This window comes from Amblyraja radiata, chromosome 22 (genome assembly GCF_010909765.2).
Source record: "Amblyraja radiata isolate CabotCenter1 chromosome 22, sAmbRad1.1.pri, whole genome shotgun sequence".
Lineage (NCBI taxonomy): Eukaryota > Metazoa > Chordata > Chondrichthyes > Rajiformes > Rajidae > Amblyraja > Amblyraja radiata.
Genome location: NC_045977.1, coordinates 23067601 through 23355958, shown reverse-complemented (window position 1 = coordinate 23355958; position 288358 = coordinate 23067601). Strand labels below are relative to the sequence as shown.

At 45.3% G+C, this 288358-nt stretch overlaps 7 protein-coding genes across 22 annotated transcripts; 4 read left to right on the top strand and 3 right to left on the bottom strand.

The window, feature by feature from the left end:
- Window positions 1–80572: 80572 nt before the first annotated feature.
- On the bottom strand, window positions 80573–104606 carry sbk1 (SH3 domain binding kinase 1). 4 transcript variants are annotated; one of them, XM_033040686.1, is made up of 5 exons: window positions 104155–104606; window positions 102020–102185; window positions 99961–100157; window positions 89383–89585; window positions 80573–86641 (listed from the first exon to the last, which is right to left on the bottom strand). In XM_033040686.1, exons 3-5 carry the CDS (start codon window positions 100148–100150, stop codon window positions 85853–85855), a joined length of 1182 nt encoding a protein of 393 aa, XP_032896577.1. In that variant the 5' UTR covers window positions 100151–100157; window positions 102020–102185; window positions 104155–104606; the 3' UTR covers window positions 80573–85852. The 4 variants fall into 4 exon arrangements, with proteins under 4 accessions (XP_032896577.1, XP_032896575.1, XP_032896576.1 ...); XM_033040684.1 differs by having other exon boundaries at window positions 102025–102185; XM_033040685.1 differs by lacking the exon at window positions 102020–102185.
- A 16485-nt stretch (window positions 104607–121091) lies between these two features.
- On the top strand, window positions 121092–203428 carry xpo6 (exportin 6). 4 transcript variants are annotated; one of them, XM_033040679.1, is made up of 24 exons: window positions 121092–121285; window positions 144273–144363; window positions 147712–147824; window positions 148367–148564; window positions 149093–149252; window positions 159115–159192; window positions 167744–168197; window positions 170079–170205; window positions 170341–170450; window positions 173864–173972; window positions 175656–175748; window positions 176567–176636; window positions 179434–179593; window positions 181943–182035; window positions 183740–183884; window positions 184178–184324; window positions 185952–186141; window positions 186681–186836; window positions 189591–189705; window positions 190122–190293; window positions 190579–190740; window positions 191581–191679; window positions 195227–195457; window positions 200191–203428. In XM_033040679.1, the coding sequence occupies exons 1-24, from the start codon at window positions 121283–121285 to the stop codon at window positions 200290–200292; spliced, it is 3378 nt and encodes a 1125-aa protein (XP_032896570.1). In that variant the 5' UTR covers window positions 121092–121282; the 3' UTR covers window positions 200293–203428. The 4 variants fall into 4 exon arrangements, with proteins under 4 accessions (XP_032896570.1, XP_032896572.1, XP_032896571.1 ...); XM_033040681.1 differs by having other exon boundaries at window positions 121101–121285; window positions 175662–175748; XM_033040680.1 differs by having other exon boundaries at window positions 121101–121285; window positions 186681–186831; window positions 189586–189705.
- A 4571-nt stretch (window positions 203429–207999) lies between these two features.
- On the top strand, window positions 208000–222861 carry LOC116985738 (nucleoside diphosphate kinase-like). The gene is made up of 5 exons (XM_033040683.1): window positions 208000–208236; window positions 213004–213134; window positions 220107–220208; window positions 220974–221086; window positions 222526–222861. Exons 1-5 carry the CDS (start codon window positions 208164–208166, stop codon window positions 222644–222646), a joined length of 540 nt encoding a protein of 179 aa, XP_032896574.1. The 5' UTR covers window positions 208000–208163; the 3' UTR covers window positions 222647–222861.
- A 1229-nt stretch (window positions 222862–224090) lies between these two features.
- On the bottom strand, window positions 224091–233579 carry rnps1 (RNA binding protein with serine rich domain 1). Its single transcript, XM_033040678.1, has 7 exons — window positions 233438–233579; window positions 230198–230353; window positions 229590–229769; window positions 227522–227624; window positions 225698–225851; window positions 224904–225045; window positions 224091–224812 (listed from the first exon to the last, which is right to left on the bottom strand). Coding segments are annotated over exons 1-7 (843 nt in total). The 5' UTR covers window positions 233440–233579; the 3' UTR covers window positions 224091–224706.
- Window positions 233580–234391: 812 nt separating this feature from the next.
- telo2 (telomere maintenance 2) lies at window positions 234392–251213 on the top strand. Of its 4 annotated transcripts, none has more exons than XM_033040667.1 (21): window positions 234392–234504; window positions 236478–236819; window positions 237407–237672; window positions 238498–238566; window positions 238797–238944; window positions 239357–239459; window positions 240803–240871; window positions 241148–241289; window positions 241691–241827; window positions 242797–242885; window positions 243418–243513; window positions 244034–244122; window positions 244359–244450; window positions 245031–245147; window positions 245241–245312; window positions 245705–245887; window positions 246257–246348; window positions 246774–246873; window positions 247232–247296; window positions 249720–249835; window positions 250503–251213. In XM_033040667.1, the coding sequence occupies exons 2-21, from the start codon at window positions 236488–236490 to the stop codon at window positions 250604–250606; spliced, it is 2481 nt and encodes an 826-aa protein (XP_032896558.1). In that variant the 5' UTR covers window positions 234392–234504; window positions 236478–236487; the 3' UTR covers window positions 250607–251213. The 4 variants fall into 4 exon arrangements, with proteins under 4 accessions (XP_032896558.1, XP_032896559.1, XP_032896557.1 ...); XM_033040668.1 differs by having other exon boundaries at window positions 234438–234504; window positions 236433–236819; XM_033040666.1 differs by having other exon boundaries at window positions 234438–234504; window positions 236414–236819.
- Window positions 251214–255402: 4189 nt separating this feature from the next.
- hmox2 (heme oxygenase 2) lies at window positions 255403–264277 on the top strand. 5 transcript variants are annotated; one of them, XM_033040675.1, is made up of 6 exons: window positions 255403–255468; window positions 255975–256118; window positions 260494–260611; window positions 261222–261713; window positions 262225–262342; window positions 263618–264277. In XM_033040675.1, exons 2-6 carry the CDS (start codon window positions 256069–256071, stop codon window positions 263731–263733), a joined length of 894 nt encoding a protein of 297 aa, XP_032896566.1. In that variant the 5' UTR covers window positions 255403–255468; window positions 255975–256068; the 3' UTR covers window positions 263734–264277. The 5 variants fall into 5 exon arrangements, with proteins under 5 accessions (XP_032896566.1, XP_032896565.1, XP_032896564.1 ...); XM_033040674.1 differs by having other exon boundaries at window positions 255403–255491; XM_033040673.1 differs by having other exon boundaries at window positions 255406–255524.
- Window positions 264278–264425: 148 nt separating this feature from the next.
- On the bottom strand, window positions 264426–280568 carry dnaja3 (DnaJ heat shock protein family (Hsp40) member A3). Of its 3 annotated transcripts, none has more exons than XM_033040670.1 (12): window positions 280347–280568; window positions 278069–278199; window positions 276589–276672; window positions 275301–275498; window positions 273652–273804; window positions 272805–272952; window positions 272019–272083; window positions 270730–270858; window positions 270299–270414; window positions 270048–270145; window positions 266296–266421; window positions 264426–264693 (listed from the first exon to the last, which is right to left on the bottom strand). In XM_033040670.1, exons 1-11 carry the CDS (start codon window positions 280543–280545, stop codon window positions 266306–266308), a joined length of 1437 nt encoding a protein of 478 aa, XP_032896561.1. In that variant the 5' UTR covers window positions 280546–280568; the 3' UTR covers window positions 264426–264693; window positions 266296–266305. The 3 variants fall into 3 exon arrangements, with proteins under 3 accessions (XP_032896561.1, XP_032896562.1, XP_032896563.1); XM_033040671.1 differs by having other exon boundaries at window positions 278069–278181; XM_033040672.1 differs by lacking the exon at window positions 266296–266421.
- Between the last annotated feature and the right edge of the window lie 7790 nt (window positions 280569–288358).

Here is a 288358-nt window from a genome sequence, read left to right as displayed (position 1 = left end):
GATTTATTTATTGAAATCATATTCTATGTCGCTCTTCCAGGGAGATGCTAACTGCATCTCGTTGTCTCTGTACTGTACACTGACAATGACAATTAAAGTTGAATCTGAATCTGAATCTGATTTAGCACATGTGCCCATTTGTAAGACCTATCCAATGATTTTGAATATTGTGTCAGCTTTGGGCACCTTATTACAGGAAAGATGTTGTCAAGCTGGAAAGGATGTAGGAGGAAACTGGAGCACCAGAGGAAATCCACGCGGTTACAATAAGAATGTGCAAATCCACACAGACAGTACCCGAGGTGTGGATTGAACCTGGGTCTTTGGCACTATGAGGCCAAAACATTTTTTATTTGATTTTCACTTGAGCCACCTTTTGTACTTGAATTCTCTCTTCCTCCTTATTTTTCAGTTCTTTACTTTTTCAGCTTGGTTCTCACAAACTTTGCTCCACCTTGCATTTTAATTTCCACTTCTCAGTACTTATTAGTTTAACTTTTAACACTTGTAAAACTATCAGGATAAACCTTAGGAGATTGTGGAGTCTGAGAGGCAACTCCAGTGTTCATAAACATGGAGATCTTCTGAAGGTGCAACATTGCAAAATACGTGGTGAACATACTTGAAAAAGGAAACAGTTCTAGCGTTGTAACTCATGGAAAGAATCTCAAGTCACTTTGGGGTCAGAGAGTTTCCGTGGCCCTTGTTATGAAAATTGCAAGTATAGTGCAACATATACATGGGAGGATCCAAGCTCTCGCCCAATTCTGACACCCTGACAGACTTTAATTATAATGTTACAGCAATGCCATTGATTTAGAAAAGTGGAGTTGATATGATGGATCGAATAAAATCTTATTGAATAGTAGATAGTTTGAGGGACCTGCTGGTCCACCCATTTCCTAATTTATATGTTCATGGTAAAAAATCCTATAAAAACTCTCATTGTAATTACAACTTTGCAACATTTTGGATAGGACTCTCCAAAACTGAAGATCCCAATGAGCAATCGTTCATGTTCTTATAATAAATAAATATCTTACTTCTCCTGCACCATGTCTCCGAGGAGCTGCTTGCTCTGAGGGTTCGATCTTGACCTAAACAATGAAAACTATTTTTTTTTAAAACAGCACAAAACATATCAACCTCATGAACTGCGGAGCACTTGTTACTGTGGTTACAAACCTCCAGGTACTTGTCATCAGTTCCATGTTCTGCTTTTTTTTTTGTAAACAAGGAGCAATCTTTTAAGCTAAAACCGCTTGTGTATTTCCACCACAGCAATGCCAAATGTAAGGAAATTTTGGAGAGTCAAGGAAACAGCGTCCATTCCTATTTGTTCCACTGCCCCCAAACTTAGTGGCTTTATTTCACAGGGCAGTTCAGAGTGAATCACATTGGAGACTGGAATCAGCTGTAGGCTAGACCGGGTTCAGGGAGCAGAATTCCTTTCCCGAATAATATCAGTGAACCATGACTGGATGCATTTATATAGATGGGTTTCCTCCAGAGTGGCTAATTAACTGACCAAACTGCACATCTGGAGGAAACCCATCTGCTTGCTGACCTTATCAACAACATCCAGTCCGAAGAAGATAAATAAAACAATAAAGTCATCAAAAAGTTGCTCTCTTTGCAGATCTTATTTCCCATTAAATTGTCAGAGTCAATGCAAACAATGCAGGTACAGAATGTAACTAATTTATTATTAGCCATTGCATATTCACATTTTTTAAATGAGAGTGTTCGTAAATAAAAAGATCACACTAAACATGAGATGCAAATAGAAATTATTTTTAGGAAATTAGGACATGCAGGTGCTGGGTAATATTTCTTTGTGTTCTGACAACAAAGCTGTCTTAGAAATATGAAAAGCAGTGAGGATAGTAATAGGCCACGAAGACATGCATAAACTGATAGAATGGGCACACTAGTTACAATTAAATCATAATGCAGATGTGCAAGATTATATATTTTAGCAGGTCAAGTTGGGTTTATTGTCATATGCACAGGTATGGTACGGTAGTGGTGCAAAGAAAATCTTGCAGCAGCATCACAGGCATATCGATTCAGATAAACACACTAAAAACATGAAAAACTGTACATAAATTACACATGCATTCTACAAGATATCTGCATATTCTCTAGCCACAGGCAAGGCCCCAGAGTACTGGTGAGTAGCTAATGTTGTTCCTTTATTTAAGAATGAGAGAATCCAGGGAATTATATGCAGGTGAACCTCATGCCAGTGGTAGGGAAGCTGTTGGAGAGGATTCCTTGGGATAGATTTTCTCCCATTTGGAAGAAATGGGTTAATTAAGGACAGTCAGCATCAAAGATTATAGAGCAGAGCAAGATGCGCCACTCTGCGAAAAAAGCGTAGTATGACATGGGTATGGCATGACGCCATTTTATTGAGCTGCAATTTACAATAATATTAACTAAATATGTGAAGTGATTGATGCTATATAAAACACTGTTCCCTACAACACTGATTACAACAAAGATGATAGAGCGGATCACTGTTTGGAACGGATTACACCAAAGATACTAGAGGAGCATTGCCCGCTGCCTCGGGAGCGCCGACCGGGCAGACGCTTGAGGCTCTCCCGCCGGCCGCCTTCATCTGGTATCGGGGGGACCGAGAATCAGTCCTGGATCAACTCAGGAGTGGAGGAAACGTCCTCTTCCCCCAAAGATACTAGAGGAGCCTCTAGTATCTTTGCTTTTCCCTGCGACCTGACGTAAGAGCAGATTTGATAACTGTGGAGTCCATCCCCGCTACCAAAGATGTCGCGTTTGGCATAAACAAATGGTGGCCCGTGACGTTCCATTACGTACTACACTTCAGTCCATTGGATTTCGGAGGAGTGGTCTATCTTGCTCTGCTCTATAATCTTTAGTCAGCATGGCTTTGTACACAGCAGTTTGTGTCTTATAAACTTGAATTATATTTTTGAAAAGGTGAGGAAGGTGATGGATGAGGGTAAGGCGGTGATTGTTGTCTACATGCATTTTAGGAAGGTTTCGATGCAAGTCTCCCAGAAGATTATATTGCAAGGGATTAACAGTGACGTAGTTGTATGGATTCATAACTGACTTACTGATAGAGGGTTGTGGTGGAAAGACAATATTATCAAGCTGGAGGCCTGTGACCAGTGGAGTTCTGCAGGGATCTGTGTTGGGACCTCTGCTGTTTGTGATATATAAATAACTTGGATATAAACACAGATGGATTGGTTAGTAAGTTTACAGATGACACCAAGATAACTGGGATCATGGATTGTGAGGAAGGCTGTTGTATACAGCAGGATATTGATCAGCTACAGAAATGGCAGACAGAGTTTAGTCTGAGTAAGTGTGAGGTGTTGTACTCTGGGAGGTCAAATGTAAAGGGAAATATATAGAATTAATGGCATGACCCTTAACAGCACGATGTCCGGCAGGTCCAAGTTAATAAATCCCTGAAAGTGACACCACAAGTAGACAGAGTGGTAAAGAAGACATGATGTGTGCTTGCTTTCATAGATTGGGCATCGAGTATAAGAGTCAGGATGCATCTTTATAGGACTTTGGATAGGGCACATTTGGAGTATTGTGTGCAGTGCTGATCGCCACATTAGAGGAAGGATGTGAAGGCTTTGGAAAGGGTGCAGGGGAGGTTTACCAGAATGATGCCTGGATTTGGGGGTATTAGCTACCAGGATTTGGATTGGTTTCTCTGGAACACCAGAGATTGCAGGAAAACCTGATATAAGTATATAAATTTAGGAGAGACAGATGGGGTGGACAGTCAGAACCCCCCCCCCCCCCCCCCCCCCCCCCCCCCCCCCCCCGATATATCTGATTGTGTAATACTGCTATTCTGAAAAAGCCTTTTGCTCTCTCTCACCCATTAAGGTTTTAAGCATTCCGTACAGGACATTCATTATTGTAAAACGTAAGTTCACTCTTGATCTTAAATAATACTGTGGTATTTTCTTCCAAAACTAGAATCATGACAAAGTTTTAATCACTTCGATTATATCAATTGACCAGCAGAAAGTAGCCAAGAGTCAAAGTTGGCAATACGACAGAATGCTTTAACAGATCCTTGCAAGTAGGATAATATAGTCATAAAAATGTAATTACAAATAGATTGGTAACTGAATGGCCACTTAAAAAAGAAATCTATTACTTAAATATTCATAAGATAACAAGGCCATATGTAGCAACTTCTTTAGGAAATACTTTGCTCAAGAGGCCCCTCCTAAATAACAAAAGCAATTATCTGTTGTGAAAGATACTTTGTCACATATATTAAAAATGTTTAGTGTTAATTAAAGGAAAACTGAAAAATCTGTGGAAACCGTAAGACAGTGTGTCACACAGGAAGATGTGGTTGGACAATGTCCATTCTTTCCAGCCCAATTTCATAATTTAGCACTTGATTTGTACCAAGTACAGTAGAATCCCAATAGTCACACCCTCCCAGACACAAAATGACTTGCTGTCTATTGAACATAAAGAATGGCTAGATAGGCTGGGACATTTTTGTTCGGAGCATAGGAGGGTGAAGGGCAACCTTAACAAAGTGTACAAAATCATTAGTGGCCTGGATAAAATGAACACTCACATTCTCCCCCCCCCCCCCCCCCCCCCCCCCCCAGATTAGAGGGTTCTATAACTAGAGTGTCTAGGATGAAGATGAGAGGGGAGAGATTTGAGAGGGTCTTGACACTGATCTACAGATTCAATATGGGTAGATGACTAACGCTTGGATAAAGAAGGAAGTTTTAAGAACATCTTAAAAAAGAGGAAAAAGACATAGACAAATTCACAGGTGGCAAAAAATTAAAAATGTCTGCACTAAAATTTACCTGATTGTAGTCTGGCCAAATATCCTGGCTTGGACTTGTTTCACACAAGGCCCCTTCGTGCTGATTCTCAGCATCCTTACAATATAGAAATGTATCTATCGCAGAAGTATCATCTTTCACATGTTTCCTTCGATACTGTTTCTCTGATCTCCGATTTACAGGCTCTCTGCTGCACTCTGAACTAATCTGACGGCCAGCATTTTCCACATTAAGGATCATGCTTGTAGTGTTAGGTTCTCCACTGTAAAATGTTGTTGGCTGCACAATGCATAAACTGGTCAATGACTCCTCTGAGCTAACTGAGCAGGGGTGGCTATCAGATTTTTGGCCTCCAAACAAATCATCTTTCCTCTCAGTCTCAGTAAAATAAATCTGCATGTCACATACTGCCACGTCTTTGCTGGCATTTAGATTTGTTATTGAGGTGTCAGGGACTAGGACAGGCAATGGTGTTTTATCGTTTTTTGTGACAGTCTTTACCAATCCTGTTCTCAATCTTGTAACAAGAGTGGAGTTCTTATGGTCTCTAATGTCTGATTCACTCAAGCTGGAGTCACTCACGAAAGAGAGGAGACTGATATCACTGCTTGAACTTTCCTCATGTGAAGTAAACCTGCTGTCCTTGCTATTGGTGGGCGATGAACTATTATCATCTATACTGGAAGAATCCTCTCTCTCCATATAATGGCCGAGGCTCAATGGAATTGGTGACCATTTTCTGAGTCTTGGTGATGGAGGAAAAAAACTGTCCATACTTGAGCTTTCTGACTCACTGTCTCCATGGCTGGTCTGAAGTTTATAATTTAATAAACTGAACTCTTCACCACAAAGTTTTCCACAGTCATCTGTGTCTCCACTTTCAAGATATATTGGTCTATCCATGCATAATCTCAAATTTAATTGTGTAGAAATCTCATTAACATTGTGTCCACTGGCTGGCTGAAGTGACTTTGACAATTCAGTGGTCGGTTGGGCTGTAGAATCACTTTGATGTATGGTGCAGGTCCTCAATATCTCCTTGTCTACCTGTCCACTTCTCTGACATCTGATGAACTGTTTACCAGAATATTGCAGATATAGAGGATTGCTGCTTGACTGCAAAATATTAGAACAGGTCATGTCTCTTTCTCTGGTGTCCAGGTTATATGTTTTCTGGAAAAATGAATTACATTTGTTAAAAAGTGGAAATGTTGCAATTAATCACGTAGCTAAAATTGATGGGTGGTGGAAGAGGGGAAACAATTGAAAACGATTAGCCACACTGTAAGGTCTTCCCCCCTCACCCCCCCCCCCCATAACTGGCTGTTCCCACTCTTGCAATGTGTGCCTCCTGGATGATGACTATTTATAACTGTGCTAAACTAATTATAGGTACATATTTCAATCTTGCCGACATACCACTTACAACTGCCCTTTTCCCAGAGTTTCACAAATGAGAACTAGAATCAGAGGGATTAATGCTAGTTGGGGTTCATCAATTTTTGGAAGCTGTCCACTGCCTTCATCATCTGGGAATATTACTGTAACTGTGCATGTCAGCAAATCATGATAATTTCTCCCCTCCCCTCTCTTCCCTATGCCACACCCGGACTTGCATCCATTTCTCCATTTCCCCTTATTGCTTCCTCTGGGTCTACAATTTGTACCTCTTCTATCCTTATCTCACATCTCTGGTGTTTTCATCTCTGGCCTTTATCCAATCCTCTGCTTATACATCCTCCCTCCCCCTCCCCACCCCAAACTCACCTGTATCAATCTATCACTTGCCAAAGTTTGTCTTACCCCTCCCAGCTTTCTCTCCCTCCACCACAATCAGTTTGAAGAAGGGTCCCAACTGAATACATCACCTATCCATTTTTTCCAGAAATGATGCCTGACAGCGCTTTGTCCTTTGACTCTAAGATCATAATGTCATTGCCCTAACTTCTGTACTGCGATTGAGAATAGCAAAGCTTCTTGCCGGGAGCATAAATTTTGTAAACTTAAACAGTTACATCCTCTAAATAGTATGAAATACTTAGCAGGTGTAATTCACAGACTATAGAGAAGTGCAAAATTTAGGTAACAGACTTGTTAGAATCATACAGTACCACTAGTGAGTACCCAGTTGCAGGACACTAAAGTGGAACTGAACCTTGGAGATCAGGATGAAAAATGTCAAAGTTATTTAAAGAAAGGTAGAAATCTGAAAGGGTTGCATTTTGGCTTTTGCAGGATTGGAGCTGAATATTCAAAGATGCAAGGACCCCAACAAAAGTTATTAAGAAGCACAAGTTGAAATCAGATTGATTATGTGTGAAAAGGTTTGGTGGATGACTACAGATCACTTGAAAATTATGGGTCCATAGAAGAGGATGTGACGGAGAAACCTAAAGACATCCGGGTCTCGAAAGTTTGAATGCTTCTGTAAACCATTCAGGATGCAAGACTTGAAATGAGAAATGGAAAAGAAATTGTGTATCCTACAGAAACATACTAACAAAGCAAATTAAGTTGTTGGATATTTCAGGGACACACTTGCAAGAAACAGTTGGGAATCAGAGGGCATATTTATCACTTCCTAATTAATTTTGGTTCAGAAATATTCCTCAAGGCATAAGCTAGGTTGATTTGTGACCTGATGTTGAAAATGTTTTGGAGGATCTAGACCACTAAGATTCTTTCCAATATTCTTTGACATAATAAATGATTCAAATATAACATTTTAACAGCTACATAATGGTTTAAAATCTAGCTTTGGGGCTTTAGTAATCTGAATCAATACATAAAAAGTCTATTAGTAGAGCAGAATTAACATTTAACACCACCTTTTCTGCCGAATATGAAAACAACTTACATGGATAAGAATCAATTTGGTGTTGGCCACTAATGGAAGGAAAGTTTACAAAGCAAATATCAAGGTAAAAGAGAATTCTAGGCTGTCTTAATAGTTTCAGTTATGTCTAACACTGACAATCATAAGATTTATAAACTACTTATCCCCAATAATTATTCTTTTCTCCTATTATCTAGTAATTACAAAAAAAGATTAGTTTTGATATTTAGTGTGCCATGAACGTTTCTACTTGACTTGAAAAATAATGAATATATTTAAAATAAATGGCAGCGAGAAGAACTTTAAACCATTCCAACTATCTCTGTAGAGAGCTCAGCTGTTCTAAATCATGTTGTCCACAGGGCCAGCAGGACAGCTTGCAAAAATATCAAATGTTAGCAGAGTCAGCTACTTATGAGAAATGTAATTCCAGTTGCACAGCCTTAAGACTACAGCAAACAGAACCTAATTCCTTATGAACCAAATGTTGTGGTTGTTGTTGTAACTAATGTCTTGTAAAGATCTAATTGTTTTGGTCACTGCCTTACTTACGGTACTCAGTCAAGGTTTACCTTCCTCCTAGTTAAATCTGCCTTTTCTCTAACTGAATAGCTGGACCTGTCAGGTAAGCTCTCTTCATCCCAGTAGAGGTGATAGTACTGCTTTTCTGCTCCCTCGCATTGAAGTGCGCCAATTTCCTCGTCATCTTCAAATTCCCAGTCTTCTGTGGCAAAGTGCTCATTTATCAACTCAGCTTTTGGCACTGGCAGTGCCTTAACTTCAACAGCCCTGGCCTGTAATTAGAGTAAGCTCCATTTTTAGAATCAACTCATGCTTACAGTATTTTACTCATATTAGCTAGTTGTTACCTGCTTAACATTTATTTGAATATTCCAATAATTCCTATAAAGTGTCGCTGATTATGTATCGACCTTATATGAGAGCACATTGGGACAACGATGAAAGATCGCTTATTGATTTTATACTTAACTAAATAGATGTAACTAAACAAAAAAAGTCAGATTGACCACAAGAACAAGGTTAGAAAAAGCAAGAGAACAGCTACTGGGGGATTTGAAGAATTTCCAGCATCTCTATGTAAAAATCAAGAGTAACCTTAAAACTAAACTAAAACTGAAATTCGCACATTTCTTGGAAAATTACCACAGCAACAGATTCCATTTATACAAATATTCTAAGGAACTAACAGTAGCTTGCTGTCTCTTTGTCCTCCTCTCACAAGTGTCAGAAATCAAAGGGAGCCCAGAGAGATCTCAATGTAACCAAGGAAAAATGGCTCGGAGGTTGCAGTGTTTTGTAGAAATCCAGGTTCTGTGGTTTCAAGACCATATGCACTTTAGGTGTTTAAGCAGTGCACAGAAACAGTAGCATACACTGAAATAATATGCAATCCAAGTCAGGCTAAGTGGAGACAAACAATTTAATGACTTGGGGTTGATCACTGATTTATCATCTCATCTGTTTTTACTGAGGATGTCATGGAAGCTAAGTAGTTGAAGCAAATGAGTTGTGATGTTTTAGACAATATGCAAATTACCAAAGAGGAGGTATTGGTAGTTTTAAAACACATTATGTGGCTAAATCCCCAGGGCCTGACTAAGTGCTTCCCCGGACCTTGTCGGAAGCTAAGGAAGAAAATGTGGACGTCTTGTACAGTTATTTGCATCTTTAGCCACAGCTGTTTTTCGGGAAGACTGTGTGGTTAATGTTGCATCGTTATTTAAGAAGGGTAGCAAGGACAAGCCAAGTAACCGCAGGCCAGTGAGCCTGACAAGAGAAGTGGGAAAGTTGTTCAAAGGGATTCAGGGACAGGAACTACCAGAATCTGAATAGGCAAGGATGGTTTAGAGATAGTCAGATTAGGCGCTGTGTGCATGCACCTCTACTTTCTTGGAAGTTTAAAGAGATTTGGTATGTCTCAGAATATTTTAACAATTTTTACAGATAGACTGTAGAAAGTATCCTGAAAGGTTGCATTATGAGCTAGTGTGGAAATTCTCTCACACAGCAACACAAGAAGCTGCAGAGATATGTGGACTCAGCCTGGCCCATCACAGGCATCCTCTCCATTAATATCATCTACATGAGGCACTGCCTCAAGGCTGCATCTATCATCAAGAGCCATGCCCTCTTCTCACTTCCAACATCGGCCAGGAAACACTGAAGCCTGAAGTACCACATCATCTCGTTCAGGAACAACTACTATACAACCCTAATCCTATCTTGATAACAGAACATTACAGTCCACCACTTGCACTATCCTGGAGTTTTTTTTAAATTGTGTTTTTGCACCAATGTTTTTTTTTGCACAATCTTTTCTTTTATAAATTGTATGTCATTTATGCATAATTGAATGTTTTTTTTGTTTGTCTGTGATGCTGCTGCAAGCAAGATTTTATTTGTACCTCATAGTACCTGTGCGTATGACAATAAATTTGACGATTTCCCACATGGTAGGCTAGTCTAGAAGGTTGGATCACATGGAATCCAAATGAGCTAGCCAACTGGATTCAAATGAGCTAACCAACTGGATTCACCCTGAAGAAGAGTTTCAGCCCGAAACGTTGCCTATTTCCTTCGCTCCATAGATGCTGCTGCACCCGCTGAGTTTCTCCAGCATTTTTGTGTACCAACTGGATTCAAAGTTAGCTTGGAGGAAGGAGTCAAAAGGTAGCAGTACAGGGTTGTTTTCCTGATTGGAGGCCAGTGACCAGTGAAGTGCCACAGGGATCTGTTCTGGGCCCCACTGTTATTTGTTATCTATATTAACAAATTGGATGACAAAGTAGGTAACATTTTTTGTAAGTTAGTAGATGACACAAAAATTGGCAGACAATGAGAAAGGTTTACTATTCATACCACATAAGCAATCGAATAATTTGTTGAAGATGAAGAAAAGCAAATACATTGAAGCAGATAGTTTGATGCGGAAGTAAAATAGACACAAAAGGTGTCTATTTTATATCTGCAGTGAATCAGCCGGTCTTGATCCACTGCAGATTTCTTACTGTCATGACAGGTCCACAGCCAACTCCCTGGCCCGATACTCCTCTTGAATTCCTGGGCAACAAGGACTCGTATGTTAGACTCCTATTTATCAAGCAGCAACATAATTAAAGACTTGCCCACTCTGGCCATTCCTCCTTCTCTTGCTCCTGTCTGGCAGAAGGTACTGAAATTTGAAAGTGCGCACAATCAGACGCAGGAATAGCTTCTTCCTCTCTGTTGTCAGCTTCTGAATGTTCACCCATAAGCTAGGGTACTATCCGATTCACCTCTATTCCATTGAGGACATTGGATTTTGTCTATGGAACTAATGTGCTACAATGCTGAGAACTACATTCTACACTCAGGATCTACCCCTTTGTTCTATCAATGGTTCAATGATGCTTTATTGATGCAAATGCACAGTGAAATTATTTTCATATAAACAATCCAGTAGAGTATTGCCATACTTAAGCACAATCTCCCCATTAGCAAAGTGTACAGAAATAGTCCGCTGAGTCGGTATACAAAGGGCGCCATGTATCGGCGCCATTTTAAAGATTCTTATGAGCAGTGCCCTATCCAGGCAAGCCCCACGCTGCTGTGGGCCCTCATCCATCATCTTCCTTGGATGTGTAAATCGTCCCATGAACCAATATCCCTCTCCTCACCCGCCCCGGAGGAGCGCCTCCTGCTGCGGACATTCAAGGCATGGTAGGTCAGACCCATTGTCCCTCTCCTATCGGCCTTGCTCCTCGCCCATCTAGTCCATCGTGGTCGCCAGTTCCATCCTCCTGGTCACTGGTCTTCAGGGAAGAGCAGGGCCTCCTTGGCAGCTTCTCCCCAAACGACCACAGTTCGCCGGGTCAGTGCATTCGGCTGCGGGGGACGAGCAGGGGCCGACTAAGTGGCTTCCTGCCAACAGGAGCTTCCTCTATCGTACTTCAGTTTGACTTGATTAGATTTATGTACAATATATCTGATCGGTTAGGATAGCATGCAAAACTAAACTTTTCACTGTACCTTGGTACACGTAACAATAGTAAACCTAAACCTATAATTGCGCGACCTGTTGAGCATTTACAGCAATTCTGTTTTTGTTCATATTTTACATGAATGATTGTGAACTGGAAATAACGACTTGGAAATAGCAACAATTGCTAAGAAATAACGTTGTTAGCTCCCTCAAATCGGATTAATGTTCCTTTATCCTAATCTGTACTTGCAATATTTTCAGTATTCTATCCATTCAACTGTTGGTGTCCCATCTTGTGCCATTGCAAAGAACCCACTGGGGGACACCTATTCCAAAATCATAATGTCTGCTACTTTATTTTTCACTTCTCTTCCATACCTCTTCACAGAATTATCAAGTCAGCCAATCTTGATTTGGCCTCTTAAAATTCGACACATTTCTGTCAGTTTAACTATAGATTAAGCAGCAGTGATCAAAATTTGTAAGGTTTGTTCAATGTAATACTTTGAAGGAGGGTGCCGACCCAATATGTCGCTGAGTTACTCCAGCACTTTATGAAGTTGTTCAATGTACTACTCGGTATAAGGATTGAGTTACTAAAACCATACATGGTGACCAATTGAGACCAATGCAATCCATAATATATCAAAACCTTATTTTCACTGGATCTTTTTTTTTTCCAGAGTCGGTTGGTGAAAGTGGAAAGTATACTATACAATTTGCAAATAATTTTAAAATGTTTAAAATTCCTTGTTAATTTGGGAGTCAGTCACAATCATGTACTTGATTCAGTTTGAGGGAAGTGCTGAAAATAGAACAGGCTGGATATCTTGGCATGGGCAGAAGAATTCTGGAGGGATTACTTATGGCATAAAATTACTCTTATGAGTCAGGGAGACTTTTCTTTAAATGTCAGTGCAGCTTATTGGAAACGTGTAGAAAGGCAACACAAATGTAAATCAGTTTTTGAAAATAGTTCTAAAACTTTGAATATTTTGTTATATTACGTAAGAGAAAAATAAGGAATAAACTCTACAACAAAAATGCCGGGATTTCTCTCATATAGAGTTTAGCTTGTCGTAGCTCTAATATATTTTGCATACTCAGATCCCCACCAGGAAAGCTAAATCCCAGTGGAATCAATGACTACAGACAGTACACATAGATTACCCTACCAAGATTAATAAATCCAGAAACCAACTCAATTTTCCCAATTAGTTCGTAATACTGCAAATCGTACCAAAGCGCGACTTTGAAGTGGGAGATTTGGTCAATACTCGACGCTCGTTAGACAAAAGCGACCCAATCATTCAAGAGTGCAATTAATGGTCAACGCAAGAACAGGATAAAAGTATCAACAATGAAAAGTGCCCATCCCGTCGCATTTTAAATTCACGGATTGAGGGGTTTCCTAATTCCACGGCTTGTTCTGTGCAAACCGCCGGCCATGCAAAATGCTGCCCTGGTAGGGGCAGGTTTGGCTGCAGCTCAGAGGGGCGATCCCTCGCGGGCTGCTGTCACACCACCTCGGGGACCAAGGCGTGAACTCGGTAGGTGTCAACCCCGAGGCCGGATCGAGGAGATCGCCCTGGCCTAGCCCTATACCTGGCTGGCGGGGGCACTCTGCTGGTCAGGCTGCGGCTGCTTCTCCGTCTCAGCGCCCATCACCGCACCCAGCCGCTCCAGCGACTTCTCGATGTCTTCCAGTGTCATCTCCATGAAGCGAGCGGCTGGCTGGGCCGAGGCGAACACGGGTGCGGGACTCCGCTCCTTGGCCTTGGCCGCGTTCTCGGTCTCATTGTCGGTCTTCCTCAGCGACAGCAGAGCGATCACAAAGGCCAGGAAGGTGAGGCAGATGGAGACTAACCACACCTCGTCCATGCCGGCGACTCCGAGCTCGCTCGCTTGCTGCCGCCCTCCACACCAGCACGCGCGCGCTGACTCCACCCCTCCCTCACCCTCACACCCCGCCCCCCCCGGCCAACGGCCAACCTTGCGCGCTGCTCGAACGCCGTCATCCAAACGCCGCGCACGCGCGCTTTCACTTGTTTTCCCGCCTACTGGATGCCGCTGTCGACGGATTGTCCACAGTTTTCGACGGGCTGTCTGCCGCAGTCGACGGATTATCCCCCGCTTCCTACGGCCTGTCCTCCCCAGCGGCAGACGGAGGCTTTGGAAGTCCATGCCGTGGCCCCAATCACCTGTCACAAATTAGAGCCAATTTTGGATGATAAAGGCCAGGCGGACTTGATTATCATGGACTTCAATAAGGCGTTCGATTCCGTGCACCACCGACCGACGTCTTTGATGAAACTTTGCCACATGGGAATTAGAAACAACGCATTAAAGTCGATTGAAAAGTGTGAAAAGCTTTTTTCACACAAAGGGTTGTGAATCTGGAATTCTCTGCCTCAGAAGGCAGTGGCGGCCAATTTTCTGTGTGCTTTCAAAGAGAGAGTTGGATAGAGCTCTTAAAGATAGCAGAGTCAGGAAAAGGCAGGAACGGGGTACTGAGGGTGGATGATCAGCCATGATCACGGTGAATGGCGGTGCTGACTCACTGGGCCGAATGGCCTACTCCTGCATCTATTGTCTATTGAGTCTTTCCTTACAAACCGACACTCAACAGGTTGTGCTGGAGGGTGTTTCTTCCAACAGAGCTAAAGTTTCATCTGGGGTTCCCCAGGGTACAGTCCTGGGACCCCTGCTATTTTTTGGCATATATCAATGATCTGCCCTCGAAGGTCCATTCAAAAGTTAGATTCTTTGTGGATGATTGTATTCTCTATAATAGAATACAATCTATGGATGATTCAGAGACACTCCAACAAGACCTTGATGCTTTAGTCAAATGGGAAGAAGATTGGCAGATGTCTTTCAATTCTTCTAAGTGCTTCAGTATGAGAGTCACCCACAGGAGGAATCCGGTTACCATGAAGTACAAGATGGGGCACTCCACCCTGGAAGAGGTGAAACATCATCCCTACCTGGGAGTGGAACTTAGCAGTGATTTGAAATGGTCTACTCACATCAACCAAACAACCACCAAGGCTAACAGAATGCTGGGATTGCTGAAGAGAAATATATTTTATTGCACAGAACCATGCCTATAGCCTACAAGACTCAATGATAAGACCCAAACTTGAGTATTGCTCTGCAGTCTGCAATCCAAAACATAAAACAGAAGGGGACAAGTTAGAAATAATTCAAAATAATGCTGCAAGGTTTACCGTTGGTGATTACAGCAGGGAGTCCAGTATTCCTAAAATCCTTGCTGATCTAGAGTGGGAATCTCTTCATGACCGTAGGACCAAATTACACCTGACGACCATCTATAAAGAAACGCATGGGTTTATTCCAAGCAACATCAAGAATCATCTTCGATCTACAAATTCATCCAGTCAACCAAAGACCAGGTAATCGGGGGTTTTCAAATACAACATCATCCCAACAAATAAAGACTGTTATAGGTATTCACTGTACCCAAAGACAATTCGTGAATGGAATCATCTCCACCATGACATTCGCACTGCACTCGACATCAAGACCTTCAAGACCAAGCTAGAAACAATCGATATTAAGACGCTGACTTCTAAGGCCCACTTTAATATTTAATTGCGACTTTGCACATGACCCTCCTAACGTATGCGACAATCAGTGATGGTGATTATACGTCAAGATACAGAGCCACTCGGCAGGTAAATGGGGAAAAGCACAAAGTGCTGGAGTGACTCAGTGGATCAGGCAGCATCTCTAAGGAACATGGAGATGTGACAATTTGGATACTAACTTCTTCTGAAGCACTTTGTATATCTTTTAGTAAAACAGCATCCCCAGTTCCTTGTGGCTACATAGATAGGTAACGTTTGGAGGGATATGGATCAAATGCAGACTCTATGCTTTGCCAAATGATCACCTCTGGTTCCTTGAAATTCAATGGCACCCGAGTTAATGTTGCCTGCATTCAAAGAGGGTGGCAAAGACTGATGAATTTAGAAAAAGGTATGTCAGGGAGGAAAATAAACAAATTCTAAAATTAGAGAGGAAATAACTAAATGTGAGGTACAAGACAGAAATTTCAGGTTGGAAGAAATGTTATCGGGTACGGTGCTCTTGAGGTTATGATAAGCTTTGGTGGAACAATGCGGATGGCAGAGTGGGAGTGAGATGGAAAATTGATGTGAGAGGCAACATAAGCTTTGGGTATCCTTGCGGACTGACAAAGCTGTTCTGAAAGCATTCACCCATTTTCTATTTGGTTTTCCCAATGTAGTGGAGTCCACATTACATGAACAAAAATGCAATATCATTAATTGTAAGCAATACAAGTAAATTGCTGCTTGTCCCATAGACAAGTCAACAAACAATTGACTGACATCCTTGCAGAAACATACCTTACAACCAAAACAGCAGACTGCAACTTGCTGAACAGCTCCATGTTCTATTCCACTCTTTGCTTTCTGTCCATTAACCAATTTTCAATCCATGCCAGTATATTCCCCTAATTCCATATGCTCTAACCTTGTTGACCAAACTCCTGTGCGGGACCTTATTTGAAAACTTTCTGAACCAAGGATGGTTCCATAGAATTTTTCAGCTTTCACTCTAACCAACTTCTTTGAAACTTTTCTTATGTTTAATAATTTTCCGAAAAACTACTATTGAAACATTTGTAAGATTTAAATGTATGTGAAGTTAATGGAAAATCATCTCCATAATTGTGATTTCCAGACTTTCCAAAACACATGAGTATTTTCTCAAACAATAGAAGTAGAATTGAGAAGTGACAGAGCAAAATTTGTAACTGGAAGGCAATACACACTGTATTTAAGGCGATTGCTAACTAATGAGTTACTAACAGTATCTCTGCAAACTTTAAAGACATATAATTTGAGCTGTCACTGTCAAGGAAATGACCTCAGTAAATGCACGCATACTACATGTATGTAAGGAGACATATGTAAGGACACTGTCATACAAGCTTTCAGGCTCAAGTTCCTGAGTTAAGTTTCAATTGTTCCCGAGTTGACAGACTGTGACTGATAGAAACATAGAAATTAGGTGCAGGAGTAGGCCATTCGGCCCTTCGAGCCTGCACCGCCATTCAATATGACCATGGCTGATCATCCAACTCAGTATCCCGTACCTGCCTTCTCTCCATACCCTCTGATCCCTTTAGCCACAAGGGCCACATCTGACTCCCTCTTAAATATAGCCAATGAACTGGCCTCAACTACCCTCTGTGGCAGAGAGTTCCAGAGATTCACCACTGTGTGAAAAAAGTTTTTCTCATCTCGGTTTTAAAGGATTTCCCCCTTATCCTTAAGCTGTGACTCCTTGTCCTGGACTTCCCCAACATCGGGAACAATCTTCCTGCATCTAGCCTGTCCAACCCCTTAAGAATTTTGTAAGTTTCTATATGATCCCCTCAATCTCCTAAATTCTAGAGAGTATAAACCAAGTCTATCCAGTCTTTCTTCATAAGACAGTCCTGACATCCCAGGAATCAGTCTGGTGAACCTTCTCTGCACTCCCTCTATGGCAATAATGTCCTTCCTCAGATTTGGAGACCAAAACTGTACGCAATACTCCAGGTGTGGTCTCACCAAGACCCTGTACAACTGCAGTAGAACCTCCCTGCTCCTATACTCAAATCCTTTTGCTATGAAACCTATGAGACCTATATACCTATTGCAAAGAGGCAGAATCTGCCAGTGACTTTCACAATTTTACCAGATTAACACACCATTTCCTGCAGCAGTAAGAATTTAAACAAGATAAATATATAGATAAGGAATGTTATTTGGCATCCAATAATATGATTTTTTTTTGCTTTTTGCATTAAAAAAAATTAATGAACATCATTTGTGCTACACTTTCTCAACTTTTCTCAAGAGTTTTTAAGGGTTGTATGTACCTACCTCCACTATATTTTCATGCAGTGTGTACATGGATAGGAAAGGTTCAGAAGGACATGGGCCAAATGCAGGCAGGTGGGACCAGTGTAGATGGGTCATCTTGGTCGGCATGGGCAAGTTGGACCGAAGGGCCTGTTTCCATGCTGTATGATTGTGTTCCAGATTGCAACCACCTTTAGGGTGAAGAATAAATTGTCTTTAACATTCTCACACTTTACCTTATATCCATGGCCTCTGATTCAAGACCTCTACATTTTCAGAGAAATTGCTCACCATTCACCCTATCTATACCTTTGTAATTTTGTATACTGTCAGGTTGTTTCCTTATCCTTCTACACTCAAAGCCAGTCCAGTCATTAACCTCATTACTGAAATGTTTTATTCAGCCAACATCCTGGTAAATCTCTGCACCCGCTCCAGTGCATTCATGTCCTTCCAATAGTCTAGTAACCAGAACTGCACACAATACTGCAGTTGTGGGATAACCAGAGTTTTACTAAGCTAAACTATGACCTCCAAGCTATTATATTCCAAGTCCTAGCTAACTACTCTTTGCTTCTTGCATCTAAGCCAATTTAATAACCAATTAATCCTGGAATTTAGTTCATCTCTTATGTCTCTTTAAGGCCTTTAAGTCTTTGCTAAAGTGTGTTGCCCAGAACTGGGCATTTTATTCTCAATGTGGTAATTTGTGAAGGCTCATAATGATTCCCTTACTCTTGTACACAAGGTCTCTCTATAAAATGCTGGTAATTAAGATAATGTAACATTTTCTCAATCTGTCCTGCCTATTTCAATGATTTTGGTATTGGTTTATTGATTATTGTTTGGGAAATTTTGGTTGTATGCAATCCAATTAACTCATGGTCCAATCAAGCTATACACATGTACAACAGGTGGTGCAAAGAAAAATAATACGAGTGCAGAGTATAGAGTTATAGCGTTATAGTTACAGATAAAGTTAAGATTTTAAAAATTGCAATGACCATGATGAGGTAGGTTGGGAGATCGGGACTACAGCCTTAGTTTATGGATTATGCACAGAGCTATCTCTAGGGCTTGTACCTCTTTTAGAATTGAAGCCACTGGTTCATATTGCCACCCCTTTTCCTACTGAAATGTAATTCCTCACATTTTTGAGTTACATTTTATCTGCCATCTGCTTCCCATTTCACCATCATGATTATAACTACTTGAAGGCTACTACTATCTTTCTCACCAAACCTTGCAGGTTTGGATATTTTTCCCTGTAACCCAACTCCATGTCACTAATATATATTAAGCAAAGCAGTGGTCCAGGTGTAGATATATGGGAACTTCACTGTAAATATCCCTCTACTCTGAAAAATCGTCTCCTTGGCCAGAATGTAAAAACAAAGAACTGCAGATGCTGAATAATACACAAAAGGAAAGGGAGAGGAAGCCAGAAGGAGGAAAGTAACAGGAAAGTGGGGGAAGGGGAGGTAGGAGTCAACGTGGGACACGGGGGGGGGGGGGTAGTGAGAGGTTACCGCTCACTAAGCCCCCAAACCTAACCCCCCATTATCCCCCCACACTCTCCCCTCTCTCAAGCCCCCTTCCCTTCCACCTATTTTTCCTCTACACCCCACCCCCCTGCTATTTTCCTCCCTCTGGCTTCACAGTCTACAATTCTTTAAACTTAACACACCTTCTTATCTAGCCTTTGTTCTAACCATCTGCCTATCAAAAACCCTCTCTCTGTCGTCCTATTACCTGCCATGCTTTGTCCTGCCTCTTCCCTTTTCCAGCATACTTCTACCCAAAGATCTGCTGTAAGATCTTTGCTTCTACCCCCCCACCCACCACAATCAGTCTGAAGAATAGTCTTGAGCTGAAACATCACCTATCCATGTTCTCCAGAGATGCTGCCTAACCTGCTAAGTCACTAAAGCACTTCATAGCCTTTTCAGCTAATGTTATTTAATGTTAGTTTGCCAATGTTCAAACCATGGTACTATTGCACCTTTTGTTCCATGTGTTGCAATTAAGATAACTGGCCTTTTAATGAACCATTCTACTTCTTGCGTATAGGAAGGTTTCACGGCAGTCGGGTCACGACCCATGACCCGTACTGTTGTTACGCTACTCCAAGTGGAGTACACGCAATGAACTGCAGGTAAGCACTTACCATTGTTTCCAGCGTAGCGGGCCCGTTAAAACCTGCTGAATTTGTCAATTTTTGTGCTGTAAATAATTATGGAAATCGGGATAAGCGTGTGAGACATTTAGCCTACTTCAGAATTCCACAAGTGAGGAGAAATGACGGTAGATAGAAGCGAGAGCTGAAGGGACAACAACAGCCAGAGTGCTTAGTGAACATTGGCTGTTTGCTCACTGCATTTCATCAACTAAGGCATTATTTGTGGGGGTTTTCTTGATTCCTTTGACATCTAAAACGTTTCAGAAGTGATAAATCTGGCTGTAATTTTTTTAAATCGCCCATGGTTCTCAAGTGGGTACATACAAAATGAAAATGCATCTGAAATAAAATTTACAGCCAGATTTATCACTTCTGAGACTTTTTAGATACCAAAGGAATCAAGAAAAAACACAAATAATGCCTTACTGTTGATGAAATGCTGTGAGCAAACGCGATAATTCTCAATATTTTCAATTCCGATATCTGCACCGCCAATGTTCGCCAAGCACTTTAGCTGCTGTTGTCCCTTCAGCTCTCGCTTATCTTTACCTTCATTTACACTTACCCCGACTTCCACAATTTTTTTCAGCGCAAAAATTCAACATTTTGGCTGTTTTTAACAGGTAGGAAAGTACGCGTTTCTTGCATTAATAACATAAACCGGAAGTTACAGATGTCCTCCAGATGGATTGAGCGGCTCCGTGCGTCAAGCCCTATGACCCAGTGACCTTACGTGCAACCCCCCTATGGCATGCACGGCCTAAAGTTGTCGGTCAACTTGTTCTATTTGATCTTGTTTGTGCACGTCGGGTTGATTGCATTAGTCGAAACAGGGTGGATCACGTGAAGGTTGCAATCTCCCACCCCAACCATTCTATCAAATCTTTTTTGAAAGTACATACACACTACAACAAATGCTTTTCCCTCAGCAATCTTCACTATAATCTTAGTAAAAAAATCAATTTAGATGGACACAATTTGCCTTTAACAGATCAATGCTAGTTCTCTCTAATCAATACAGACATCCAAGTGAATGGTAGTTCTGTCGTATCCTCACACATCTCCAAGGTGCAGCTGCAGATATTGGAGACGGCTTATCACCTGTGCACAGATGCACAAAGTGACAGGGTCATTGTTTGCTAGAGCAAGCTAGTCATCACTTTCCCCATGGGCATTCAGCAGCATAAGATGATTATACAACTTTGTAGTAACTAGTTTCTCAGAGATCCAAGATATCATAGATTGCACATAATAAAAATCAACCAGGAAAACTGGAGAGAGAAACAGAACTCTCGTTTTAGGTGGATATCTTTTCATTAGATTGATCAGATTAAGTGAAATAATTTTTTTTAAAGGCAGAAGGTGCTGCAGTAAGTCAGAGGGTCCTGCAGAATCCTGAGAGAGCATGAATATGTGACATTTCAGGTCAGGAAGGAATGTTTTTCTTTACTCATTGATTTGTAGCCAGTTTTGATGAAAGTTCATTGAAATATTAATACTGTCTTTCTCCCTGATCTAAGTACTTGAACTGTTCCACTATAAAATGCAGATCTCAAATATATAAACAGGTTATAGTTTCCACTATTTTCTGATTTTATTTCATTTTATCATTATCTGCAGTGTTTGCTCTGAGATAGTTTACACACAGGTTGCAAGCTGTCAGATTAATTTCATCTAAGATAGACACAAAATGCTGGAGTAACTCACTGGAATAGGCAGCATCTCTGGAGAGATGGAATGGGTGACGTTTTGGGTCGAGACCCTTCATACTGATGTCAGGGGAGTTGGAGGTACATAGATATGGAAATGTATAGATAAGGAAATGTAAGGTGTGAAAACAGGACAGAGGGAATGGAGATCAAGGGAAATGTAGAATAAATCATTGTTAGTTGGGAGAAGGTAACAACAAAGCAAACAGATAAAATGTAGTCGGAGACAGTAAGACTGGTCGGAGAACTGGGAAGGGGGGGGGGGGGGGAGGGAGAGAGAGGGAAAGCAAGGGTTACTTGAAGTTAGAGAAGTTAATATTCATACCGCTGGGGTGTAAACTACCCAAACGAAATATGAGGTGCTGTTCCTCCAATTTGCACTGGGCCTCACTCTGACAATGGAGGAGGCCCAGGACACAAAGGTCAGAGTGGGAATGAGAAGGGGAGCTAAAGTGTTTAGCAACCGGGAGATCAGGTAGGTTTAGGCGGGACTGAGCGGAGGTGTTCAGCGAAACGATCACCGAGCATATGTTTGGTCTCACCAATATACAGGAGTCCACACCTGGAACATGTAACTAACACCTGTAACTAAATTAATTTCATCTATTTTAAAAGGGAAATATTTTACTCAAGATCTAGCTCATTTGTGACAAAAATCACATTATACAAATTTATATTTATCTGTACCCTGTCTGCAGGCTATTGTGACTCACCATGTGCACATCCAGCCTCTAAAATAATCTCCACAGTCTGCAGAGCACCAATATCTGACCTGGTGATTGCAAGTGTTGAAATGAGTGAAGAAGTATCTTCTTCACTGTCTTGTTGCTTAGCAGCCAGTGTCCAACAAAGTGGGAGTTTTTGGCTAACTGAACGAGAGAGAGAAGCTCCATGATATTGGAGGGAGGGGGCAAATCTCTATCTTTTAATCAGGATTATGGGACGTAAGTGTTTTATTTAAAGAAGGATAGATATGAATGTCATGTCATCTTCAACCACCTCTGTACCATCACTGGCCTTTGGATCTGTGGCAACTATTTGAAAGATGTTCAGCAGTCAAGCCAAGTTGATTGTATGCAATAGCACAGTGAGGTACAGGTACAATGAAAATCTTGCAGTTGCATCACAGTACACAAGCAAAAAATATACATAAATTACAAAATATTCTACAGGCAGTGAAAAGAAAATGACTGGAAAAATACACAATTAAAAAACAAGTTTGTGGTAATGCAAGAGATGGCCCGTAGTTTTCCGTGGCAGGAGTAGTATTAGGGTTGTCAGGTTCGTTCAAGCACCTGTTGTAGGAAAGTAGCTGTTCTTGTATATGGTAGTGAGAGACTTCTGGCTTCTGTATCTCGTGCCCGATGATAACATTGAGAAGGGGGCAAGGACCAGATGGTGGAGACCCTTGATAATAGATGCTGACTACTTGAGACAGCACCTTGATTCAATGACTTGGTAGTGAATTCTGGGGCATATAGGATGTCTCCTCCTTTCCACAGGTGTCCAATGTTGTGTCAGAGCATTGGAGTGGCATTTTTCTGTACTGCTTTGTTATGGGTTACGGCAACCTTGGAATGAATACAGTAGCCGTTGGAGAGAATGAGTTTCCATCCATCGTTTAAGAAATGTAGGCATGAATTCACCCAGCACGACTGCTAGCCATTCACAAAATTGCACATCGCAAAAGAGCAACCACAAGGTGAACATTATATGCAGGACAGTTGGATGATATCACAGATGTAAGGTGCAACCTATTCGTGGTCAAACTGGCATGAATGAATCCTGCATTCCAATTCCAGTACACTTATTTCAGTGCTATCTAATTTTTTTGCTTCAATTGTATTTGCTATTTTAAATACCCAGTGCTGTTAGAAGCTTAAACACCAGAGGGCAGCATTGATTATTGTAACAACTGTTGAAATCTCAAAAACAACTGCATTTCTATATTGCTCGACATATCATACAATTAAACACACCATAAGGTTTTATAAAGCCATAGAGCAATGCAGCATGGATACAGGCTCTTCGACCCAACTCATCCATGCCAACCAAACTGCCTAGATGAGTTAGTCTCATTTGTCTGCGTTTGACCGTCTAAAACGTTCCTATTCCTGTACCTGTCCAAATGTCTCTCAACAGTTGTAATTGTATCCACTTCCTCTGGAAGGTCATTCCATGTACCCATCATTCTGAAAAACTTGATCTTCCAGTTCCCTTTAAATCTTTCCCCTCTTACTTTAACCCATGTGCTCTATGTTTCGGACTGCTCTACTGTGGGGAAAAGACTGACCATCCACCTTATCTATGCCTCTCATAATTTTATAAACCTGTAAGGACACAGCTCAGCCTCCTTCACTTCAGGGAGAACAAGCCCAGTCTATTCAGTACTGTATCTCCTTCTAATTCAAGCCCTTCATTCTCGGTAACATCCTTGTGAATCTTTTCTGTCCTCTCTAGCTTAATAAGATTTTTTCTTTACATTGGTGACCAGAACTGCACAAGTGCAGTCTCAACAATGTGTTGTACTGCTGTGTCATGACATATCAATTCTTGTATTTATTTAGTTTAGATTATTTAGTTTAGTTTATTCTTACGTGTACCGAGGTACACTGAAAAACCTTTTTGTTATGTTCTATGCAGTCAATGAAAAGATGATACATGATTAAAATCAAGCTGTCCACAGTGTACAGATACAGGATAATGGGAATAAATTTATTGCAAGATAAAGTCCAGTAAAGTACAAAAAATTTTAGTCCGAGGGTTTCCAATGAGATATATGGTAGGTCAGGACTGCTCTCTAGTTGGTGATAGGATGGTTCAGTTGCCTGATAACAGCTGGGAAGAAATTGTCCTGAATCTGGAGGTATGCGTTTGCACACTTTTTTCTGTATGATGGGAGGGGTGTGACCAGTGACCAGTGTTGAGGAGTGACCTGGGTGAGTGACTGACTCACCGTTGCTGGTGGCCTTACTGAGGCAGTGTGAAGTGTAAATTGAGTCAATTGAAGGAAGGTTGGTTTTTGTGATGGTCTGGGCTACGTCCACAATTCTACAATTTCCTACTGTCAAGTTGCCGGCAGTCGCCTGAAAAACCGGCAACTGGAACGGCAACTGTCAGAGTGGAACACACACACACAAACACATCGCAAAGGCAGGGAGACAGGGCAAGCGGGGAGAGCGCTGTCTGAAAATCACACAGTGCAAAGCCAAGGTGATACACACACCGCGATAAACAGGAAGGTTGGCGCTGTAATTAAGACGGCTAAAGCACTGTGTACGGTAAGTCCTTTAAAAAGGATGGGGGGGGTGGGAAAGGAGGGAGAAGGAGTGGAGACAACTTTTAAGAAGCCAGACAACGTTTAAGAAGCCAGAGATACACGGTTATGAAGCTCGGCAGGCATTTAACATTACCAGTCGGTTATCCTTGGTTCTGAAAACTACTGCTTTCCTTTTTTTCCCCAATGAGCCAATGAAATTCAGCGGTCAGCACCGGCTACAATCTACGAAAACCTAAGAGAACCTTCGACCTCCTGGCAACCCACTAGGACCTCCTGGCGACCCACCTACAACACGAGAATTCTCGCTACTCTCCATAGCGGCTTCATTCTAATCGCCGCTAATTTTTTAACATGTTGAAAAATTTGCGGTGACCATAATGAGGCCGCGACTAGTTCCTAGAATGCGGGAACTACTCACGACCACGAAGGCGACTCCCCGGCAACCATCCGCGAACATGTGGCGACCATGTGGCGACTGCGTAGTCTCCTGCAGTCGCCTAAAAAGTCGCCTAAGTGGGACAGGCCCATTAAGTCAAGCACAATTTCCTTTGTCTTGCTGACCTTGAGGTAAAGGTTGTTGTCTTGGCACCTGGTTACGAGGTTCTCAATCACCTCCCTGTATTCCGTCTCGTCATTATTTGATATCCGACCCGTTACGGTGGTGTTGTCTGCGAATTTGTAAATTGAGTTGGATTTGTATTTAACTGCACAGTCGTGGATGTATAAGGAGTGAAGAAGGGGGCTGAGAACACATTCTTGCAGGGCATCAGTGTTGAGGATTATTGTGGAGGATGATTTGTCACCCATCCTCACTGATTGTGGACTGTTGGTCAGGAAGTCGGGGATCCAGTTGCAGAGGTGAGTACTGACTCCAAGTTCCACAAGTTTGGAGATAATCTCGGACGGGATAATAGTATTGAAAGCAGAGCTGTAGTCTATGAATAGGTCTAACATGGGTGTCTACCTTGTCCAGGTGTTCCAGAGATGAGCGCAGGGCCAGAGAGACAGCATCAACTGTGGTCCTGTTGTGGCGATAGGTAAAGTACAGTGGATCAAGGTTGCTTGGTAGACTGGATTTAATGCATTCCATAACCAGCCTCTCACACCACTTCATGATGCTGGATGTCAATGCCACTGGATGGTAGTTGTTAAGGCAAGAGATTGTGCTTTTCTTCAGCACTGGTATGATAATAATCTTCTTGAACAGGTGGGTACCTCCAAATGGAGTAGGGAGAGATTAAAGATGTCAGTGAACACTCCTGCTAACTGGTCCGCGCAGTTCCTAAGGACGTGGCAAGGGACTCTATCCAGACCAATTGCTTTCGGTGGGTACACCCTCAGGAAGGACGATCTAACTTCTGTAACAGTGACCCTGGGAAAGGACACATTTGAGTCTGATGGGACGGATGTCATTGCCCCATTGGCCTTCTGCTCAAAGCAACCGTAGAATGCCATTCCCCGATTGTTGAAGTCAATTGTACCAAATGCATTCTTGACCACTTTGACTACCCGTGTTGCCACTTTCAGGGAACTGTATATTTGTACCCTTAGGACACTCCCCAGTGCAGTGCCATTCATTGTCAATGCCTTGGCCTATGAAGGCAAGCATGCTAAATGCCTCTTTCATTACCCTATCCACTTGTGTTGCCACTTTCTGGGAGCCATGAATCTGCACCCCACGTTATCACTCTACATTAATGCTCCTGAGGTCCCTGCCATTTACTCTATCTGGAAATGTGGACTATGCAAAAAATGATTCCAGTATGACCTATTTACCAAGTACAGGATAAATTCAATCAACTATCATTCAACCCATCTTTCCACATTCATCAGCAAAGTGATGGAGGGTTGTGTTGACGACATCTGATCGGTACCCAGTTTGGCTTTTGCCAGGACCATTTAGCTCCAGACCTCAACATAGCCTTGGACCAAACAGCTGAATTTCAGAACTGAGGTGGGGGTGACTCCCCTAATATAATACCTGATCGAGTGTGGCTTGATAAAGCTAAGTAATTGGATCAGGAAAAATGATCTGTTGGGTAGAGGCCTAGCTTGTGCAAAGGAATATGGCTATTGTTGTAGGAGCTCAATTATCTTGGAGTCAGGATGGGATACTGCTTGAACATTCTACCCAACAGCTTCATGTGAGTATCCTTACCAGACAGACTGCAGCAGTTCAAGAAAGTGTCTCACCATCACCTGCGCAAGAACAATAAGGAAAGGGAATACATACTCACCTTGCTTTCATTGCCCACATCCTGAAAAAATGAATAAGTAAAATAGTAAAAATAATTATTTTGTGGCATGCCAGTTTTTCCATCCGTTGTTGCTGGTATCATTTGAACAATTTCCGGCTTTACTTTAAAAGTCCTGCTGTTGCCCATTTACTGTACAGCGCCATCTGCATTGTCTGTACAAATCCCTCCACAATGGCCATATAGATTCCTCCATGTTAGCGATACAGGTTTTTCTATCTTGGTTGTACAGCCTTTTCCACACCTGTTCTTTTCTGGTGATCCATACCCTCCATTTCACGATGTTTTGAACAGGGAAAAACATGTTACCTATCCACGTTGTCCCTTCCATCATTCAAAATAACTTTCTCCACGAGCCACCGTATGGTCAGTCACCATATAGTTATAATAGTCAGATTCTGTCAACTCACAAGCACAGGTCTACCTGGTAACTGAGGAAGGATCACCGGCCCAAAACCTTAACTGGTTTCCCGTTCCGCAGATGCTGCCTGGCAAGCCGAGTTCTTCCAGTATTTCTGTTGTTGTATCAGATTCTGGCATCTGCAGTTTAATTTGTTTTCCAGACCTGGTAATGTGACCAGAGAGATCAAGGTGAACAGAAGAAGTCAGTTATTTTATCCAGTCGTGTAGGATGCAAACCTCTACTTTTACTGGCATTGATTTAGGAAAAAAGAATATTCTCTGAGAAACATTAATGTTTGATTATAATTCAATGTTCACCATAATGGAAGGTGAAGATAATGAAAAATCTAACTGTGCAGAAGAAATCCGATTAGCCCATTCTAATTATACAGAATTTAGAACTCTATGTTGACAAAAAGTTGGGATAAAGTCATCTTCATATGAATTCTGGATCATGGATCCACAGTGAGTCTGCACAATGACAAGATAGTTATTGTAAGCCTTGTATATTCAGTTAAATTATATAATGTACAGGGACCCTCAATGCTAGTCGATTATTCAATTTAAAAGGTTTTTCATCAATACATTGTGGCAGCTGCACAATAGCACTAAGCCAAATCTGGTAGAAACGCTTGTCATTAAAAGGAAAGGGAGACAGAGGCCGAGACAGACAGGAAGAGATGGAGGTAAAGATTATTTGTCTTTAAATCTTTTTACACAATGAATGAATTTCAACCTGGAGGGTTGCATGGTTTTGGATACAACTGGTACTGAGGTGAGATGTGTTGAAGGGTGGGGGAGAAACAAAAACTAGAAACACTGCAGCATGCTTGAGCTTTGAGAAAGTTGACAGTGTGAACAAGGTGAGAGCTCAATTGCAAAGGAGAGGTTCCTGGGAATACGTCTAAATATTCTGCACACAGCTGTTTCTTTGATTGCTGGTGAAACAGTTTGTTCACAAGACTACTTTCTACCCTTTGAATTCTTCTGAGTCAATCAGGATGGGTGGAATCTTGTCAGTGTTGGGTTGGTTCTCAACTGAAAGTGGTTTGTGCAGCAGCACCATCAATATCCAACGAATGAGAATCCAGCAAATGAAAATCAATGAAGGGAACATTACTGGGAGCACTCCCCTCCACACAAAATGTATGGGCAGAGGCTCGATTTCCTTGCTAGATCCAAATGGTAGTCTTTCAGGAGGCTCAGCCTGCCATGTTAGATGGCACTGACATCAGCAGCCTTCCTCAAGAGTTGCTCTTTGCTGTATCAGGTAGATAGTTTCAGTAAAAGTCACTACCATTCTTGACCCGTGCGTACTCTGCAGGAAGTTTATTCAGGATTTCTCAAATGGCAACCATGTACCCACAGAAGCAGGTGACTGACAGGTTGTATGCAGCACAGAGTGGCAGCAGCACAATAGCACTAAGCTAAATCAGGTAGAAACGCTCTTGCGGGTAATGCCAGCCAGGATGAGTGGGTGATTAGACTAATGAGTAGGTAATTTGTTGATTAGCCTTAGGAGTTGTAAGATTTCCAGAAAGGCAGTAAGTTCTCCCACTACTGATGCCTTTAGTCACTCCACAGACATATCTCTTTATAGCAACAGACAAATTCTTCATACCTGTCCTGGGTTGCCATTCCCTCTGTGAATCTCCATTGACTCCAACAATACATCGAAAAGGGCAGCCTGTGAGCATCCAACCTATCTGTAAGATGTTCATGAGGTGCACAGTCGGAGCACAGTACCATTCAGTGCATGAAACATTTCAATGTAATAACCACTACCACAGACATTACCCTGTTTTAAGATGCAGAGCAGGGGGAAGGGTGAGAAGATCAGGGGATCTGATTCTCAAATGGTAATCCATACCTCTTTCATAGAAGTACATATACAGAAGGATATGAATATACATCCATAGATGTATGGAAGTACTGATATCCATGCATTCACCACCAGTGCACAATATGCATGCGCGTGCACACACAGCCATCCATAGGAGAGAGAAAAACAAAAACAAAAATGAATACTCTAATTTGAATTTGTCCAAGTCTCCCACTGCTTAACGAATTCAAGTCAAACAACAGTTACATTAGTAGAAATGTTAATGTACAGGTACAGCTAATTAAGCACCATTAGGCATTGCGTTCAGATAGATCACCCATCAAATTAGAAAAAAGATTAAATTATACCCAAAATCATATTAGGCAATCAGCACAAATCACCACCTTCTAATCGTGTTCAAATTACATCATGAGTTGATAAAAATGGGCACAAAATAGCATAAATCCATCAGTGATTGAAAGCAGAGATCTCTGTGATTCGTAATATATTCTGCTTGCAGTGCCATTTGTTTGTCCCCTCGCTTTCTGTTTATCTCCAGTGTCTATCACTCATTGCCTCTCTTCTTTTCTATCCATACCTTACTCTGCCTTTCTCAGTGCCAATTTCTCTCTCTATTTTTCAGTCTCCTTGGCAGCTCTTATTCACATTTTTTCTGTCTGAAGAGGGACCTGACCTAGAAACATTGCCTGTCCATTCCCTCCACAGGTGCTGCCTGACCTGCTGAGTTCCTTCAGTACTTTGCTTTTGCTATTTTGTTCTTCCACTTCCGCTTCTTTCCTATTTGCTTGGCTCTCAGTCTAACCTAAGAGAGGTAATGAAGGCATGTTAATCACAGGTGAAAATAAATATATAGAAGGAGATGAATGAGATTAGGACAAGTCTATGCTGGAACAGAGTTATAAAACATTGCATTTGCTGAAAACCTGAAATAAAAGAGAATGCTGAAAATTCCAAGCTAACCAGCCACCATCTGTCGAGAGAAAATTTCCTGATGTTACAGATTGATGATCATTCGGCAGAATTGAACTGGCCGGTTCTGATATAAACTGGAAAGACTGGTTATCTGAAATTGTTGAATCCATTGCTGAATCCTAAAAGGCCTATCCTACCAGCATGCGACCGCATGCGGCGAGCGCGACCTAACGTGGTCGCTTGAGCCGTACAGGCCTCGCGGGGCCGGTCCCACTTCGATCACCCGGAGCCGTATGGAGTTGTGCGGGGCTGGTCCGGACATTATGCGGGGTTCCGAAAAATCCCACACGGCAATGGCCTGTCGGCCCGCAGCCACATTGAGGCCGTACGCAGCGCCTCGATGGGCGTACGCAGCGTCTCAACGCCGTACGCAGCGTCTCGACGGCGTACGCCTAGCGCGTGGCATTGCGCGATGACATCACCGACCGGCGTGCCGTTGCGTGATGACGTAACCGCCCGACGCCGTGTGACTTCCAAATTCAGTCGGCCCGCCTCCTGCTCAGCTGATTGGTGAGTATGATGTCGGGAGCAGCTCCAGACGGCTCTGCGGTTGGAAGTGGGACCGGCTCCGCGAGGCCGTACGCCTCAAGCCAGCACGTTTGGTCGCGCTCGCCGCATGCAGTCGCATGCTGGTGGGACAGGCCCTTAAGACTTGCAACATGCCTGGTCGGAAGCCCAAAACTCATTGTAACTGTCTAAGGTCAAGGACAGAAATACAAGGTTTTCACCTGCTTCACCTTCTGCAGTCTGCAGATCTCACCTGGGCCTTGTTTGTCATTTCAGAATCTACAGACTGGAATGAAAGCATGATATTTCCAATCCCACAGGAGTGACATATATGATGAAGAAGAACCAAAGTTAAATTATATTTTCCTGCATTAAATTTAATCTCTCACTTTCACACCCATTCCTTTAATTTATTGGTGTCTCTTGACAAACTGCGGCCTCTCCAAGCTTCAATTTCCCACTGAGTAAATCCTTGATACATAAAATTCTGTTCTCTCATCTAGGTCATGGTATAATACAGTAGTTAGGCCCAGCAGTGATCCATGTGGCACCCACTACAAATGCTGCAGAATATCTATTTACCTGTATTTTTTGTTTTCTGCCGTTTAATCAATACTTTTTGTTTTAAATTGTACTCATCCTTGTGAGCCCTTATTCTCTGAAACTGTCATTTGTGTAATAACATAAAATTCTTTCTTTTACTATGCTTGCCAATTTGCTTCACTAACTACCATCTCTCTGCCAACCACACACCTGTTGACCAGGCAACTATGTCAAAACAATTTAAGACTGTGCCACAGTGGCTGAGTTGTTGTCTCCATTCGTTGCAGTAACACTCATTACCTTGGCAACCCCATGTTCGAAACAGGATTACTTAGTGGACAAATTTAAGTGGAACTGTTGAGTATTGCTTCGCTGAAATGCAAAGAGACACAGCAAGCAAATATGGAATTACTGATAAATACTAAGGTATTTATCAACGTGGTGACAGAAGAACGTTTTAAACAACTGGACAATAAAATGAAACTTTTCAAATCAATATTATGCAGAGTGCCTCGTAATACCCAATGTGCAAATTAATTTCCTCCCCTTTGTTTTAAATCACTTGTGTTTCTTGACTCAATGGCCTATTGTTTTGGACCTCTCAGCTATTGGAAACATCTGTTTCTTTTTCCTTGCACCATCCGTTCATCATTTACATGGTTCCATTATATTGCTCCATCTGTGTTCTAAAAAAATCTTCATATGAAGAAACACAGCACATAGGTGTTCCTCATAGTGAACCTCAGGAGTGATACTGAACTTTGCCTGCCACTTTAATTCTCCACCTCACTCCCACTCTAACCTATATGTTTATGGTGTCATACATTACATCTTTTACAGGGGCATATAACAGCCTCCAATTTCAGATAACACTCTCCGTCTTTCTTTCAGTTTGTACCAGAACCAGCCAATTCTGCTGTAGATCATCCATCCATAATATTGCCTCCGTTTTCCTCTCTCTATTGAGACAGCCTGACCTGCCGGCCTTTACCTACCAGCATGCATTTTTAAGCTCATGTCTTCCATTGTTTGTATTCTTCCTTTCTAACTGCCCTCATTAACTTATCAGATGACTTAATGTACAGCTTATCCAAGGCTTACCCCATCAGAGGTATTCATCCTTTCACTATCCTCCCTGCAACTTGGAACTAATTTGTTTTCTCTCTTGAGCAAAACTCAGTGCTGGAGGAACTCTGCAGGTCAGATAACATCTGTGGAGGGAATGGATAGGTGACGTTTCAGGTCGGGATCCCTCATCCATCCAATTGTAGTATGGGGAGAATGCTGGAAAATAGAGGTGAGGAGGAACAAAGCCTGGCAAATAATCACAGATCCAGGTGGGGGAGGGGGGTTGATTGGTAGATGGTTGAAATAAGTGACAAAGGTTTTCTTTCTTTTCTATTCTGACAAAGTGCCTTAAACCTGAACTGTTAACTGTCTTGATATTTCGATGCTAAGTTTCTCCCTCAATTTCTGTTTTTACCAGATTTCAGCATCTACAAATTTTGACTTTTATTTACTGAATATGGGTGATTTGAATCAAATGGTAACATAAAGACACATAATGGAAGTAACAACTCCACATAGATGTAAACTATTATATGCTATCTAGGGCTGAAATAACAAGTGTATGCAGAAGTGGATAAACATAAAACTGGAACAATAGGGAAAAAATATATTATTTAGGACACATAGAACATAGAACAGTACAGCACAGGAACAGGCCCAGGCCCTACTGCCCACAATGTCTGCGCCGAACATAATGCTAAGACTAACCCATATCTGCCTGCACATAATTCATATCCCTCCATTCCTTGCATATATCCATGTGCCTACCCTAAAGCCTCTTAAATGCCACTATTGTATCTGCCTCCATCACCTCCCACGATAGTGCATTCCAGGCACTCGCCATCCTCTGTGTAAATAAACTTGCCCCACACATCTCCTTTAAACTTTGACCCTATCACCTTAAAGCCATTCTCTCTAGTATATGATATTTCCAACCTGGGAAATAGGTTTTAACTGTCTACCATATCGATGTCACATGTCCATTGAAGTGACTGAATGCAAGCTGGAGCACAAAGCTGGACATTGACTCCTATGAAGACTGTTTTTCATTCTCCATAATTTGATGAGCTGCATGTTTGTTTATCTTCATTGCAGAGATCATTCAGGAACTTGTTTGTATTTAGACACTGACTAACTGGTCGTGCCTGGAACTGCAGAATTCTCAGCAAAGCCATCCAGTAGTTGCTTCTTCCCCTCTTATCAAACTCTTGAACGGACCTTTCATATACCAAGGATGAATTCCTGATCGCCCTTGTTGCGGCCCTTGCAATTTTTAATTCTGCAGTTTCTCAGTAGCTGTAACATATTCTGCACTGTGTTTATTTTCTCTTTTGCACTACCTCACATACTCATAGTATGATTTGCCTGGGTAGCATGAAAAACAGTGTTTCACTGCATCTCGGTAGGCGTGACAACAATATACCAATACCTCTCCGATTCACACTGTGTAGAACACAAGCATAAACTGAGGCACAGTGTGAATCATTATCGGTTAATGAAGCAATGAGGCACTGATAGTGTCACATTACCAAGATTGTTCAGTTCTTTTAATATTTAAATTTGGTGTATCTTGAATAATATCGGAAAATCAAAGCAATGTCAGGACTTTTAATTAAATGTTGCTTCATTTTCAATTACTAATAACCTGTGGAATCACTGAGGTGACTGTAAAACTGACTTCAGTGTCAAATCTTTAGCTTCTCAGAACTCCTTATTGACAGGTTAGTATTTGGTACATATCATTATATGGTAGTCAATTTTCAAAGAGCAATTTAATAATGACCCAATGATCTGTAAATGGTGATGGTAGCAGAGAGATAAATTCTAGTCAGGGTATAGACATAACATTTTACTGTACTTCAAAACAGTATCAGGGTACGTTTTCTAAGTACACGAGTAATCAGGTAGAACCAAATGTAACCTCCCCAATTGCCTGGTGGTAAAATTGCAACCTACTGCTGTCCTAAACCTGACAGAACGGTGGATCCAGGTATAGTTTCACTCTGGTGAGCAGGAGGAATCACAGAGGGGGAGCTGCGAAAGAGGATGTTGCAGAATTCTTGTCGGAGAGAGAACTTTTTCAAAGTAGACATACCTTGAGGAGATTTCGCAGTGGAGCAGACGTTGTAGGAAGAAACTGCAGATGCTGGTTTAAACCGGAGATAGTTGCTCCCCTCTGTGATTCCACCTGCTCTCCAACTCTACGACCACGTTTTAACACTTCCTTATCTCTGTATCTCCCTCCACCCTGACTCAGTCTGAAGAAGGGTCTCGACCTGAAACGTCACCCATATTCCTTCCATCCAGAGATGCTGCCTGTCCCGCTGAGTTACTCCAACATTTTGCGCTTAGAATATGTTTGATCGCATTCAGCCACATAATGGCTCCGTCGAGCTGTCAGAAACATGCAGCAGTCTCAGGTTGATGTTTTACAGTGAACATGACAAACAATTACACCCCCGCTCTTCTCACATCTCTTTTGATTATTTTTGCGATGTGAAGAAAGCATTCCTTTAACCACACACTGTGACATAATCAAGTTTCCTTTTAAAAAGAAAATCTCAGCTCGCTAACTCCAAATGCCAAACGTCAAATTCTTTGTAAAGCAGCAAATACAGGTTGCCTGATAAACAGCATGACCTACATCAGCACAATTGGAGTTGTAGAATGGACACATTGGATTACAACTACTGATTGTGAGGAGGACAAAAAACGGACACGTTGGGTGGGCCACAAGAGCTCATTCCCTATTGTAATCTCCTGTAATTGTAGTAGATGAAAGAAGTTAATTAAAACTCAAATCTTTCTCTGGTCATCATGAGTGAGATTGTGAATCATTATGCCCTCATTAGAATGCACTTACTGACACATTTCCCTTATTATTAGGATATATGGGTTTTATAATCACAGAATGTATAGGAACTGAGTGAGGGATCTACATTTCAATGGGGGCTTTCACTATTTCAATTTTCCACATCTGTTTCACAAAAGGATAATGTGGCTAATTTTTAAACCTATGGAAATACTTATTCATCTGCTGTTGAGTCACATCTTTACTGGAAAGAGGTATAGGACAGGATTGGCAACTTAATGTTTCAGGTACAGATGCTACAGTCGAGCTAGAGGAAAGGGAAGAGGGGGAATTACATTTTTGGGCTGAGGAATGGAAAATGGAGTTTAACTTAGATAAGTGCAACTGATGCATTTTGGGGAGTCAGAGGAGATTCACAGAGAATGGTCGGGCCCTGGGGAGTGTTATACAAGAGAGGGTCCTAGCAGGACAACTACATGGTTCCCTGAAAGTGGCACCATAGGGAGGCATGGTGTTTAAGACGGCTTTTGGCATGCTAGCCTTCATCAGTCAGGGCATTGTATAGAAGTTGGCATATCGTGCAACAATTGTAACATAAGGGGAAAGAGGTGCCTGATGGGCAACATTTTCACACAGAGGGTGGTACGTAATTTTTTTGTGCCTTCCACCACAGGGATGAATGCTGTGGTGGATGTTTGTGTTAAATTTTTATTATGTTCTGTTCTTTTATTATGTGTGTTCTTTTTTCATAGTACCGCTGCTGGCAAATTCATTTCACTTGCATTTTGTGTGCAAGTGACGAATAAAACTGATATTGATTGATATTGAAATGGAACAAGCTGACGGACGAAGTGGATGAGACAGATACAAGAACACCATTTAAAAGATATTTAGACACGTACATGGATAAGAAAGGTTAAGGGATATGGATCAAATGCAGACAAAGAGGGCTAATTTAGATGAGCATCTTTGTAGGCACGGACAAGTTCGGCCGAAAGGCTTGTTTCCATGCTGAGTGATTCTATGACTTAATGGAACAGCTCAAACTGTAATAAAAGTTATCCCTCTGATGAAGTGACATAAAAAGCTATTTCTCCGAAGCAGCAGCCAAAGATATTTCCAGTGGTAGACTTTATATTTCCGGACATTATGGCATTATTTCACTATTCCCCAGAGGGCTCATTAGGATTGTCTCTGAGAGTCTTTTAGACTTTCTTACATTGCCACACACCTCAGTTTGAATGTGTGCTATTTAGTATTGTGACTGCTAAATTGCCAGAGACAGCAGAAGCAGATTATGCCAATATTTAATTCAATGAACATGGCAATTAGAAGACTCTTTAAACAATATAGTATATCTTGAGATAATTAACTGTGTGATGATAGTTAAATGTAAGTATTATGTGAATGTACATTGACAGTTAAATGTTAATATCAACTCCCTTATTCTCTCACATTAACAGTGCCAGGTATATTTAATCAATGTTTTTACTGATAAATTCCGGTTTAGGGATAAGTCAGTGCGAGAGACCTCAAAGACTGAGAAAATGTTAATATTTTAGAAAGTGGCTATTTAGTGAGACTAATGGGCCTGTCCAACCTAGGCGACTGCAGGAGACTATGTAGTCGTCACATGGTCGCCACATGTTCGCGGGTGGTTGCCGGATAGTTGCCTTCCTGGTCGTGAGGAGTTCCCGCATTCTGGGAACTAGTCGCGGCCTCATTATGGTCGCCGCAAATTTTTGAACATGTTGAAAATTTAGCGGCGACTAGAATGAAGCAGCCATGGAGAGTAGTGAGAATTCTCGTGCCATAGGTGGGTCGCCAGGAGGTCCTAGTGGGTTGCCAAGGCGTCGAAGGTTCTCGTAAGCTCTCGTAGGTTGTAGCCGGTGCTGACCGGTGAATTTCATTGGCTCATTGGGAAAAAAAACGTAAGCAGTAGTTTTCAGAACCAAGGATATCTGACCAGTAATGTTAAATGTCCGCCGAGCATCACAGCCGTGTATCTCTGGCTTCTTAAAAGTTGTCCACTCCTTCTCCCTCCTTCTCCCCCTCCCTCCCCCTCTTTTAAAGGACTTACCGTACACTGTACTTTAGCCGTCTTAACCTTCCTGTTCATCGCGGTGTGTGTCTGTATCACCTTGGCTTTGCACTGTGTTAATTTCACTCAGACAGCGCTCCCCCTGCTTTCCCTTTCCCCCGCCTACATAACGGGCTGGTGAAGGAAGCGATGTGTGTGTATGTGTTCCACTCTGACAGTCACCGTTCCAGTTGCCGGTTTTTCAAGCGACTGCCGGCAACTTAATAGTCGCCTGAAAAATGCCTAAGTGGGACAGGCCCATACGGCCACAGTGAGACTTTATGAGGAAGAGGAAACTGCAGGGGGTGTATCTTATAAATCTATAGAGTTTGGAATGAGGTCAAGAAATAAGATTGAAGTCTCCTAGCTTGAGGAGGAACTAGGGCCAGGTCATGAATCTTCAGTTCTGGCTGCATGTACACCTCCAAATCATATCACAATGATCTGGGAATGAAGCGCCTTAATAGTTGTCTGATGTAATCTCCACAAATAATCACTAGAAGCCAGAGACACTGATTAGCACGTTATTGTAGTGTAATGGAATCTGTAACCCAATTGTTTGCTTGCTCCATTACTGTTCCACAAATCCAATGTGATTAAAGAATCTAAAAGGTTTCTAATTAATCTATTGAGAGTCATTTTCAATGTAAGTGCCATGGGAAGATTGTAAACACATTTAGAGTTATTGATTTAACCTGAAGCACAAGTAGTATTGTGGAAGTGTAAGGGAGACAAAGGAAAGCAGGCAGCCAATAGAACATCATCTAAATGCCAGTGCAAATTGTCCTTGGTGGAAGGAAATGTACTGAGGAATGGCAACCAACAAGCAAACAGATACTGTGAGTAACAGACTACAGATGACGTTGGGTTGACAGTGACTATACCGACATTTGCAGCAGCAAGAAATCACGTGATACGGTTTATTTATAGTGACAAAAAGATCCAGGTCCACACTGGAGCACCATCCCTTGTTGTCAGTGTGCATGAAAGGGGACAATCTCAGTCCAATAACAACAGTTCTGCCTGAGAAGATGCATAGCAGTCTCAGGCTTGTCCTGGCAACTCGCCTCTGGGCTTGAAGAAGGAGGAGCAACAATCTCAGGTTTGTCCCTGCAGTTCACCAGCGCCTCGAGAGTGGGTGCTGGCAATCTTAGGCGTGTCCCGGCAGCTCAGCTTTGGGTTTGAAGAGGTGCCTGTGTGCGGGTGCAGTTCCTTGTTGTGGGTCTCAAGCATCAAGCATGCCCCAGCTACACAGTCTTGGTCTCAGTCGAGGCACTGGTGGGCTTGTCCCAGCAGCTCAGTCCTGACTACAAAGAAGTGACGGTGACGGCTGTTTCAGGTATGACCCAGTGACTCAGTCTTCCTCCAGCCCTGCAAGATGAGAATACAGCTAACAGGGTGCCTGCCCCTTCTGGCTTGACGAGTTTCAGGTTGGCCAATCCAATATCAGCTAATTGGACACAGCTGCTCCTTATTTGGCAGTGGTCCCAGCTCCATGATGCTGAGGTTTGGCTTCTTGCCTGTCTGCCAGTGATGGAGGTCAGAGTGACAGCCGAGGGAGGGAGCACTGTCACAAAGTGCTTCATTCAGAGTTCCAAACACACTGAATGGAGGAACAGTGCTCTAAGTAAGAGGTTTAAATCGAAGGTAGACACAAAATGCTGGAGTAGCTCAGTGGGACAGGCAGCATCTCTGGAGAGAAGGAATGGGTGATGCTTCGATTACAAATATTCCAAAAAATAAACCCTGAATGATACATATCCTAATGGGCCTGTCCCACTTACGCGACTTTTTCGGAGAGTGCCGGCACTCGTCATAGGTCGTTACAAGTCGCAGAAACTTTTCAACATGTTGAAAATCCAGCGGCGACCAGAACCCCAAGGTATGACTCTTTGGGCGACCACTCACGACCATACAGGCTTCACCCCACGACATGTCGCCAGGGTGTCGCCTGTATGGTCGTGAGTAGTCTCCTCAATTGCCCAAAGAGTCGTAGCGTCTTTCTGGTCGCCGCTGAATTTTCAACATGTTGAAAATTTTTGCCGACCTGCAACGACCTATGATGGGTGCCGGAAGTCGCCGCAAAAGTCGTGTAAGTAGGACAGGCCCATAAATAAAGCACTGATTAGTAACATTTATGAGCTGCAAAATGCCAGGTAACAGATTCTCAGGGAAAGAAAAGGGCTTGCATTTCTATACACCTTTCACGTCATTTTCGGAACATAGAAAATAGGTGTAGGAGGAGGCTATTCGGCCCTTCGAGCCAGCACCGCCATTCATTGTGATCAATGCTGATCGTCCCCAATCAATAACCCGTGCCTGCCTTCTCCCCATATACAATACAATACCGTTTATTGTCATGTTGAAAATCCATTGATTCCACTAGCTCCTAGAGCTCTATCTAACTCTCTTAAATCCATCCAGTGATTTGGCCTCCACTGCCCTCTGTGGCAAGGAATTCCACAAATTCACAACTCTCTGGGTGAAAAAGTTTTTTCTCACCTCAGTCTTAAATGGCCTCCCCTTTATTCTAAGACTGTGGCCCCTGGTTCTGGACATGCCCAACATTGGGAACATTTTTCCTGCATCTAGCTTGTCCAGTCCTTTTATAATTTTCTATGTTTCTGTAAGACAACCCCTCATCCTTCTAAACTCCAGTGAATACAAGCCTAGTCTTTTCAATCTTTCCTCATATGACAGTCCCGCCATCCCAGGGATCAATCTCATGAACCTACGCTGCACTGCCTCAATCACAAGGATGTCCTTCCTCAAATTAGGATGTCCTTCCTCAAATTAGGATGTCCTTCCTCAAATTAGGATGTCCTTCCTCAAATTAGGATGTCCTTCCACAAATTCATCACTAAGCCGTTTGTATCTGAAGTACTTTGGAAATGTAGTCATTGCTGAAATGTAGAGAAAAGAGTAGCTAATTGGGCATAGCATGCTCTCACAAACACCAATGTGAAAAGACCTTTCGGACAATCGAGTGAGGGATAAATATTGGACAGGACACTTGGAGAAACCCCCTGCTTTTCTTTGAAATAGTGCTGTGGAATCTTTTACATCCACCTGAGAAAGTAGACATACACAGTGGTTCTCAACCTGTAGCCCAATCAGCACATTGCTGCAGTCTCCGTGCCATCAGTGTAAGTGACAACCCAGAATTATTTTAACAATTAACGTGCTGGGTAAAGATCTAACAATGCAACAACAGGAGGGATTACAGAATAAGACAATAAGAGCTGGAATAACGCGGCGGGTCAGGCAGCCTTTAGCAAACTGTAATCACCTCAGATTAAAGTCCTAATGTAGTCCAAGGGATTACAGAATAATTTGTATTGTATTACTGTCAAATAACAGGTACTATTTTTTTTAATGGATGAATGAGAAACAAGTTGTGTGGGTTCATCCCACAAAATCCATTAGGAACAGCTGGTCCACTGTGCCAAAAAATAATGTGGAAAATTAGTGCAGCTCGCTTAGTATATCCATAGTGTTGTCAGACAAGAATTTGCTGTTCAAATGTCTGGAGTGGGACCATTGAGATGGCTTAATCATTCATGCAAAACTCCACAGCCTTGTATTGTGACGATGGCACCCAACATTCATTCGCTCTCATTCCAGGTAGGTGCAGTGGGATACTGAATAGCAAAGACCTATGATGGGTCTAATTGCACACAGCCCAATTAAATTCCAACTGAGGACCAAAAGTTCACTGACTGGGACCTACAGCAAACTTCCACTGCTTTGAATGTCTTAGTTCCTGCTGGGTGTATTACAATAATTATAAGCAATTCTGGGAACAATGATAAATTATTACTGAACTAACTGCACCAACCGCAACTTAATAGTCATGATAATGAACTGAAGGGCCTGATCCAAATGGCTTGGAAAGTATTGATCCGCTGACATTTTCAATCAATCTTCGTCTTAGATATTTTGTGATGTCTGACAACTCCTTGAAAAACAACAAGAGTCCAGTAACTGTTTATTGTGATTATGGAACTCAAACCTTATCCTTTGTAGAACAGCAGGGAAAGGAAACAGCATGACAACTCTGAGTGTGACAGCAGATCAAATCAAGAGCAAGCACAACTAATATGACAGCAGAATGTGAGCCAGCCTAATGAGCTGAACAATCTCAGAGTCAAGAGTGTTTATTTGTCATATGCACCAGATGTGAACCGGAACAATGGAATTCGTACTTGCTACAGCTCTACAGGCACATCAGATGCAACAACAATAATAAATGTACAGTAAATTATCAGTCATTCTAAGTATACTAGACCATGAGAGTGCAAAAGCTATAGTACATAAAGCAACCATCGTAGTGCAAATGCCCTTGCAGCTCAGTGTTGAGGTAGAATTATGCAGGCTAGTTCAAGAACCTCGTGGTTGCCAGGAAGAGGCTGTTCCTTGAAACTGGAAGTAATGGTACCCAGGCCTGATTACCTTCTTCCCCATGGTAGTAGTGAGAAGTGAGCATGACCCAGGTGGTGTGGTTGTTGATGAAATTAGATGCCTTCTTGAGACAGTGCTTCCTGTATAACCTTTCGATGGTGGGGTGGTCAAAACCTGTAGCCCCTGGATTACAACACAAAAATGCTCATCAACGTAGTTTTTCTGGTTTCCTTTCAAAACCCACCTTACAAGCACTGTAACAGTTTCAAGGATCTGTTCCATCTTATTTTATCATTCTTAATAAAGTCCCAAGTGTAACCCATCCTTTCAGTATTTAGTCTAACATACACACTTGTATTTTTCCTGATCTTTAGTTCCATTTTTCTAAAAGCTCCCAAGTGCTCAGCATATTTTATTTTGATAGAACGCTGATGTTTTACAGTGATTTTACTTTGACTTTAGTGCTGACGTTTAGGGTGATGTCCGTAGGGAGATGGACATTCTCAGCGCTACACTCTGTGTATCAATAAAAAAAACTAATTACATGAATATTTAATGTACTTTGGCTGACAGAATCCTTTATGTGTCATTTGAATTGCATTGGCTCAAATATTCAAGTGTATTTGTGTCTTTATATTCATTTTCATTAATCTTCTTGAAATGAAGCAGAATAGTTACCTGAACTAATTAAACATTTAAATATCAAAATTAAATATTGTGAATGGCTAATTACTAAACATACAAGGAATGCAAAATTACTCCAAAGATAAAGAATATGGCTGATTGGAAAAAAAGTAAATTGCACAAGAAATATTTCAAATCAAATCTCCTGAGAAGCTAAATAATTTGGCCATCATTTACTTTAGATTTATGAAACAGTAAATAAGTTGACAATCAAAAGAAATCGGCAAATGATGGAAATAGGAAATGAAAACAGAAAATGATGGAAACAGAATTAATGTTTCATGTTGAAGAAATTGACTCTGTTTCTCTTTCCACAGAAGCGGCCTGTACAGACTCCAGCACTTTGCGTCTATCATGTGATATACTGTATTGCTTAAGATAAACACTAAATGCTGGAGCTACTCAACAGGTCATAAAAACATACAAAATACTTGGACTGAGGAATGGTTAATAGAGAAACAAGGATCTGCAGATGCTGGTTTACCAAGGAAAGACACAAAACGATGGAGTAACTCAGTGGTCAGGCAGTATCCCTCTAGGTGATGTTTCGAGTCAGGACCCTTCAGTCTGAATGGAGTTAACAGAGTTTAATAGAAACATAGAAAATAGGTGCAGTTGTAGGCCATTCGGCCCTTCGAGCCAGCACCGCTATTCAATATGATCATGGCTGATCATCCAAAATCAGCACCTCATTCCGGCTTTTTCCCCATGACCCTTGATTCCCTTACCCCTAAGAGCTAAATCTAACTCTCTCATGAAAACATCCAGTGAATTGGCCTCCACTGCCTTCTGTGGCAGAGTTCCACAGATTCACAACTCTCTGGGTGAAAACGTTTTTCCTCATCTCAGTCTTAAATGGTCTACCCCTTATTCTTAAACTGTGACCCCTGGTTCTGGACTCCCCCAATATCAGGAACATGTTTCCTGCCTCTAGCGTGTGCAATCCCTTCATAATCTTATGTGTTACTATAAGATCCCCCTCATCCTTCTAAATTCCAGTGTTTGCAAGCCCAGTCGCTCCATTCTCTCAACATATGACAGTCCCACCATCCTGGGACTTAATCTTGTGAACCTACGCTGCACTCCCTCAATAGCAAGAATGTCCTTCCTCAAATTTGGAGACCAAAACTGCACACAATACCCCAGGTGTGGTCTCACCAGGGCCCCGTACAACTGCAGAAGGACCTCTTTGCTCCTACACTCAACCCCTCGTGTTATGAGGGCCAACATGCCATTAGCTTTCTTCACTGCCTGCTGTACCTGCATGCTTACTTTCAGTGACTGATGAACAAGGACCCCCAGATCTCATTGTACTTCCCCTTTTCCCAATGATACCATTCAGATAATAATCTGCCTTCCTATTCTTGCCACCAAAGTGGATAACCTGACATATATACACATTAAACTGTAGGCCGTGCATCTGCCTACTCACCCAACCTGTCCAAGTCACCCTGCATCCTCATAGCATCCTCCTCACAGTTCACACTGCCACCCAGCTTTGTGTCATCTGCAAATTTCCTAATGTTACTTTTAATCCCTTCATCTAAATCATTAATGTATACCGTAAAACGTCTACATCCTTAAGATGAATATTAAGAACACTAGCTTCTGGTTGTTTGGTCAATCAGTTGTGGTAATTAGATAAGAGAGGATGTCCTTTGCATCAAGAGGTCCATAGGGTTGAAAATATATTGGACTTCAGAGAACGGAAAATACAATTAGTGATGTATTTGTATCCATTATTTATATAGAGAGCTCTTTGCATGCTATTACTTTCATGATGTTATCAATACTTGGCCAGAATTATTGTCTTCAGTATCCAACACAACCAATCCAGGATGCAAACTGAAGCTGAAGTTGTCGATATTAACAGGACATTTTGTTGCAGTAATAATTGACTTACCATTAAATTTGAATAGCTTCAATTTACTGTAAACCTTGTTTGGTAAACTGATAAAGATGGCATAGGCCAACGTCCCTCTTTAGATGTTGGATGTGTAAAATAGGTTGAGAGAAATCTGTTAAATAGAGACTCTCACTGAGGGAAGGGTTGAGTTGCAATGTGGAATTGAGCTATGCAGCGACATCGTTCTGCAAGTACAGAGAGATTCACGATTTTTATGCAGAAATAGAAGTTTGTTCCCCCACTAAAACCCCCACTCAACTATGGTCAATCTGAACCCAACTGGACCCACGTGCTCCTATTTTTTTCCATGTCCAACTCAATCTGATCCTTATCGGACATATAACAGTTTTAAATGTCCTATTGATTTGCTTGAGAACAATTATTGATCAAACACAGAGGGACACTGGCAGTAAAACCAAACAAATCTTCCAGACGAGGATAAAGTATGGCATTGAACTGGAATGCATTGGCCTGACTCATTCTGGATCCAAATGTTTTGTCAGAAAATCCATTCACTCTGATATGAACCCCATGTAGCTAGGTCATGTTGGACTGGTTGTGGGTAACCATGCTCCGCACAGAATCACATTGAAGCATGTGATACAAGGTGAGGGAGTGGTTTTCTATAGAGCTGTTATGAAGGGTGGTGTGTGGAGATTAAATATGCATGTGGTAACAGATACAATGGTCTTATTTCTGATCTTCCAATCTACATCATCGTGGCTCTTGCACCTTTTTAAATCTGCACTTTTTCTGCAGCAATATCACTATTATTCTCTATTTTGCACTACCTGATGTACTCATGTATGGTGTGATCTATCTGGTTAGTACACAACAATGTTTATTTACTGTATCTCTGTACTTGTGATGATACATTTTATTTTCCACGAAGGTTGGGCTGAGCAGACGTAATGATCAGAAAGAAAGTAATTATTTGTATGTAGTGGACCGATATCTGCAACAATACATTCTAGCACCAACAAGAAGACATTCCACGTTAGATTTAACATAAGCAAAGAGATAGTAGAATGAAGACTCAAGAGACTGCAGATGTTGGAATTTTGAACAAAGCAAAGAGGAATTCAGTGGGTTAGGCAGCATCTGTAGAGGAAAATGGATAGACAACGTTTCGGGTCAGACCTTCTTTGATGGCATAGCTGGAAAAGAGAAGTAGGGGAGGTGCAAAACCTGGCACGTGATGGGTGGACACAGGTGAGGGGGGAATTGATTGGAAGATGGGTGGCGATAGTGGCAAAGGCTGGCGGTGAAAAGGAGATAAAAGGGTGTCTGATCAGGATAGAAGAGGAGGAGTGAAATGTTAAGTTAGAGGGTGGAAGTGGACAGAGGAAGGGGTAAGACGGGGTTGAAAGTGAAATGAGGGATTTGAAGATAGGAGTTGTGGGGGATTGTGCGGGGCCTTACATCACCCGGCACGGCTTCAAATTTCCGCGGGACTTGCTAGCGCCCGCCGGGGGGCTTCAACATCAAGACCCGGAGCGTGACCTGCATCGCCGGGCGCGGATTTAATGGCCGCGGGACTTATTTACCATCGCCCGCCGGGGGCTTTGACTCTGACATCGGGAGGAGAATGGGGAGTGCAGGGGAGAGATAAGACTTTGCCTTCCATCACAGTGAGGAGGAGATTCGGTGGAAGAAATGTGTGCGCATTGGGCTAGGGAGTGGGGGGCATGAATGGGATGTGGGGGGTATGCATGAAATTGGAGAATTCAATGTTCATGCTGTTGGATTGTAGGCTACCCATATGAGGTGCTGTTCTTCCAGTTTTTTTGTGGCCTCACTCTGGCAGCGGAAGAAACAGGATAGAAAGATCAGAGTGGGAAGGGGAGTTAAAATGGCTAGCAACCCAGAGCTCCTACAGGCCTTGGTAGTCGCCAATGAAACAGTCGCCTAGTCAATTCTCGGAAAGGGCAAAGAAGCAAATTTTGTTACTAGCCCAACTGATGGCGATTGTGCGATAATGAACTCAAAATTGTGCTTAACGGGGAAAGATATGAAACAGCTGCTAAGATTCCAGATCTGGTACGGCTGATTGCAGCACCGTCAGGCAGAGACAGCTCACAACAAACGGGGAAATCTGATAATAAGCAAAATGACACCAATGAGAGGAAAAGGAATCCAAAAAAATAATTTATCTAATGTGGAACTAATTAGCACAATAAAGAAGAGAGTTCTGGCTGCCAAAAATAATTCAACTATGGACGACTGACGAAGTAAGTGATCACACTACCCTTTTATATTTAAATGCTGATAGACCCAGTCTGTACAGTCAGAATTTCCTGCTTGATTTCAGATTTTCAGGGTTTATGTTCCTTTTTATAATCTAGCTCATAGATACAGATTGCTCTTGTTTCTTGTCGGGCTCGGTTGCCTCTATTGGAGCTTATCATGAACAGGAGATCGTCTCACATTCAGAGACTCAGTAGGAAAGCCAATTAATTTCCCCAGATTGTTAGAGGGTTTGGGATAGAAATCGACTTGATGGGTGGAGGGCTTTCCATCGTGCCCAATTGGCCCATGCTACAATGCCAGCCAATACTAGATTTTAGGTTAATCCCACTTCTCAGTTCCTGGTCAATAACCCTGCAGTTCAAGACATTTCAAGTACGTACTCAAAGCACTTTCAAAATGATCCAACCACCCGTTTAGACAATGCTTTTCCAACCTTCACCGCTCATTGAAGGATTTTTATTTCTCAGCTCCACTCAAATCGCTTTGCCAATTAACATAAACCTATGCTGCCTCCTTACTGAACTGATTACGCTAATTTAGAATCTCATAATTTTATACACCTCAATTAAGTTTCCCACAGTTTTCCTTCTTTCAGAGAAGAAAGGGTTCTGCAGACATTGTGAAGTGCTTGAAGGTTCAGGAGGAAAATTAACAGCTAAAGCTTCTATCTAAGGTACACAAAAATGCTAGAGAAACTCAGCGGGTGCATCAGCATCAATGGAGCGAAGGAGATAGGCAACGTTTCGGGCCAAAACACTTCTTCAGACTGATTTTGTGTACCTTCGATTTTCCAGCATCTGCAGTTCCTTCTTAAAAGCTTCTATCTACTTGTGTTCAAATCAGCACTTAGATCTTCCAAGACCAGCTTTATCAGACTGATGAGTTACTGTTGAAGCTGAAACTGTTGGATTGCTGGGATGTTGTTTTGACTCAGAAGATAAAATGAGGGCAAGGGATAAGAATCATGATATCATTTTGCCATTATCGAAATTGATGGCTGAAGAACATTATATGGGGTGGTTGCCGCTGAAATGACAGTGCTTGAATGAAAGGTCAGGCACAAATATAAGATTACATAACTGGAAATAACCGATTCTGTATAATGACATAGTTTTATTGAGATTCTTTTTAAGAAGTGAAAAAGCAGAATGCAATAATGGCACTGAGTGTGCAGTGACTGAGAGCCCATTATACTGATTCTGACTATATTTGTTTATTAATATGACTACGTGTGCCAGGAAGCAATGACAGCCGTGGCAACCTCCCTTTGTGGCACACACAGGTGCAGAGATTGATGCCTGAGACCTTACACACAATCAAGTTGCTGAGTGGAGTGTCAAAGTAATCACAGTGCATTAACTCACTATTTGAGTAATGATTGTGATTCCTGGCATTGGGAATAAAGATGTCCTTTCAGATTAGTGTATGTGAAATGCACAAATACAGGGTGGGAAGCAATGGAGCGCAGGACATCAATTGTGCACTCAAAATGAGCATTTATAGCCTTTTAACACTGCAGATGCTAATTCTCATTTGATGTGATAATCGTAGGCGACTTTAGCTCAATAAATAAATTGTTAATTAGATTTGGCTGCCAGCCAGGTTTTTCCTTCAGCATCACTCACATCCCTATTTGCCTCACTTTTCTTCCCAATAAATAGAGGCTACTCCCTCTCTAATTCCTAACTTTGACAGACTGCATTGATTAAAAAACAAAAATAATTGGTTTAACCCTGCAAGTCCCTCAATAGAAAGATATTCAGTTGATAGTTTTGTGTGGTACTTAGCTATCCATTTTTTAGTCTGATTCTTCATTTTATATGATCCATGGTACATTGTTGGAATTCCAATATTTGTGATCTTTCTTGCTGGGTTTTCTCGCTCTCAGTCTTCTGAAGGTTGCATTTGGAATGGAGACACAAGAAACTCCATTAACCATGCCTCAGCCCAGTTGCCCAACTGATCAAGATCCCGCTGTCATTTTTCTAATCATCTTCGCTTTCTATGATACCACTTTACAGGAAACCTTTCTTGAGGCACTAGCACATTCACCACAGAGAGCACGTGCTCCTTGGAGACAAATACGGAAACAGTCAGTTCATATCTCCCAACTAAATCAATCGAATTTCAGACATCAGTGATCAGAATTTATCTCAAGGAACCGCCAGATGGCTTTCTCCCCATTTGTGTGCAGTTGTTCCTCGTGCCACCTTCCCTGGTACCTACATTTCCCTCAAATTGCCAACAAATTGCCACCATGCACACTGCTGAATGTAGATCGTAACAGCCTAAAGACCAGAAACATTGGCTTTCTTCAAACAGGGCTTTGGGCACCATAACTCGCATTGCAGAAGCAAGGTTCATATTGACAGAACAAACTCATTACATTTATTTTATTTATTATATTCAAGAACTTAATGTCAAATTCAATTTTCTCTGTTGGGATGGAACCTTGAATGTGCCAATAAATATACACATTTTTCCTCTTAAGATCTTTATAGTGAAGAAGTCCGTTTTTTTTGTTGTGAAGGCTGCTTTGAATGTACCTGCCAGCGCCCTTCCATGCAGTAGCTGGCCAATACTTTGGGGCAATAAAAGGGAGGTGAGGACTTTGAGAGGCATTCGGCTAAAGATATATTAGACTGGTAAAGAGCCACCAGATGATAACTTCAGCTAAATACACTGAACATGAAAAATAAATCATCCATGAATATTAGAACAGATAAATAATGTTCAGGGAGCAAGTTAAACAGGATGTCAGTATTGATGACTGACATCAACATATCTGAAAATAAATGGTGGCTCAAGCTGACACACACCTGACATCGGTATCACTTTAAGTGAAGTGCTCTGTTCCAAATGCCAGGCTGGATGGTAACATGTATATTAATAACCTTGTAAGAAACAGCCAATATGACAGTCAATCACTGAGTTTATTCAAAGCAGAAATAAATAAACTCTGAATATTAAAGGAATCAAAGAATATGATCATAGTGAAGGAAAATGGTGTTTGAGGTAGAAGATCAGCCATGATCTTATTGAATGGTCGAGTATGCTCAAGAGACTGAATTGCCTCCTCCTGGTCCTATTTTTCATGCAATATGTAATTAGTAGCTACAGTCTAACACATTTTAACATCCTTAACTCCATGGAACTCCCAATGAGATTGTTTTTTTTAATCGCAATGCCAAAGTTGTGAAGTAAAAGCAGGGTATAAGTCACAGGAATCTAGAATAGAACTTAATAAAATAGGTTAAAAATAGAAAACAGATACTATTGTCGAAAGGTATAATGTCAGAGCTGGGACAGGTGTTGAACCGAGTTCTGCATGAGATTAGCAGTGGGATCCATATTATTTTTAACCTCCATATACAAACTTGGTTCCTAAACAGGTTTGTTGACAGTACTAAAACAAGAAACAGAAAAGGAGGAAGCAACAAAAGATTTTTTTTTTAAAAGGCTGCTTGTTCCTTTAGTTGAACATACAACGAATGAAATTTAACAGAGAATTGCTAAACATTTTCTGTAGGTTAACAATATGCTTCATAAGTATACAATGAACGGAACTGAATTAAAGATACAAGTTAGAAGCATCCAGGGTTATTTGTCGTCAAAAGAAGACACAAAATGCTGGTGTAATTCCATGGGTCAGGCAGCAACTCTGGAGAACATGGATAGGCGATATTTCAGGACATCCTGACCCAAAACATTACCTACCCATGCTCTGTAGAGATATAAGTTTGTCCAGCCTTTTCTTTGAGCTAATATTCCCTAATCCAGGTACCATTTTGGTAAACCTCTCCTGTACCCTCTCCAAAATGTCCTTGTCCTTCCTGTAAGAGGGTGACCAGAACTGCACGCAGATACTCCAGTGATATAACCAACGTCTTATTTGGTGGATTATGACTTCCCGACTTATACTCAATGCCCTGACTAATGAAGGCAAGCAGACTGCATGCCTCCTTTACCACTCAACACACTTGTGTTGCCATTTTCAGGGAACTGTGGGCTTGGACCCCAAAATCCCTTTGTACATCAATGCTGTTAAGGGTCTTGTCATTAACTGTATACTTTCTCCTTACATTTGACCTCCCAAAGTGCAATACCTTGCACTTGCTTAGATTAAATTTCATCTGCCATTTCTCCTTCCATTTCTATATTTAATCTATATCCCACTGTATAGCAGGACCTGACCATGTGTAACCTAGGACCTTGTAGGAAGCCAGGGAAGAAATTGCAGTGGCTACTGACCAACATATTTGTATCCACTTAGTAGCAATGGGTGAGGTGCTGGAAGACTGGAGGATGACTAATGTTGTGCCTCTATTTAAGAAAAGGCAATGGAGACAAGACTGATAACTACATAGCGGTCAGCCTTACATCAGCGGTGGGAAACTGTCCAGAGGGGATTCTGAGAGATAGGATCTACGTGCATTTGGAAAGACCAGGACTGATTTGAGATAGGTAGCTTGCGCATGGGAAATCGCCTCAACAATTTGCTGAGATTTTATGAAGAGATGACCAAGAAGATTGATGAAGGCAGTGCAGTAGAAGTTGTCTACATGAATTTCATCAAAGCCTTTGACAAGGTTCTACGTGGTAGCCTAGTCCAGAATCACATGAGATCCAGGGTGAGCTCACCAATAGGATACAAAATTGGCCAGAAGTTGGGCTAAGAAATCTATGGGGAGTTTAAATTTCCTGTCTGTCCTTGAAGTAGAAAACATGATAATTCTCAATGACTGTAGATAATCAACTATGAAGAAACTTTATATTACCTTTTCTCCAACAATATTATATTTTGAGTTGATGTTGGATGGTGGCATTTTCACATAACCTTCTTTCATAACATAAGCTTCTGTCATATCTTCTCTCTGCAGCCTCCTGCACTTACTCCTGTCACTCTTCCATTTTAGTTGCACCAGCGGCCATTTCTTAACTACCCCAACTTCTTGGGCTTCATCCCCTCTGCTAAGAAGCTTTGTATGAAGCAGTCTTGGTGTGAATGAATACCTGCCGGGTCTTACTCCTAGAGAGGAGCACTAAATTGGAAGAAAAACACAGTGAAAAGCACAGATGACAAGCTGTCAGAGGCCGACGTGTCTGTGATAGATGCAATAATTGTGCTTCATTGATTGCTAGATCTGTGGGTGAGGGGCTGTGGATTGAGGTGAAACAGCCACTTTGCTGAAAACCAATTGACTTAATCAAGCCAGAGGGTTTCGTTTTCCTAAGTACTAATTCCAGTTTTGAAGAATATTCATCTGCTCGCTCTAAAAAACAGGTGACCTATTTACAGTAACATACTGGAAATCCAACAAGAAATTCATATCACCATTAAACATCTGTTGAGGATTTCTTCTGGACTTCTTGACCGGCAGACCTCAATCAGTTAGAATTGATCATAACATTTTCTCCACCTTGAAATTTTCAGATGACACAGCTGTTGTCGGCCTCATCAAAGGGGGCAATGAGGAGGAGTATAGAGATACAATAAACAACTTTGTGGAGTGGAGTGCACACAATAACCTCCATCTCAACACCACAAAAACCAAGGAGATAGTTGTGGATTTTAGGAGGGGGAGGAGGAGGACTCAACCAACACCAATCACCATCAGGGGCACTGAGGTGGAGGTGGTCGCCAACCACAGGTACCTTGGTGTGCAGCTTGACAGTGAGCTGGACTGGAAGAGTCATATGGAGGCGGTGTACAGGAAGGGACAAAGTCGACTGTATTTCTTAAGGAGGCTAAGGTCATTCAACATCTACCAACCCCTGCTGTGCAGTGTCTACCATTCAGTGGTGGCCAGTGCTCTGTTTTTTGCTGTGGCCTGTTGGGGAGAAGGCGCCCGCATAGCGGACAAAAACAGACTGGACAAGCTGATCAGGAAGGCCGGCTCAGTGGTCGGGGCTGAGCAACGAACGGTCCAGCAGGTGGCAGAGGCCAGAACTCTGAACAAACTTGGTTCAATAATGACCAACCCCACTCACCCACTCCACGCCCTGAAGGTGATCAAGAGCAGCACCTTCAGTCAGAGACTGATTGCACCAATGTGCAAAACTGAGAGATATAGGAAGTCTTGTATACCAGCTGCTATAAGGTTTTACAATGCACAAAAATAACTTTGCACTTTTTTAGTATTCATTCATTGTATTTTAACTTATTAAGTATGGAAGCTATCTGAGGAAATGTGTAGTATGTCTGTCTTGAAGCTGTTGTGGCACTGTAATTTCCTGTAAAGGATTATTAAAGGATCTATCTATCTATCTATCTATCTTGATCGTCAATGCTGGTGCCCCTCAGGGTTGTGTGTTCAGTCCCTTGCTCTCTCCCTGTACACCCGTGAGTGTGTGGCCAAGTACAATGTCAACTCGAATTTTAAAACAGCCGATGTACAGGAGAGTGATCAAGAACTTTGTGTCATTGTGTCGGGACGACAACATAGCCCTTAATGTCAGCAAGATGAACGTTTGGTTGTTCACCCAAGGAGCCAAGGGAGTGAACACAACCTTGTCACATTAACAGAGGTGTTGCATGATGGTGGATAGCTTCATGTTCATGGGCATCCAGATCACCAGCAACCTAACCTGATCACTTCACACTCGTGGTGATCAAGAAATCGCATCAGCTCATTTACTCTCTTAGGTTTCTGAAAAGATTCAGCATATAGGCCATAGAACAGTACAGCAAGGGAGCAGGCCCTTCGGTCCACAATGTTTGTGCCAAACATGATGCCTAGTTAAATTGATCTCATCTGCCTGTGCATGATCCATATCCCTCTATTCCCAACACTTGGACATCCAGTCTTAAGAACAGTTTCTTCCCCATTGCTATTTGACTCTTGAACCAATCACCTGTTTCACATCCCCTTCCTAGAAAGTAGCCATTCCAAAAGCCTCTAAAACACCACTATCATATGTCTCCACCACCACCCCTGGCAATGCGTTCCAAGCCCAATCTCTGTGAAAAAAACATGCCCAGCACTCCTCCATTAAACTTTCTCCCTCTCACTTTATAATGGCTTCTAGTGTTGGACATTCCCGCCCTGAAGAAAAGGTTCTGACTGTCTATCCTATCTATGCCTCTCATAATTTTCTATACTTCTATTAAGGCTCCCGTCAACCTCTGACATTCCTGAGAAAATAATCCAAGTCTATCCAAACCCAATAGGCTAAAACCCTCTAATTCAGGCAGCATTCTGGTAAACCTCCTCAGCACCCTGATATCTATGAGTATTCTCTCGAACCTCTGCAGATGTGCTATAGAAAGTAATCTAACAGGATGCATCTCAGCCTGGTATGGTAACCGCTCTGCTCTTGACAGCCTGAACTTGCAGTGAGTGATGCACGCAGCCCAGTGCACCTCAGGTTCTTCACTTCCTTCCATTCAGTCCATCCTCCCGGTGCATTGCATCAGAAAGGCTGGAAGTTTCATTAACGATACGTGTTACCCGAGCCGTTCCCTTTTCTTTTCTCTATTTTCTGGGAGAAGATACAGAATCTTGAAAGCTTGGACATCCAGTCTTAAGAACAGTTTCTTCCCCATTGCTATTTGGCTCTTGAACCAATCACCTGTTTCACACCCCCTTCCTGGAAGTGGTGGCGCATACTATTTACATCTTAACTATTCTGTTACTGTGCTTTAATATTCTTTTGCACTACTCAGTTTTTACACTACAATCGTGAACTGTTCTGGTGTTCTACAATTGTCATATTGTGTTTTTCATTACTGCATTTATACTCTTTAATGGTTTCACGTGCACAAGGAATTTTGTTGCACTCTAGTGTAAATGATAAGAAACTAATCTGATCTGATCTTCATTTCAGATCTCATCTTTGACTGTACATCTGTAACTTTGAATCAAAACTCTAACATACAGTGGCAGCTTTACCAAGTGTAGAAGAAAAAAAAAAATCTCCAGATACTTAATTATGGTTGGAATTAAATAAGGTAACGAAAGGGTGTGGGTGGATGTGGCAATTGGCACCTTGTTGACCAGCTGCAGAGAAGATCATGAGAATCATGCAAAACATGTTTCAGACACATTATCTCCCAGAATATGTTTATTGTCTGGGAATGCGTAGCGTTGGTGAATAAAACACAACAGCAATAGCTGTGTCGATCACCCGCACCCCTGCAGAAACAAATAATGGGGGCTTATGATTGGCTCGGGAAGGGCGCGTACTGCTTGCAAGATGAGATAGAATAATGTCAAGATGTCCTTGTATTATGTTTGACGTATTAACCATCCCTTGTTGAATAAGATTAACATAAACAAAAAGTATATTATGACTAATGAAATAATTAATACCCACGTAGTAGATAGTAATAACAGGAAAACATATAGCCAAGGACGAAGTATATTTTCGTATTATTATATCTAACAGAAAAATAAAAGTTACAGCACTGTATCACTGTCGGCTAATATAAAAGTTTACAGCACTGTATAACTGCCGGCTAATTCTGCTGCAAAGACAGAGAACTGGTGAGCAGTTAACGGCCGCCATCTCTCCATGATATCATGCAATAAAGCCTTGAAGCAAAAGTCAGTCTCCATTTTTCCTTTAATTTTCCTCTGTCAATTTCCTTGACACCAAGGGCCCGGGACATCAATATTGTTCCTCTATGGTGCCTTTCACATGCAGCCTGGAGACACTATTGATCATTCTTTAGATTGCATGCTGATATTGTCAAGGACATCTATTGAATCTTAACCTGAGCTATCTGAAATTGCTCACCCATTGGAAACTGCTCTATCGTGCTTGCACAGTCAGGCTCTTTTTTTGCTTTGCCCTGGCTCAAATTCCCATGTAATAGTCTGTTTTGAGTGGCAAAGGTTAAGATAATACGTAATGATTAAGTCGAACAGTAGTGGACGAGTACAGAACCTTGTTTTATTCCATTTGGAATTGAAATATGTCAGAAAAGGATATTGTGCCTTGGAGAAATGATGCGGTTAGTCCTTTGTAGAAACAAAGAACTGCAGATGCTGGTTTACAAAAAGGTCACAAAGTGCTGGAGTAACTCAGCAAGTCAGGCAGCATCACTGTGGAACATGGATTCGTGACATTTGGGTCAGGACACTTCTTCAGACTGATAACCCTCAGTTGGATACTGAGGGTGTAGTTCACATTGTTAGTTGTACCTTTTTGTGCCTTCTCTTTTCTGACACCCACCCCAATTTTTCATTTTCACATCCCTCTGATCCATTTCCCTCCCTCCTCCACTCATTTGATTTTCCCATCTAGATCTTTCATTTCCCTCTCCCTGGTTCGTTCTTCAATCTTTGTTCCTTTTCTCCTTCCTCTAATCTGCTCAGTTGACAGGGATGCATTTAGCAAACCAAGGACTCTTCTATTTTTCTGGGACAGTCCCTGAGAGACAGTGATGTGTGGCCACAGTTCAATAGGGATGCAAATGAACATCCACTGGAACAGTATCAAATTCTTGCATTGAATATGATTTAAAAGCACCTGGGTTGAGTCTTGGAATGTTTACAGTGATTTTTTCTAAGCCATATTATACCTACGCCATATTCTAGGGCTTTTTATTAAGAAATTTATGTTTGACTGTGACAGGGGCTGTAATATCACGAGGTAAGATCAGAACTGATCAGAATACATAGGTTCCAGTGAGCAGGCATGCACAGTTTGCATCAACGGGTCATGCATGGTTTGCAGTGAAGTGGTGTGCACATTTCTCCTTGTCGGTCCACCTTCAGTAGAGGTGAAAAGGCCGGTGAACATATTTATTTCTGAAGTTAATAGGATTTTTATTTGAGGTTGCCAGTCTCCGATGCAGTGCCCGCAGGGATGGCAGAAGTGTGGGCAGTGCAGGTTTCACAGCGACACATAGACAGTGACAAACTACCTCGAGAAGCCACAAAGCTGCGGAGAAATGCAGCCCAAAAGAAACAGCAGGGAGCTGGCACAGAAACAGTAACTGCTCTTTCCAGTAGCAATCTCCTCATAAATAATTATAAGGCACGCTGATTATGAGCTGCGATTCCACGGGACAGGTGGGAGAGTAAAAACCATTACCCACTCACACTCAAACACACCGCACTAATACGTCTTCAATTAAGCATATTTGAAACTGGTATAATCTTTAATGAACTGTTCATTTGACAAGAATAAATTGAATGAGTGCATTGTTTATCAGGAAGTCTTGGAAGCAGTATGCATGTGTGAGCCATGTGTCCAAGTTTCTGCTTGTTGTGTTCTCCTTCCAACACCGCAAGAAATTGCAGAGAGTTGTGGACATAGATCAGACCATCTTTATTCTGACTTAATCTTGCACTAAATGTTGTACCCTTTATCCCGTATCTGTACACTGTGGATGGCTTGATTGTAATCATGTATAGTCTTTTCATTAACTGGATAGCATGCAAATAAACGTTTTTCACTGTACCTTGTTACATATGATGACAATAAACTAAACAAAACGGTTGCAGTGGCATTGGTGATACATATATAAATATATCCTCACATGGTTTGTGTGTGTGTTTCCCTGCGTATGTGTTTGTATGCATGTATCATTGGAGTTATCTCATTATACCTGTGATACGTGCCTTGGAAGATTTGTGTGTTCATAATTGTATTTCTGTCTGAGTGTGTAGCTTTTGGTTTATTATTGTCACGTGTACTGCGGTACAGTGAAAAGTTTTGTTTTGCATGGTATTTCATCAGATCAGATAATGCTATAAATAAATAAAATCAAGTCAAATTCAAGTACAATAGGTAGAGAGAAGGGGAAGATGCAGAGTGCAGAATATAGTTCTCGGTGTTGCAACGCATCAGTTCCAGAGATCTCTGCAATGCGGTAGAGGTGACAGTACACTAGCTTATGGAAGGACCTTTCAGAGACCTGATTATTAGAGAGGAAGAGGCTGTTCCTGAATCTGATGGTGCACACTTCTGTACCTATCAGTACATATGGGGGTTATTGGTTGAAATATAATCAGTAAGGAATATTGTTGCGTGTACTCAGCTCCTATTTTTTATGTTCTTATATGGACAATTTAAAAAAATAGCTCGGATGGCCTGAGGAAGGGACCCGACCCAAAACATTGCCTATCAGAGTCCTCCAGAGATGAGTTACTCCTACACTTTGTGTTCCATGTAATATAACCACATCTTCTGCCTCCCCTCCCTGCCAGGCATTTCTAGTATTCTCTTTTTGGTATCAGGTTTCTGCAGCCACTCTGAACTTCATTTCACAAATTTAACAAGACCCTTTGCTTATTTTCTCTCAGTAACACCCCTCGTTAATCAATAAACATCAGGATCATTTGGGCAAACCTGATTTCATGAGATATATTCCCTTTGTCCTATCCATCCTTCCCCCATTCTCTCTCCAATTTAAAGCTAACTTGTTTTCTTACTTTCTCAGTGTTAATGAAGGGACTTCAACCTGAACTGTTAATTCTATACTTTTTCCATAGATATTACCTGACCCCGTGACTATTTTGTTTTTGTTCAAATTTTCAGCATCTAGTCTTTTGATTTTTTTTATCTGTACCTACTATTTACTTGTTCCCATCCCCTTTCACATTGGTGACCTTCTTCATACATAGTCCATTCAATCTTATGCTCATGATATCAAACTCACTGAATTTGTTTCAGATCACACACCCTCAGAGTGTGCAACCTCAAACCTTCACTCAGTGCCAAGTTGGCTTTGAGTTTGAGGTTAGTTTGACTTTAGTTTATTGTCACATGTACCAAGGTATAGTGAAAAGCTTTTGTTGCGTGCTAATGAGTCAGCATGATCGAGCCATCCGCAGTGTAGAGATACATGATGAAGAGAATAACGTAAATAACATTTAGTGCAAAAGAAAACCAGTAAAGTCCGATCAAAGATAGTCCGAGGTTCTCCAATGAGGCAGATAGTAATTCAGGACTGCTCTCTAGTTGTTTTTTTTTTTTGTTTTTTTAAATCAAAAATATTTATTCAAATATTAAAATAGTATTTACAATACAATAAAACAAAACACCGCCATAATACAAGACGAACAAATATGCTAAGCAACTGCTAAACAACTATATTGCAATCCTTGTCCAGGATATGCTCTCTAGTTGTTGGTAGGATGGTTCAGTTGCCTGATAACAGCTGGGTAGAAACTGTCCCTGAATCTGAATTTCTCATCAACCTGCAACAATTTTGATTATTTATATATTTTACAGATCCCTTTCCCCTCCATTCTGAATCTGTTTTTATTCACGACTTTATTATTTCCTGTAAATTATGACAAGCAAGCTGTTTTGTTCCGGATGGTATTGAGCTTCTTGAGTGTTATTGGAACTGCACCCATCCAAGCAAATGGTGACTATATCCTTTGTCATGCCTTCTAGAGGGTGGAAACGCTTTAGAATTTCAACGTGAATCATTCAAAGCAGAATATCCAACCTCTCAATTGCTTCTGTAACCACATTATTAATAAAGTTGTTCTTGATGAGTTTCCGGCCACTGGTGACTCCCAGAATGCTTATGACAAGATGGCCACCATGGACACTGTCTTCCCCCACCATCAAAAGCATCTGCATGAGGCACTGCCTCAAGAAGGCATCTCTATCGTCAAGGATCACCATCCTCAGGGCTATGCTCTCTTCTCACTGCTAACCATTGGTCAGTAGGTACAAAACCCTGAATTCACTTACCATCTGGTTCAGGAAAAACTACTTTCTAGTAGCTATCAGGCTCTGTTAGGTATTCTATTACGATACTGTTTGGTACCTTAATCCTTCCTCGACAACAGAACACTCTGACTGCCTTTTGAACTACCAATTACTTGGTTTTTTTTCTAATTTTGTTTTGCACTAATTTTGGGGGGGTTTTGGCAGTTTTTTATCTTTTTGCTGTCTGTATTGCAAAATCATATATATAATTTATGTACATATTTTGCACCATCTTCTATATTTTAGAAATTGTATTTGTAATTGATGTATAATTGATGCGTAAATGTTTTTGTGTTGTCCGAGTCTATGTGCCTGTGATGCTGTTGCAAGCAAAATCTCCATTGTATCTGTACCTCACCGTATATGATAATAATCTCGACTCTTGGATGGCATTAGACCTGTTGTGAATCTCCATATTTTCTTTCTTGTGTTCTACCTTACCTGGTAACAGGTGCTGAGTGAGGGATGCTAAGAGGCTGCCCTAATTGGACGGCAGCAGGAGGCCCCATGGGATAATTCTGTGTCCTCATTCCGATAATAGCACCTGAGCCAGGCGCTGGAACAGATCGCAAACAACTGAGGACTTGGCATATTCATCTCTGTCAGAGTCCAAAAATAAACTGCACGCAAAGTGAATGATTATGGGCAGTACATAACTTCCAAGAAATGAAAGCTGCTGAGTGGAGAAGCCAAAGTCCAAAAGTATTAGGGCTGCTCATAATGGTCTGGGCTTCCATCCACATTCAATCAAGGCAGCATTTCCCTTTCAGCTTCCCTGCCTTGTGCCCCCGACCCAAAATTATCAGAGTTGTGTGGCACCACAGATACTTCAATACCCAGTTTGTGCCTCCTTAGGAATTACTTCTTTGTATTACCACCAGGGCAGAAGAGCAGAAACAAACCCAGCCCCTTTTCGAGCCTTGGTACAAATCCTTCTCAACTCTATGCACCACCTCTCCTCCTCTACCTCTGCCCTGTCTATCTGGTCTCTTGGCCACACCACTTGCATGCCTTGCATAAGAGTTTAAATGACTGAAAGCTCATGCATTAGAGCAGAGTTGCTATGGAACCCTTCAGTGAGAGGTTTGTGTGACTTCATTAAATTGTTGGAGAGCTGCTTGTTTATGTATTAGAATGCCTATCAGACATTCTCATTACTTTCCTTGTGCTCATAAGTTGGTGCCCACTTGTGCTGTGATACGGTTTCACAGACAATCAATGGTTACCTTGCATTCTCTGTTCCATGGTCATCGTTTGTAAGTCTAGACCGTGAGTCACCATTCAAACAGTATTTTCACAACAAAGCATGGTCATGTTTAGATTCAAATAATATTCAAATGATAAGTAGAAGGTGTCTAGTCTTCCAGTGTCTTGCTTTCTTAATGTTTTTAGTTGGCGTCTTCATAAATATGGGAACTATCAACAGGCAACGGCAGCAGTTTGAAAGGAGGACATCACCACTTGAAGGCAATTACAAGTGGACAAAAAACATCAATAACTCCCATAACCCACAGAAAAATAAAATAACTTCCTGACCTGGTTGGAAACATTGTGTCTCTCAGATCAAGGCCCATTATTATAATGTATTAATAACTTAGACCAATAGGTGAGCATTGTTAATACAGTGTATGGTGTATAGTCCAAGTTCATCTATGTATCCTTAGAGTACGTGTGTGCGACGTGAGTGCACATGTGTATGCATCCGTGCTCCGTAAGTCTGTACAGTAAACATACAAAATTGTTTTGAGGCTTGCCAGTGTAGATACAAGGAGGTTGTTTCCCTTGGCTGGATAACTTAGCTGTATTCTATGTCTAGAAACAGGAATCACAGTCTGAAAATAAGTGATCAAACATTAGGGAAAGAGATGGAAATACATTTCAACTGAAAGCTGAAAGTGAATCTTTAGAACTCGTTACCCAAAGGATCTCTGAAGGCTCCATTGCAGAGTATTGGCTAAAGAAATATCAAGGGAAGTAAGCAGTGTGGAGTTAGTGCAGGAAAATAGTGTTAAAGTAAAAGGTTAGTTTGGATTGGATTGGATTGGATTCAATTTATTGTCATTGTCTAGAGACAACGAAATGCTATTTCCTTACAGTCATACAGATTTTTAAAAAAGCACAAAATACAGAAGTCCACGAGACAAACATCCCCACAGCGGCACCAAAGTTCCCCACTGTGAGGGAAGGAACCAAAGTCCAGTCAACTTCCTCGCTGATCTTCCCAGATGTTCACCCGTGTTCGGGGCCTCCCGGACACTCTGTAGTCGCCACTACGGGTGGCCCGATGTTCAGGCCCTCTCGCAGGGAATGATGGAACCCCGACGTCGAACGGGAGAACATCCTCAGCGGCCCGGACCTCTAAATCGGCCACCTCCCACCGGAGTCCGCGGCTCCCGAAGTCCACAGGCCGAGCTGGGCGGAGATTCACGCTGGCGACCCCCGACAAAGGGTCGCAGGACTCCGCGATGTTGGTCAGCGCCGCCCGCGTTGGGAGCTCCGCGAACCACAGCTCCGCGAACCACAGCTCCCCGATGTCGATGCAGCAAGCCCAACACTCCGGAGCTCCAAACGGCGATCCCAGGTGAGGCATCGCCCGCTCCGTGATGTATCCAGCGCTGCGCCGCCGCTGCTGGAGCTCTGGTCGATCCCGGCAGGAAAGGCCGCGCCAATCCAGTAGGTAGGCCGTGGGGAGGGGGGGGGGCGAGGACGCGACGAATAATAGTGGCATCCTCTGCAGGAAGCGACTGAAGGACGGTTTCCCCCTTACCATACCCTTTTCCCCCCACATAAAGCAACAACAAAAAACCCAAAACATACTTTAAACATAACAAAAAATAAAAAAGATAAAGATACCAGACTGAAGGCGGAGGCAGCCAGTAACAGCACCACCGGATCAATATCTTATTGAAAGACAGGGCAGATGTTAGGGTCTAAATGACTGACTGCTTCTGGTTCATACATTCCTACCATTGGACTAGGACCTCATGTTGTTAAGTCCATGTAGTAGCTGATATGTGACAGCCACTCCCAGAAAGTAAATCACAAGCATTTTCCACTCCTCAGAACTGGAGGCTGTGCTGTTCAACCTAACAACTTGCCATGCTGGTAAATTATAAGCTGTCACCACACTCTAGGTGAAGAATCTTCCGCTGGATTCTCCATTGAATATGTTTGTAACTATTATATATTCATGCTTCCTATTTGTGAATTTCTATATAAGTAGTATGATCATCCCCACATCTATCCTTTCAGACTCTTCCATCAGTTGGTAAGCTCAGCCTTTTTTATGAAGAAAAGAGCCGCAGTCTGTTCCTTCTTACCTGATATTTTACTGCCGGAAGCATCCCAACATATGGCCTGGTACAGTCGCTGAGCTGGGAGACAATTGGGATTTGGTCATTGTGCTATTTCCTTGCTTATTGCTGGCAATTTGTGTGATCCAAATTGTGCCTTGGCTGTCATGGCTGTGGCACAATGTATCTCAGTCCCAAACTGCAGACCAAGAGCCAGAAAAAGGTTGGAAAATTAGATCTGTGTCTATGCCAGTTTAAGAAATGAGCTCTGTTACACATTATACTCATTTAATGGCCATCGGGGTGGATATGACTATAACTGTTCTCACTGTTCATTTTAATGCCAATCATAGTCTGACATGTTATATTCACATATTGAGATAAGGGGTCCTGTAATTGTCATGTGTTTCTTTAAAAAAATATATATTTTATTTATTAGAAGTAGTGTACATTACAGTGATATAAGCCAAAAATAACATAATACATTTCCTGTACCACTTCTTGTTTTAAACTTTAAAAAGAAGGAAAGTAGAGAGAGTTAGATAGGATAGTAAGTGCGTGAAAGAGTGATCAAGAGAGACCCGTAGAAACGTAAAACACGAAAAAGAGTTAAAAAGAAAACTAAAGAAAAAGAAAGAGAAAAATAAAGAACAGAAGATATAAGAAAGTAAAATAAGATAAAAGGGATATACCTACTTCGTATCTTTACTTCACCTAAATAAGTAAACTTTTTCCAATTGTCATGTATTTCAATTGAATCACGTGTATAATATGTATGAGCTGGGCAGGAAGAGGTCAGTCCACAGAGAGAGCTGCGCCAGTTAGCTGAATGGTCTGTGCCCTTCAGTGAAGGACAAAACTGAACCATGGAAATATTCAAATACAATCACTTTGACTGAACTAGGCCACAGGCACTGACTGAGGAACATTCATAGAACACAAATTCACTGTGTTGGAGTCTGTGCTGATTTCACAGCACAATATTAGGGTATCAGAAATTGTACCTACCTCAAATCAGAACCCAAGGGTGTCAGGGATCGTCCTAGTTACAATCACCACAGTCAGTTTTCAGAGATTGTCCCAATTCACTACCCTACTGTAAAAATTGTTACAGCACAGAAAGGACTATTTGGCCCATTGGATTTGTGGTTGTTCTTTATGGAGCAATTTCTTCAATCTTATTTTGCAGGTCATTCCCCATATCACGAAGAATGATTATCCTCTAGTTCTTTTTCCTTTTTACAATTCTATTTTGAAAGTCCTGAATGTCTCTTCCACCACCACTGAAGACAGTGATTCCACGTCAAAACGAATCCGTCTAAAATATTTTCCCCACAATCACACTGTAATTCTTGATCATCACTTTACACCAGTGTACCCCTTTCCTCGAACCTTAGTTCCTTGGACACGACTCAACTAGAATTTTATAAAAGTTCCATACAACCTCACAGCTTTTGTGCTTAATTGCCTTTTTTTTAAAAGTTTGGATCCATCTGCTTTATTAACCATTGTTTCAACGTACCCTACCACTTTCAAAGATTAATGCCTCCATTTATCTAGGTACCTTTCCTCCAGCACAGCCTTTAGAACTGTGCCATATAGATTACATTGGTGGTCTTCAACCTTTATGCCAAAATATGCCAGTACACACTTCTCTGCATTGAACATAAACTTCCACATGTCTGTCCAACCTTTTCATTGTGCTTTTGCATTCTGACACCAACCTCTTGCTGTTTACCACAAGTCTGAGTTTGTAGTTTATTGCCATGTGTACAGAGATTTAGTGCTATGCATAGAGATATATGTATAGATGTATAGATAGATGTATAGAGATATAGAATAGCACACGAGTACAATACCTACCAATCTCCAGTCGCAAAAACAACTGTTTACCATCACCCGCTGATTTTTATCCTTATGAGATTAGGCCAACAGGGCATGAATGTTCAAAAATCACTGTCCATTCCCTGGCATGTTATCTGAATGTGTTGCTGCACTGAAGTATGTGTACACGTTTATGACTGCATTTGATTGTATAGTAATGAACATCCAAGCCTGAGTCTCTGCCACAGTGAGTGGCTAAGTTGGTGCCATATACCAGTCTCCACTGTCAGCTCATTATTAAGAGAACGCTTATCTAAAATCAAAGGTTCAAAGGGTTATTTTATTAGTCACATACACCTAGCTGTAGTGAAATGCTTCTTGCCAATGCAGCACATAAAGAAAGAATACAGACATAACAGTAATAAAGAAATGTAAACATAAAAAACATCCCCCCACAATGGTTCCCACTGTGGGGGAAGGCACAATGTACAGTCCCCATCCCCAGTTCACCCATAGTCGGGCCTATTGAGGCTTCCACAGTTGCCTCACTCCTTATTCTGCTGCATTTAATTGTAGTCTGCTTCCAAAAAGCAATCCAATACTCAATATTTGTTTTGGGCATTGAAACAAGAAGGAAAAATTGAATGGCCTTGATGAATTGCAGAAACGAGCACTTGGTACATCCTGGAAGTAAATCGTAAAGAAAAAAAGCTGAGAACTTTCCTGTGCTCATCAAATCATCATTTGAAAATCTGTTCCTTTCTCTACTTCTCACAGGGTATCATCTGCTTCTACGGTGCCCATAGCTGATCCATGGCGAACAGCAGATCCATTTGGCTGAATGTTATCTTGATTTTTTAAATTTCCTTCTAGTGTCTTCCTTTCCTCTGCTGAAAGCTACAGCCCACATTTCTTCTTCTACATGGCGCCATCCCATGAATTGTCACTATGATTCTGTCCTCACCACGTGTATAATGGGAGTCACTGGACTGAAAACACAAATCCTCCAGGAACTTTTCCATCTTAACTCAAAGGCGCAAAATCAAAACTTTTTACTTCTCCCATCGCTGTTGAGGCCCGCTGATCATGGTAGAAAGGGAATTGTAGATGGACCTTCTGTATCCAAATAACTTAGTGACTCAATGGATGATGCTGTGAAACAGGAAAAGCCTTAAAGCTCTCCCAGAAGCAAGAGTTTTGATGATTAAACAATTTCAGTCAGTAATAAAGTGTGAATTTTTATGTTCAATGATTAAACTTTCCTTACTGTCTAGTTTGGAGTGTTGATGTGGGCAGGAAAGTGCTGGGGTGGGTTGATCCATTATGAATAAAAAATGTTCATTCATAATGCACTGTATGTTATTTGAGATTAAATAAGATGGCTGAGGGCGACACTGTATGAAATCTCCAGGCTGCATCGAAGGTTATTGTAAGAAATAAAAGTTCATGGTGTAGGAGGTAGCATATTGGATAGAAAATTGACTGACTAACAGGAAACTGAGAGTAGGCATCAATAGTTATTTGTCCGTCTGGCAAAATTTAACAGGTCATGTGCCGCAGGAATCGGTGCGGGGGCCTAACTAACTTGAATCAAGGCACCAAAGGCATTGAAGCAAAATCTGCTGATGACACTTGGACAGGTAAAGCAGTAACAGTTTTCTCACTGTGTCTCTAAAACTAGTGACCTCAGTGGTGTACCTCAGGTGGTAACAAGTGGTGTACCTCAGGGTTTGGTGTTAGGTCCACTGTTGTTCATTATAAATATTGACAGTTTGGATGTGAATAGTAAATAGGAAATCGAGTCATCGGGTGACGCCACAAGCGGCAGCCTTGCCAGCAGCGTGTTCATTCTTTCTACTTTTTTTGTTTTTTAGTATGTCTAATGTATGTTTTAGTGTGGGTGGTGGTGGGGGGGAATTGGGGGAAACCGTTTTCAGTCACTTCCCTTGACGGAGATGCGACTTTTCTCTTTGTCGCATCTTCGCCCCCCCCCCCCGCGGCCTAACAACTGGATTGGTGCGGCCTTTCTCGGAGACCGACCCAGAGCTTTAGCGGCAGGCGCAGCGGAGTGGGGAGATCCCTTGTTGGGGATCACCAGAAGGAGGGCTCCGACCGCCGGCCTGTGGTCTATAACATCGTGAAGCCTCGGTCTCCGGTAAGAGTGGCCGATTCAGGAACTCCAAGCTGCGGAGTGTGTGTTCCGATCCGTCCCGATGTCGGAGTTTCGATCATCCCAACGAGAGGGCTTGTACATCGAGCCGTCCGTGGCGGCTACTAGGGAGGGTTCATGGTCCCGACCACGGGTGAACAAAGGAGGAAGATTGACTGAACGTTATTGCCTTCCATCACAGTGAAGAATGTTGATTCCATTGTGGTGGATGTTTACGTTAAATTCTATTGTGTATTGTGTTCTTTTTAATTGTATGGTAACGCAAATGTCACTGTACCTTAATTGGTGCATGTGATAATAAATGTGAACTTGAACTTGAATATAGGTGGCATGGTTAGTATGGTTGCAGATGACACTTGATAGTGGACAGTGAAGAAGGTTATCTCCAATTACAATGGGATCTTGATCAACTGAGCAATGGGCTGAGGAACGGCAGATTCAGGTAAATACAAGTTTCATTTTGATAGAACAAACCAGAGCCGAGCTTACTCATTAAATAATAGGCCCTGAAGAGTGTTGCAGAACAAAGAAAAATGAGTACATAGTTCCATAAAAGCAGGCGACACAGGTGGAAAGGGTGGTGAAGAGGGCTTTTGACATTCTTGACTTCTTTGGTCAGGGTGTGAGTACAGGAGTTAGGATGTCATCTTGCAGCTGTATTTGGTAAAGTCACATCTGGCAAGCTGTGCACAGTTCTGTTTGCCCTGCTATATGAAGGATGTCATTCAACTGGAGATTTAGGACTACAAAAAAAGATTTACAAGGATGTTACCGGGCCTGGAGGGAAATGGTGGAGGCAGAATTTTAAAGACAGGTATGTGAATAGGCAAAGTTTTGTGGGATATGGGGTAGGCATATGTAAGTGAAATTAGCTTGGTTAAGCAACTTGGGTGGCATGGACAAGGTGGGCCGAAGAGCCTGTTGCAATGCTGCATAGCTCCATGGATCCATTGGTCATGCATTAAGTTCATTTTGATTTATGCACCTTAATTACAAAATGTCAGAGCATATTTTTACTATTTTAAATAGTAAAAATACTATTTTAAATATCAGAGCCTATTAATCACTGGCACTAATAATATGTTTCTTCGATGGTCGTCCTTGAGGCTTTGCGTTGTTTACTTTAATTTCCTTCAATCGGATTCTCTATTTTATCTCTCTCCATCCCAACAAAGTGAGCTGATAGGTCCAAAGCTCTATTATAAAACCATTCTAAACTCTAAAGTAGTTGAGTCAGCAATAGGAGATATGCAGACCAGCACCAGCCAGATCACCACCATGTGGAAAATGGTTTCCCCTCTGTTGATCCACAAGGTGAGGACTGGCTGCCGTGATACAACATCTCTCAATGTCATTTCAACTCATCTTCTAGCAATGATTTCTGTTCCTCTCGAAAGTAAAAGTCCCTTTAGCAGATTTCAGGACAATCAATTCTTTAGATAAATGCTTCTCCAAGCTTTACTGGAAAGTTCCCCGGGGAGGCTATTTGATTAACCTACTTCCATGGGGAAATATGTCAGGAATCAGCAATTTGTCTCAACCATGTCCGATTGTTCAACAATGGGAATCTGTTCACGGGTGGAATTTTGACGAACATTTGAATAAGAGACTTCAGAATGTTTCTAAATAGACAGGCTTTTACTTGAAACAACTTTCAGAATTTGACCTTTAAAAGCATTATAAATCAAATTACACCAAACAGAATGCATCTGACACCCGCAGATAGAGATGAGTGCACCTGATGGTAAAATGGAGATCAAACTATGTCACTGAGATTATCGACATTTATAACCTAGCAAGTCAGTCATTGACAGAAGAGATACATTGTTACTGATCAAACATCTTGAGTGTCAGCAACTGATACTCCAAAAAGATTTGACCAAGTTTTACATGAAACGTTATTCATCAGTGAGAGAGAATTGTGGAGATTTACCTGCGGTTCACATCCAAACATTCCAATGGAAGGTTATTGATCTGAAATGTTGAATGTTTCTCTTTCTGCTCAGCATTTCCAGCATGTCCTGTTTTTATATCTGATTGAAGAAGGGTCCTGACCCCAAATGCCATCTGTCCATTTCCCTCCACAGATGCTGCCAGACCTCCTGAGTTCCTCCAGCATAGTTTTTTGCAAAAGCAGACTTTTCTTGCAAATTATGGAATTCTGCCTGTAAATATGCAAATATGTGCATGTTTGAGAACCAACTGAGCAAAAAAAGTATTTATGAAAGAGTCTGAATAAGGATCGTGAGCTGAAAAATCGTCTGTGAATTTAAGAAGGAACATTGCCTCCCAGAGGCTGCCTGACCCGCTAAGTTCCTCCAGTACTTTGCTGCTCAAGATTCCAGCATCTGCTGTTGCTTTGTCTCTTGTCTTTATGAAACTGTGTTTAAAATGATAATACTCTAATTTTGAAACCTCAAAAAAATATAGATCCATCAATTTGAAATGTGATCCTACCAAGAAAACTGAAAATAAAATTAAACCAGTGAATATGAAGATTATTCAATAATATTAAATGTCACAACTAAAGTATTATCCAGTCATCCTGGACTTCAGTTAATATGCGATCAGGTTACAAAGGTTGTACGTTTTATTATAATGAAAGTTAACTGGTGGAGAGAATCCCAATAGTTGAGTATTGCATCATTAGACTGCTAATGGTGGTAATAGATTGTTTTATGAAATATTAATTCCATATATATCAAAATATTGATCATAAGAAAAATTGCATTGCTTTAATTGAGATGGTGAAGCATGTTATAAAAGCTGCTGGTGGTGACATACAAATATTTTTAATGGGCTATTTGATAATTTCCTGTTGAAAATCCTGATTAATACAAATGTTGCTGTTTTTAAATTAAAGTGAGTTCACAGTTTTAAATTTACCAAAATTATTACCATCATCATTTAACATGTTTCCTTACCTTTTTCCTTCTTTCATATATTCATTCTTAACCATTTTCATTCTTTTTCTTGTGCTTAAGTTTACTGTTTCATTACATTTCTTGACATGGTTCAAAATGAACTGGGGTTTCTACCTGGACCTAATGCATTAAAGTGACTGCTCTGGATAGAGAACTGTGGATGCTGGCTCACAGAGAGTTTGGTTCGGCTGAACCATTTACAGATATCCTCTAACGACTGGTTGTTTTACTGACAGCTTTGCAACAGACTCGGTATTGAGCAAAATTGATTTACCAGAATCCATTAGTGGGGAAAGAGAGACTGGGCAAGGTGTCATAGAAAGAAAGGGAATTGGCCAGAGATTTTGTTTCTTTAATATTCATTGACCCATGCTGGAAGTGTATATTCAGTGAAAATGGGGAAATAACTGGATTGTTGTTTATCTGGGATGTCTTTTTGATAACTTTTATGGGCGGCAGGGTGGTGCAGTGGTAGATCTGCTGCCTTACAGTGCCAGAGACCGGGTTAAATCCTAACATTGCGTGTACAGAGTTTGTACGTTCCTCTCATGACCACATGGGTTTTCTTTGGGTGCTCTGGTTTCCTCCTACACTCCAAAGGCGTACAGGTTTGTAGGTTAATTGCCTTCGGTGAGAATTGTAAATTCTCCCTACTGTATAGGATAGTGTTAGCATACTATGACTGGTCAACGCAGACTCGATGAACTGAAGGGCCTGTTTCCACGTGGTATCTCTAAACTAAACTAAACTAAGCTAATAGCTTTCGACTGGGCCATTCATTGTCATGGTTGTGGATGGAGTTGGGAGAGTCTCAGCTTACATTATAATGTGCACCCCAGGGAATATGTGAATTGAAACAGTTTGCTGAAGGCAAAATAACCTGTCCGCCTGCTGCTGGTTTGAATCTGGATTTGTGCCGGATATTAATTGCTGACCTCTCATCCTGGTGTACGACTGGTTTCAACTCACTGAACATCAAATGGTCTTAACACTGATATGAAGAGAATAGTGAGCTGTCTGGCAGGCCCAAGGCTGCGGTGCACTTGATAAATGTTCCCCATGTTGTGGGAGTCCAGAACCAGAGGTCCCAGTTTAAGAATAAGGGGTAGGCCATTTAGGACGAGATGAGGAAAAATCTTTTCAGCCAGAGAGTTATGAATCTGTGGAATTCTCTGCCACAGAAGGCAGTGGAGGCCAATTTACTGGATGTATACAAGAGGGAGTTAGATATAGCTCTTAGGGCTAACTGAATTAAGGGATATGGGGAGAAATCAGGAACAGGGTACTGATTCTGGGTGACCAGCCATGATCATATTGAATGGCGGTGCTGGCTCGAAGGGCTGAATAGCCTACTCCTGCACCTATTTTCTATGTTTCTATGATACTAGGATAGTGGGGAATGGGGAATAAGAACAAGGTGAGTAGATGCCTTTGCACTTATATTTCTTTTGCCATTTTAAATTTGATTACCTTTGCCTTGTCTTGACATTGAAGCAAGGTTGCCAGTCAGCAATCAGGACTGGAAACTGAAACTGAAACTGATTTAGACATGAAGAGAAATGTAATCAATAATGAAAGTCAGTATGGAAGACTTTTTCCTGATCACCACAGCATGTGCAAAGAAATCCTAATCTTATTTTTGATATAATGCAAGCATAATTTCAATATTGTTTATAGTTTAATTCCAATGTCAAATAGAAAACATTAAACAAATAACTTCTGTACTTCCTGCAGTTCCTGTCACAGTGTTTCGCATTGTTGTTCACAACTGTATAATATAAGCGAGTACTGGATCAATGACAGTCTATTGAAAAGGTCTGTTCCTATTATAACACATCCTTAAGTTAGGCCACATTTGGAGTATTATCTGCAGTTCCAGTTGTCCTATTACAAGAAGGATGTGGAGGCTTTGGGGAGGGTGCAGAAGGTGTTTATCAAAATGCTGCCTGGTTTAGAAGGTATTAGCTGTAAGGAAAAGTTGCTTTGTGTTCTCTGGAGCATCAGAGATTGTAGCAAGACCTGACAGAAGTATATAAAATGATGAGAGGCATAGATAGGATAGACAGTCAGAACCTTTTTCCCAGAATGGAAATGTCAATGACTAGAGGACATAGCTTTAAAGTAAGAGGGGAGAAGCTTAAAGGAGAAGTACAGGGTACGTTTGTTTACACACAGAGTGGTGGGTGCCTGGAACATAAAATAGGTATATTGCTTTCAATCTCCTTTTTCCTTTTTTTTTTCTTTTCTCTTCTTCGCCTCTTTCTCTTTCTCTTTCAACTTCTTCTTCTTCTTTCATCTTTCCTCTTTCGGCCTATCTTTCTATCTCACGCACCACTTATGTCAATCTCCTCTTTTCTACTATTTTCTTCCTTTTTCCTGTTTTATTATTAAATTAATAAAATAAGTTGTATATGAAATGTAATATGTAAAAAAAAAAAATAATAAAATAAAAATAAGAGTGGTGGGTGCCTGGACTGCGCTGCCAGGGGTGGTGGCGGAAGTAGATACAATAATAGCTTTTTAGAGGGCTTTAGATGGGCACATGGATATGCTGGGAATAGAGGGATGTGGATCACATGCAGGCTGAGAAGAATCATTTGGCATCATGTTTGGCCCAGACATTATGGCTGGAAGGGCCTGTTTAGATACACAAAGATGGGTCTCTTTGCTTATTGTGTTGTGTGGTTGAATATGCATTCCACCATATTACACGTGTATATTTCTATTTTGGAAAACCAAAGTCAACCTCATTCTTTTACACTGCAATAATCCATCCTTATTTCTCAGTGCAAGAGTATTTTCATGTTCTGTGGCCGAGGTGCATGATATACTAATCCTGTTACAATCAACTGGGGTGAGTAATTCCAGCTGCAGAGTTTGCTACTTCTCGTCCTGTTGTGGCTGTTGGGGAATTCCGTCAATGCTGCAGAACAAGCCCATGCTCCACCAACAAGGCACCTATTGGCAATCTCATGCCATCACAGCATTTTGGTGAGTTCCACCCTGTTTATATTAGATTAGATAGTTCATTGTGTTACCCTATATTACAGAAGTACAATTATTGGAGAGGTGGATTATTGTGTATTATAACAGCTCATTGATATATTGAATAGTTCTAACCTGCTTTCACTATATTGGGAAACAACAACTCTTACCTCAAACAATATGACAAATCACCAGAGTTGCAATATTGAGCCGTATTCCAATTATCTAGTAAACTATATCCTTATTACAAATTATTGATGTTCCATTGCTAGCAATAACCAATTAGATAATTCAATCTTCTTTCAACAAACAACATTCCCAAAATAGTGCACGGAATAGTCCTATCTCTGATGTTGTTTACTCTAATATTTCTTCCGTTGAAGAGCTCTGGAACACATATCACCTATCTGCTACAAAGGGTCTTAAGTTCTGAGGCTGCTGAGTGTTTCCAGTAATTTCTGTTTTTATTTCAGATTTCCAACATCTGTATTTTTTTAACCGTCCCCAGCACCCATCTGCGCACACAATATATTATGCTGAGGCAGCATTGGATCGCCATTGTACAATATGAAGAGTATTAATATTCAATATGAAGAAATTCCATTTTTGATGCACAGTTCTCTGCACAATTGCCGTACTGGTGCTAAGTATCCCACAGTCAAGCACAGAGTTGTCCATTGGAAGGAGTGCTGTGAGTCTGATACAGAGCAGGCTTTTGATTCTGTGAAGCATCATTCTCTCTGACTGAAAGAGTCCGGGGATCAGTTCAGGCAAGCCCCTCTAAATCACACAGAATGATTCTCTGTAATGGTGTGGTGGAACACTGTGAACTTGACCCAGGCCACTTTAAGGTAGTTACATTGCTCTCTTTTCATCACACCCTGACATCATCCCATTCCTCCAAACCACAGAATATCTACCATTCCATGTCAAATTGTCTCCCCTTCCATCATTACCACACCTGACCTGACTGTTCACACCACTGACCAGTGAACACTTGGTCCCAGCATCTCCAACCACCAAACCTTCCTTCCCCTAACTGCTACTTGCACTCCCAGATTACCAATTTTATCCAGCTGACTACAAAATCATCCCCTTATTGCCTGCTTCCTTTCCATCAACCTTGACTACTAAATTAATTACCAAGGTCTAATCCTTGCCCCGTGTTTACTAAAACCTCCCATCACCAGGCCTGACCTAGCCCCTCACTAACATGGAGTATATCTTCTACAAAACTATCAACCCAACCTGCAACAAAATCCTTTCTGGTTTCCATACCATTTATCCATGGCGAATCTACCTGCATCATAGGCAGAGAGGACGAGGCCTGTCACTTGCACACAATACCTGTGTCCTCGTGTAAAACTATATTTCCCAGCAGCAGGCTAGGAAATAAAACCTTCAAGGGCCTGCCTTGAACCATCTGACTGATGTATCAATCAAGTTCTAGTCCACTGAGTCCTGATGGGACACATTATATGTTTCATTGCTATGATATTGGAATCAAGCATTAATGCAATGTTGTTCAATATTACAGTTATTGATGCGCTCCATCCCATTTGACAAGTGAATCCATATTATTATGCTTCAGTCTGTATATTGATGTTTGGTGTATAGAATAATGATTCTCTGTTATGGCATGGAAGAGTATAATGCATCATTAAAATCTTCAATAAATGCAACTTACCTGATTAAACATTCTCAAAGTCTGAGCAACTGTAGCCTTCAGAGGGAACTCCAGAGGTCGATAAAAGTTTCCTCATTTGAGTACAATGTCCTGAGATCTTGCCTGAGTTCCAGAATCTCCAGGCTGTTGGAACAACCATTCAGCATCTACCCGTTAATACCACTGAGAACGTTGTATTCTTCAAGGACTTCATCTCTCTTTCTACCAAACTGCATTGGGTATAGGCCCAATCTTAGTCTATAACAAGCTCCTCATTCCACGAATCTATCAAATGAATGTTCACTATAGAATCCCGAGCTCGTCTATCACTACTTAAGTACTAAGACCGAAACCGCACCATACACCAAAGGAAATCACGGTACAATATCAACAACCCCTTGTGAAAAGGCCAACATACCATTTGCGTTCTGAATCTGCACGTATACTTTCTGTTCATGAAGAATAGTCTGTGCATTCTGTGCATCAACATTGACTATTAGTTTCTTCCCAGCAAAAAAAACAATTACCTAGACTACATCTGGGGGGCGCTGCATGATGACTGCCTCTGCCTACAGTGTGTTTGTTTTTCTATCTTTTTGTAATTTTTAGTTTGTTTAAAGTATATTTTGGAGGATTGTTTTCAGTATTTTATGTGGGGGAGGGGGGTAGGGTAAGGGGGAAACCGTTTTTCAGTCACTTCCTGGCGAGGATGCGACTATTTTCCGAGTCGCGCTCTCACCCTCCTCCTCGTGGCCTATCAACTGGATTGGCGCGGCCTTTCCTGCTGGGGACCGGACTAGAGCTTCAGCAGCGGCAGCGCAGCGCTGGATACATCGCGGAGCGGGCGATGCATCACCTGGGATCTACGTTTGAAATTCCGGAGTGTTGGGCCTGCTGCATCAACATTGCAGAGCTGTGGTTTGTAGAGCTCCCAGCGCGGGTGGTGCTGGCCAACATCGCGGATTCCTGGGACCCTTTGCCAAGGGCCGCCAGCGTTGAATCTCCGCAAAGCTCGGCCTGTGGACTTCGGGAGCCGTGGACTCCCGTAGGAAGTGGCCGATTCGGAGGTCCAAGCCACTGAGGATGTTCTTCCGTTCCGTTCAAGCATCCCGGCGAGAGGGTCTGAACATCGGGCCGCCCGTAGCGGCGACTGCAGGGGGCTCGGGAGGCCCCGACCACGGGTGAACATCTAAGAACATCTAAGAACATCTAAGAACATCTACGAGGAGGTTGACTGAACGTTGGTGCCTTCCCTCACAGTGGGAAACTTTGATACTGCTGTGGGGATGTTTATGTTATAGACTATCGTGTTCTGTGCTTTTTTTTAAATTAATTTATTTATTTGTTTTATTCGTATGGCTGTATGGGGAAAAAGCATTTCATTGTCTCAGTACTTGTACTATGGACAATGACAATAAAGTTGAATCAAATCAAATCAAATCAAATCAAATCAATTTAATTGTGTAACCCATTTTCACCCACATGCCCTTTAACTCCAGCTGATTCTCCTACCACCTACTCTAGAGGTAATTTAACCAGCCAGCACATGTTTGGGGTATGATAGGAAACTGGAACATTGGGGAGAATCCCACAGTGAAATACCTTTTTTTAAATTTAATTTTTTATTTCAAAATATACTTTATTCAATTGGTAAATATATACAATTTCTGAACCATTCAAACAAAATTCATCCGACTCCATACAGGCAACACCAGAGCTGAAGGCTGCACCTGGGTCGCTGGGTTGGAGACATATTTTATCTCTTTCCACTCAAAGACAAGGGGGGGAGTTTATGTGTAGAGCCAGAGGAAGTGGACAAGGTTTATATTGAACACTTTGCATTTGGTAGTCGCCATTTGGTAGAAGGACAAGGATGAAGGGTGAGATTTGGGAGCCGTTTGTTGATATTTTAGGGCAAGTTGATATTAAGAAGGAGGAGGTTCATAAGTTCATATTTGCATATTTGGATGGAGAAGTGGCTGATGAAGTTTAATCCAGACATGTGTGAGCTGTTGTCTATTGGAGGGTTAAATACAAGAGGAAAGAATACCATAAATACCAGAACCCTTGGGGGCACTGATGTACAGAGGGATTTCGGGAAGCAAGTCCATGGCTCCCTAGTAGTTGAAACACTAATTTGTGACTTTTTTCCCCAGAGTGGAAATGTCAAATACTAGAGGGCACAGCTTTAAGATGATAGGGAGATAGTTTAAAGAAGCTTTGCGAGTCAAGTTTTTTTTACCACAGGGAATGGTGGATTCCTGGTGGTAAAATTATGTGATAGCAACATTTATACAGGCTTTTATGCAGCCACATGAACTGGCAAAGAATGGTAGAAAATGGATCTTGTGCAGGCAGCTGGGATTATTTTCATTGGGCATCATGATCAGTGCAGACATGATGGGCCGAAGAACATCTTCCTCTGCTGCACTGTTCTACGTTCTCAATATTCCCTGCTATTTTTCAGATCTCTGTTGTTGTATTCCTTTTGGAATTCTGCCCTCCAGCTTATATTAACTTCTCTTTTTACTTCCTGCAGACAATGTTATAATTATTATGTTAAATGTCCTCTGCTATGCATTTGGCTGTTGCACTGGCCTATCAATACTATCATGAACTCTGTTTCTCTCCTCCTCACAGTTAATTACACTTCCTACATTTCAAACTTTGCTTTCTTATCCACTACACCAGACGAATCCGCATTATCCATTGGCCTTTATAAGATGGAGTTATCATGCTGTACTATTTGTGCTGCTCCTCAGTAAAATACCTTTTTTTTGGAATGAGTTATGCATCGTCTGCAATAAGCTTTGCATTGTCTGCAAATTTGGAAATTGTCCTCCATGCTCTCAAGTCAAAGCGTGAATATATATTACGAAAAGCAGTGGACCTAGTAGCGTCCCCCAGGGAACACTGCCCTCCATTCTAAGAAACAATCTTTCATTGTTACTCTCCACAAAAAGAAAAATGGTTTTGTAAATTCAAATGTTGTTGTTGTCAAAGTAGATTTTTTCCAAGGGTACATCTCAAATGTACTGACAGAGTGCTGCACACATCTTTGTGTTAGAGGTGCCATATTTTCCATGGTGCCAGGTGTTTGGGTAAGTATACAAAATTCCTCCTTAGTCCACATTTTTAACCTAAAGCAGGGAGTTCTTTGGCTGAAATAAACCAGAAAATGCTGATATATACTGACATCAGATAGCATCTGTGGAAAATGAATTAATTTAACTTTCCCACCACTGAGGTAGACTCACCAACCTGTAGTTCCCTAGGTTTTACTTACTGACCTTCTTAAATCAAGGCAGATTATTGATTTTATCTTCAATCTTCTGGTACCTCAGCCGTGGGTAATGAAGTTACAAAATCTCTGCTAGGGCCACAGCAAATGTCCTCGTATTTCTCACAACAAGCCTTTGAATAACATTGGAGAATTCATTGTTCCTAGGATACTCCTGGTCAGGCTCTGGGGATATATCCATCTTTATGCGTTATGGACCTTCAACACCTCTTCTTCCTTAATGTTGATATGCTCCAGGATAATAGTTTCCTGCCCTGAAATCACCAGCCCATTTCCTTCTCTATGGTTAATACAGCTGAGAAATATTATTTTTAAGACATCGTCCATTTCAATGGCTTTATACAGAGATGTTTGAAGCTAAAGTGGACTACCCTCTCCCAAGCTACCCTTTCACTCTTAATATAGTTACAGTCTTTTAAGATTCTCCTTTATCTTATTTGCAAATTTATAACCCACAGTAGGAAAAGTTAGAAAACAACTATATTTTTGGTAAAGAGAGCAAACAAAAGAAATAAAGGTTTACGTGCACCTCCTCTGACCTCATCTACTGCAAAGTGTGTTCCTGATGTTGTCTCCTGTACAGCAACAAGACCAAACATAGACTCAGCGACCGTTTTGATGAACACTTGTGCTCGGTCTGGCAAGGCCTATTATATCTCTCAGTTGTTAACCATTCACATTCCCATACTGACCTTTCTGTTCTAGGCCTCTTCTATTGCCAGAGTGAGGCCACATGCATACTGGAGGAACAGCACTTCATATTCCACTTGGATAGCTTACAACCCAACAGAATGAACAATGAACTCTCCAATGCTATTCAAACTCAGAGCTGATCTTTTGGACAAAACTACTACTCTTTTACCTCTTCTTTACCAAACACACAGCAAGACCTTGGGCTACAAGTAAATAGTACCCAGAAAGCAGCGGCACAGGTAGACAGAGAAGGGTGGTGAAGACAGCAGATGGCATACTTGCCTTCATCGGCTAAGGCAATTCTTGAGGACAAGAGTTGGGAAACCAAATTACAGTTATACAAATTGTTGATTAGACTGTATAAGAAGTATTGTGTGCCAGATGATTTGGACCAAATGCAGGCACATAGGATTAGCATCGATAGACATTTTGATTAGCAGGAATCTTTCATGTTGATTCAGTTTTTGTCCCTCTGCAGTTAGTAGCCTGTCTTCCTAGATATTTACAGCTTTCTCTCTTATATCAGTTTTGCTGCAAATTTATATCTCACAGTTATAGCTTCCCTGCCCTCCCTCATTATATCTCCTGGTAATAGATCAGCTGCAATAAAAAGTCCACCTCACTTTCTACTATCTTTTCTGTCGTTGGTTTCTTCACCCAGACCATACCTTTGTTGTTTTTTTCTATTCTTTCCCCTCCTCACCAATTTAATACAGGTTTGAGTTCTATTTTCCTAGTTCCAAAACAGTAATGTGAAACTATAGGAGATACAAGGAACTGCAGATGCTGGTTTACGTAAAAAGACACAAAGTGCTGGACTAACTCAGTGGGTCATGCAGCATCTCTGGAGAACATGGATAGGTTCACAGAGGGGGAGAGCAGTGAGAGATGGTCTCCCAACGAAGAGAGGAGAACCGCTTCAAATAGGGACTGATAGAATGCAAAACTTTAATTGGTTCTTGCTCCACATATGCTGTCCAATCATGTTTGGTTTATGGTTCAGATGCGCAGTCTCTGCAGTTTCGTTGCTTTGAGTTCTTTGGCTGTTCTAGGCAATGCTTTCCCCTTAGCTGGAAGCTCAGATTTTCATTTGCAAACTGTTCTATTTGTCAGATTCCTTTTAAAATTAGAAATAAGTACACAAAAGACCGGTTCAAACCAAATAGTTTTTATTATATTCACAACAAAACATGGAAAAATTGCACAGATCTGCAGAATCACTACTAAGATCAGATCAATGGGCACTTTACATTCTAGGACACTCAAGGATAACATATCAATAGATCATATTCCGCATATATCAGTGTACAACGAGATACAATTGCATATGATTATTATTGCATTAACTGTCTTCAGACAGCACATGCTCTTGACTGATTAGAAAGCCAGGGCTCCAGCAGTTCCCTGGACTTGACTGACATCCTGTTGTGTAACGGCAACAGGCTCAGTTGAGGTGGATATTGAAATCTCTGAACATCCTACCAAGCACATAATACAAATATTGGGATGTGTCTTACTACCTATATGTATCTGCTACATTGTTGGTGGAAGAATATACCAGTACTTTTGGGGACAAATGGCCATTATTATTTACGCTCAGTAGATAACAGTTTGAATTACGTGGAGAACGAACCTGACCTGATACAAAACGACCAACTTGCTCACTTTGCAAAGTCGGAATTTACACCTTAAACCAAATGGACTTTCATCATCATCTACGACAAGGGTTTTGATTTAATTAAGTCCCCTGTAATCCCACTTAGAAATTCCACGTTGGCATGAACACAATAAATGGTTGTAAACCATCATCACACCCTCTCTGGCAGGTAGTTGAGAAACAACTTCCAAGGCAGGAGGATATTAACCAGAGAAAGACCAACATGAAATTGTGATTATATCAATCCCAAGATTTCTTCAGAGGATACACTGTGGTGGATGTTAATTTGTGTTTATTGTTGTTTTTTATTGTATGTATGACTGCAGGCACGAAATTTCGTTCAGACCGTAAGGTCTGAATGACAATAAAGGTATTCAATTCAATTTCAGAGTTTGAGTTCTTTTTTTTTTTTGCCAGAAAATCTCGGTTAGAAGGAGAGTAATGCCCCTGTCCCACTTAGAAAACCTGAACGGAAACCTCTGGAGACTATGCGCCCCACCCAAGGTTTCCGTGCGGTTCCCGGAGGTTCCCGGAGGTTTTTGTCAGTCTCCCTACCTGCTTCCACTACCTACAACCTCCGGCAAACACCTGCAACCTCCGGGAACCGCAAGGAAACCTTGGGTGGGGCGCAAAGTCTCCAGAGGTTTCCGTTCAGGTTTCCTAAGTGGGACAGGGGCATAAGGAATGCGATTCAGACTAATTTTTCCTTTGAAGCAAGGTTGTATTTTAATGCTCAACTTCATATGCATTTTAAGTCATTTAAAAGGCCGTCAACTAATCCAAATCCTAAAAAAGGATCTACTGATATCCGTAGTGGGTAATGCTGGAAGCTAATATTAAAGTGGTAACAGGGCACTTGAGAAATAATAGATTGAGTAGAATTAAAATTGATTTTTGAAAAGAAAATTTTAATTGGCAAATCCGTTCATTTTTAGGATGGTGACTGGCAGGGCTAACACTGAATGTGGTGCATTTAGATCTCAGGAGGTCTTCAATAACATCCCATGTAAATTAAAATAAATAAAACTACAGCACAAGTAGTGAGGGTAATAAATTGGCATAGATTGACTATATTGGTTAATGGTCAGGAAACCAGAGATTATTGGTGCAGAGGCCCCAGCTATTCATAAACTAAATGTTAAAGCCACAGAATAAGAGGTCTGGCATTCAGAATAGAGGGTAGAAGAAACTTCTTCACCCAGAGGATGGTGATCCTGTAGAATTCTCTATCCAAGGAGATGGTGGTATACAGTTACTGGCTATAGTCAGGCCAGCTTGATCAATGGTTGGTTCAGAACGTGACTCTGAGGTAAAAGATCAGATAAGATCTTATTGAATGGTGGAGTAGTCTTGTGGATTCCCTTGCATCCTTATTGTGCCCTCACCTGATTGATTACATATTCCTCAGTCTAAAATATCGTGGGCTCACATGCTAAAGATGAAGGATATTAGTCCTGAAATTGAGCAATTACACATTCCTGACTCTTTGTTAAATAGCACCAAACCAAGCACAGCACTTGGGTTATAGAGAGGGAAGCCCACTGTGGGCTTCACTGGTAGCAGTGTTGCACACAAGGGGACGTAGCTACAAAATAAGGGGCCAGTCATTTAAAAATGAGAGGCATGGGGATTTCATCTCTCAGAGAGTGGTGAATGTCTGCAATTCTCACCCCCAAGGATGGTTGACCAGATCATTAGAGATATTTAAGGTGGAGGTAGATAAATATTTGAACAACACAAGAATTGAGGGTTACAGGGATGTGGCACAGAAGAGTTGAGGAAAGCCATTATCATATCGAGTGGTAGGAGGCGTCATTCAGCCGTGTCCTGCAGCCTTTTTTTGTGTTCTTGTAAACACACCAAGGGCAGGTATATCGTCTCACTGTACACATGACAATAAACTAAAAGGGTTATATTCAAAATGAAACTTTGTCCACTGTAACACCATGGGAGAGGGATAGAACAGTTGTGGGGTCCGTGTTGTGGGCAGTATAACCTGTGGAACAGTGGGTACTTTAAAACTCTCTTGTTCAGTCCTGTTTTACAAGGAGTTCATTGAAAGAGGATTCCACTGAACATACACTGAATTTAAAAAAAGGAAATGTGCATAGAAGTAGGTGAAAATAAACTGGCAATATGCTATTGGTAGGAAAGATTATCTTTATCCAGAGTCAGATCAGGAAACAATGTCAATGTACAAAGGCTATAGTATGTCTGCAATATGAACAAAATTACCAAAAATTCTAATTACTTCTTAAATCTTTTGATGTATTTACTTTCTCTTCCTAACACGACGAGATTGAGGTATGTACATACTAGCATAAACTGAGGTAAAAGGAGCATTGTTATATCGGTAGATCTACAAAAGCTCTATTTCTAAAATTATTGCAAACCACACACACACAACGTATAAGGACCACTGCCCTTTGTAGCAGCACTAAAGGTTATAGTCCTCTCTACACAAAGTGCTCTATTTAAAATTCTCTCTTCACCCCTTTACTAATACTGCAACCCAGTCAAAGTTCAGTGCCTAGTGGCCAAAGATATGATGCGATGTGTTCCACTGGGGCTGCAGTGACAACTGTGGGTCACACAACTTCAAGACACAACAGCATTTGACCAGAGAAGCAGCCACGGTAATTCTTGTAACACCCCCCCCCCCTCCTTTAAAAAGTGCTTCTAACATTATACTTGGATTATTATATTGTTAATATCATTGTGATTTTCTACTCACCCTGTTCATGCTACATAGTGAACAGGAATGAGATGAAACATTTGAGCTCCATGTGTTGATGCAGTACCAGTCTGCACAGAGACCCTTCCCCTGGACCTCACTCTGGGTATGTCTCCTCTTGCAGGGGAATACAAATAACCCGTTCCCTCCTGGGTGCCTCTCTGCATTTCTACTGCGAGGTTTACACAGTCGAATGGATACAGTATGAGATTTTCACAGACCAACTGTTACACATTACTGAAATCCTTAGAATTAATAGCACTTACAAATCTAACACTTACACAAGTGAGGCGTATTAATGACTGTTTTAATTACCCCAGCTATCTAATTGTAAAAATTCATAATCTTACAGAACTGCAATTAAACATTGCGAGCTACTTGATATTCCCATTTTAAAACTGTGAGCTACACAAATAGCTCATTATGCAAATTTTTGCCTGATGCTCACTTTTACCAGATGTCATCTTCCATCCCATTTCCTGTCCATCTAAAGTCACTCTCTCATCTTCATGCAAGCCAGTGCCAATGGCATTTTTCCACCAGACAGCCGCCTATTCACACAGCACGATGCTGCCCTGGTGCCCAGCAGAATCCAGAACAGAAGAGATTCCAGTGACTCAATACACAATTAAGCAGCAACAACATTATTTCCAGGGGAACGTTCCCTTGCAATGAGATAGGCAAGGGGTCGAATCCCCATGAGTTGCCAATTTCATTTTCAGTATCAATCTTTGTGAGGGTGGGGTTCGGGAGATGGTACTTTGCAGGATTTATCCAGCATCTGTTTGATCTTGTTGTATGACCCGTTTGACATGGGGCTGACAATCCAGGCAACATCTCAGTGAATCTTAGTGTCATTCAACATGGATACAAGCCCTTCGGCCCAACTTGCCCATGCCAACCAAGAAGCCCTATCTGCACTAACTCTACATATTCACATTTGACTCATATCTCTCTAAAACTTTCTTATCCATGCACCTGTCCAAATGTCTTTGAAATGTTATATTGCCCGCCTCAACTACGTCCTCTGGCACCTCGTTCTTCTGCACTCTTTCTATTGCGACCACATTTTTCCTGTGGTGTAGCACTGGAACTGTACACAATATTACAAGTACGACTTAAGCAATGTTTTGTACATCTTCAACATGACATCCCAATTTTTATGCTCAATATACAGCTGTAAAGGTAAGCATGCCAAATGCTTTCATCACTACCCTATCTAACTGTGTCAGCGTTTTGAGGGAACGTGGACTTGCATCCCAAGGTCTCTCTGTATATCCACAATCCCAAGGTCCCTGCCATTTATTTCGGGTCTAGTCCCTGCATTGGGGCTGAGTGCTGAGGGAAGATGGTAGGAAAGTAGAAGCCTATATATGGTAGGTATATATAGGTATATATAGGTAGGTATGAGATGGTAAGTAATAGGTAGAAACATCAGAGAAAAAAAGTTTTTATATAATAGGCAGATGGATGCAGGTCAGGGAGAGGAGAGGGAAAGGTTAAGACATTGGCTTACAAGAAAACCCAGAGACAATGAGCTGTGAGGGGGACAGTTGCAGATGTCAATGAGATTAATAAAATGGGGAATTCAATGACAGATTAAATTTAATGCTGTGGATTGTGAAGTATTACATTTTGGTACGAAGAAAAGAGGCATAAACAAGAGGGTCCAATTCTAAAGAACAGAGATTAGATGAGGTGCGGGTGTGGATAATTTTGTACAAGATGTGAATCAAAATGCGTACTGTAACCAAGGCTTTATAGAGGCATAAAGTTCACATAAAGAAGTCTCAGTGAACCTTCATAAACACTGGTTCATTCACCACTAAAGTATTGTGTCCATGCTTCAGGAACGATGTGAACGTATAGAGAGGGTGTTAAAGAGAGTTAACAACATGATTTCAGGGATAAAGGATTTTAGACAGACTTGAGAAACAGTGCTTTAGGAGATTACAAACAGAACTGTTAGGGGGGTTTTTACGGTCGTGAAAAGTATAGAAGAGGCAGAAAGAAACTGTTCCCGCCAGCAGAGCAGTTAAAATCAAGGTGACACAGCGTGAAAGTGATTGGCAAGAGAAACAAAAGTGACAAGTACTTAAAAAACCCCCATTGATTATGGGACAAACTAAAATCCACTCTTGGGTGGTAGTTGAGGCAGCATCAATTACAGCATTTTGAAAGGAGCAGGATTAATGTCTAAGAAATGAGAATTTGCAGGGCTAAGGAGAGAGGATGTGAGACGAACTCGGTGGCTTTTATATGGAGATGGGATGGAATCAAAAGGTTGAATTACTTTCTTCCATGCCGTAATCATCCTGGGATTTTAGAATTCTAATAATTTCAGAGATTAGGAACCAAAGTGGCAGGCTTGACATTGGAAAAAGTTGCTAGAAAAAAAATAATCATAGGGGCTGAATGCAGTAATGTCTATATACACTAAACCAAGATTACTGCTTTTCTCAGCATGACAAGCATCCTGTCAACTGCATCACACCACGTGCAGCATTAATTGTAAACCTTAGCGTGATAAAAATTACCCCAAGTTAACACCCTTGGAAAATCTACCAACATTCTTAAAAAGAGTCAATTTCAAATGTTTCCTATTGTAACTGAGACCAGATTGAGAGACCATAAACATCTGGGAACTGACTAGTTGGTATTCCAGTAACAAGAAGGGCTCAAAAGTAAAATGCATATACAGAGAGTATGTGGAACTTACTGCCCCAGAGAGTAGTTGTAACAAATAACATAACTGAAATTAAAACAATTAAGGATATTAGAGCAAAAAACATGTGATATGCTTTTAGAGGGGAGATGGAAGGAGACTTGATGATGAGGCAGTTGGACCAAATGGTTTATTTCAAGGCCGTTAATATTTTGTATGCTTTCAAAAGTGGTGGTCATGGTAATTAGTACACTGTGTTTTAAACCTTTCCCAAGAGCTTCCTTGGGTGAGGCCAGAGTATCTCTGGTCCCACCAGCCTCTGTACTCTGCTACAATGGATCTTCATTGTTACTCTCGGTCACCCACCCAAGATCATGCGTGTTTGTGTCAGAGGGCAGACCTGGCTGTGAACCCTCTTGTAACCAAATTACCCCATGAATTTACTTTGAAGAATGGCCTGTTGGATAAGGCAGGGACGAACCGTACTGCGCTACACGCTCAAGATTAACAGCAGCTGGACCTGTCCAAAGTTTGACCCACAGTCAAGACACAGTGTTTTTAATCCACGAGCTGAATTTAAATATTGTTCCCAGCCCACTTCCACCCACACTCATTCAAGAGGAGATTGCACCTTTGAAGCAGTCTGTAACTTGGGGCTGTGGAGCTTTCTGCACAACTCAAGTGAGTCCATCTACATTGTTTCAACATATTACACATTTCTGTTGACTTTGAAGAAGGACCCACTTGCATGAGGTTTCAAAATATTACCTGACTAACTCGCTACACCAGTGCACACCTACTAATGGATTAGAAGATTAAACACAGATTTCAATCGCCGTAGCACCAATCATTCGTCCTTTGCTCTTGTCCTGTCTTCCATCCAGCCTGCTCCCAGATGTTTGTGCACTCAACTCATTCGACATGGATGTGAACCTGGACCCTGGTGCTTCTGACAGGAGGCTTCTTCTCAAAGGTGTTGGCATGCTGGGAGCCGGCCCCTCACGTTTGGCTGCCGACAGAGCGGATTTATCCGAGGAATGGGTTCTACATCGATAAGAAGCCCTTCTTCTCAATTCTGCCATTAAGTCACATTTCAGGAAATAAAAGACCTCCTTGACAGAACACCTTTTATCTGGATCAATAGCCAGCAACCTTCCAAACATCCGGAGGGCTCCATCCGTGAATCTTTTCCATTGGGAGGGAAATCCACTCAGGCGACCCCTTTGCCACTGCACAAACTCCTCGTAGAAGACGTCAGAGGGCTGGGCAGCTTCCCAGGGGAAGTTTCCAGTCAGCATGCAGAAGATCAGCACACCAAATGCCCAGATGTCAATACTGCAATCAACCAGGAAGCCTTCAGTTCTGTTTGCCTGGCAGACCTCAGGAGCGGTGTAGGGGATGGTGCCACTGATACGCTTCACCCTGCAGCCTACCTTGCGTGTCATCCCAAAGTCAGACAGCTTGACCCTTCTGCACTCTTTATCAAACAGGAGGACGTTCTCTGGCTTGATGTCCCTGTGCACCAGGTTTTTGCTGTGCATGTAGTCAATGGCCAAACCCAGCTGCTGAACACAGCGCTTCACTGTGTCCTCCGGCAGACCCAACTGCACAGAAAGAGGAAATGGTTAGATGCGACCAGTCCCAGCACCCACCTCCGTGGCTTTAGCGCTTTCAAGGAAAGTTCTCTGCAACTGTGCCGAGGATGAATTCTCGACCTCCCAATCTACTTCACAATGCCCCTTGCAGTATTTTTTTTTAATCTGCACTTTCTTTGCACAGAGAGTTGTGAGTGTGGAATTCTCTGCCTCAGGGGGCAGTGGAGGCCGGTTCTCTGCATGCTTTCAAGAGAGAGTTAGATAGGGCTCTTAAAGATAGCGGAGTCAAGGGATATGGGGAAAAGGCAGGAACGGGGTACTGACTGTGGATGATCAGCCATGATCACATTGAATGGCAGTGCTGGCTCGAAGGGCCGAATGGCCTACTCCTGCACCTATTGTCTATTGATTATAGTAGTGGGGGGAATGAGGATAGGCTAGCATTGGAAATATCTATGGATGAACCCTTTAGAAACAGCAGCCATAGTTCTGCACATTTCAAAGTAGTCATGGAAATACTGTAGATAAGGTTGGACCTGGAATTAAGATGATGAATGGGAGCGGACCGATTTCAAGGGTACAAAGCAGGACTAGGTCAGGTGAAAGATGGGGATGTCGACTAGAGACAAAATAATATCCAATAAGTGGGGATACAAGGAACTGCAGATACTGGTTTACAGAAAATTACACAAAGCGCTGGAGTAATTCAGCAGGTCATGTAGCATCTCCGGAGATCATAGATAATTGACGTTTCGGGTCTGAAGGGGGGTCACAATGTGAAACGTCCATGTTCCATGTTCACCAGAATTGCTGCCTGTCCCGCTGAGTTACTCCAACACTTTGTGCTATTTTTATCCAATGTGGGAGGCATTTAAAGACAAAATAGAATGAGCTCAGATTCAGCATGTCCCTGTAAGAGCAAGAACCATAGATAGTATGAGTTGGAAACCTTGGTTAACAAAAGAAACTGAAAGGTTAAACAAATAGGAAGGAAGCATCCGTCAGGTTTTGAGGTTTATAGTGAATAGATGATAGAGAGAACGCAAAACAAATTAGGAGGGCAAAAAGAGAATATGAAATGGCCTTGGCAAGCAGGATTATGGTGAATTCCAGGCATATTAGAAGCAAGAAGGTAGCTGGGGAAAGAATGGATCCCCTCTGGGAAATTTTCTATGGGAAGCAAGGGATATGAGTGAATCCTAAATGAACACTTCTCATAGGTAATAAGGAGCAGGACATGGAGAGGGATGTGGAGAGGGATGCTGATAATCTGGATAATGTCTGTATCAGGACAGAGGAAGGACCAGAGATATTGACACATTGAGATGGATAACTTCCCAACACCTGACAGCATCTGCCCCAGGATGTTCTGGGAAGCAAGGGAGAGGATTGCTGGGGCTTGGATGCAGATTCTTGCAATTTGGTTAGCCGCAGGATAGCTAATGTTATCCAATTCAGAAAGGGCAGTGAAGATAATCGGGGAAATTACACTTGTGAGTCTTGCATCAGTAGCAGAGAAATTAATGGATGGGATTTATGTTCCCTTGGAAAGGCTCGGGGGCAATTAAGAGACAATATGTTTTGTGTCGGGGAAATCCTGTCTCACAAATCTAATCAAGTTTTGTTTTGAGGTAGATAATTGATAAAGAATGGTAACAAAATGATGTGCATGGGCTTCAGCAAGGCTTTTGACAAGGTCTTATTCAGTGGCCTGATTAAGACGGTGATGGCATATGGGATCCAAACTTGGCTTGTGATGGGAAGCAAGGGGTAGTGATTGAGGAATGTTTTTCTGACCGCACGTCTGTAGCCAGTGGTGTAGCGCTGGGACCATTGATAATGACTTGGAGTAGAATGTAGACAGACTGATACGTGGAGCAGAAGTTGGAAAAGGAGGTTGCGAAAGGATACAGAGTTACCATGAACAGCTGGAAAGTTGGACAGAGCAGGGACAGATGGAATTTGTCTCAAACATGCCTGAGGTGATGTATTTTGGCATGTCAAATACTAACAGGACATGTATAGTAAAATGGTTGGGACTTTGGCGATGTTGATGTACAGAGGGACCACAGATAGAATATTCATTGTTTCTTGAAAACTGCAACACAGATGGACAGGGTGTTCGCACGCTTGCCAGCACAAGCAGTGATATAAGAGTTGGGACGTCATGCTACAGCTGTACAAAACATTGGCCAGGCCACTCTTGGAGTATTGTGTACAGTTCTGGTCACCAACCAGTAAGGATTTGGTGGCATGAAAGAGTTCAGAAGATGTTGGTTGGAATGGAGAGTTTTGGATGGTCTAGGTTTATTCTCACTGGAGTGAGAGGCTGAGGGACGATTTTGTTAAGTTTTGTAAAGTGTTGAGGGGCATAGTCAGAGTCTTTTTCCTTGGTTGGAGGGGTCTAAAACTAGAGGGCGTGGGTTAAGATGAGAGGGGGAAAAAATCAAAGTAGATTTAGGGGTGCCAGCTTTTCCCACACACAGGATCATATGGACCATATGGACCAAGCTGTCAGAGAAAGGGATAAAATGGTAGAGGCAGGGATAATTACAATGTTTAAAAGGCTTACTTAGATAGGCAATAAGCAGAGGGATACGGATCTGCCTTCAGCAAATGGGATTAACACAGGCAGTCATCATAGTTGGTATGTTTGAGTTGTGCTGAAGGGCCCGTATCTGTGCAGTACTACTCTATACCTAACTTAATATCCTGATTGGAAAGATTTCTGGGATTTATTGGCGCCTCACCTGGGGAGGAATGATGTCGAACAAATCACCTCCTGGAGCGTACTCCTGACCAAACACATAGCAGTCCTCCGTCTCAAAGACCACGTCAAAGACCTTGATGATAAAAGGGTTGGAGGAGAGGTTGTTCGTGACACTATACTCTCTCAGGAAATTCTTCAGCTTTGTTTTATTTTTATTCAAAAACTTTAAAGCCATTTTAGTTCCTGCAGAGAGATGCAGAGAGAAAGCAGCTGTAAAGAACAGAATCTGAAAGGCTCGCCATGCAGCAGAGGAGTGAGGCAGCAATGCCTGCTTGGCTAAAAGCATGCAATTTATTTGACATTAGTTTACAACAAAAGCCAAACCTTGCGGTGACTACAAGCAAGTGATAGTTGATGCAATAGGCATAGGGCCAAGGAAAGGGTTGTAGTGTGAATGGCTATTTGCACAGCAACTACAGGTTAGAAGATGCCATCTTCGCCTATCACCCACTTGGGTTTTCTTCAAAGATGCCACCTTCTAAAAGAGAGATAACTATGCATCATTTATTCTGGAGCAGTGGACATTACCTACTCAACACCACATCTCAAAACACTTCACACAACTCAGTACTTTGAGATTGCAGTGCTAGTTTTCTAGGGAATAAGTCAGTCATCCGGCACCAACAACATCGTGTACACAGCAATCAGGAGAGGTTGGACAACTTTGATTGTTTCCTCTGGAGCTTTGGAGGTTGAAGAGACATTGTGAGAGACATAGAATGGATAGAGAGTCAAAATCTATTCTAGGGGGAACAGGTCAGAGGGGTAAAGTTTAAAAGCTGGGTAGGACATGTTTATTTGTTTATTTATTACACAGTGGGTGCCTGCAACATGGTAGTGAAGGCAGATATGATAGTGGCATTTAAGAGGTTTTAGATAGGCTCACGGATATGCAGGGAATGGGGGAATATGGACTACATGCAAACAGAGGAGATTAACTTGTTCGGCACAGTCACCTTAGGCCGAAGTATCTGGTCCTATGCTATACCATTCTATGTTCTATGGATAGGAAAGATGAGGAGGATATGAGCCATGCACAAGCAAGTTAGACAAGCTCAAGTATGCAACTCGGTCAACATGGATGAGTTAGGCTGAAGGGCCTGTTCCTGTGCTGTATAGTCCTATTACTCTGAATTGGTGCCATTAGTCTGCGTTTGGACCATATTTCATGAACCTTTCTCATCCATGCACCTGTCCATCCTTTGTTTTAACCAATCTGTGCATTGTTCTACAATGTTCTGTCAATAAATCTTTGGATTAATGCGTTATGAAAACTGCCCATCTCTTTTCTGACAACAATAGACAATAGGTGCAGGAGTAGGCCATTCGGCCCCTCGAGCCAGCACTACCATTCAATGTGATCATGGCTGATCATCCACAATCCGTACCCCATTCCTGCCTTCTCCCCATCTTCCCTGACTCCACTATCTTTAAGAGCCCTATCTAGCTCTCTCTTGAAAGTATCCAGAGAACCTGCCTCTACTGCCCTCTGAGGCAGAGAATTCCACAGACTCACAACTCTCTGTGTGAAAAAGTGTTTCCTCATTTCTAAAATAGCTTACCCCTTATTCTTAAACTGTGGTCCCTGGTTCTGGACTCCCCGAACATCGGGAACATGGTTCCTGCCTCTAGCGTGTCCAAACCCTTAATAATCTTATATGTTTCAATAAGATCCCCTCTCATCCTTCTAAATTCCAGAGTATACAAGCCCAGCCGCTCCATTCTCTCAGCATATGACCGTCCCACCATCCCGGGAATTAACCTTGTGAACCTATGCTGCACTCCCTCAATAGCAAGAATGTTCTTCCTCAAACTCGGAGACCAAAATTGCACACAATATTCCAGGTGTAGTCTCAATAGGGCCCTGTACAACTGCCAAAGGACCTCTTTGCTCCTGTACTCAACTCCTCTTGTTATGCAGGCCAACATGCCATTCGCTTTCTTCACTGCCTGCTGTACCTGCATGATTACTTTCATTGACCGAAGAACAAGGCCCCGCAGATTCCATTGTACTTCCCCTTTTCCCAACTTGACACCATTCAGATAATAATCTGCCTTCCTGTTTTTGCTACCAAAGTGGATAACCTCACATTTATCCACATTAAACTGCATCTGCCATGCATCTGCCCACTCACCCAACCTGTCCAAGTCACCCTGCATTCTCATAGCATCCTCCTCACAGATCACACTGCCTCCCACCTTTGTGTCATCTGCAAATTTGCTAATGTTACTTGTAATCCCTTCATCTAAATCATTAATATATATTGTAAATAGCTGCAGTCCCAGCACCGAGCTTTGCGGTACCCCACTAGTCACTGCCTGTCATTCTGAAAGGGACCCGTTAATCCCTACTCTTTGTAACATTATCAGCTATCTCCAAGGTGCTCTAGATTATCTTGGAACAATTCTTTGTTTGCTCAATGCATCAATGCACAGACCACATTTCTACTCGACAAAATGTAAGAGATATCAATACAACTATTGCATTTGTTGAATGCACCTTTGACCATTCAAGTTGTACATTTTCTCTTTCTCAGACCAGCATGCTTAGATGGATCAGGATTGGCATGCCAACCTGAACGGTTCATCTTCCAGAATTTCAAGAACTTCAAGTTTATTAAGCTGGAAACGTTGCAGAATGGATTCACTAGGTTGTTACAGGATTGGAGGCTTGAGCCAAAAGGAGAGTGTGGATAGGCTGGGTCTTTCTTCTCTGGAGTATTGGAGACTGACCAGCAACCTTAGAGCTTTATTAAACCATGAAGGGCATTGATAAGGAGAATGGTCATTCGTCAATGGTGATGGTCCTCTTCGTAGAGTAGGGGAATCCATAACTAGAGGAGATAGGCTTAAAGTGAAGGGGGAGAGATTTAAGAGAGACACAAGAGATCATCTATTCCAGTGAAGAACGTGGTCCAGGTGTTCTATATGGAATGGTTTGACAGAGGAAGCTGTAAAGGCGGGTACAATGGTGACATCTAGGGACATCAGATAAGTAAGTGGATAGAAAAGGTTGAGGGAATTGGGCCAAATGGGACTAGTTCAGTTGCAAAGCCTGGTTGGCATGGACAGGTTGGGCCAAAAGGCCTTTTTCTGTGTTGTATGACTGACAATAATTCCGTGCCAGGGACATTCCCCATTTTGAAGGATTGTTAGGTTGGACAATCTTTCAGATAGAGAGATTGTGAGGTTCGCTTTGTGTAGCTATCTGTATCTATATCAAAAATCTGCCCTGCCTCCCCGATGGTTATTTCCTCTTCAAGCAGCTCCCTGCGGAGGAATTCTTTGTGGTGTTCCATCCGGAGTGTTTCTTCTATAACTGCTATCAGTAGGTGGTCTTATTTGTCCCTGATGATTATGTTTTTTGAGATCTGCTGTTTCCACCAATAAGTCATGTAAATTTTTTTTTTAAGACAGGCAGCTGCATCATCTGCTTATGTTGCCAAATTATCACAGCAATTTCATTTATCCACAGAAGGCATGTGACTTCCGATGTGCTTTGCTGCATTGCTCGAGGCACTTGCCTTTCAATCTCTGGGAACGCTTCCTTCTGGGCTAGACTGATTTCTATCGTATGTGATGGACCAGATGTTATCAGCTTTCTTTACCTTGCCCATGGACTAAACTGGGCTCACCTCTCAATATTTGAAAGGTCAAGGAATTGAAGGCGATGGGGAGCTGTCATTGATGAGATGAGATGAGGATTGGAGAAGGAGTAATTGTGCAGTCTGTCCCTGTATCCAGTTCACTTACATACTCATGAAAAGCCAAAACAGCACCAATCCTTGTGGAACAATACTCATTGCATTTTGCCTACTGGAAAAAAGGTCAATTTACAGTATGTGCACTCTATCATTAGACAGCCATTGTACTATCCATGTCAAAGTGCAATCTCTTGCACTTTGAGCTTTTTATTTTTGATAGTATCCCTAGTTGCTGCATCAAAGGTCTTCTGGAAATCAGAGTATCTGCATGGCTTTCACCTCATCCACAGTACCTGGTAATTCTTCAAAGAGCTTCAATAAAATGGTCAAACACGTATCTCCTTCATAAAACCATGTTAACTTTGCCCAATTACTTTGATTTTTTCTTTATTAATGCCCTGCTACAAGATCTTTACTAAGAGAAAATAAACAGAATATTACACCTACAGAAAAAGTGCAGAGAAGACAAGTGCAAGAGCCGCAATGGGATTGATTGGAAGGTCAATAATTCTTCCTTGTGGATTATAAGAGGTCCGTTCAAGGGGCAAGAGGAAACTGTTCTTAAAATCTGGTGGTACGTGCTTTCAAGGTTATGTGTCTTCCCTGCCCGATGGGAGGGAAGAAGAGAGAACAACTAAGGTGTGAGTGGTCCCAGATTATATCAGCTGCTTTCCCCCCTGAGGCAGTGAGAAGTATACGGGTTCCAGCCATACTTTGACCAATTTTTAATAACGTGATATTAATCAATGAAAAGGATTAGCTACAGGCTAGAGGAAGAATACACAATTTGGGGAGGGAATAATTTAGTGGATTAAGAATGGATCAGGCCAGGGTGTAGGTTCACCGCAGGTTACAATTGGGTTCCGATCCAGAGAACTTTTTGTAACCCAAACAGTTTGTCAATCGGAAGTGCGGCCATCCAGTAATATATTTAAATAAAAATCTAGGCCAACACACGCTGCCTCGACAAGGCCAGCAGAATAATCAAGGACGAGTTGCATCCTGGCCACTCCTTCTTCTCCTCTCTTCCATTATAGAAGTGTGAAAATGCACACCTCCAGATTCAGTAACAGTTTCTTCCCAACTGTTATCAGGCCGACTGAATCATCCTACCAAAACCAGAGAGCAATCCTGAACTACTATCTACCTCATTGGTGACCTCATTGGTGACAGATTCAGGACTGGGCATGGCCCCTGCTTGGCCAGCCTTCACAAATGGGGCAGCAGCCCAACCCCACGGTGTGCTTGTGGAGAGCAGCAAACAATGTAACACATCATTGAAGCATGCCCTCAACAAAGACTCAAAGGAGGACTTGTCACCCTTCATACAGCAGATCAAGAGGCAACTGCTTGGCTAAAGGACTTTGCATTCGCTAAATAAATAAATTGCTGACCCTTGGACTATCATTGTTCGGACTTTGCTGGCTTTACCTTGCACTAAAAGTTATTCCCTTATCATGTATCTATACACTGTGAATGGCTCAATTGTAATCGTGTATTGTCTTTCCGCTGACTGGGAAACACACAACAAAACCTTTTCACTGCACCTCGGTACACGTGACTATAAACTAAACTGAACTGACCACGAGTAGTAAATCAGGGTATTTAACCCAACCATTTCAGATATCTCTAAAAGGTGCAATGATCGTGCCACAAACAGAGTCCCCACATGGCAAACAATAGGTCTACAGGCCACAGCAGCCAGCCAATCCATCCCTACTGCGTCCTGAATGCTCACTCTATGTACGGGCTATACACATCGGGGTTCAAAACCTGGGGCGGACCTGTGAAGCTGTAATGGAACCATAGCTATTTGAAGGCGGATTATGTGATTATATGCTAGACACATTCCTTGGGGAAAGGGAACAAGTCAGGGTTCCCCATTTACAAAAGGAAGAGCAAAACAAAACAAAAAGGTTGGAGGCGGGGGGGCAGGGAACAAATGCAGGCTGCATGACAATTGCCAGTTTAATATATGTGGGAACCAGGCTGAATATCAAAAGCTCAGTGAAAATATCAATTGGGCAAGGAGTGTAGACTTACAGCCAACATTAAAAAGATACATAAATTGTCACCAACTCTGCCTACAATCTGGGACCAAAATAGATACTTACTCATGGAAGCAGAGGGTTTGACTGAAGAATTTAATAATTCTTTACATCTTTCTAGAAAGGAAAAAGATGATGCATTGTTCACTCAACTGTAAAAGAGGAGGTGGTGGAGATGGCGAATAGGCTAGAAGTTAATAAAGAGGAAGTGTTGGAAATGCCATGTTTAAGGTCAGTTGCATTAGCTGAGATTATACCGATAGAGAAATAAGGATGAAAATTGCAGAACTACTGACCAAACTTCTTTGGTGCAAGAGAATAGAAGGATTCCTATTGCTGGTTGCAAACATGCCTGTATGTAGTAGGTCACGTGATGGGCACTGTGTACAGTTTGCACATACTTGTTACTTATGGGCCTGTCTCACTTGGCGATTTTTTAGGCAACTGCCGGCGACTGTCATAGTCATAGCAGGTCGCCGAAAAACCGGCGACAACCTACGTCATCCTGGCGACAACCTACGACAGCATCAAACCCACTGTCGCCAAAAATGTTTCAACATGTTGACAATTTAGCGGCGATCAGAAAGACGCTACGACGTTTTGCGCGACTGAGGAGACTACTCCCAGCAACCTCATGGCGACAAACTAGTCTCCTGTAGTTGCCTAAAAAATCACCTAAGTGGAATAGGCCCATAAAGTAGGTATGTTGCAAAGCCTACCTGAAGCGTCGTTGAAGATCTGCCGTTGCGGGTGTGCGCGATTTTGGCGCCGTTTAGAGGGGGCGGGTTTAAAACGCGATTTTCTCTAGGCTGTTCCAATCGAAAATGTTCAGCCTAGTTAATTATTAACGAAAAATCGCTGGAAGACCCCGTCGCAAAAGCTATTATTAGGTTTAAAGGCCTTGAATAATAGTTATAGTAGTTTAAAAATCAATCTCTAAACCCGCGACCGCCAGCAACCGCAGGGTCTCATAAAGCAAATAGCAGAAGTTAGGTTGTATATTTTTACATTAAAAAGGGCTTCTAAAGATCCCTTTATACTAAGTTTAATATTGCGAGTAGCTCAATTTGGGCCCATTATATCGCGCAGTATTTTTCTCGGCATTTGGGGCACAAATCTACCGCAATGTGAACGTTCTAAACCAGCGCGTTCCACAGGGACCCACTGGAAAGCTGATTTAAATGGGCATTTATTTACAGCAATTAAACACTAAATTCCTTCCATTTGGCCTATAAATTAATGTAAATGAGATTTAAAAATCATGTTTTATTGTGAATTATTTGTGAATATTATTTGGACATTTAGGCTATTTAAAAATGTTAATCATTTATTAAGAAATGGATAGATGTTTAGATCTAGTAATTGAAGTCTGAAATTAGCTACAATTAGGTAACTAACTAATTATATGCTTTAATTTCAGGTCATCCAAGTAAGATTATTTTATATTTGTTTCAGAATGCTTCAATCTATGATAACTGAAAATTTCATTCAGTTCTCTTAATTTTTAAGAAAGTTATGGGCTTTTGACTGTTCACGATCACAGCTTTTTTGTTATGTCCATAGAAAATCAATAGGGAACAAGATGCTCATTTCCCAGTATGAAAATGGCCATAACTTTTTAAATACTTGAGATATGAAAGTGAATTAGGTGTCAAATTAAACTTATTTTTATGCTTTATCTGATGGGATAAATTACAGACTTGATTTTTAAAATCTCAAAATTTTGTAACATTGCTACATAAAGGGTTCACCTGAGATTCACCTGGCTGGTTCCTGAGAATGTCTCTGTTTAGAGAAGTTAAGGTTTAAGCCTCTTCTTTTGAGTTTAGGGTAATGGGAAATTACCTCATTGAAATGTATAAAATTATCTCATGGTTTGACTGGGTAGATGCAGGGGGGATGTGTTCCCTGGCTGAAAAGTGGGTGGGAGCGCGGAGGGGGCAAGTTTCAAAATGTGGGGTAAGCCATTTAAGACTGAAATAAGAAATGATGTCACAAGGTACTGTAGATGCTGGTTTACAGAAAAAGAAAACGTGCTGGAGTAACTCAGCAAATCAGGCAGCTTCTCTGGAGGACATGGATAGGTGACACGTTGGGGTGGGAACCTTCTTCAGCGCTGAAGACAAGGTCCTGCCCTAAAACGTCACATATCCATGTTTTCCAGGGATACTGCCTAACCTGCCGAGTTACTCCAGCACTTTGTTTAGGGACAAATGTTTTCATTCAGATGGTGGTAAATCTTTAGAATTCCCTACCCTGGGCAAATGTGGAGATTTAGTCCCCCAGTTACTTCAGAACAGATCAATAATATTATGGATCCTAGAGCAACAAAGGATATGCAGGAAGATAGTTTTGAGACGCAAGATCTGGTGAATGGCGGTTCAGATTCACGGCACCAAACATCTAAATCCTGCTTCTATTTCTTATGTTCTTGCAACTTGTCCCACTGACATATCATTAAATACAACCTTCCCCACAGTCAGACAGACGTCACAAATAGCATGTTCCCCTCTGGGATGGCATGCTTCTGTCATGGAGATGCCTCACTTGCTTTCAGGTTTGCCGATGCGCAGCTGATTGGGTTAATTGCTCAAGAACCATTCTCCATGAGGAGATGACACTGGGCTTGTGTCACAGGTTAAACCTACAGGCAGGACTCTATATAAAAATAGCTTCTGCGAACTTGTACACAAGCAGCCTGACAATAGCAGCAAACTGATGAACACTGACTTGCAGAGTGACTGGATTTAAGAAAGAATCAATGTTTCTCCTCCTTCTGTCATTTCATACTCTTTACATTTTGAAATCCCTGCTGTGACTAACCCACACCTTGCGACTTGGAAGCAGCAACAATCTTGTTCAGCGTTATTTTCCACTCTGGTACCTGGTTTACTCCTGGTGAATGGGGATTAGAGTGTGTGAATTAGTCAGAGAGGCAGAGGGTTAAATATAGAATCTACCGCTTGGTTTAGTTTCACAGGATCGATCTCCAGCATTCCCTACACTCGGTTACAGCAGTAGCCACACCAGGAGGAAACAAACTGACCTACATACAGCTTCCATCTTACATCACTGAAAAATAGGCTAATTAAACAGAGCCAAGGAATTGGCCGATTCATAATATAGTCGGCAGCACAGGAGTTGATTGTATGATCCCACTCTCGGCTGCTGCCTTCCAAAAGAGTTCTGTTCTAGCTGCTTTTGTTGGAAACTGCGAGCACCCAGCTCGATGCTAAAGAGAGAGTGTGAACAATGGGCTGAGCGGAGACAAGACTGTTCACAACAACAGCACTGGGGAAGTGAAAGCACCAAGAGCGGCTCGCGGTGCAGCGAACACAAGCTCTTTGTAACTGAGACACTGAACACAGGCAAACTCTGACCGCTTCACAGTTTTTTGGCTCCGAAATGTGCCGAGTTGTTTAGCTAAAGTAGAGAAGCTAGAGGAAAAAAATTAAAAATAGACTCAGCTCTGATCACGGTTTGAGGAAATGCAGCACCAAACTCAAACCCAATCCAGTCGCTGTGTCCACTGTGACCTTTGCCCTGTGCTCAGTTTCTCAGTTCCAAAGGGCTTGCTTATTATTTTACAAACAAATCCTATTCCACATCCGTACTCCACTAGCAGATAGACCCTCCATTTACCCACACTCCCTAAACCTCATCTCAGTGGATCCATCTGCTCACCCACCTGATCCCCCAATCCCACAGCCACGCTACTGCAGGATCCGTTAACCTCATCTATTAACCCTCCCACGAGATCCTTTTACTTTCCTCCAGCATGTCTCTGCAACCCACTAATCATCCTGTCCTTCCAATCCTCGCCTGCTCTCTGCCCAAATGCTGGCTTACACTCCTTTCAAAGCACACATTTGTGTTCTGATACAGTGAGCTCCAAGCACAGCAACACAAAGCCCCCATTGTCGTGACAAGTGTTGTCAGACAGTGGAAGCGAGGCAGCAGGAGAAAGATAGAAGAGGCAGAGAATGACATAAATGTACAGGAGCAGAGCAGCGGGTGGCTTTTTGGGAAAACAGCTATTGCATCGGTGAAGGTTCCCATTAGTTGATCCCTGGGGCTCTTGCAAAAAGAAAAAATGACCCAGACTGTGGGGGACATAAATGGGATAAATCAGTGCCTCCTTCTACTTTGCTTCCCAGAATATTATATAACATCTGTAACAACCCACATTATCTAGAAAAGCACAGCACAGAAAGCAGCCATCCGGCCCCCGTGCCCATGCTGGCCAAAACCAATCTCGGGCTTATCCCACTTCCCAGCTCTCACTTATAGGTTTGCAAATATTTTGATATAAATGTGATGAGGGCTTCTCCTTCCATCGCCCGGTCAGACTGCAAGTTCCACACCATCCTCTGAATTGTCCTCCAATATTTCCGATCAACATTCATCTCTGTTCATATGTTATTGACATCTCTGCCAAGGGAAGTCACTCCTTTCTCTTCACCTTGTTTTTAGCCACTTGGCTTTCCTCTTTATCCTCAGTCCATTTTGTTCCAACCTGATAGACAGTTTTTTCTACAAACTTTAACACTTCCTTCCACCCCCTCAAAAAAAAAAAACACATGCTGCTCAACCTGCTGAGTTCCTCCAGCAGATTGCTTGTTGCTTCTGACACATGGCAGTTGCTCCTTCGAGGTCTGTCCCTGCAGGATAAGCACTACTGGAACAGGGATCTGGCAGAAACTCATGGCACCCATCCTAAAATGCAGCACCCACTGGAGATCCGTATGTGGGTTGCAAACAGCGCGCTGAGCAGGAGATCATTGGCGTTTGGATGCTTGAAGTTACCTGTAACTTTGTGAATGACGAGCTCCACCTTGCCGTACGTTCCCTTTCCCAGCTCTCGAATGAAATCATAGTGTTTGTGGATGTCGGAGGTGGACAGGTTTCGCACGGTCAGGCTTTGCGCCTCGTCGGTCACGCCCACCATGGTGTACGAGCTTCGAGGCGGCTCCTGCTCAGCCCCACAAACGCTCATCCTAACACTAAAAGGGCCAAAAGGACAGCAAGGGGTTAGCAGACCATTGTAGAGTTGGAGAGAGCAGCTTGGTTAAAAGGCTTTACACAATGACCATCTTGGGCAGTAGCAGGTTGTTCCCTCTCTTCTACCACCCCAGGCTCCTTGCTACCAACAGACTTTTAAACTTTATTTCATCCACAAAACCACATGCATCTGCTGTGGGGGAGTTTACTTTTGGGCAACCATTGATGTACATGTGCAATATATATCCTCTGGGGTCATTGGAACACAACCTGGTAACAGCGGGCAGGCAGAAGGACACCAGCCCATAACCTGTCCCGGTGATTATAAAGTGAAGTTAGATTTAACCATTCGATCTTCACAATTTTTGAAAATAATATTATAAAGTAACTGCAAAAAAACAATCTGTTGGAGAAACTCAGCAAGCCAGGCAGCTTCTGAGGAGGCAGAAGGATGGCCATGCAAATGACTAGGTATCTGGACTGGATTTATTTCGTTGGAAGACAGAGACACAAGGGATTGCAGATGTTGGAACCCTGAGCAAAACACAAAGCCCTGGAGGAACTCAGCAGGTCAGGCAGCATCTGTGGAAGAAAATGGACAGATGACATTTTGGGCAAGGACTTTTCTCACCCAAAACAATGCCTGACCATTCTTTCCACGGATGCTGCCTGCCTGACATGTTGTGTTTCTTCAATACTTTGCATTTTGCTCAAGATACCAGCACCTGCAGTTCTTTAACTTCCTCCTCACTCCACCCAGGACTTCCCTACACTCCACCTCCTTCAGGACGACTGTCCATACATTGTCCTAGCCTCGAAGTAACGATATGGACACAGACCCTTCAGACGACCGAGTACATGCCAACCATTGATTGTCCACTTTCTCATCCACACTCGGGGCAATTTACAATTAACCTACAAACCCGCACATCTTTGGGATGTGGCAGGAAGCCGGAGCACCCAGAAGAAAACCACATGGCCACAGGGAGAACGTACTAACTCCACGCAGACAGCATCCGAGGTCAGGATCGAACCCTGGTCTCCGGCGTTGTCAGGCAACGGCTCTACCAGTATTGTCCCTTTGGTACAGTGACTGGACACATCCGACCTACATGGCACTACAAGGATAAAGTGGCTCGGAAAGGAAGGAGGCTGCAACAGAGCCTCTGAGCACAAGGGGAACAGTTTCTATCTCGGTCAAAGATAGGTAAGCTTCATATTAATGACTTACCACTAGAAAAGAGACAGGAGTGTAAGTTGGAGCCCCTCCATCTGTCTGTCTCTCTCCACACTTACATTCTCAGAGGACATGGCATAATTCTATTTCTTGCATCAGCCAGTTTCAATGAGAGTATTTGAAATTCAGTGCATTCATCAAACAGCCACTGATTTAATCGGCCCCATTAACCCTTGGTGCAGTTGAGATTTTCAAATATTTGGAACAGTGGCCCTCTTCACCCAGTTCCCAGCTCATCGGCCTCCCACCAGCCCTCATTGTAGGCAGTGAAAGATGCACTGTGGCAGAGTTCTCTCTCTGACTGACATGAGCCTTCCCACTCGGCAAACTGTTGGGAAACAATCATTCATTCAGATGCAGTCAACAGCATTCCTTCAGAAAATAATGTCTTGGGAGATGGATGGGGGAATTGAGAGACAACATCTGCTTCATGTTTTAGTGGTTAGATAAACAGGTGGACCTTTGGCTCGCAGTGCTCCACTGCTCATTTATTGTGGACTCAGTGACCAAGATTGGTTGCTGTTACTAATCAACAACTCCACGCAGCATGTGACTGCAGATTGGTGCAAAACGGTCGACAAATATATTGGGGAGGTGGAGGGAGAAAGCATAGGACGCTAGAAATACTCAGCCGATCAGGCAGCATCTGGTCTTCCCTGACCAAGTCCCGTGTCCACTCGACAAGGCCCTTCCTCCAACCCGAGATGCTGATGAATCTGCACAAGGAACTGCAGGTGCTGGAATCTTGAGCAGAACACAAAGTGCCGGAGGAACTCAGCGGGTCAGGCAGCATCTGTAGAGAGCACAGAGAGGTGGCTTTGGGGGGGGAGGGGGGAGGGGGGGGTGAAACCCTTTTGTTACTGATGTGACTCAGTCTGGTCCATCACAGATAGATACAGCCCTCCCCACTCACTAAAACACCTATATGACACTGGTTTAGTACATGTGATAACTATAAACCCGTGAAAAACTTTGTATGCTAATCAATCAAATTATACTATACACGAGTATAATGAGTATTAGGGTTGCACACGGTAGAGTTGCTCTGCCTGACAGCGCTAGAGACCCAAGTTCGATCCCGACTATGGGTGCTCTCTGTATGGAGTTTGTACGTTCTCCAGGTGACCACATAAATTTTCTCAGAGATCTTTGGTTTCCTCCCACACTCCACAGAGGTACAGGTTTATAGGATGATTGGCTTGGTATAAGTGTAAATTGTCCCTTGTGTGTGTAGGATAGTGTTAAAATGCGGGGATCGCTGGTCGGTGCGAACTCACTGGGTCGAAGGGCCTGTTTCCGCGCTGTATCTCTAAACTAAACTAAAATGAGTACTCCCAGGCCATACTGAGGTACAAAAGGTAGTGCAAAGATTAAAAAAATCAAAATATAATATTTCAGTTACAGAGAAAGTGCAGATAGAAAAGTGTAAGAGCTGCAATAAGGTAGGCTGGAAGATCAGGACTACACTCTAGTTTTTGGTATGTGCTTTTAAGATGTTATGTCTTCTGTATGACAGGAGCGGGAATGACCAGGGTGCAAGTGGTCCTTGCTTATGTTGGCTGCTTTGTTAAGGCACTATGAAGTGGATGGTGTAAAGTATGGCCCGTATGATGGACTGGGCTACATCTACAACTCTCTATAATTTCCTTCAGTCTTGAGCAGAGATTTTGCCAGACCAACCTGTGATGCATTCCGATAGGATGCTTTCCACGGGGCATCTGCAGAAGTTGGCAAGAGCTGTTTGAAACTTCCTCCGTCTGCTGATGAATTAGAGGCATTGGTGTGTGTGCTTTCTTATCCGTAGCTTGAATGTGGTCCGGCCAAAATAAATTATTGATGATATTTACGCCTGAGAACTTGAAGTCCCCACACCACCAGGTTCAGGAAAAGCTACGTTCTTACAACCATTAGATTCCTGAACCAACCAGCACATACATACTCAATCCTGTCTCGGCAACCGAACACCACAGCTCGCTCACCTCTTTGTACTACGGTGGGCTTAGATTTTTTTTCTTATTGTATTTTGCACGGGTTTTTTTCTTTTAGAAAATGTGTGTGATTTATGTGCATTAATTGTGTGTTTACATCAACGTGCCTGTAATGCGGCTGCAAGACTTCCATTGTGCCTGGACCTCGCCACAGTCCTACTTTGGACAGTGAACTCGATGTGACACATGTCGAGGCTCAGTCTAGTTCGGAAGACCATTGACAGCGAGTGGGTGAAAGCCTCTCATGATACGATGGAGGCATGACAGAATCTGGTCTACATAAACAATCGCCACTACCTCTACTTTCAGTCTATAGACCCGAAACGTCACCTATTAATTTTCTCCACAAATGCTGCCCGACCCGCTGAGTTACTCCAGTATGTTTGCGTTTGTCTCCGGACAACGTTTGTGTTCAACTCTGACCGCGCGATGTCATTGCTGATACATAATAGACTGGGCGAGGGTACACCGTGCTCGAGTTGAAGGGCAGACACATGGTGGAAGGTGGTGCCCGGAGGAATACTCCCCACCCCACCCCACCGCTGGGAAGCAGCAAGCCATCCAGCGACAGTCGCCGGACCGCGGTTACAGGGACCCGCGTCGCTGAATCAACGGCGCTTCTAAACCGTCCCCATTCTCAATGGCAGCGCTACCACCGAGCGCTAACAGCCTCCCACCGAGAGCCGCTGTCCCGGGCAGTAGCGGAGCCCGGAGGCGATCCTTTGTACTCGGCGCCAGCACCTGGCGGCGGCTCGGCCGCTCCCTCTCACTCACCTGCAGGTCCTCGACACCCGAGTGTCCTCCACATGCTCCCGCTCCCTCGGCTCGACCAGCCTTCCCTGTCTGTTGCCCAGTTGGAAGTGAGGGGTGCCTCGCTGGGGCGGGCCGTGGCCGTGAGAGTGACCGCGCTCCCCCTCCCCTCACCCGGCAACCAGGGTCCTGGCGATGCGCCTTTGTCTGCTCCGACCCCTCTTCCTGCTGACCAGTCTCTGCTGCTGCCCCCCTCTCTCTCTTTCTTTCGCTCTCTGGGGCAAACTTCAGGCTTTGCCCTCCCCGTGGGCTGCAGGACGGGTGCCAACCACGCTCCGCTCGCTGCCCACTGACCACAACAGCCGCTCTGTTCGCTGTCCACGCACCGCTCATTCACATCGCGTTCCGCCCCACACCATCCCTCCCCATGCAAGAATCAAACCATCCTTCCTTCACGGCGCTTGAGTCCTATCGCCCTGCCCATTCAAGTCTTAAACCCATCCTCCAATAACAACGTCGGGTCCTAGTGCCCTTTCCCTTCCCATTCCAGTCGAAACACACCCTCCTTAACAACGTTAGGTCCTAGTGCAAATTCCAAACCTTATACCCCTCTTCACAACCCTAGGTCCTAATGCCCTTCCCATTCAAGTGTTAACCTCCCTCGTCCCTCCTCAACAACGTTGCCAGTGTTAGTTCCATCTTTGATTTGTTAACCTATAAACATCCAAACTCTGTCAACCCCCCCCCCCCACCCACCCTCGCAGGTGTCTACCTATTACCTGCCGCGCTCTGTCCTGCCTCTCCCCTTTACCAGCTTTCTTCATCTCCCTCCCCCCACTACAATCTGCCTGAAGTGGGGTCTCGACCCCAAACGTCACCTACTCATGTTCTCCAGAGATACTGCTTAACCTGCTGAGTTACTCCAGAACTTTGTGTTCTTTTGTGTATTAACCAGCGTTTGCTACATTTTGACTGCTTGAGGGGAAGACGTCCTCCTTTTTGATTAAAAAAAGTTCTCCACTGATGGGAGTTTTGTGAGACCCTCTCACTGCCCCCCCCCTCCCCCCTCCCCCCCCCCCCCTCCCCCCCCCTCCGTGATTCAAGAGAGTCTCACACCTTCTGTTCATAACTGGCCTTTGATCCAACCATCTGCCTGTCAACCCTCTCTTGCCTGTGTTCACCTAACACCTGCCTCTCCTCCCTCCTAGCTTCCCCCCCCCCCCACACCCATCAGTCTGAAGAAGGGACTTGACCCAAAGTGTCACCTATCCATGTTGTCCAGGGAGATGCTGCCTGACCTGGTGAATTACTCCAGCACTGTATGTCCTTTTGTGCATTTACCAGCATCTGCAGTTCTTTGTTTCAACATCCAGCATATTAACGCTCTATCCCACGCTGCTTCACCAGCACTTTACCTTTCAATAAGCAGCACTTTAGTTGTGCAAAACTCCAGCCCATCTTAAAACCCTGTTCACTAACTTTTTCACAAACTCCTCCTCTCTAACTTATCTTCTCAGTGTACTATCAATCAGAGCAGATACCATACATAAATACAATCAAGTCAATCTCAAGTACAATGGATAGAGCAAACAATCTTTGTGGCCCTTGCACTTTCTTTTATCTGCTCTTTCTCCATAACTGTTGCACTATATTCTGCACTGTTTATTCTCTCTTTTGCACTCCTTGATATACTCGCGTATGGTGTTATCTGCCTGGATAGCACGCAAAAGAAAGGTTTTCACTTTATCTCAGTACAGGTGACAGTGATGAACACACATCAAAGAGATGGCAGTGGAAATATATTTGGGGAAATTATTAGTTTAGCTACATTAGTGGAAAGAAAAGCAAACTAGGCCTTGAGAAACTGTACATTGATAAATAGAAGGATTCTGCGTTCTGGTTTATGAAATCCAGCATGTAAATACTGTGTAGCAAACAATTGCATTGTTAAGCAGTGCGTTTATTGTAGGGAGTTAGGAAGATCAAAGAACGTATTGTTAAGAATGTGCATGTGTTTGATGTGGCTACCACTAATGAAGTACTGTGTGCAGGTCTGATTTGTGTACCTAAAGAAGGATGTCGTTCCTTTGTGGCCAGTACAACATAGCTCCACTGGATTGATTCTGGGACTGAGCAGTGCTGGATGAGGAGAGAGTGAGAAAGCAATTATTCACCCAGAGGTCAGTGAATCATTGGAATTCTCTGCCCACAAGGTTGTGAAGGCTCAGGTGCCGAGTACATTAAAGTTGATAAAGGTTTAGACTTCCCACCATTGACTCCATCCACATTTCACGCTGCCTTGGAAAGGTAGCCAGCATAATCAAAGACTCAACTCACCCTGGTCATTTCTTCTCCCTGTTCCCATCCGGCAGAAGGTACAGAAGCTTGATAGCACGCACTACCAGACTCAGGAACAGCTTCTTCCCCTCTGTTATCAGGCTTCTGAACGGTCCTTCCATAAGCTAGGGTACTGTCCGATTCACCTCTACCCCATTGTGGACATTGGACTTTGTCTATGGAACTGATACGTTACAATGCTGAGAACTATATTTTGCATTCTGTATCTTCCCCTTTGTTTTACCTATTGCACCTGAGATTGACTTGATTGTATCCATGTATGGTATATCTGTTTTATTTGGATAACCTGCAAAACACCAAGTTTTTCATTGTACCTTGATATATGTGACAATAAGAAACCTGAACCTAAGATATTAGGAGAACGTGATATTAAAAAAACTCACCATAAAAAGCAGTGCAAGCAAGGGGGGAGGGAGGGGGAAGAGCAATGGGGACCTGACGTGGGGGGACCGCCGTGAGGGAGGGTAGAACAATAGACAATGGAGGATCCGGCATGGGAGGGTCGCCATGAGTGGGGGGGAAGAACAAAGGGGGAACTGGTGCGGGGGGGGGGGGGGGTGGTGTAATTTGTAACTTTGTAAGCGCCCTTTATGGGCGATTATTTGTATACCTTGGGTGACTTGTCACATGTGATAACGTATTCAATTCAATTCAACCTCCAGGTTGTGGAATGGTGGCAGGGCTGGACAGCTACTCCTGCTAACACAAGCATGTTAACCAAGGGGAACACAACCGACAACAGACTGAAGCAATGAAAGTTGTTATGAATGAGTGCACTCACAGCAGAAGCAGGTAAAAGCTTGATGTCATTAAGGATCAATTGAAGAGACATTTGATAGTTGCGTTAAAGACAACTACAGCCTCCAGCTTTTGGAAGAGGGTTTATCTGTTGTAATGAAAAGGCTGTGGACATTAACCTGCAATGACCTACTGAACCATTATTTAATAATAAAACTTTGAAATGGTCAGTTTCTGGGAATATGACCTTGATAGCTGCAAATTACAGATAGAAGATGTCACCACACCATTCTTCAGTGAACAAGAATAGACCTTAAACCGTCCGCAGAGCCCAGAACGAGCAGTTGGCATCAACGCAGAAATGAATTACCACAGCACAATACGTCAGTGGCATTCACGGTGGCAACAAAAGTAGTGGGATATTTACTTGGTTTTCAAGAAGGATTTGGGGTTAGTGAACCATTTAAAGAACAAGTCTTGTGAAATTAATTATAGATTAGATCGTTGAATGAAAAATTGCTAGCGAGGAGAGAAAAAGAGGATGTTAATGAATGGGAATGATCAGGCTAGGAACAGTGACAGTGACACACAGCCACACGTCATTTGACCCTTGAAAAAAGAAATGTGCGGAAATATCAGTCCATCCATGTGCATGTTTGGAGTCACAAGGAACTGCAGATGCTGGTTTACACAAAAAAAACACAAAGTGCTGGAGTAATTCAACAGGCCAAGCAGGATCTCTGGAGAACATGGATAGGTGATGTTTCGGGTCAGGATCTTTTTCACACAGTCTGAAGAAGTGTCCTGACCCAAAACGTCACCTATCCATTTTCTCCAGACATGCTGCCTGACCTGCTGAGTTACTCCTGCATTTTGTGTCTATCTTTTCTCCTTTAACCTGGAGATCATGGTTTTCAGATTCATGTACCTTTTTCCTGGCAGAGGAAGGGCCGACCCAGATCAGTAGGGTCCTGGACCCCAACACTGTGCACAGTATCCAGAGCCAGACTGTGGACACTGTGCTCCGAGCCTGGGCTCCAGGGGCCCTCTGCTGTCTCCTAGCTGCATATGCACCACCAAGCCAGCCTCATCCTTGTTTATCCCTGACTGACAGGCCATGTTAATAATAATAATAATAATACATTTTATTTTCGGGCGCCTTTCAAATCTCAAGGTCACCTTACAAAGATTAACAGAAGAGAAAAAAACATATAGTCGGAGAAAAATAAATAATAAGGACATCAACGATACACAAATTAAAGATAGAAATCGCTCCAAAAACACAAAATCAAAAAATCAAAAAACACAATGTGAAGAGAGAGCAGCGGCAGCTAAAGCGCGCCAGCGTCCACTCTCCCTTCCGACAGCCATCTTGGACACAGACTAACATAGTAACTTACACACATAAAAATCATCCCCCCACAATGGTTACCACTGTGGGGAAGGCACAATGTCCAGTCCCCAACCCCAGTTCTCCCAACGTCAGGCCTATTGAGGCCTCCGCTATTGCCTCTACGGAGGCCCGATGTTCCTGGCCGTTCTGGCCGGGTGGTCTTGCCCCGGCGTCGGGAGAGTCCTCACAGCGGCTGGGCCACCTGAAACGGCCGCTTCCTAGCAGGGGACCGTGGCTTCCGAAGCCGACAGGGACGCACCGGGTTGGAGCTCCCAGGCTCCCGATGTTAATGTCGGCGCCGCCCGCTCCGCTCCGCAGACCCGCAGCCCGGAGGTGTTGATCTCGGCGGTCACATATCACCGGAGCTCCAGCGCGTCGATCCAGCGCGGCGGCCCAGGCAAGGCATCGCCCGCTCCGCTCCACGATAGCGCTCCAGCGCTGTGCCGCCAACGAAGCCGAGGTGCTGGGCGGTCCCCGCCAGGAAACGGCGCTCCACGCCCGCTGGTAGGCCACGAGGATGGGTCGACGGGCAGCACGGAGAAAAAGCTGCCTCACCGACCAGGTAGGGACCTAGAAGTAAGATTACCTCCTTCCCCCCACATTAAGAAGTCCATTTCTCCTACAAACGAAAAACAAGACTTACTAAAAAACTGGGGAAAAAATGGATTAAACGGACGGCTGCTGGTTAGCAGCCGTTCCCCAAGATGGCTCCTCCTCCTCCTGAGATTCAGCGCGCGGTCAGACACAACACATGGAAAGTGTCCTCTGGGAAGCCATCGCTGCAGAGCAGCAGAAAACCTGACAGACATGAAGTGTCCTGCAGGAAAGTTCAGAGAAGTTTACAGATAAAGTGCCCCTTAAACATGCAAAGCTGCAGAGAAGCAGATGAACTGAGCCAAGCCTCAACTGGCTGTGATGGTGCCGGGCAGTGTGCAGTCTGTGACTCTGATGTGATAAGTACAGTGTGCAACATGCGCCCAGCCGAGTGTCATTGTTTGTTATTTACAGCTGTACTAACACGATATGGTGAGATTAAAAATAAACTGCAGTACTGAAAGCAGAGGTAATTTACTGCAACAATACCATTTTAAATGTATAAAGCTGCAAAACAAAATCCCGCTGGGAGCCTGCAGTGGCGATGAAACGTGAACTCTGATCCACTTTTCACAGATACTGCCTGATCTGCTGAGTGTTGCCTCAGTCTCCGTTTGTAGAGCAAGGCTGCAGTTTGACAGCAAGAGCACTTATCTATATCCTGATTTTTTTTAAATCAATGCTCACTCTCGATTGAGTCTGCTGCTTATCTGTCAGTCTGTCCTGGTCCACCCATATTGACGCTATGACCAAGAACGCACACCAACATTTCCACTTCCTCAGAATATTAAGGAAATTGCAATGTTTCTAATGCGTCTCATCAATTTCTACAGATGCACCATACATACAAGCATCCTATCGGGATGTATCACAGCTTGGTTCGGCAACAGATCTGTCCAAGACAGTGAGACATTGCAGAGGTACACAAAAATGCTGGAGAAACTCAGCGGATGCAGCAGCATCTATGGATCGAAGGAAATAGGCAACGTTTCGGGCCGAAACTCTTCTTCCGAAGAAGGGTTTCGGCCCAAAACGTTGCCTATTTCCTTCGCTCCATAGATGCTGCTGCACCCGCTGAGTTTCTCCAGCATTTTTGTGTACCTTCGATTTTCCAGTATCTGCAGTTCCTTCTTAAAGACATTGCAGAGGGTTGTGGATGTGGCCTAGTCCATCACACAGACCAGACTCCCCCCCATCTCCCCCCCCCCCCCCCCGCACCGAACCAATTCCATTTACACCACACTGCCTCGGGAAAGCAGCCAACATTCAAAGACCACTCATAAATAGGTCATTATCATTCTCTCTCCCACCCCTTCCTGTCGGGCAGAAGATATAAAAGCTTGAAAACACGTACCACCAGATTCAAAAACAGCTTCTTCCCCACTGTTATCAGACTCAAGCAGACATTTCACGTGCTAAGGATATATTCTTCTGTAACCATGATCACAATGAATGGCGGTGCTGGCTCGAAGGGCCGAATGGCCTCCTCCTGCACCTATTTTCTATGTTTCTATGTTTCTATTCCTGATCCTCAAATCTACTGCTGCACTTGTTGTTGCACTTTTTTTTAATCTATACTTTTACTATCCTTGCACTCTGTTTTTTCTTTTGCACGACCTCATGTACCCATGAATGGGTGGACTTGCCTGGAAGCATGGGAAACTGTTTTTCACTGGATCTCGGAATACATGACAATAATGAACCATAACCAACCCGCCATGGTGGACTAGTTGCAGTTACTGGGGGTCCAGGCCCACCATGGCCAGAGCAAACAGTGCGCTCACTTTGCTCCACTGTGGGCACTGAATGTTCAATCTGCACCACCCTCCCCAAATGCAGTGAAGGGGTGAGGTGCTCTGCCACTGGTCCTCTGCCATACGCACCCTCGCCCGCACAAATTGTCATGAGCCATCGAACCATCCAACCATAACAACATTTCTGCCCTGAATCATGTCTGGACTCTGCCAGAGCCCTGAGGAGGTGCAACAGCAACTGGCCTTTTCACCAACGTCACATCAGAGCAGCACAACCGGCCCTTGGCCACAGGAAGGGACGCCAGCAATGGGAGTCATGCGACTGCAGGCAAATCTGCTGGAGTTCCCCCTCTGGCTCTGCCGTGGTGTTTGTTATCAGACCAGCAGCATTTGTAGATGATGGCAGACTGGTTAAAACATGCCTGGATAAACCTACCCACTTCTGAATGTGATGAAGGGTCCCGGCTGAAACGTCATTAGTCCCTTCCCTCCACAGATACTGCCTGACCCACTGAGTTACTCCAGCACATTGCGTATATATAGCTCAAGATCCCAGGATCTGCAGTTCCTTGTGTCTCGGTGTGTGTGGTTATGTGGCTGACGGGCTCTTCCCTGTGGGATTCCACAGCACTCAACACACAGTTCCCTATGGGTTAGAGTGAATGCTCCTGATTTATTCTTATGATAAAGGGCCACGGTAAAGAAGTATGCTTCGTAGCAAGTGATCAAAAATGGGCTGTGTGGTTGTTAATGAGATGGCGAGTGCAGGAAGGTGTAGGTGGTCTTGTCAGATAGAACAGATGGTCAGAGAGGTGTGAGGCAATGCAACGGCACGGCAATACAAAATAACGGGCAGAGGCACAGGGGCTGCTTGGGGGGTATGTCCAGAGTTTCCTAAAGGTGCGCAGTCGGCTTGCCTTCATTAGCCAAGACCACGGGGTATGGCTGAGGGTGGGAGTGCTGTGGACTGCCCAGTCAGCTCCTTACACTGGTGCTGGAGAGGCTGCAGGGAAGGTTTATGAGAATGATGCTACCAATGGAAAGTATTAGCTGTGAAAAAGATCAGGTCGGCCGGAGTCATTTTCCTTTGGATGTCCCGCCATACCCTGCAACGTTTAAAATACATTTAAACAGGGACATGAACAGGCAGGGTATGGCAGGACATACATTGTAGGCTATGTGCAGGCAGATGGGATTAGTTTACATTAGCATCATGGTCAGCACAGACATGGTGGGCCGAAGGGTCTCTTCCCTTGCTGTATTTTCTATGTTCTAAATAAGAAGGATCTTTTATTCTTCGCAGAGCAGTCAAAAGCTACTGGGCATGGATTTAAAGTAAACTGTAATTCACAAGGAACTGCAGATGCTGTTTTAGAAATAAAAACACAACGTTTTTATAAGAGTTCGTCTTGGCATCATGTTTGGCAAAGACATCTTGGGCCATAGGGCCTGTTCCTGTGCTGTGCTGTTTCATATTCTAAGTGCTGGAGTAACTCAACGGGTCAGGCAGCATCTCTGGAGAACCATGGATAGGTGATATTTTGGGTTAGGACCCTTCTTCAGACTGATTGTTACTAGTAGAATGATTCAAGGGGTGATGAGGAATTCTGTTTGGTGCTCGGGGTTTGATTTCGCTGAGTTACACCTTGGTTTAGTGCAGCCCCTCGAGATTGGTTCTGTACGTTGACTGGTAGTTCAGTGCTGACGCATTAAAGCTAACCGAGTCTGGATCTGATTACAACCTCCCCAAGGACAGCTGTGCTGCCTGTTACGGCCTCTCCCAGCCTTTGCTCAGGGCCTGTGCCAGCAGACCTGATCTTTCGAGAGGCGGGTTGGCCATTCCTGACCTCGGCTCCTCTGCACTTCACAACGGATGGCATTGCCCTCCAAACAGTGCAGTGTAAGCAGGATGCAGCAATCCAGGCAAGAATTGGTTCAGTTCACAGCTGCGGAAGGTCCCTCCCTCCCTCCCTCCACCCACCGTAACTGTGCCCACACTCACCTCACGTTTCCCCCCAGCTCCAGATCTCGGCAGTTCAACGTTAGGGGAGCAGAGACACTGGCACACCTCTTGTGACCTTGACATCCACTCAGTAACCCTGTAATGCTCCATTTATCCCCTGTTCCCATTTTAAAGAATAGTACGGCTCAATGACATCGTGAGTAGAGCTGCACCAGAGACCCAGTTTCGATCATGACCTCAGGTCTGTCAGTGTGGAGTTTGTACGTTCTCCCTGTGATTGCGTGGGTTTCCTCCGGATGCTCCCAAAGACATGTGGGTTTGTTGGGTAATTGGCCCAAGTGTGTAGGGAGTGGATGAGAAAATGGGTTCACATAGAACTATGGTCAATAGGTGATCAATTGTCAGCGTGGGTATATCGTTTCCCTTTCCCCTGACTTGTCTGAATAAGGCTCTCGACCCGAAATGTCACCCATTCCTTCTACATTGAGAAGCTGCCTGTCCCGCTGAGTTACTCCAGCATTTTATGTCTAAAACAGTTTAAACCAGCATCTGCAGTTCCTTCTTACACACCATGTTACTGAACTATTTTTCTTTCATGATCTCCATCATGGTCAAGGTCAAGCCACAAAATATATTTATGTAGGAGATGGATAGATCTGTACATGCAAACAACATTGAGGAGCATGAGGGAAGAGTGGGGACATGGATTAGCCATGATTGTATGGAATGGCCTAGCAGCAGTTTGAAGGGCCGAATAGCCTGTTCCTGCCAATAATTTCAGTTTCTTGAATTATTGCAACATGTACTCCTGAACTTTAGCTCAGTGTTGGTCACACATTTGGAAGACAGCTCCGTGCATTTCTTATTCTCCTCACGTTATATTCTCATTGACCACTGACAGGGCCTTTGAACACTTTAAACTTGTCCGTTCATTCATGATCTGGGTCTTTATCTTTGTACTGTGATTGAAATGGCAACATTGATTATTTCTCATCCCTGATTTGGAGCTTGTTTTTAACCCTAACGTCGAGGTGCTAGTCTGATGGGATTTTGGTATTTGAATCCATGTCTCAGTCATGCCCTTGTGATAAACAGTCATTCAAAGTCACTGGGCTGCTGCCTGGTTGGTCCGTGTTGCAAAGGCATCTGATAAGAAGCTTCGTGTGTAGGAAAGAACTGCAGATGCTGGTTTAAATCGAAGGTAGGAACAAAATGCTGGAGTCTTCTTTTGTGTCCATCATCTACGTTTCAAATGTTCGGCCAGGCTCTTGCACAGTGGACAGCCTTCTCATTTGCCACCGCTAGATCTTCCAGGCAGCATTGTTCATCAAGAAGTGGGCATCTTAGCAGGTGTGGCATGGATTGTACAGATCTTCCACATTCACATTCTGTGTCTGCCGCATCTGCATAGCCCCATTTGCTCATATTGGTCTTGCATCGGCCGATCCCTGTACATGCCTATTGAGGGACTTCCAGGTCTTCCAGTCACACCTGTGACCAGGTGGTAGCTGCTTCTTGGTTGGGATTGGCATCTTTACGTGGTGATGGTTTTCACTGCGTTTCTTTTCCCACAAGGCTAGTCTGGATGCTTGAGGAGTCTGTGACAGCAGCTGGACTGTGTGAAGGAAGCTCTTCCTTGACTTCAGCTGTTTTGGGACTGGGTGATGGGAGTGACAGGAATGGCGGGTGTCCCCAACTTGCCCACTACGTTCAGTTCTACTGGCAGCTGATCTGCGGATTACTGGTGGAGCAATACTGGCCAAGACATGCAAGCTATCCACATCTGTTGGTTTTAGGCAGCCAGTGATGTATCTGTAGCTGGCATTAAGGGTGGCATCAACTTTCTTCACATGAGATGAACTCTCCCAAACAGGACAAGCATACTCTGCAGCAGAGTAGCACAGCACAAGAGCAGTTGACCACAGTGTGGATGCATTGGTACCCCACAACGAGTTTGCCAGCTTGCGTAGGAGACTGTTCCTCGTCCTCACTTTGCCCTTCACCCTTTCGATGTGTTGCTTGAGGAGAGGGTTCGGTCCTGTGTGACCCCAAGTTAGACATGGTAGTCACAGTGTCTCAAAGGGACACCATTCCATGTTTAGGACAGCTTCCTCCCACTTGGGTCTTAGCTGGGTTTGCCTTCAGTTGGTTGTCCTTATAGTAGTTTGTCAAGTTGTCCAAGGATGATAAGAGGGTAGCTTCTACCTCATCTATATGAGTGCCCTGGGCTGCTATTATCATTTAGCTCATCATAGAAGCGTTTGTTTTCCAGTAACTGTTGAATCAGTTTGGTCAAGTGGACGTCCTCTGTCATGTCATGGAGCTCGTTGAGGAGCAGCCAGTGGTTCACAGTGTCATAGGCAGCTGTCAGATCAACAAAGATGATGCCAGTTGGTTCATTTCTCTCAAAGTCGTCCTCAATGTGCTGAGTTAGATTGAGTACACGATCTGGCTGGTACACGATCACCCAGGCCTGAAGCCAGCTTGCTCTGGTATAGGGTGTTGTTCTGTGATTGGGCCTAGCCTGTCCAAGATGAGGCGCTCAAAGAGCTTGAAGAGATGACATGGTAGGGAGATCGGTCTGTAGCTTTTTGCCATGTTTTAGGTCTGGCAGAAAGCTACACAACACAATTCGTGGTGCAATATAAAAATTGTCTGCTGGAGTGTGCAATATAATGTGCAATATTTCTACTATCTATCTATTTATTTTATTCATTGATCTTGCTGGTAATATGAGAGTTAATGGTTGATTGTGTTTTTGTTCTTTTAAATCTTTTTATCCTGTGCCTTGTATTGTATACCACTGAAGGAGATGCACTGAAATTTTGTTGTACAGTTGCTGTGCAATGACAATAAAACGTATTCTATTCTACAGACCGATATGGTTTACAGTCCGATATGGCTTTCCACCATATTTTAGGTAGCTGTGAGAGGGTTACACAATTGTTGAACAGCAAGAGGAGCCACTCTCCTGTAATCTGCCCAAAATGTTTGATCTGTTCTGTGTGAATGTCATCAAGGCCAGCTGCCTTGCCGTTCTTGAGGTAATCGATTGCTGTCTGGAGTTCCTTGCTGTTAAAGTACCAGGTTGATTCTCTATCACCCTGATGCCATAGACTCCTTTTGTGGCGCTTCTTGTGTGGTGGTTTGCTGAGTTCTTAATTTTGAGTTCATCCTTCCCATGACTCTTGACGCAGTCCATGTGGTTGTCCCTGAAATGGCCAAGCAATCTGTTCAGTTGTCAGTAGCTCACCACAACCCTTTCCAGGGGCAATTTGAGATGAAAAGGAAATGATGTCCTTGTTGATAACGTCCATATCCTGAAAATGGAATTAGAGGTTCATACCCAGGGCTCAAGATGTGATCTAACTAGCTAGTAGAGCCACTGCCCCACAGCGCCAGGGAGTTTAGATTAGAATACAGCATGGAAACAGGCCTTTCGGCCCACCGAGTCCATACCGATCACCCGTTATACGAGTTTTATGTTATGCCACCTTCTCACCCACTCCCCACACTAGAGGCAATTTAGAGAGGCCAATTAACCTACAAACCTGCACATCTTTGGGATATGGGAGGAAACTGGAGCACCTGTAGGAAACCCACTTTCACAGGGAGAATGTATAATGGCCACACCTGAGGCCTGAAGGAATGAGAGGGGGGGGGGGGGTCAGTGATGGTGAAAGTTGGGAAAAGGAGAAGTACAACGGGATCTGGGGGTCCTTGTTCATCAGTCAATGAAAGTGAGCATGCAGGTAGATAGATATTAGATAGATATGCCGTTTATTGTCACTATACATGTACAATGAGATTAAAAGCATCTCGTACTCAGTGCATACATATAATTTAGTACAAAAAACAAGAAACAGAAAACAAAACAAGGGGGGGGGGATAGGTGCACAATTCTGCGGCGCTATATACTATATCTATAAAGGCAAAATAGTGAAGGATGAATAGGTAGTATTCTTAGGCAGATTTTTAAAGTTATATTAAAATATTAAAAAATATTTTAAAAATATTAAAAATTACAATTACATTACAGTTCCAAATTTCAGTACGTGGATAGAGTAGATGGAAGTCCGGGTGTTGGGCTGTGAAGTCAGTGCATGTGTGAGTTAAGAGTAGTTATGACTTTCGGAAAACAACTGTTCCTGAGTCTATTTGTCCTAGTTTTGATCCCCCAAAGTGCCTTCCAGAGGGCAGCAGGTCAAACAGTCCAAACGCAGGATGGGAGCTGTCCTTGATGATATTCTTTGCCCTGCTAAGGCAACGGGATGTATAAATATCCATCAGGGAGGGGAGAGGGCAACCAATGATCTTCTGTGCTGTCCTAGTTACCCTCTGAAGCCTCTCCCTGTCTGCCATGGTGCAGCTGCCGTACCATGCTGTAATGCAGTATGTCAGCAGGCTCTCGATGGACGAGCGGTAGAAGGTCAGCAGCAGGTTAGAGTCCAGGTTGTGCTTCCTGAGAACCCTCAGGAAGTGCAGCCGCTGCTGAGCCTTCTTGATGACCGCTGTCGTGTTGTCTGTCCAGGAGATGTCAGCAGAGATAAGGACGCCGAGAAACCGGAAGGTGTTGACCCTCTCCACACACTCGCTGTTGATTTGTAGGGGGACTAAGTCGGCGGTGGTGAAGAAAGCGAATGGCATGTTGGCCTTCATAACAAGAGGAGTTGAGTATAGGAGCAAAGAGGTCCTTCTGCAGTTGTACAGGGCCGTAGTGAGACCACACCTGGAGTATTGTGTGCAGTTTTGGTCCCCTAATTTGAGGAAGGACATTCTTGCTATTGAGGGAGTGCAGCATAGGTTCACAAGGTTAATTTCCGGGATGGCGGGACTATCATATGCTGAGAGAATGGAGCGGCCGGGCTTGTATACTATGGAATTTAGAAGGATGAGAGGGTATCTTATTGAAACATATAAGATTATTAAGGGTTTAGGCACACTAGAGGCAGGAAACATGTTCCCGATGTTGGGGGAGTCCAGAGCCAGAGGCCACAGGTTAAGAATAAGGAGTAAGGCATTTAGAAAGGAGATGAGGAAACACTTTTTCACATAGAGAGTTGTGAGTCTGTGGAAGTCTCTGCCTCAGAGGGCGGTGGAGGCCGGTTCTCTGGATACTTTCAAGAGAGAGCTTGATAGGGCTCTTAAAGATAGCAGAGTCAGGGGATATGGGAAGAAGGCAGGAACGGGGTACTGATTGTAGATGATCAGCCATGATCACATGGAATGACGGTGCTGGTTCGAAGGACCAAATGGCCTACTCCTACTCCTGCACCTTATTGAAATTGTTAACAAGCACGCTCCTTTTAGGAAGTATAGAGTAAGGGGCAGGGATAATGCATGGTTCACGTCAGAGTTATCCATTTTACTCCATGAGCGCAATGTGGCATGGTCTAAAGCCAGGAGTACTGGTCTTGGATCAGACTGGTTGCTTTTTAGGCAGCTGCGAAATGCAAGCACAGTTGCAATTAGAAAAGCCAAAGCTGATCATTTCCTCACTGAAACTTCAAATAACCTAAACAATCCGTTGAAATTCTGGAAAACCATTAAATCAATAACTGGAAATAAAAATGTTGTACCTCCATGCATTGTCAAAGACTCTACCCAAATTTATGAAAAGGCTGACATGCTTGGTTGTTTTAATGAGCATTTCATTGCCTCTGGTTCACTTTTCAACTCTCAAAACACAGCTCAAGGCTCCTCTGCTTCCTCTGCTTGCTCTGATAGTAGTTGTTTTTTTGAGGGACAAGCCTTTACTTTTGACGCTGTTACACTTTCAGAGGTGCATAAGGCCCTGAGATGTTTAGACACAAAAAAATCAGCAGGTCCAGACAACCTTGAGCCTTACTTCCTAAAGTTAGCCGCTGATTTTATTGCATTGCCTCTGACTTATCTTTTTAATCTATCCCTGGAGACAAACGAAATTCCCCTTATTTGGAAATCTGCCTTTGTTCTCCCACTGTTAAAATGGGGGGACCCCACTGTGCTAAACAACTATAGGCCCATCTCCAAACTGTCTGTTTTAATTAAGGTGCTGGAATCCATTGTAAACCAACAACTGAAGGACTTTTTATCAACAAACAGTATTTTATCTGAATTTCAATCTGGTTTTAGGAAAAAATATAGTACGTCAACAGCTGCTTTAAAAGTAGTAAATGATTTTATTGAATTTTTAGACAATAAGCAACACTGTGCAGCCCTTTTCGTTGACCTATCAAAGGCTTTCGATACTGTGGATCGTGCCTTATTGTTACAAAGACTATGCAGCATCGGTTTGTCTGATCAAGCTGTCTGTTGGTTTAAAAACTATCTATCAGGCAGATCCCAGTGTGTGCGAGCAGAAGGTATTACTTCTAGCTCTCTTAATGTATCCAAGGGTGTGCCACAGGGATCGGTTCTAGGACCTTTATTATTTACTATTTATATTAATAGTCTAGATCATAAAGCTCCGAACGCAAATTTTCACTTTTATGCTGACGACACAGTGATATATTGCTCTGCGTCTACCCCAAATCAGGCTCTCTGTCAGCTCCAAACTGCTTTTAACACTGTGCAACGTAACCTGTGTGATTTAAAACTTGTTTTAAATGCTGACAAGACAAAGCTCATGCTGTTCACTAAAGCTAAATCAAAGCCCTCGGACCTCCCTCCTATCACCACTTTGCATGGCTCTGTGGTTGAATCTGTGTCTCAATATAAATATCTGGGAATTATAATTGACGATTCTCTCTCTTTTAAACCTCATATCCAGCAACTCATGAAAAAACTAAAGATAAAATTAGGTTTTTACTTTAGAAACAAATCTTGTTTTTCTTTTGAAGCCAAAAAAAGACTTGTTGCTGCAACGTTTATGTCTGTGTTGGACTATGGTGATGTTTTATATAGGAATGCATCTTCAAAATGCCTACAGTCTTTGGACACGGTCTATCACGGAGCACTGAGATTTGTTACTAATTTTAAAACCCTCACGCACCACTGCACTTTGTATGCTCAAGTTGGATGGTTTGCCCTGTCCACCCGCAGACTCCATCATTGGCATATCCTTATTTATAAGACTATCCTCAGTGTTCTTCCTTCATACCTGCAGAAGTATGTAATTCGAAAAAGCACAGGAACTTATCAGCTCCGCTCTGAGGACTTGTTCTTACTAACTGTACCTAAAGTCCGTACTGAACTGGGGAAAAGGGCATTTAGTTATGCTGCTCCCTTCGCATTGAACCAGCTGCAGAATGAACTGAAACTTAAGGAGCTGGTTTCTATAAACAGATTTAAATCCCTTCTTAATGATGTTGAAACAGGCTCTGTCTGTACATGCTTTGTCTTCAGTCTGAAGAAGGGTTTCGGCCCGAAACGTCGCCTATTTCCTTCGCTCCATAGATGCTGCTGCACCCGCTGAGTTTCCCCAGCAATTTTGTGTACCTCTGTCTGTACATGCTTTGTTTGATGATGTTCTGACTGTGACTCTATTTATATGTTCTCTGTTGTTTTTTTTAAATTATTGTCTGTAACTGTGGAACTGTGCTGCTGCCTGTCTTGGCCAGGACTCTCTTGTAAAAGAGATTTTTAATCTCAATGAGACTTCTCCTGGTTAAATAAAGGTTAAATAAAATAAAAAAATTGTCTATTGTCTGGCAAAGAACTCCAGATGCTGGTTGAAATCGAAGATAGACACAAAATGCAGCAGTAACTCAGCGTGTCAGACAGCTGGTCAGCGGGTCAGGCAGGTGAGTGGTCTAATGTTTTTGGTTTGTTTCTCTCCACAGATGCTGACAGAATTGGTGGGTGTTTGCAGCATTTTGCATTGCATGTATTCAAGGCTGAGGTCAATGGTTTTTTTTAGACATATGGACAGGGAGGACTGACACCGGTTTAAATGAGTGACAGCATTTTGGATGGGACGAATGGACTCATGCTGGTGTTGCCATCACTCCGAGCTCACGTGAAGTCTGGTCGCCTGATCAGCCAGTGTGTCCTCGCAGACCAGCCAATCACAGCAGCACTTGCGCGCAGTACCGCATCCAAACGGACCAATAGCGGACTGCGCTCTATCCGACCAGTCCCAATGCACGCTGCCGACCAGCCAATAGGGAGGCGCAAGTGCCGCGGCCGTCGACCAATGGGCGAGCGCGCTGGGATCCGGCGCGATCCGGTCTGAGGCGGCGTCTCGCGCATTGGGCGGTTCCAGGCCGGCGGCGGAAGTGTAGGCGGGAGGCCTGGCTTGTAGGCCCGACTGCAGGAAAGACGCAGCGCGGGTGCACCCTGTCTGCGGACACCCACACGCCCCGCCGCTTAAAGGGACTGCTCAGGGCGCTCGGAGCATGACCTGGGCCGGGAGGTCATCGCAGTACAACCATGGTGAGTGGCCCTCGGGCTCGCCTGCGCCACCCGCCCCCGCCCCATCCAGTCCGGGACCTTCCCTGGCAGTCTCCGAGCTGCAGTAAACAGCAGCCCCGCTGGGGTGAGGCTGACCTGTCCTTGGTCTACCCCGGCCTGACGTACAGTCGGGCCCCGGCCCTGCCTTCCCTATAACGGGACGGCGTGGGGCTCGGAGCCTGGCCTTGCTCAGCCGCCGACTCCCCACCACATTGACGGATGTGGTGTGAAGAGGAGGATCCAGCCCTACCCTGGCGTGCTGCTCCGGTCCCGCTACTCTGCCTGTGCTTTGGTGGCCCAGTGCTGACTCGGGTGTTTCTCCCGTGCAGTCAGGCTGTAGGTCCCCATTGCCAAACCACTGCTTCGGTGAAATATGGGCACAAGCAACTGCAGGTGCTGGTCTAGAAAGAAAAAAGACACAAAGTGCTGGAGTGCCTCAACGGGCCAGTCGGCATCTCTGGAGACCATGGACAGGCGTATCCTTCCTCAGACTGTGCAAGTTTTTCATGAACGATCCCTGATATAAGAGAAGGGTTTCGACCCGAAACGTTGCCTATCTCCTTCGCTCCATAGATGCTGCTGCACCCGCTGAGTTTCTCCAGCATTTTTGTGTACCTAAGATGCTATCGATCTTGTTGCTTTGAACAATGACTTTGCAAATTGTGTGGCTGAGTTGGGTGGTGTTGCCTTCCGATGTCTATATTGACTGAAGATTTGGCTTGGACTACACGGCCAGTGAAAGTTAACACCGGAAAACACCCTTCAATCCACAGTCTTTGTTGACCATCAACTGCACTAATCTACATTAATGGTTCTTTTAAGTTCTTCCTTGCATTCGCACCAACTAAATTTGCCAAAATGTGGTACTCTTCTACAGTCATCAGAGGAACAGGTCGGTTGGCATGTCATGTCTGCAATGACCATGCTATCAATATAAACTAAATCCATCTGCCTACATGTCCTTCTGTCCCTTGCCTATTCATTTGTCAGTTTGAAGGCCACTTCCTCTTGTATCCTTTAACCAGTTCTGGTAGATTAAGATAAGGCAGGAAAGGATTGTCAAACAGCAATAGCAAAATATCATTACTTTAAATGTTACGGAAAATGCACAGATGGAGTTAAAATGGAGGTTAGGATGTTGAGAATGTGCATGACTAATATCTGGAGGTATAACAGATTAGTTAGAGTGTGGTGAATCTGTGAAATAAAGCGAAGAATAACAAGTTCTTGATTAGGAAGGATGTCAAAGGTTATGGGGGGAAAGCAGGAGAATGGGGTTGAGAGTGAATGTTAAATCAGCCATGATTAAATGGCAGAGTAGACTCAATGGGCCGAACTGCCCAATTCTGCTCCTATGATTTATGAACTTATGGAAATCAAGGTGATGCAAAAAAGCATCACCTTTTTAAATAGGTCTACTGGAGTCCAATAAGGTTACATATGTAGACGCAAGGAACTGTGGATGCTGGAATCTTGTGCAAAATACAAAGTGCTGGAGGAACTCAGTGGGCCAGTCAGCATCTGTGGAGGGAATGGATCGGTGACATTTAGGTTTGGGTCTCTTCTTCAGACGGAAGAAAGGTTCTGGCCCAAAATATCACCTATCTATTCCCTCCACAGATGCTGATTGGCCTGCTGAGTTAATCCAGCACTTTAAGTTGGGTATGGTTATGCAATTATCGAATTGGAAGATTGCTTCTGTTCACACAAAATTAAAGATGATAGACATTTAACGTGAAATATGTGTTTAAAGAAGATAGTTCCTTAGTGGATTTGCATCTCTAAAATTAGGTCCATTTTTAGGTTCTGGTAAAATGAATTACATCTGTAACAAGAATCAAGGGAGGAAATGCAGAAGCTCTGATGTCAGGCATGATGCTGGTGGACAGAATGATTGCTAATGGGGTGCAGTATTTTTTTTAAATGCAGAAAGGTTGAAAGTATTAACGACCCAGCCTAATTCGGAGGGACGTTAACTCATCTAGAAAGGCTTGTTAATCCAAGACAATCAGATAGTTGTATGGAGAAGATTGCATCTGATCAACAAAAACATTATGAGGAGGTAACATGGTAGATTGATTGATGGTAGCATTTTTGAGAAAGTATATTTGGATTTTAACAAGGTGCTTAATCAAGTAGACAGTCAGAAAAGTGAAATTCCACAGAATGCAAAGGAACAAGGCAGGTCCAATCCAGAATTGGCTTCTTAGCTAAAAGCAGCATACAATGGTTATGGAGATTTAACAACTGCAATCCAATAGCATTTGTGTTCTAGAGCGTTTGGGATTAGAGCCAAAAACAAAATACTGCAACTGCTGGCGATGCTCGGCAGATTAGACAGCATCTTTGGAGGGAAAGCCGGAGTTAACTGTTTAAGCCTCTTAAACTTTTCCCTCTCTCCCCTTACTCCAAATGTGCCGTCTCTGGATTTTAAGTTTTTCTGGGCCTCGGGGATTATAGCCCTGGAATATTGACCCTTTTTTCCTCTTCACAACTTGGTGCTTGGCTTAATATTTACAGAATGTTCTGTTATATTTCAGTGCTGGAATACCTTGAGGATTATTAATGAAGAGACAAAATAGGAAGAAAGATATCGAATGCATGAATTAATCAGTCCATGTTCATCACATGTAAACGTAAATGCAAGGAAACACATTTTGGGCCGGCAAACATTTTCCTGCTGCGCACTGGTGACTCTGTCTTGGGGAAAACACTCAGTTGCACTCAACGTTACTTTCCCAAAGCTCTGAGGTGTCAGTTCAGTTCAGTTTCCACTTTAAATTCTTTGAAATTGATTGTACTCCCATGGGGTGACTATAGAGATCTATAATTCTCATGTGTGCCTACTAACTCTTATTTGTGTTCCTGTATATGCTGCAAACCAGTCAATGTGGATCAGCTTGCCATGGTTGGGTTCCTGGAAACGAGGTGCTTTACACTTGCCCTCTGGGAAAGTCATGAGACATCTCAATAGGAAAAGCAGCCAGGTGTAGTTTACATTACCAATAGCAGTCAATAAATAAGATTCAAGAGCTATGGGCTGGTTCTGTTGACCAGAGGTGACTCCTTATGGATGCCAGGACCTGTATTGCTAATAATTTGCATCTGTGTAGCTACTTTTAATAGTGAAGCAGATTCATATCCCTAAAGACTTGGTTTGAGCTCACGGCCGTTCAGTTGACCACAGCAAGATTTGCCGTAGATTTTGTTCTTGCAGTTGCCATGAGAGGAGTTGTGCATCTTTCTGATAATCTATTGTAACTATTTCTCTTCTCACTCACTAGATGTTTGAAGTTATTCTGTTTCTAGTGATTTACCAACACTGTTGGCGACGAAACATCCAAAATTTATCAAGGCAATAGCATACCCTCAAGCACATACTACCACAAATTGAAGTCTGAAGAAGGGTTTTGGCCCGAAACTTTGCCTTTTCCCTTCGTTCCATAGATGCTGCTGCACCCGCTGAGTTTCTCCAGCCTTTTTAAGTACCTTCGATTTTCCAGCATCTGCAGTTCCTTCTTAAACACTACCACAAATTGAATTGGGTGGTCAGCCTGCCCACTTGGTCTTGCACTGGAGGAGACTAAAGTGTTTGGCTTCCTGATGAATACTTACCAACTTTCAGAGCATTAAACAGCTTAAATAATTTTGTTGATGAAATTCAAAAATATATACACAATTCACACAAATGCAGGCAGTGTTCTACACATAGTTTCAAACTTTTGCCGTCACACATGGAGTAATTTTTTAAGAACATGTTATTTTGTGCCCTTGGGTTGATTGGTGTAAATTACTTTTAGTTTCCTTCCAAAGCCCTTTGCATTGATACCAACATGCATACTACAGCTTGCAGCAGGGAAACTGCACTGTGCTAGGTTTGAGTTTATTATTGTCTGAGGTACAGTGAAAAGCTTTGTTTTGCATGCCATCCAATCAGATGAAATAATAGTACAGTAGACAAACATAATCAATTCACACTCTAGTACAATAGGTAGAGCGAAAGGGAAGAAGCAGATTACAGAATATAGTTTTTAATATTGTAGCACAACAGTTCCAGAGACAAAGTTCGATTTTGTACACTGGGATGGGGGTTAATCGGACAATGCCCTGGTTTGTAGAGGGACCATTCAATTGGAAGGAAGGTAGAGCATCCCTTGCTAATCTCCAGGCTATGTTTTGGTTTCTTTTGGAGAATTTCAGCCACACGGTTGCTCTGTTAAATGACATCAACCATCTGGTCAGGGAACTGGCCAGTAAGGCCTACTATCACTTCACAGAATGCTAAGCGCATTGGAGGCTAACTGTTGTCTCATGGCTTTGTGTAGAACTTCATTAGTCAAAGTTCTTGTATCAGTGCCTTGGACCAAACTTAAAAATAGGGAATGCTTTCACTTTTATTATGGGGAGAGCTTCAGTTTTGTAACTCCTCTGGTGGTTGGGTCAGATGTACGGCTGGCTCTGGAGCACACATCCTCTCTACTATAACTGGGATGTTGTCAGTTCCATTGGCCTTTGCTGTATCGTATGCCCCCAACTGATTCTTGATATTAGGTAGACAAAAAATCTGCTGTTCCAGGTGCCAACTTCTCTACTTCGGCGAAACCATGCGCAGCCTAGGCGATCGCTTTGATGAACATCTCCGCTCAGTTCGTATTAACCAACCGGTTGTTCAGCACTTCAACTCCACCTCCCAGTCCCAATCTGACCTTTCTGTCCAGGGCCTCCTCCATTGCCAGAATGAGGCCCAGCGGAAATTGGACGAACAGCACCTCGTATTTCGCTTGGGTAGTTTACACCCCAGCGGTATCAACATTGATTTCTCAAATTTTAGACGGCCCTTGCTTTTTCCCTCCTCCCCCCCCCCCCCCCCCCCCCCCCCCGTTCTCCTGCTTGTCCTACTTACTGTCTCTGCCTCTTCCTTTCTTTCCCCCCCCCCCCCCCCCCCCCCCCTCCCCCCTGACATCAGTCTGAAGAAGGGTCTCGACCCGAATGGCTGCGAATGCTTCAGTTTTGACAGTGCTTGCTCCAAGCCCTGCCGTTGTTCAGAGTAAGGATGTCCTTGACTGCTACCTGTTGGTTCATGTCTACTATTCATGACTTGATTACACATTGTTGGTACTTGGATCAATTAGTTTTGCAGTTTAGTACACAGAGTTGAGCAGAATCATCAGGTGGGCACCTCATGTTTATGAAGTCGGGGCTGCTCTGGGCCAAATGGTTACAGAGTAATGTGCAGATTTCTGTTAATGGTTTGCTGTGCCTTATGGATGTTCACTTTTGAGATGCTTGATCTGAGCTGCATCTGTCACATTTAAAACAGTGGAAGTGCCATGGACCACAATGTGTGTGCTCTGTATGAGATTTAGGACTTCACTGCCATAAGGATGGTTCAGTGGTCCCTGCTGTCGAGAGCCAATAGATCAGCCAGATGTAGTTTGGTGACAGAGGTAAAATAAATTATTCTCTTGCTGATTAATTTTCTGCCTGCTTCAGGCCAGCATCATTGAGCCAGCTTAAGCAGTGCGATGGGGCCACCCAGGCACTCTCAGTGCACCAGTCTGTTCTCTCTCCTTGCTACTTTTAGTAGCTTCTACTGTATTACTCAGCATGGAGTAGAAGTGATTTGTCAGCTGAGGGAGGACAGTGGGTGGTGATCTCACACAGAGCACGAGGTTCTTCTCAGTGTACAAGGAATTGAAGGATTGATCAGATGTTGTTTCCATGTATACCTGGCACCTGTCGTTCTTTTCCACTGGCCCCTCAAAGTGTTAATGACTTGCTTCACTTTCATTTTGTCATTCACTCATGTTTAGAAGAATGTTTCTATATTTTCTTACAATACTGGCCAAAGCAGTCTGTGCTGCCTCTCTGAACAGACCACCAGACCTATTCTTCCACTTGTTTCCCTGCAACCCATTCTCCCTCGTGCTCATCACCTCCTCCGCATCCTCCCTCCACCAGCTTTCCTTGGAGATGGGGGGGGGGGGGGGGTGAGGTTGAACACTGAAGGAAACCCCAGGCAGTCAGAGTCCAGAGCTGTGTGGCAGCATGTATGTGATGCGATTTCATCAAATGACACGGCTCAACAGGCCAGATGTAGGAAAAGGGTTTCTCCTGACTAGTGAGGACTAGAACTAGGGGGGTCATGGTCTCGGAATACGAGCATGTTGTGGAAATCTCTTCTACTGAACACTATAGAGGCATGGTTGCTGAGGCCAAGATAGGTGCAGCTTATAGAACAAATGCCTCACAGGTCCAGTGTTCTGTGGGTTCAGTTCTGACCTGCAGCGCTGTCTGTACAGAGTTTGCATTTAAGATATGGATGCATAGGATTGCTCTGGGGGCAAACAATGTGAAGGAATATGAGGTGAGCAGGTTTTGAGGTGAAGGATCAGTCATAATGGTACCAGAAAGTTAACACCCCTCCCCCAGACAACGCCACCCTTCCTGACGAGCTAAACCATTTCTATGCTCGCTTTGACCGAGATAACAAAACCCCAGCCATCAAAGTTGCTCCACCCCCAAATGAACAACCCCTCAGTCTCTCCACCTCTGCTGTACAAGATGCACTGAGCAAGGTGAATGAGCGCAAAGCTGCCGGCCCCGATGGCATCCCTGGCCGGGTGCTTAGGGCATGTGCTGGACAACTATCCCCAGTCTTTACCGACATTTTCAATCTCTCACTGGACCAGGGTGTTGTCCCCACTTGCCTCAAGACATCAACCATCGTGCCAGTGCCCAAACAGTCAGCCACAGGGAGCCTCAACGATTTCCGCCCAGTGGCACTCACCCCTGTCATTGCTAAGTGCTTTGAGCGGCTGATCTTGGCTCACCTCAAAGCCAGCCTCCCCCCCACACTGGACCCCCATCAGTTTGCCTACCGGGCCAACAGGTCTACAGAGGACGCCATATCGGCGGCCCTACACTGCCCTGACCCACCTGGACAACAACAACTCCTACATCAGGTTGCTGTTCATTGATTTCAGCTCCGCTTTCAACACTGTCATCCCCGCCAGCTTGATCACCAAACTCAGCGGGCTTGGCATCTCCACCTCCCTCTGCAACTGGACACTGGATTTCCTCACCAACAGACCACAGTCTGTTAGGGTCAACAACCTCACCTCCACCACTATAACACTGAACACCGGCGTGCCACAGGGCTGTGTGCTCAGCCCTCTCCTCTACTCCCTCTTCACCCACGACTGCATCCCTAAGTACGGATCCAACGCCATCATTAAGTTTGCTGACGACACCACGGTGGTAGGACTGATCAGTGACAACGATGAGTCAGCCTACCGAGAGGAGGTCCAGCACCTGACAACCTGGTGTGCCAATAATAACCTCGTCCTCAACTCCAAGAAGACGAAGGAACTTATTGTCGACTTCAGGAAGGTCAGAGGGGGCAGACATACCCCCATCCACATAAACGGGACTGAGGTGGAGCGCGTCTCCAGCTACAAATTCCTCAGGGTACACATCTCGGAGGATTTGTCCTGGTCCCTCAACACCTCCAAGCTGATCAAAAAGGCACAGCAGCACCTTTACTTCCTGAGGAGGCTCAAGAAAGCCCACCTGTCCCCCCAGATCCTGACCAACTTCTACCGGTGTACCATCGAGAGCATCCTGACCGCCTGCTTCACGGTATGGTACAGCAGCTGCACTGTTGCGGACAGGAAGGCACTACAACGGGTGGTGAAAACCGCGCAGCACATCATCGGTGCCCCGCTCCCTGCCATGGATGCCCTCCACCGAAAACGGTGTCTGAAACGAGCTGGGAAGATCATTAAAGACCCCTCCCACCCCAACCATGGACTGTTTGCCCTCCTCCCATCAGGGAGGCGGTACAGGAGCCTCAGGTCTCGTACCAGTAGGATGAGGAACAGCTTCTACAATCATACCGTCGCATTGCTGAACTCGGAGTCCCGCTGATAGATTCCTCCGGTCCCTCCGTCCCCATTGTTTAATTATTCTGTATTTTTTATTATTCTGTATCCTCTTTTTTTATTTTTATTTTTTATTTCTATATTGCACTACTACGGACTGACGCAAAACTGCATTTTGTTGTACCCATACTCAGTATTTGTGCAATGACATTAAAGTTGAATTGAATTGAATTGAAAAAAAGTACCCCTGAAGGGCCAGGAGGCTGCCCTCTGGGCACTTTTGTTGATGTGCTCCAGAATTGATAAAGGACGTACTGGCTGATCAGATCCTCTCTCCCCTTGCCATATCAAAGCTAATCCAAAATGGAACTGCCTTCAGAGATATGTTGGGCAATTCATTTGAGGAGTTGAAGACTGACAAGAGTGCGTACTGTAAATGGGAGGATAATACATTGGATGTAGAAAAATAGGTGCAGTAGGCCATTCGACTCTTCGAGCCAGCCCCGTCATTCAATATGAGCATAGCTGATCATCTAAAATCAGTACCCCATTCCTGATTTTTTTCCCCGTATCCATTAATTCCTTTAGCCCTAAGAGCTAATATTGGGCAGAGGATGGGAACGGGGACCTTGAGGATCATCCACAGATATAGAAAGGCAGTAGAAGATAAATGAGATGCTCCCAAATGTGTATGGGATGTTTTCTTTTGTTAGTTGAGACATAGGATATAAGAACAGGGAGGTTATGTCAGGACTACATACAACACCAATTTCTTTAATTGTATACTTGACATTGGGAACATTTTTCCTGCATCTAGCTTGTCCAGTCCTTTTATAATTTTATACATTTCTATAAGATCCCCTCTCACCCTTCTAAATTCCAGTGAATATAAGCCCAGTCTTTCCAATCTTACCTCATGTGACAGTCCCGCCATCCCGGGGATTAACCTCGTGAACCTACACTGCACTGCCTTAATAGCAAGGATGTCCTTTCTCAAATTAGGAGACCCAAATTGCACACCACACTCCAGATGTGGTCTCACCAGGGCCCTGTACAACTGCAGAAGGACCTCTTTACTCCTATACTCAAGTTTATGGAAGAAACATTCAGAAGCCTAATAACAGAGGGCACAAAGCTATCGCGAGTCTGGTGGTTCATCCTTTCAAACATCTGGACCTACTGCTGGATGGGAGCAGAGAAAATTAGGTTTGAGTGGGTGGGACAAGTATTTTTGGCTGTTTTCTGAGGGAATGTGTATAGATGAAGTCAATGGTGGGAGTCTGGTGTGTGTTATTTACTCACTGCAATTTATTGGTGTCTTGGGCAGAGCTATTCCCAAACAACGGTGTGAAGCAATCCGATACTATGGTTTCTATGGTATATCTAGAAGTTTGTAAGAGTCACTGGAGACGTGCAAAATTTCCTCAGACTCCTCAGGAAGTATACATATTGGGGTGCTGCCATGGCTGTTGCATCAATGTGGTAGGTGCACAACTGATCATTGGTTATATTAAAGCCATGGAACTTGAAGCTCTCAACCTTTCCACTTCAGCACTATTGTACTCCACCATTTATCCCCACACCTGTGTTGCTTTTATATTTGGAAGAAAAAGTGTCCACAATAACAGTAGTGTCTTCACATGTGGCACGATAAAAGAGCAAGTGATCTGGTGTTGTCAAAGGTGTAGCCTACCTCAACTTTGCTCGTGCCTCATTATTTACCCATTAGGTTTTGACAGGAGGGGCTGCAGGCATGGAAAGAATAACAAATTTGCCCGTGGGACTTAGATACTGATTGACAAGGTCTGTCTTTTTGGCACAATGCTGTATGGCAGTGAAGCTTGGAATACATATGGTTACCAACCTTCAGTGTCCATGGTGTATTCTTGGTCTTTTATGTTAGGTAGTTTTATCCTGATACATTAGATTGATTGGTGGGGACCTGGAACACCCAGCCAGGGTTGGTGGTTGAGGCAGATATTGTGGTGGTGTTGAAGTGGCTTTTGGATAGGCACATGAAAGTGCAAGGAATAGAGGGATATGTATTATGTACAGGCAGATGAGATCAGTTTATTTTGGCATCATGTTTGGCACAAACGTGGGCCGAAGGGTCTATTTTTGTGTTATACTGTTTTAGGATGTTCTATGTATCTTTCAAATGCAGAAATCTCCAGCAACCCAGCACTTACCAGGCAAGAACACAGCACTGGAGTAACTCAGTGGGTCAGGCAGCAACTCTGGAGAAAATGGATTGGTGAAATGTAAAGCTGGAGGGAAGGATAAGTGTGGAATGGCGGGAAGCGGAAAGCGATCTGTGGTTTCTTCTACTGCCATTTCTGCTCTTGGCTGTGGTTCCAGCGATTAATTTAAGAGAATGTTGGGAATGAAGCTTGTGGGAATGTGTGTGTGTGGTTAGTATATTTTGTGTTTGGTTGACACCATGCAGTTGGACTCTCATCAGTCATCTGAAAAATGTAAAATGTACAGGACAAAAACAGCTTGAATGTGCCAGTCTGTAGGCAAAGGGGTTTGGCTGTGTTGATTAAAGCAGAAACTCAGGCACTGTTGTTTTGTTTTATTATTACCGAGATGCAGTGGGCAAAATTTGTTTACGTACATCCATTCAAATCATACTGCATACAAGTACTATCAAGCCCTGCACAGGTACAACAGGTAGTGCGTGGAGAAAAATGCCAGAGTACAGAATGTACTGTAATATACTTAGTGCGGCACAGTGATGCAACAGTATAATTTCTGCTTTATAGTACCAGAGATCTGGGTTCGATCCTGACCTTGGGTGCTGTATGTACAGAGATCATATTTTCTCCGATTTTCTCCCACACTCCAAAGACGTGCAGGATTGTAGGTGAATTGGCTTCTGTAAATTCAAAATTGTCCCTAGTGGGTATGTTAGTGCAAGTGTATGGGGTGATCACTGGTCGGCATGGCCGATGGGTCGAAGGCCCTGTTTCCATGCTGTATCTTTAAAGTCTTAAGACCATTCAGCATTTATGGCATTACATGTAGGCTGGAAGAGCGGGACTACACCCTAGATTATGGAAGGACAGTTCAGCGGGGAATAAACGGTTCTTCAATCCGGTACTACATGCTTTCAATTTTTGTATCTTCTGCCCAACTGGAGAGCGGGGAGATGGAATGACTGGATTGTAAAAGTTCCTTGTTTATATATATAATAAAAAGGTTATTTTTTGGTACACAATCTGTACTCCAAATCTTCCATGCGCAGCAGAGCTCTAAACAACGATGGTCTTTTTCTACATATGAACAGTGGAAAAATGAAGTAGAATTCAGCCTGTAAATGGGTGTGACCCAGAGCTAAAATCAATAAGTTGTTTAAAGACCAGAATAGTTATGGGGATAGGTTATATGCTGCTTTGATTAGTCAGGGATGAGTCAATCTAATCGAGCTCAGTAAAGCATTGTACTTTGCCCCTGTAATGTATGTTAACCTCTGCCTTTGATTATTCTGTCAGGATTATTCCTTGTTGTGAGGAATTTGTGAGTGCTGACTGATAAAGGAAAGAGGAATAAAGGAATTTAAATCCATGATTAATTAATGGGATTAAGGTTTGGTTGGTCCCATTGGGCAGTTTTGCTCTGCAATCTATGCATTGTCAACAACTAGAAGGCAGTTCTGTGCTTTGGGTTCATGCCTGTTTGGAGCTGGGTCAGATCTCTGGAAGGGGGGGTTGGGCATTTCTGCTTGATTGTAGGCCAATACGACTTCATGTAGAGGCTGAAGCTGCTCAGGATGACTGTGTAGACAGTTATTGGTAACGTGAGAGGCAGTGAGTTCTTTGCCACTTGTTTACAGGACACCTAAGGTTGAGGAAGGGAAACTGAGTTTCAATTTTACTGCTTGTAACATTGCAATATGTAGGCCCACAACCAGCAAGAGGGTATAGTACTGATGTATTAAATTCCCTTGTTCGATGTCATTTTATTTTTCTTTGCTACATTCAGATAAACCAAACTGCACAACTACACTTCTGTGCAAAGTTAGTGAGAAAGAGACCCTTGAGTAATTTGGGGCTGTCAGCATGTAAATTTAGGTAAGAGTGTGCATGGACTTGCAGTCATGAATGCTGATTGAAGCTGGCAATTTGTGGTGTTGAACAGGACTGTTTTTCGATGTTTACTGTGGAACTGCCTTTGGCACACCAAGATATCCCGAATAACAAGATGGCTTTAAGAATACTTGAATGCGCTGAGATGTAGCAAAGGCAACGGGTCGCGGAAAGGTAGAATGTTGGATGTGATCTTGTCGCAGATTCACTTATTTTTATATGAATTTAAACCTCTGTTCTTGGACACAGATGTTGGAACAATCAATGCAAAATTGAGAGTCAGCTGCAAATATGAGGCAGTTGAGTCTGGATGTTCCTCTAAACGGTTCCTTCTCCCGTGTTGTGTATCTCTGCACTCCCTGTCTTCTATTTTGCCATTTCTTTACAATTTTCCCTTTCCAGTCTGACTTGGCACCTGCTGACTCCACCTACTTTTTAAAAACTTTTTTTGTGTTGATTTTTTTTGTTGTAGGCCGCACTTGCTTTGACTCATCAATAAAATCAGGGACTGAGACAAAAACTGGAAGGGTCAGGCAGCATCTGTAGTAAAAGAAACAGTGAAGAGTGTTTACCTGTCATGTGTACCGGCAATGGGACAATAGAATTATTTCTTACTGCAGCGTTACAGGTCCATTAATGCAATAACACACACACGCACGCACACATCATCAGTAATAGTCTGTCAATGTTTTTAGTCTGTGAACCTCCTTATTTGTTATCAGTTTTTATCTTTAGTTTCAGATTTTCTGCATGTGCAGGTTTTTATGTACATAGACTGATTTCTTCTCCAGTTCTGAGGCCTGCCAGTGCACCTCTTGCCCCCTCAAGATTGTGCCAGTACGTTTCAAGATGCCAAAAAGAAAAACATTTTAAGTGACATCAGGCTGCATTTTGTGTGAACCGAATGTTGAATCTGATGAAGCAATATCTTTGCATCAACATTATGGTCAGTTATCTGTTTTGCTTTGTAGTTTATTACATTGTGGTGTTTTGTAGTTACACTTAACTACCATAATTTATTACTTACTGTTACACATTTAAGGGGAATAAATGAGTTCTAAAGTGGTTCATTATAAAGGAGCGGCAGTGTGATCAGTGAGTGAATGGTGTTGTTCATTATATCTTTGCTTTATAGCCACGAGATGCAATTGATCAGCTGTCGAGCATTTTGGAGGCCACATTAGATATAGTTTTGTGAAACGAGATAAGTTTGGTTAAATCTTACAGCGTGTGAGCACTTATCAAATAGCAATCATGATCAATGTAGTGTTGAAAGGAGAAATGTGGAACAGCTACCAGGCTTTCTAAACTTTTTATTGTAAACTGTTTTTCTGACCTATTTTCTATGTTAGGGGGAGAACATTATGATAAATAAAGAAAATCTCTTTTGTATGTAACTATTGTAGAGTTGAGAGAGATGTTTAAAATTTGTGATGTAGAAGCCTGAAGGATAAGATCTTTGATTGGTGTGGAAAACCAATTAAAAGGGAAAGGTCAGATTCAGATTTTCAAATTGCGATTAGTTATTGGCCTGTGCACCAGGGTACAATGAAATTCCTTGGTCCCATGAAGCTCAAACAGTATACATACAGTAATGATAAATACAACAATCATACATACGCGTGCTTGGCAGCAGATGGTGGAAGATATCCGTGCAATTCAAAGTAGCAAAAATATTACTGTACATCATGAAATAAGTGAAGGTGCTGCCATGTACCTGCTTTCTCCCCTCTATCAGTCTGAAAGGTCCTAACCCGATATGTTATCTCCTATTTCTCTCCATTGATGCTGCCTGGCCCACTGAGTTTCCTCCAACTTTTTTTTTGTTTTTTTTGCTGGGTGTTTAATTGCAAAGAAAGGTTACACAAACCAAGATATTCTCTGGAATTTAAAAGGCAAATGGCCTGTCCCACATGCGACTTTTCAGCAAACTGTCTGCGACCTTCAAGCTCGGGGTCACTTGCCTGCAAAACCACGAGCTGGACCTATCGTCAGCGCCACACACGCAAACACACACACACGCACGCACGGAAAGCAGGGGAGCGCTGTCTCAAATTCACACAGTGCAAAGTTGATAAGGTAATGAACAGGAAGGTTAAAGACGACTAGCACAAATCCTTTAAAAGAGCGGGAAGGGGAGTGAAGGGGGGAGACACTTTTAAGAAGCCAGACAACTTTTAATAAGCCAGAGATACACAGCTGTGAAGTTTAGCGGGCATTTAACATGCCAACCAATTTTTGCTCGCAGAGATTTTTCAACTGAGGCTGCGAGTAGTAACCACTATGTGGGAACTCCTCTCGACCATGAAGGAGACTTACCAGTGACCACCTACGACCATGCTGCGAGCTTGTGGTGAACGCAGACTCTCCTAAACTCGCTAATAACATCGCCATAGTGGGACAGGCCCTTCAAAATCAATTTGATTGATATTCTGATGATAAAATAATTTGATAAGGTACTTGTAGAAAGCATTTCCACCAGTGGGTGTCGAGGAACAGGTGGTGCAATGCAAATTATTTATTATTATTATTATTAAACTTTATTTCGGACTCAAGGTCCAGACAAGGGACAACATTACATAAAATACATTGCATATAAAAACACCATAAATTAAATACAAAATCTTAGTATATCACTTATAAAAGCATCATAAATATATACAAAAAACACAATACATGATTTAAAATCCAGAATAAAAAGGAAGATCAGTGTCCTACAATGAGACAGCGATACCAGTGTCTCCACAACTGGGATTCGTAGCGTGTAGTGCTAAACCGTATGTTTGACAAGGCCACGATAATCACATTTTTAGAGTAATTTATCCTGCAAATGAATTTATAAATATGATTTCCTAGGATAGCTTCTAAAGTACTGACTCCTGCAGCCACACACATGTTACTAGCACTACACCATCTAGGTTTCCTTAGCAGTGTTCTCAGGGCATAATTATAGGCCACCTTTAGTCACTGCAAACTTGTCTTTCCGTAGTTTGACTACAGAGTGGTGTGCAATATGCTCTAAACAGAGACACCTTCACCACATCTGTACACGCACCAAACTTACACAAGAGAATATTTGCCTGTACATACAGCATACATCGTTGCCTTTAAATATCCTCATCTGTCATTTGTTCTGTAATAAAATGCCCAAGATATTTTACCTTATTACAGACACTAAGATTATTGTTAGACAATTTAAAATCAGGAAATTTTAGACATTTGGCCTCTTTGGTTCTACAAATCATAACAGCGCTCTTACAAACATTGATTATATTTAATATCATGTTCCACACCATACACAGAACATATAGTAAGGAGCTGCTGGAAACAAGTAAAGATTAAAGCCAAGCCTTTTTAGGAATAAAGTTAGGAGTCTTACACAAACAATAAACCATAAGTACTAATTTTGCATGAAGAATTGATTTTCATTAACAGATGTTATGAAGAGATATCAAACAATAGTCGATAAATAGAGTGGATGGTAGGTTGACAGGTTTATAAAATAGCAGTGGGAATACAAGGGGCCAGATACATGCCCTCTTTTGTCTAGTTCTGATGTGTAGAGTTGTGGCTCGGAGACGCCACCAGGTGAGTGGCTTCCAATTCATCAAATGTTTATAAAACTAGAGAGTTTAATATGTAAAATGTGTAAGCTGGAGGAGGCTAGAAGTGTTGTTTGGTCTTTTATTGGCTTGCTGGAACACCACACAAGTCATGTTTTAATAACCCCACTCTCACCATCGACGGCACCACTGTCTCCCCATCTCCCCAGGCCCGCAACCTTAGCGTGATCTTTGATTCCACCCTCTCCCTTGAGCCTCACATCCGCCATGTCATTAGAAAACCTCCTTCTTTCATCTCCGCAACATCGCCAAACTCAGACCCTCTCTCACACCGCCCGCTGCTGAAAGACTCATCCATGCCTTCATCTCCTCCCGACTGGACTATTGCAACTCACTTCTCCTTGGCATCAGCTCCACCTACATCAACCGACTCCAACTGGTCCAGAACGCAGCCGCCCGACTCATCACCCACACCAAATCCTGGCATCACATCACTCCAGTCCTCAAAAAACTTCACTGGCTTCCCATCTCCCACCGGATCACCTACAAAATCCTGGTCCTCACCTACAAAGCCCTCCACCATCTGGCCCCCCCTTATCTCACTGACCTCCTCTCCCCCTACCAACCCTCACGGTCCCTCAGATCCACATCAGCCGGTCTCCTCTCCATCCACAAGTCCAACCTCCGCAGTTTTGGGGACAGAGCCTTCTCCAGGGCAGCTTCCAGGCTCTGGAACTCCCTCCCCCAACTGATCCGCAATTCCGTGTCCCTCACCATCTTCCAGTCCTGCCTCAAGACCCATCTCTTCACCTCTGCCAATCTTTAGCCCCACGTCCCCGTCCCTTTTCATCTGTGCATTAATTGCCTCATACTGTGTTTTGTATTGAATTCTGTCTTTACTTTGTGTACTAGTCATGTCTCTACTATTTATTTCATTCCCCTTACATGTTTTTCCTCTACATGCTCAATTTTTGTAAGGTGTCCTTGAGACTCTTAAAAGGCGCCCATAAATAAAATTTATTATTATTATTATTATGTTTTGATAAAGGAAATAGCTTGTCTGGTTTTATGGTTTCGCTATTGCTGTGGAAGAATCATTTCACTTGTTCAACTTGTTCAACACTTCACAGGCTTGGTTCCTCTCCTCTAATAATCCATGTGACTGAAATAATGAACAAATAGATTCTATCGATACAGCACCTTTACTGTGTGTCTGTGAGGTAGTGGAGGGAGGGGGCACCTACAGGAATGTTATCGTTGAATATTAGTCTACTTCTGATCGGCAGCAATGTGATATCGAAGTAATCTCCAGTGCCCTTTTGGGTGTTGCCTGAACCACGCAGCTCCAGCCAAGGCTTTAGCACAGTCTTAGACCAAAGATCGGCCAAAGAGCTAAGTTCCAAAGTGAGTAAAGTGTGAGCACTTGAATATGTGTCATGGAGCTGTGGGAAAGTGAAGATTATTGGGACCTCTTGGTTAGAATACCGTTTTCAGCTATGGTCAACCCACTGCAGGAAGAATGTGATAGCATGAAAACGGGTGCGGAGGAAATAACCAGGATGTTACCAGGGAAGGAGAATGATGGTTATGAGAGACTTGAGGTTATTGTTTTCTTCACAACAAAGGAATATATGTTTTGGCAGGTTTAGCTGAGAGTGAGAGTGAAACAGAGCTATTTCACTTGGAGAGATCCGATGCTGGGGACTCAAATTGAACTTATGCAGTGGACCGAGGATGAAATAATATCACCTGATGGGGAGTAGAATTGTGGATCACTGCCCCGAAAGGGTTTGGATGCAAAACACTTCAGGGCAAGATGCCTGTGTAAGCTGAAACTGGTAGGGCTCTGGACAACGAGTTAGCAACTGGGGTTACCTTGAATAACATGCCTTTCAAGCTGTATAGATGTGGGCCCTTTAGGAGCCATTGGTTGTATCATTCCCACGTGGAAGGCAGTATGCAGTTTTGATGGCTCAGAAAGTTTCAGCCGATCCAGTCTCTGCTTATAACTCGAGCCGTCCAGTCCCAGCAACGTAAACATCCAAACCAAACTAAACATCCTTGTGAATCTTTTCTGCATTTCCAGCTTCACTGCATCCTTCCTATATTGCACATTATATTCCAGGCTCGGTGTCGCCAAAATCCTATGCAGCTGTGATATGTTGTCCCAACTCTTGCACTCAGTTATCCTGCCTAGTTAAAGCAAATGTGCCAATACCTCTTTCGTCTTGTCTAGCTGGTCAGCACTGCAGGAACTCTGCATTTGTCCTCCTAGGTCACTGTTCTACAATGCTCCCAGGTCCTGTCATTGCCTGTGTAAGTTCAGCCACAGTTTAATCTCCCCAAATGCATCATTTCACATTTGCCTGAGTTAAATTCCATCAGCCATTCCTTTGCTTATTTTCCCAGTTGATTTAGGACATATTGTGACCTTTGACAACTTTCCCCACTGTCCACCACTTTTCAGAGAAATGGATAGGATGGTTTTGGAGAGATACGAGCCAAATGCACGAAAATGAGACAAGCTCAGCCAGGCACTGTGGTCAACATAAATGAGTTGGGCCAAAGGGCCTGTTTCTCTGCTGTGCATCTCCAAATCTTCTGGGAAACATTGAGAACTTATTTTCATGAAGTGACAGTTCTTTCAGAAACTTTGGTATCCAAAGCAAAGTTTCTTACCCCAATGTACAGCTGATGAATGACAACAAACACTGGCCCCATAGCAGAAGCGTCCATGTCGCGAGGCTGGAAACTGGAAGTATCTCGAGTTAATTCTGCTACCACCGTCGTCATCTATTGCAACAAGTGATGGCTCCCACTGATTGTCGCCGGAGGTTTGCATCCTTTTCAGGACGGACGATGACAGCGAATTCAACATTTGAAACATGGAAGATGGTTACGAAAGAAGAAGAGTACAAACACTAAACTTATTTTGCTTTCTGCAGTTGATCTGAGTATTATAACTGCAGTTTTTCAGACTAGAGTGTTCACTTCCTATCTCATGTGTAATTCGCACAGACCACATACTGTGATCATTTCACTCTGCATGAGATTAGCCCAGCTTCTCAATTGCCTGATGGCTGAGAAATGACCAACGGTTGTGAAATGCAACTCTCTAGTTTGTAAATAACACTTGATATGCAGAAGTTGCAAAATGTTATAAATAGTTTTGGGGGGGAAAGGAGGGTTTGAGTATTGTATGTATGTCCATGCTTGAGAATCTTAACATGGCTCATAATTCTTTTGTCTTGGCACGTTAAAAATGTTTTGACTCCTAATGTAATGTATTTTTCTCTTCATCTGTATTGCAATGCAACTACTTTTTAATTGTTGGGTAAGGCCAGCATTTATTGCCCTGGAGAAAATGTTAATATGCTACCACCACAAACTGCTGCAGTACTTGGTCGAACCTTCGGCACAGACTGCTGTTGGCTCGGGAGTTACAGAAATTAGCAACAATTATTATATTTTCAAATTTATCTGCAGTACATGTGATTGAGTACTTGACATTCCTATGTTATTCTATTATGCTCTTCCAAGTGATGGAGATTGCTGGTTTAAAACTCTGTTGTTAGAGGAGCCTTGGTGAATTGCATCATTGCAGCGGCAGTGTCACTGGTGAAGAGAATGCTTAGGCTGCACGATTGCCTGCCAAATGCAGCGGGCCGCTTTGACCTGGATGATGAGTATTTGATATTGGTGGGACTCATTTATTATATAGCACGGATGTGTGCCTTCAACCCAAATACTATTCAGTTACATTCTTGGTTTGTCTTATTCATTGTAAGTTGGGAGTGGGCCTTTGTTTGCAGTGTCCTGCCTTTAATCTGCTCTTGTAGCCCTAGGTCATTGTTCAACACGCTTAAGTAAGATTTGCGTTCCTAAAGTACATAAGAACCACCAGGGCAGGGTCCTAAGTCCAGTCATCTTCACCTGCAAATTCATTAATCTTTCCCTACTATAGGATCCAAACTGAAGTTAAAATATAGAACAGTACAGCACAGGAACTGGCCCTTCGTCCTACAATACCTGTGCCAAGACCAACTATTATCTGCCTGCAGATACTCCAAAATTCCCTGCATATCCACGTGTTATCCCCAAGTCTCTTAAATACCAGTATACAGTGGCCCGACCAATGAAGACAATCATATCATGTATTGTATTGTATTGTATATCTTTATTGTTATTTTCCCGAGTACTCACATACCCAGAGGAAACAAAAAAACGTTACTCAAAACCAGTGTCCATTCAGTGTGCAGTAAAAAATAAATAGAAATAAAAATACATATATCATGAACAAGTTTAACACTACTCTCAACTAAACATCAACAGGCGTTCCGATCGGCAGCGGCACGACAGTGGCTCTGTCCAGGTTGGTGGTTGGTGCGCGATACTTTGGCAGGGGGCAAAGTCCGTTTAACAGTCTTATAGCCTGCGGGAAGAAGCTGAGGAGCATCCTGCTGGTTTTGCAGCTAATGCTCCTGTACCTCTTCCCAGATGGCAGGATGGAGAATATGTGATGCGATGGGTGGTAGGGGTCTTTGATGATGGAGATGGCTCTGTTGATACATCTCTTCCTGTATATGTCCAGCAGGAAAGGGAGTGGAGCACCAATAATCCTGCTGGCGGTCTTCACAATCCTGTCAAGTTGGTGCCGTTCGTATGCCTTGCAGCTCCCGAACCAGGAAGTGATGCCGTTGGTTAATGTGCTCTCGATTGTCCCCCTATAAAAAGTTTGTAGATGTGTAGTGGGGAGACCTGCTTTACGTAGTCTTCGGAGAGGGTGTAGTCGCTGCTGGGCTCTCTTGTACCTTCTTTAATACAGTTGTTTGATAATTCCATATGTTCAGTCCTATTTACATTTCTTCAGTAAATGAAGCATCTGTACTAGTACCACAAGATATGGGCAGCAATCAAGTTGCCCAGCTGTGTATCAAGTAACATTTATGCTACTGACGTGCCAAAACCTGATCTATAGCATTCAAAGTACTTGAGAATCCAATTGTCTTGAGTTCGCTATTTTTGATACTAGACACCAGGTGCTGGAGTAACTTTGTGGCTCAGGCAGCATCTGGACATGGATAGGTGACTTGAATCTGAGGAAGTTTCCTATCCGAAAGGTCGCCTATCCATGTTCTCCAGAGATGCTGCCTGCCCTGCTGAGTCACTCCAGCAGTGTCTTTCTTTGTAAGCCAGCATCTGCAGTTCCTTGTATCTGCAAACATTTGCGGTTTCAGAGGGCTTGACGGACAAAAGCTCCAATATTTACTGTAATTCAGAACAGGGAGCTGAGGCCTCACAATCCAGACTTTGCACCATTTGATGAGGATGCCAGCGTAGTGCAGTTGTGCTTCTGATGTTCGTGATGTGCAGTCCCTAAGCTTGGAAATGCTCCCCTGCCAAGCATTGTTCAACTAGGTGGCTCATGTCTAGTGTTAAACTCCTTCTATTTATCCAATGGTGTTCTATTGTCATCTTCACCCTTGGAACTAATGTAATCGTCAATGTGAGTAAGATCCCAGAAATGTTGAGTAAACTTTGCAGAAGACAGATGCATGTGATTCTGTAATTTAGCCAAATCTTGTTCTGTGAGGCCTCTCTGGTTTGTGTTTAAGGGATGGTTTTGACAGCACTAACGTGGGCTGTTTGCTTGAGTTACATTGCCATGCCAAGTGAGTAGGAACAGTCTGTATGTGCCAGTGAAAGGTTTTCTGATGACGGCATGGTGGTATTCAGCCTGGCCCCCAATCTCTTCCCACATTTACAATGCACTCTGAGCTGTGCAGCATTCAAATAAGAAGGGAAATTTACTCCCCTTTTGATGTAAAGAGGAAATAAGATGGTGTTAACCAAACATTATATCTTTGGTGTTAACCCTCAATTGAAAAAATAGTTTCATTTCAGACTTCTTTCTGGCTATGGGTTAAGCGTTTGAGTTTTTCAAAATGCCTGACCTAATCAAAAGCCGGAGTGCATTAATTAGTATGGCACATTGTAAGTGGTGTGAACGTTAGTACGATTTGTGTGATTCCTCTCTTGATAATAGTTTGAATTGCAAGGATGTCAACACTTCCCTTCTCTCTCTCCTTTTTTCTGCTGCCCCCTTACCCCAGCCAGTGTCAGTGAGGCCACATACACACTGAACTCTTCTGCTGAAACGCAGATTTATCCAGGCGTGTTGTGGTATGCCCACTGTTTTGTGGTTTGTCACTCCAGGATGTTTTTTTTAATTGCAATTGAAGATGGTGGCCATTCCTCTTGAATTGTTTTTTTACTCTGGTTCCACAAGAAACCAGGGTTCTCCATTTAATTTTTTTTATTCGGTGCATTCTCCAGTTGGCATAAAAAATATTAAATCTGCATAGATGTGTGAAGGTGGTGAGTGGATGAGTAAATTAAGGAAAATATTTTGGGGATTGCATATCCCTCATACATTTTAACCATGAGTTTGTCCATTTAACTTGGATTTAACTAAATGTTACCTGCTCAACACCATGTTGACTCAGCGCCTTGGCAGGAGCTGTGACATTGATCCAAGTGAAAGTGAAATCTTAACAAATTGTGCAGCCTGCATGCGCAATGGATAGTTTTCCAAGATGCTGCTACTCCAGACCATATAGTAAAATACGAGTAAAATTGGGGCAGTGTTAATGGTAGATGAATGACCCCAGCTAATATAGGTTGCAATTCTTGCAGAAATTTTAGAATTGTTGGGTTGCATAGCACAGAAACAGGCCTTTCAGCCACTATGTCTATGCTACCCATCATGCCTGTCTATACTAATCTCACGCCTGCATTAATTCCATATTTCTCTATGCCTTGCTCAATTATGTGCCTGTCAAGATGCCATAAATCTTGCTGAAAGTTGTGACCAGGTATTTGCTCATTCCACTTGTATTACAAGTGTTCCAAAATTCCCCAAAACATTGCCTCCATATTTTGTCGGACCTCAACTTTTAAGTCAACTACACGTCATCCTCAGATTACATATCTTGTATACATGGGAACAAGTGTGTGGGAGACAGACATAGTGGATTTGCTGGCTACTGCAGGGCTGCTAGCATCTTCTACCAAGTGGAAATTTGGTTCATAGTAATATTTGAATGATTGAGTTAACTCCTTGGTTACCCTTTGTTGGGCTATGTTTTTAAATCTGTAACCGGACGACTGCATTTCCAATTTGCAACCTGTTTAGAACAGCACTCAGGAACACACTTCATGTGGAGGATGGTGTTGCCTAATCTCTGTTCTCTAGTTTAAATCTTCCCAAACTCATCTGAACTTCCCAATAAGAACCATCCATCTTTGTTTAAGGCACTGTTTAAGAGATATGCATTATCCTGCATAATGTACTTTGGGATGTTTTGTGAATAATTCTCAATAACTCAGCTTGCACTCTGGATAGCTCCATGCACTTACTGTTTGTTTCCCCCAGGCATCTGAAGAGGCTTCTCTGCGTGCGCTGGAGAGTCTTATGACTGAATTTTTCCACAGCTGCACGACAAACGAACGGAAAAGGGAAATCGGTAAGTGCCTGGAGATGTCGAATAATTCTAGCTCATCGCCACATTCTTCGGGAGTTCTGATAATCTGACGGGTTACTTATTATATAAAGAAAGGAACAACCCACACTATCAGCCTGTTTTGGATGATGTCTTTCCTGTCTGGCAGCTGCAGTGCTACTAACAAGTGCCTGTTGTGAACAGAGACGTGACGGTCCTCTGTTAGGGTTAGAATTTCCTCACTTGCCCTTCTCCCTACCTGCTACAGCAGGGCCCAATGAATCAAGCTAAAAACATGCCTTAGTGTGTGGAAAGCCCAGGAGGTGGGGCAGCATCTGATGTACAGTTATTGTTCCGGTTCAGTAATCTTTCATCAACTGTGTCAGCACTAAACTGGTTGTGGTAGAAAAAGGAGAGGAAAGAACGGGGTGGAAGATCTATGATTAAATGACAGAAAGAAGACAACCAAAAAAAAAGGGTTTAAAATCATGATCTAAATGTTCTGGTTCTGATGAAAGATCATTGCTCTGAAATGTTTAACTGTGTTTCCCCCTCTACAGATGCTGCCTGACCTGAGTGCTGACAGCATTTTCAGTTTTTGTTTTAGATTTGTTATGTCTGCAGTTTGTGTCTTGTTAATTACTTTTGAGGAAACTAGGTAACACGGTGGTGCAGCAGGTAGTTCCAGCAATCTAGATTCAACCCTGATTTTGGATGCTGTCTCTGTGGAGTTTGCAAGTTCTCCCTATAGAAATTTAGAAAAATAGGTGCAGGAGTAGGCCATTCAATATGATCATCTAAAATCAATATCCCATTCCTGCTTTCTTCCCATATCCCTCGATTCCTTTAGCCGTAAGAGCTAAATCTAACACTCTCTTGAAAACATCCAGGGAATTGGCCTCCACTGCCTTCTGTGGCAGAGAATTCCACAGATTCACAACTCTCTGGGTGAAGAAGTTGTTCCTCATCTCAGTCCTAAATGGCCTACCCCTTATTCTTAAACTGTGACCCCCTGGTGCTGGATGCACCCAACACCAAGAACATTTTTCCTGCATCTAGCCTGTCCAATCCTTTAAGAATTGTATGTGTTTCTATAAGATCCCCTCTCATCTGTCTAAATTTCAGTGAATACAAGCCCAGTCGACCCATTCTTTCATTATATGTCAGTCCCGCCATCCCGGGAATTAATCTGGTGAACTCTGAACTACGCTGCACTCCCTCAATAGCAATAATGTCCTTCCTCAAATTAGGAGACCAAAATGGCACACAATACTCCAGATGCAGTCTCACTAGGGCCCTGTACAACTGCAGTAGGACCTCCTTGCTCCGAAATTCAAATCCTCTCGTAATGAAGGCCAACATGCTTTCTTCACTGCATGCAGTACCTGCATGCTTACTTTCAGTGACTGATGTACAAGCACACCCAGGTCTCGTTCCACCTCTAATCTGACACCATTCAGATAATAATCTGCCTTCCTGTTCTTGCCACCAAAGTGGATAACCTCACATTTATCCACATTATACTGCATCTACCATGCATCTGCACACTTAGCCAACCTATCCAAGTCGCCCTGCAGCCTCATAGCATCCTCATTGCAGCTCACACTGCCACACAGCTTTGTGCCATCCGCAAACTTGGAGATATTACATTTAATTCCCTTGTCTAAATCGTTAATATATATTGTAAATAACTGGGGTACCGAGCCTTGTAGTACCCCACTGGTTACTGCCTGCCATTCTGAAAGGGACCCGTTAATTCCTACTCTTTGCCTTCTGTCTGCCAACCAGTTCTCTATCCATGTCAATACTCTACCCCCAATACCATGTGCTCTAATTTTGCACACTAATCTCTTGTGTGGGACCTTGTCAAAGGCTTTTTGAAAGTCCATATAAACCACATCCACTGGCTCTCCATTATCCATTCTACCTGTTACATCCTCAAAAAACTTCAGAAGATTAATCAAGCATGATTTCCCCTTCATAAATCCATGCTGACTGACCAATCCTGTCACTGCTTTCCAAATGTGCTGTTATAACATCTTTAACAATCGACTCAAGCAGCTTCCCCACTACCGATGTTAGGCTAACTGGTCTATAATTCCCAGTTTTCTCTCTCTCTCTCTCTCTCTCTCCTTCTTAAAAAGTGGGGTTACATTGGCCACGCCTCCGGTTTTCTGCTTCTCCAGTTTTCTGCTTCCTCTGGCCACTTTATATGCCTGTTCCTTGGATTTAACACTATCCTTGGTTTCCCTCGTCAGCCACTGTTGAGCCGCCTTCCCCGTTTTATTTTTTCGCTAGACGGGGATGAACAATTTTTGGAGTTCATCCATGCAGTTTTTAAATCTTTGCCATTACATCTCCACCGTCAACCCTTTAAGTATAATTTTCCCGTCTATCCTAGCCAATTCCCATCTCATACCCTCAAAGTCTCCTGTCTTTCAATTCAGGACCCTAGTCTCTGAATTAACCGTGTCAATTTCCATCCTAATGCAGAATTCCACGATATTATGGTCACTGTTGCCCAAGGGCTTTTACACAACAAGATCGCTAACTAATCCGTCCTCATTACACAATACCCAGTCTAGGATGGCCTGTCCTCTAGTCGTTTCTTCTACATATTGGTTTAAAAAAACATCCTGTATACATTCCAGGAAATCCTCCTCAGTGCTGCTACCAATTTGATTGGCCCAATCTATATGTAGATTAAAGTCACCCATGATAACTATGATTGTATATCTTTCCTCCAGGTGCTCCAGTTTCCTCCCACATCTCAACGACTGTGAATTTCCCCTCATGTAGGTGGGTGCTGGGAGAATCAGGATGGAGTTGATTGGCATGTGAAAAATAGTAAGCAGGGAAATATTTGTGGGATAGGATTAGCTGAGAACAGGCATAGACTCTGAGCTGAATGGCCTACAAGACTGTAATGAAATATAGTATGAAATGAAATTGAGTTTACTAAATTGTAAGACTCTTCAACAGGAAGAAATATTTGGAACCCTTATGAATCTGGGATGGAGGAAAATAATCCATGAAAATAGAATAGATAATAGAGAGGGATGGCAGAGCAATATTATCTTGGAAGGTGGTGTTGTTTCTCATTGATGTTCACCCATGTAACCACCAGTCTAAAGTGACTGCATTCCTGTATGTTAATTCTCTTTGTTAACAGTCTACTATAATTCACCAGACTTTGTCTTCATCTCAACTTCTTTCCCATTCTGTCTTTCTAGATTTTATTTGCGTTTGCCTACCTGTTCACCGGTTAATCTGCTTCCAAACTACTGACTGGGCTATTGTGATGGGGGTGTGTCATATCTCTTTGTCATGTGTCAAATGCTTGCCTCACTGTGACTATTCTTTATCCTACAGAAGAGTTGTTGAATAATTTTGCACAACAGATTGGAGCATGGCAGCATTGTATTTACTTCTTATCCAACACTCGCAATGAGTACGTCATGATGTACAACTTGACTGTGTTTGAGGTGAGTCTAGACTGTTGGCCAAACATCGCAGAGATGTGCAATAGCCCTTTCTCTCCCAAGGAAATGTGTTGAAGTGTAAGGTCATTGGGTAACCTGGGCCTGATTTAGTTACGCTAACACAAGGAAACCTTTATGTACGAGTTACAAAATGGGGCCTGGGGATTGTGAGAGAAGGGGGAAAGAGATCTTCTGAAATGGATGTTGCCTCTGGTGTAGATAGTAACAAATCTCTTGGTATAAAATGGCTGATTTATTTTAGTTTACAATACTATGGATAAACATGTACAAGATCATTTCAGTTATACCAATACCAATAATGCATTTAATGCACAAAAAGTTCCACAGCGCTGTGCAAAAGAAAAGCATCCTTAAATGGGACAGCGGATAATGAAGTTGCTAGTCATGCTGCTCTGTAGTGGCATTTTGTGATGTTTGCATAATTTTATGTAAGGTCGTGGCTCGTGTATTTATACATATTCTATGTAAGTTAGAGGTTTGTATAAATTTTATATTTGAAAATCCCATTGCTCTTTCCCATCCAGAACCTGATTAATAAGATGTGGCTGGGAGTTCCTTCTCAGGACAAGATGGAGATTCGAAGCTGCCTACCTAAGCTTCTGTTGGCACACCACAAGACAATGCCATACTTCATCCGCAACAAGTTATGCAAAGTAATTGTGGATATTGGTCGGCAGGACTGGCCAATGTTTTACCATGACTTCTTCTCCAGCACGTTGCAGGTAAAGTGGAGACGTGAAACGTGCTCCCTCGAACTGCCTACACCTGTAATTACTGGTCAGAACAGGCAATAATTATTTTGTGTGTGTGTGTAATTTATTATGAGAACTGCTTCCTTGTTTCACTCCTAAATGGCCTCACCAAGGGAATGTCGCCGTATTCTAAATTTCCATGCCAGAGGAAATATTTTCTACACTCTATGGAATTGATTGACTATTTAAAACCTTAATTAAATTGCCTTGCAACTTTTAAGTTCAAGTGCATTATTCCAGTTGACACTTTTGCGTCTCCTATCATGGTTAGCCACATCTTTATTGCCTGTGGTCGGGAACTTTTAGTTTGCAGCTGATAAAGTTATTAGGTTGTTTCTCTTTGATTTGCAAGAAGGTGTGGTATTTTGTCGTGATCTTTGTATTCTATTGAGATGAATTAGTAATGTACATCATGTAGATCCAGTAATCTTTGATGTTCTAGCCTCATAATATTGCCTATTTATCTTATTCTGTCATGTTAATGGCTTCCCATTTCAGTTAATCCAGGCTCCTTCCACCACGCCTTTGGGTCTAATCATGTTGAAGACCACCTCGGAGGAGTTAGCGTGCCCACGGGAGGACCTCAGTGTGGCACGGAAGGAGGAACTCCGGAAACTGCTGTTGGATCAAGTGCCAGCAGTGCTGGGTCTTCTCACAGGTCAGTATCAGAGCGGAGGTGGTAGAGCAATCCTGGGTAAACCGTGGCAGTTTATCTTCCATGCTGTAGGTAAATGGCGAATGTAGGACTTTTACCAGAACCATACAGGACAGTGTTTCAATCTCAAGCTCCTAGAACATAGGTTAAATCACTAAAATTAATGATAATTATTGACTGTTTGAAAATAAACTGGATTAACTGTTTTAAAAAGTATAGTAGTTATGGGGAAAGAGCAATAAAATTGGATTTGTGTCACTAAGGTTGAATAACCAGAATTAGCTCAGGAATAGCAGGCAAATGGCTATTACATCTTCATATTGGCAGTGTTTGATAAGTGGTGGGGGTATTGTGAGAGGTGAAGTTGGAGGGGGGGGGTACTGGGTCACAAGACACAGATTGAGAAATTGGATAGTGTTTGAAGCAACGATCCAAAGTTGTAGCTAGAGTATGGATCAGTAGGTTTGGTTTTGCATGCTGTATCAAAGAGCCAGAACAGATTTGTTGGCCAATTAACTTTGATATGTTATTCTCCAAGCTTTTGTGCAACCTAATGAGACAATTGGGGGTCAAAGTGTAATCTGTGTAAACCATTGCATTCTGCAATGAAGATGGCTGTTTTACATTTGACAAAGTGGTCAATGTAAGTTGGCAATTAAATTGGACAGATCATTATAATCATTTGAGAGACATCTAAAAAAATGCACTACATTTGGGAGTATTGTTTATTTTTTTTTACTTTCCCCCTTCCCTGATTCAACTCCTAATTTTGTGACATTTATTCTGAGTTAACTTGGCTCAGTTAGTTACTTGGCCTTTGGTGTTGATAGGCTCAGAATTTCAGAAGTTGAAAGCACAAACATGGCTGAGACTTCACTGCATTACTGAGGAAGTGCCGTATTGTCGGAAGTCCCGCGTTCTTTATTGAACAATAAACTAAGGCTGCATCCATTCATTCTGTCAGAAATGGAGGACCTAGCATTATGACCATTAGGTTCTCCTGATGTCATTGCCAACAGTCCTCTCCACCAACACCACAGAATGTGTCACCATGGTCCCAATGGTCAGCACCTCTAGGTCTTCCATTTCTGACTGGATAAATTAATGTAGCCAAATTATAATTAAAACACAAAGTACTTGTGCTATAACACCAGGATAAGCGCTCAACCAAGAAAATCAAGGCCAAAGCCAAAGTACTATCTAAACTTGTACCAACTTATGATAAGGACAATAACTAACTCTAAATGTAATAAACAGCTATATACATGTTAATAAGCTCATTTAAAAAACGGATCGTTTAAATACAAGTATATCATTGGGCTTATCGTGGACACCTCCCTTCATTGGTGTATTGTTGAGTTAGGCCCACCACACCTCAGGATTGCTCAACAGTTAGTTCTGGTGTCCCAGAACAACCCCCCACAATACCTGTTCTCACCACCTACCAGTATCTACTAAATAAAGGAAACTGTAGACTATTAATTCACTCTTACAAATGCTAAACACCTGCATCCTATCTTCCATTTACAGTGCATTCAGAAAGTATTCAGACCCCTTCACTTTTTCCACATTTTGTTACATTACAGTCTTATTCTAAAATTGATTACAGTCATTTTTTACTCATCAATCTACACAAACACCTCATAATATAAAAGCAAAAACAGGTGTTTAGAAATTTTTGCAAAATAATTAAAAATAAATAACTGAAATATCACATTTACGTAAGTATTCAGACCCTTTACTGTGACTCTCAAAATTGAGCTTCGGTGCATCCTGTTTCCATTGATTATCCTTGAGATGTTTCTACAACTTGATTGGAGTCCACAAGTAGTAAATTAAATTGATTGTACATGATTTGGAAAGACACACACCTGTCTATATAAGGTCCCACAGTTGACAGTGCATGTCAGAGCAAAAACCAAGCCATGAAGACGAAGGAATTGTCTGTAGACCTCCAAGACAGGATTGTGTTGAGACACAGATCTGGGGAAGGGTATGAAACTATTTCTGCAGCATTGCAGGTCCCGAAGAACACAGTGGCCTCCGTCATTCTTAAATAGAAGAACGTTGAAACCACCTGGACTCTTCATAGAGCTGGCCGCCCGGCCAAACTGAGCAATCAGGGGAGAAGGGCCTTGGTCAGGGAGGTGACCAAGAACCCGATGGTCACTCTGACAGAGCTCCAGAGTTCCTCTGTGGAGATGGGAGAAACTTCCAGAAGGACAACTATATCTGCAGCACTCCACCAATCAGGCCTTTATGGTAGAGTGGCCAGACGGAAGCCACTCCTCAGTAAGAGGCACATGACAGCCCGCCTGGAGTTTGCCAAAAGGCACCTAAACAAGATTCCCTGGCCTGATGAAACCAAGATTGAACTCTTTGGCCTGAATGCCAAGTGTCGCGTCTGGAGGAAACCAGGCACCGCTCATCACCTGGCCAATACCATACCTACGATGAAGCATGGTGGTGGCAGCATCATGCTTAGGGAATGTTTTTCAGTGGCAGGAACTGGGAGACTAATCAGGATCGAGGGAAAGATGAACGGAGCAAAGTACAGAAAGATCCTTGATGAAAACCTGCTCCAGAGCATTCAGGACCTCAGACTGGGGCAGAGGTTCACCTTCCAACAGGACAACAACCCAAAGCTCACAGCCAAGGCAACGCAGGAGTGGCTTTGTGACAAGCCTGTGAATGTCCGTGAGTGGCCCAGCCAGAGCCCGGACTTGAACCCGATCGAATATCTCTGGAGGGACCTGAAAATTGCTGTGCATCAACACTCCCCATCCAACCTGACAGAGCTTGAGAGGATCTGCAGAGAAGAATGAGAGAAATTACCCAAATACAGGTGTGCCAAACTTGTAGCGTCATACCCAAGAAGACTTGAGGCTGTAATCACTGCCAAAGGTGTCTCAATAAAGTACTGAGTAAAGGGTCTGAATACTTATGTAAATGTGATATTTCAGTTATTTATCTTTTATTATTTTGCAAAAATTTCTAAACACCTGTTTTCGCTATTTTATTGTGGGCTACTGTGTGTTGATTGCTGATTTAAAAAAATGAATTTAATCCATTTTAGAATAAGGCTGTAACGTAACAAAATGTGGAAAAAGTGAAAGGGTCTGAATACTTTCTGAATGCACTGTATCCTAGCCCATCATTAAACTCGTAACACCACAAATATCAACCTTGGACTACATTTACAAAGAAATACACAAACTGCATGTTATACATTTTCTTTCTGCCCCCAACTGGCACTATTTCTTTTCCACCAAATCCTCCTACTGCCTTGCTCTGCTGCCTCTGACATCTGCTTTACGGCCTGATGCAAACTCTGTCCTCGAATTCCTAGCTCTCCAATAGCGACGTGCTTGATCTCGCTATGAAACCTCTACAACCCACCTCTACCTGACATACTCTTGCTCTCCATCTTCACTGCTCAACATCTGCTGCCAACTCTACACATCTAAGCTTTTTCCTTTCATAAGCCTCATTCACTAAGTTCTCGCAAGGCACCGTCAGTTCTATAAAAAACACTATCCGCTGACTAACTGACCAGAACATTAAATCAGGCCTCAAACTAGCACTAATTATTTCCCGCAGAACAACAAGTCTTCCTCCAAAATCTACCTGCATCTACCAATCATTGGCTCCTCGTAAATGGCCTAACTCATACCTTTCTGAGAACTTCCCTCCTTTCCCATTCGGCCCTTCGAGCCTGCACCGCCATTCAATCTGATCATGGCTGATCATCCAACTCAGTATCCTGTACCTGCCTTCTCTCCATACCCCCTGATCCCTTTAGCCACAAGGGCCACATCTAACTCCCTCTTAAATATAGCAAATGAACTGGCCTCAACTACCTTCTGTGGCAGAGAATTCCAGAGATTCACCACTCTCTGTGTAAAAAATGTTTTTCTCATCTCGGTCCTAAAAGACTTCCCCCTTATCCTTAAACGGTGACCCCTTGTTCTGGACTTCCCCAACATCAGGAATAATATTCCTGCATCTAGCCTGTCCAACCCCCTTAAGAATTTTGTACGTTTCTATAAGATTCCCCCTCAATCTTCTAAATTCTAGCGAGTACAAGCCGAGTCTATCGAGTCTTTCTTCATATGAAAGTCCTGCCATCCCAGGAATCAGTCTGGTGAACCTTCTCTGTACTCCCTCTATGGCAAGAATGTCTTTCCTCAGATTAGGAGACCAAAACTGTACGCAATACTCCAGGAGTGGTCCCACCAAGACCCTGTACAACTGCAGTAGAACATCCCTGCTCCTATACTCAAATCCTTTTGCTATGAATGCTAACATACCATTCGCATTCTTCACTGCCTGCTGCACCTGCATGCCTACTTTCAATGACTGGTGTACCATGACACCCAGTTCTCGTTGCATCTCCCCTTTTCCTAATCTGCCACCATTCAGATAATAGTCTACTTTCTTGTTTTTGCCACCAAAGTGGATAACCTCACATTTATCCACAATATATTGCATCTGCCATGCATTTGCCCACTCACCCAACCTATCCAAGTCACCTTGCAGCCTCCTAGCATCCTCCTCACAGCTAACACTGCCCCCCAGCTTTGTGTCATCCGCAAACTTGGAGATGTTGCATTCAATTCCCTCATCCAGATCATTGATATATATTGTAAATAGCTGGGGTCCCAGCACTGAGCCTTGCGGTACCACACTAGTCACTGCCTGCCATTCTGAAAAGGACCCGTTTACTCCTACTCTTTGCTTCCTGTCTGCCAGCCAGTTCTCTATCCACATCAATACTGAACCCCCAATACCGTGTGCTTTAAGTTTGCATACTAATCTCTTATGTGGGACCTTATCGAAAGCCTTCTGAAAGTCCGGATATAACACATCCACTGGTTCTCCCTTATCCACTCTACTCGTTACATCCTGTCAGATTAGGTCCGTGTCAGGTGGTGCATGAACCAGCTCCGATTATAAACATCTTGTGGCTCATCTGTAGCTGGTGCATCTGTGCTTGATGCCACTTGTAGAAGGGACCACTACACGGTCCTTATGGAGGCAGCCAAGCACTCAGGCACTCCATGTTGTGTGGCATTACAGTTATGTTAAATGAGATGGATGTAGCACAGATCTCGCACCTCAAAATTAGGCGTCCACAAGGCACCACAGGCCGTCAGCAGCAGAAGTATAAAGCACAGTAATCTGTACCCTCGTGGCCCAGAATATCCCTTACTCTGCCATTATCATTTCCAGCCAACTAGTGGATCAAGCCTGGTTCAGTCAAGTATTAGTTTGTTGTTATGTGTACCAATGCAGTAGAAAACATTTTTACATGCTATTCAGGAAAATCATACCATACCCGAGTACAACGGGTAGTGTAAAAGAGAAAATAAGAGTACGGAATATGCTTTTATAGCTGAAGAGAAAGTGCAGATTTTTAAAAAATGGTTCAAGGGTCACAGTGAGATAGATTGGTAGATTGAAAATTCATCCGTAGCTTATGAGAAGTCAGTTCATGAGATGGATAACACTGGGGATGAAGCTGCTTTTGAATTTGAAGCTTTTGTATCTTCTACCCAATGGTGGGGGGGGGGGGACAAGAGAGAATACCTTGAGTGTAACTGGCCCTTGATTATATTTGCTGCTTCCCCAAGGTAGTGTGAAGTAAGGATGGAGTTGAAGAGGGGGACCGATTTGTGTTTTGTACTGGGTTGCGATATCAACTCTGACATTTATTTACGTCTTGAGCAGAGCAGTTGCCAAACCAAGCTGTGATACATTTGGACCGGATAGCTTTCTTTTTTTTTTAATATTTTATTTTATGAGAAGTAAGTACAATCATATGGCACCAAAGTGCCTAATATATATTTTCATAATACATTTTATGTAGAGCTTCTTATTTTTTTTGTTATATTAAAGAAAGATTAGAATAAGAAAAATAAATTAGATAGTAAAGGATAGAAAAGTGTGAGATATATAGTATGTGAAGAAAAAGAAGAAAGACGAATGAGTGAAGAAAGTTGAGAAAAATAAAATAGAAAAAAGAGAATAAGACATAAAAAATAAAAAATAAATTTTAAAAGGGTAAGGAGATAATTGTTTATAATCTTGACCAACCCTCGTCCAGTCCTGCAACAGTTAGCTTTTACAATTGTGTTGCACCATATGATTCCAAAAAGACGACAAATGGAGACCAACTCGTTATGAATTGGTCTGATTTATCCATTAGGAGGAATCGCATTTCCTCAAGAAGTGCGGTGTCCAACATACTTGCAATCCACATTTTAAGCATTGGTATCGATGTATTTTTCCAAAATTTAAGTATTAATTTTTTTGCTATTATTAAACCATAGTTAAAAAATAAATTTTGAGATATGTTCAATTTATTCCCATCTTCCATTACTCCAAATATAATAATTTCAGTATTAGGTTCCATTCTTATCTTGAATAATTTTGTAAATATTTTGAAAATATCACTCCAAAATCTATAAAGTTTTATGCAGGAAACTAAGGAGGGTGTTATAGTTGTGTTTTGGGATAGACATTTATCACAAATGGGGGATATATTTGGATAAAATTTGTTCAATCTTGTTTTTGAATAATATAATCTATGTAAAATGTTAAATTGAATTAGATTATGTCTTACATTAATCGAACATTTGTGAATATATATCAAATACTTTTCCCATGTAACCTTCGTAATTTTTATCATTAGTTCCCGTTCCCACTCTTCTCTAAGTACCTCTGTCGATGGTAGGTCTATATTTAGAATACTATTATATAAATAGGATAGCTTTCTATGGTGCGTCTATAGAAATTGTTAAGAGTCATTGGAGGAGGTAGAGGTGTTAGTGTGCTTTCTTGGACCGAGTGTGGTTGGACCAGGACAAATTGTTGGTGTTTGAACAGAGCAGCTTGATGTTGTCTGCCATCTCCACTTCAGCACCATCAGTACAGGCTGGGGCGTGTACTCCACCCTGCTGCCAGAAGTCAATGACCAGCTTCCTTTTGCTGACATTGAGGGAGAGGTGTTGTTCTGACACCATGTTACTTTGTGCTCTATCTCCTTTCAGTCTCGTCATTGTTTTCTCAAAGACCTCGGCATTGAAGGCTCTGCACTCAGCTGGCTCCGTTCCTACCTTTCCAACAGATCCCACTTCATCTCTCTCCACAACCACACCTCTGCTACAGCCACAGTCACTCAAGGCGTTCCCCAAGGCTCCGTACTCGGCCCCCTCCTCTTCATCATCTACATCCTCCCCCTTGGTCAGATACTCCGCCACTTCAACCTGGACTTCCACTGTTACGCCGATGACACCCAGATCTACCTCGGCACCAAATCCCCCCACAACCCCCCCCTCTCTCATATCAACTCCTGTTTGTCAGCTATAATGCAACATAACTTCCTCAAACTCAACAGCGATAAGACAGAATTCCTCCTCATAGGCTCCAAAGCCACACTCAGCAAAATCAACAACCCCAATCTCACCATCAAGCACCACTGTCTTCCCATCTCCCAAGGCCCGCAACCTTGGCGTGATCTTTGATTCCACCCTCTCCCTTGAGCTTCACATCCGCCATGTCATTAAAACCTCCTTCTTTCATCTCCGCAACATCGCCAAACTCAGACCCTCTCTCACACCTCTCGCTGCTGAAAGACTCATCCATGCCTTCATCTCCTCCCGACTGGACTATTGCAACTCACTTCTCCTTGGCATCAGCTCCACCTACATCAACCGACTCCAACTGGTCCAGAACGCAGCCGCCCGACTTATCACCCACACCAAATCCTGGCATCACATCACTCCAGTCCTCAAACAACTTCACTGGCTTCCCATCTCCCACCGGATCACCTACAAAATCCTGATCCTCACCTACGTAGCCCTCCACCATCTGGCCCCCCCATATCTCACTGACCTCCTCTCCCCCTACCAACCCTCACGGTCCCTCGGATCCACATCAGCCGGTCTCCTCTCCATCCACAAGTCCAACCTCCGCAGTTTTGGGGACAGAGCCTTCTCCAGGCCAGCTCCCAGGCTCTGGAACTCCCTCCCCCAACTGATCCGCAATTCCGTGTCCCTCACCATCTTCCAATCCCGCCTCAATACCCATCTCTTCACCTCTGCCTATCCTTAGCCCCACGTCCCCCTCCCTTTTCATCTGTGCATTAATTGCCTCGTATTGTGTTTTGATTTGTATTCTGTCTTTACTTTGTGTACTAGTCATGTCTCTACTATTTATTTCATTCCCCTCACATGTTTTTCCTCTACCTGCTAAATTTTTGTAAGGTGTCCTTGAGACTCTTGAAAGGCGCCCATAAATGAAATTTATTATTATTATTATTTATTATTATTGTTTGTGAACCATCCCAATATGGTGGTGTCATCTGCAAATCAGTAAATGAATTTGGAGCAGAATTTGGTCTTTCAGTCATGAGTATATAGTGAGTATAGTAAGGGGCTGGGAACACACCTTTGCATGGCACTGGTGTTGAGAATGATTGTGGAGGATGTTTTGTCACATATCCTAAGTGGAGCTAGGGAACTTGCAGAAAAGGATGTTGCCTGGATTGGAGAGCTGTAATTACAAGGAGAGATTGGATAGACTGGCTCTGTTTGAACAAAGAAAACTGAGGTGACATGATCGGGGTGTATAAAATTGAGGTAAATGGTCTTTTTTCCCCCACAGCTAAAATTAGATGGAGAAGTTTAAAGGGGATCAGAGGGGTACATTTCTCTGTAAGACTAGTTGGTACCTGGAATGAGCTGTCAGAGGAGGGATGGAGGCAGGAACATTTAAGAGGCATCTGGACAGGTACTTGAATGAACGGGACTTAGAGGGATTAGAGGTTATGGAATTAATGCAGGCAAGTGGGATTAGTATAGACAAGCATGATGACTGGCATAGATGCAGTGGGCCAAATGGCTCATTTCTATGTTGTCCAACTGATTCTGTCTCGAAATCACCCTTTTCCATGTGACTTATTTGAGTCTCGTAAATGTAAATGAATTTTTACACCTGTTCAGCTGAGACTATCCACATAGAGGTCAGCTGTGTGGATTTCCTCCCCCATTCAATAAACTTCCTATTTTGCAACATTCTACTTCCTGTGTGGAACTTATGCAGGCTTTTCTGGGAAGCACCAGGATATTGATGTGCTGAAAGATTCTCAGTGGATCTGTTCCAGCCACTGGCTGTGTGCACTCGTGCTGATCCAGTCATCCAGGTCAGCAACGATGTACACAACATGGGACACATTTGTAGACAGTAATAGGAGACTGTCAGCGGGCCTTTTGTGATGAATGCCCATTTAGTCTTTCACAAGACTTGCTGAAATAAAAATGATTTAATTACTGTTTCATGTGCTCTTCTGCTTATCATTTCTAGTAAACGCTAAGTATTGTGTAAGTGGAACTGCTGCTCTGAAGTGTTGATTAAAGCTCTTTCCATTGTGCTTTGAGGAAGGTGTCAGTGAATATTGCAATCAGCCAGGTATCCTTCAGTAGATATCTCCGCTGTTTGAGCTATAGAAATGAAATGTGTAAACACGGCACACAATCATGAGTTACAGAAATGGGCTGTCGCTTTGTGTGGAAGATAACAAGCCTAAATCAAGGACTGGAGTGTAGAAGCTTCACATGGCATTGTTGCAATTGAAATAACATTCTGCACCAGGAAAGCACCGTATCCCCCTGGTTAGTGCTCATTTGGAGGATGAAAGGACAAAGTAGTCCACACAACAATGGTTACTGTTCTGTTTCTGCCTATTGTAGGTCATTCATCACCTGAAACTCAGGGTTATGCTAATTTTGTGGTGCTACTTAATATTCATGAGTGAACTCTACATGCAAGGGTTAGAATTTCTCAATATTATTTTTCTTTGCAGGTATTTTAGAGACCATTTGGGATAAAAACAGTGTTACGGCTGCTACTCCACCTCCCTCCCCAACGTCAGGAAATAGTGGTAGGTTTTACTATTGGTTGTAATGCTTGTCACTTGGCCATGACCAGTCAGTCTGAGCACAGGAGGTAACTCTCATTAAACATGCCCATCTTGCTGCCAACCATGTGTTCTGAAGTTGGGATGGTGTTTCTGAGGAATGAACACATGGGATATACTCTTTCTCAAATATACGTTTGAGGTGTATAGCAAGCAGAGGGAAAGTTAAAAAGGTTACACTGTAGTAAGCTCGGAATGCATAATTACTTTGTCATATTGTGTATTGCGCAAGACTTATTGTCTCGAAGAAACTGAATTTTACTAACTTTTCCAACCCTTAACTTTGGGATTTAAAGCAAGACTACTAACCAGGAGCATGAACTAAAATCAGATAAAAACTGCAGGAGTTTGAAATCTGAAATATAAACAGAAAATGGTGGAAATATTCAGCGGGACAAACAGCATGTGTGGAGAGAGAAATGGTCCATGTTTCAGACTTTTCATTGGAATGAGGACATCAGATTATTTTTAAATTGTAGAGGAGGAGGCGTGGCAAGAGCAAAGTGTTTGTGATAGGGTGGAGGAGGCACAAATATAGGGAGATGAAAGGAAAAAGAATAAAGAAAGGAAAATCATTGCAGGAACTGAGGGAGAACACAGTAATTGCTAGAAATCTGAAGAGAATGCTGGGCAGCAACATTGGTGAAGAGTTTAAAATGGAGTTGACATTGCAAGTAACTACCTTGCATCAGAAATGGCCCGTTCTGACAGGCAAACACTGGTTATCTGAAACTGTTGAAATCTGTGTTAAATTGAAGCTGTGCAATGTTTCTTGAACATGCTTAAACCTCTGGAACACTGCAAGAGATCAAAGACAGGTCAAAATGACAGTGGGATGGAGATTTGGTGATGGGTAACGGAGGCTCAAAGTCACACGGTGAATGAAAGAGTTCTGTAGGTGTTCATCCAATCCGCAACCGGAAGAGAAGACGAAGCAGTGAGCTCTGAATGCAGTAATTAAGTGGATGAGTCATTGCTCTGTCCAAAAGAGTATGTGGGTCACTAAACGGAGGCACAGGACATGGTGAAAGGCCAGGTTCTGCATCTACACTTGTGTGGGAAGGTGCCATGAGAAGGGGAGGTGAGAGATTGAAGCTGGTTTTTGGCATTCTCTGACTCCCTGCTTCACTCTTCCATCTCCATTAGCAACCACTCCTCTTCACATCCAGTGTCTCCTTCAAATCCCATCTCCTCCCACCATCCAGCAGGTGAATCGGTGATTTACTTGCACTTCTACTTTAGTGTAGTGCATTTGGTGATGTACATCAGAGAAGCCAGACGTGAACTGGGTGGCAGTGTTAAAGACCACCTCCATGTTCACACGGGTAACCCAAGCTAACTGTCACTAATTCTCCACTTCTGTCTTTGGTCACTTACTCAGCTCGGGATGTGCATAAGAAACAGGAGCAGGCCATTCAGCCGCTCGACCCTCTGTAACATCACGGCTGATCTTGGCCGCCACAACACTTTCCTGCTCTTCCCCCGTACCTTGTAGTTTATGTCAGTCAATTTCAGCTTTGAATATATATACAGTGACCGCCTCCTCAACTCTCTGGGACGGTGAGTTAAAGATTTATGATCCCTTTGATATATATTTAAAATCTCACTCTTTTTTGATGCGTGTGCGTCACCTAGTTCAGAAACTATTCCCTAATTGTAGATGACCTCATGAGGGAAAATATCCTCTTGGCATTTCACCCTACCAATTTTTGATTCTTTATTTCCCCCCCCCCCCCCTTCGTCCTGTGCCCTGGTGCATGGATCAGTACTACCCTGCAGTGTGCTGCTTCATTATGGTCTCTGGGCCCTGTCATCTACAGATGCACAGTCTGCAGTCACCACTGAGCTTGTACAGTGGAGAAATCTCTGGCCCTGGGGGGGGGGGGGGGGGGGGGAGAGGGAGCTGAACAGAGGCTGTGGAGATGGCAGCTCCCATTGAACCCAGCAGGAGTTGATAAGAGACGTGAGATCTTGGCAGTCCGTCAGCATGGAGCTGTCTTTGCTTAAGCCCAGCAATGACCTGCACCAGACTTGACCGAGATAGCATTTCCTCGTGCTGTCTAGAAAGCAGACCTGAGCCTGGATCACAACACTGAATATCTGCAATACTTGCCCAGCTCTCTCAGCCTGTCTCAGTCTGTCCCTCTGTACTGAGCCATGCCACAATGAGAACTGTAACTGTTTCATTGCCATTGCAGTGCCCACAGAGGGCAGAACCACAGCCGAGTTCCCAGCCAGCATGGGTATGTGTTCGTGCCAGTTACCAGCACAGCAGCATTGTCAGCTATAATTACTCATTCAGAATGAGATTGCCTCGTATTCTAGTGCGTAGACCCAACCTGCACCACTACTTCAAGGGTCATTAATTTCATCCTGGGATCAAGCAGGTGACCCACTGAACTGCTTCTGATCCTTAAAATCCTAAATCCTTTAGTGATACACTAAAATTGGTGTACTCCAGCATCAGTCTTGCTCCATAAAGTTATATCAAAATCTCCTTTTTTTAACCATACTCTATATTCTTTGCAGTCAAGGCTGCCATTCCATTCACTTCAGTAATTGCTTGCTGAACCTCTAGACCAACTGTCTCTGTTTCATGTACTGAGGACACTGTTCTCATTGTGACACAACATCTTGTAGTTTTATTCTGTGTTAAGTACGTTTTTAATCATTCTTCGGTAGACAAAATTGCTGGAGAAACTCAGCGGGTGCGGCAGCATCTATGGAGCGAAGGAAATGGACAACGTTTTGGGCCGAACCCCTTCTTCAGACTAATAATTCTTGTTCTAACAGAGTTTAATAAAAACTTAAGGAAGAGCATCTCATCTTCTGAGATATTTTTGGCAGTGAATTCTGTACAGGTGAATTTCTGTCGCCTGCACTGATTTAAAAATTTCAGCTAAGCAGCCTTTCGGGTTTTATCAGTTCTGATGCAAGGTCATTAACCTGTAATGATAACTCATTTTTACTCTCTCCCTAATGCTGTTGATCAATCAAGCAATTCAGGCATTCTCTTTTATGCCAGACTCCCAGCAATTGCTGTGTTCTGCATCTCATGGTTCCAGCTTTGCTTTTTCTGTTCTCATTTATCTCCATCCGTCTATACCACCTTCAGAGACCAGCTATGATTAATGAGCCTTCATCGCCCTACCTCAGAAGACAGCACATCAGCTGTTATCTGGATTCTCCTGGGCTCCACTCTTATCACAGATACTTCCTTTTTGTTCTGTCCACTATTTGCCTTTCTCAGTAATTGAAACCCCCCCTTGTTTATCTAATTTTTCCAATTCTGATGTAAAGCCCTTGATCTTAAAACATATTTATTTATACCTTCACAGATTCACATATTTATTTATACATATTTTATTTATACCTTCACAGATTCAGTTTGATTGCTGAATATTTCCAGTATTCTGTTTTCATTTTGGGAGTTTAAAGTAAATAGTTCAATGATTACCTTCTACAGATATCCGTGCTGATTCAGTATACAAATTACTTAAACTACTTCCAAGTTATAAACAACAACTTGCAGTTAAAGCACAAACTGCTGGAGTAACTCAGCGGGCCAGGCAGTTTCTCTGGGGAACATACATAGGAGACGTTTTGGGTTTGTGTCCTGACCCAAAACGTCATCCATCCATGATCTCCATAACCTGCTGAGTTACTCACTTTGTCTTTTTTGTAAAGCAGTATCGGCAGTTCCTTGTTTCTATCAATTTACAGATCCTCAGCTCGGCTGAGAGTTGTAGTGTATGATGGTTCCTCAGAAATTTGAGGCCAAACATTCATTTTCACCTTCACTGACTAGACCAGTGATCCTGACTCCTCCAACTGTTGTTCCGACTGCCTCTGATCACAGTAGCAAGGATCATTTACCACCCCCGCCCCCCACCCCCACCCTGACTAGCCATCTTTGGTGTTACATCCAAATCTTGCCTTTGTCTCAACAACTAGGCCTGGGTTATTAATTCTATTCAACAATAGTGTTGGTGATAAAATATGAGATTCCACTTTGTCTACCTTCAGAGGGGAGTTTGTTCTTCATTAAGTCAAAAGCAACTTGCTGTAGGTCTGATGAAGGGTCTCGACCCGAAACATCGCCTATTTCTTTTGCTCCATAGATGCTGCCTCACCCGCTGAGTTTCTCCAGTATTTTGGTCTATCTGCTGTAATATGGGCTCTTCCAAATTCTTGCCCATTATGTTTCCACAACAGTGTTTTTCTGTGCTTTTTCTCCAAAAGGTTTTACTACTTTTCAGATATAAATAATTCAAAGCCAGCTCTTCCCCAAATGTTATTCATGTAACCGGGCCTTAACTTGCCTATGATCTTGAGTAGATCTGAATGGAGCTTTTTCTGGCCAACATCTAATTAAATACTGCTGGGATTTGACGTAGGAGAATACCCGCTGCTTGTGCCCACCACTGACATCATGCATGTTTTCAGAAGGTTTCTATTCATTATATCAGCATAGTTTCAGAATAAAAACACCTTTATGTTGCATTAGAATGTTTAAGTGCGCTGTTCATAGATCAAAGAACAGGCCCTTTGTCTCATAATGTCTGGGATGAACATGATGCCAAGACCAACTTAACTCCCTGCAGGTAAATCAAATCCCTCCATTCCCAGCATATCCATATGCCTATCCAAAAGTCACTATTGTATTTGCCTCCAACACTGACCCCAGCAACGTGTTTGCGGCACTTACCAACCTCTGTCTTGCCCAACTCATCTCCTTTACACTTAGCCCCTCTCATCTTAAAACTATGTCTCCAGTATTTGACTTTTCTACCCTGTGGAAAAAGGTTCTGACTGTTTACGCTATCTATGCCTCATAATTTTACATACTCTGTTGTAAACTGGTTGAGGCATTTAAACGTGTGCATGAGAAATAGAAGCCAAAGTTGGCCATTTGGCCATTTATACTTGCTCCATATTTAATAAGGCCATTGATTGTTTTTTTTAACCTCGTGCCACTTCCTGGACTAACCTAATTTCCCTCGATTTCATGTGCTCAGCAGCCTGATTCTTCACAACCCTCATTGGTCAGTAATTCCTCACGTTCTCAGCTATCCTCAATAGTTGACCTCTTAATTTGAGACTGAGTCCTAACCTGATAAGACCTGTAATAACGTTGAAAGTTTCGAGGAAATTACCCTCAATTTTCAAATTCCGAGTATATTCCTTGTTCTTATACTCTGTCCCGCAGCACAAACTCCACCATCGTGGAAATTAATCTGGTGAGATTTGGTTGCTCTCCCTCTGTCACAAGTCAATGATCCCTTGGGTAGGGAAGCTGGGCCTGTATGTGATCAAGGTGTGATCTCATCAGACCCCCCCCATGTAGTTGCAATTACAACATCTTGTAGTCTAATTCTCTTGCAGAAAAGGCCAACATGCCATTTGTCGCCCTGTTGCTTGCTGCACTTGCTGGTTAACTTCCGGTGATTAGTGTACAGAGACACCCAGACCCTTTTAAACACCATCTTTAAACTACTTAGAAAATACTTTGCCTTTCCTAAAAAGTGGATGACCACGTTGTTCTACACCCTACTGTCTGCTCTGTCCTTGCTCATTCACTTGGCCATGGCACCTTGAAATCTTTGCAAACTTCATGACACACTGCCACACTGCTTTGGATCATCAGAAAATCTGTGTTATACTTGGTTATCTCAATATCGTTGATGTAGATTTGGAACAACTGCTCCCTGTGGCATCATGCTACCTACAGCCTCCAGTACAAAAACAGCCCACTCTTCCTTTGTCTACAGATTAATTGATTGTTGTGAGGGCATATTAAAGCCCTCACAGTCCAAAGATACAGTATCACTCTTTCCTTTAACCTTAGTCTAAACCTCATATTCTTAACATATTTGTCAAACATGATTTCCTTGTCATTAATCCATGTTGACTCTGTCCAACATATTTACTGTTTTCTAATTAAAAGCTGGTAAAAGACTCTAGCGAGCGTTCCAGGAGCAGATCTGGAACGGACTGATGGGCCCTGTGGGTCTACTCATTCATTCCATGACACCATCTCAACTCCATCTTGCCCTATCCCCACATTCCTGTGTTTCTTTAACACCCATAAATGTATTTAACCTCTGTACTAAATGGTTGGCCACAAATTGTTCTTGGATATAGACCCTTCCATCCTGCACATCCTCCACGGTTTTTGCCCTGTTAGTCCCCTTAAGACTTTTGTTTTGATGAGATCGCTGTTCAATTTCTATACTTTTGGAAGTATTGATCAGTCATCTCTCCTCATTGGGCAGTCTTCATAGCCCAGGAATGTGTTTAGAGAACTATACCACACCCCCTGAAAGGCAGGTATCCCCTTCTTTAGCAAAGGAGATCATATTGTAGAGTTCTGAAAATGGTCTTGTGAAAATTACAGGCGACACAGTGGTGCAGCAGTAGAATTGCAGCCTTACAGGGCCAGAGACCTGGGTTTGATCCTGGTTATGGGTGCTGTCTTTACAGAGTTTGTACGTTCTCCCTGTGACCATGTGGGTTGTCTTTGAGTGCTCCGGTTTCCTCCCACATTCCAAATGTGTACAGGTTTGTAGGTTAATTGGCTTCGGTAAATTGTCCTTAGTGTGTAGGATAGTTCTAGTGAATGGGGTCACTGCTGGTCAGCGCTGACTCGGTGGACCGAAGGGTCTGTTTCCACTATATCTCTAAATTCTAAAGAAAATGCTATATAATAGCAGTATGAATTCTTCTCTTTTATACTAAAGTCAATTTTGAAATAAAACATAATGTACCATTTTCCCATGTTCAAATCAGAAAGCCTTCCCATCTCAGTATCAGCTGGAATCGGGCTGTGGCAGTGGAATACAAGACATGGCCTGTTTGGTCTTGCAGAGAATATTCACTCAATGCCAAGTTCGAGGCTCTCCATATGTTTTCCAATTGAATAGTTAATTAAATTATCGTTGAGATTAATGTCAGACAGTTGGTAGAAGAGGCACCAACTGAGCATTGTTGAGGAATGCTGTGCAAATTGCCTTATAGGTTTCACCAAACCATACCCTTGTTTGATGCCCCTGTGACTTTTTTGTTCTTCAATCTCTCTCCATAAATAAGTACCTTTATTTCACATAATCAGCTTCACGATTACTGTCAGTGGGGGTTGTCTAATGATTATACCATGTTAAATTGTTGTTGCTGTACTTCAATGTGGAGTAACGTGCAGTAAAACATGCAAATTCCGATGTCTCAGTATCCAGCTCACCATCTCTGTGCAACTTGCTGAGATTCGTGCTTGCCCTGGGTCTCTCCAAGTTCAACGGAGAATTTATTATTATACTCTGACATTATAATAATCTAATGTCCAGTGTGCTGGGAAAATAATATTTGAATAGCATCCAACAGTCCATAAAGTCAGCCAGTCAGGCACCACCAAAGATGCAAAGCCGGATTATCAGTTTTGCTGTAGTCTGTTAGCTGCTGAAGAATCCATTAGGTGTCTACTACTTTCCAATGGTTTTTGTAACAGGAAATATCACTGATAGAATCCGTTAGCCCAAATAACTGAGGTGCTCCCTACAATAAGTCAAATAATAATCAAAAAATGAAAAGCAGTGCATTCAGTGACTAAGATTCAATTCACAAAGGTTATTATGCCACTTCAGAATTTTATTTCAGGCATTCTTTGTCCTCAAATGAATTGATTAAACCATGTGTTTGTTGGGAAACTGGATGTGTATCATTCATAGAGTTGATGTTTACTCCAGTTTGGATATCCAAAATCAGAATATGTTTGGGATTCGCACCAAATTAGAAATATGAATCTTGGACCAATCATTTCCATGTGCTGTAATTGTAAAATTGAAGCATTTCAAGACCATCTACAACTGAAGGGGATGTTCTGGTGCTAGCAAAACCATATCCAATTGATAAGACCTGTAATAATATCAGTGGCTGCATTCCAGATTTATCCATCATTCAAATGCTGCTCATTTCCAAGGAATTTGGATTAGATTTTTATTTGAAGCATAAAATAAAATGGCCATTCTTGCCAAATCTATAAAGCAGTTGTTAGAACCAAAATGTTTACAATCCATCCCTGGGTAACGAACAGATTCTGCTTTATAAACGTCCATAAGTCATAAAATACACACAAATCACCCATGTGCCAAAATCACCAGCTTTGGTGGTGCCACACTGGCAGATTTTATGGACTATTGGATGTTCTTCAGTTGACAAATGTCTACAAGAAGAAACAATTACTGAAAGTGGAGAGAGTGGGGAAACTAGTTCTGCTGAGTGTACATACCTTTGTTCCTGTCAGACTTCTCAATGTTCACTATTATGGGAGCTCAATTGTATGTAGAGGTGCAAATAATTTGGGCTTTTGGAACCTGGGATGGCGTGTATTGAGTTACAATATTTGTGAAGTCTTCACAATATGCACTAGTGTGTAGCAACACTAGTATCTACTTTTGTGCATTTTGCTGAGCGTATCAATGATCCTGAACTGTGCAAGACTAATGGTTTTCTTTTCTGTTAGGTGATTTGCTTAGCAGCCTATTGCAGGCTCCCCTAGCTGCCAAATTATTAAACCAGCCAATTCCAATCTTGGACCCAGAGAGTGAACAAGTTTGTTCTCTGGCTCTGGACTGTCTCACTCATCTCTTCAGCTGGATCCCACTCTCCACCAGCATCACCCCTACGCTCCTCACCACCATCTTCCATTTTGCTCGTTTTGGCTGTGACACCCGTGCCAAGAAGTTAGTTGCTGTGAATGGAAATGGCCACAACAACAACCTGATGCCAGAGCGAGGCAAGCTGGGTGTGCTGGCCATGTCTTGTATTAATGAACTCATGTCGAAGAACTGTGTCCCTGTGGAGTTTGAGGAGTATCTGCTGCGCATGTTCCAGCAGACCTTCTACTTGCTGCAGAAAATCACCAAAGAGAACAATGCACACTCCATAAAGAGTCGTTTAGAAGAGCTGGAGGAAAGGTAAGCTATGTAGTGAGCATCATATAGTTTCAGTTCTTGGAAATTAAGAATATGGATTGGCTGCAGGGTAAGCAACCAGTGTGTGGGATTTGTGTGACCCGTGTGCACAAGATTCAAACTTTGCTTAAATTTGTGTAGGCCATCCTTGTATTCTTAGCTGACCATCGATTACCCGTTCACAGTAGTTCTACGTTATCCCACTTCCTCATCCACTCCCTACCCACTAGGGGCAGTTTATAGAGGTCATCTTTGGGATGTGGGAGGAAACCAGAGCACCCAGAAGAAACCCATGCAGTTACAGGGAGAGAATGCAAACTCCACATACACAGCACCAGAGGTCAGGATCAAACCCAGGTCTCTGGTGCTGTGAGACAGCAGCTCTACTGCCGCGGATGTTATACCTGCAGTCAAAAAAGGGCGTTGAGATGAGCCAACAGGCCAATTGTAGCTGCAGTTGTGGGGAAGGTTCTAGAAACAGTCAGTTGGTTAGGTGTGGATTGATTAGAGAAGGTCAGTGTGGATGTGTTAAAGGCAAGTGTGCGTAATTAACAAAAGAGTTTCTTGATGAAGTAACAAGTGGATTGATGAGAGTAGTTCAGGCAGTACATGTTGATATCTAATAAAGTGGTGTCTAATTGACTTTGCGTCAAGTTGGAAAGCCATGGAATAAAGGCATGGAAAGAAAATTGGCCCAATAGATAGAACAGTACAGCATAAGAACAAGTCTTTCAGCTCATAATGCCTATGCCAGACATGATGCCAACATAATCTAATCTTCCCTGCCTGCATGTGATCTATATCCCTCAATTGTCTGTATATCCACATGAAGAGTCATGGGGAGACCGACTGAAATGTTCAATGAGTTTGTCAACTTGAAACATTAACTTAATTTTGCTCTCCACGGGTACTGCTTGACCCTGCTAAATATTTCCTGCATTGTTTTGAATGTAAATGTGAAATATTGTTTTAAGACAGAAGGAAAGTGTACAGTGATTTCCCTGGCGGTCAGTGTTAGGACTATTGTTTTTTATAATGACCTTTGCTAAACAGAACAAAATCTTGAAGGAAAGGGCTTCAAGAGATAGACAGACTGGTAATATCAACGGTGAATGCTTAGTTTTGAGTGATGGGAGGTGTTGCATTTTAGTAGGAAAAATGAGAAAAGGCAATATTAACCAGAGGGTGCACTTTTGCAAGGGTTACGAGGGCACAAGATCGGGGGACACTGTTCATTCAAACTGGCTGGACAGGGTTAGAACATTAATTTATGAGCACACTGGGTGGTTAGACCATAAGACATAGGAGCAGAATTAGGTCATTTGGCCCATTAAGTCTGCTCCACCATTCGATCAGGCCTAATCTATTTTCCCTCTCAACCCCATTGTCCTGCCTCCACACTGTAATCATTGACGCCCTTACTGATCAACAACCTATCAATCTCCGCTTTAAAATACCCAATGACTTGGTCCTCACTGACTTTTGTGGCAATGAATTCCACAGATCCACAGATTCCTCCTTATCCTTGGGGTCTGGCTAGGGTGGGAGTGAAAGCAAATTCAATTATATGGTTCAAAGTGGAAATGGTTGAGTTCTCTGAATGGAAAGAGATGCAGGACTGGGGGAGTGGGACAAGCTATGATTGCATTGCCATGGAGTTAGTATGAACTTGAAGGGTTAAATGTCCACCTTCAATGCAGAATCATTCTGGGTTCAGTTTCAGCAGGTTATAGTTGCAGGACTTTATTCATTATAATGTAAACAACCCATAATTAGTAGCAATAACGTTGCAGCTCCCTCCAAAACATATTCTGAGTTATTGAAGAATTTGTCGTGGTCTCTGTTTACCATCTTGTTGAATCTCTCTCATCATTTCCCGTGTAGCTATGTGGAGAAGTTCACGGACTTCCTGCGCCTGTTTGTCAGCGTGCATCTGCGGAGGATCGAGTCCAACTCGCAGTTCCCAGTGGTAGAGTTCCTCGGCCTTCTCTTCAAGTACACCTTTCATCAGGTGAGACGGCTCTCGTGCTCCAATCTCACTGCCCTCTCCTGTGGCAGCACTGTGGCGCCAGTTTCATGGCCTTCTGTTTGTTACCTAACTCGTTTGTAGAGGCAACAAAGATATTTTCTGCTGTTTTTTTTCCAGCCTAGTCACGAGGGTTATTTCTCTTGCCTTGATATCTGGACGATATTCCTGGATTACCTGACCAGTAAAATCAAGAGCCGGCTGGCTGATCGGGATGAGGTGCTCAACAGGTCAGCTGCTGCTTTCTAGTACTCCTGCAGCTTCTGCATCGCCAGAGATCTGTGCGTTAGGCAAGATGGCATTCCTATACAATTGTCCAGTGGTTTAGCAACCTGTGGTGGTGACTTTTGTGAAACTGCCTCCCTCCTCGTTGGGCTTCTTTCTCAACCTTTTTATTTTCTGCATGAATACTCAAAGGTATCTTGATTTGTATTTGTTGAATTAAAAAAAAAACTTGGTAGTAGTTTCTATGTAACGATGGCTGGAAATGGCAATCGCCTGCGTTGCCAGTGTGACTGAATTAGGAGCATTTGGGATAGGGCCAGACCTGTACAGTTTCTTTGTTCTTATTGTGTGAAAGAATATCACAATTTTTATCACTAATAGTTGATAGAATGCAAATATATCTGAATCGTCCGATTGGAAAATGTTTTATTTATAATCTCTAATGTAGTTTTAAGTGTTTGTTTTAATCAACATCCACTATGATGTAACCCCTCCTTGTCTCTAACTTCTGCAATCTTCAGGTCTGTGTTCTTCTAATTCTGGCTTCTTGTGCATCCACAATTACCCTTGCTCCATGATAGGTGAGCACGTGATACATTGTCAAATCAGCTGAATGTGGTCACTGCTGACCTTCTGTTAAGATGTTTTATATTGGGGAGAGGGACAGGTTCAGTCTGGGTTTCACTGCCGTCTTCTTCGACAGCTGTGTGTGTGTGTGTGTGTGTGTTGGTGACTGATGTAGAGCTAGGCTGGGAAATGCAAAGGATATAAGTAAACACTGGGCTAGATCTGGATTGGGACAGGTTTGCAGAGCTGAAGTGAACATGATTTCCTGTAATTCCAGAGCCACAAACCCAGAATTGCTTCAAGCCTACGCTGTCTATAGCCTTTAGCCTTGTACTGTTCATTATCTCCCTGGTATATGGTTCCATACATACAAACAAGCGTTTGGAAGACGGGAAGGATGCATTTGCCAGCTGCTACATAACTGCAGGCATCTTCTGCCCGGTGGGAATGGGTTATTCCGTGTGCCTTCTCTTCCCATGCCAACAATAGCAGCGATCCAGGAAACATGTTGCTTGTTATTATTTGTAGAATGTAGGTTCTACATGCACCTTGTTAACCAGAAACTCTGCTTGAGTCGCACCAAGTGTTCTGCTGATGCCTCATTAACTGCAGATGATGGTTTACAAAAAAACCCACAAAGTGCTGGAGTAACTCAGCAGGTCAGGCTGGTCAGGCAGCATCTCTGAAGAACATGGATAAGTGACGTTTTGGGACGAACCCTTCTCCAGGCTGAGTATAGTAGGAAGAGAGGCGGGTTGGAACAGAAGTTTCCTGCTTACTGGATCTCAGGCTCTGTAGGCACAGCAGCCTCGTGACTCCTAGTTAGAGGAATATTGGTGGGCAGTCGTGGAGCTGGCAGAAAGAAAGAAAGTGAGGTTTTTTTTTTTTTTAAAGGTGAATTTGCAACTATATCTCAGGTTACTCGAGGGCAGCCACCCAGGTCCCATGTGGAAAAACTCCTGACTCTATTTGAAAAGTGTATTTTTGAATGTACATCAAGCGCATGTAGGCACAAAGAACTGCAGATGCTGGAATATTGAGCATATCGAAGAGTGCTAGAGGAACTCAGTGGGTCAAGCAGCATCCATGAACGTTTTAGTTTGGGCCCCTTCTTCATATGAACTGTTAAAGTTACTTGTTCAATAAAATGGAACATATTCTCCCATCTCTCTCACACAAATGGGAGAGGTGAAATTTGTCTGCAGAGAAGCATTGGTTTTGTTTAAAAAATGCAAAGAATTAATGTGGAGCAAACCTTCTCGCCTTCAGAGCTGCAGTAAAATGGGCAGAGCGGTCGATTTGAAGAGCAGGGCCCTTGCTGTGCTCTCACTGCCCTGGGGTATTTAACGGCACTTTCCTGAACCCATTGCAGTGCCTGCTGGAGGTGAGAGGTTAATGAAGTGGTCTGAGGCACAGGAGGATATCAGAAACACGCAGCAGCCTGGGGAACCCAGGCATTTCTGACACACTTGGCAAGCTGGGTATCTGTAACACTAAAACCATTATTCTATGCAATTCTTGACAAAGATAGATAAAACAAGAAATAATTTCTGCAAAAGACCACAGCATGACTTCTCTGTTATGAGTTGTGTGGAACTGAAAATAGTGCTTCTTGGAATTTCAGTGAGAGTAAAGTCCAGAGCGGCTGCCGTGTGCAGTCCCTTATTTTGTAGCCAGTGAATGTAGTTGTTCTGCTTTGTAAATTGCTGTGCAAGTGTTATGAGTAAGAGATGACTTGCCGACACTTCTTTCTCTTGCAGCTACATTCCACTGTAGTGAGTTGTTGCATAGTGTGGAACTCCTGGCAAGCATGTTGTATCTGCTTGTCAGAGCTCTCTGGGGAATATCGAGGCTACGCTGAACACGACAGTCATTAATCCTCAGAATTATTTGTTTCTTTTATTCAAACATTTATGAAACATTTTGTTCCAGAATGTATTAGTTTATTGCTCACAGCTGCTCCCTTGTTTATGTAGTTGAGACTGCACTGATAAAAGGGCCTGAGGTTTTATATGGCACAGTGAGTAGAGCCACAACCTCTATCGGAGAAGCAGGTTCAACCTTGACCTTGGGTACTGTCTGTGTGGAGTTTACACCTCCCTGTTACTCTGGTTTCATCCCTAAAACATGTTGGTTGGTTAATCCTAAATCATGCCTAATGTATTGGGGAGTGGTAGGAGTTATGGACAAATGTAAAAACGTGATCAGTGGTTGATGGTGTATTGAACGGCCTGTTCTCTGGAACTGTAATGTTACGTTCCAATGTTGTGAAACTATATTCTGCACTCTGGTGTTTTTCTCCTTGTACTTGTATTTGGGTTGGTTGTACAATCTCTACAAATTGTACGAATTATAGTATAATCTGATTAATTGTTTAGCATGCAAACAAAAACTACTCACTGTATCTCTGCACGTGATAATAATAAATCAGAACGAAAACCAATACCAAAATCTTCTTGTGTGCAGGGGACACAATGTCCTTTGAGTAGTGGCGCCTACTGCAGCCAGAAACCATGCATGGCCCCAGGTCCTGAGTCTTGTTCTGGCAACAGTGTCATATCTCATGACTTCTTTCTGTTTTCTTTCTGAACCTGGAGACCAACTGATCGACAGTGAGTAACACTAAAAATAAAGACACTTCTAGAAAGTCCATTGCTGAGGGGGAGATTTTGGCATTTCCGTAGCAGTGAATCTCCACTAAGAGCAGGTTACTGTTACAGGACAAGTAGGCAGAGCTAGTGAAAGTCAAACTTGATGTGTAGTGATGGCAGCCACCAGGCTTCCTGCCTTAATTTACTGAGTGCCAGAGTTTATTGCCTTGCAAGTCACTGTCTGCTGCTTCTTTTCACAGGTACAAAGGTGCATTGGTCATGTTGCTGAATGAGGTCTTGCATCGCGTACAGTTCCGCTACAACCAAGCGCAGCTTGAAGAACTTGATGATGAGACACTGGATGATGATGTGAGTAAACTGGTGAACCAGGGTGCGCAGTGTTGTTCAGCTGTTCAAGTGTTGGTCAACTGTTCCAGCAGTTGTTCAGCAAGTTGTTCTTGTGAAAGAAACAAGACCTAATCTAGCAAAACACACAAAGTGCTGGAGGAGCTCAGTGGGTCAGCAGCATTTGTGGAGAGAATGGTCCTGACCCAAAATGTTTTCTGTCCATCTCCTCCACTGATGCTGCCTGACCTGCTGAGCTCCTCTAGTACTTTGTTTTACACCAGATTCTAACATCTGCAATTTATTGTGTCTCCTAATATGGAAAGTTTCTCAAAGAAAAATAGTTTATTTTATAAGCAGCTTCCCATCCATCCACTGCCAATCTATGCAGGAAGATGGATGTACAGTCTGTACTGGGGTGGTTTTTAATCTATGTATGCTTGTGTAACCTGGCCAGCATCTTGTTAAAGTTCATTTTGACACAGCTCGTCCCTCTGTCCTTCTCTCTTCCTTTGTATCCAACCCGAAACTTACTCGCACACACACACACGTTTCAGTGGGACTGCTAGCATTCTGGTGTGTGAGTTCAGCTTCTTCCACATTTAGGTTTGTTGTTGTCACATGTGCCCCCAAGGTATAGTGAAAATAGCTATTTTGCATGTTATATCAGATAATACTATACAGAAATACAATCAAGTCAAGAACAACAAGTAGAGAAAAGGGAAAGATACAGAGTGCGGAATATAGTTCTCAGCCTTGCAGTGCTTCAGTTCCATAGACAAAGTCCAATGTCCATTATGGGGTAGATGTGAATCGGCTTATTTAAGGACTATTCAGATGCTAAGCAAGGAAATGGCTAGTACTCTATTTAGCTGCTCCAACAGGCTTGAGGAGCTGTCTTACCTAGTGATGCTCCAGGGTTTAGGTGCTAGCTGAATGTAGCCGTCCCTGAGTATTTGTTTTCTAGGCTCGGGAACTATTACTACAGAGTCAAGTTGGGTCCTGCTGGAGTTGCAGTAGTTAAAGGTAAAAGGTGTGGCAGCGGGTTTGCATTCAAAGATATTTGATGCCTGTGGCAGTGATAAATTGAGCCTTTAAGCGCAGTAATGTGGAACAGAGATTGGGGCTAGTGATTCCACTAAAAGGTGAGCCCTGCACACCCTACCTGTCGGGTGATTTTGGCCAGCAAAGAGTTTAGCATCAATTCTGAAGGCATTGAACTGTGTCACGAAAGATCTGCACGGTGACTTAATATTGCAACACTCTTGCCTGTGTCATTCTTAATTCCTCCCAGAAAATAGGACCTGCAGCCACATGAACAACAGTAGGCTTGGTTAGTAGAATGCAGGCACAAGGAACTGCAGATGCTAGTTTACAAAAAACAAACCGTGCTGGAGTAACAGCGGGTCACGCAGTGTCTTTGAAGAACATGGATAGGTGACGTTTCTGATTTGAAGAAGGACCCTGACACAAAACTATGTCGATCCATGTTTGCCTGACCTGCTGAGTTACTCCAGCACCTTGCCTTTTTTTGTTCAGTTGAATTCTACAGTGCGTTTCCTGATTAGTATACAAGAGTCAGCAGTATGCTTAATGTAGTCACTGTGGCAGGAAATGAGGGAGCTAATTTGCACATGAAGCTTCCGCCCCCATTGAGGTTGCCTGCGGGGTCTGAGGAAGTTCAGCAGCTTTCCCCTTTGCTTGCAGCAACAGACTGAGTGGCAGCGCTACCTGCGGCAGAGCTTGGAGGTGGTGGCCAAAGTGATGGAGCTTCTCCCGTCCCACGCCTTTTCTACAATCGTAAGTAGCATTGTGGAATATTGCCCTAACACACCAACCCAATGTTAGCCGCCTTTTCACTGTACTCTCTGTGCTAGCTGGACAGAGCCACCCCACTCCCCACACCCTCCGGGTTGGGACCGCCCCACAGGATGTAAACCAGAGCAGAAATAGACCAATGGTTCTTGAAGCCTGCACTGGCAATCATTAATGTCTTGGCTGTGCCACCACTTTCCAGCTCTTGTGCCTACCTATCAAATCCTTTGTGGACCTCAGTGAGTGGATAGAGCCACTGCCTCACAGTACCAGAGACCCGGGTACAATCCTGACTGTAGGTGCTGTCTGTGGAGTTTGCATGTTCTCTCTGTGACCACGTGAGTTCCCTCCCACATTCCAAAAACGTGCAGGTTGATAGGCTTCTGTAAATTGTCCCTAGTGTGTAAAAATGAATTAGTGTGTGGCGTGGTCTCTGTGGGTCTCAAAGGGCCTGTTTCCACGCTGTCTATAAATTAAACTAAAGTTAGATAAGTTCCCAGGGTCTGATGATTGTTAACATTTTTCATCCTGTGCATCATCTATTAGACTAATGGGCCGTGGTCCCCCAGGGGATTGAAACTGGCCTAGGTTTAACTATGCATTGGTGATGTGCGCTGACTGGGTCGGGCAATCTCCTTGTCCCATCATTGTCACAGGGATCAAACTATCTTCCCAGAGTTGAAAGACGCTTGACTCGCCACTCCACAGTCCCTGTAATAAGATTAAGAATAGGCAATACTTGTACTAAAATTCCTTAATAATTGTTGAGCTGCTTTCATTGCTTGTTTGCTTTCTGTCCCTAGTTTCCCATCTTGCAGGATAACCTTGAAGTTTACCTGGGTTTGCAGCAGTTTGTTGTAACCACTGGACAAGGTAAGTGGCTGGACTGCTGCTAACATGTAACTACAACATTGATGTTGGCTTTTGTAAGAAACATCTGTAAATATGAAGATATTTAACCTTGTAATCACTTGAATGATAAAATGTTGTTAAAATGTTAATGCTGCAAGAAAAAGATGCAAAATGCTGGAGAAACTCAGCAGGTCAGGCAGCGTTCATGGAGAACGTGGATCGATGACGTTTCAGTTCAGGACGCTTCTTCACCCGAAAAGTCACCTATCCATGTTCTCCAGGGATGCTGCCTGACCTACTGAGTTACTCCAACACTTTTTTTTGCAGACCAGCACCTGTGGTTCTTTGTTCTATTTATTGTTGCAAGAAGCTGACTTGTTAAAAAGTGATGTTAAATGTGCCACAATTTGAGCAAGTGAATATAAAACAAGTTGAAATGCAAGCACTCTTAGAGTGTTCTAATCTTGCATCGGTTTTAGGCAGATTTTTAGACTAGCTGTAGTTACGCTGATTAAGGGGACTTGATGCAATATAAGCACAACAATAGCATTCGAGACAAAGGCATGGAGTTGTTTAGCACAAAAATGGCTCTCTTCCCCAACTCATCCATGCCAAGCATGGTGCCTGTCTACACCAATCTAATTTCCTGCATTAGACCCGTATACCTCTACTCCTTATCCATGTAACAGTCCAACTATTTTTAAATATTGTAATTGTATCTATCTCTATCACCTCCTCTGGAAGCTGCTTTCGTATTCCCACCACCCTCTTTGTGAAAACACACCCCTCAGATTTCCTTTAAATTTATCCCCATCTATTTGAAACCTATACCCTCTAGTTTTAAACTCTTACATTGTGAAAAAGACTCTGGCTATCTATCTTATCTACCCCTCATCATTTTATACACCTCAGCCTTGTACATTCCTGTGAGCATAAACCTAGCATTTACAATCTGTCCTTATGGCTACAGCCACCTTTGCCGGCATTTTCTCTGATGCTACACCCACCTTCATGTAGTGTGGTGACCAGAACTGTGCACAGTACTCGAGTACAGCCTGATCAAAGTTTGGTACAGCTGCAACATGACATCCCAACTCTTATTTTGGTTTGGTTTATTATTATTGTTGCACGTACCGAGATAGTGAAATGCATACCACACGAGTGGTATCAAACCATACATGACTGCAACAGGTAGTGCAAAAAGAGAAAGGACACAGTACAGAACATAGTATTGCAGTTACAGAGAAAGTGCAGGTAACAAAAGTGCTGGGCCGCAGTGAGGTAGATTGGGCGATCGGGAATATACTCAGTGTCCCGGGGGCAAGCATGCCGAATGCCCTCATTACTGCCCTATCTACCTGTGTAGTCGTTGGCGAGCTCAGACTTGGAATAGTGTGTGCAGGTTTGGTTGCACAGCTATAGGAAGAACATCATTAAATGGGAAAGGGTGCCGAAGAGGATGTTAACTGAGCGTGCAGGCTTGTTATAGCAAGAGGTTGGATAGACTGGGATTTTCTTCTTTGGATTGTAGGAGGTGACCTTATTATGGTACACAAGATCATGAGGGGCATGGAGAAAGTGACCACTCTGTCTTTTTGCCAGGATTGAGGATTCTAAAATTAGAGGGATTTGGCTTAAGGTGAGAGGGGAGAGATTTAAGAGGGACCTCAGGAACAATTATTTCACTCGGCGGGTAGTCCATATCTGGAATGAGCTGCCAGGCGATGCTATAGAAATGAACACAATTATGTCTTTTAAACGATGGTTGGGTATACGGATGGGAAGGATTTAGATTACTATGTGACTAGCCCAGCAGGTAAATTGGTCAGCACGGACAAATTGGGCCATAGGTCCTGTTTCTATGCTATAAAACTCCATTTATGAGCTTACACCCAAGGCCCCTCAGTACACCAGCACTCCTGAGATCCCTACAATTTACTGTGCATATCTTGTTAGCATTTGTCATCCCAAAATTGCATTATCTGCCCAACTTTCAAACTGATCTATGTCCCGTCTATCCTTTCACAACCTCCTTCGTTGTCATCTACTCCAATCATTTTTGTGGTGTCAGTAAGTTTGCTAATCTGTCCGGCTACATTCTCATCCAAGTCATTTTGTTAAACAATGGTCCTAGCAGTGATCCCAGCGATACACCATTGGTGTAGGAAAGAACTGTGGATGCTGGTTTAAATCGAAGGTAGACACAAAATGCTAGAGTAACTCAGCGGGACAGGCAGCATCTCTGGAGAGAAGGAATGGGTGATGTTTCAGGTTATTCTCTCCAGAGATCTAGAGATGAGTTACTCCAGCATTTGTGTCTACCTTTGAGATACATCATTGGTTACAGACTTCCAGTCTTGACCATCTGAACATGGAGTTTTAACCCACAAACGTCACCTATTCATTTTCTCCAGAGATGCCTGACCCACTGAGTTACTCTAGCATTTTGTGTATCTTCCAATCTCTACCACTGTCCTTGCCTTCCTACCACCAATTTGGATCCAGCTTGCCTGCACACCTTGTCACAGTCCATCATCGGTTACACCAGTAAGTGGGGGGAAAAAACAAAGGGTGTGAATGGTTGTATTGGCGAGATGAGAATGTCATCAATATCTCCTCACAAAGACCTGGTGACTCAGGTAGTGGTTTCAATTGAGATTAGTTGTTAATGAGGTGGTATCACAGTGCATATTGCACATTGCGGCACTGGCTATAGTGATGGCAAAGGTGCAGGGCTTTCCCCTCGCTTGGACTGATTTATATGCACAATGGTTTAACATGTACCTTGGCGTTTCATCACAGATGCATTGTTCTTTAGTTCACAGGCTGAATATCACAGCAGAGAATGACTGTCGCCGTTTGCATTGCTCTTTGCGTGATCTCAGCTCGCTCCTTCAGACCAGTGGTCGCCTGGCAGAGTATTTTATTGGGGATGTATTTGCTGGCAGGTTTAATGATGCGCTCAGAGTAGTTGAAAGGTAAGACCTATTTAAATTGCTAACTGAGTGATTCAATAGTCGCTGGATCAATGAGATCTTGTGTGCTGTTTATTTCATTTTAAATGCTGCTGAAAATTTGGAAAAAAAATAATGCTTAGCAAATACTCAGCTAGTAAGAATTTCAAGGTCTCAAGGTCAGTTTATTGTCACCTGTACCAAGGTACGGTGAAATTTGAGTTACAATACAGCCAGTGTAAGGCACAAAACCACATAAGTTATCATAAAAATCCATCACAGTGGATTCCGCATTCCTCACGGATGAAAGGCAATAAAGTTCAAGCTTCCTCTTTGTTCTCCTGCGGTCGGGGCGGTCAAACCATCCGCGGTCGGGGCGATCAGAGCCCCTGCAGCCGACGAGCGAAGCCCCCCGTCAGGGTGATCGAAACTCCCGCGTTGGAGGGGTTGAAACACTCCGCAGCATGGAGCTCCCCAGTCGGCCTCTTCATACCTCAAAGCTTCACCATGTTAAAGTCCACAGGCCCTGCGGTTGGAGCTTCGATCCCCGGCAAAGGGATCGCAAGCTCCGCGATGTTAAAGTCCCGCAGACTCCTGCGACATAGAACGCCTGTTGGTCTCCAGGAAAGGCGGACAAATCCACAATGTTAGGACGCAGTGAGGACAGAGATACCATACGGGGGGAAATCGCATCTCTGTCGAGGTAAGTGATTGGGGGAAAAAGTTTGCACCCCCCCCCTCACCCCACATAAAACAAGCCAAGGAACACTAAAGCATACTTTTAACACATACTAAAAATAACAAAAAGAAGAAAAGACAGACTGTTGGCGAGGCAGTCACCGATTGTTCAGCGATTGAGGGAGAAACAATTAATGGTACAAGACATTAAAGGTCGTAAAGCTGAAACATCATCACAGTTTTTCTCTCCATTGATAGTGCCCGACCTGCCGAGCATTTCCAACATTTTCAGTTATGCCTTTACTAAATGATGCCATTGATTTATTTACAATTGAATTTTCAACTCTCAAAAGTGTTGTTTGTGCCGCTTTAATAATCCTCTTGATGATGAGCCAGAATCACGAAATATTTTTGTACTCTGCTTTCCAATTTCCTGATTCTCAGCTGACTGAATGTTTTACCCATGGAGTTCGGTCACCAATACCTTGTGCAGCCTGGACTGTATTCATACTAAAACCAAACTGTCAAAGCGTTTCATACTGTCTCTCCTGAGGCCTGGCTTTTGATGTCTTAAGCTATTTTTCTTGACCAGGAAGGATCCAACTTTGCTATAAATTTCTATCCAATCCTTACAGTTCCAGAAGTGGCGGCGCTGGTGAACGGCTGCGGCTCGCCTGCAGTCCGTTTGTCCTTACTTTTTTATGTTGTTTTTTTTTCGTTTTGTCTAGTTAGTTTTTGTTTTTTAGGTTGTGTTTATGTGGGGGGGGGGGGGCGGGGGGTTGAAACGGGGCTTGCTGTCTCTCTCTTCGGGGGAATACGACTTTTTTATCGTATCCCCCTTCTCTGCCTCCGTCTGCGCTGAGGCCTGATGGCGGAGCTGGCGGCCTCGAGACTCCGGAGGCAGAGCCAGTCAGGACTTGTACTGGGCTCGCTCCCGTGAGGCCGCCCCAGCTCGGGGCTGGAACGGTGCTCCCGTCGGAGCGGCCCAGCCCGAGGGAGGAACGGAACTCCCGTCGGAGTGGCCCAGCCCGAGGGAGGAACGGCACTCACGTGAGGGCGATCCGGCTCGGGCCTGGAACGGTACTCCGGTGGCTGGGACGGCGTTCTGGCGGCGGTGACCTGAGTCCGGGGTTGAGCCGCGGGCCAGCGGCTGCGTCCGCTGGACTGGAGGGCGGCAGCTTCGACCACCCCCGGGCCGCGGTGTTTGAGCCGGCCCGTTTGCGGGGTTCGGTGAGCCGCGGGACTGTCTGTACCATCGCCCGGTGGGGAATCGCCTCAGCGCAGAGGGAGAAGAGGAGGGAAGAGACTGCAGCCCTAAGATTTTTGCCTCCACCACAGTGAGGAGGTGCTTGGAGGACTCACTGTGGTGGTGTTAATTTGTGTTTATTGTTGTTATTATTGTATGATTGTATGTATGACTGCAGGCACGAAATTTCGTTCAGACCGTAAGGTCTGAATGACAATAAAGGCATTCAATTCAATTCAATTCAATTCAACACCCTCAGTCTTCTGCACTGTAGGGAATACAAGCCTAGTTTCTAATCAGGGGTTTGGCTTGGGAATTACAGACAGGCCCTCCTTGTTTAGAACTATCCATCTGTTGCTGCACATACGTTTCTCTCATTGCAGTCCTGCTCCAAATGTGTGTATGTTTAATGTGTTCTAACATGTGTACATTTATTGCTGATTTCTCAGGCTAGTGGAAGTGACATCGTATGGGTCCCAAATCAAGCTGTACGATATGGAAACAGCAGTGCCATCTGTGCTGAAGCCAGATTTAATTGATGTGTAAGTACACAGTTGATCCTGTCAGCTAAATCTGTTTTGCATGTTAAGATGGCCTCTCCTGGTCATGCCCTGACATACCAACGAAAAGAAGCTAAACTGATCAAAAATGTGCTGCTGCTTGGCTTTGCCTTGCACTTAGCAATGGATTTGCCTGATTGAATTTGGTTGTGTTCACTCAGTAGACAGTTACTGAAAACTTTAATCTGAAAACCTGTTGACAATAACTGTCCAGCTAAAGACTACCTATTTGCCAGTCTGTGCCAACTCAGTGTACCATAGAGGGAACGCCTGGATAACCTGTCCAGTTACTCAGTCCAATGTGATTTCCTCCTCATTGGGGACGGTGTTTGTTTTGGGGTGGCAGGAACGTGTTGAGGCAGAACGTCAGCCTTATATAAGGACTGGACAAGCTAGATGCAGGAAAAATGTTCCCAATGTTGGGCGAGTCCAGAACCAGGGGCCACTGTCTTGGAATAAAGGGGAGGTCATTTAAGACTGAGGTGAGAAAAAAAGTTTTCACCCAGAGAGTTGTGAATTTGTGGAATTCCCTGCCACAGAGGGCAGTGGAGGCCAAATCACTGGATGAATTTAAGAGAGAGTTAGATGGAGCTCTAGGGGGCTAGTGGAATCAAGCGATATGGGGAGAAGGCAGGCATGGGTTATTGATTGGGGACGATCAGCCATGATCACAATGAATGGCGGTGCTGGCTCGAAGGGGCGAATGGCCGCCTCCTGCACCTATTTTCTATGTTTCTATGTAACCTGAATGGATGGTGAAGCAGACTCAGTGATCCTACCTTTCATGGCCACAGGGTGTCCCAAGTGCTCTACAACCAATCGTTTGCTACACTGAGGAAATCTTGGTAACCAATCATATAGGAAAATCGTACTGAGCAACATAAAGTCACAGTTAATCTGTTCTCAATGCCGATTGAACAAATAAATACTGAGCCAACGAAGCAGGGCGAGTGTGCATTCTGTCTGCACAGACGCAACTATTCACGCTGTTACCTCACGGCTCCAGAGACGCGGGTTCAATCCTGACATCTGGCGTTGTCTGTATGAAATCTGCATGTCTCCCTGTGACTGTAGGGTGATGAGCAAACTCGCCCTGCTTTGTTGGCTAAGTATTTATTTGTTCAATTGACATTTCTAGAACAGGTTAACAGTGACTTTTATTTTGCTCTCGGGTTTCTGGTTTCCTCCCACATCCTAAAGAAGTGTGGGTTAATTGGCCGCAGTAAACCACCACATGCGTGTGGGATGAATTATATAATTTTGGGGGCAAACAACGGATGGGAATGTGGGGGGCATAAAACCGATTGTGTGAAAGTGGGTGTTTGATGGTTGGCACAAAGGGCTGTTTCCATGCTTCATTGCTCTGACCTTGGGTTAGCGTTGAAGATGGCTCTTCTGGCAGTGCCGCCGCAGCTCATTACTTACTTGAAGCCTCCACTGTGGGCCGGCTCTACAATGGGACTGGACCTGCCAGCCTCCGACGGGGATGTGCTGCCCACTGAACCACCCGTGTTCCCGAGTGAGCGCAGGGTTGTGTCGACTTGCACGTATGATGAAGAACGGGTCAGGGTGGAAGCCTCTAGGCTGCCTTCACCCAGGGTCTGTATGGACTCGGAGTGGAGTTGGGGACCATCATGAATTTGCTTTACAAATCCTTGTGGTTGAACTACTAGTCTTGTCTTACAGCCACGCTCAGTCACTGGCCGCGTTGCAGGCCTACTCCCATTGGCTGGCCCAGTTTTACAGCGAGGTTCAGCGGCAAAACCCGGATCAATTTGTCTCTCTCATCTCCACTGCGATGGAAGCCACTGCTCCCCTCATCAGCTCAAAGGTATGTCAGCAGCTTCACTGATCTCTGACAACACACAAAGCAGGTGCTCAATGAACCAACACTTCCATGGCTACTGTTAATAAGATGAGATTTTTTTAAATTGCAATTTTTTTAATGTAATTACTTAAAGTTAAATTTCCCTTGCTGCCATTGTGGAATTTGAATTGTGGCTCCGGAGCGGATATTGAGAACTCATACACCAGTGCAAGACTGCGTGAGATTGCCTTGTTGAGTGGGGTGGTGAGGGGCATGAGCCAGAAAGCCTTGTGTTCCACATTGAGTTGTTTCACCAGGTGCCAGAGAAGCTGCTGCTCTCAGCGTGCCATCTGCTGCTGTCGTTGGCCACTACCATACGGCCCGTCTTTCTGGTCAGGATACGAGCCGTGCAGAAAATCTTCGACAGGATCACCGACGGCTCTGCTCAACAGCTCCCCCAAGAGGTAGGTGGGAGAATCTGACAAACTGCTCAGAATGAATTGGCAGAACTTGGCAATCAAAACTGCTCACTAGGCATGTCACTGATAAAAGATGCTATCTGTCAAAGGTTCCCAACTGCTCCGTACAGCTGTTTGTAAACTTCAGGATATCACCTTGGCCATCTGAATACAAAATGTATTTGTGTAGGAAAGAACTATGCCTGCCTTTTTGTAGGGTACGTCGAACTATCACTGTTCCAGGCATACACTGGCCCTATCCCCGAACTCTACCTCTTATACATTGATGACTGCATCGGTGCTACCTCCTGCACCCATGCAGAACTCACTGACTTCATCAACTACATGACTAATTTCCATCCTGACTTCCACTCAAATTCCTTTGGACCATCTCTGACATCTTCCCACCGTTTCTAGATCTCACCGTCTCCATCACAGGAGACAGTCTATTGACAGGCATCTATTACAAACCCACTGACTCCCATAACTATCTTGACTACACTTCTTCTCACCCTGCTTCTTATAAAGACTCTATTCCCCTACTCCCAATTCCTCCATCTACGCCGCATCTGCGCCCAGGATAAGGTTTTACATACCAGGTCATCGGAGATGGCCTCATTCTTTAGGAAACGGGGATTCCCCTCTTCCATTATAATTGAGGCTCTCACTAAAGTCTCCTCGATATCCCGCAGCTCCGCTCTTGCTCCCCCTCCCCCCATTCGTAACAAGGACAGAGCCCCCCTTGTCCTCACCTTCCACCCCATCAGCCGTCGCATACAGCATATAATTCTCCAGCTTTTTTGCCAACGGGATCCCACTACGGACCCATCTACTTGTTGCTCAGCATTTTAACTCCCTCTCCCATTCCCAATCTGACCTTTCTGTCCTGGGCCTCCAATGTCAGAGTGAGGCCCAGCGCAAATTGGAGGAACATCACCTCGTATTTTGCTTGGGTAGCTTACACCCCAACAGTATGGACATTGATTTCTGTAACTTCAAATAGTCCTTGCTTTCCCTCTCTATCCCCTCCCCCTTCCCAGTTCCCCCACCAGTCTTACTGTCTCTGACTACATTCTATCTCTGTCCCGCCCACTCCCCTGACATCAGTCTGAAGAAGGGTCTCAACCCGAAACATCACACATTGTTCTCTCCAGAGGTGCTGCCTGTCCCGCTGAGTTACTCCAGCATATTGTGTCTACAAAATGTATTTATTCAGTTCAGAGATACACCTTGGAAATAGGCCCATCGAGTCCGCCCCAACCACTGATCATCATTTACACACTAATTTTATGTTATCCTACTTTCCATCCACTCCCTGCACACTGGGGGAATTTATAGATGGCCAATTAACCAACACACCTGCACGCCTTTGGGATGTGGGAGGAAACCAGAGAACCCACAGGGAACTTGCACGGTAATAGGGAGAGCATGCAAACTCCACACTGACAGCATCCAAGGTCAGGATTGAATCCAGGTCTCTGGTGCTGTGAGACAGCAGCCCTACCTGTTACTGTTGATTTGGTTTCTGGTTATGACGCGAGGATCGTGGGGAGACGAGTCACCTCTGCCGTTTCTGTGTACGTGTGTAACTGGGTTGATGCTGTGCTTTCCCCCCCCCCCCCCCCCCCCCCAGGGTAAGGTGCTGGTATGTCGGGCCTTGTCCAACATGTTGCTGTTACCGTGGCCAAACCTCCCTGAGAGTGAGCAGCAGTGGGCTGGCCGTTCTACCAATCATACCAACCTAATATCCACCCTCACCAGAGAGTATCGGCAGCTGAAGGACAGCGCGGGACTGTCGCAGAGCAAAGTGGCTCTGGGGGCCAGTGAGTATATCCCTGCATCTCTCCTGTATGTGCTGGCTGCTGCTGGATTTAAATCCCTCTGCAGCCATTTCTGCCCTACTGCTTGAACAGTGCGCCGTGTCGAGAACTACACAAGTTCTTCCTGTAAACAGCAATCCCATTGAGGAAACGTGTTCAAATCTTTAATAGCAACAGGAGGAATCAGAAACAGGAAGCACCGTGTTATGCTGGAGTGCAAGATTTCTGGTGCCATGAGTAACCTTGAACTTGGGCTGTGCCTTATCACAGCCTGCACCGATTAATTGCCTTGAGCATGAGGGTACAGGCAAGCAGTTGGGCTTCAGAGTCCACCACCAACCTCTGCCAGAGAGACTGCTAGCACCAGGCAGTGGGTGGGCAGGAGATGCTGGCATTGCCAGTGGCCCAGATCCTGTAAAAGGACATCTAAACACTTTAAACATGTTAAATTGATGAACATTCAGCAGTGGTTCCAGCTGAGTTTCTAGGATGTAACTATTCTGCATTTATTTAATTGTATAAATTATCCCTGTGTGTTTCAGCAAAAGCAATCGTGCAAGACACGCTGAGCATCCTGAGGTACATCGTGGAGAACGTGTCTGGGGAGGTGACCAAATCCCGCCAGATCTGCTACCAGTCCCTTCAAGAGTCGGTGCAGGTCTCCCTGGCCCTCTTCCCAGTCTTTATTCACCAGCCGGGTAAGGCAGTCTTTAGTTTACAGAGATAAGACCAGAAAAGGTAGAAATACTCGCGTTATACGGCATCTGTGGAAAGTGGACTAGTTCGAGTTTAGATCAGTAACATTCCATCAGCTGAGCAAAGTCAAACATGCCTCAAGTTACAGAGGAGGGTGGGGGTGGAGGGGACAAAGGGATACATGTGATGGGAAGGAGGTCACGAGAGAGTGAATGACAAGGGTGGGGCAGGTGAGGTGCTGGTGGGGTTGGTTGCAGATGATCTGTCGGGGATTGCAAGTAGGAGAATAGAATAGAATACGTTTATTGTCATTGTACAATACTGTGCAACGAAATTCCATTGCATCTCCTTCGCTTAAAAAGAACAAAACACAACAGCCATATACTCACATACACACAAAATCCACATAACATATACACATAATAAATAGGTATTAAAAATATTTTAAAAGAGTATTGCGCATTATCTTGCACCCCGAATTATATTGAGCTTCCCCAGTGTTCTCTGTTAGAATTAAGTTCTTTTATCGCACATGGGTAGAAACTATTTTTTAGTCTACCGGTGCGAGCCTTCAGAGACCTGTATCGCCTCCCAGAGGGTAGCAGAGTGAAAAAGTGGTTGGCAGGGTGGGATGTGTCCTGCTTGATGTTTGGGCCCTGTATATGTCATCCAGGGAGGGCATTTGAGCGTTTGTGATGCTCTGTGCAGTTTTAATAACTCTCTGCAGCACCCTCCTCTCAGCCACAGTGCAGCTAGCAAGTCACACCAGGATGCCATAGGAGAGGATACTTTCCACGGCGCACCAGACAGATGCTGCCTGACGTGCTGGGTGTTTCCAACACTTTCTGCTTCCAACGTCTGCAGATATTTGCCCTTTACTTTCCTGTACTTGAGTTTTAGTGAGCAGTGCTACCCGTGGCTTCAGGGGCACCTCGTTTGGGTTGCACTTGCAATCTGCCTGGAGCTACCTCGAATGAGATGAGGACAGAAGGAACTGCAGATGCTGCAATCATGAAACGCAAAATGCTGGAGTAGCATCTCTGGAGAACATGGATAGGTAATGTTTTGGGTTGCGTCTGAAGAAGGGTCCCGACCCAAAACATCACCTCTCCACATTCTCCAGAGACACTGCCTGACCCACTAAGTTACTCCATCACTCTGTGTTTTAATGGTGAATGTGGGTGTTACGCCCCCAGCTTTGGCGGCGTCCCACTGCCCAATCGGATCAAGTACAGGATCCAACTAAATTGCATGCCATCTGACCCGCCACAAAGATACACTGCAATTAAATCGATACTGAGAGTAGTAGGTTTCTGTTGGCTAACTGTTATAGATTTGGAATAAAGGTAGGTAAGAAAGATTCGGATAAAGATCAGCCAGTTAAATATCAGCAGGAACTAGAACCTGTTCCTGTAAATATGACCCCGAGTACCACCAGTGAGGAACATGTTGTGGGGTGTTCCCTTAATAGGAGGTTGGTTCCTTCTCAATCACATAACATGGTATCCTGACTTCATTCTTATCGGGGGGGGGGGGGGGTAGACAAAAATGCAGGTGAAACTCAGCGGGTGAGGCTGCATCAATTCCTTCGCTCCATAGACGCTGCCTCACCCGCTGAGTTTCTCCAGCATATTTGTCTACCTTCGATTTTTCCAGCATCTGAAGTTCTTTCTTAATCGTTCTTATCGGGCGTTCCCTCTTACCAGTGAGGTACTCTGCTAGTTATCAACCTGCTTTGTCTTGCAGGACTTCTAGGGCTGACATGCCTGACTGATATCCAGTCTTATAGTAACCGGCACGGTGGCGCAGCGGTAGAGTTGCTGTCTTTCAGTGCTTGCATTGCCAGAGACCCGGGTTCGATCCGGACTACGGGTGCTGTCTGTACGGAGTTTGTACGTTCTCCCCGTGACCTGCGTGGGTTTTCTCCGAGATCTTCAGTTTCCTCCCACACTCCCAAGAAGTATAGGTTTGTAGGTTAATTGGCTTGGTAAATGTAAAAATTGTCCCTGGTGTGTAGGACAGTGTTAATGTGCGGGGATTGCTGGTCGGCGCTGGCCGACGAGCCCGTTTCTGAGCTGTATCTCTAAACTAAACTGCAAGATGTGTTATGTAGTTTTGTTTTAGGGATACCCATTCACACAAATACTATGTTAAACCACTTTCTCATCCACTCCCTACACACCAAGGACAATTTACAGAGGCTAGATAACCTACAGACCACACTTCTTTTAGATGGAGGAAACTGGAGCACCCGTAGAAAACCCACGCTGTCACAGGGAGTACGTGCACACTCCACACAGTCAGTCCCCAAGGTCAGCATTGAGCTTGGGACTCCAGTCCTGTGAATCAGCGGCTATTGGGGCTTGGAAGGTGGGCTAGAGGTGTGGGGGAGCCACATTTAGTGAAAGCCTGCTATCTCACTTTCCATAAGAAATAGTGTATTGTTTAATATGTTTTCAAGGATACATCTGGGAATACTGGAATATCAGTACTTTTGTGATTGGCGTCTATAGAAATGTCATAAAGTGGGGAAAGCTGATCAGATCTCAGATGTTGGGAAAGGATTTCCGTTGCATTAAGTTGTGACTTTTAATTCCAATTACCTTTTATGAGCACGGAGTGAAACAAGCGTGTTGGAAGTCGTAGCAAATTTTGCATCATATTGACATGTGCATCAGTCCACCCATGGTAGATGTGTGGTGTCCTCGTGTTCCAACTGGGTGCAGGCTGAAGTTGGTGTCCCCTCTCCCTTCCAGGTATCACAGATGAGATGCTCAGCTTCTTCCTCACTTTGTTTCAAGGCCTCAGGGTGCAGATGGGAGTTCCCTTCACAGAACAGATCATCCAAACGTTCCTCAACATGTTCACCAGGTAAGTGGCCTTGTCAGCGTGATTGGTGAGACCCTGGGCTTTTAAAGATGGATTGTGGAGTTTGTTCGCTCGTGTGTCAGACAATGTAGCTCGCTGTTGGCTTCAGTCGCCGTCCAACATGTTGACAGAATTGTCGCCCGACGCTTCACAGAGTGTATTGCGTCGTCGCTTCCAGGGATCGCCACGAGGAAGCTTCTGTCACGATCCCCGGTTGTGGAGTGAGAGGAGTCTTTCCTGCAAGTGGGTCAGTTGTGGCTGGAAAATTGGTGGTGCTTTCACAACCTTCTGTCCAAAGTGACTGCATTCACAATTTCCTCCTGCCCTGGCTGTGAGATCGCACACGGTTTGTGGAAGTGATTCCTCTATCCTTGCCATGAGCCCTGTGAATGACGTGGGACTTCCCTTCCGTTCCACAGGGAGCAGTTGGCTGAAAGCATTCTTGAGGAGGGCAGTGGGGGCTGCCGTGTGGTGGAGAAGTTTCTGAAAATCCTGCAGGTGGTGGTCCAGGAACCAGGGCAGGTGTTCAAGCCGTTCCTCCCCAGCATCATTTCCCTCTGCATGGAGCAGGTCTACCCAATCGTAGCAGAGGTAAGGCTCTCACTCCGTCACTTCTAAAGCTGCTCTAGTAAGCTATGCAGGTGCGTCACTACATCCTGAAGGCAGCCTTGTGTCATAAAAATATTTGGAGTTTCTGCACCTCACAGATCTGTAAATGTCCCATTGAGTATTATTAGCTGTTTGAGGGGTGGAGGAGGAAAGCAGAGGTAATGGTAAAGGTTAATCTTTTTGAATGAAGCACGTTTAAAGGACTGGATGTTGTGCGCTGTGTTCTATTCCATCTGCTCAACTTATGCTGATATTCTTGCTCACCAGCGGTCCTCGCCCGATGTGAAGATGGAGCTGTTTGAGCTGCTTTACCAGATTCTGCACAACAACTGGCGTTTTTTCTTTAAATCCTCTGTCTTGGCGAGTGTTCAGCGTGGAACAGCTGAGGAACCGATGGAGAATGAAGCCCAGTTTGTTTCTGCCATGCAGGTAACAGGGGTTACTAGTTGTGGTCCTTGGTAGTTTGTCCGTTGTCCCAAGATTGCTCTCCCTAACTAACCAGTTAACTTAATTAGTACCAGGTTATGGAGAATTGCAAAGATCCTGTGCTTCTGTTCAGGTGAATTCACTTGTGAACATTTAATCCTTAATCAATGTGGCAAACTGTGGCAAAAAAAACTGTGCTGGCAATCTGAAATACCAGCATGCTAGAAATATTCATGATCTTGCATCGTCGTTCATTGTCATACACCCAAGTAGGGCGAGGTGCAGGTGCAATGAAAACCTTGCTTCACTGTCAATGTGAAATAATTGCATCTGTAACGTACCCACTCCGCATATCTGATATTTTCTGTTATGTCGCAAACTATTTATCCAGTTAAATCTCAGTTGAATAATTTGTTGATTTCTGAATCATGATATGAGCAAGTTGACTGCTGAGATTTCTATATGCCAATGATGCTGTACCTTAATTGGTACATGTGACAATAAACAGACCTTGAAACCTCGACCTTGCCCAGTTTTCAGCAAGTACTTGGCTATAAGATGTTTTCTGGAAAAGTCTGGAAGATTGGGTCTGTGTGAATGCCCATTCTTTGCACAGTGCAACTGCTTGCTGACAGTATGACCATAAGCTGCCTCCATCTCTGCATGTGTTAATTGCAGTGAAGTGGTGTTAACATCACACACGTGGCCTTACTCCAGAGGGTTCACTGATGCCCTCTGCTGCACGCTGGTGCTGAAACAGCCAAGAGTGCTGTGATTGTATCATGAGCAGCCGGTGATGAAGCCTGCCATTCAGCACCCTAATGCTTCCTGTTCTTTTGCCAGGCCTTCGGACAGTCCTTTCTGCAGCCCGATATTCAGATCTTTAAACAGAACCTGTTTTACCTGGAGACACTTAACACCAAACACAAGCTGTACCACAAGGTAAGTGCTGCTCAGCTGTACTATGTGCAGTCATTTAGGACGGGTCTCCTCACTCTGACATTTTGCTCCTCATCCTCCTGGCGCAGTTGCCGCACCTCCCAGACGGAAGGTGAACTGTGCACAGCCCTATAGAGTCATTGGGTAATACAGCATGGAAACAGACCCTTCAGCTCAACGCCCATGCTGGCCAGTGCCCAACCTACGCTGGTCCTACCTGCCTGCGTTTGAACCATATCCCTCTAAACCTTTCCTATCCATGAACCTGTCCAAATGCCTTTCAATTTTTGTTATTGTACATGCCGCAACCACCTCCTCTAGATATCGTTCCATATACCCACGTATATGTGTAAAAGTTGTCCTATTAAATCTTTCCCCTCTCATCATAAACCTCTGGTTCTTGATTCCCCTGATCTGGGTTTAAAGACTGTACATTCACCCTAACTATTCCCCTCATGATCTTATACACTTCCATAAGATCATCCCTCAGCTTCCTGCGCTCCAAGGAATAAAATCCCAGCCTGCCCGACCTCTTCCTACAGCTCAGGCCCTCGAGTTCTGGCAATATCCTCGTAAATCTTCTCTGCAACCCTTCCAGCTTCAGCTTGAAATGCCGCAAGTCTGCGACAGTTTATAGCAGTTGGAACTCCGAAAATGCTTGTGGCATGCAAAGGAATATGTCATGAGCTCTGCCCAAATGTATACTTTGCCTATAAATGCAAAACCAAATTACAGAGGGATGCAGATTATTTATAAACCCGGCTAGAGTGCTAAATATAGATTATTCAAAGTGGGGGGAGAGCAGATGACACGTACTGGATCTCCATGTAAATACCCTTGAATCAAGCAAGTTTGAGTAAAATACCTGAAGTGTGATCATAATATAATTGTGTATGTGGAGTTTGAGAATAAGTCGGTCAAGTCTGTGACGTAGAATCTGAATGTAAATGCAAAACCACTTTAGATAGAACTGGATAACTGGATTAAAAGATTTAGTTCAAGATGACCAATAGAACCCATTGAAAGAAATAACTTGGCTGTAGTTGCCATCTAATCCTGGCCTCTGTGTGTGTCAAGCTACTGAGCTCATGCACAGGACCCTGGGGAACATGGTTAAGCAGAGAGACCACAGGGGTTCCTGAAAGCAGCAGCACAAATGGGCAGGGTCATGATATTCATTGAGCGCAGGAGTTGGGACATGTTACAGTTGGTCAGGCCACACGTGTGGAGTATTGTGTGCAGTCTCTTTGCTACATTATAGGAATGATGTGATTAAGATAGTGTGCAGGGAAGATTCAGAAGCATGTTGCATGGACTGGAGGCTTTAAGTTATACAGAGAAACAGGAAAGACTGGATCTTTTTTCCCCCAGGGGAAAGGGAAGGCAAAGAAGTGACACGAGGGAGATATATAAAATTAGACAGGCCTGGTGAGAGATTGCAGGTGCTGGAATCATGAGCAAAAAAATGACAGCGAGTAACTCAGCAGGTCAGGCAGCATCTGTGGGGTGGAGGGGGGGGAAATATAATAGACGACATTTCAAGTCGGGACTCTATGCAGATAGATACATTGGAGGGTGCGGGTTTAAGATGAGGGAAGAGGTTTAAAAGGGGATCTGAGAGGTACATTTTTCACACATTATTTGATGTCTGAAATGAGGTGGTGGAGCCAGGAAGAGTGACAGTATGTCAGAGGCATCGAGACAACGGGGTTACAGGGAAATGTGAAAGTAATGCAGGCTGTGAGGAGGATGCTAGGAGACTGCAAGGTGACTTGGATAGGCTGGGTGAGTGGGCAAATGTTTGGCAGATGCAGTATAATGTGGATAAATGTGAGGTTATCCATTTTGGTGGCAAAAACAGGAAAGCAGACTATTATCTAAATGGTGGCCGACTAGGAAAAGGGGAGATGCAGCGAGACCTGGGTGTCATGGTACACCAGTCATTGAAAGTAGGCATGCAGGTGCAGCAGGCAGTGAAGAAGGCGAATGGTATGTTAGCTTTCATAGCAAAAGGATTTGAATATAGGAGCAGGGACGTTCTACTGCAGTTGTACAGGGTCTTGGTGAGACCACACCTGGAGTATTGCGTACAGTTTTGGTCTCCAAATCTGAGGAAGGACATTATTGCCATAGAGGGAGTGCAGAGAAGGTTCACCAGACTGATTCCTGGGATGTCAGGACTGTCTTATGAAGAAAGACTGGATAGACTTGGTTTATACTCTCTAGAATTTAGGAGATTGAGAGGGGATGTTATAGAAACTTATAAAATTCTTAAGGGGTTGGACAGGCTAGATGCAGGAAGATTGCTCCCGATGTTGGGGAAGTCCAGGACAAGGGGTCACAGCTTAAGGATAAGGGGGAAATCCTTTAAAACCGAGATGAGAATAACTTTTTTAAGTGAGGTTAGTATAGGTGGGCATGATCAGCATAGTTGTGGTGGGCCAAAGGCCCTGTTTCTTTGCTGTAAATCTCTAAGACTCTTGCAAGCAATAACCTTATAATTGCCAGTACAATGTTGTGTTCCTTCTATTGCCTACTTCTTGCAGACAACAAGGAACTATATTTGTAGTATTTAATGACTGCAATGTTGGAGGGTGTCAGGAAGACATCCTTTTATGTTTATGTAACAACTGAAAGCCCTTTCCGCTGTGATCCGTTTTAGAGTGCAGCCGCTGCAGCAGCCTGCTCACGGCTGTTTGGTTCCAAAAATAACATTGACTGCCTAGTAATTTATAGAAAGAATATAAACAGTTGAGAGACAAAAGGGACTGCAGATGCTGGAATCAGGGGCAGCAAACAAGTAGTGGAACTCAGCGGGTCGAGCAGCATCTGTGGAGTGACAGGAATTGTCGATGATGTTCCTGGTCAATTCACTGCTTCAGCAGTGTAAGGGTCCAGCAGAGTGGAGGTGTTAACAGTTTCATGGACTTTGCTGCATTCATATGCAAAATCAGTGATTTACTTTAATTTAGAGATACAGCATGGAAACAGACCCTTCGGTCCGTGCTGACCATCGATCACCCATTCATACTAATTCTGTGTTACCCAACTTTCTCATCCACTCCGTACACAATAGGGACAATTTACAGGAGCCAATTAACCTACAAATCTCCAATGTCTTAGCACCCGGTGGAAACGCCTGGGGGCCACGGAGATTGTACAAACTCCACACAGACAGCACCTGGGGTTGGGATCGAACGTGGATGTCTGGAGCTGTGAGGCAGCAGCTCTACCCACTGTGCCCATGTGGCGCCCACCTGCCTGAAGGGCAGTGGTGTTCATTAGCAAGTGCAGATTATTTAAACTGCAGTGTGTAGCGAGTGGTGAATCCTGCTGTGCAAGTGGTACTCGTCTGCCCGACTCACTGAGTCCCTCCACCACTTTGTGTTTTGCTCATGGTTCCAGTACCTGCAAACCTCTGTGGTACTGTCCCAGTCTGCTTGCTGTGACTAGGGCAGGGCCTTGTTGGTCTCCATCAAGGCCAGGCTTTCACACTCTGAAGTTACTTTACCTCATGCTCACTGTTTGTTCTTTTTTGTTTCCCTGCCAGAAAATCTTCCGGACAACCATGCTCTTTCAATTCGTCAACGTGCTGCTGCAAGTGCTGGTGCACAAGTCTCACGACCTGTTGCAGGAGGAGATTGGCATTGCTGTGTACAACATGGCCTCTGTGGACTTCAGCAGCTTCTACGCTGCCTTTTTACCCCACTTCCTGGCCAACTGTGATGGTGTTGACTCCAATCAGAGAACAGTGCTCGGAAGAAACTTCAAAATGGACAGGGTTAGTTCTTGGAGTGCCTATGGAATCGCACAAAGGCGCTGGAATGTCAAATGTTGCTGCAAGTCTTAGTCACCACTGAAATAGGGAATGCTTAACCATGACATAGTGCTTAGTCAATGCAATATTGTAGTGTGTACTGTTTAGTGGCTGTGAATCCTCCATGGAAAGTGATATCTGAGAAAAATGATTCACGTACACTTCCTCTGAAACAAGGAAGAAGATGCATCTCCTCTGAAGGCTGTGCAGTGTTTGACTGGGGATGGTGTGTGACCAGCTCAAACAAGTTGCTTTTCAAGATTCTGACGTTGGTTATCAGGAAAAGACAGAAATTCATTGTTAGCCAAGTGATAACACAATGTTTAAACATTATGTGATTGGCCAGAGTGGCATTATTTGAGGAAGAGAAATGTAACTGCTAGAGGAGTTAAGAAAGAACCAGAGGATGTAGTGTATTTGGATTTTCAACAACTAGTTACTACACGAAGATTCATAGGGTTGCAGGCAATATTAGAATAGATAGGTGATAGGTTAGCGTAGGACATGAGAACAGGTCCTTTTGCCCACAATGTCCATGGCAAACATGATGCCAGGTGAAACTAACCTCCTCTACCTGCACGTGGTCCATACCCATGTGCATATATAAAAGGCTCATAAATGCCATGATTGAATCTGTCTCCACCACCACTGGAACTATGTTCCAGGTCCCCACCACTCTGTGTTAAAAAAATACCCCGCACATTTCCTTTAAATTTTGCCCCTCTCACCTTAAAGCTATGACTTTTCCATCCTGGGGGAAAAAGGTTCCCCTATCTGTGCATCTCATCATTTTATATACTTCTATCAGGTCCAAATGTATCCAACCTCTCATAATAACTAATTCCCTCTAATCCAGGCAACACTCTGTTAAACCTCTTCACCCTCTCCAAAGCCTCCACACCCATCCTGTTATGTAGTGCCCGGAACTGGACACAATATTCCAAATGTGGCCCAACTAAAGTCATATAATGCTGCATTGTGGCTTCCCGACTCATATATTCAATGCGCTGACCAATGAAGGCAAGCATACCATATGCCTTGCTTACCACTCTATCTACTTGTGTGGCCACTTTCGGGGCAACAGGTTAACTGAAAGCATGATAACTGGGTCTTTGTCAGGTTGGCAAACCTTACTCAGTGGTGTGCCAAGGGGATCTGTTCTGGGGGCTTGGCATTTATTCTTGATAGCAATGATCCAGATCAGGGGTCTCCAAACTATGGCCCGCGAGCCACATCCGGCCCGCAACGAGATGTTTTCCGGCCTGCAGCAAGCTCTTAACGCGTTCCGTGCAGCGGGCTATTTAGCGGGTTCTGTGGTAGTGCAGCTTTAGAGATACAGTGCGGAAACAGGCCCTTCGGCCCTTCGAAGCGATGCCCGTATGCACAGCACTGTCCTACACACACTCGGGACAAATTCTATTAACCTGCAAATATGGCGTGTGGGAGGAAACCAACGCACCCGGAAAAACCCACGCAGGTACAAACTCCGTACAGATACAACCCGTAGTCAGGATGGGACCTGGGGCTCTGGCGCTGTGAGGCAGCGACTCTTCCGCTGCGTCACAGTGCCACTGCTCCTGTGTTGCAAAAGCAAGTTGTGCGGGATGGTAGTGTTGGGTAGGGAGTGGAGCGAAGGGTAGAGGGTGGAGGGGGGGGGGGGAGCTAGTTGGCAGCAGAGTCGGCCGGGGTCGATGTGTAGCGGTCTTCCCCCCCCCCATGAAGGTGATCCGTGAACAGCTCCTGCTCCGGGGTACCACACTGACCTGGACCTTTTGACCGGGTCTCCGGGGGTGCGGCCAGGGGAATCCTCCCCCGCTCTCTCACTTTCACTCTCTCGCTCTCTCTGGCTGTGTGTGTGTGTGTGTGTGTGCCCGATGGGTGAGCATTACTTGTGCGTGGGTCTTTGTTAATATGCCTGAGGGGTGATCACAGTCCGTGTTTGAGAGAGAGATAGAGTGAGCGTGTATGTGTGCGGGTCTATGAGTCTGTTTCGGTATGTGGGAGTCCACATGTGAGAGTGTGTGTGTCAGTGAGAGTGTGTGTGTCAGTGGGTGTGTGTGTGTGTGTGTGTGACATTTCTTTATTTTTTACTAAGGCCCGCAAAAATGTGCCAAATATATAATGTGGCCCTCATGCTGAAAAGTTTGGAGGCCCCTGATCTAGATGGAGGGAGCAAGTGCAGTAAAGTTTACTAATGGCACGGACCTCAATGAGAAAGTAAGTTATGAGGAGAGCACATCTGGGGGAGCACAGGCCCGGCCTCTGGTGGAGTGTGGGGCTCATTCTAGTAACGATGTGAAGGCATTGGGGAAGGGATTTTAGGTTTATTGTCACGTGTACCGAGGTACAGAGAAAAGCTTTGTCAATCATGCTATCCAAACAGATCAGATATACCATACATAAACACAATCAAATCAAACTCAAAACAATGGCTAGAGCAAAGGGGAAGATACAGAGTGCAGAATATAGTTCGCAGCAATGTGGCACACCATCTCCATGGACAAAGTCTAATGTCTGCAATGGGGTAGGTGTGAATTATACGGTACCTTAGCTTATGGAAGGACTGTTCAGAAGCCTGATAAGAGGGTTGAGGAAAGAATTTGGAGAATTGTTCCTTGGAATAAGTGACAACAATTACTAGGACATGTTGGAGTGGTCGGTTGGACATGTTGGAGAGAAGTCTGAAGAAGGGTCTCGACCCGAAACGTCACCCATTCCTTCTCTCCTGAGATGCTGCCTGAGTTACTCCACCATTTTGTGTCTATCTTTTGAGAGGCCAGTCCTGGTTTCTTAAAAGAGGAGGTGAGGGGACATTCTGCTGGTATATAAACGATGAGAGGACTGCACAAAATGGATAGAAAGCATGAGAGAATTAAGAGTGACATGAGTAAAATCTTTTCTGTAGACATTGAGCAATGCAACATAGGAACAGGCCTGTGATGTTGGTTGGAGCCTGGGATGTGTGTTCTGGAGATGTGGTAGAAGTTGCTTTCAGTGTGGCCATTGAAGGAAAAGTTTGCAAATCTATCTGGAAGGGACTGGGGTGAAACGATAGAGTACAACGAGATAGCTGGCATGGAGAAGATGGGCAGAATAGCCAACAGCAATTCTGTAACCGGTTTATGATTTGCCCATTAAAGACAAATTAGGACATTTTTTCCCAGCGGGCCCCATCTTTGGACCTTTCTTCCTGAAAAGATGGTGGAAACACAGAGTTTGAATATATTTAAGGCAAGGTGTGGTTGGTCTTTGAGGAAGGGTTGGAAGTTTACAGGGTGGAGTTTCAGTCAGCAGGTGTGATCTCAGTGAATGTCAATGGGCTGGAGCCCACAGGCATATAAGAGTCCGTTTGCAGTGTTAACCTCAAAGTCTTGTACTTCAGGGTGATGCTTTAATGTTCTTCTATTGTTCAGCATGGTGAGCTAGTTGTTGACTGGGCTGAGGTCTTCACACTGAGACTTGAAGCCGTGATGGTTTCACTCTGAAGGAAATGCCACCACTTAGCAGCTGTCCATCTGAATGCTCTCGGCATCCCTATGGATGGTGCAGTGGATGGCAAAGCCATGGACTGCTGAAACCAAGATGCACACTGGTCCTCTATGCTGGTCCTCTGGCCACTCCATTCAGTCAGTCTTCCTGCAGTTTTTCTGACCCTTGTGAGCACCAAGCTCCCTTAATACTGACAGCTGGGATGTAATGCTGAGGCTCAAGGATGTAATGTTGCTCTGAATCTGCTCCCATCTCTAGTAATGGCATGTAACAGCTCTGTATTCCCCATGGTCCCTGTCCCTTCTTGAACAGATCACGACTACACTGCACCCAGCTTTGTATCAGTACTTCCAGGCACGTGGCCAAATATTCATTTTCTTATCATATGTCTTTAATCTGTACTGCACTTTAACTAAGTTTTCTTTTGATTCACTTGGCATCCTCGTCCCTGTTCCATTGCTGCTACTTCTAAATTGTTACTTCATGTCTTTGGCTCAAGTAATTTAATATCTCTAACTTTCCATGCAGTTAGTTGAGGTGAGGAACTAACGACCCTTGGGAGAGCTGGGGCGGCTGTGCTTGCTGAGGTAACACCACCCTGGCCCGTCAGACCATGTGGATTCATCAGTGGACTTCTTGCAAATTGCGACAATGAATCCTTTGCTGTGTTGGTTTGAATGGAAAGGTTCCCCACTGTACAATGTTAGAAAGTCGCTCTGCTGACACCAGGGTGACGTTTGTGTGACAATGAAAATGACCAGTAAGTCGTACCCAGGGTAGGGAAATCAAGAAGCATAGGACATGGGTTTCAGGAGAGAAGGGAAAGATTTAATAAGCACCTGTGGGTAGCTTTTCCACACAAGGTGATGGGTATATGGAATGAGCTGCCAGAAGAGGTAGTTGAGGCAGGTACTATAACAACATTTAAGAGACTTGGACAGGTACATGAAATAGGAAAGGCTTAGAGGAATGTGGGCAGGTAGGACTAGCTTATGGGACTAGTTTAGATGTGGAGTCTTGGTCGGCATGGACACATTGGGCTGAAGGGCTGCAGTATTACTCTAAGGAAGTGTTTCAGCTGCTGACAGAAATGAAAGTCTGCTTTATTCCGCCTATATTCTGTCAAATAAGTTGCATTCTGATAAACAATTAGTTGTAGAAGATGATAATAATCTCTCTTTTTCTCTCTTCCCCCCCACCGGCACTAGGATTTGCCTTCGTTTACACAGAGTGTTCACAGACTTGTCAATGACCTTCGATACTACAGGCTCTGTAACGGCAGTTTACCTCCGGGGACGATCAAACTATAGCCTCCACGACTGAAGCCTTCTCTCTTGTCCTGTCGCCAGGCTGCCCAGAGCACGGTGCTGGCTGCACCCACCCAATACACTGCTGCAGCACTTTGTGTCTTTGTCCTGCAGGAAGATGTTAGTCGCATTCAGTAGATTGACATGATGCAGATCAATCATGCACTGAATAGACATCTGTCGTTTGCACCTTTGCGTTGATGTGCTCCTCTCAGCTGTTTCATTGCATTGACCAGGGAGTGTGCCGTGGTCAGCACTTTGTTTCCTCGTCTGAATTGCCTTGAACATTTCTGCTCTGTGTAGGCAGAGGACTCTCCATTCTTGGTCATATCATTCCAACGTGATACTATTGGCACACGATCGGTGAAGAGTTTGTGTTGAAACTGTGTTCAGGTCCATCAATCACCCTCTCCAAATATATGCTGGATTTTTTTAATGAAGATTTTAAGTTGGGTAAATTTATTTTATTGTTTTCATTAGACTTCCACTTACCTTTGCATAATTTCTCCTGTGATCCCTTCCCTACAGAATTTGATCCTGTTGGTCCCTGTGTCTGATTTACTGAAGCTCTGTCAGATGTAACTGAATCGGGTAGAAGAGAGAATGAAAGAAGCAAATGTTTGAAGCTTGTTGCCAAGTATTTGGTTTAAATATTCAGGACTTGGCCTTGATTGATGGTTCTACATTCGGTACTGATGCCTGAACTCCATCCGTTATGTTCTGATAGGAAACCTGATCACTGGCTCTCTGCCATCCTGTTCCTGAGCCACAGGCTGCCTCGCCTCCAGAAGTCTCAACCCCACTTGTGTCTGAAGCTGCTGCCCACACAGCGCTGGAGAGATGTGGGCCAAGGCGCAGCGGCCTCTGGGCTGCTTTGACCTGGGGTTGGGGTGGAAGAGATGGGGATCAGACTGCACCTGTGTGGCACCGAGATGGTTCTGGATTGGTTCTGGAGCAGCAGAGAGGAGCAGATCAGCAGCAGGGAACCCCCAGCAACCCTGAGCCGCAAGCGGGCAGGCCAGTGAGGGCTGATGTCCCCTTGCTCACACCTGCCAGCTACCCCTGCATTGCCAGCTATAGTGTTAAAGTGATGCCGCTCAGGCTGAATGTATTACATAGGTGGGCAAGCCTCCACTCTACTTGAACATTCAACCTTTCCTCCCCTAAAGAAGCAATTGTCCCACCCTTAAATTTCTAGGTACAAAAATGCCGGGTCTCTGGAAAAGGGGCTTTTGTTAAATGAATTCATGTTGAGCCCAGTTCTCAGTCCTCTTTGGTCTTCCGCAGTCATCGCTCTAAAGCTGAGCTGCCCAGCTGATTGTCGGTTTTCCTCAGCTCAGTGGGAATTGAAGCTTGTTCCAGGGATCGTAGAAATGAAACAGCTCCTTCGCTGTGGTACACCATTCCTCATTAAGCGCAAAACTCCGGTCACGACCTGTCATCACATCAGTTCTCAGCCACAAAACACTGCATTTTTCGCAGTTGCTTTTTTTTTTCTTCTTCTTAAACCCATTAAGTTTGCCTCATGCGGCCAAATTTCTCAACATTTCATTTAAAAAGCTGCTAGTGACTTTTCAATTGCATTTAAAAAAAATTGGACTCTGATTATGTAGTGGAATTAAATGGGGACAAGATACCATCCGAATCAATGAACTGCTCCAGATCCCTGATGGAAGCCCAGTACGTGGTCCCCTGCAGCAACCTGCCTTCCCTGAGTTGGCTGCACCTGAAGTGCAAACAGAAGCAAAGCAGAGGCCTGTTGTCAGACTCTGGACAATTCAGCCTTGCGCTTAGACACTGGTTGTTGGCTTATTTGGATCCTGTGCTCTCTCCTCTCCCTGATTCCAGGGAACGGAAACAATGGCTTGTGCTGACTTGCACACCCAGCAGGTCCGGTCTGGGTGCGACACACTACACACTGTCTCTGACTCACCTGAAACCGCTGCCGTTTGTGGGTTCCTGATCCACTCTAATATCCAGACATGATCTCTGGGCTGTGTATGTTGGTCCAGGGCTATGCAGAACCTGTCTTCCATTTATATTTTAACCTTTGCTTTGAGCCCCAGGCTTTGTTTTAAGAAAAGGTTCCTTTACATTTTGCTGCTTGTTGTACAGGAACCAGTGGTACTCTGCAGCTGGCCACCTGTCGATAGTTTTCTTGCCCATTGGACTTGGATCACACCCCTCTGCTGTGGAATATGTGGATATATTTGGATTGGTTCACTACCACTATGGGTGGACCTGGCCTCCCGGGTTAGGGCTGTTGCCAAAGCTCCTGTAAGCCCAGTCAGCTCCTGCGTCTTGTGTTGGGGTCAGGGCGCCATGCTGTGCCTTGTATTGAAGGATACAATCTCCCCATTCCGCCCATCGCTGGGATCTGCTTTGTTCTTCCCCACGCTACAGGGCCAGACCACCTGTGCCGTGTCCCTGCTCTGTGAGGCTCTGTGCTGAGGGTAGCGAGTTCTACCACTGCACAGCGTCAGAACCTGGCTGAGTGTTTGAGTGGAAGGTGTTGCTCACCCATTGTCCTGGGCTCTGGTGTTGTCACTGCTGTTGGAGTTCACCTTGTGACGATGTTATGCTTCCCTCAGAGCCCAAAGCCCGAGCCCCCGCAGCCCATGGCCCTCTGGCCCTCATCGTTCCAGGTCAGTAATGGTCACCTCGTGTATGGAGCCTTCTCCCTGCTGCTCCCCTTCCCCATCAAAGAATGCTTCACCTGCAATGTGATTTGAACTGCGCTGTGGTATTTCTATCGGGCACTTGTACCCAAAAGGGAATTCCTTGCAGCGTACAAGGTAAATTAGATTGGTACCACAGCTGGCAGCACTGGTCCCACCCTCGAACACCGTGGCTGGCCGGTTGTGTGTTGAAATTTGATGTTCTGTTTACAATGTGTACCGAGGACACCCACCTTCATGGTTATCGGTGTAAGACCAACTTGCACCCTGTATAAAGTGGACTCTTGTTTATTTTTTTAGGATTATGGTAATACTTTGTACAAGTGTACATTGATGTGATTATAAACAGGTTCCAGCTTTCACCAAGGCTGTGTCAGTGTTTTTGGATGTAAATATGAGACTCTGTATTGTGCCTGAACACTTGCAATGAAAAGTGTATTAAATCTACACACTGGTTTTACTCTTGGTGTTGAACCCATTTTGATTCTGTGACATTCCACTGCAGAATTCAACTCTTTTATAACTGCATTTTAAAAAAATTGTGTAGATATGACTTTTAAATAAATAATGATCCAAGTGCATGTTTGGCCTCAGGCATTTGGGAGTTAATGGGGGTCAAGGAACTGAGGAAGAATTCTGTACAAAATCCCTGTGCAGTAGTATCAGTGAGCAGCCATCTGGGGATTATGAAGCTGGGGGATTATAGCATCTCTTCTTCCTGAGATGCAAGAGATTTGTTTAATGTGAGGAATACTGTTCCTCAGGGTGAATCTGGACTCACTCGGGGGTTTTGAGTTCTGTGCTTTACAAGAAGTGAGCAGCTCACCCAGTCTTCACTCCCCGTCCCACCGAACTCCGAGATGCCGGCTGCAAAGTCATGCTCTAGAAGAGGTACTATAGACTGAGGTGCCAGTGCTGCCGTGCTAATACTTCTCGCATCAGTCCTGCAGGTTTGTCCTTTTCACATGTTTACAGTTAATTGCTCTGCTTCCACGGACAGGCGAATGCAGAGCACAATGAAAAATACCTCCCCGCTGGTATTTGCTCTAAATCCATGTAGGTTCTTGAGTTTCAATTGTGTTTGATCTTCATCTCAATCCAGTTATAGTCACTGAGCTGTACGGCACAGAAACAGGCCCTTTGGCCCATGTTGACCAAGTTGCCATTCTCACCTGCATTTATTTGGCACATAGCCCTTAAACTGTTCCTATCCATATAGCTGTCCAAATCTCTTTTAAAAGTTAGTTTTGCATCCACTTCCACGGCTTACTCTGGCAGCTCGCAGGACTACCCTCTGAGTGAAGTTGCCCCTGAGGTGCCTCTTAAATATTCAGTTTTACAATTATCTACCCTGGGGAAAAAGATTGAGTGTTCATTTATCCATGCTCATAATCTTGTATGCCCCAAAGTCACTCCCCAGCCTCCCACACAAATAAAAAGTCCCAGCCTATCCAACCTCTCCCTATAATTCAAGGTCAGGTAACATCCTGGTAAATCTGCACCCTTTCCAACAATGACACTCTTCCGGTACACAAAAATGCTGGAGAAACTCAGCGGGTGCAACAGCATCTATGGAGCGAAGGAAATGGGTAACGTTTCGGGCCGAAACCCTTCTTCAGACCATAGCTTGGTGACTAGGATGTCTTGCACAATTTCAAGTGACGTCTCACCAATGACTTGTACAGCTGCATCATGATGTCCCAACTCTTGTACTCAATGCCCTTCTTAATTAAGGCAATTGTGCCAAACTCTGCCTTCACCACCCTGTCTACCTGACTGGCCACTTTCATGGAAACGTACACCTGTACACTCAGAGCCCTGTTCTGCAACACTCTCCAGTCTACCATATACCAGTGTTACGTTCTGCCCTGGTTTGACAAAGTGCAACACCTCACACTTGTCAGAATTAAATTCCATTTGCCATCCCTTGGCCCATCTTCCAACTGATCTAGATCCTATTGTAACATGGACTTCGTAGAATATTTTCCCAACAAAAAAAATCTACCTTTCTCTTGAATTTTTTAAAGTGGAGACCTCCTGCTGTTCTCTACATTTATCATCAAGCAATAGAAACTACAGCACAGGAGGTCATTTGCCTCATCATATCTGTACTGATGGAAGAGCTATAGGCCTACAGATCACTGCCCTTCATGGGCACTTACAAGTGCTGTCCAAATGTGTTGAGGGGCCCTGTCTCCCACCATTACAGGCAGTCAGTCCAGATCACCAGAGTGAAAATATTCTTCCTTGTTTCCCCTCGACCACTATAGGATCATACAGCATGAAACAGATCCTTAGGCCCAACGCCATGGCGACCAATACAGTATGTCCCCATCTAAGTTAGTCCCATTTAGTCCATATCCCTCTAAATCTTTTCTGTCCACTTGTCTTTTAAATGTTGTTATAGTACCTGCCGCAACTACCTTCTCTGGCCGCTCGTTCAAAAACCAAACAACCTTTATGTGGAAAAGTTGCTCCTCGGGTTCCTATTAAATCTTTGCCCTCTCACCTTAAACCTCTGATTTTTGATTTGCCTGCCCTGGGTAACAGACAGAAATGACACTGAACCATAGGCGAAATGTGACCTTTTAGGTTATGATCCCTCTGGTCATTTTGTATCCCTCACTTAATTCTTCTCTCTGATTCTCTTCCAAATGAAACGTCTCCAGTATCCTCATGGCTACAATGTTACTTCTCCTTGTCACGCTGCTGATTTCATCGCAGTGACCAAACATTCAGCCTAATCTGTATGTTTCCAGCATAACTTCCCTGGTCTTTTGTTCTCTATCTCAGGTAATGAAGGAAATCCTCCGCATGCACTTTGACCATCCCATTGGCCTAAAATAACAAAGTGCTACAGGAGGTGGACAAAAATGCTGGAGAAACTCAGCGGGTCAGACGGCATTGTGGAGGGAAAAGTACAGACAATGTTTCAGGTCGCGACCCTTCTCCAGACTGATGGGAGTAGAGGAGAGAGAGATGTTGGCTTATATTGTCACATGTTCCGTGATACAGATAGAAACGTGTGCTGAACGGGTAAATCATTCATCAGCTGGGTCGAAAAGAGGACGGAAACAGAATGGAGTGTCACAGCTGCAGAGAAAGTGCAGATTGAAAAATAGCTCAAAGACCACAACGAGGCCAACTCAACTCTTCAATCCTTTTGTCTCACAACTTATTTTTATCCTTGGCCCTTGTCCAACCTTTGTCTCTCCCCTGTATCCACCTATTACTTGCCAGGCTTTGTCCTGCCCCTCCTCTCTTCCAGCTTTCTTCTTCCCCTACAATCAATCTGAAGAAGGATCCTGACCTGATACATCACATATCCATGTTTATTTTTAGTTAAGTTTGGATGTACAGCGCGGAAACGGGTCCTTCGGCCCACCGAGTCCTGCACACCAACACTATCACACACTAAGGGCAATTTTACATTTATACCAAGCCAATTAACCTACAAACATGTACGTCTTTGGAGTGTGGGAAGAAACTGAAGATCTCGGAAGAAACCCCCGCAGGTCATGGGGAGAAATGAAAACTCCGTACAGGATCGAACCCGGGTCTCTGGCGCTGTGAGGCAGCAACTCCACTGCGCCAGAGAGCCGGGTTCGATCCTGTATGCCACTATGCCGCCCCAGAGATGCTATCTGACCCGCTGAGTTACTCCACTCCAGCACTTTGTATTTAGTTCTTTGTTTTGCTTGTGTGATCTTCCTGTATGCAAATTGGCTGCCAACCTTCCTGAATTACAAAGTGGCTGCATTGGTAACAACCTTGGGATAGATAATCTGTGGTTATGAAGATTATTTGTAAATCCAAACGTCTGCCCTTTTCTGAACTCTAATTTCCTTTCTTGCTTTTAATTTTAAGATCGTATGCCCTTAATCTAGATTCCCATGCCAACCAAAGATCCTATAGCTATAGGATCTTTGATGCCAACAACCCAGGTGAAGGTACTTTAGATGACTTTTCTCTGCTTTCAGAGCCAGTAACATTGACCTTTTGACGGTGTGAGATCTTGTGCTGACGGTGAGATGTTGATATTGGTGTAATGCACCTACACCAGCCCGACTGCAGTGTGTGCAACTCAGAGTCATAAACCAAATGATGAACAAGCTAAAGCAACACTTACGGTATTGGCCAATTGAAAATAAAACCGCTCTTGTTGAGCTGAGTCCGATGGGGATATCCCTCAAACATTTCATGTGTTCATTTGTCATATGTACCAACAACAGAACAATGAAACTCTTACTTGTAGCAGCTTAACAGACCTGTAAATACAGTATTCAACAGATAACATAGTAAAAAAAAAAGTTCAATATAAAAAACACACAATATTAATGTAAACAAAGCCTTAAGTCCCTCAAGACGGCCCATGGTCTGAAGAAGGGTCATGACGTGAAACGCCACCCATCCTTTTTATCCAAAGATGCAGCCTGACCTGTTGAGTTACTCCAGCACTTCGCGTCTATTGTATAAACCAGCACCTGCAGTTTGTTGTTTAGTTGGTGTTTGTCGTGTTCAGGAATGAGAGGGGGGCCAGGGTGATGTGGGTCTCTGATGATGTTGGCTGCTTTTTTGTGACAGTGTCTCCTGTAGATCCTTTCGATGGTGGCGAGGTCAGTACCAGTGATGGACCGGGCAGGGTCCACCACTTTTTGTAATCTCCCTCGTTCCTGCACATTTGAGTTGGCGAAGCAGGCCGTGATGCAAGCAGTGAGTGTGCTCTCTGCCTGTAGAAGTTTAAGAGAGTCGACATACAGAATCTGGAGGGAAGGGATATCTAACCAGGAGGCCGCCAGAGTGGCGAAGGTGCTGTGTGTGGAGATGCCAACACTACTGGGTCCGGCATTAACTATGTGGAAACACGGAGAATGTAGTCTTTTTTGTTTTGTATTTATAATTTTTATAATAAATAAAGCTTATTTATGAAGTAAAACAAAACTTTTTACAGAGCGAATGACGGGGAATTTCAGAGTAGTTGTTTGTTCGAGAAGTGTTTCCGGGAACAGAGGCGTCCGGCAGGGGGGAGAGAGGGAAGAGGAGGGAGATAGAGAGCAGGGAGGGGGAAGCGGAGGCCGGGCGGAGCCGCGGCGTTACCGCCCCGCCCTGTGGGCCGATCCCTGGCAGCTGAGTCGAGACGAGACGAGACGAGACGAGTCGGCCGGGCCGGGCCGAGCCGAGCCGAGCCGAGCGGCGATGCTGCTGCGGGGACTAAGCCGCCTCCTGAGGGATCGACGCGCCGCCGGCCCCGGGCCGCGCTGGGCCTCCGGTAGGTGTCGGCTCCGGGTGCACCCGGGGGGAGGGAGCGGGTCCCGAGCCGGCGACCCACCGGTAGCTGCAGAGTTTGTGGAAACCTTCATAACAATTCACAGAGAAACAGAAGCCGTGGGAAGAGGGAAGCGGAGGGGCCTCTCCGGGGTGTGAGGGCGGACAGGGGGAGAGGAAGGAAGGCGATTGCCCAGTCCCGGGGTGAGGAGGAGTGGGTGGCGGGTAATGGGTGGGTAGGAGGAGAGAGGGGTGGGAGTATGTGTGGGATGGTGAGGGGGGCAGAGAGAGGGGAAACGGGGGGGGTATGTGGAGAACAAGTGTCAGAGTGCATAAAGTGAGGTAAGGGGGGGAAAGAGACCCAGTCGTGCACCCTCCCCACGCCATGTGTTGATCCCCTTTCCTAAGCCTGAGGGTGGAACACACGTGTATAGTTACATGCGTGATGCAGCACAAGAACAGGCCCTTCGGCCCACTCTGTCTGTGCCATGAGAATGCCAAGCTAAACTAATGTCCTCTGCCTGTACCTGATCCACATCCCTGGACCCTTTCCCACCCACCCACCCCTCTCCAATCACCACTTAACACCCAAATACAGCCTGTTTAAGAAGGAACTGCAGATGCTGGAAAATCGAAGGCAGACAAAAATGCTGGAGAAACTCAGCGGGTGCAGCAGCATCTCTTCAGTCTGAAGAAGGGTTTCGGCCCGAAACGTTGCCTATCTCCTTCGCTCCGTAGATGCTGCTGCACCCGCTGAGTTTCTCCAGCATTTTTGTGTACCCAAATACAGCCTGACTGCAAACGACTGCGGCCTCATCCACCACCCACTACCTCCATGCTGCTCAACATCAATCTGGCCACTTCTCCATCACCAACAATAGAACTGTCCCTGCCTGCGTCAAAGTCTCCACTATTGTTCCTGTACCCAAAAAGGCAAGGATTACTGGTCTTAATGGCTACAGGCCTGTCACACTGAACTCTAGTCATGAAGACCCTTGAAAGGCTTGTGCTGGCTAAGCTGAAAAATATCACGAAACCCCTTGCTGGACGCTCTGCAGTTTGCATATCGGGCCAGTAGATCTGTCAACCTGGGCGTGCACTTCATCCTCCAGTACATAGACCGCCGGGGGACCTATGCGAGGATTTTGTTTGTTAATTTTAGCTCTGCATTCAACACCATTGTGCCAGAGCTACTACACTCCAAACTTTCCAAGTTGACTGTGCCTGAACCCCTCTGTCGGTGGATCACCAGCTTCCTGACAGACAGGAAGCAGCATGTGAGGCGGGGAAAGCACATCTCGGACCTGCAGACCCTCAGCATAGGAGCACCGCAAGGCTCTCCCCTCTCCTCTACTCTCTCTACACCAATGACTTCACCTCCACTGACTCCTCTGTCAAGCTTCTCAAGGCTGCAGCGAATCGTCCGATCAGCTGAGAAGGTTATTGGCTGCAACCTTCCCTCCATTGACGAACTGTACACTGCAAGGGCCAGGAAGCGAGGGGGTAAGATCATCTCTGACCCCTCTCACCCTGGCCACAAACTCTTTGAATCACTTCCCTCTGGAAGGTGACTCTGGACTGTCAAAGCTGTCACAGCCAGACATAAAAACTGCTTTTTTCCACGAGTAGTAGCTCTACTCAATAAACAAATATCTGTAGCCTCCTTTTGCTCTGGTATTTTATTTAATTCACATGTTTAGTCAATAATGTTTTATTATTAATGTTTTATGTGTCATTAATAACTGTCACTGTGTCATGTTGTCACCTGCGGACGGAGCACCAAGGCAAATTCCTTGTATGTGAATACTTGGCCAATAAACTTATTCATTCATTCATTCATTCCATGAACTTCCAAGTTCCTATGTAAAAGCCTCTTGAACACCACTATTGTATCTGCTGCCAGGAAGGTTGTTTTTCGAACTGGAGACCCAGCACTAGTGCTGCGCCCATTGTTATTTGTGGTTTATATCAATGATTTGGATGAAAATGCACAAGGCAAGATTAGTACGTATTCAGATGATGATAAAATAGGTGGCATCATAGATAGTGGAGAAGATTATTAAGAATTATAGTGAGAATTTAATCAGTTGGGCATGTGGGCCGAGGAAAGGCACATGGAGTTTAATGCAGATAAGTGCAAGGTGTTTTATTTTGAGAAGTGAAACCAGGGCTGGACCTTCACAGTGAACAGTAGGGCTCTGGTGAGTGTTGTAGAGCAGATCTAGGTGTACAGGTACATAATTCCCTGAAAGTCGGTCACAGGTAGACAGGGTGTGAACAGGCTTTTATCATGCTGGCCTTCATCAGTCAGGGGATTGAGTATAGAGATTGGGACATTATGTTCTAGTTGTATAAGATATTGTAAGGCCAGACTTGTGTTCAGCTTTGGTCACCCTGCCATCAGAAATATGTTGTTAATTTGGAAAGAGTGCAGAGAAGATTTATGAGGATGTTGGCTGAAGTTGAGGGCCTGAGGTATGGGAGAGGTTGAGCAGGCTAGGACTTTATTCCTTGGAGCACAGGAGGCTGAAAAGTGATTTTATAGAGGTGTGTAAAATCATGAGGGGAATAGAAAGGATGAATGCACAAGTAGTGGAATCCAGAACCAAAGGACACGAATGTACCCTGAGGGGCCACAGTTTCACTGAGAGGGTGGTGGGTATATGGAATGAGCTGCAGAGGAGGTTGTTGAGGATGGTATTATAAAAGCATTAAAAAGACATTTGGACAGATACATGGATAGGAAAGGTTTCGAGGAATATGGGCCAAACGCAGGCAGGTGGGACTAGTTTAGATGGGGCTTGTTGGTTGGCATGGATGTGTTGGGCCAAAGGGCCTGTATCCGTGCTGTATTGCTGACTGCAGGGAGAGGGAGCTCCGTGCTTGCTGTGTGGAATTGATGAAGTTATATACAATACAATACAATTCAATTTAATGTCATTTGGACCCCTTGAGGTCCAAACGAAATGCCGTTTCTGCAGCCATACATTACAAACAAATAGACCCAAGACACAACATAATTTACATAAACATCCATCACATTGCTGTGATGGAAGGCCAAAACAACCTTATCTCTCCACTGCACCCCCCCCCCCCCCCCCCCGATGTCAGAGACAAAGTCAAAGCCCCCGGCGGGTGATGGCGAATTGTCCCGCGGCCATTAAAGCCACGCCGGGTGATGCAAGGTCGCACACTGGGTCTTGGTGTTAGAGCCCCCGGCGCGCGCTCGCAGAGTCCCGAGGCCATTCCAAGCCGCGCGGGGCGGTGCTGTAAGGCCCCGCTCCAGGAGCTCTTCAACCCCGCAACTCGGGCGGGAGAAGTCGCCGTTGCGGGAGCCCTGAAAAGCGGTCTCCCTCCAGGGACCCGCGGGCTCCCGGTGCCGCCCGCCAAACCCGCAGTTGCAGCCTCCGAAACACCGGGGGTCGGGCCGCAGCAGCGTCCACCACAGCTCCACCCGCTCCGGACTCGGCCAGCCCCGTGACGGTGAGGTGAGTAGTCGGCACCAGAGCCCCCGGTCTTCCTGTTGGAGGCCGCTCCTCGTTGCAGCCCCAACGACAACGGAGACCCGACAAAGAAAAGGTCGGGTCTCCCGTGCAGGGAGAGATTTAAAAGTTACCCCCCCCCCCACACCACCGCCCCCCCCCCCACCCCACACACATACCCCAACAAAAAATAACAAAAACTACATAAAAACATAGACATAAAATAATAAAAACGCAGACGGACTGCAGAGGCCGCTGCTGACGAAAGTCGCGCCGCCCACCGAAATTTACTGAGTCTCCAGACTCTGGTCGGTGACAGGAATTCCAGGCCGGGTTCACATCCTGCCACACACTAAACCAGCACAGCTGAAGGCATTTAATCGAGTCAAAAATCCAAATGGAATTAAAATAAATGGAATTAAATTTGTTTCAGTCATTTCAGTGATATAACTGCTTGCCTCGCAGTGCTGTGGATTATAAGATTGACTAGAGAGCCCTTGTGATATCAGTTATAGAAACACAATCAGGCTCTTCAGCTCATCACCTCCCTGCCAACCCTTTTGCCCTTCCACACTAATCTGAAAGTATATAACATTTTGAGAGGCATAGATAGGGCTTTATTTTCTGTGGAAATGTCAAAGACTAGAAGGTATGACTGGAAGGTGAGAGGGGCGAAGTTTAAAGATGTGCAGAGCAAGTTTATTTAAGACAGAAGATGAAAGGTGCCTGGAACGTGCTGCTGTGGGTGGTGTTGGAGGCGGATACGAGAGTGGCGTTTAAGAGGCTTTTAGATGGGCGCATGGATATGGTTCATGTGGAGGCAGAGGAGATAGGTTTCTTAGCATCTTATTCGCCATGGACCAAAGAGCCTGCTCCAGTTGTTTAGGTTTAATATTGTCACATGTACCGAGGTACAGGGAAGAATTTGTATTGCATGGCATCCAAACAGATCAGATAATGCTCTAAATAAATGCAATCAAGTCAGACTCAAGTACAATAGGTAGAGTGAAGGTGAAGATAATGTTCTCAGCATTGTGGCGCATCAGTTCCAGAGACAATGTCCGCAATGGGGTAGAGGTGAATCGGACACTACTCTGGCTTATGGAAGCACCGTTCAGAAGCCTGATAACAGAGGGGAAGCTGCTGTTCCTGAGTCTGATGGTGCGCGCTTTCAGGGTCTGTAGCTTCTGCCCGATGGGAACTGGGAGAAGAAGGAATGCCCGGGGTTTGGACAAGTCTTTGCTGTACTGTGCTGTCCTGTATTAATTCCCCCTCTCTGCCGGGACCAGGGATCGCTGCGATTCGTGAGCAGACACTGGTGGCGGTGAAACCGGACGGCGTCCAGAGGAGGCTCGTGGGAGAAATTATCCAGAGGTTTGAGCGACGAGGCTTCCAGCTGGTGGGACTGAAACTAGTGCAGGTACGGAGTGAGATTGCAGCTTGACTGCTTGACAACGTAACCTGCCCATCTTTACCGGGTGTCTCTGCTGTGGGCTGTAGTTAGTTTAGAGATACAGTATGGAAACAGGCCCTTCGGCCCATGCCCTCATCTTCACTTGTTTTCCAGGCCGCCACTCCATCATCTTCACTATAGATGTCCAGTCACTCTACACCTCCATCACCCACCACAAGGGTCTTAAAGCCCTCTGTTTCTTCCTCGACCGCAGAACCAACCAATTTCCATCTAATAATACTCTCCTCTGCCTAGTAGAGCTGGTCCTTACCCTCAACAACTTTTCCTTTGACTCTTCCCATTTCCTCCAAATCCAAGGCGTAGCTATGGGCACGCGCATGGGCCCTAGCTATGCCTGCCTCTTTGTAGGATGCGTCGAACAATCCCTGTTCCAGATGTACCTTGGTCCTATCCCCAAACTCTACCTCCGCTACATTGACGACTGCATTGGGGCTACCTCCTGCACCCTTGCAGAACTCACTGACTTCATCCATTTCACCGCTAACTTCCATCCAGCACTCAAATTCACATGGACCATCTCCGACATCTCCCAACCGTCTCTAGATCTCACCATCTCCATCGCAGGTAACAGACTACTGACCAACATCTACTACAAACCCACTGACTCCAATAGCTATCTGGACTACACTTCTTCCCACCCTGCTTCCTGTAAGGACTCTATCCCCAACTTCCAATTCTTCCATCTACGCCGCATCTGCACCCAGGATGACGTGTTCCATACCAGATCATCGGAGATGTCCTCATTCTTTAGGGAACGGGGGTTCCCCTCATCTATTATAGACGAGGCTCTCACCAGGGTCTCCTCTATATCCCGTAGCTCCGCTCTCACTCCCCATTCCCCTACTCGTAACAAGGACAGAGTCTCCCTTGTCCTCACCTTCCACCCCATCAGCCGTCGCATACAACATAATCCAGCAACATTTTCGCCACCTCCAACGGGATCCCACCACTGGCCACATCTTCCCATCTCCTCCCCTTTCTGTTTTCCGCAGAGACTGTTCCCTCCGTAACTCCTTTGTCAATTCATCCCTTCCCACCCAAACCACCCCCTCCCCGGGTACTTTCCCTTGCAACCGCAGGAAATGCTACACTTGTCGCTTTACCTCCCCTCTCGACTCCATCCAATGACCCAATCAGTCTTTCCAGGTGAGGCAGAGGTTCACCTGCACCTCCTCCAACCTCATCTACTGCATCCGCTGTTCCAGGTGCCAACTTCTCTACATCGGCGAGACCAAGCGCAGGTTTGGCGATCGCTTCGCCCAACACCTCCGCTCAGTTCGTATTATCCAACCTGATCTCCCGGTTGCTCAGCACTTCAACTCCCCCTCCCATTCCTAATCTGAGTGAGGCTCAGTGCAAATTGGAGGAACAGCACCTCATATTTCGCTTAGGTAGTTTACACCCCAGCGGTCTGAACATTGACTTCTCTAATTTTAGATAGCCCTTGCTTTCTCCCTCCTTCCCCTCCCCCTTCACAGTTCTCCCACAAAGCCTACTGTCTTCGCCTCTTCCTTTCTTCCCCCCCCGCCCCCCGACATCAGTCTGAAGAAGGGTCTTGACCCGAAACGTCGCCTATTCCTTCTCTCCATAGATGCTGCCTCACCCGCTGAGTTACTCCAGCATTTTCTGTCTACCTTCGGCCTATGCCGATCATCGATCACCCATTCACACTTGTTCATGTTATCCCTCTTTCTCATCCACTCCCTACACACTAGGGGCAGTTTACAGAGGCCAATTAACCTACAAACCCCCACGTCTTTCTGGTATGCTGGAGGAAACCGGAGCACCTGGAGTAAACCCACACGGTCACAGGGAGAACATACAGACTCCACACAGGCAGCTCCCGAGGTCAGGATCGAACCTGGGTCTCTGGTGATGTGAGGCAGCAGCTCTACCCTCTACCCACCTTGTTGCCCTGGTTACAGCGAAATGTACTTCAATAAGTTGACTAATCACTTACCATTAATGAAAAACCACAAATAATTGCAGATGCTGGAAAGCTCAGAGAAAACCAGAATGTTGCAAACATCCAGCAAGTCTGGTGAGAGAAAGAGGTCACCTTATAGAAGTTTAGAAAATGGATGCACGGGGTGGTGGTGGTGGAGGCAGTTATGTTAGTGGATTTTAACCGACTTTTGGATAGTCACATGGATACGCAGAAAATCCCAGAGGATTAGCGAGGATATTTATTTCTTGGAGTATGGGAGGCTGGGGGTGATTTATGGAGGTGTATAAGATCATGAGAGGTATAGATAGAGTGAATGCACAGCCTTTAACCCAGAGTAGGGGAAATGGATTTAAGGTGAGCTGGAAAAAAATTAATAGGTACTGGTTGGTGATGATCAGCCATGATCACATTGAATGGCGGTGCTGGCTTGAAGGGCCGTATGGCCTACTCCTGCACCTATTGTCTATTGATTCTGAGGGGCAACCTTTTCACACAGTGGGTGAAATGAGCTCCCTGAGAAGGTTCTATAACAGCATTTAAAAGTCATTGGACAGGTTCGTGGATGGAAAGGTTTAGAGGAGTATAGAGCAAACGCTGGCATGTAGGACTATCGTAGATGGGGCATCTTGGTCGATGTAGGAAAGTTGGGCCAAAGGGCCTGTTTCCACGCTGTATGACTATCATGGTGTTTCCGTGGCTGTAGTCTGCCTGTACCACCACTCACAGTGACTGCAGCAATTGGCAGGGTTGGAGGTGTGTGGGAGGGAGGGCTGCATACACCCTCGCCTGCGGAGTGTCATCCTGTAGCCGCGGCCCTCTCCATCCCTACTCAACACCTGACCGGCAGACCGTCCACTGGAGCCGTGTGTCTTCCCCTAGACCCCGAGACAGGGACAGGCAGCTCTGTCCAACTCAATGAGGAACTCCATGGTACAGACAATCACGTTATAAAACCATTGTATTTTTCCTGTGGGATGTTCAGGAAGAGATCTTTACAATAACTAAGTTTATTATTTTTGAAAGCTAAAATTACTCAGGGCTGCGTTACATTGTTTAATCGTCTCATTACACGAAGCGGCACGGTGGCGCAGTTGCAGCCTTTCAGGTTTGATCCTGAATACGGGTGCTGTCTGTGCAGAGTTTGTACGTTCTCCACGTGACCGCATGAGCTTTCTCTGCCTGCTCCGGTTTCCTTCCACAGTCCAAAGATGTACAGATTTGTATGTTAATTGGCGTTGGTAAATTGTAGATTGTCCCTAATGTGTAGGATAGTGCTAGTGTACGGGGTGATCGCTGGGCGGCACGGACTCAGTTTGCCTAGGGGCCTGTTTCCACAATGTATCTCTAAAGTCTAAACTTCTAAAGCATGTCTATGGAAGCTTTCACGTCGGTTCCTGCAGTGAAACAGACCGGCTGTTGTTGATAGACGATGGTGTCTGGTTACTGCGGGGAGGTTTCTCCGATATTGTTGAAATCTATGACAGCTTTTTTTCCTGCTTGTCAACTTCCAACTAAACATAGAAACATAGAAATTAGGTGCAGGAGTAGGCCATTCGGCCCTTCGAGCCTGCACCGCCATTCAATATGATCATGGCTGATCATCCAACTCAGTATCCCGTACCTGCCTTCTCTCCATACCCTCTGATCCCCTTAGCCACAAGGGCCACATCTAACTCCCTCTTAAATATAGCCAATGAACTGGCCTCGACTACCCTCTGTGGCAGGGAGTTCCAGAGATTCACCACTCTCTGTGTGAAAAAAGTTCTTCTCATCTCGGTTTTAAAGGATTTCCCCCTTATCCTTAAGCTGTGACCCCTTGTCCTGGACTTCCCCAACATCGGGAGCAATCTTCCTGCATCTAGCCTGTCCAACCCCTTAAGAATTTTGTAAGTTTCTATAAGATCCCCTCTCAATCTCCTAAATTCTAGAGAGTATAAACCAAGTCTATCCAGTCTTTCTTCATAAGACAGTCCTGACATCCCAGGAATCAGTCTGGTGAACCTTCTCTGCACTCCCTCTATGGCAATAATGTCCTTCCTCAGATTTGGAGACCAAAACTGTACGCAATACTCCAGGTGTGGTCTCACCAAGACCCTGTACAGCTGCAGTAGAACCTCCCTGCTCCTATATTCAAATCCTTTTGCTATGAAAGCTAACATACCATTCGCTTTCTTCACTGCCTGCTGCACCTGCATGCCCACTTTCAATGACTGGTGTACCATGACACCCAGGTCTCGCTGCATCTCCCCTTTTCCTAGTCGGCCACCATTTAGATAATAGTCTGCTTTCCTGTTTTTGCCACCAAAATGGATAACCTCACATTTATCCACATTATACTGCATCTGCCAAACATTTGCCCACTCACCCAGCCTATCCAAGTCACCTTGCAGTCTCCTAGCATCCTCCTCACAGCTAACACTGCCCCCCAGCTTAGTGTCATCCGCAAACTTGGAGATATTGCCTTCAATTCCCTCATCCAGATCATTAATATATATTGTAAATAGCTGGGGTCCCAGCACTGAGCCTTGCGGTACCCCACTAGTCACTGCCTGCCATTGTGAAAAGGACCCGTTTACTCCTACTCTTTGCTTCCTGTTTGCCAGCCAGTTCTCTATCCACATCAATACTGAACCCCCAATGCCGTGTGCTTTAAGTTTGTAAACTAATCTCTTATGTGGGACCTTGTCGAAAGCCTTCTGGAAGTCCAGATACACCACATCCACTGGTTCTCCCCTATCCACGCTACTAGTTACATCCTCGAAAAATTCTATAAGATTCGTCAGACATGATTTACCTTTTGTAAATCCATGCTGACTTTGTCCAATGATTTCACCACTTTCCAAATGTGCTGCTATCCCATCTTTAATAACTCTAGCAGTTTCCCCACTACCGATGTTAGACTAACTGGTCTGTAATTCCCCGTTTTCTCTCTCCCTCCCTTCTTAAAAAGTGGGGTTACGTTTGCTACCCGCCAATCCTCAGGAACTACTCCAGAATCTAAAGAGTTTTGAAAGATTATTACTAATGCATCCACTATTTCTGGAGCTACTTCCTTAAGTACTCTGGGATGCAGCCTATCTGGCCCTGGGGATTGATCGGCCTTTAATCCATTTAATTTACCCAACACCACTTCCCGGCTAACCTGGATTTCACTCAATTCCTCCAACTCCTTTGACCCGCGGTCCCCTGCTATTTCCGGCAGATTATTTATGTCTTCCTTAGTGAAGACGGAACCAAAGTAGTTATTCAATTGGTCCGCCATATCCTTGTTCCCCATGATCAACTCACCTGTTCCCCATGATCAACTCACCTAAACTTTTAAGTGGTTCTCTAGTTTCAGATTGAAATCCCGTTGTAACCATTTTGGTCAGCGGAATGCACCACCCTAATTCATCGATCACTCTCTACCTGACTAGTGTTACGGACACCCATTACCTGAGTGGAAGTAACGGTATTGCCCCTTCTGATTGAAATATGCAAGGGCTAGTGTCAATGTCCCCAAGTGAGATATTGGGATCATTGCACAGACATTTATCAGGGATCAGAAGCCGGGGAAACACTTAGAACGGTGAGTGGGGAGTGCTAGTTTAGATCAGTTTATTATTGTCACATGCACTGGGGGACAGTGAAAAGCTTTGTGTTGCGTGTTATCCAATCATTGAAAAGATTAGACATGATTAAAATCATGCGGTGTATTGATACAGGATGAAAGGAATAACGTTCAGCGCAAGATAAAGTCTGATTAAAGAAGGGACACAAAAAGCTGGAGTAACTCAATGGGTCAGGCAGCATCTCTGAAGAAATAGGTGACTTTTCGGGTCGAGACTGAAGAAGGGTCTCAACCCGAAACATCACCTATTCGTATTTTCCAGAGATGCTGCCGGACCCGCTGAGTTACTCCAGCTTTTTGTGTCTGCCTTCAGTTTAAACCGCAGTTCCTCCCTGCACAATGCCTGATTAACAATAATTTGATGGCCTCCAATGTGATAGATGGGAGGTCGGGGCCACTGTCTAGCTGGTGAGAGGACGGTTCAGTTGCCTGATGTAATGTCATTAACAGATACAACATTCCACAACGGATGTGAAGGGAAGGGGATATAAGTGGTCGGTGCGTAGCGAATGAGAGGGTATCTGTTTGTGCCCACCTGTCACATTGTCACGAGACTTGTCACATTGATCCAGGACTGGTGCAGAATTGTCCAGCTTCAGGCTTTGAGTCCGCAGTTCACAAACACTCCGCAGTCACCTCTTGCTGCCCTCACACACCAATCGGGCTCTTGAACATGACAAGCACCTACTCAACTAGGAACTGCCTTGGATGCACCAGGCTTTGCCTTTTTTTGCACTAATATTGTGTTTTTGTAATTTTTAAAACTTTTTATTTATGTTATCCGAGTACTGTGTTTACAGATCGGTTATGCTGCTGCAAGTAAGAATGTAATTGCTTTGTTTTAGGTTCATATGACAAGTAAACATTGACTCTTGCCTGGTACCAACCCCTCTCCCCTTTCCATCACCTGAAGCTGAGCTGGACGGGGGGGGGGGGGGAAATTGGATGGTGTGGGGAGTGGACGGTGCATAGGGTGGGGGCGGAGTGTGGGGGAGTGTAGGGAATGGTGGGGGAGGAGAGTAGGAGATAGTGAAGCGTGGGGAGGGGGAGTCGGGCAGAGCGGAGTGTGTAGGTGTAGGGGATGGGCAGTGTAGGGGGATGGGGAGATGGGAGTGGGTGGGGGGAGTGTAGGGGATAGTGAAGCGTGGGGAGTGTGGGGGTGTAAGGGATGGGGGAGTGTGGGGGTGTAAGGGATGGGGGAGTGTAGGGGGGTGGGGGAGTGTGGCAGTGTAAGGGATGGGGGAGTGTGGGGGTGTAAGGGATGGGGGAGTGTAGGGGGGTGGGGGAGTGTGGCGGTGTAAGGGATGGGGGAGGGGATGTATAGGGGAGTGTGGGCTCACTGTGCTGCGCTGTGTTGCAGGCTCCCCATGATGTGCTCTCCGCTCACTACCATGACCTGGAGGAGAAGCCCTTCTACCCGGCGCTGATTGAGTACATGAGCTCAGGACCGATCGTCGCCATGGTGAGTGACGGGGGGGGAGGGGGAGTTGGGCTGGAACCTCGACCCTTGAGTGAACTCCACACCTCACCCGGGGGATTACTCTTGACGGGATGCCAGTGAACGTCTGGGGCACCGGCTGCTAGCTTCACCACCGATGGGAGTGGAGTGGAGACGAGGAGGAATGGCTAGCCAGAGGGTGGTGAATCTCTGGAATTCATTGCCACAGGCGGGCCGCTGTGGAAGCCAAGTCTTTGGGTATTTTTAATGCGGAGATTGACTAGGAAGGGAGAAGGTGGAATGGACCGGATAGCTGACAGATAGTGAGAGCCCCTTTGTTTTGCACACTGTCCCTTGGCACCTCGTACTCTTGACCTGCGCCCAGGGTGTCACAGTGGTGCTGCGATAGAGACCCGAGTTTGATCCTGACAACTGGTTTTGTCCGTACAGAATTTGTACATTCTCCCTGTGACTGCGTGGGTTTTCTCCGGGTGCACATTTCAGACTTGCAGGTTCGCAGGTTGCTTGGCTTCTGTAAATGATTGTGTAGGACAGAACTAGTGTACGGATTATTGATGGTCGGCGTGGACCCGGTGGACCAAAGGGCCTATTTCCAGGCTGTGTCTCCAACAACTAAAACTTACAGAGGGAAGAACAGATCAGCCATGACCGGATGGGCTGAATGGCCTAATTCTGCTTCTTTGTCTCATGGCCTCCTCGCCACGGTGACGGTGACGGTTCTCGTGGCCTGTAGCCATTGCTCAACTGCTGCCATCTCTCCTTCTGCAGGTCTGGGAAGGACACGACGTGGTGAGGGTGTCTCGTGTGATGGTGGGCTCCACCAGCCCTGCCCACGCCCTGCCTGGGACCCTCCGCGGAGACTTGTGTGTCCACATCAGCAGGTATGGGTGGGGGAGCTTACACCACTCACCAGGGGCTGGGACCCTCCGCAGGGTTCGTGTGTCCACATCAGCAGTCCCTGAGAGTGGGGGCAACCCTCTCACCTCCGTGACCCACAGGGGACCGACCAAGTCATTGACCTGTACAGCTTACAATTAGGCCCTTCGACCCAGCCAACCAAGTGTACATATCAGTGTGTCCCATCTGCCTGTATTTAGCAAATATGCCTCTGGCCTTTCTATACATCCATTCCTCCAATGCCTTTTGAGTCATAACTGTTTCTACATCTACAGCTTCCTCTGGCAGCTCATTACAGATACGAACACCCTCTGTGAAAAGGTTGGCCCTGAGGTCCCTCTTAAATCTCTCCCCTCTTACCTTAAGTCTGTGCCCTCTAGTTTTGGAATCCTCAATCCTCTACCCTGGGAAAAAGACAGCAAGCATTCACTTTATCCATGCCCCTCGTGGTCTTGTACACTTCAATAAGGACAGCCCTCAGCCTCCTCCGCTCCAAAGAAAAAAATCCCAGCCTATCCAACCTCTCTCTAAACTGATACACGCATGTTCAGGTAACATCCTGGTGAATCACTTCTGCACTTTTTCCAACTTAATGCTATCCTTCCCATAGCTGGGCGACCAGAACTGCACACAGTACTCCAAGTGTAGTCTGACCAATGACCAGCTGCATCACGAGGCCCCAACTCAAAACTCTTCCCAATGAAGGCAAACATGCCTTCTTTAAAACCCTGTCCACCTGCCTCGACACTTTCAGGAGACCGTGCGCCTATACTCCCAGATCTCTGTTTTACAACACACATAACATTTACGTGCAAGTCCTGCCCTGGCTAGACAAACCAAAGTGCAACACCTCACACTTGTCAGAGTTAAATTCCATTTGTCAGTCCTTGGCCCACCTCCCAACTGATCGAGATCCTGTTGTAAACTTAGACATCCTTCCTCACTGTCTGCTAGACCACCAAGTTTGGTGTGATCTGTAAACTTATGAACAATGTTAACTACACTATCATCCACATGTTGATAACAAGCAACAGTAGTCCCCACTGGTCACAAGCCTCCAATCAAGGAACAGCCCTCCACAACTACCCTTTGCCTCCATCTTTTCACGATTCTGAATCCAGCTAACTAGCTCACCTCGCATTACATGGGATGTCACCTTCCAGACCAGCTTACCACAGGGGACCTTGTCAAAGGCCTCGCTAAAGTCCATGTAGATTTGTCCACCGCCAATCCCCTCAGTCACCTCTTCGACAAACTCTGATCAGTTTTGTGAGTCACGGTTTCCCACACACACCTGTGCTGACTGTCTGATCCAGGGTAGGCGGGGGGGGGGGGGGGGGGGGGAGAGAGAGTTTGGGGCTTTGTGTAAAGTGATCCTGGCTTCCTCACCGTGCCTCCTGTAACCCGCCCTTCCACCTCTCAGGAACGCGGTCCATGCCAGCGACTCGGTTGAAGTTGCCAAGAAGGAGATCAGCCTGTGGTTCCACCATAGCGAGCTGGTTGAGTGGCAGTGTTGTGCCCACAGCAACCTCTACAAGGTATGAACACCCAGGAAACGCCCACAACACAGCTACCTCCAACCGTGCGGCCACGAGATACTCCACCTGCGGCCACACACTCCACTAACACCCTGTAAACAACGATTTGTAATAAAATGGTTCCACACCGGCTGAGGACATCAGTGCCCTGAGTGTGAGGATGTTTATCAATCGTGCATTGACTCCCTCAGCTTCCAATTCAATAAACACCACTGACGTAACTGAATGACGTATGAAAGTGAGAGCTGGAGAGTGGAGATGTGGTCGGGGTTCAGGGCCTGGGGAGTTGCTGGCGATAAACGAGGCCTGACGTGCGGTGGAACATGGTGCAGTGCAGCACAGGAACAGGTCCTTGGACCAAACACGTTGCCACGATAAACTAATCTCCTAATTTCACTGCATGTGATCCATATCCCTCCATACCCACATCTAAAAATATTTTAAACGCCACTATTGTTTCTGCCTCCACCACCATCCCCAGCAGCACATTCCAGGTCCCCATCGCCCTGTGTAAAAAAACAACTTGCTCCGCACATCACCTTTAAATTTTACCCCTCTCACCTTAAAGCTATGCCCTCTAGTCTTCGATATTTCCACCTTGGGGAGGAAAAAAGTTGTGATTGTCTACCTCATCTATTCCACTCGTAATTATACACTTATATCAGGTCTTTGCGAGCTGCAGTAACTGATCCGTGTATCATTCCTATACACGCCACCCTTTCTCTGTCCAACCAGAACTAGAAACCCTGTGGAAACAAGGAAGACTGAATTCTGAGTAACTTAACGGGTCAGACAGCAGCCCTGGAACACGTTTCTGAAGAAGGGTCCTGACCTGAAACAGCACCTATCCATGTTCTTCAGAGATGCTGCCTAACCTGCTGAGCTATCCCAGCACTTTGTCTTTTTTTTAAAACTAGAAACCCCGTGCCATTCTGCCTTTACCTAAAGATACCAAAGCCCCAGTCTCCTCTCCACACACTCACCAATCCCCGGCAGCAGGCTGGTGTGACACTCCACTACTCCCCGGGTCTGTAGGTGGTGGGGGAGTTCACAGCGAGCCACAGTGCTGCATGGATCTGCACATTCACCAGGTCGCTGCCTGCCCCGTGGCTGAGACGGGTACCGGGCTCCCGGGAGGAGAGCTGGCTTTAGGGGCGCGACCTGCTGCACATTAGATGTGGAGTCCCGAGCCGGCTGGCCCATAGGGACAAGAGACCGTGGGGACGGATGAGACAGCTGGCTGTTACTGGGCCCCCTCGAACTCTGATGACCCAGAATCACGAGTTCAACCGCTTTGTCAGCAAAGGAATGTACATTCAATTAATTAATCAAATTAAAACAAATCAAATTAAAACCACAGTATCAGCAAAAGTGATACTTTTGATATTCTGGGCACTTCCTGTGTTAGGCAGGAAGTGCCTTTCATCAGCTAATAAAGCCCTCACACTCGTATACTGATCCTCGGTTTATTGAGATACTGAACTTATACACAAAATGGTACAAATACAGCAAATGGTGAAAATAAAAAGCAATACAAAACTGGACAGGGTGACTGTAGTAACTCAGCCTCTGTGAATAACGTCACGGTTCCCAACCCACAGCTTGAAGTGGAGGAACCGTTGAGGGTTTAGACCGCCCCATCTTGTTGCCAGGCCAGTGTGAGTCAGACCAGTGGCCAAGTCCTGCACGAGGTCTGCGTGAGGCGCTGGCGGAATGATCCAAAGCCTGTATCACCAGCAATGCCCCACACGTCTGCATTTGCACCGAGCCACACCCTCTGGCACCGCCCGTCACCGTGAATCAGGACGTTCTGTGTCGGTGACACACGGGAACACCACGGTGAAGCTCTCCTCGCACCCAAATCCAAACTCCGGCACTTTGTGTGCAAACGTGAAAATATTTACTCCCTTGCCATGCCCCTCCCCCCCACCCCCCTCCCTCCCCTCCCCCCCACAAAGTAAAACACAACCTGAACAGAAGTAGAGATGGGGAAAGTTTGCTACGTTTCTTATGTATGAGGTGGCTGTTGGCCGGGCCGGCCGTGCTGGGGCGCCCGCCCCCCGTCCTTACCGCGAGGAGTTGGAGCTGGACCTGCTGCGGTGCCGGCGGCGGCCGGGAGACCGCGAGCGGGTACGCCGGCGGACTGGCGATCGTCTCCGTGGTGACCGGGACCTGTGGGGAGTTACAGGAAGGTGGCATTAGATCCGGCAGAGGGTCCCGGCAGCTCGCGGGCAGCACCGCACGACGCGTCCCCCACACTCACCTCCTCCTCATACGCGGGGGTGTCCTGCGCCACATGGGCGGCGGCGGTGGCATCCGGCGTGGTGGCGTGATGCGGCGGGGCAGCGGCCGGGGTCGCGGCGCAAGTACTGCCGTGGCCGTCACTTCCTGCCCGTCAATCTGACCTGCACAGGGAGAGAGCACCATGAGGGGGGGGGGGAGAACGGTGAGGGTGAGGGAGGGGGGGGAGGGAAGAGAACGATGAGGGGGGAGAGAGAGAGGGCCGTCGGGACCGGGGTGTCGCAAGGGGAGATCCTCTGCTCCCCGATGAGTGGGAGTTACAGTCACGTCACAGGCAGGCAGGCAGCTCCTCATTCCTCCTACCACGCACCACACAACAGGTCAGCACAGGAACAGGCCCTTTGGCCTACAATGCCAATGCCGAACATGATACTGAATTTAGTTAAAGAGATACAACACGGAAACAGGCCCTTCTGACCAACGAGTCCACTCCAACCATCGATCACCTGTTCACACTAATTCTACGTTATCCCAAATTTCATGTCCACTCCCTACACACGAGGGATAATTTACAGAGGCCAATTAACCTGCAAACCTGCATGTCGGTGTGGGAGGAAACCAGAGCACCCAGAGGAAACCCACGCGGTCAGAGGAAGAACATGCAAGCTCCACACAGACGGCGGTGGGGGGTGAGGATCACCCAGGTCTCTGGTGCTGTGGGGCAGTGGCTCTACCAGCTGTGCCGCCCATGTTAAGGTTGGTTAGCTGCTGCGTTGCTGGTGGGCTGATTTGGGGCTATGATCCACTGACCACTACCTCCATCCATGTGCTTCAGAGCCTTTTCTGTGTCATCGGGGTTCTCAAACTCCACGTAGGCGTAGCCCTTGGACAGGTGTGGATGCAGTCGGTCCAGGGGCATGTCGATCATCTTGATTTTGCCGTAGGTTGAGAAGATCTCCATGATGTGGTCCTGTGGGAGGGGTGGGGTGGGGAGAGAGGGAGAGCAGAGAGTCACGGACGCCCACAGAAATCAAACCACTGTCAGATCGGTTAACGCCCATCATTAAAAGCACTTACATCGTCAGAGGAAGGCAGGTGTTAGTAATCACACAGCGGCCAAATCCAACCCTGCCATCCTCTGCCTCTGTAGTCACCGGCTTTCCCCTCCCTCCCCCTTTCCCCATCACAATCTCACAACAGCTCCCTAACACACACTACTTAAACTTTAAGCACCTCTACTGGCTTTTCCCTCCTTTGGAGTTGCTCCCTCCAGAGGGGCTGAAGTGTTTTCATTATTCTACAGATGGTTTACAAGAATGTTGCCAGGACTTGAGAGGCTGAGCTACAGGTGAGGTTGAGCAGGCTAGGACTTTATTCCTTGGAGCACAGGAGGATGAGAGGTGATCTTATAGAGGTGTATAAAATCATGAAGGAAATAGACAGGGTGAATGCACAGAGTATTTTACCCAGAGGAAGGGAATCAAGAATCAGACATCGGTTTAAGGCGAGAGGGGAAAGATTTAATAGGAACCTGAGGGGCACCTTTTTAACTGAGGCGGTGGGTGCATGGAACTAGCTGCCAGAGGAGGTAGTGGAGACAGGTACTATAACAGCATTTAAAAGACCTTTGGACAGATACATGACAGGACAGGTTTAAACACAGGGCCAAACACAGGCAAGTGGGACTAGCTTAGATCGAGCAACTTGGATGAAATGGACGAGATGGACCGAAGGGCCTGTGTCCGTACTGTACAGCCTCAGCAGTTGTAGCCAACACCAGAGATCTCTCAGAGAACATATCTCAGCAGAAGGTGAGGAACAAAGTTTAAAGGAAATCGGAGGGGCCGGTTTTTGTTTAGCACAGGGTGGTGAGTGGCTGGAATGTGATGTCAGGGGTGATGGTGGAAGCAGATACAAAAGTGGCGTTTAAGAGTTTTTCAATAGGCACATGGATATGGAGGGATATGGGTCACACACAGACATAAGAAGTGCTTGAGCAAAGTAAAAAGTGTTGGAGTAACTCAATGGGTCAAGGAGCATCTGTAGAAGGAATGCACAGGCAATGTTTGGGTTGGGACCTTTCTACCGATTGACTTAATCTGTCTTAAATCAATAAATAGACATAAATAATAAATGAACATGGACAATTAATAAATAGGTAAATAAATAGAAGGATGCATACATACACAAACACACAAGTAAATTTAAAAAAATAGATCTAGGAGGTTGGAGCATAAATGGAAGGAAGTCACCATGCAAAGAGTTTTAATCTTCCTCAAACCTGCAGTCGTTGGGATGTGGGAAGAAACTGGAGCACCTGGGGGGAAACCATCACGGTCACAGGGAGAACGTGCAAACTCCACACAGACCACCTGAGGTCAGGATTGACCCCGGGTCTGTGGCGCTGGGAGGTTGTGGCTCAACACGCTGGACCACTGCTACTGACTAACAGCAGGGGCCGGAGGGGTCGAGTGGCCAGCTCCTGCCCTTTGGTTGCTAGTCTGTGATGTGGGATGGACCCCATGATCCCTCTTCAGTAAGAATGTGGATGGTTAGATGTGAAGCCCAGCATGAACCAGGTGGGCCCATCACCCCCCGTGGTACAGCGGCAGCGATGGATTACAGAGCACGGGCGGGCACCTTGGTGATGTTGCGGGTCAGCCGGCCGATGTGCACCTTGGTGGGCTGGGGAGTGGGACTTCGCTTCTTCCTCTCTTTATCATCCCGCTTCAGTGACTTCGACCTGTCAATTCAACGATGTGCAGGTTACAGGGTGGGCACAAAGGAACCGCAACGCATCGACCCGAGGTACCGCATCACACCGCACGAGGGGACCGGGTCACAGGGCACGAGGGGACCGGGTCACAGGGCACGAGGGGACCGGGTCACAGCGCACGAGGGGACCGGGTCACAGCGCACGAGGGACCGGGTCACAGCGCACGAGGGACCGGGTCACAGCGCACGAGGGACCGGGTCACAGCGCACGAGGGGACCGGGTCACAGGGCACGAGGGGACCGGGTCACAGCGCACGAGGGGACCGGGTCACAGGGCACGAGAGACCGGGTCACAGCGCACGAGGGGACCGGGTCACAGGGCACGAGAGACCGGGTCACAGCGCACAAGGGGACCGGGTCACAGGGCACGAGAGACCGGGTCACAGCGCACAAGGGGACCGGGTCACAGCGCACGAGGGGACCGGGTCACAGCGCACGAGGGGACCGGGTCACAGGGCACGAGAGACCGGGTCACAGCGCACGAGGGGACCGGGTCACAGCGCACGAGGGGACCGGGTCACAGCGCACGAGGGGATCGGGTCACAGCGCACGAGGGGATCGGGTCACAGCGCACGAGGGGACCGGGTCACAGCGCACGAGGGGACCGGGTCACAGGGCACGAGAGACCGGGTCACAGCACATGAGGGGACCGGGTCACAGCGCACGAGGGGACCGGGTCACAGGGCACGAGGGCACGCGTCACAGCGCACAAGGGAGCCGCACCGCAGCGACCCGAGGAACCGCATCACACCGCACGAGGGACCGGGTCACAGCGCACGAAGGGACCACGTCACACCGCACTAGGGATCTGCATCACAGCACACGAGTGCGCCCGGCTCACTCACTGAATCCGCCTCCAGTTATCTATGTTATATGTCAATGCTCCTACTCAGAACAAACAGATCCGTTCATGTCACTCTGCCCAGAGCACCCCCAATACACACAGAGATGTGCAGGGAACAGAGCAAGATGGACCTAGGCAGAGGAGATTCATAAAGTATCATTGAATTAGTTTCATCATGTTCAGCATGGACATTGCGGCCAAAGGGCCTGTTCCTGTGCTGTTCTATGCTGCCTATCCCACTGAGTAATGCAGCAGGGGACCAGGTCCTTCAGCCCAACTTGGCTACACCGACCAATGTACTAGTTCATATCTCTTTAAACCGTACCTATCCATGCACCTGTCCTAGCATTTTTGAAACACTATTATAATGCCTGCCTCAACTACCTCCTCTACAGTTTGTTCCATATACTCACCATCAACCGAGTGAGAATGTTGCCCTTTAAGTTCCTATTAAATCTTTCCCCTCTCACATTAATCCTATGTGCTCCGGTTCTTGATCCCCTCCCCAGGGTGAAAGACTGTGCATTCACCCTATCTATTCCCCTCATGATTTTATACATTTCTAGAAGATCACTCCTCATCCTTCTGTACTCCAAGGAATAAAGTCCTAGGTAGACACAAAATGCTGGAGTAACTCAGCGGGACAGGCACCATCTCTGGAGAGAAGGAATGGGTGACGCTACGGGTCGAGACCCTTCTTCAGATAGTCCTATGTACAAGTCCAAGCCTGCCTAACCTCTCCCTGTATCTCCCGTTCTGGTAACATCCTCGTAAATCTTCTCTGCACTCTTTCTAGCTTAATGACATCCTTCCTACAGAAGGGTTACCAATACTGAACACAATACTCCAAATGCGCCCTCAAAAACATTCCTCCGCCACTTTGTGGTTTTGCATTACAATGCCGATGTTTCATCTCCGGTTTACTTGAAGCAAGGTTCAATTATGGATTTGAAGATGTAAATTAATAGACTAGTAATTAATCCTCCAGCAAGTGAAGAAGATGCCCCAGGCCTAAGCCTAGCAGGAGGGGCTTGCTGGACGAGATGGCGCCTTGCCAAGGAGCCTGACACCAGACTGTTGGGGACTCACTTTGAGCGGCTGCGCCTCCTGTTGGCGTGTCTGCGCCGGGACGGGCTCGGTGATCCCGAGGAGCTGCTGGAACTGGAGCTGCGGGAACTGCTGGAACTCCCAGAGCGACTGGAGGCCGACGAGGAGCTGGAGCCACTGCTGGAGGCTGAGCTGGAACTGGAGCCCGAACTGGAGCTGGAGCTGAGGAGACAAAAGGGGCCGTTACCCAAGGAGAAGGAGAGGTGGGGAGACAAGAGGGGGGCATTACCCAGGGAGAGGGGAGAGGTAAGAAGGGCCATTAACCAGGGAGAAGGGAGAGGCCTGGGAAGACAACAGGGACCATTACCCAGTGAGAGGGGGATAGAGAGTGAGAGCCAGAGGGGAGAGTGGAGAGGGAGAGAGTGAGCGATCGCCAGGGAGACGAGGATGAGGAACGAGAGAGGGTGTGACAAGAGGAACTGCCCAGAGAAGGTTGCCTAGAGAAGATGCCCACAGCTGCCAAGCCCATCAGAGTGGCTTTGCAGAACACGCACATTCCAACCACCCGCCCCACCTCCACCTCTGATCCCATCCCAGTCCTTACCCTCACCCCATCCCGGCCCACCTGATCTCCCCCCCCCCCCCCATACCTGGTGCTGCTGCTCCCTGTCGAGGCACTTCTCCTCTTGCGGTTCTTGTCACGCCCTCGTTCTTTCTCGCTCGCCTCCTTGATGCCGGCCTTCTCCTTCGTCCTGTCCTTGGACTTCTCTTGACCGTGTTCTTTACGCTTGGTCGGTGACGGAGCCCTGGCCAAAACAACCCACAGCAGGAGTGAACAAACAGGCACGTTGGGGCAAACATTCATGTCTTGTGGCAGTTTGGTGCCATGGAGGAAGGGTCTGATGCCAGACCAACCTGATGGAAAGCGGCACACCTTTCAACTGCAGTGACCACCAGAGTAATCTGCACATCAAGCAGGCAGGAGTGGAGTGGTAGAGGAATAGTGGACCGCTTCGGGTTTGTCTCTTAGTGGATAAGAGTGAGTAAATTGATTTTGAGAGTAAACTGACAAGTACTAACAAAACAAACGGTGAGAGTTGTGCTGATTTATGAGAGGGTGGCTGAGGTACATGTGGGGCGGGGGATTCTTGACCTGAAGCAAGGAAAAGACAGGTCATTTTTGAACCAATGACTGGAACCAGTCTACAAGGAGCAGACACTGCAGATATCCCAAGGAGATGTGCTAGTTTCAGATAGAAGGGGGAAAAACTTGTACCAATACTATCACGATGGACAAAGCATTGAGACAACTAAGGGGAAGCAAGACAGAGGTTTCCCGGTGGCCTGTACCCAAGGGTGTTAAAAAGCAAGAGGCTTCACAGATCCATTTGTTGAGGCATTTCTGCGATAGTCCCTGCGAATTGGAAAACAGCAAATGTTACTGCCCTTGTTTGAGGAGGGAGGATGGGAGACAGGAAGCAGGGAACTGTCGACCATTAGCTTAATATCTCAGTTAGTAAGATACTAGAGTCTACAAACAAGGAATAAAATAGCTAATTATTTAAATAACAATACTCGCAAATTGAGTCTGCAGAAGGGTCCTGACCTGAAACGTTACCAATCCATTCCTCCAGCACTTTGAGCTCAAAGCAAGTGAACGTGATTTTGTGAAAGGAATGTCACATTTGACAAATTTGCTGCAATTCTTTGAGCAAGTGCCAGGCAGAGTGGATGGAGGGGACCTGCAGACAAAACGCCCTTGCATTTCCAGAGGGCATTTAATATCTCTAAACATAAAAGTGTGTGTGTGTGTGTTATCACATCTTCACGAAAAAACGACGCGGTAGTGGTAAATTGTTTACATATTCCGGTAGACATTTTCCCCAAAATCGCCTTATCTGAAAATTTCATGTTTTATATCTCCAGTTAATAATGGAAATGTTCACAAATCTGACAAAACTTTGAATTAAAAACGACCGTCTTTTGCTGATGACATCACAATGGGTCTGCGTTCCTTCTTCCTCGTGCTGTGTGTGACATCAACCCCCCAACCCCTCCCTCCTCCCCCCCGTAATTCAAAAGACGCAGACGGAGATGAAGTCGGGCCATGAACTGAAGACCAAAGATCATAACTGAAGACTGCGGCGGCCCAACTCGCGATCCTTTGGTCGACGTTCACCCGCCCGCCTTCGTGTCGGTGCATGGTGGGGAAGTTGCTGCCGCTATCTGCCTATCGCTGCCCTCTCTCTACCTCTGCCTCTACCCTCTGCCTATGTCCTCTGCCCTCTCTACCCCCCGCCCTCTTCCTCTCTAGCTGCGCCTGCGAGTTGGGGGCTATGCGTGAGTGGATAGGGCGAGTAAAAGGAGCGAATGAATAATATTAATATAATATCAAGGGGGGGGTGGTTAGTGTGTGTGACACCGCAGGGGCAGATACAGAGGGCAGGAAGGGAAGAGAGAAGGGGAGGAGGGAGGGAAAGAAAGAGTGTAAACGAGCAAAGCACAGAGGGATCTTGGTGTTCTTGTAATTGAAACATTAATTACAACAAACATCATGCTGGCCTTTATTGCCATGGAGTTAGTGTTTATAAATAGCGTGGTATTGTTACAAGGGTGCTGTACTGTCCAGTTACAGTCTCCTATCCTGACAGGGAGCGACAAGGTCGATGTCAAGATAGTTGGACAGATATATGGATATTAGATATATGGATATTAGAGAGAGATACACTAAATACAAGCGTATGGTACCTGCCCAGTATGTTAACTTGGTGGGCATGGACAAGGTGGGCAAAAGGGTCAGTTTCTTTGCTGTACAGCTCTATGACAGATTCCAAAAGTGGGAGAGATGCAAACAAGGGGACAGAGTTACAAGATTAGAAGGCACTCATTTAAACCTGAGTACACATAACATTTTCTCACACAAGGCGATGAATCTTTACCCCAGTGGGTTGCAGAGGTGAGAACACTGAGGTTGGTAACTTTTTGACAGATCGAGGAATGGAGAGTAATGGGGATGTGGCCCAGGAGAGGAGACTTGGGGAAAATCAGCCGTGATCACATTGAATGGCAGAGCAGACGAGAAACCATGCTCCTGTTTATCAATTACACTGCAGACTCACACAAGCTGACTGGCTTACTCTGTGGACACCCCAAATATTTCCTATTAAATCTTTTTGTTCAATAATTCATGGATTTTCCTTCAAACCTACAATGAAAAGATAATTGAATATTTATAACTGTAGTGAATGTCAAGTGTGTATAAATGTAATAGCCACATTTTATGAATGTTCGCCATTTTAAAAACTATTGAAAGTGGAAGCCAATGTGTCGAGGAGAATGGACAATGTTTTGCATGTCAACAAATTTCTCCCCCCTTATCCCTTGGCTGCAAGGGGGGGGGGTATAAATGATGGAGGGGCAGCTTCTACATATAACAAATCACAAAATGCTGGTGTAAAATGAGAGTACACCCAGATGTTTGGCGTTTGTCAGACCCGGGGGCACTCTGGCTTCTGGAATAGGTTGTAGGCGCTGTATAAATGCATATTGTTGTTATTGCTGCTGCCAGATCAATGCCAACATTAGCCGGCCTGGGGAGGAGCTACACTCACAGCCCAGTCCAGCCTGGGCCCCGGGTCGGGAACTGGCCGAGGACTGCCGGTCCGCACGCACGTCCTGTGGGCCCGGGCTCCGGTCTCCCCCCTGAACCGGCCACGCTAGGCCTCAGGCTTCAGTGTCCGCTCCGATTCTATTCTCCCGCAAAGGAACATTCATCCGATGGAAAGTGGTCACGGCGCCACAGCCACAGTTTGTGGGAAATACGATGGCCCGGGTTCCGCGGCCCTGAGCCACCCCCGGCCGCGGATGGAGCCGGATTTACATCCACTTACATTCCTCAGTTTCTCGGTCCCCGCCGCCACCTTGTCCCGCTTATAGGTCGTCACCGACCCACGCCGCGTCATCACCCGCGCCTTACGTCAGCTCGGCATCGCTGCAGTACCTCTGGTACTCGGTAGAGGGGGGCAGTGGACCAGCCGGGACACATGGCAGAAATAGGTTGTGTTGGGCAGTTTACAACCCAGCAAGATGAATATTGATTTATCTAATTTCAAGTAACCCTTGCATCCCCGTTCCTTCTAAGCTCTCGTCGTCGTACAGGTGTCACTGTCTGAAGAAGGGTCTCGAAACATCACCTATTCCTGTCCAGAGATGCTGCCTGTCCCGCTGAGTTATTCCAGCATTTTGTGTCTATCCACAGTCCTTAATGTAACCAAAGACTGTCAGTCCATAAAGGGTCATTAATAAGGCTAGTGTTACTTGAAGAGTGTGATGGTCGTTGGGGGAAAAGCACATATACAAATATGGCGCCACTCTTGCGTAAAGGGCTCCGGCCCCTGACAGAGGTGGCGCCCAATCCTAAACACATATGGGCAAAGATTATTGAGCTCCGCTCTATAAACTTTGCATATGGGGGCGCAACCTGTACAAAGATGGCGCCGGCTCCAGCACAACATTGGCGGGGGCACCTGTACAAAGATGGCGCCGGCTCCTGCACAACATTGGCGGGGGCACCTGTACAAAGATGGCGCCGACTCCTGCACAACATTGGCGGGGGCACCTGTACAAAGATGGCGCCGGCTCCTGTACAACATTGGCGGGGGCACCTGTACAAAGATGGCGCCGGCTCCTGTACAACATTGGCGGGGGCACCTGTACAAAGATGGCGCCGGCTCCTGTGCAACATTGGCGGGGGCACCTGTACAAAGATGACGTCCACTCGCAACATCCGGTCTTCTGTATTCCCACGTGATTTCTCTCAGCCAATGAGGTCACGGGCGGAGTGCATTGTGGGAATGGGCGGAGCGCCTCCGCTATAAGATCTTTGGTTTCCACCGCTAAAAATCATGGCCGGTGCGAGTGCGGCGCTGGGCTGAGATTGTGTGTGAAAGTGCGGCAGGTAAAATATCCCCCCACGTAGTGATTTGAGAGAGGGGTGAGGAAAGGGAAGCGAGAGGGAGGAGTGGGTGGGAGTCAGGGAGGGGAGAGAGAGAGAGAGAGGCGCTGATGGTAGGAGAGGGGCATGGTGAGAGGATGATGGGGTAGAGGAGGTGAAGGAGAGAGTAGTGTGGAAGAGAGATGGGACTGATGGGGAGACGGTTTGGGTGGAAGAAGGATGGTGGGAATGGGGTTCGAGTAGGTGGAGATGGAGAGGCAGTCTCTGTCGGGGAGCTGATGCTGGAGGACAATAAAGATCTCGCATCCACCGCATGCCAGATGTGAAATCCCAGAATTAAGAGGGAGTGGTCTTCTCCGCTCTGTCCCACCCATGGCCCCTCTGCCCCTCGATGTGAGGGAAGCAAAGCCTGTCCTCGATCACTGACACTTTCAATCTCCTCTGCACCATCTCCGGATGTACACACAGCCCTCTAGATATACCCTAACCAAAATGTTATAAACTCAAAAACAAAATGCTGGAGGAAGTCAGTGGATCAGGCAGCATCTGTGGAAGGAATGGACAGGTGACGTTTTGGGTTGGAATCCTTTTTCAGACTGATGGAGAGGCAGAGGGAGAAAGCTGGAAGAGAGGTGGGGATGGGAAAAAGTCTGGATAGTGATCTCTGGATACAGGTGAGGAGGGGGTGATTGGCAGGCGGGTTGCACAATACGCCAATCAGTCTGGAGCAGGGTCCTGACCTGAAATTTCCTCCACAGCAGCTGCCTGACCCACTTTGTTCCTCTGTGTTTTACTCAAGATTGCTGCATCTGCAGTTTAGTTTAGAGATACCGCATGGGGAAAAAAATGTCCTTTGGCCCACCAAATCCACGCTGATCACCTGTTCGCACTGAAACCGGCCCTTGGGCCCACTAGCCCATGCCAATCATTGATCACAATTTGCACTAGTTCCATGTTATCCCACTTTCTCATCCTGTCCCTGCACACTAAGGGGCAATTTACAGGGGCTAATTAACATACAAACATGCACATCTTTGGAATGTGGGAGGAAATCGGAGGAAACCCCTGCTGTCACAGGAGGAACGTGCAAACTCCACACAGGCATCACCTGAGATCAGGATCGAAGCTGGGTCTCTGGCACTGTGAGGCAGCAGCGCTACTCGCTGCACCAGGTTTAGATTACACCAGTGGTGCCTGAGGCTGTGGGTCCCCGTGTCTGGTGTGTGGGGCTGCTGAAGTGCCAAAGCATGGGCACCGTGAGTCGTACAGCAAGCCTCTTCGGCCCAATGCCATGCCGACCAACATGTCCCATCTATACTAGTCCCACTTGGCCCATATCCCTCTAAACCTTTCCTATCTGTGGTTCTGTCCAAATGTCATTTGTTCAGGTTCCTATTCAATGTTTCTCCCCACCACCCCCCGACCTTAAATGTATGTCCTCTGGTTCTTGATTCCCCAACTCTGGGTAAAAGACTCCTGCGTGGTGAGGGGAGGGAGGGAGAGGGAGAGGGAGGATAGTAGGAGGGAGGAGCTGGTGGGTAGGAGAGAGGGATGAGGGCACTGATCGTGGGAGAGGAGAACATTTAAGTGCATTTACCCGATCTATTCACGGGCGGCACAGTGGCACTGCTGCCTTACAGAGGCCGAGACCCGGGTTCGACCCTGACTACGGGTGCTGCCTGTATGGAGTTTGTACAATGTCTCCTTGACTGAGTTTGTACATTCTCCGGTTTCCTCCCACACTCAAAAGACGTGCGGGCTTGTAGGTTAATTAGCTCTTGGTAAATTGTCCCTAGTGTGCAGTATGGGGTGATCGTTGGTCGGTGTGGACGCAAGGGCCAAAGGGCTTGTTTCCATGTTGTTTCTCTAAACTAAACTAAGTTACTCTCGTGATTCTATCCACCTCTTTAAGACCACCCCTCATCCTCCAGCGTTCCAGGGAGTAAACCCCAGCACTGACTGCCCCCTCCCCCTAGGCTCCTGACAATGGATACGGACGTTGCGGAGCTGGGGGGCTTGGTCCGCCAGGCAGTGGCCACCTTGTCCTCATCCGGTGACGGTGCAGAGATTGCCAGTGCACTGGGGGTGGCGCGGCAGTGCCTGGGCTCGGTCGCCGGGAAAGGGAGCTCGGGCCGGGAGCAGCGGGCATTGGCGACGCTGCACGCTGGCCTCCTGCAGACCTTGGCTGCCTCCCCAACCGGGGGCTGGCTGCGCCTGCTGCCCGCTGACCAGCGGCTCGACCTACTGCACGGCTGCTTCTTGGCCGCCTCGCCGCGCCTGGCCTTCCTCACCATGGTGGACGCCATCGCTGCACACAGGTAACCGCGGCAGGGGAGGGAGGGGGCAGGTTCCATGCGAGGTCCGTGGGGAGAGGTTGGGTCCACAGGGGTGGGAGGCAGGTTCCGTGTGCAGGTGGAGTCCACATATGGACTATAAGTGCAATGCACACCCATTATGGTCTGTCCAGGCGTAATTGCACCCCATCCTCCTCTGCTCTCTCCACATTATCTATCCTCCCCTCTATACATCCCATTTCCTGCCTCCACATTCTCTGACTCCACCATCCCAACTCCTGGGGTCCTCTCACAACTGAACCCTCCCAACCTCTGCAAGGCTCTCCCCTCCTTTCCCCCGGGTCCACTCATCAATAATGCTCCCCTCGCCCTGCCTGCCCGCCGGTCTATGCCCCTCTCACACCCCCTCCTACTGCACTCACTCGTCCCCCTTGGGAGAATCCACAAGGAATGCTTCACCTCTTTCCACTCCCACCGTACTGTCCATTGTAGAGGGGCTGTGTCTGGGTTTCGGACCCGGGTCGGGGTGGGGCTGGGCTCTCGGGCCTGGGCTGGACGGGTGACCGTGCCCAGCCTCCTGATCTCCACCCTCCCGTCGCTGTGTGTTGCAGCGGTGGCGGTGGAGGTCACTGCGTGCCCATCCTGGAGCAGTTCCTGCAGGAGGAGAGGATGGTACGGTTGCTGTGTGAGGCCGGGGATGCCGAGACGCTCCTCGCCGACCGGGAGGTGCTGCTCACCAGGATCACTGCGCTGCCCGACCACTCGGCTAACAAGCTGCAGCGTGCAAACCGGCCCCTCTTCTACCCTGAAAACTACTACCCTCTGCTGGCCCGGGAGATGCTGGCAGCGCTGGGGAGGATCCACCAGTCACTGAGGGGTGAGTGTGTGAGGGAAGTTGGTCACGGGGGGGGGGGGGTGTGAGGGGAGACGGTCATGGGGGGCGGGGGTAGTGTTTGACGGTGGAGAAGGAACAAGTTTAGCAGCTAGAAGCAGCCTTTAAATCTAAGATGAAGATTACAGCACAAGAGCAGGCCCTTCAGCCCACAATGTCTGTGCCAAGTTAAATTAATCTCTGCATGCAACGTGATCCACATCCCTCCCTATCCATGTGTTTATCCAAAAGCCTCTGAAACGCCACTATCATATCTGCAGCATGTTCCAGGCTCCCACCGCCTGCTTGGTGGGAAAATAAAAGTTTACCATGCATTTCCTTTCCATTTTGCCCCTCTCACCTTAATGCTGTGCCCACTAGTATTTCATTTTGTATCCTAGGAATAAGGTTATACCTGTCTACCCTACTTAATAATATGGTACATTTTCAGGAAAGGTTTAGATGGAGGTGGGCCAAACGCGGGAAGGTGGCACTAGTGTAGATGATGCATCTTGGTTCGAGTGGAGGGGATGGGCCGAAGGGCCATTCTTTGGGCAATGTGACTCGATTAAATGCTTTGCTCGGACATTACACCACGCCGGGGTTTTACGTGTGTCTGGAGTGGGTCTTGAATGCACAGTCGTCTAACGCAGATGAGGGGGAGCAGCCCATGAGCCTGACCCTCCACCGACAGCAGGCTCAGTGGTGACTGCCTGGGCAGGTGGGGTGGGGGCACGAGCAGCCCGCGGACGGGAGCATCGGGGCACCCGGCCAAGGGTGGGTGGGCGCGTGCCGTCTGTCTTCCTCCCTCACTGCTGCCTTCTCTTGCAGATGGGTCGGACAGCTCCGTCTCCTTCCTGTCTCAGCTGCTGGGGAAGGTCTGCGTCCAGGGCCACAGCGGTGAGTGCGTCCCCTCCTCACGGCGTCCGGGCGGGGGGGGGGCCCCACTGCTCTACATGCATGCTGCAAGTTCATCAGACGCCGGGAGAGTTGGGGGGATCAGTTCCAGGGACGGTGTATGGGACTAGCTTTGATGGGCATCTTGGTCAGCATGGACACGCTGGGCCGAATGGCCTGTTCCCTGCTGTACGGCTCTGTCCTGCCCTCTGATTGGCTCCTGTTCCCCACAGACATGGTTCTCCAGGTCCTGGTGCCCAGACTTGCCCTCCTCACTCAATCGGATGGCGTTTGGCAGCGGATCTGCTGGCGATTGGTGGAGGACGTGCCTGAGCGATGGATGGAGAGTGTGGTGGCCGGAGTGGTGCGGGCAACCGCGGGGTGAGTGCCGTAGGCAAGGGGCAGCGGTCGGGTTATGGGGGCAAAGGGGCAAAAGTCGGGTGTGGGGCAGACGTCGGCCGGAGGCGAGGGGGCAGTCGGGTGTGGGGGTGAAGGGCAAAAGTCGGCCGGGGGCATGGGAGGCAGTCGGGTGTGGGGGTGAAGGGTCAGAGGTCGGGTGCGGGAGCGAGGGGGCAGTCGTGTGAAAGGGTCGGGGGGGAAAGAGGTCAGTGGGGAGCAAGGGGGTAGAGGTCGGCTGCGCCCTTGGATATGAAGGTTCTGCAGGGTGGGATAGGGGGGGATGAGGGGAGAGCAGGGCATGGGAGGACGTGTGGGGAGTGAGCTGGTCCCCCTGTGTTAGCATTGGCGAGGGGCAGGGCCGACTCAACTCTGACCCTTGTCCTTTGACTGGCAGCCCTGAGGTCTTGTCGCGGTTGCTGGGCAGCATCGTGCTGAAGAACAAGAAGGCCGAGTTTGTACTGACCCACAAGTTCCTTCTCCTGCAGTATCACCACAAGGTGTGTAGGAACAGGCATGGGGCAGGGGGGATGGACGGGGGGGGGGGGAGGAACGGAGGAGATGGGATGGGAACGGGCAGGGGGTGAATGGAAGGGGGCGGTGGGGGGAATTGGGCAGTCGGGGAATGGAGAGGGAGACATTTGAGGAGGGTCGCACATTGCCCCTCCCAGACACTGTGGAGCCGGTGGGAGTGAGCTGCTGACTTGAACCGCTGCCGTCCTTTTGGTGAAGGTGCTACCACGCTGCCGACTCCCCAGATTTACCCCCCCCCCCCCGTGGCGAAGGGATGGGGTGTGTTTACAAGTCGAGATGGTGGGGGTTTGGGGGAAACCTGCGGGTGGTGGCGATTCCCCTGCACCTTCTCGGTTGGAGGGGTAATGGGCTGTCGGAATAGCTCCAATCAACACTGAACTGTACAGCAGGGGAACACAATGTCCGTACTAATCATGATGCCACGGATCTCCTCTGCCTGCACGTCATCCATATCCCTCCATTCCCTGCATATCCATGTGCCTGTCTAAAAACCTCAAACGCCACTATCATATCTGCCTCCGCCACCACCTCCGGCAGCGCGTTCCAGACCCCCACCACTCTTAGTGTCAATAACTTGCCCTGCACATCTCCTTTAATCTTTCCTCCTCTCACCTTAACGCTATCTCACCTTACAACTTAAAGGTTAAACTAAACTATGATCTCTAATCTTTGATTTTTCCATCCTGTCTACCCTATCTGTTCCTCTCTTAATTTTATATACTTTTATCAGGTCTCCACTCAACCTGCAGTGTTCCAGAGTTTGTCCACCTCTCCCTGTAGCCAGGGCATCATTCTGGTGAACCTCCTCTGCACCCTCTCCAAAGCCTCCGTATCCTTCCTGTAATAGGGAGCCCAGAACTGCACGCTATACCCCAAATGTGGCCTAACCAAAGTCCTACAAAGGTGCAACATGATTTCCTGACTCTTGTGCTCAATGCCCTGACAGATGATGGCAAACGTACCGTACTCTTCTCTATGTGCTGGTTTTGCCACTTTCTGAGAGCTGTACACTTGGATCCCTCTGCACATCAGTGCTGTTGAGGGTCTTAGCCATTAATGGGTCATGGTCACACATTCAGTGATTGGTGCATGGCGGAGGGCTAGGTGAGAGGGTGTCCAGGCTGGTTACACAGTGGGCTGCATTGTGCTGGATCGCTACGAGGGGAAGGGAGTGGGGAAGTGAGAGCGGTTGGGGGAGGGAAGGAGGTGAGGAGTGAGGATGGGCGGAGGGGAGGAGGAAGAATATTCTGGGTCAGGATTGGGACGGTGGGTCTGGTGTTGGGGCTGATGGTGTGTGTGATTGCTACAGACCTGTGTGCTACAGAACCTGCTGGGATACCTGGCCAGAGAGAAGTCCGGGAGATGCCTGTTGGAGGAGGTGAGGGGGCAGGTGTGAAGGGGGGGGGGGGAGGGCAGAGGCGAGGGGGGCAGGCGGCATGGGGGGCTTGGTGTTGCCGGGTTGCAGCAATGGTGACTGGTCTATGTGCGGTGCCTCTCTGCTGGAGGGGTCTCTGGGGGGTGAGGGGGTGTGACCTGTGTGTGTATGGGTGCTGGCAATGGGAGCTGAGGCAGGAGGGGGTGTGGGGCTGGGGGCTCTGGGTGAGAGGTGGGGTGTTGAAGGGCAGTGGGCAGTGACCGATGTGTGTGTGTACAGGTGCTGCGCCGGCTGCTGACGGCATGGGGCTGCAGGGCCTCGGTCAGACACAGCCCGGTGGAGCAACAGGCCTACATCAGCAGGGCCATCACCGTCTGCCTGGGTCTGCTCAGCCCCACACAACTGGAGGAGCAGCGCACAGGTGAGGGGGCACGGGAGAGTAGCGGGGGCCGCGGAGAATGGAAGTGGGGGGACAGTGGGGAATGGGAGGGGGGTCTTGAATGTGGGGGGAGAGGGAGGGGGAGGGGGTCTGTTGCGGGGGGAGAGGGAGCGGGCAGGAGAGTGCCTGCACTGAGGGGCGGCGAGGAAGGGGGAGGAGGTGCACTGGGAGGTGATGTCAAGAGTGCTTTATTGTCATGTGTCCCAGTTAGAACGATGAAATTCTTACTTGCTGCAGCACAACAGAATATAGGGGAAAGGTGGTGGGTGGGGGGGGGGGAGGGGGGAGTGTACTTGTGAGGGTGGAGGGGGATGGGAGAGGAGGAACTCAGTGTGTGTTCTCTCTTCCCCTCCCCCCACCACTATATGACCCACCCCCCACAGAGCTGTTGTCGCTGACCCTGGCCGGGGTGGAGTGCCGCCTGGGCAGTAGCCTGCCGCGGGTACGCCGTCTCGGCATGGTGGTGGCAGAGTGCGTCAGTGACCGGATCAATGCCGGGCCCCACCCCCTCAACTTCCAGGTAAGACCCGTGGGAAGGGGGCTGGGGGAGGGGGAGGCCTCAGGATGGGAGGGGGGGGAAGGGGGGAACTCAGCATCGTCTGGGGAAAGCAGTGTGTGGACAGTGTCAAGGGACTTTAGATAAGCTGCATTTGGAGTATTGAGTGCAGTTTGTGTCGCCTCATTACAGGATGTAGAGGCTTTGGAGAGGTTGCAGAGGAGGTTTACCAGAATGCTGCCTGGTCTAGAGGGTGTTAGCCACGGGGAGGGGCTGGACAAACTTGGATTGTTTACTCTGGGGCAATGGAGGGCGAAGGGACACCTAATAGAAGTATATAAACTTATTCGAGGCATAGATCGGGTAGACAGTTGGATCCTTTTCCCCAGAGTGGAAATGTCAAAGTCTAGAGGGCATAGGTTTAAGGTGAAAGGGGCAAAGTTTAAAGGAGAAGTCTGAGGCAAGTTTGTTTTTTACACAGAGAGTGGTGTGGTGGTAGAGGCAGGTACAAAAGTGGAATTTGAGAGGCTTTTCGACAGACACACGGATATGCAGTGAATGGAGGAATATGGATCAGGTGCAGACAGAGAAGATTAGTTTACCTTGGCATCATCTTCAGCATGGACATTGTAGACCGAAGAGCCTGTTCCTGTGCTATACTGTTCTATGGCAGCACAGTGGTAGAGTTGCAGCCTTACCGCGCCAGAGACCCGGGTTCAATCCTGACTATGGGTGCTCTCTGTACGAAGTTTGTACGTTCTCTCTGTGACCATGTGGGTTTTGTCCATGTGTTCCAGTATCCTCCTACATTCCAAAGACGTACAGGTTTGTAGGTGAATTGGCTTAGGTAAAAATTGTAAGTTGTCCCTCGTGTGTAGAATAGTGCTTGTGTACAGGTGACCACTGGTCGGCACGGACCTGGTGGGCTCAAGAGTCCACAGAGTTTCTGCTCTATCTTTAAAGTCTAAAGTTCTGTGCTCTTTGATCTTTCAGTACGAGGATGATGACGAGACAAGAGAGGTCCGTTCGCTGTGCTCCCCGAGACCCCCGTCGAGCTGGGAGAGCCCCCCACAGTCACACAGGTACCCCGGCCGCTGAACCCTGAGCTCAGCTGGAGAGGTGCTGTGGCCCGTTGACAGACCCAGAGGCACCATGGGGAGGGGGTGGGCAGCGTGGTGTGGCTGGCTCAGCATCCGATAGGTGGTCCATGCACGGGCTGGAGACTGGCACCTAGAGGGTAGGGATGAGGGCATCGACACACAGACGTCTACAGTGCCCCATTACCCCATACTGTCCCTCTTCATTCAGAGTGTGGGGGTTGGCAAGAAAACCATGAAGCCAAACACAAAGAGAAAAATACCGGTGCAGAGTATGGTGTAACAGTGAGGTAGGTTGGAAGATCAGGACCGCACCCAAGCCTATGGGAGGAGCGTTCAGTAGTCTGAACACAGCGGGGAAGGAGCAGTTCCTGGATCGGGCAGTACGCACTTTCAGGCTTCTGTATCTTCTGTCTGATGGGAAAAGAGGGGGTGACGGGTGTGAGTGGCCCTAGATTATGCCGGCTGCATGTGGATAGAGTTGCCGGGGGGTTTAATGCTTCTGCTTCATCCTTAGAAGTGAAGACTTGCAGACAGACAGCGGAGAGACACCGGCAGACGGTGGGAGCCCCGGCCAGACGGAACAGTCTGGGCCCGAGTCTGAGCTGGACAGGTGGGAAAAATTGGTGTTGTAGCTGCCTCCACCACCCATCCTCCCCTCCCCTCCCCCCTCTCCGTTCTCCCCTTCCCTTCCTCCCTCGCCCTCCACCTCCCTCGCCCATCCCCCCTTGCCCGCCCTACCCGCCTCCCCTCACTCCCCCCTCCCTCTCCGTCTCCTCTTGTTCGCCTTCCCTGCCCTCCCTCCCTCCTCGCCCTCTCCTCTCACGCCCTGCCTTTCCAATTCTCCTCACTCCTCTCCACCTTCCTCCCCTCCGGCCTCCTCCCTCATGTCCATCCTCTCCGTTGTTCCACTCCTCCCTATCTGCCCCACCTCCCTCCTCTCCCTCTTTCTCCTCCTTCATCCACTTCTCCTCTCCTCTCCTCCCCTTCAACTCCACCTCCCTCTCCCTTACATCCCACTCTTCTTTCTCCCTCCTCATCTCCTCCCTCCACCCTCTTCCTTTCCTCCGTTGTGTCTTTCCTCCTCTGTCTGTCCTGCCCCCACTCACCAGTGTTCCCCCCTTCTGCCCCAGTGATGACGAGCTGGTTCCCTACGACCTGTCCGGAGACTCTGAGCTGGGGGAGGGGAGTGCCCCTGTCTACCTCACCGGCTGTCTAGAAGGTGAGGCTGCTGGAGGCTGGGGTGGGGAGGGGAGGGAAGCTGGCTGGGAACAGGGGGAGAGGGAAGGGGCTGGGAGGTTAGGGTGGGGTGAACATGGGGGAGGGGGGGAGGGAGTTGGAAGGAGTGAGGTTAGGAGTGAGGTTAGAAGTGGGTGGAGCCACTGAGGGATGTTGGATGGGTGGGCTATGACCTCCTCCACCCGTGCCTGATGTTACCTCCCCTCTCCACCCCCACAGTGCTGCTGAACTTGGAGAGCGCAGGGCGGGTGGGGGCTACGCTGAACGCGCTGGAGAGGCTGGTGAGGAGGAATCCGTCGGCAGCCCGAGAGGTGAGGGGCCGGGGTGTGGGGGGAGTGAGGAGGGGTGTGAGGGGCTGGAGGGGTTGCGCGAGGGGGGTGTGTGGGAGGGGAGGGGGAGGTGAGCAAGGGGGTGTGGGAGGGGCCAGGAGGTGAGATATCCACATGTGAGAGGGTCCCAGGGGTGGTGGTGGGAGCTGAGGAGAGGTTCAGGCGGAGAGGAGGGCTACAGGGAATGGGGGAAATGGGTGGGGGGCAGGGTCTCAGGGGAGTGGAGGGGTGGCCATGGTGCCTCTGGGTCTGTCAACCTGCCTCCAGCGGCCCATGGGGTCGGGTGGGTGAACAGGGTGCGTGGGGCACTGTTGGTTGGGGTTGCGTGGAGGGATTTGATCTGTGTGGGCGGGTCAGGTCCGATGGATGGGACTGGGAGCAGGGCTGTGACTGGTCCCTTGGGTGGGACTGGGTGTGGGGAATCGCTCCCCATGGGTGGGTTTGGTGAGGGGATGGTGTGGGAGGGACTGGGGGCTCAGTGCTGATGGTGCCCGGTGTGTGTATGCAGCTGCTAAGCTGGCTGCTGGAGGCTCACCCCCCAGTCTCTGCTCCCCGCCCACAGGTTGGTGAGGAGCTCACCAAGGTGCTGCTGCACCTGGAGGACAGGTTCGCCACACCGGGCTTCGAGGGACTGCGGCAGCAAGCAATGGTGGCCCTGGCTGTCACCGGCACCATCCCTGTAAGTACAGGGTGGGGAGGGGGGAGGTTGGGGAGGTGGGGTGGGGGCCCCAGGGTACAGATTGTGACCTTCACCCTCTGTCCTTGCCGGCAGGTCATTCAGTACCTCACCGCCGAGTTCTATGCTGTCAACTATAGCCTCTCGCAGCGGCTCCACATCCTGGACGTGAGTGTCTGCCCCCTCCCCCACCCTCTCGACTCCATCATCCTACTTTCCCCCCTCCACCCCATCTCTCTTCCCCACTCTACGGTTCCCCGCTGCCCTCCTCCCTCCATTCTGCCGCACCTCTCCTTTATCTTGCCCCTCCTCTCCACCATGTCTCCCTCCGCCGTCCCTCTTTCCCTTCCCCCTCCGTTGTCCCTCACCATCACCCTGAGTACCGACGGGAGAGAGGAGATGTCTGTACGTGCAGGTTCCCACACCTCTGTCGTCATACTCCCACACTCACGTGGGCTCTCCCTTTGGACTTCTCCTGAAACCACACACCCACCCCACCCCACGTGCACCCCCGCTACCCAGCCTGCTGACAATGTGTGTGTGTGTGTGTGTGTGTGTAGGTGCTTGCACTAGCTGCCCAGGAGTTAGCTGATCCTGGGCTCCGCGCCAAGGGTGGGGACTCAGCGGGGGAGGGGGGCAGCCCCCACCCTCAGCTCCCGGATCCGCCCTCCGCTGACCCCAGCCCTGGGTGGAGGCAGATCGTCGAGCAGCGGTTGCAGAGCAAGACTCGGCGCTTCAGCAAGGTAGGCTGGGGAACGGGGGGGAGGGGATGGGCCGGAGGAACAACAGGGAGGGGGGGGGGTGGGTAGAGGGGAGGAGGGAAAGGAGGGGTTGGGGGCAGGAGGGGAGGGATGTGGGAAGAGAGGGCAATTGCCGAGAGTGGGTGGAGGGTAGCGGAGGGCCGGGCACCAGAGGATGGGGGTCGACGTTCTGTGCCAAGTGTCGATCAGCTTCAACTGTGAGGCAAGCCAACCCTCTGAGCTCACTGTGTTATTTTATATGTCTCCCTCCTCCCCTCTCCCCTCTCTCTCCTCTGAGCCCCCCTCTCTAACCCTTACCTCCACCCTCCCACTGCCTCCTGCTGTCACCACTGTCACTGCTGCTCTCCCCAGGGGGTGTGGATCCCGGGACCCCAGGCCACTGCCAACCGTTTTGCCCCTGTCGCCGGGCACTTCTTCTTCCCCCTCATCAACAACTACGACAGGTAAACCACCCCCCCCCCCACCCGCAACGGCCAATCACGTCCCTCCGGACCAGTCGCGTCTGACCAATCATGTCTATCCAGACCAGTCTGACCAATCGTGTCCCTTCCTGGCCGCGTCGGACCAATCCCCGCCCTCCAATCATCAGGTTGACCAATTATGTCTGTCCAGACTGATTGCGTTTGACCAATCACGTCCCCGTCTGACCGTGGTTGGTTGGGGTGAGGGAGCAACATGGGGTAGAGTTTGGGATGGGGATACTTGGATTCATGCCCACACACCCCTGCCGAGCCCATCGCCACAGTACACTAACCCCTCCCCACCTCCCGCCCCCACATCTCTCCCCTCACCCACCCCATCTCTACCCCCTCCAGACCCCTTCCCCCCCCCCCCCTCCCCCCCCCGCACTGACGCTGCCGCTCCTCAGGCCACAGACTGTGTACGACTTCCTGGCAGAGGAGCCATTGGTGCTGGGCCGACTGGTGCACACGCTGGGCCTCCTCGTGTTCCTCGCCCTGCACGCCCCGGTAAGTGGGAGGTCTGAGGGAGGGGGTGGGCCTGCATCTGTGGTGGGAGCAGAGCTGTAGGTGTGGTGGGGGAGGGGGAAGAGTAGAGATGGTTGAGGGGAGAACCAAGGGAGGAGGAGGGTCGACGGGGATGCTGGAGGGTAGAGAATGGAGGACATCGAGGGTGGGGGAGAAGGAGCTGGAGGGGAGGAGGAGCATGAGGGGCAAGGGTGAGTGTCGAAGGAGGAGTTGGACGATGGGGAACGGAGGCCATCGAGGGTGGGGGAGATCGGTGGGAGATAGAGTCGTGGGGAGGTGGTTCTAGGAGTGAGGTGGAATTCTCTCCTCAACCATCAGCTGACCTCTGCCCCTCCCCCAGATCGCCATCCACCTGGGCAAGGCGCTGCTCGGCTTCACCTGGGCCCTTCGCTACCACCCCGACACGTGAGTAGTGACCCAACGGGCGGGGGGGTGGGTTGCTCTAGTGAGGCCCGCCAGCAGTGACCCAGAGACTGACCAGTCCAGGCAATCATACTCTCACATTCATTCAGGCTCCAAAATTAATTTAGTTTATTGTCACGTGTACTGAGGTACAATTAAAAGCTTTTGTTGCGTGCTAATTAGTTTAATTGAAAAGACAATACATGATTACAATCGAGCCGTCCACAGTGCACAGGGATATGATAAAGGGAAGAACATTTAGTGTAATATAATGTCCGATTAAAGATAGTCTGGAGGTCTCCAATAGAGTAGCTCAGGACTGCTCTCTAGTTTTTGATAAGATGGTTCAGTTGCCTGATAACGCCTGGGAAGAATCTGGGCCATTCTTTGGAAAGTGAACCCGAATGTCACACACGTTACCAAATGGCATCACATAAAGTAATACATGAAAAAATTATTGTAAGAGATTAATCTTATTCATTGCTATTTTCCTTCCTACAGAACTATAATGCATGTCTACTAAAGATATGAACATTCTAGCTTTTTAAAATTCACAAGAGTTTGTAAGATAAAACTGAGTTATGAAAAAATGCATCTGTGTGATGTCACACACGCAACCAGTCATTTTTGGACCACTGACCCTAAGCAAATATTGTCAGCAAAACATAAATATTTCACTTGATAAACCGAAAAAAATAAGAATCATATATACAGTATAAAACAATATACCAGTAATGCTTTCAGAATTAGAAGAGATGTATTGCACAATTTCACATCTTTGGTCACACACGTGACTAAGAATGGGGCATCTGAAGATATGTGTTTTCACACTTCTGTATCACTTACATGATGGGAAACGGGATAAGAGTGAGTGACTCGGGTGAGACTGGTCCTTGATTATGCTGGTGGCTTTGCCAAGGCAGCATGGTGTAGATGCAGTCAGTGGACGGGAGGTTGGTTTGTGTGATGGTCTGGGCTGGTTTGGTGGATACAGCATTGAAACAGGCCGTTAGGCCCACGTCGACCATCAATTGTCCACACACTAGTTCTATGTTATCCCACTTTCTCATCCACTCCCTACACACTAGGGGCAATTTACCGAAGCCAATTAACCTACAAACCTGCACGTTGTTGGGGTGTGGGGGGAAACCACACTCAGTCACAGCACCCGGAGTAAACCCACGTGATCATAGGGGGAATGTGCAAACTCCGTACAGACAGCACCCAAGGTCAGGATTGTGCCTGGGTCTCTGGCGCTGAGAGGCAGCAGGTCTACCCGCTGCGCCACTGTCGCCTGTGGTTGATGATATTTACATCTAGTAGCTTGAAGCTTTTGACCATTTCCACTTTGGCACCATTGATGCCGATTGGGGCATGTACTCCACCATGCTTTCTGAAGTCAATAACTAGCTCCTACATCTTGTTGACATTGGGGAGATTGTTGTTCAACACCATGTCACGAAGTTCTCTATTTCCTTCCTGTGTCTTGTCATTGTTCTTGGTCCGGCCCAACACTGTGGCATCATCTGCAAACCTTTAGATTGAGTTAGAGCTGAATTTGGCCACACAGCTGTGACCTGGGTTGCAATGTGGTGACCTGAGCTGAGGGGTGACCTTATAAACCTTTATACATCATCCCTCCGGCTTCTGAACGACCCTTCCATAAGCTAGAGTACTATCCGATTCACCTCCACCCCATTGTGGACATTGGACTTTTCTATGGAACTGATGCACTACAATGCTGAGAACTATATTCTGCACTCTGTATCTTCCCCCTTGTACCAGAGTTTGACGATTGTATTCATATATGGTTTCACTGATCTGTTTTAATAGTGTGCAAAACAAAGTCTTACACTGTTCATCAGTATGCGTGACAATAATAAACCTAAAGCCGTGGAGAATTGGGGTGGGGGGGACGGGACTGTGGGTATGTGGGAGTGTGTGGGGACTCTGTAGGTATGTGGGCGTGTGTAGGGACCCTGTGGGCGTGTGGGGACTGTGAATATGTGGGCGTGTGTGGGTACACTATGTATGTGTGTGGGGACCCTGTGTGTTTGTGTGTGGACCATGTGTGGGGACCCTGTGTGTGTAGGGACCCTGTGTTTGTGTGGGGACCATGCGTGTGTGGACCCTGTATGTGTGGACCGTGTGTGTGGGGGGGGGACCATGTGTGTGTATGTGTGCGTAGGGATCCTGTGGGCATGTGTGGGGACCCTGGGTGTGTGGACCGTGTGTGGGGGGTCGACCCTGTGGGTGTGTGTGTAGGGACCCTGTATGTAGGTGTGGGGACACTGTGGTTGTGTGTGTGTGGGGAGCCTGTAGACCCTGTGGGTGTGTGCGGGTACTCCGTCTTGTGTTTGTGGCCAGGGCCGCTCTGGTTTGTACATGGTCTGTCTGATGTCAGGTCCACCTCTCTGCCCCCACAGGTATGTGCGACAGGGAACGCTGTTCGCCATGTCCTCGCTGTTGCTGAGTGTCCCCAGCGACAGGCTCCTGGAAGATGTTCCTGATGAACTGCTAGAAGCGAGGTTGTGGCTGACGGGTGAGTCTGGCAAGGTTGCCCGGGCGACAGGGCAGTTTGCATGCGATGACCACTGGTGCCCACGCCAGGTTAAACCCAGCCTAGCTTGTAACATGTCTCACCCCGTTCTTTCCATCTTCCCGCTCCTGTGGGAAAGATGGTACAAAGCTTGAAAGTGCGCACCACCGGACTCAGGAACAGCATCTTCCCCTCTGTTATCAGCCTTCTGAACGGTCCTTCCATAAGCTAGGGCACTGTCTGATTCACCTCTATGCCATTGGACTTTGTCTATGAACTGATGCTCTACAATGCTGAGAACTATATATTCTGCACTCTGTATCTTCCCCTCTGCTCTACCTATTGTACTTAAGTTTGACATTATTGTATGGTGTTATCTGATCTGATAACATGCAAAACAGCTTTTCACTCTACCTCTGTTTACGTGACAATAATAAACCTATTAAAGTTGGGGGAAGAGGGTGAGGACGAGAGGGTGAGGAATGCTGCACTGTCAAGGGAGCACCTGATGGGGGGGAGATGCAGCCAGAAGGTTCCGGAAATTCCTGCTTTGACCCTGGCCCAGTTTTGTGAGGGAATGGGGCAATGTGCTGGTGTTGTGGGAGGAGCGGTGGCTGTGGGTGGTTCCCTGACCCCTGCTGACCGTGTGTGTGGTCTCTCTCTCAACCAGATGTTGCAGAGAGCGATTCCGATGACACCTGCCGTCGACAGGCCTTGCAAAGCCTGGTGCTGCTCGGAAACTTCCAGAAGAAACTCGCTGGCCTCCCGGAGTAAGTCTACGGCCCGGACCCAGAGAGCTCCTACCCCCGCTCGTTTCTGGGCAACACTGACTAGGAGAAGAATGGAGGTGACGATGGGGATGGTACTGGAAGCTGGTGAATCTGCTGGGATGTTGCATTGCCGCCAGACTGAGCAAAGACGGGCTGCCGGGCAAGCTGTGGTCTCCAGGGCTGCCTGTGGTGGTCATGGTCTGTGAGTGGACCTGGAGCGATGCCAGACCCTGATCCCCGCGTTCAAGAGTCTGCCGGCGACGGTAGCAGGTCCAGCCTGGTCAGGGGCTAACAGACGGGGGAGCTTCACCACTGCTCCTCGCTCAAGCTGGGACAGGTGGGGACAGGTTCAGCATGAGCACGATTCTGCGTCGGACAATCCTGAACCTGTGGCACAACTTTGGGCCCTTGGACGGTGGGTGAGTGGCTGCAAAGTATCCAGCCTGTCACGGTCCCACCGTCTACAGGAACGTGACCGTCCCACCACTGCCAGACGGGGGCAGGAGGCTGCACACACCTTCACAGTTTACCATGGAAAGAAATCATTACAATTGCACAGTATCTTATAAAACTGGCAATAGCAATAAATAAAACCTTGTTATTTTATCGTATATAGTTTGAAATTTAATATAAACAGGTTAATTCTAACGCTAGGTGATCATATAGAAAATTATACATGTCAATAATAAAAATTTCCCTCACTGTTGTAAAGAGACCATGGGGTCAAACTCTGGAGGTGTGAATGAGCTCATGAACTTCCTCCTACCATTGCTGCGAGGTTTAGAGACGTCACTGTACTGGTAACGCGATGTATGTGTGTGGGCTGGCGTTTATTCATTGAGCTGAGCTGCCATCTACGCTTCACTCCACCGTACTGCTCACCCATACCCACACTCTCCATTTTCCTCATCTCAGTCCTAAATGGCCTACCCCTTATTCTTAAACTGTGACCCCTAGTTCTGGAATACCCCAACATCGGGAATATTTTCCCTGCATCTACCCTGTCCAATCCTTTAAGAATTTTATATGTTTCTAAAGATACCCTCTCATCCTTCTAAATTCCAGTGAATACAAACCAGTCGACGCATTCCTTCATCATATGTCAGTCCCGCCATCCCGGGAATTAAACTGCTGAACCTACTCTGCACTCAATCAATAGCAATGATATCCTTGCTCAAATTGTGAGACCAAAATTGCACACAATACTCCAGGTGCTGTCTCATCAGGGCCCTGTACAACTGTAGTAGGACCTTGCTCCTAAACTCAAATCCTCTCGCAATGAAGGCTAACATGCCATTAGCTTTCTCCACTGCCTGCTGTACCTGCATGCTTACTTTCAGTAACTGTACAAGCACACCCAGGTCTTGTTGCACCTCCCCTTTTCCTAATCTGACGCAATTCTGATAATTGCCTTCTTGTTCTTGCCACCAAAGTGGATAACCTCGTATTATTCCACATTATACGGCATCTGCCATGCTTCAGCCCACTCACTCAACCTATCCAAGTCACCCTGCAGCCTCATAGCATCCTCCTCGCAGCTCACACTGCCACCCAGCTTTGTGTCATCCGCAAACTTGGAGATGTTACATTTAATTCCCTCGTCTAAATCGTTAATATATATTGTAAATAACTGGGGTCCCACCACTGAGCCTTGCGGCACCCCACTAGTTTGCCTGCCATTCTGAAAAGGACCCGTTAATTCCTTCTCTTTGCTTCCTGTCTGCTAACATTCTCTATCCATGTCAATACCCTACCCCCAATATCCTATGCTTTAATGTTGCATGCTAATCTCTTGTGTCTAATTGTGCACAGTAATGTTTTTGCAGCATCGAGACAGATCATTGAATGAACAGGGCTCAGAGGGTATGGAATTAATGCAGACAGCTGGGATTAGGATCAACAGGCAGTATGGTTAGCACAAACTACAATCTGTAAAAAATACAATCTGTGACTCTTGCAGGAATGTCCTGGAGATGGGAGAAATGGCCTGCAACAAGTGTGACCACTTTCCCTTCCATAGAACAGTACAGCACAAGAATGAGCCTTTCGGTCCACAATGACTGTGGCGAACATGATGCCAAAACCATCTCATCTCTATATCCCTCCATTCTCTGCATGTCCATGTGCATATCCATGTGTCTGTCCAAAAAGGACCAAATATGTCCTTCTGCAGTTGTATAGGGCCCTAGTGAGACCACACCTGGAGTATTGTGTGCAGTTTTGGTCTCCTAATTTGAGGAAGGACATTCTTGCTATTGAGGGCATGCAGCATAGGTTTACAAGGTTAATTCCCGGGATGGTGGGACTGTCATATGCTGAGAGAATGGAGCGGCTGGGCTTGTATACTCTGGAGTTTAGAAGGATGAGAGGGTATCTTATTGGAACATATAAGATTATTAAGGGTTTGGACACGCTAGAGGCAGGAAACATGTTCCCGTTGTTGAGGGAATCCAGAACCAGGGGCCACAGTTTAAGAATAAGGGGTAAGCCATTTAGAACGGAGACGAGGAAAAACTTTTTCACACAGAGTGTTGTGAGTCTGTGGAATTCTCAGCCTCAGAGGGCGGTGGAGGCCGGTTCTCTGGATACTTTCAAGAGAGTTAGATAGGGCTCTTTAAGATAGCGGAGTCAGGGATATGAGGAGAAGGGCCTACTCCTGAACCTATTGTCTAAATACCACTATCGTATCTGTCTCCACCACCACCCCTAGCAGCGCATTCCTGGCACCCACTACCCTCTGCGTTAAAAAAAAAACACTTGCCCCGCACATCTTTAAATTATTGCCCCTCACCTTAAAGTATGCCCTCTAATATTTGATGTTTCCATCCTGGGAAAAAGGTTCTGATTTTTATTTTCTCTTTGTGTTTAAATCCAAGATTACTTTTTTTCTGCTTGTCAATTTTCGGAGCGCAATTGAACCCAACACTTTATCTGCATTTGCATGAGTCTGGCATTGTGGTTTTTGAAAGGGATAATTCAGCTAAAACAATTCTGCATCTAAGCTGCACAATAGTGCATTGTGCAATATATGACATCAGACTTTTATCATTCTGGAACAGAAATTCATCTTGGTTTCAACACTGCAGATTTGAAGAAGGGTCCCGAGCCAAAATGTCCGTGTCCTCCAGAGAGGCTGCCTGACCTGCTGACCAGCATTTTGTGTACATCACTGCAGGTTCCCTGGTATGAAGATATTGAGGATGATGGTACATTGTACAGGGTTCTGAAACGGCAGAGAAATGGACCCCTTTACACCTTTAAATTTTTTTCGAAGTGCTGGCAAGGCTGGATTTAGTTTAGTTTAGAGATACAGAGTATCCTACACCCTGGGGACAATTTACAGAAGCCAATTAACCTACAAACCTGCGCGTCTAAGGAATAAGGGAGGAAACCGGAGCACCCTGCAAAAACCCACACTGTCACAGTGAAACATACAAAATCTGTACAGACAGCACCCGTGGCCAGGATCAAACCCGGGTCTCTGGAGCTGTAAAGCAGCAGCTCTGCTGCTGTACATCTGTGCCGCCCTTATTACCCATGTTAGGTTCCAGGTGGGACATTGCTTAGTGTTGTCCCGTGTCCTCGTGGGGAAGATGCTACTTCCTTGATGTTTTGGAGGATGTCCAAACACTGCCCAAGACATTTGATGGACAGCTGGAAGTGACAAAAGCTGGTGTGTTTGGTGTCTCAGCCCCACTCCCTGGGTCCCAGCCTCTGGCGATGCTCCAGGGTGGTGTTCTGTACTTGCTGGGACCCCCTCTGCTACCTCGGCCAATACCCACATGTGAGCTCACAATGGAACAATGCTCTGGCAAGCCCAGTCTCAAACCTACACAAACGGCAGTCACTTTGTCTGGGATCAGGACCTGGGATTTGTCGGATCCTGCCCCTCTCCATTCTTCAGAGAGGTCAGCACAATACTGCCTATCTTCGGGGCTCACGTCAAACTGCCTGGACAACTATGTCTGAAGAAGGGTTCTAATCTGAAACCTCACCTATTCCTTTTCTCCAGAGATGCTACCTGACCTGCTCGCACTTAGTGTCTATGCCTGAACAATTGAAACCGATCCACATTTTGGTGACTGCCAGTGACAAGAGCAGCAGGAGAGCATGTCCATCTATCTTATGGACATGTCAGCTGCAATTAATGTGTAAGCCTCTGTGAAATCCTGTGCAGGCATGGATTGCACACGCAATAGAAGGCAAGCACACAGATTTTTAGCTATGTCTGCGATTTGGCCTCTGTTTTGGAAAATGCTTCCACCACCACCACCACCACCTCTTGCAACACATTCCAGGCACCCACCACTCTATGTGGAAAAAACTAACTCCGCACATCTCCTTAAAACTTTGGATAGACACGAAGTGCTGGAGTAACTCAGCGGGTCAGGCAACATTCTCTGTAGAAATAGGATAGGTGATGGTTTCTGTTGGAACCCTTCTTCAGACTGCCTTTAAACTTTGCCCCTCTCACCTTAAAGCTATGCCCTCTATATTTGATGTGTCCACTCTGGGGAAAAAAGGTTCGGACTGTCTACCCCGTCCATGTTTCTCCTCATTTTATAAACTTCCATCAATTTCCCCCTTTCCAGAGAAAACAGTCCCGGTCCAACCATTGTTGCAAGACATGTGGATAGATGTACGGACAGGGAAGGTTTGGGGGCAATGAGGTCCAAATGCAGGCTAATGGGACTGTCCCAGTGTGCCGTGGTCAGCACGGACAAGGTGGGCCGAAGGGCCAGGGCTGAGCGCGGCTTCACACGGCCTGGGCCTCGTCGTCATGGCAACGCCCCTTCCGGCCGCGGGTGCGACGCCCTGAAGTCACGTCCGCTTGACGACCTTCCGAAAAGAGACTGCGCTTCGGAGGCTGGGGCCGAGGGGGATGAAAGGCGAGGGAGGAGAGAGAGAGAGAGAGAGAAGAGGTGGGCGAGGCAAGAGAAGAGGGGGGAGGTCAGGAAGAATTGTGCGGAGAGAAAGAAGAGTTAGAACTGGTGGGCGGATGCCTGGGAGGAAGGGTGTGATGTGAGGTTGCATTTAGGAGTGTTGCGGAAGGGAAGATGGGGGGAGTTCGTGAGGGGGATGAGGATGGATTAGGAGGAATGTAGGACGGAGATGGGGAGACGTTTCGGAGGACGATTGAGAGGTGGGGAGGAATGTTGGGGGTGGGGGGGGTGTTGGGAGATGAAGGATGCTATGCTAGGTGGGGACAGTTGGTGGGACAATGTTGGGAGGTGAGGATGAATGTTGGTGGGGCGGTGAGGAGTGTGTTGTGGGGTGGGAGGTGGGGCAGTGCACTGGTTTCCTCTGTCTTTTACCCTCCGATTGCGTGGTTTTCAGTGATTTCTGCCTGACTGCCACCTCTGATGTTCCAGGGACCCTGCGCTGCCTCCCTCCTGCCCACCGATTATCCGATTCTGAGCCATGAGCGTTCTGAGCTCCAGTGAGCAGCAGTAACAGGCCTGAACAATGGTGGCCGGTGAAGAGGAGGAGTACAAAATGGACGGGGACACAGTCAGGTTTGTGGTGTTCTTTCTGCACGGGGCTATTAGCCAACTCTCTAGTAATGGTTCAACATTGTGCGGGTTTAACGGCTCTTGATGCTGCGTTAATTGAAAGATAATCTTAAGCATTTGTAGTCCCGGTGAAGTAATTCCCATGCTGGTGTTTTGTGGTCTGTTCTAAGGGATTTAGACCAAGTGGTAATGATATAATGCACCTTGTGATGTCGAGGGGAGCCCATGTTTGTGGTGTTTATGTGCTCCCTTTGACAGCGAGCTGCTCGGGTCTAACAGCAGCGGGTTTGGAAGAAGTGAAGGATCATTGGGGAGCACCAGGGCTCGTGTAGAAAGGATTGACTGTTTCTGGTTCATCTGCATGGACCTAGGTATCGTAGAACGTGTAGTGCCCTCGTCCAGGCACGGGGAAGTGGTGCTGGTTGTGGTTTGAGCACGGTGAGAGGCGTGGGGGAGATGGCTGCAGGGAATTTTCCCTCGCCTCCTATCGAAAAGACAGACAGGTGGGCTGTCACGCAATCGGAGGGTGTGTGGTAGCTGTTGGTGAGGAATGAAATTCAGCCCTTTGCAAGGGGTGACATTGTGGAGTCAATATGGATGGAACTAAGGAATTGTAAGGGTAAAAATACCCTAATTGGACAGCTACAGGCCCCCAAACAGTAGTCTGGATATAGGGTACAAGTTGAATCAGGAGTTAAAATTGGCATGTAATAAAGGTAATGCTACGGTTGTTATGGGAGATTTCAACATGCAGGTAGACTGGGAAAATCAGGTTGGTACTGGACCCCAAGAAAGGGAGTTTGTGGAGTGCCTCTGTGATGGATTTTTAGAGCAGCTTGTATTGGAGCCTACCAGGGAGAAGGCAATTCTGGATTTAGTGTTATGTAATGAACTGGATTTGATAAAGGAACTTGAGGTTAAGGAGTCATTAGGAGGTACCGACCATAATATGGTCAAGTTTAATCTACAATTGGAGAGGCGGGGAGAAGGGTAAATCGGAGGTATCAGTGTTACAGTTGAATAGAGGGGACTATGGAGCCATGAGGGAGGAACTGGCCAAAGTTGACTGGAAAGATACCCTAGCAGGGATGACAGTGGAACAACAATTCAACAATGGCAGGTATTTCTGGGAATAATACAGAAGGTGCAGGATCAGTTCATTCCAAAGAGGAAGAAAGATTCCAAGGAGAGTAAGGGGTGACCATGGCTGACAAGGGAAGTCAGGGACAGTATAAAAATAAAAGAGAAGTACAACGTAGCAAAGATGAGCGGGAAGCAAGAGGATTGGGTAATGTTTAAAGAGCAACAGAAGATAACTAAAAAGGCAATACGGGGAGAAAAGATGAGGTACGAAGCCAAGAATATAAAGGTAAAAGCTTCTTTATGTATGTGAAGAGGAAAAAAATAGTTAAGATCAAAGTTGGACCCTTGAAAACTGAAAAAGCTGGATTTATTATGGGGAACAAGGAAATGGCAGATGAGTTGAACAGGTACTTTGGATCTGTCTTCACTAAGGAGGACACAAACAATCTAGTGGCTCTAGAAATTGTGGACGCATTGGTGATCATTTTCCAATGTTCTATAGATTCAGGATCAGTTAGTGGATTGGAGGGTAGCTAATGTTATCCCACTTTTTAAGAAAGGTGGGAGAGAGAAAACAGGGAATTAAAGACTAGTTAGTCTGACATCGGTGGTGGGGAAGATGCTGGAGTCAATTATAAAATATGAAATAGTGGCACATTTGGATAGCAGTAACAGGATTGGTCCGAGTCAGTGTCGATTTATGAAGGGGAAATCGTGCTTGACTAATCTTCTGGAATTGTTTGAGGATGTAACTAGGAAAATGAACAAGGGAGAGCCAGTGGATGTAGTGTATCTGGACTTTCAGAAAGCGTTTGATAAGGTCCTACATAGGAGATTAGTGGGCAAAATTAGGGCACATGGTATTGTGGGTAGAGTGCTGACATGGATAGAAAATTGGTTGTCAGGCAGGAAACAAAGAGTAGGGATTAACGGGTCCCTTTCAGAATGGCAGGCAGTGACTAGTGGGGTGCCGCAAGGCTCGGTGCTGGGACCGCAGCTATTTACAATATACATCAATGATTTAGATGAAGGGATTCAAAGTAACATTAGCAAATTTGCAGATGACACAAAGCTGGGTGGCAGTGTGAACTATGAGGTGGATGCTATGAGAATGCAAGGTGACTAGGACAGGTTGGGTGAGTGGGCAGATGCAGTTTAATGTGGATAAATGTGAGATTATCCACTTTGGTAGCAAAAACAGGAAGGCATATTATTATCTAAATGGTGTCAAGTTGGGGAAAGGGGAAGTACAACAGGATCTGGGGGTCCTTGTTCATCAGTCAATGAAAGTAAGCATGCAGGTACAGCAGACAGTGAAGAAAGCGAATGGCATGTTGGCCTTCATAACAAGAGGAGTTGAGTATAGCAGCCAAGATGTTCTTCTGCAGTTGTATAGAGCCCTGGTGAGACCACACCTGGTGTATTGTGTGCAGTTTTGGTCCCCTAATTTGAGGAAAACCATTCTTGCTATTGTGGGAGTGCAGCATAGGTTTACACGTTTAATTCCCGGTATGGTGGGACTGTCATATGCTGAGAGAATTGAGAGGCTGGGCTTGTATACTCTGCAGTTTAGAAGGATGAGAGGGAATCTTATTGAAACATATAAGATTATTAATGGTTTGGACACGCTAGAGGCAGGAAACTGATGTTCCTGGTGTTGGGGGAGTCCAGAACCAGGGGCCACAGTTTAAGAATAAGGGGTAAGCCATTTAGAACGGAGACGAGGAAACACTTTTTCACACACAGAGTTGTGAGTGTGGAATTCTCTGCCTCAGAGGGCGGTGGAGGCCGGTTCTCCGGATACTTTCAAGAGAGAGCTAGATAGGGCTCTTAAAGATAGCAGAGTTATTATAGAGAGAATTCTTCTGTCATCAGCTGTGGAGTTCTTCCTTGACCTACCAGTCCCTTTGCGATTAGTAAGCTCACCAGTGCTCGCTTTCTTCTTAATGTTCCAAACAGTTGATTTTTGTATGCCTAAGGTTTGGCTGATGTCTCTAACAGTTTCATTCTTGTTTCTCAGTCTCATAATAGCTTTCATTGACACAACTTTGGTCCTCATGTTGATAAACAGCAATAAAAGTTTCCAAAGGTGATGGAAAGACTGGAGGAAAGACTAGGTGCTGAGAGCTCTCTTATACCAGCATTAACGAGGCAATTAAACACACTGGAGCAATTACAAATACCTGTGAAGCCATGTGCCCAAACATTATGGTGCCCTGAAATGGTGGGGGGGGGGACTATAAAAAGATCTGTAATTTCTACATGGTGAAACCAAAATGTATAAAAATACCCTTTAATAATATCTGACAAAGTGCACGTGATTTTTTTCTATTACAAATCTCAAATTGTGGAGTAAAGAGGCAAATAATTAAATGATGAGTCTTTGTCCCAAACATTATGGAGGGCACAGTACAGTTCTAAAACTTTCGCTTTCCACCCGGTGACAGGTCTGAGTGTCATAGAATGATACAGTGTGGAAAGGTTGTCTATTTTGAGTGTGCAGCATTAGCTGTGTGAACTATGATCTATTAGTGCCTTACATTCATCTCCCACAAAGAGATCAGGAACGTTTACATCTCCACCATCTTCCCTTATCTATTTCCGATTGGAGTTATGTTTGTATACATTTGTGTACACTTGTCTCCTGATAGACTTGGGTATTAAGCACCCTGCACACTTTATCCTTTCTCTTTGACTTTCTGAATTTCACTCACCAGGAACTGTGCCTCAGTACACGTGACAATAATAACCCTAAACCTAAGTGGGGCGGAGTGAATATAGCCCGGGTTAGCATATACAGAGGGCCGAATGGCCAATTCCTGTGTTTGGAAGCTGGGGAGAGCAAGAAGTGGACTTGCTTTGACATTGTGAATGAGTGTGAGCCTCACTATTCCATCGTGTGTATGTGATGCGGGGTTGGCTGGCATGACATGGGAATAGCACACGTGGACTGGAGTCCAACTGCTCTGGTACTGCATGGGATCCTGAGTTGGGATTGTGATCCACCTCTCTATAACTCTTGTTTCCCTTTCCCCTGACTCTGTCTGAAGAAGGGTCTCGACCTATCCCTTTTCATCAGAGATGCTGTCTGACCCACTGCGTTACATCCAGCTTTTTGTGTCTATCTTCACCTCTCTACAAGTAACGTTGCAGTATTTTGCTTGCTTTGAGAGAAGCACCCTGTGACTATGTGCCCCCCCCCCCCCCCCCGTCTTTGCCCAGTTGGGGCCGCTGGATGTAGTTTGCTCACTGCAACTTCTGTGTTTTCCCTCCAACCTGTCCCACTCCACCCCAGCCCCACGGACTTGTCGGAGATCCTGAAGGAAGGAACGAAGGAGTCCCACGATCGAGCAGAGAACACTCAGTTTGTGAAGGACTTCCTGAAGGGCAAGATTCATCGAGAGCTCTTCAAGGTGGGACAGATTATGGTGGCTGCCTGCAATGGGTGGGTTGTGAGGGGTTAGGACATGGTTTAGTCCAGCCCTTCAACCCACCATGATGCAGTTTAAACTGATCCCATCTCCCTGCACAACTTCCCAATCCTTCAATTCGCATCTTTCTGAACGTCTCTGAAAACATTTTTGTGCAGCATGTTGGGACACACGTTATACACCTCTGGAACCCTGTGTGCAGTGTTGATCCTCCTACCCACAGAAAGATTCAGCAGCTTCAGGCAAGATTCGGGCAATAGGAAGATTGACCAGGCGAAGGAGATTGAGAGGGTTGTCTCACTGAGAGGCCCTAGAACATAGAACAGTCCAACTTTCAGCCCACGAGTCACGCAGCATGGGCACAGGCCCTTTGACCCAACACGTCCGTGCTGACCAAGATGCCCCATCTGAGCGTGTCCCACTTCCTGTATATGCATAACTCAGGGCCGAGTTAAGCTCCTTTCCCAATGTGGAGGACTCTCCCTGTTCCAGGAACCTTAGGGGGCTGAGAGAGGCAGGGGTGGGTGGTGGATGAAGCTGCCCTGCATTGATCTTCTGCCTATTACATCTCTGCTTCCCCCCTGTGTTCCAGCTGGGCACGGTGGCCCTGTACTTCACCTACACGGCCATGGAGGAGGAGATGGATAGGAATGCTGAGCACCCTGCCTTTGCCCCCCTCTACTTTCCCCTCGAACTGCATCGTAAGGAGGCTCTGGCCAAGGACCTGGAGTTCCTATACGGCCCCGGCTGGGAGGAGAGGGTGGAGAGCTCGGAGGCCACGCAGCGATATGTGGAGCGGATCCGCCAGGTGGGACAGAGTGATCCGGGGCTGCTGGCTGCCCACGCCTACACCCGCTACATGGGCGACCTGTCGGGGGGGCAGGTGCTGAAGAAGGTGGCCCAGCGAGCCCTGGGCCTGCCTGCCACCGGCGACGGGGTCCAGTTCTACACCTTCGACAACATCTCCAACCCGAGTCGCTTCAAGCAGCTGTACCGCGCCAGGCTCAACAGCCTGGAGATCAGCGAGGAGAGCAGGAGGAGGATTGTGGATGAGGCTAACGAGGCCTTCCGCTTCAACATAGAGGTGAGCAGCACTGCGGTATATCAACTCCCCACCCCCTCCGTCCCTCACCCTCCCTGGCATCACGTTGCCTGGGCCGACCCTGTGTAGGATGGGATCCTTGCACCACCCAGTCCATCATAGACCACCACCCCACCATCGACTCCACCTGCACTTCATGGTGCCTCAGGAAAGCAGCCAACATAATCAAAGAGCACTCACACCCGTCCTTCTCTCTTCTCCTCTCTCAAGCCGGGCAGGAGAAGCAAGGATTCTGAAACTTCTTCCTCACGGTTATCAGACCACTGAACGGCCCTCTCATAAACTAAGAATGTTTTCCCAAACTCCCGATTTACATCGATCCTCTGCAATTTTGGGGGGACTTGGATGGAGCTGAAACGCGACGCATCTGTAGATGTTTGCCCTCCTTTGAGCCCCCGGCTTAGATTCAGTGGCCAAATTATTCCCTGTGCGGCCGCTGGAGAGGAAATGACTGTCATCCTCTGAGCTTTGTTCCAATCACGCAATCTTGCAGGTCTTTGAGGAGTTGGATAACATTGGGAAAACCCTTGGCGGAACTGACCAAGGAGACGGAGTCCCACTTCACAATGGAAAAGGAGATGCTCGGAAGTGCCCTTTCTACGCTGAGAAAGGTATGGGAAAGGTGGCGAGCTGAGGGGAACGTGACTGGGGCTAGGCAGGATCGGTGGTCCGGGAGAGGGGAACCTCAGGCGAATTATGCGAGAAATCCGGGAGTTGGCTTGGGAGGTGCAAATCCAGAAGTGGAATGGTGGGAAGGGAAAGCGGTTCTAGAAATATGTACAAAATCATGAGAGGAAAGGGTCAGGTAAATACACAGTCTCTTGCCCAGAGTGTGGGAATTGAGAACCAGAGGACATAGGCTTAAGGTGAGGGGGGAAAGATTTAATAGGAAACTAAGGAGTAACTTTTTTTACAAGTGGTGGTGGGTGTATGGAACGAGGTAGTTGAGGCAGGTACTATCACGACGTTTAAGAAACATTTAGACAGGTACAAGGAAAGGTTTAGAAGAATACCTGCCAAACGCAGGCAGGTGGGACTAGTGTAGATAGGACATGTTGGTTTACGTGGGCAAGTTGGGCCAAAGGGCCTGTTTCCACACTGTATGACTGTGGGTGACTCTGTGGGACATGAGGTAATAGTTAGCAGTTTGACAAAGAGCCAGAATATATCCCAGGAATCTATTAACTTCAGAGCAACCATCCTAAAAATCAAAGCTATCCATTCCCACCCTACTTTATTCCTAGGACCTCTGCAGTGCGCCACCGCTGACATGGTTTCCTGACTACTCCCCATGTTGAGTGCTGTTGTCCAACTGTTGTCTCAACCACCCAAGTTGGCACCAGTGAGTTCTGGACTCCTTCAACTTTGTTTTACAAGAAATCCAATTCTTTACCCTCTCATTATTCCAATATATCATGCAGCTCTTTTTAAGGAACCTAGTGGCTGAGGGCTGAAGGGAGACCCGACAGAAATATATGGTTGAGAGGCATAGATAGGGTAGACAGTCTGAACCATTATCCCAGGGCAGAAATGTCAAAGACTAGAGGGCATACCTTTGAACATCAGAGAGGGGAAATGTAAAGGTGTGTGGGGCAATTTCTTTACACAGGGTGGTGGGGCCCTGCAACACACTGCCAAGGATGGTGGTGGTGTTTAAGAAGCTTTTGGATAGGTACATGGATATGCAGGGAATTACGTGCAGGAAAAACTTAACCTGGCCTCATCTTCGGCACATAGTGGGCCAAAGGGCCTGATCCTGCATTGTTCTAATGACAGGCCCTGGTTGCCCATGTTGTGTGCTGGAGGCGGGATGGGCAGTTGAATATTACTTGCTGCACTGCACGGCCTTCTGCCCTGTCATTCATTCCTTGGCTCTCTCTCTCCAGGCAATGTTGAAATGGGCTGCCCACTACACTCGGCGATGGCTGTAGTGCAGAGCTCTTCCTTCCAGTTGGTGCTCGCTGCTCTTGTGGCACTCGTCGCCATCTGGTGTCTGCTGTAAGTAAGGCTGACTGCCAGAGATGAACTGTCCAACAAAAGTGATGCAACCCCCCCTCCCCCCTCTCTCTCTGCCCTCTCCTACTTTGTCCAAGAAGATATGTGCAATTAAAACCCAGCAGGACTGGCAACAAGAGTTGGATCATGTACATCTGTTCCAGCGCTCGCTCCCCTTGAACAGTGGTTGACGGTGACCTGTTTAATGTTCCAGTAAATTCTAGATTCAACACTGTCACAGCGAGATCTTATGAATGCGACTAACGAGGTGCATGGAGTTCCCTCACCATTCCAAGCTGCCACAAGACTGATTCCAGTTTATTGAAGGGGTACGGTTGTTCCCAATTGACAAAACTCTTTACTGAAACCTGTCAACCCAAATGGCCCTCACTCAGTTAACAGGCTTCAGAGTGACCACATAGGCCTGGAACCATGGATGTTTCCCAGTGTAACACTGAATTTCTGCTTTCTACAGGTTTGTGAGCCAACAAACTTCAGTGGTTTTCTTTACCCCATGTAACTATGCATGAACATTAAACATTCTAACAAGCTCGGGCTCCCTGTCATTATTTATAAGCACAGAAATTGTGACGTTTTTCTCCCAAGTGAACCCCAGTCCACAGTCAATGTCAATTTATTTACTGTTTCCTGAAGTGTGAGATATGTTTGGATTTATGATTAAAAAAAAGACAACTCCAACTAGCAGCACAATTTTATCTTGTCCAAATCATAGTGCAACAGCTGTGATTAAATATTAGATCTATCACTATATTTACATGGCTATTGACACTATACAGAGTAATCAAAAATTAAAATAAAATGTAATGGCTTTCGTATTGGAAAATGAGGGCTCCAGCTCGTGTCATGCTCCATGGACAAGGAGTTCCTGCAGCAGTCCTTGCTCCACTGTTAGTGGCAGTCGTGCATCCACACACCAGCTTGGCTCAGTTCCCACTTGAACGCTTTCCTGCAATCAAAGTGCAACCAGTGAAACGTGCAGGACTTTCCAACAGGTTCAGCAAAGCTGGGCCATGTGTAAGTCTGAGAGTGGCAGGATATGTTCACAGAGCACCCACACAGCAAGCATGCGATAACCAATGAGTGAATGTGGTATCTGAACCTTCAACCACACACACTGTTCAATCACGAAGATCATGGCTGATCTGATCTTGGCCTCTGTTCCAGTTTGCTCACGTCAATCCTCGATTCAACTATCTTTCAAAGGCCATGTCTTGCTCTTGAATGACTCGCCTTCACAGCAGAGTTACACAGGTTGGATGAGAAATTTCTAATTTCTGTCTTAAATGATAAACATCTGACTGCAGGCTCCTGTGTAGTGGATTCCCCAATGAGGGGGAACATTCACTGAGTCTAGAATCTCATCTAATCTCCTGTCCAACTCTGAGGCACAACCTCATCAACCTTTCTTCACATGACCAACCCTTCATCTCAGCAGTCAATCTAATGACCCTTCCCAACTGTGTTGACAGCTAGTGTATCCCTTAAAAACACCAAAACTGTACAAAGTATTCCAAATGCACTCTTATTAACAGCCTACTCAGGTACGAAAAAAGACAAAGTGCTGGAGTAACTCAGCGGCTCAGGTAACTTCTCTGGAATAGATGTGGGTCTCCAACATTGTTTTTTTGTAACCAGCATCTGCAGTTCCTTGTGTCTGCACCCTCAGCATTAGCAATAATCCCCTACTCTGTCCCCTTTACTGTATATGTAAGCTGGCTTTGTTTTGTGAACAAGGCACACATATCTCCAAAACTCTCGCCATGCAAATCTTTTACTGTCCAGGTGGATTACCTCATGTCTCCACCATGTATTCACCTCCAATTCTTTGCCCACTCAGTCTATAACCTTATGCAGTATGCATCACAACCTGCTTCCCCACCTACATTTACACAATCACATTTCCCTGTCCCTTCAAGTAAAAACAGATCATAAATAGTTGAGGTGTAGAAAAGAACTGTAGAAGCTGGTATATACCAAAGATCTACACAAAATGCTGGAGTAACACAGCGGGTCAGGAAGCATCTTTGAAAACAAAAGATGGGTGGCGTTTAATGATCGGGATCCTTCTCCAGACTGGTGAAGGATCCTGACCCGAAACATTACCCAAAAATAGTGAGGGCTCTGCACTGATTCCTGTGCTCTCCACAGGAGAACATGTTTTGCACTGTGCTCTCCACAGAAGAACATGTTTTGCACTGTGACTGATGCACCAAGAATCAGCCTGTCAAAACCTACATCCCTTGTGACAACAGTGTCCCACCCAAGGATTCGTCTGTGATCCATGACCGACACATTTAACTAGCTCAGCGGTGAACAGGGTGGGACAGAGCCGGGCTCCAAGTATCATTACAGTTTCAATAATGCTCCAAAGCCTCCAGACAGTGGATGACCTGACCAGTCTCAATAGTGACAGGAAAACAAAAAGCTGATAGACACAAACTGCTGGAGTAACTTAGCAAATCAGGCAGCATCTCTGGAGAGAAGGAATGGGTGACGTTTCGGGTCGAGACCCTTCTTCAGACTGATCCAAAACAAAAAGATGTCCTACCTCTGACACATCAACTTAACATGCGCTTTAATTTGGTCAGGAATCCTTCCTTGTTTTCCCCAGGCTCTGCCTCTGGTTTCTCTGCCTGTCTTTCCCCCGTCTCAGTCCTCGCCTGGGCTTCAGTGCCTGTAGGTACAAACAGCGAGCCCAGGGTCAGACGTCACAGGGAAAGAAATTACCGACAAGAGAAACAGTGTATAGTAAAGGATGAAGTGGTGTTAATAGCAGTCAGATCATCTCTGTTCTATCTCTTGGGTCAAACACCCAGGGTAAGCAGCTAAAGTTTCCTTCCCCCTCCCACATTCCTCTCCAAGGGCAAAGAAATCTAACAGTGAGAAATCTAATCAAAACCAGCGGCAAAAGCACTAAGACGACAAAACTAAATAGGAAAGAGTTGTGATGGGAATGCTGACATTTGAGTTACTAATGAGTGGGGAACCACAGAACAATGAGGTCACCGACCTCAGCACAAACAACAAATGATGTTACGTATATTTTTAATTGATGGGAAACATCAACAGCAAAAGGTCCCCAAGTATTGAACGTAAATCACAAACATGCAGATACGACATACATTTAATTAATGGAACTTGCCTTTATTGCATAAAGATTTGAGTAAAAGCGTAAGGTGCCTTTGGTAGGGTCTTAGTAACTCCACACTTAGTATTGTACACAACTTTGGTCTTGCCCATTGAAGGATATTCTTATTACAGTGGGACTGGAGAGGATTCACTAAGCTGGTTTTTGAAGGCTGTCCTACTGTGCCCTCCATAATGTTTGGGACAAAAACCCATCATTTATTTATTTGCCTCTGTACTGCACAATTTGAGATTTGTAATAGAAAAAAAATCACATGTGGTTAAAGTGCACATTGTATAAAAATACACTTTATTAAATTCTGACATTTCTGTTTCACCATGTAGAAATTACAGCAGTGTTTATACATAGTCCGTCCCCCCCGCCTGCTTGAAGTCTGCGATTCATGGACTTCATCAGTTGCTGGGTGTCTTCTCTGGTGATGCTCTGCCAGGCCTGTATTGCAGCCATCTTTAGCTTATGCTTGTTTTGGGGGCTAATCCCCCTCAGTTTTCTCTTCAGCATATAAAAGGCATGCTCAATTGGGTTCAGATCGGGTGATTTGCTTGGCCACTCAAGAATTGACCATTTTTTAACTTTGTTACTTTAGCAGTATGTTTGGGATCATTGTGTTCAAAAGGGAACTGCAGATGCTGGAATATCGAAGGTACACAAAATTGCTGGGGAAACTCAGCGGGTGCAGCAGCATCTATGGAGCGAAGGAAATATGGAGCGAAGGGTCCATATGGAGCTATGGAGCGAAGGGTCTGAAGAAGGGTTTCGGCCAGAAACGTCGCCTATTTCCTTCGCTCCATAGATGCTGCTGCACTCGCTGAGTTTCCCCAGCAATTTTGTGTACCTGTTTGGGATCATTGTCTTGCTGTAGAATGAACCGCCGGCCAATGCGTTTTGAGGCACTTGTTTGAACTGTGGCACTAACGTCAGTGGTTATGAAGTGCTCTGAGCGGCTGATCATGGCGCAAATCAACTCATACCTCGACAAAAACCTGGACCCACTACCGCCACAACAGATCAACGGTGGATGCGATTTCACTGGCTCTCCACTCCGCTCTGGACCACTTGGACAACATAAACTCATATGTCAGGCTGTTATTCATTGATCACAGCTCATTATTTAATACCATCATCCCCTCGAAGCTGGTTACCAAGCTCTCAGATATGGGTCTCTGCGCATCCCTCTGCAATTGGATCCTCGACTTCTTCATTCACAGACCACAGTCTGTCTGTATTGGTGGAAATGTGTCATCCTCGATAACAATCAGCACGGGAGCACCTCAAGGCTGCATGCTCAGCCCCCTGCTGTACACACTATACTCATGACTGCGTAGCCGGACATAGTGCGAACTCCATCATCAAGTTTTCCGACGACACCACTGTTGTGGGACGTATCACTGATGGGGACGAGTCAGAGTATAGAAGTGAGATCAACCAATTGACCAAATGGTGCCAGCACAATAACCTGGCTCTCAACATCAGCAAAACCAAGGAACTGATTGTGGACTTCGGAAGGGGTAGGATGGGATCCCACAGTCCCGTTTATATCAACGGGTCGATGGTGGAAAGGGTCAAGAACTTCTAATTCCTGGCCGTGCATATTTCCGAAAATCTCTCCTGGTCCCAGAACACTGATGCAATCATAAAGAAAGCACATCAGCGCCTCTACTTCCTGAGAGGATTACGGAGAGTCGGTATGCCAAGAATCTTCGCCTCATCTGTCCACAAGATCTTTTTCCAAAACTGTGGTTGCTCTTTTAAGTACTTCTTGGCAAACTGTAACCAGGCCATTCAATTTTTGCAACTAACCAATGGTTAGCATCTTGCAGTGTAGCCTCTGTATTTCTGTTCATGAAGTCTTCTGCGGACAGTGGTCATTGACAAATCCACACCTGACTCCTGAAGAGTGTTTCTGATCCGTCGGACAGGTGTTTGGGGATTTTTCTTTATCATAGAGAGAATTCTTCTGTCATCAGCTGTGGAGGTCTTGCTTGGCCTGCCAGTCCCTTTGCGATTATTAAGCTCACCAGTGCTCTCTTTCTTCTTAATGATGTTCCAAACAGTTGATTTTGGTAAGCCTAAGGTTTGGCTGATGTCTCTAACAGTTTTATTCTTGTTTCTCAGTCTCATAATGGCTTCTTTGACTTTCATTGGCACAACTTTGGTCCTCATGTTGATAAACAGCAATAAAATTTTCCAAAGGTGATGGAAAGACTAAGTGCTGAGAGCTCTCTTATGCCTGCATTAAGAAGGCATTTAAACACACCTGAGCAATTACACACACCTGTGAAGCCATGTGTCCCAAACATTATGGTGCCCTGAAATGGGTGGGATGGGGGGCTTGTATAAATACAGCTGTATTTTCTACATGGCGAAACCAAAATATATAAAAATACCCTTTTAATAAAATCTGATAATGTGCACTTTAACCAAGGTCTTGTGGACAGATGAGACGAAGATTAACTTTTATCAGAGTGATGGCAAGAGCAGAGTATGGAGGAGAGAAGGAACTGCCCAAGATCCAAAGCATATCACCCCCTCTGCGGTGGGGGTGTTATGGCCTGGGCATGTTTGGCTGCTGAAGGTACTGGCTCACTTATCTTCATTGATGATACAACTGCTGACGGTAGTAGCATAATGAATTCTGAAGTGTATAGACACATCCTATCTGCTCAAGTGTTTTTTTCTATTACAAATCTCAAATTGTGGAGTATAGAGGCAAATAAATAAATGATGGGTTTGTCCCAAACATTATGGAGGGCACTGTACGAGGAGAGATGGAGAAGGCCAGACCTCCGTACTCAATGAGACATGTATAATACGCAGAGGCCACACCAGAGTAGCAGGGGGTCACCATTACAGGATAAAGGGCATGCTATTTTGGACAGAGATGTGGAAAACCTCTGTGTGTCGTGAACCTTTGGAATTCTTTATCCTGGAGGCTCAGCCATTGTATTCCAAAGAGAGATGGATATTTTACTGAATACAAGATGAATCAAGGTCTATGGGAACAGAGCAGAAAACTCAGGCAAAAGATCAGCCATGGTCTTGTGGAACGGTCGAGCAGGTTCTGGCCAAATGGCCTCCTCCTGCTCCTATAACTACAGTTTGGGGTTGACACATCCGCAGCCGTAGCTCTGCGCTGTAAACATGTTGCTCACCTGTAGCTGTGTTAACGATTCCATTAACTGTGCCCTCCACCTCTGTCTCCTCCTCCGCATAAGCTGCCATCAGGGAGCTCTGCCTAGACGATAGCCTCCTGCCAAGCAGAGAGAGTACCATTTCAGATCAATACTCATCTTCCACCACAGCACGAAGGAGGTTTACTTCCACACACTGAACTCCTGTTGATGGCCCAACAGTAAGATGCCCACCACTCTACTCCCAGCCACAGGCAGCTGGCCATACTCACTTGGGGATTTTCACCTTGATGTGGATGTAGTGATCTCCGTATCCGTAACTGTTGACCTTTGGGATACCTTTACTAGCGTGTCGAATCCTCTGATCGACCTGAATCCCAGCAGGGATCTGCAGACAGATGGAGTGTAATCAGCTACAGCTAGGGCAGGGTCTGGGCTCACTGCCAGACAGCAGATAAAGCAGAGAGGGGAGGGTGGGATGGGGACGCGAAGGGAAACATCAGACTCTTCCAATGCTAAAACAGACATTCAATTTAAGAGAGGCAGTGAGAGATGCTGGTGTGAACCAGTGCCCATCACACAGGATCAAAAGGATGGTGGTGGTAGAGCGGTTTGATCTCAAGGGGCACTGGTCTCATGATATGACTCAACACATACAGAGAACGGTGCCTGGATGCTGCCGGCTGCAGCCAGCCACACTTACCGTGATGTTGAGGGTCTCGTGCAGCCCCTGAGCTCGGGCAGTGCCTCCGAGAACGGCCTGCGCGATGGATATGTGCAGGTCGGAGTGAATGTCCGCTCCGTCCCGCCGGAAGGTCGAGCTCCTCTGGACCTGAATAACGTAGGGAAAGTGAACCATCCAATATTGAAGGTCCCGCTGCAAGCTCTCACCCCCCCCTCTCCCCTCCAGACCCACTACCTCCAGACTAGCAGCAAGCGCAATGATCCCTAGCAGAAGTGACCATTAGCTTGCAGGCACAAAACTTATATCCCCATACAATTATATAATTGTATAGGAGCCTGAAAACTAATGTCCAGGTACACGAGCAGCTTCTTCCCTACAACCATCAGGCTATTAAACACTACAAACAGGTCCCGGATATAAACTTGGGGACATTATTTTTGACTTTGCACTATTATCGTTTGTTTATTTGTCTGTTATACATATACATTTTTAAAGACATCTTTGTTGTTTTTTTTATGGGTTTTACAGAGTACTATGTTTACATATCTGTTCTGCTGCTGCAAGTAAGAATGTCCGTTCGTTTCAGGACATATGATAATAAAACACTTGATTGTTGACTCTTGGCATTTCGTGCTCCCCCACCACAGTAACCAAGGGGGTTGACATCTTGCTTCTGACTGCACACCTCCAGATGTGGTCTCCAGATGGGAAGTATAAACAGCCACACTCTCCACCTTACAGCAATCAGCCAGACTATTGGTATCTGAAGTGCCCTCCAGTATCGCTTTGTGCGGGAAGCTGGTCTTCTCTCTCAAATTCAATTGATTTTTTTTGAGGAAGTGACGAAGATGATTAATGAGGGTAGGGCATGGACTTTATTAAGGGTCCCACAGTGTAGGCTGCTGCAGAAGATTAAATCACTTGGGATCCAAGACAAGTTGGTAAATTGGATCCAACATTAGCTAGGTCTACGAAGAGAGGGTGTTTCTCTGACAGCAGGTCTGAGCTGTTCCACAGATTAGTGATGGGACCATGGTGATTCCAAGATACATTCATGATTTGGCTCCAGCCATCATTCATGATGAGTTACCCCAGCACTTTGGTCTATCTGCTGTTCTACGAGCTTGGACTTGCTGCCCGAAGTTCCCTTTCACTCCAGCCCTCGAGATCATGTGAAGGCAGATGTGATTCATTTAGCATGCCCAACAGAGACAGTCCTGTTCCTGTGCTGTCCATGTGTTTCACGTTCCAGTCCTCACATGCTGCAGACCAGCTGTGAGGGCGGGTGATGCATGACCGTGACTTACCCTGAAGGTGATGAAGATCTCCTTGCGCCCCACCGGCATGCGTACTGTCTGTCCGTCCTCCACCCCTGCAAGGTGCATACAAGTTAGATCAGGCACAGCGCAGATACAGGCGCCAGAACTGGCAGCCACTGCTCCCAGTAAAGCAGCACCTGGGAGGCCTGTGGCCCAGGTTCAGCAACGGCTCCCTGTAGAATCAGGCCATTAGACCGCAGCAGCAGCATGGGACGTGGGCTGCTCACCAACCTCACCCCCTCTGGCCCGGCTCTCACACAAGCATCATCACAGGATGAATCAGATGAGGTGACGTGGTCTTAAGGGCCGATGCCGATGTTTAGACTATGGATAAACCGTCCTCAATTCCATTACCCTCCCACTCATTGTTCCATACACTGAGGCAGAAGGGAGACCCTAGAGAAGTTTATAAAATTATAAGAGGCACAGAAATGGAAGGCAGTCAGATTCTTTCCCCCTCCCCCTCCCCCCCCAAGGGTGGAAATGTCAATGACTAGAGGGCATAGCTTTGTGGTGAGGGAGGCAAGGTTCAAAGGAGATGCGCTGGTAAAGTTTTTTTTTTTACACTGAGAGGGGAGGGAATGGAGGGATATGGATCACATGCAGGCAGAGGTGATTAGTTTAACTGGGTATCATGTCTGGCACGGACACTGTGGGCTGAAGGGCCTGTTCCTGTGCTGCTCTGAAAGACTGGAATGTGTTTGGACTTCCTCCCCGAGGTTCCTTTCACTGAAGTTCCTGGGAAATGGGATTTGGTTGCTGCCCAAGTCTCACCAGCTGGAACGGGCACCATCACAGTCTTCTTCTGCTTGCTCTGCCCGCTACCTCGGCAAACGATGCAGGGCGTTGTCATGACCGAGCCTTTGCCTCCACAGCGCCGGCATGTGGAACGCATCACAAATGGACCCGTGTTCAGCGTTTCCTGTCACAGCAACACAAACAATCGTGAGAGGCAACTTCTGCACACAGGGAGATGGGAGCTGAGAACAAGCTGCCACAGGAGGCAGTTGAAGCAGGTACTAGAACACTTGATTGATTAAAAGATACAGTATCGAAACAGGCCCTACAGCTCACTTTATCCACGCTGACCGTCGATCATTTGTTCATACTAGGTTTATGTTATCCCACTTTCTCATCCACTCCCTATACACCAGGGGCAATTTTACAGAGGCCAATTAACCTACAAACTCACACATCTTTGGGATGTAGGAGTAAATTGGAGCATCCACGCGGTCACAGGGAGAGTGCGCAAACTCCACACAAACAGCACCCGAGGTCAGAATCGAACCCAGGTCCCTGGCTCGGTGTGGCCAGCGACTCTACCAGCTATTAAAGTCACATGGACAGGTACAAGGCTAGAACAGGTTTAAAGGGACATGGGCCAAATGAGGGTAAATGGGACTAGCTAGGTGGGGCATCATGTTTGCATGGAAGAGTGGGGCCTGTTTCCGTGCTGTGTGACACTCTTGGACAAGGCATGGTACCACAGTGGCCCTGGCAAAACGTGCGCAGCAGCTCCATCAAGCAGGACGAGGAGGATACAACAGTCGTGTGCCCTGGATTTCAATATTACGCGTGCATAGAAAGGTGGGCCGAATGGCCCTGTTTAGTTTGTACGTACCATGCCAGTCCCGTTGCAGTAGTGGCAGTGCTGGACCTTCGTTCCCGGCTCGTTCCCTTTGCCATCACACCGGTGGCACGTGTCGTCCAGGCTCACTGAGATCTCCTTGTTCACTCCCTTTGCAGCTTGTGTGAAGGTCAGCTCCATGATGTACTGAGGGGAGCAGCAATCACAGCACGGCAGTGAGATGAAGCAACATCATCACCGACAGCCAACAAACAGCTTTAAACAACAGTCTCTTCCTTTCAGGGATTGCTAGCTTAAATCAAAATTCACTCCTTTAACATAAAACGATAATTTGTTGACTATTTATTTGATGGTGTCCCCTTAAATAGTGATAAATCAGAGAGGTTTCTGAGAGAACTGGACCCAAACCTTTCTCAGTCAACTGAAGAGATTGAAGAAGTGAATCACAAACAGGTTCCTCTGCACACGGAGGCCTGAAGGTGGTCGTTACTGGCACTCTGTTGGCAGCGGTTTATCGGTGAACCAAGATACAGTGAGAAGCTTTTGTTTGCATGCTAGCCAATTAAATCAGATCACACTAAACATGAGTACAATCAAGCCATGCAAAGTACAACAGGTGGTGGCAAAGAGAAAAATACCAGAATGCAGAATATATTGTTTGGTACAGCATTGTAGCCCAATGTCTGCAATGAGGTATGTTGGAAAATGGGAGGGCCATTCAGAAGTCTGATAAGAACAGGGTTAAGGATATTCCTGAATCTGGTGGTGTACTTTCAAGCTTCTGTGTGTTCTGCCCAATGGATGCGAGGAGAAGTGGGAATGACCAGGAAGGTCATTGATTATACTGTTTGCTATCCAGAGGCAACGTGAAATGTAGATGGAGTCGATGGTGGGGATTCTGGTCTGTGTGATGAACTGGGCTACATCCACAACTCCCTGCAACTTCTTGTGGTTTTGGGCACAGCTGTTCGCAAACCCAAGCAATGAATCAACCAGATTTCCATAAAATAGGAAATGGCTCAGATCTTGGGAGTCAGTGCAGTGTTCTCAGCTGTCACCAGCTCCTGAGGGGGTGGAACAGTCTCTGATGTGGTAAACCGAAGTCTTCTAAAACATCGTACAAAGTTCCCAAAATTGTGGACATTTTGTAGAAATCTCATGTCCCAAGTGGCAGCCGCTCAATCTGCAGAGCAAACACATGCCTAAGGTGCTCGGTGTGAATGAAATGACCCAAACAGCCTTGGAATAGAGGGATAGACATTAGGTGCTGGAGTAACTCAGCGGGTCAGGCAGCATCTCTGGAGAAAAAGGAGGGGTGATGTTTCAGGTTGGGACCCTTGTTCAGATTGGCAGAAACGTCACCCATCCTTTTCTTCCAGAAATGCTGCCCGACCCATTGAGTTATTCCAGCACTTTTGAGTTTATCATTGGTAAGAAACAGCATCTGTTCTTTGTTTCTACTGGAATGGAGGGAGACTTTCCTCAAGGAACTGCGGATGCTCTGTACAGTAGGTGGCTGGTTCTGAATATAATCTGGGAGTATCTGCATGTTCACGAACAATCCCCTCAGGAGCCTCTGACCCCAACAGTATCTTGGAGGGGGAACAGAGGAGGTTGTGAGGGTGTGGAACTGTACCCCCTGTAGTACCAGCTCTGTATAACCGGGCAGTCAGTACACTCACCTCATGTGGTTGGTCAAACATGCTGTTGAAATCCGTGAACCGAGACCCAGAGAACTCCCCAAAGATGCGGCGGAACAGTTCCTCTGGATCGACGGAGGGCCCCGCCTGCCAGTACTGCTGGCCTCGCGCCGTGCCGGCATCGAAGCCCGCCGCCCCGTACGTGTCATACTGCTTCCTCTTCACCTCGTCGCTCAACACCTACCAACAACAGTGGCATTAGCTTGAGCCTTAAACCTGGCAAAGAACAAACTGTGGCCAGTGCCTGGCAATGAAAACAGCCTTGGGTACTGCCCAGCACAGTTTAGCTTAGAGATGCAGCGTGAAACCAGGCCCGACAGCCCACCCACTGCCTAAGACCCCCGTTTGATCAAGACCTTGGGTGTTGTCTGTGTGGAGTTTGCACATTCTCCCTGTGACAGTGAGGATTTTCTCCCACATCCCAAAGACATACTGGTTTGTAGATCAATTGGACTCTCTAGTGTGCAGGAAGTGGATGAGAAAGGGGGGTAATATAAAACTAGTGTGAATGGGCGGTCGATGGTCAGCGTGGACTTGCTGGGCTGAAGGGCCTGTACCCTGCTGTCAATCTATCAAAAATTATGGACGCTGGAATCTCGAGTAAAACAAAGTGCTGGAGGAACTCAGCAAGTCAGGCAACATCTGGTGAAGGGGTGAACAGACAATGTTTTGGGTCAGTTCCCTTCTTCAGACTGATTGTGGAAGGGGGGAGGAAGCTGGAACAGAGAAGGGGGCGGGTCCATGCCTCGCAAATGACAGGTGGATACAGGCAAGGAGGGGGTGATTGGCAAATGGGTGGACAAGGGCTCAAGATGAAAAGGGGACAAAAGGTTGTCAGATAAGGCGTAAAGAGGAGTGAAATTTAAAACAAAACGGAGGGATAGTGGTGGAAGGGGACGGGGGGGGGGGGGGAGGAAATGAACACCCGCGACACCCACAGCCATTAGGAAATTGACATCTCGGACACTTCCACTGTGCTGCCTCTGATGGAAACACAGGGCATTTGTTGCTTTTAGGGGCCATTCAACCCATTGCACTGTACTGATCCAGCAGAAAACTCTCACCCTCGCTCTGTCCAACACACAATGCTGTCTGGCCCAGCCTATACCACATTGTAGGACTGGGGCAGCACCAGAGGATACAGATCCTTGATCACAGATCTCTCAATGACTGCAGTGTCCACACAACCCTTTCCCGCTGCCCCAGGAAGTCCAGTGGGATTGTTGCCAACCAATGCTCCCACCGGCCATTATCAGAGCAGATCCAGTACCTCATAAGCTTCTGCCAGCTGGGAAAATTTCTCCTTTGCCTTTGGGTCGTCCTTGTTTGTGTCTGGGTGGTACTTCTTTGCAAGCTGTGGAGCAACAGAAACGGTTGAACTGCGATATCACATGGAGACCAACCTCTCTCCCGAAGGCTTCACTGGCACATACTCTGTATCCCAAAGTGGATGTCAGCAAGCTTCCCATTCTAATCAGTTTTGATTTATTTTGTTTCAGTGTTCCAAATACAATGATGATTAATTCAGACTATATTTTTAAAAACACATTTATGAAAAGACAGTTAAATTTGACTCGACAGCAGCCATTCCCACTGCCTCTTGTAGTGTCACAGATCCAGTCAAACTTTAGTCCACTGTCTAAAACATCAGAGGGAGTAGGTAAGTCCCATGAGGTGTGTTCAGTCACCTGCCTATGCCACACTACATTCAGTTACCAGCCTATGCCACACTATTCAGTCACCAGCCTATGCCACATTGTGGGATTGGAGCAGCACCAGAGGATACAAAGCCTTGATCACAGATTAGAGTAACGGTGAGGCGAGTCTGTGATCCCACTATCAGGGCCTACTGCGGCACTATGCAGATATGGCCATATTTTGAGGCTCGGTCTCGCAACACCTTCCAATTGAATACTCCAATTGTATGTAACACCCCCATCTCCCATTCCCGTGAACCCCCTCCTACCGCAGTGCGTACCTATTTTTCCCACCATCCTGCCCCCTTCCCCTCCCCACTGTCCCTTTCCACCTATATCCGTCCGGCTTTACATTTTACTTCTCTGCTTAGCTGACACCCTTTTTCATCTCTGGCCTTTATCCACCCATCTGCCAATCAAACTCACCCCTCACTTGTCAGGCTTTGGCCTACCCCGACCTCTCTTCCCGCTCCCTCCCCTCTCCACCACAATCAGGCTAAAGGGTCCCAACCCAAAATACCATCCCCTCAAGAGATGCTGCCTGACCTGCTGAGTTACTCCAGCACTTTGTGTTTTACCTTTCCATAGTGGATCCTGCTAACCCCTCTGTTCATAATTCCTATGCAGACATTTAGAGTCAGATAGTTGTGCAGCAAGGAATCAGGCCCCTCGCCCCAACTCGTCCATTCTGACCAAGGTGCAAAATATCCCTTGCTTCAAGCAGGCCCACATCTCTCCCATCCCTGTACCTGTCCAAGTGTCTATTAAATATCATTACCGTCCCTGTCTCTACTATTTCCTCTGGCAGTTTGTTCCATATACTTGGTCACATAAAATTGTGCATTGGCAAAACCAGGCCCTCCAGAAGAGCAGGTGAGATCAAGGGGATAGATTTCTGTCACATGGTTTTTGTTTCTGCCATCAGATGATCAGATGGGTTAGGTGAGAGATGCTGCCTGATATCAGAAAGGTTGGTCGGTTCGCTGGTTATCTGACAGAACGGCTACAGAATGGGAAAATTAAAACTGGTTAAAGCAACCTCCTCCTCCATACCTGATAATAGGCTTTTTTAATCTCCCGCTGCGTCGATTTGCGTGAGATCCCTAATACCTCATAATAATCAGTCTTGGCCAAACCAGTGGTGGTATGAAATCCAGCCACACCTACTGGATAAGGAGCAGAGCCTGGAAAAGCAGGGAGAGGGGTGGGGGAGAGATGAAAAGCAACAGTTAGTAACAACATTTAGTTATCGCTATGGGAATTATAACAAGTGGATCGTTTGCCCAGAGGAAGGGCACCAAAGAGTCACCGTTCTGATTCCCGGGGGTAGTGAATCTGTATTCATACTGAGACTGGAATGCAGCTTCCAATCTCTGGGTGGTATAGTGGCGCTGCGAGTAGAGCCGCTGCCTCACAGCACCAGAGACCCGGGTCGACCCTGACCTCGGGTGCTGTCCGTGTGTGCAGTTTGCACGTTCTCCATGTCACTGCATGGGCTTCCTCCGAATTATCAGGTTTCCTCCCACATACCAAAGACGTGCAGGTTTGTAGGTTAATTGGCCTTTGTAAACTGCCTCTAGTGTATAGGGAGTGGATGAGAAAGTGGGATGACATAAAACTAGTGTGAAAGGGTAATTCTCAGGCTCAGTCTGAGAAAGTGTCTCGACCAGAAACATCACCTATTCCTTTTCTCCAAAGATGCTGCCAACCTGCTGTTGCTCCAACATTTTGTGTCTATGAACGGGTGATTAAAAAATGATGGTTGGTACGGAGGGTTGGCAGTGGGCCGAAGGTCCTGTTTCGATGCTGTATCTTTCAATCAATCAAAGTTCTCAAGAATGAGATGATCTAAATGAATTAGAATGGGCTCGACAGACTCATACTCTGAGCAGAACTAATTTGTGTTTGTGGTACAGTGTCAGTCAGTCTGGTGACACTCCCTGAAGCGACGTGGGACATTTTGCCATATGAAAGGAGCTGTATAAATGGAAATAATTATTTGTTTTAAATAAAACAATTGACAAAGAAACTGGATCAGACAGGATACTTTTCTCTGTACTTTACATATAACTTTTAACTCCATCTGTCCATTGTGAATGTGTGATTTCTTTCCCTGCTCAAATTCCCTTAATGCATGTACAGAAAATGAGAACATCCCCTCTTGTCTGTTCTGGTCAACAAGATCATGGCTGGCTACCATTAAGTTCCACTCCATTTTCTCTCCCATCCCAAAACCATCACTTCCTCTGTGATCTAAAAAATTCTCTCTGCCTTGAATAAACTTAGACTCAGCATCCACAGTTCTCCAGGGTAAAGAATTGTAAACATTTACAACCCTCAGAATAAATTTCTCCTTATCTTTACCCTGAGATTATGCCCTTGGTTCTCGACTCCACCAAGGCAAACATCCCACAAGGCTGACGGATTTGCAAATATCTTCAGCCAGAAATACGAGGCAGACAATGTGGTTCTACTTCTTCTGAGAACCTCATTGCCACAGAGGATTGCCTGCAGCTAATTCAATTCACTCCACATATCAAGAAACATGTGAGAACACAAGAAGCAATTTGACCAGACAAGATCCTAAATCTGGTACAGGGGACTGAAAACCACCATCTGCAAACCTTGCTACTCGCCAAGTGGTGAAGCAACAGCAGTCACCAACCTTCCAATGTAGAATGTTGCTTAGATAGCTCTTATTCAGTAAGACAAGAGAGGATAAATCCAGCTGGGTTAATTATTGACGTACCAGAAGGAAAAAAAGCAATTTTGTGCAATAAAGGACACAGAGTGCTGGAATAATTTAGCACATTACTCTAGCACTTCGTGTCCTTTTTGGTATTAATCAGCATCTGCAGTTCTTTGTTTCTATATTTTTGTACAAGGACACAGATCTCAAAAGAATACGTTTCTAATCTTCCTACTTCTCATTTCTTGTTATCACACGCCACCTCCCATTTATACCAGGAGGGAAATTGTCAAGTTTCAGGCTTTATCCCGGCCCCACCTCCCTTCCTGCTTTCTTCCCCCTACAAGCATCTGCAATTCCTTGTTCCGCGCAAAGTGACAGATGTTGCGCACGTTATATGACTATGAGAAGTGGTGGTGAACATTTAGATTCGCGGGACTTCGTGAGTCCAGCCCTCTCCTCCCACCCAAAGGATCTGCCGACTCCAAGCCCCCGGGTGGGGATCAGGAGGTGGGGACAACGGAGGGGTCACATCAACCTCTCCCGCCCGGGAGGGCTAAGCATCCCCTCGGGCCCGTGTCCTGTGATGTCCGGGGCAGCGGCCTCTCGTGTCCCGGCGTCCGCCACCGGCCCCCTCCTTACCGGGCAGCCTGAGCCGCAGCTCCAGCCCGGGCCTCAGGCCTAGCCCGCCGGTCGACAGCAGTCCACGACCCTTCACCAAGGTGGTTGCTAGCCCCCGGGAGCCGAGGATGGGCCAGGTCCCGGCGTCCAGCAGCGATGAGCCGGCCGCCGAGCCCCAGGTCACCGACACCAAACGCGCCCAGCACCTTGCCGCCGCCATCTTGGCGCGCCTGCGCACATGGGCGGCCACCAGCACCGTCGCATACTGCGCCTGCGCAATTAGACTCTCCGTTGCCTAGCAGCTTCGGTGATGGCAAACCCATGCCCTTACCTGAGGGTCATGCTGCCTGTCCCTCCTTCACTTCATCCCTCACTCCAGTCCCTACACCCTCACTCCATCCCGGTCCCCTTAACTGCATCCCTGTACCCCTTCTCCCTCACTCCATCCTGCCCCCTCACTCTTCTTCTTCCTCTTCTTCTTCTTTGGAGTTTTACGGCAGCCGGCATCCACAATGTTGCATTGCTGCCACCTTCTGGCTTCACTCCACAGTCCTCATGTCTTTACATTATATCCTTTTTATAAGGCCAGAGGCCCTCAAGAAATTAAACAACACCTTTACTCCTTTTCCTTCCCCTCCATACTCTAGAATGTTCTTTTCTGATATATCTGTCATTCCAATTTTCTTCATTTCACTGATCAAAACTCTTCTTTCTGTTTCATATCTTCTACATGCAACTAGAGCATGCTGAACTGTTTCCGGCTGATGGCATTCCTCACACAGCCCAGTAGGGTGTTTTCCCAACATTTTTAATGTGCTGTTCAGGTGAGTGTGTCCTATCCTCAATCTTGCTAATACTACCTGTTCTCTCCTGTTCCCCCCTCTTCTTGCTGTAATGCCCACTCTATTTTGTAGCGAATAGAGGTGTCTCCCCTTTGTCTCCTGTTCCCAGTATTGTTGCCATTCCTGATTTATTTTCTTCCACACAATGTGTTTTCCTTCAGATTTGGATAATTGTAAGTTTACCTCTATGTTCTCTTTTTTAAAGGCCTCTTTTGCTAATTTATCCACTTTTTCATTTCCTAGCACACCAATGTGTGCTGGGACCCACAACAAAGTCACGTCACTGCCCTTCCTTGTTACTTGGCTTAATAGTAGTAGAATTTCATACACTAGGTCAGGCCGCCTATGGGATGCACCAGACCCAATACTCTGGATTGCAGACAATGAGTCGCTACATATTAATACTTTGCATGGTTGCACCTGTTCTATCCACCGAACTGCCATCAAAATAGCGTACAGTTCCACTGTATACACTGCCAAATAGTTATTTGTTCTTTTGCAAATCTCAACATTCATCCCTTGCACTACCACAGCTGCCCTGTTGTTTCAGCTACTGGGTCCTTTGATCCATCTGTGAAGATTAAGAGGTGTTCCCTGTATCTATTATATATATGGTTATGGTATTCTGTTTTTAAGTCCGAATTTTTTCCCCTCCTTTTTGCCTCCCATATCTCCAGATCAACTTTTGGGATGTTCAGTAACCATATTGGGACAGATGGCCACAATACTGCAGGGCAGAACTCTTTGTCCTCTACTTCCATGTCCCTTGCCACACCTCCTCCAACCCAGCCGAAGCTTCCAGACTGAGCCACCCCTCTCTCCCAGCACTCCTGTACTACCTGTTTTGTTGGGTGGTTCTCTCCATGACCCTTAAGGCTTAGTCAGTAATTAGCCATTAGTTGTCTGCGGCGCAGTCTCAACGGCATCTCCCCAGTTTCCACCTGTAGTGCACATACAGGTGACGTCCGCACACCTCCTATACAGATTCTTAGAGCTTCCGCTTGGACTTTGTCCAACTCGGACAACACTGACTTAGATGCTGATCCATAAGCTATACTGCCATACTCTAGTCTGGATCTGATCAGTGATACATAGATATGTTTAAGAGATAATATATCTGCTCCCCACTCTAAACCTGCTAAGCATCTCATTACATTGATGGCTTTTTTGCATTTTCCAATTATTTTTGTAATGTGGACCCTCCATGTTAATCTGGAGTCAAAATGGACTCCCAGGAAACGGAAATCTTTTACTCTTTCCAAATTGTTGCCGTATAGTTTTAACTGGACATCCTCTTTAATTTCCTTCCTTGTGAAAACCATTGTCTTTGTCTTCTCTATAGAGAATTTAAAACCCCATTTCACTCCCCACTCTTCCACCTGGGCTATCCCTTGCTGCATTTTTCCCACGATAAAATCTATATTCTTCCCCTTTCTCCATAGGCTGCCATCATCTGCAAAGAGCGATCGCCCCATCTCTGGTTGAATGTTTGCAAATATATCATTGATCATGATTGAGAATAGGATCGGGCTTATCGCACTTCCTTGGGGAGTTCCATTCTCGACTACACATTTACTAGAGATGTCTGACCCTATTTTAACTTGGATACTTCTACCGTTAAGAAAATCCATTATCCAGTTAAAAATATTTCCTCCTACTCCCATTAAATGCAGCTTTATTAGAAGACCTTCTCTCCACAACATATCATAAGCCTTCTCTACATCAAAAAATACAGTAACTACAGATTCTTTTTTAACTTGTGCTTTCCTTATATCATCTTCCAAGCACAGAACTGGATCATTAGTACCTCTCCGTTTTCTAAAGCCACTCTGATAATTAGCCACTATACCGTTTTCTTCCATTAGATGCATTAATCTTTCATTTACCATTCTTTCCATCAGTTTACACATGTGTGCTGTTAAAGCTATAGGTCTATAATTTACTGGATTACTTGCATCTTTCCCTGGTTTCCTAATAGGCACAATGATTGCTTCCTTCCACCTCTCCGGTATTTGCCCTTCTTCCCACACCTTGTTATATAGTGCAAGTATCTTTTGGAGTCCCTCCTCACTTAGATGCTTTATCATTATGTAGCAAATATCATCCTTCCCTGGGGCTGAGTTCTTACACTTGGCCAGAGCTCTCTTTAGCTCCCCCAAATTAAATGGAATATTGTACTTGTCCTCTGTGATAACTTTCCTTTGTAAGGCCTCAACATTTTCCTCTCTTGTTCTTTCCCTACCTCTTCTTCCTTCATCTGATAAGTTGTGGGAGCTGTGAACCCTACTAAAAGTGTTAACCATTAGTTCTGCTTTGTCTTTATTTGAGACTACAGTTTGATCTCCATTTGTTAGGATAGGATAACTCCACTCCCTTTTATCACCTTCCATTTTTTTAATCATCCCCCATATCTCCCCTGCCTGTGTTGTGTTTCCAATTGAATCACAATACTTCCTCCAATATGCTCTTTTTGTTTGTCTTATAGTCCTCCTTACAATTGCCTGAGCCTGTTTGTAATTAATCATGTGTTGGTAGTTATGAGTTCTTTTTAATAATCTGAATGCTCTGTTTCTATTCACCACTGCCTCTTTACATTTATTGTCCCACCATGGCACAGCTTTCCTTTTTGATCTTCCTTTACTTTTAGGTATGGAAACTAATGCTGCTCTTTTGATACCTTCTGACAATTTATTCTCAAAGTTTTCTATATCTGTCTCTTCTTGTATCGGTTTTACATATCTATCACTTTCCTCCTTAAATTTCTCCCAATTAGCCTTTCCAAACACCCATCGTCCACTTCTGTTTTCTTTACTCATAGTTAAAGTAATATTTATTTTGCATAGCACAGGATGATGATCACTTCCTATGGTACCCTTTTCATATACTTCCCAGTTACATTTAGCAGCAATCCTATTAGAAACAAGTGTAAGGTCCAACACAGACTCCTTCCCTGTCCTAACATCTACCCTGGTCTTCTTTCCATCATTTAGACATACTAGATTACCATCATTTAATAATTCCTCAATTACCTGTCCATTATTATCTGACTTTCCGCTGCCCCATAATGTATTATGTGCGTTAAAGTCCCCACACCAAATAACATTAGATCTGCTCTGGCCTTCTACTTCCTGTAACTTATTGACCTCTAATCGCTTACATGGATTATAGTAATTTATTACCACGATTTTCCTCCTCTCAGACCACACTTCTATTACCACATATTCCTGTTCCTGCCCAATTCCTAATACCTTGTATGGTATCCCTTTTTTAATGAAAGTGGCACAACCCCCCCCCTCCCCCATTTCCCCTATCACATCTCACTGCAACATAATCATATAGAACAAAATCTAAACTTGGTTTCAACCAGGTTTCCTGGATACATACGACATCTGGTTTTTCCTTCCTACTGTCTATGAATTGCTTAAAGTCTTGCCCATTGGCTAACAAGCTTCTTGCATTCCATTGTAGGATTAACATTAATATTATTAACCCACACATGTTGACTCTTGGCTCGCCTGGATACTGAGACCATCATGTATTTCCTCCCACTTCAATCCTGCCATGCCCAAGTGGTGGACTGCAGCCTTTACAATGATTTGGATCCTTTCTGTTTTGGATTTTACTTCTGCTGTCGCATTTATTACTCCTGCTATAAATATAACCAGGTTTTTCTTTTCTTTCCATATACTCTTTTCTTTTTCTTTTATTGTTTCCATTATGCCCATATCTTGCTCCCTCCTGATCCTTCTTTCATTCATCTGTTTTGTAGGGTCAGCCTTTTTTGCTGCCTCTGCATAGGAGACCTTTTCCTTCACTCTTATGTTTTGTACTTCAGCTTCACGTTTCATCACCTCACAGCCCCAGTAAGCCACACTATGCTCTCCTCCACAATTACAGCACTTTGGTCTGACCCCCTCTCCACACTGACCATATTCATGGTCCCCACTACACCTTGCACATTTCCTCGCCCCCTTGCACATTTTAGCTATATGCCCAAATTTCTGACATTTGAAGCACCTCATTGGTTTGGGTATGTACTCTCTTACACTATATCGCATGAATCCAAAATGGACCACTTTTGGAAGGGATTCTGTCTTGAATTCAAGCAGGACTGACTCAGTTTCCTCTTTCTTTGCTCCTTTGGTCATTCTTTTGGCATTCATAATTAATTCACATTTCTTTCTGAGTTCCTGAACCAGTTCACTCATATTGACTTTGAGAGGGATTCCATAGATAACCCCTTTACACCCTGCCCTCCTCCGTTCTCCCACTCTCACTACTTTGATTATTTTGATTTTGTCAATCTTGTTCATTTTCATTGCCTTTTCAACTTGAGCCTCACTGTTGCACCCTATTAGCATGTTTCCATCTTCCAGCACTCTTGCATACTTTACTTCCCCAACCTGGGCTCTGATTATTTTTGTCAGCTTCATTGGCTCTATCTTCTTTACTCCTCCTTCTCCTTCAAACCTCACCACTACATTTAACGAAATTTCCTTTTCTGGTTCCTTTTCTGGTTCCTTGTCTTCACTCTCCGATCCACCAATATTGCTTTTCCTTCTTTTACGGCTGCTCTTCCTGGGACTACCCCGTGTTCCCACGGTTTCCCATTCCTTCTCAACATTTCCTTCATTATCCTCTCCTCCACTGGCCTCCATACCACTAGACCCACTCTCTCCTGTCATTTTGTAACAGCAGGGAATATTGCCAGAGCACCGTTTACCGGACCTATACAGGCCGTCGGCCGATACCCCAATACAATATTTCCCTACTATTAGTGTCTCCTCTCTCTCTCTCCCAACCTCCGGACCGGCGCGGTCCCTCCCTGCAGCTGCACTCAATCGACAGCCAAACTCCGTGAGCGGCGTTCAACCCGCTCCTCAATCAACCTGCAATCCACTGCAGCCTGGCAGGATTTGTCGCCTCCGCCCCCTCACTCTATTCCTGCCACACTCATTATATCCCTGCCTCTCTAACTCCCCTCCTGTCCCCCCTCTCTCCATCCCTGCCTCTCTAACGCCGCCCCTGTCCCCCCTCTCTCCATCCTTGTCCTCCCCTCTCCATTCCTGTCCCCCTCTCTCCATCCCTGTTCCCCTCTCTCCATCACACAACCCCACCCCACTCACTCCATTTAATCCTCCCTTCCGGCATCAGGCAGTGCCCAATACCCTCCATCCAATATTTGGTCCTTTATTTACAAATAACAATGTGCAGGAATTCTAGACCAAAGTCCACCCCAATCCTGGAGTCACAAGAGAGAGTAGGTGCTGGAATTCTGAGTCAAGATTGTCCTAGAATATGTTTGGTCAGCTTCACTGTAGTATATGTTTACCATAAGATGTCTGAAATTAGAGGGCATAGATTTAAGGTAAAAAGAAAAAGGTTAAAAAGAAAGAAGAATCCGTTTTTTTTCCACAGTGTCTGGAGTGAGCTGTCAGAGGAGGTGGGAACTGTAAAAACAGTTAAGCACTAGAGGTTGGGTTAATGTATGCCTCTAATTAAAAAAGTCTGTGAGTTAAGGCTGTAACTGCAGACCAGTGAGCCTTACATCAGTGATGGATATGTTATTGAATAGATTTGGGTTTATTATTGTCACGTGCAACGAGGTACTGTGAAAGGCTTTATTTTGCAGGTGACTCAATGCATGCATTTGGAGAGGCAGCAGCATGGTTTTGTGCGTGCGAAATTGTGTAACATCAACTCGAGTTTTCAAAAGGTGACCAAGAAGTGAAATAAAAAAAACAAAAAACTACGCAAGCATTCAGCAGATCAGGAACTGGAACATAAATGGTTTCTTGTGCCACAGGTGCTGAGAGTTTCCAGTATTTTTCTATTTCATATTTCCAGTTTTGCTGATTTTCAACCAAAATTGAAAGGTATATGATATATTGTTATCACGCATACCAAGATACGGTAAAAAAAAAAGGTAGGCACAGAATGCTGGAGTAACTCAGTGGGTCATGGTTTCGGGTCCAGGCCCTTCTTCAGGTCTCGACCCGAAACGTCACCCATTCCTTCTCTCCAGAGATGCTGCCTGACCCGTTGAGTTACTCCAGCATGTATACCTTCTACCTTTGTGTCTACCTTCGATTTAAACCAGCATCTGCAGTTCTTTCCCACAGTAAAAAAACATTGTTTTGCATGTTATTCAGTCAAATCATATTATACATGAGTACAATCAAACTAAGCATGTATATAGTAGGTTATGCAAAAGGGAAAGGAAACAAGTGCAGAATACAGCGTTTCTGCTACAGAGACAGTGCAAATATAAAAAAGTGCAAGATTGGAAGATTTGGAATTCATTGCTATCAGGCGAGTGCTCTGTTGAAGTGTATGATAACAGTGGGGAAAAGCTCTTCTTGAGTCTAGTGGTACATTGTTTCAAGCTTTTGTATCTTCTGCCTGATGAGAGAGTGGAGAAGAGGGAATGACCAAGGTGTGAGTGGTCTTCAATTATGTTGCTGTTTTCCTGAGGCAGTGAGAAATATGGATGGAGTTGATGGGTATAATGTAGACAAAATGTGGCAATGTCTTTGGTTGCAAAATATAGAATAAGAAACTATTCTTTGAAATACTCAGCAGGTCAGGTAGTTCCAGATCTAAAACACGAGGAGAAATGAATCAGCAGGGGGCAAGAAAAGGAACGATCTTACAACAGAGGAACTCTCCTCGTACACTGACTGACAATTATCTCACAACTACATCACCAGCAAGTGCATTATCTGCCCAATGTGAGGGAGCTTGTTGTGAGCAATTTGGCTGCAGAGTTCCTGTGTTATAAGAAGATAGTGCAAATTGAATTGAGGGACAGCGTGGAAACAGGCCCTTCAGCCCACTGTGTCCACGCCGACCACCCGTTCACTTTCTCATCGACTCCCAACATACTAGGGACAATTTCCAGAGGGCCAATTATCCTACAAACCTGCATATCTTTGTGATGTGGGGAGGACATTTTTGGGATGTGTGGGGAGCACCCGGAGGAAACTCCACACAGACAGCAGACAAAGTCAGATTCAAACCCATGTCTCTGATGCTGTTTGGCAGTGGCTCTACCTGCTGCACCGCTGTGTCTCTTTCCACTCGGTACTTAAAGTGATCGAGCCTTACAGCATGGAAACAGGTCATTCGGCCCAACTTGCCCGAGATCCCTGTATGTTTTATTTGTTTGAGTAGGAAGGAACTGCTGATGCT

What these genes read in the sequence shown, in the direction of transcription:
- sbk1 (XM_033040684.1), bottom strand. Translation starts at nt 104,523, where the DNA reads ATGAGCGGTGCGTGGACAGCGAACAGAGCGGCTGTTGTGGTCAGTGGG. An exon ending in GACCAGATGCTGCCTGATCG is followed by an intron (nt 100,158 to 102,024) that starts GCTGAGTATTTC and finishes TGGCCCTTTTAG; the next exon opens with TGTTAGGATGAGCGTTTGTG. An exon ending in TCGACATCATTCCTCCCCAG is followed by an intron (nt 86,642 to 89,382) that starts GTGAGGCGCCAA and finishes CTTTCTGTGCAG; the next exon opens with TTGGGTCTGCCGGAGGACAC.
- xpo6 (XM_033040679.1), top strand. An exon ending in CGGGATGAGGTGCTCAACAG is followed by an intron (nt 170,451 to 173,863) that starts GTCAGCTGCTGC and finishes TTCTTTTCACAG; the next exon opens with GTACAAAGGTGCATTGGTCA. An exon ending in CTCCCCTCATCAGCTCAAAG is followed by an intron (nt 183,885 to 184,177) that starts GTATGTCAGCAG and finishes TTGTTTCACCAG; the next exon opens with GTGCCAGAGAAGCTGCTGCT.
- LOC116985738 (XM_033040683.1), top strand. Translation starts at nt 208,164, where the DNA reads ATGCTGCTGCGGGGACTAAGCCGCCTCCTGAGGGATCGACGCGCCGCC. An exon ending in CGGGCCGCGCTGGGCCTCCG is followed by an intron (nt 208,237 to 213,003) that starts GTAGGTGTCGGC and finishes TGCCGGGACCAG; the next exon opens with GGATCGCTGCGATTCGTGAG. An exon ending in TGGGACTGAAACTAGTGCAG is followed by an intron (nt 213,135 to 220,106) that starts GTACGGAGTGAG and finishes GCTGTGTTGCAG; the next exon opens with GCTCCCCATGATGTGCTCTC.
- rnps1 (XM_033040678.1), bottom strand. An exon ending in ACAGGGAGCAGCAGCACCAG is followed by an intron (nt 229,770 to 230,197) that starts GTATGGGGGGGG and finishes TTGTCTCCTCAG; the next exon opens with CTCCAGCTCCAGTTCGGGCT. An exon ending in AGGAGGCGCAGCCGCTCAAA is followed by an intron (nt 227,625 to 229,589) that starts GTGAGTCCCCAA and finishes TTGAATTGACAG; the next exon opens with GTCGAAGTCACTGAAGCGGG.
- telo2 (XM_033040667.1), top strand. Translation starts at nt 236,488, where the DNA reads ATGGATACGGACGTTGCGGAGCTGGGGGGCTTGGTCCGCCAGGCAGTG. An exon ending in ACTGGAGGAGCAGCGCACAG is followed by an intron (nt 241,290 to 241,690) that starts GTGAGGGGGCAC and finishes CACCCCCCACAG; the next exon opens with AGCTGTTGTCGCTGACCCTG. An exon ending in CTGTCACCGGCACCATCCCT is followed by an intron (nt 245,148 to 245,240) that starts GTAAGTACAGGG and finishes CCTTGCCGGCAG; the next exon opens with GTCATTCAGTACCTCACCGC.
- hmox2 (XM_033040675.1), top strand. Translation starts at nt 256,069, where the DNA reads ATGGTGGCCGGTGAAGAGGAGGAGTACAAAATGGACGGGGACACAGTC. An exon ending in ATGGACGGGGACACAGTCAG is followed by an intron (nt 256,119 to 260,493) that starts GTTTGTGGTGTT and finishes ACTCCACCCCAG; the next exon opens with CCCCACGGACTTGTCGGAGA. An exon ending in CCTTCCGCTTCAACATAGAG is followed by an intron (nt 261,714 to 262,224) that starts GTGAGCAGCACT and finishes GCAATCTTGCAG; the next exon opens with GTCTTTGAGGAGTTGGATAA.
- dnaja3 (XM_033040670.1), bottom strand. Translation starts at nt 280,545, where the DNA reads ATGGCGGCGGCAAGGTGCTGGGCGCGTTTGGTGTCGGTGACCTGGGGC. An exon ending in GCTGCGGCTCAGGCTGCCCG is followed by an intron (nt 278,200 to 280,346) that starts GTAAGGAGGGGG and finishes CTGCTTTTCCAG; the next exon opens with GCTCTGCTCCTTATCCAGTA. An exon ending in ACGAGACCCTCAACATCACG is followed by an intron (nt 270,415 to 270,729) that starts GTAAGTGTGGCT and finishes ATCTGTCTGCAG; the next exon opens with ATCCCTGCTGGGATTCAGGT.